At 53.7% G+C, this 281,992-nt stretch overlaps 5 protein-coding genes and 1 long non-coding RNA gene across 47 annotated transcripts; 2 read left to right on the top strand and 4 right to left on the bottom strand.

The window, feature by feature from the left end:
* Positions 1-59,020: 59,020 nt before the first annotated feature.
* Positions 59,021-66,200, bottom strand: SMIM38 (small integral membrane protein 38). Its single transcript, XM_078341675.1, has one exon. It carries the CDS (start codon positions 63,955-63,957, stop codon positions 63,802-63,804), a length of 156 nt encoding a protein of 51 aa, XP_078197801.1. The 5' UTR covers positions 63,958-66,200; the 3' UTR covers positions 59,021-63,801.
* LOC144578197 (uncharacterized) lies at positions 59,021-102,222 on the bottom strand. 2 transcript variants are annotated; one of them, XM_078341673.1, is made up of 5 exons: positions 102,103-102,222; positions 89,036-89,167; positions 85,574-85,722; positions 66,061-68,046; positions 59,021-64,628 (listed from the first exon to the last, which is right to left on the bottom strand). In XM_078341673.1, exons 4-5 carry the CDS (start codon positions 66,474-66,476, stop codon positions 64,262-64,264), a joined length of 783 nt encoding a protein of 260 aa, XP_078197799.1. In that variant the 5' UTR covers positions 66,477-68,046; positions 85,574-85,722; positions 89,036-89,167; positions 102,103-102,222; the 3' UTR covers positions 59,021-64,261. The 2 variants fall into 2 exon arrangements, with proteins under 2 accessions (XP_078197799.1, XP_078197800.1); XM_078341674.1 differs by lacking the exon at positions 102,103-102,222 and adding an exon at positions 89,527-89,656.
* TPCN2 (two pore segment channel 2) lies at positions 91,743-174,338 on the bottom strand. 40 transcript variants are annotated; one of them, XR_013523551.1, is made up of 27 exons: positions 174,166-174,338; positions 168,661-168,725; positions 167,969-168,045; positions 167,413-167,590; positions 157,738-157,854; positions 153,555-153,661; positions 152,641-152,713; positions 149,417-149,519; positions 147,838-147,903; positions 146,754-146,818; positions 146,029-146,219; positions 145,547-145,628; positions 145,265-145,351; positions 144,593-144,690; positions 139,162-139,281; positions 138,971-139,030; positions 138,801-138,874; positions 138,041-138,090; positions 136,430-136,529; positions 135,730-135,865; positions 134,585-134,656; positions 133,345-133,421; positions 132,884-132,965; positions 132,711-132,793; positions 132,083-132,164; positions 131,557-131,651; positions 130,254-130,875 (listed from the first exon to the last, which is right to left on the bottom strand). XR_013523551.1 is itself a non-coding variant. In XM_078341669.1 (25 exons), the coding sequence occupies exons 3-25, from the start codon at positions 168,022-168,024 to the stop codon at positions 130,797-130,799; spliced, it is 2,064 nt and encodes a 687-aa protein (XP_078197795.1). In that variant the 5' UTR covers positions 168,025-168,045; positions 168,546-168,725; positions 174,166-174,338; the 3' UTR covers positions 130,254-130,796. The 40 variants fall into 40 exon arrangements, 14 of the variants coding, with proteins under 14 accessions (XP_078197795.1, XP_078197788.1, XP_078197787.1 ...); XR_013523552.1 differs by lacking the exon at positions 132,711-132,793; XR_013523561.1 differs by lacking the exon at positions 135,730-135,865.
* A 32,078-nt stretch (positions 174,339-206,416) lies between these two features.
* Positions 206,417-216,267, bottom strand: LOC144578196 (uncharacterized). Its single transcript, XR_013523549.1, has 2 exons — positions 216,091-216,267; positions 206,417-208,706 (listed from the first exon to the last, which is right to left on the bottom strand). It is a non-coding gene; the product is annotated as an uncharacterized LOC144578196 (long non-coding RNA).
* Positions 212,180-221,343, top strand: MRGPRF (MAS related GPR family member F). 2 transcript variants are annotated; one of them, XM_002755636.6, is made up of 3 exons: positions 212,180-212,343; positions 215,654-215,757; positions 219,525-221,343. In XM_002755636.6, exons 2-3 carry the CDS (start codon positions 215,710-215,712, stop codon positions 220,506-220,508), a joined length of 1,032 nt encoding a protein of 343 aa, XP_002755682.1. In that variant the 5' UTR covers positions 212,180-212,343; positions 215,654-215,709; the 3' UTR covers positions 220,509-221,343. The 2 variants fall into 2 exon arrangements, with proteins under 2 accessions (XP_002755682.1, XP_078197786.1); XM_078341660.1 differs by lacking the exon at positions 212,180-212,343 and adding an exon at positions 214,534-214,838.
* A 17,600-nt stretch (positions 221,344-238,943) lies between these two features.
* Positions 238,944-242,843, top strand: MRGPRD (MAS related GPR family member D). The gene has a single exon (XM_009008640.5). The coding sequence runs from the start codon at positions 241,577-241,579 to the stop codon at positions 242,552-242,554; it is 978 nt and encodes a 325-aa protein (XP_009006888.4). The 5' UTR covers positions 238,944-241,576; the 3' UTR covers positions 242,555-242,843.
* The last annotated feature ends 39,149 nt before the right edge of the window (positions 242,844-281,992 follow it).

Here is a 281,992-nt window from a genome sequence, read left to right as displayed (position 1 = left end):
CTCAGTGTCCTGGAGAACGTCCCTCTGCAGGCCTTGCTCATGCCAGTGTGCTCCCTTCCATTCACCATGTGTTCCACCCTCCTTGGGGAGTGAAATGCAGCCATCTAAAGTCAAGGAGTGTGTCAAGATAATGGGAACATGGTGATCACGCCATTTTTATTGAAGAAAAAAATAGCAGCATGTTAAACTACATGTGCAGTTTCATCTCGATTTTTTGCTTTCCAGTGATACATGCACAGAAAACTGGAAGCAGCTGTTTCTAAATGGTAAAAGCAATCATCATCCCTGGAACCTGCCAGACTGGCTGCATCATTGATTCATTCCTTCATAGTCAGTCAGTCACTCATTCAGTGCATTCCGACTGCCTCCTGGATGAACATGCTGGTAGCAGTGAAGTCTACTGGCTCCCACCCAGGTACTAACAGCATGTGGAGCCACAAAACCAGATTCTGTGAGTGTGGACGGCCCGGGTGCTGCCAAGTCAGGGAGCCAGCCCAAGTGGTCAAGCTCTGAGGCCTTGACTGTGTGCCTGCCTCTCTGGGCATCAATTTCTTAGTCCATGAAGGGGAAAAACATGGGCCTCTCTCTTCTAGGGTGGCTGCAAGGGGCAGAGATGGTGCCTGAAGCTCTCTGGGCTCATGGACAAGTGCTCTGGGGAGCAGCAATGGGAAGGACCTGCTCTACTTGAAGGAAACCTGGAAATTGAGAAATGCTGCTTTCAAAAATGATTTCAGGACTGTTGGCAATGGACCCTGCATTCATTTCCTGGGGCTGCCGGAAGAGATTGCCACAGACCAGGTGGTTCAAAACAACAGAAATTTGCCCTCCCACAGCCCTGGAGGCCAGGATCCTGAAATCCAGTGATATGGTTTGGCTGTTCCCCACCCAAATCTTGAATTGTAGCTCCCACAATCCCCACGTCATGGGAGAGACCCGGTGGGAGGTGATTGAATCATGAGGATGGGTGTTTCCCGTGCTGTTCTCGTGATAGTGAGTAACTCTCACGAGATCTGATGGTTTTATACGGGGGGAGTTCCCCCGCACACACTCTCGCTCTTGCCTGCTGTCACGTAAGATGTGACTCTGCTTCTCCTTTGCCTCCCGCCATGACGATGAGGGCTCCCCAGCCCCACGGGACAGTGAGTCCATTAAACCTCTTTTTCTTTATAAATTATCCATTCTCCAGTATGTCTTTATTAGCGTGAGAATGTGCTAATACATCCAGTGTGGACAGAGCATTCCCCATGCCACCCCCACCCTGCCTCACCCCTGGAGGCTCTTGGGGGGGAACTTCATGCCTCCTCCAGCTTCTGGGGTCTCCGAATTCCTTTTACCTGCATCGCCCCCATCCCAGCCTCTCTCTCGTATGGGCTTCTGCTCCGTGGCTGGGTCTTCTCTTCTATCTTTCCCAAGGACATTTATTGTACTTACTGCCCTCCATATAGAATGACCATATCTCAAGATCCTTACTTAATTATATCTGCAAAGACCCCATTTTCAAATAAGGTTATATTCTGAGGTTCCAGGGGGACATGAATTTGGGCAGGGACACCCACTATAGACGCCCAAGCAGGGGTGAGCAAGTGAGCCACCCAGTGGCCTGGAGCCAGTAAGGGACCACCCACTCTTCCACCAGGCATGGCAAGGCCCCCTTCTGGCCCACCCAGGCTGATGCCCCCAGCCCCCAGCTCCATAGCTCCTGTTGCTTCTGGGATGCACCATCCCCTCCCACCAGCAGACATGGAGTGAGACAAACATGAGTGGTCCTGGGTGGAAACTGCCAGGTGTGAGTACCAGCTACACAGCCACCACCAGGTGGGCATGTGTGGAGCAGTCAGCGAAGCAGTCAAGCAGGCATCCAAGCGTGGGCAAACCCTGGGGTCTGTCCATAAAGGGGCACGGTTTCTTCAGGCGGGCCTGCTGGCACAGTGGCCACTGCAGACAGAGGGGAGGGCGCCACAGAGCCACATGCTCAGAGGCGGTAGTGGGTGCAGTGTCCATGCCAGGGAGAGGAAGGGAGATGAGAGCGGAGGTGTCACCAGGATGCCAGGCTAAGACTTCGTGTTTGATCCAGGGATACTCGGGAAAAGGCAGGCTCAGAGCCTCTCACACTATCCTTCGGCCACCCCCACTTTAGATAATGGATGGGGACTGAGGCAGGGAGACCTGTCAAGAGGCAATGTCTGTGTGAGCCACGCCGAGTTGTGGCCAGCGTGATCCAGGATCCAGCAGGGATGGTGGGCAGGGAGGAATAATCCCCTTGGGGGACCGGAGTCTCATCTGCATCCGAGGCTGGGGGTCCTGGAGCCCCCAGGGCAGGATGGCGGCACATGGATCATCTCCTGGAGACAGGCCCTGGCTCGGAGACACGAGGCCCCGTCACACGCCGAGCACAGCCACGACAAATATTTCACGGGGGAGACTTCCTCCACAAGGGGGAGAAATGCCCAAAGGTCCCTTTGTCTTCAAACATTAATGTCCAATTTTAAATTGGGTTGGGGACGGAGAAGGGGGAGAGAGGAAGGCGGGGGCTGCAGAGCCGTCACTGGGCGTCATTCATAAGCCACACACTGGGCCCTTCATTGCGCCCAAAACTCACCCTTGTGGCTACGCAAAGATTTATTGAAGCCTCAGCGTGGGCTCATTTATTTTCCTCCAAACTGATTTGAAAAGACCGTTTGCATCTGCCCTGGAGAAAAAAAAAAATGTGCATATTTGGCAAACTTTGTTTGAAAAATCTGCTTGTCCCCAGAAAAGTGACTTCGTGTTTGGTCGGGAGCAGAGGCTGTGTATGTTGGGGAGGGGCTGGGACTGGCTCCTTCCCTATCATCTGCAGCCAGGGGAGGCACCCAGAGCATGACTGCAGACATCCCCTCTTGCACATCAGGACCCACAAAGCCGTTACATACGTGCCCTTTGCTCTGAGACCAAGATCTCTTTGTGACATCTGTGCCCAGACAGCTGCAAAGTGCAAAATAAAGTGTAAACCAGAGTGTGGAAAAATAGACAATAAGAAATTCAAACATCAGCTCAGGTTAAGAAAGGAGGGTCTGCGCCATTTGCCCCCTTCAGAGAAGAGAAATGTCATTCATGAATAAACTCTGACCCTCTTCATATCCTGAATATACAAAGAGCTCTTATAAATCAATAAGAACAAGAAACACAATAATCGAAAAATGGACAAAAGATATAATTGGGACATTCATAAAAGGAAAGTAGGTCAGTAAATACAGGTAACAATGTTTCACTTACAAATAATAAAACTTCAAGCATCCTTCAATCCACTTAAAGCATAGACAACTAAAATATCATTTTGCACTCACCAAATTGGCAAAGATGCAAAAGAATGGTGGTAAAATTTGGAGAGTGGAGGCACAGGTGGTGGGACCTATCACAGTCACCCCTTTCTGGAGAGCTCGTTGGCACCTTGTGTCCACAGCTCAGACTTAAGTATGTCCTTTGACCCAGCAACTCCGTGGAATTCAGAGGTTTGGCTCCAAGGGGCACAGAGCCTTATCTAAACTCCCAGGAGCATGAGAATGACTCCTTCTCATGGTCTCCAGGCACGTGCTCACCCCTCAGCGGGCGGCAGCCATGGCCACATGCAGACTTGCACTCCAGGAAGCTGTGGCCACGTGCCTGTCCCGGACGGCGGATGTGTGCTCTGGGCCTGGTGGTGGCAGAGACTCCTGTGAGAAGCAGTGGGTGGAAGTCACAGAGAGCTTGCACTTGGGTCTGAAGGGAAGTCCAGGAGCCTTGGAGAGCAGGGAGAACAGCCAGCTGCAGGGAGATGAGCAGAGCAGGCCTCGGTCTCCAACACAGACATGCTTCTGCACGGCCTCACCTAAAGCAAGCTCATCCCCGAAAGATCACAGCAGCCCCGCCTGCCATCCCAAAGTCGCCCACCCCTGCAACGATGACCCCGGAACCTCAGTGCTGGAAGGACCCACAGAGAACACCCACGCCAAGCCCCTGGCAGACAGGGAAACAGGGCAGTGACTCTCTCGAGGTTGCCCCAGCCATGAGTCAGTGCCAGGGGTATGACAGCCTCAGACTCTCAGATATTTCCCAAAAGGAATCCCAGAGGCCACGTGTCACCCAGCTGTTAACACGGGTTCTCAGGCTACCAGCTCCTTCCGCAGTGTGGCCCCGCCTATCAATATAAATGTGTCGCTCACGAGCATTTATGCTCCACAAATCCCCATTGCTTGAGGACACAGGGAGAGGGAATCAGACAGGCTTCTGCCCCACTAGTGGGAAATGGAACCACATCAGGGCTGGGGGAGCCCAGACGAGGGTCTGCCGTGGTTTGGAAGGTCGGTGGGGACTTCCCTGCAAAGGGGTCAGGGGCTGTGTCTGAAGGAAGAGGAGGGCCTATGTGGGGTTTCCAGGCAAGGGAAGACCTTCCTGGGATGACACCTCCAAGCCGAGCTCTGCAACCTGGAGCGGCTCCATCCCCTGTGACTGCACCGGGTACACCCTCCTGAGCTCCCGCTGTGCACTCGTGTGTCCGGCTGCCCATGGAGGAGCCTCCCTGTCTCCCGATGGCTGGTGTCACTGCACTCTGGCCATGAGCCTGGCACCGGAGAGCTCTCCACACCTTTATTCCCATGCGGTTCTCTTCAGATCCATTTTACAGTGAGAAGACTGAGACAGGAGAGCTGAAGATGTTCGCCAGGGTCACCCAGCAGAAGGGGAAGTGAGGATTTGTCTGGTCCCGAAAGGCATTCTCTCTGCCACGATGCCCCTGTCTCATGGTCCCTGCCAGCCCTCCTGCTGGAGCTCCAGGCCTGTGACCCACAAGTCTCCAGGGTCATACAGGCCAGGAGTGAGGGTGCACCTGTGTCCTTTCTCTTCCCCGCCACCTCACCACAGGCTCGCCACCCTCCCAGGCCCACAGAAAAGGGCTCCCTCTGGGAGGCCTGCCTGGATGCCAGCCATTCGGGGCAGAGGCTCTTGGGTGCACACCCAGGACCCCCCAGGTGTGAAGCAGGCCCCATATGCCCCGTCAGTCCTGTTTCAAGCCATTGACCTTTCCCATGGAAGAAGTTGAGGAAGACAATGAAAACGAGGACCTAGGGCAGAGGTGGGAGGGGCGCAGCCAGGAGCGGAGTGGGGAAGGGGGTTGGGTGGGGTGGGGAGCATGGAGAGAAGCGGTTGTCCCTCACCCACTCGGGGTAGCAGGCACCCTCCAGTGCCAAGCCTGAAAATGCAGTAGGCTCTTAATAACTGCTGGGTGATTAAGACAACTCCCTGCCACACAAAACAGGCACGTCCACTACATACGTGATGGGGGTGACTGAGGAAGGTACTTGCCCTCTGATGCCTCCCGTGGCAGAGGGGGACAGGGAGGTTCTGGGCCCAGGTCATGGGGGGGACACCAGATCCAAAGGCCAGCCCCCAGCACCAGCTGCAGACCTGCACACAGAAGGCACTCAGTACCCACTTGTCGCGTGGACACATAAGCCAGGTGCAACTGTCCTTCTTCCCCATGAGGGGTTGGTGGTTTATTCACCACCGAGTCCTCAACCCTGTGCCTCACGCAGAGCCTGCATATGGCCGGTGCCCTGGGAGCCCCCTCACCCTGTGTCTATGGATTTGATGACTCCAGGCACCAACACCGGGGGCTGTACCTCCCTTAGGGACACACGTCCCCCACTGCCCATAGAGCCCAAGGTAGAGGTGTCTCCCAGCAGGTGACAGTCATTCATCTGACCAGCAGCTCCAGAGGGACAGACAAGCCCGTCCTCCCACACAGCCGGTGCCCAGGGAGCCCCTGGCTGGCTGCTGAGTCCTGATGGAGGGAACAGCTTCCAGCTAGAGCTCCTGACCATGCCTCAGGGGCTGCAGGGACCCCACAGAGTCTCCTCAGGTGGCCTGAGAGGGAGAAGCCCCCTCTGGTAGCGGCAGCTTGCCAGGGGGCCTCCGACACCATCAGCCCAGACACCTGTCTGTGGAGGAGCAGGATGATTGTTGGCGGGCATGGGAGGAGCTCCATCGTCAGACAGAAGAACAGATAAACAAAAGGTGGTCACTTCACACTCTGGAATAGTATTCAGCCTTAAAAAGGAAGGAAACTCAGACACCTGCTACCATACAGGTGAAATTGGAGGACATTTGCTAGGTGTAATAACCCGGACATGAAGACACACACTGTTTGATTCCACTCACATGAGGTGCCCGGAGAAGTCAAATCCACAGGCACAGAAAAGAGAACAGAGGTTGCCAGGGGCTGGGAGGGGCTGCTGTTTAACAGGTACCCAGGTTTTGCTGGGGACGCTGGAAATGTTTGGGCACAGGTAGCGACAATGGCTACACCTCATTACGAACGGACGAAATACCACAGAGTTGTACACTCACAATGGGTTAGAATGATAAATATTGTGTTATATTTTACCATGATTTTAAAAATACCTATAATCCCAGCACTTTGGGAGGCCAAGGTGGGTGGATCACCTGAGGTCAGGAGTTCGAGACCAGCCCGGCCAACATGGCGACACTCCATCTCTGTATTAAAAACACAAAAAATTAGCCAGGCATGGTGGCACGCACCTGTAGTCCCAGCTACTCGGGAGGCTGAGATGAGAATCGCTTGAACCCAGAAGGCGGAGGCTGCAGTGAGCCAAGATCAGCCTGGGCAGCAGGAGGGAAACACCATCTCAAAAATAATAACAGTAGTAAGGCAGGTCTGGCCTCAGATGGGCCTTCACTAGGTAGGAGCAGTGGGGTTGTGGGGAAGTCACTCAGCCTCTCTGTTTCCTGTATATAGCGTGAGCATCACAACAGCATCTCCCTCCAGGCCACCTGTGGGAGTCACCTGCACAGGTGTGTGCCAAAAACCACACATGCCATCCATTGGATGACATGGCGGGGCCTCACTGCAGCCAGAAAGACTGGGCAAGGCTGGATTTGGACTCTCAGGGTCACCGCTCAGTCCTGACATCACCTCTCAGCTGGTGCCTCTGTGCCTGGGGCTGCGGTTTTCTTATCTGTCAATGGCAGGCTTAGCACCTGTCCCGTCACCTCACAGGGATGGCGGGAGGTGCCAGTCAGGCAGCCTTCATAAGAAGTTCCAAGACCAGGGAGTGCACTTGCCTTAGGGCCATGCGTCCCCTCTCTGGCGCAGAGAGCCCGAGGCAGAGACGTCCCCCGGCAGGCTGTGTCCCCGTTCGTATCTGTCTGGCCAGCGGACGGACTGGTCCACACTTGATTCACCTGTTTTCCAGCCCCCAGCATGGAGTCAGTGCTTAATACGTGTTTGCGGCATGAACCAACGCCTCTTCTGGCTCAGTCCAAACTCAGAAGCACGGTGCCGTTCAGATGGACCCACAGGCTTTGGAAGAGCAGGTCCTTCTCTCCGCCAGGAAGGCAGGCCATGAAAGGGCACAGAAGAAAATGTTTTGTGTGGCTCCTGAACCCCATAACAGGCCAAGAGAAAAATCGGGGAGAAAGAGAATGACAGGGAGACAGAATGAAAAAAGGAAAAGGAGGTGAAAGGAAAGAAAGAAGAAGGAGAGGCTGGGCGTGGTGGCTCATGCCTACAACCTCCACACTTCGGGAGGCCGAGGTGCGTGGATCCCCTGAGGCCAGGAGTTTGAGAGCAGCCTGGGCAACATGGCAAAACTCATCTCTACTAAAACCACAAAACAATTAGCCAGGTGTGGCGATGGAAGCCTGTGGTCCCAGCTACTCAGGAGGTTATGGCAGGAGAACCGCTGGAACCCGGGAGGCGGAGGCTGCAGTGAGCGGGGATCACACCACTGCACCTCAGCCTGGGCAACAGAGCGAGACCCTGTCTCAAAAAAAGGAAGGAAGGAGGGAAGGGAGGGAGGGAAAGGAAGGAAAGAAGGAAGAAAGGAAGAAAGAAGGAAGGAGGGAGGGAGGGAGAGAGAGAGGGAGGAAGGGAGAGAGGGAAAGGAAGAAAAAAGAAGGAAGGAGAGAAGGAGGGAGGGAGGGAAGGAAGGAAGGAAGGAAGAGAGGAAGGGAAGAAGGGAGGGAGGAAAAGAAAGGAAGAAATGAAGGAGGAAGAAAGGAAGGAGGGAGGGAGGGACAGAGGGAGGGGGGAAAGAAGGGAGGGAAAGGAAGAAGGAAGGAAGAGGGGTAGGGAGGGAGGGAGGGAAAGGAAGGAAGAAAGGAAGGAGGGAGGGAGGGAGGGAAGGAAAGCAAGGAGGAAGGAAAGGGAGGGAAGAAGGAAGGAGAAAGAAGGAAAGAAAGAAAGGAGGAGAGAGAGAGGGCATTAGAGAAAGCAGAATGAGCTGAAGACCCACCCATCACCATGTGCTTCCCCGTGTTATTAAAACACCGTCTTTACAACTCAGAAAATGTAAAAAAGACTCTGCCAGACCCGGGCTGCCCACATCAGTATTCATGACATCTGTCTTTCCTATAAAACTCTCTGAATGAACCTCCCCTAGTAGAAAACGACTCTCTCCTCTCTGCCCGCCCTTTCTTTCCTTCAAAGCAGATTGCGGGACAGATGATCGCATTGTTTTGTCCGATTTCCATCTGAAAACTCCCCTCCGTGTTGGCCACTGGGCGCCCCTATTAAGGCCCGGGCACCGAGGGGCCACGTGGGGTGGCCGAGCCTCTGTCGCCCGCTCCCGGGGGCCTTTCCATCGGAAGAGGAAAAAGGGCCCAGCAGACAAAGGTGCGGGACATAAATTAAGCCCCGGCTTTTTAAGTTCAAACTGAATTTTCTTTATTTTTCCACAGCTGTCAGAGAAATCGGGTAGAACTCCAGTAATGCATGTTTAATGTATTAAAAAGTGGGGGGGAAGCAAACCGTCCACTCCGAACGTTCCATCCGCCGACTCGCACTGGGGACATTATTTCAGGCCAGTGAACTCCGAGCAAGTCAAGTGTAGAGACATGGACAGGGGCCAGGGACCCCCCACCAGAGGCTGTCATATCTACTGAAAGCCCGCTTGTCATAGCTGGATGGGGGCAGGAGGGGGACAAACGTCTCCAAGCTCCAGAGACTGCCGCCAAGTCGGCTGGCTTCTCCAAGGCTGGCTGGCTGGCGCTGGACAGCCCTCAAGGCCTCATGGACCACCGTCCCACCTTAGCCAAACTGTGGGCTGGCCACCTTACTCCAGGCCCTTCCTTGGGCCCCGTGGGGAGAAAGGGCCCTCTGGAACCCAGGCCTGGTGACACAGCAATGACAGCAAGCTTTAGGCACAATCGCCAAAGGTCACTAGGGTTGGGTCAGAGAACACAATGGGGAAACTGAGGTAGGGAGGCCAAGGGCTTCCACACAGCCGGGGTCCTTCTCCCTGCGCAGTGTGGTCCCAAAGGAGCAGGAGCCGATGTGGGGCGGACTGGAGTCCCGACTGTGGCCAAGCAGACGTGTGACCCTCAGCAAGTTGCCAGGTGGCCAAGCTCACCTGTGCCTCCCTTTTGAGCTCTGAGTGAGGAGTCCACGTTGCTGGCCGTGTGAGCTGTCATCGCCCCTGCTACTGTCATGATCGCCACGAGGGGGATACAGAGGAAAAGAGGGCACTGCACTTTCCTCCCTTGGCAGTGGGGACACACCCCACCAGCCAGTCCCCACCAAGCGATTGGCCCACGGGGCTCCAAATTCAGCCTTTCCCCAGGAAAAAACCCACGTCCCTTCAATTGCTTGGGTCCACCACCCCTTCCTCAGCACCGAATCCTCCGACCAATCAATCACTGCCCGGGAGTCGGGGTCCCTCCAGCCAAGGCCAAGGCAGGTTTTCCCAGCCAGACTGGCTCAGTGCCCACAACACGGCCAGGTCTGAAGAGCCGACCTCAGCGAGCATGGACAGCTTACCCAGCATTGACCGGTTCCAGAGAAGGCATCTCATCACCCGCTTTCCAGATACAGGAACTGGGGCTTAGAGAAACCACGGCTGACCCAGGAGCAGGGGTTCAGCTCCGAGGGCGTTTCCTCTGAGTGTCTCACCCCGCCGTAAGTGGGCCAGAGCCATCTTCCCTGGACACCTGTGCCATTGGGAGCCAGTTCTTCTGTTGGTGGTTCACTAAGTCCCTCCAAGGCCCTGCTGCTCTCCTCCCGCCCTCCAGTAGCCCAGGTCAAAGAGAGCAGCGTGGAAAGGGAGGTTCCTGGAGCCCCCCCAGGCCATGAGGACACTGCAACCCCTTCCCACCTCGCATCTGCAGGCAGGATGGTCTCTGGGCCCCAGCCCTGCACACCCAGCCCCGCCCCCAGACACCGCACAGCAATCAAGCTTTGACCTGTTGAAATCCACTCATACCAGTCCGATCAAACAGTGTCACCCAGCAGGGCCTCATGACACAACCATAAGGCCCTGTTCAGTCGGGTAGGAGACAGCCTCTGCTCCTGCCTGCACACACCCAGAGGAACAGCGTTCCTCCACCCAGCGCCGGGCAGCCAGGAGTCCAGGCCTCCCCGAGATATGCTGGGTGGGGACTCCACCCCAACCCCCAGCCAGGTACCAGTCTCCCACCTGAGATCCCTTTGGGCCCATATGCCTAGGACTCATACCAAGCGTGACGGTTCTAAAGGAACCCTGGACACAGCTGTGCCCCGGCCTCATGAGCAACCTCGAGCAAGTCCTGGCTCCTTCTGGTAAAACGGAACAAACATCCCCTGTGCCCCGCCCCACCACCCGCCCCCCGCACCTCATAGAGTCGCAGTGATTCTAAATGAGCAAAGTAGAAGGCCCTAGAAAATCATCAGTCATTACCTGGGTGCTGTCCCAAACACTCACCTGGGAGCCCACAGAGAAGAGGCCAGGGCTCCCGGGGATGAGCACCCCACAGCCCCAGCCTCCCAGGGACCCCAACCAAGCCCTTCTCTCTGGGCCTCTGTGTCAGCATCTGTGCCATGAGCGGTCGTTTCTAAGGCCCTTCCAGTTTTCACCCTTCTCTTGTTTGGGAGAAAATAAACGTGCAGCTCGAGGCCAGCATTCACGTCATTTTACAGAGATGACCGCAGCAAATCTGACTGTTTTTCGACGTGAAAATAAAACACAAAAACTGTTCTCGGCATCCTCTCTAAACAGAACTAGCAGCAGAGTCGCCTGAATCATCAGAATCGCCTGTTTTGGAAAAATGGGATTCATCAAATCAACCTCTGGCCCGCCAGCGTTCGGAGCGGGCACGTGTAGGAATGCCGGCTTCTAGGATCTGACGTTGCGGCGATCGGGAGGGACTCTATTTTGTAAATGGAAATACCGCTACTAGAAACAGAAGGCTAGAGAGAGAATGATGTCTTTTGTTTCCAAGGTCAGTATACTAGAGAGATGCAAAAATAATAATACGATCCGGCTGTTTCCTGGCAGAGTGACCTGGGGCGAACGCGGCTGCCTCAAGCCACTGGTGAGTATTCTCAGGGCAGGTGGGAAAAGGCTGAGACTTCCTCTGACTCCAAACCCACAGGGGCCCCAGGGTGGTCACTTGCTGCTGCTGAGGGCCGCAGCGCGTTCCACCTCAACGTATTTGACGCGAATGCACCCCGGGCCAGCTCACAGCCTGTGGTCGTCCTCCAAATGCCAGGCGGTCTCAGCGAGGAGCTTGGACCAGCAGCTCGCAATGGGCAGCTTCTCAAAGAGAACGCCCACAGTGCACGGGTACTGCCACACTCAGAGGCCCCTGAGGAAGCTGCCACGGGGACTGGGCCATGTTCACAGAGCCTGGAGCTATGTCAGCTTAGAGACCAGGGACTGTGGGGAAGCAGTAACCCCCCGGGCACCGACAGCCTGAAACCATCAAGAGCAGAAGCCACACACAGTGGGGAGAACTACCTGGACCTGCCAGAGCCCGTCTTGGGAGGTCGGAACTGGAGGCAGCAGGTGCAAGAGCCGCCAGGGAAGGTGCCCCAAGGGAAGGCCAGCTGCCGGCTCCATTACCATCCACACTGCCACATCCAGGGCAGTCAGCACCGGCCCAGACTGGTGCCGCACATGAGGAGAAAGTCTGGGTGCAATGGCAGGTCTGCCCGAGCGGTGAGGGGGGCCCTCTGCTCAGTGAAATGCCAGCCAGAGTGGGTGAGAGGGACCCCTTCATTTGGGGAAATGGCAGCTGGAGGAGTTTAGAGGGAACCCTCAGTTTGGTAAAATGCCAGCCAGAGGGGTGAGCAGGAGGCCTCGGTTTGGTAAAATGGCAGCCAGAGCAGGTAAGAGGGAACCCTCGGTTTGGTGAATTGGCAGCCAGAGGGGGTGAGAGGGAGCCCTTGGTTTGGTAAAATGCCAGCCAGAGGGAGTGAGAGGGAGCCCTCAGTTTAATGAAATGCCAGCCACAGGGGGTGAGAAGGAGCCCTCAGTTCAATGAAATGCCAGCCGCAGGGGGGTGAGAGGGATCCCTCAGTTTGATGAATTGGCAGCCAGAAGGAGTGAGAGGGAGCCCTCAGTTTAATGAAATGCCAGCTGCAGGGGGTGAGAGGGAGTCCTCAGTTTGGTGAAATGCCAGCCGGAGGGGTGAGCGGGAGTCCTCGGTTTGGTGAAATGGCAGCACTGAACTGGGCTGCAGTGATGGCAGGCACTGTGAGAAGCAGTCCGTGGCACTGCCAATCCCCCCACTTTACAGATGAGGACAGCGCAGCTCAGGAGAGGAGGTTGCCCGAAATCTCAGAGCCAGTAAACGTGGGGCCTGTGAGAGTCGCGTCCCTACCACGCACCCTGCAGTGCACAGGCTCCTGCGACCGAGGAGCAGAAAGGAGCACCAGGGACAGCAGAGGCTGGCGGAGAGGCGCTGCACAGCCACCCCAGGACAAGGAACCAGGGCAGCGCAGGACAGAGCTCCAGCTGAGGGGCCACCTGGACTACCTGCCAGGCGCCCACAGGGTCCTCCCCCGCCGAACAGGCTCCACTGTGAGGCTGCCCTGGGTGTCTGCAAAGCCAACCTTGAACTCTGCAGCTCCATGTATGTCCCCACAGTGAAGCAGGTGACAGCAGGTGCCCAACCTTGGCAAGACTCAGGCCTCCCCCCAGGTAACCTCTGGCTCCCTCAGGGATGCAGGCACCTTCTCTCCAGCTCGGGACTTCTGGTCTCCCTCACCTGTGTCACACCTACTCAACTTGCAGCCTGGCTGTGGCTTTCATTCTTGCAAGAAGCATTCCCTGACCCTAAGGGCAGGACGTGGGCCTCCCCTGGACTCCCACACCACCTTCCCTGCCGCCCAGAGGAGCCACTTATGCCCTCCACGCTCCCTTCCCCTTTGCAAGACAAGGGCAGAGACTGAGTCTGGCTTCTCCCTTAGGGCCCAAGACAGTCTCAAAGACACAGGTGACCAAAGCACATCCCCAGACCCCAGAGCCAGCAGGCTGAGGAAGGACAGGGCCTGCAGATGACTGGACAGCAAAAAAGGCCCAAGCTGTGAGGTCTCACAGCCCCACCCTGGGGTCTGAGGAGTTTGAGGAGGTGCAGCGAAGTCATGTGCGTTTCAGGGTCTGTGTCTTCATCTGTGGTCAAGACAGCCATGCCTGCTCCCCAGCAAATCGTAAGTCACATGAATGCCATTTGCAAATATCCCCAGCACAGTGCCTGGCAAAAGCATGCACCTGCCAAACACATATACACGTCGTTGCACAGACGTGGGCACGCACACACACACATGTGCACGTGCACATATATACACAGATGTACATGTGCAGGCATGTACACCTGCCCGTATACACATGTGCACACATGCAACATGAACACGTGCAGTGTACATGTGTGTGCGCACATGTATAGCCACACACGTGCACATACACATGCCCACAAAAACACACATGCATGTATGCACACACACACAGAGACACATGCACACCCACTAGCTACTGCTCCTCCCAGGATGGGAGCCCCCTGTGCTGTGCTCATCCACTGCTTTCAGCTTATGGCATGGTGCTTCTCCAGGGCAACAGTCTTTGCAGACAAAAGCCAACTCCAGGGCTCACCCCTTGTCCTTCTGAGCTAACGCCCTTCCTCTGGAAAGCTCCGCCTGTGCCCCAGCTCAAGCGAGGATGTCAGCTCAGGGTCGGGCATTTCCTGGGGCAGGTCTGGTTGTAAAATATGACACTCAGAGTCCCAGTGCCATTGGAGGCCAGGAGACGTTAATTGCTTTTCTGAATGACACTTTTAGGGGCTGAGGGCAGAGCTGGGCTGGAGCTGTCAGCCTGAATGGAGCCAGCAGAGTCAGCTCCTTGCATCCTCCCTGGAGAACAAGAGGGCCTCCAGCCCAAGCCTCTCCTGCCGCGTGCTGACCGGTGCCCTGCCTCCCTGCCGGGAGACCCCTGTGGAAGGCCCCTGCGCCCGGAGACAATAGCAGCACCTGCCAGGCCATGCTCTCCCTGGGGAGCCCCGGCCCGTGCCGGAGGCGGGCGCCTGGCATGAGGCCCTTATTGTCCGCCTCCCTCCCTCTCCAGGACTCCTCCACAAAGTGACAGGGTAGCCCCGAAGGTCACCTCTGGGGCACTCCCGGCGGCTCCCGGGCATCTGTCTCAGACGGTGGGCAGCAGGAGAGGGGCTGGCCCAGGCCTATTGTCTGCTCCACCCGATGGGAGAGGGGCCCATTGTCCCAGAGCAATCTGCCTCCGTCCTGCCTCCCCATTTTCTCCAAGAAAAAGGGGAACCATGCACACAGCACACGGCCGGAGCCCTCCGTCAGATCTGATGCCTGGCATCCCTGCTCCCTGGCATGGGGCTGTTACCCTTCACCCCTCGCCCCTCCCTTGCCACATTCATTTTTAAAGTTTGAAATCTCAAATCCGGGTCTCCAGAGCCCTTTGCAGTTCCTGCTGAGGGTCTTCCAGCTTCCAGGTGGGCATCTAATCACTTAAATACATTTGAAGAGGGACGCTGCAGGATGGGCCTCCTTATGCCCACGTGATACAATGCCGTCCCTACCTCGCCCACCTTCCCATCTCTGCAGACTGCCCACGGGCAAGCTGCTGGCTTTTCTTGTCAGGTTGGAAGGCCCTAAGACAGGAACAGCAAACACTGTTTCCTTGTAAGTCTCGAAACTTCCATTGTAGCCAAAAAAAAAAAAAGCCCTTCATTTTTTCAGAAATGTTGTTAACAAGGAGATTAGACAATCAAGGAAATAATTTGGCCTCCATAGTCCTCAAATGCTCTCCACCTAGATCATCCGGGCCAGTGCTTGAGGCCTTCGGACACAGACTTAGTCTCGTTTCAGAACCGCACAAAAAGTCTGGCAGCAAGAAAACAAAACCGAGGTGAGTTATGTCTAGCCCAGCTCACGGGTCCTCTGCAGCCGGCACCACCACGGGCAAGAGGCAAAAGCCCAAAACTAAAAGCTGGCTCAGCCACACTGAGATGCTTGTGTTCCTTCAAGTCTCGCTCATATGAATCTTAATTAAACACAGCGAAGAAAGTTACAAAAGTTAGTTAATGAAAGGCAGGATTGGACACAGGCTGTGAAGCAAGAGAGGATCTGCACTGCTTGAATCTTGGGACAAAAATTAAAAGGCAGTGTTCCCCTGAAAGCACTGCATGCTGACCACAGGGAAAGCCCTAGGAGAGGCCACACCTCCACAGCCTCACCATGAGGGGCCCTTGCCAAAGTCCCCAGTGGCAGGGCCCAGTTCCTCCCCTTCTCCCCAGGACCCAGCACAGGGCCCACCTAGAGCAAGTGCTTATAAAGAAGTGGAGGGATAGAGAGATGCAGAGATAGAGCAATGGTGAGATAAAGGGAGGGAGAAATGAGAGATGGATGCATGGAGAGATGGGAGATGGATGGATGGATGGATGGATGATGGATGGATGGATGGACAATGGATGGGTGGATGGATGATGGATGGATGGATGAATGGATGGATAGATGGACGATGGATGGATGGATGGATGGATGGAAGATGGATAGATGGATGGATGATGGATGATGGATGGGTGGATGGATGGAAGATGGATGGATGATGGATGGATAGATGGATGGATGATGGATGGAGGATGGATGGATGGATGGATGGATGATGGATGGATGGATGGATGATGGATGGGTGGATGGATGGAAGATGGATGGATGATGGATGGGTGGATGGATGGATGGATGGATGATGGATGGATGGATGGATGGATGATGGATGGGTGGATGGATGGAAGATGGATGGATGATGGATGGATAGATGGATGGATGATGGATAAAGGATGGATGGATGGATGGATGGATAGATGGCTGGATGATGGATGGGTGGGTGGATGATGGATGGACAGATGGATGGGTGGGTGGATGATGGATGGACAGATGGAAGATGGATGGATGGATGGATGATGGATGAAAATATGGATAAATGATGAGTGGATGGATGATAAATGAATAGAGAGATGGAGACATAGAGTGACTGGTGGAGGAATGGAGAGATAGATGGATTAATGGAAGGACAAGTGAAGAATGGATGTATGAAGGATGGAGAGATTAATGGATGGCGACGGATGGATGAAGAGTAGAGAGATAGATGGACGGATAAATGAATGAAGGATAGATGGATGAATGGATGGATAAGTGGATGGAATGGGTGGATGGAAGGATGGAAAGACTGATGGATGAATGGATGGAGAAGTGGATGGAATGGGTGGATGGAAGGATGGAAAGATTGATGGATGAATGGATGGAGAAGTGGATGGATAATGGGTAGATGGAAGGATGGAAAGATTGATGGATGAATGGATGGAGAAGTGGATGGATAATGGGTAGATGGAAGGATGGAAAGATTGATAGATTAATGGAGGGATGGAGAGATTGATGGATGATGGATGAAGGGATGAATGGGTTGGGAAGGGATGGAGAGATGGATGGAGAGATGGAGTGGTGAAGGGATGAAGGTATGGAGAGCAAGCACACAAAGGTTGCAAACTGCTCATTTGTGCCCCCTCCTTTGAGGAACAAGATAGGCTCACCCCATGTAAGTCTCAGCCCTGAGGAAAACCGACCACAGTCAGCCAGCCATGGTGGCAGCCTTCTTCCCTAACGGCTCCCTCCTGCAAAGGTCTTTTGTAGACAGAGAACCTCCTTGCAATCAGACTCACACCCGGCATCTAGCAGACTGCCAGTTGCCCACTCCCAGCACATCCTCCTTCCTTTACCCGGAGAGCCCCCATCTTAGCCAGGCATTGTCTGCTCTGTGCTTTGCCAGCCTCTCTCCAGCCAAGACCAAAGGCTGCTCAGGCTTCACCCTCTCCTGGCAGCTCCTGTCTGTTGCTGGAGATTGGTGTCAACATGGCAATGGGTCACACCCTGACCAGTTAGACACAGGAAAAACTGCTAAAACTGGGGGCTGCTCCCAGAACAGGGGTTCTCGCTAACAGAGGGGAATGCCATAGCGAGGTGCCCCTTCCACCTTGCATGTTGTCCCGTAGGATGTGATGCTGGAAGAAGCTGGCAGCATCTTGCAGCTGAAGAGTCACCCATATCCTTGATGTTATTGGTACCTGGACGAAGCTGCCCTGGAGCCAACCTCATCTGGACTTACTGGTCGGGTCTCTGTGCCATGTGGTCAAGAGCACATAGCTAGTGATGGGGTCTCGCTGCGTTGCCCAGGCTGGTCTCCAACCACCTCAAGCGGTTCAACCACCTCAAGCGGTTCTCCCACCTCAACTTCCCAAAGCCTTGGTACCATAGGCATGAGCCACATTGTGCAGTCCATGAGCAGGTATCTAAATGGCCCATCATCTCCCATCAACCCCATGAAGTCAGCAGATTAACACATCTGAGTTAACGGGGAAACAAAGACTAGCCGAAGCTTCTGGACCCACCCTGCTTCACCTATCAGAGAGTGCGACCGCTCCAGGGTCCCTGGGGTCAGCCCAGCTTCGTCCTCCCTGAGGCCACCCAGTCTGCAAGGTGCCAACCACATCCCTGTAACTGTGGTTGGATGTTAAAGGTATAATACAAAGGGAGAGAACCCAGACTCAAGAGACTGCCAAGTGCACGGCTGTATTGGCACGATTCTGGAAAAGGCAGAGCTATGGGGACCGAAAACAGGTCCGCCCCTGGGGGGTGGGGCGGGAGGAGGCATGAGGGAGCTTTGGGAGTGATAGAAATCTTCCACGTCTTGGTACACTCACCAAAATGTACACCGTAAAAGAATGGATGTCCCGCAGGTCACCCTGGCTTACTAACATGCTCCCTTGGCTACACTGGGGCTTCTGGGGCCATGACCTGAGCATCCCAGGAAGAGCTCATCCAGGGGACACTTTTCTTGATTAATGAATCTCTTCCCTAAAATGACATATTAGTGGAAGCTCAGAGGGTAAAAAGAATGAAAACAAGGACACCTTCTTCTCCAACCAAAGGGATCCCCGAGAAATCCTGGGGTGCCCTGGACCATGTATGCTAGTCAAGAGCAGGTTTCACCCAACCCGTGAGGCCGGCAGAGGACCTCTCCCATTGTGAGAGGACCCCACCCCAGTCTGCTGGGTCCATAAACCTGAGTATAACAGGGGCCTAGGCCACTCCCGGACACAGGAAGGCAGTTGCCCTGTGGAGATGACGCACAGGCAGGGGCCCCTGGGGCCCACGGCACAGAGTGGGGAGCACCATCCAGGGAGAGGCTTGGGCTCCATCAGTAGCTCCCCAGCAGCCGTCTGGAGAGGCAGCCACACACACGGGCTTTCGGGACCCAAATGCCGCCACTCCTCTGCCCTTCTGCTGGGCCACCTACCTCCCTTGGCCTGTGCCTATTGAACACCGTAACAAGCACAACCATCCAGACATGAACAACTCACTGAACACGAAGGCGGCTCTCCTCGCTGTCATCCCACGACAAGCAGGGGCTGGGGGTGAGCAAGGGGCCATGCGCGCCCCCACCCTCCCCCTTTCAGCCCTAGCAGGCTCATCTGGTTTCTGTCCGAGGTCTCCATGCAATTGGCCATGAAAGGAAAGCGCTGGTGCTCACTGAAGTTTGAAAACCCCAGTCTCTGCGGCCCCTCCGCCGGCCACCTGGGACCCTGACCACCACTTGCCTGGGGCCTGGAAACAAGCCTAACACTGTCCAGGCACACGGAATCAAAGCCCCTCTGTCCAGCACACATTTTCCAAGTGCTTGGAGGGTCTGTGAGGTCCTGGGAGGTGGGGAGGACGGGAGGTTATAATTGGCCTCCCCTGGGCCAACAGCACTTCTTAAGAAGGGGCCGCACAAAGAGTGTCCAATTTCCCAACCCGGGAAACCATGGGTTTAATTAAGATCCATAAAAATGTAGCCGGCAAAGTGAAAGAGGTATTGCATCTTTCCCAGTCAATACGGGCATGTGTCTTACCTGGAAAAAGTGGTTTCTGCAGAAAGAATTTCCCAAATGGGTTCCATATGCCTGCTTTCCCCCCAGCGGGGCCTTCCATGGGGCCGGGGTAAGGGGCTGGGACACAGGCCCTCCCCCAGCACGGCCTCAGCGCTCACCCTCTGCCGGCTGCTGCTGTTTAAACAGAAGACGTCATGGTGAATGATATACGGTGGATTCCAGAGATTGTTTCATCCAGGGGAAATTGCTCTTGGAGCCAGCTCCATTCCAGGTAAGCCACAGAGACCTACTGTGAAGTGAACTGTTCACCCTCCCGAGGGCCCTGGTGCAGGGAGGGCTGCACATGCCCACCGCTTACTATCAATTACTCCATGGCCCATCAAGGCCGTGAGCACGGGGCCAGACGCTCAGGACCCCACAGATGGGAGGGGCCACAGGGGCGTCTGGCTGCATTCCCCATCACACTTTCCAGATGGGACCACCAAGTTCCAGGAAGGAGACACAGCCAGCCTAGGATGACAGATCTAGGAAGCCATAAGAGTGGCATTGATTCAGGGTCCCAGTGGAGGTCACAAGGTAGCCAGGAGGGGCAGAGAGGAGAGAGGGAGGGTGAGAGGGCATTGTTAATGCCTGCCTTCCCTCATGATGGTGGCTACCCCCCAACTTTTCATCTGCATGTCGCCTCCTCCAAGGAGCCTACTGGGCTGTCCCACCCTTCACATGACGGTCCAGCTCCTCCCTCTGAAATGTTACTTTGTGCATTGGTCAGTTAATTTACCCAACGGCTATTGCCATCATTCATAGTGATTCTCAGGAGAGCAGGGACATTCTTAGATCTGTCCCAGCCATGGGGATACCATGATGAATAAGACAACCATGGTATCATTTTGATGATTTCTTTGTCATTATCACCACATCACTATCACCATATCATTATCATCATGATCACACCATCATCAACACCACCATCATCACCATCACCACCACCACCGCCAGTATCACCATCAACACCACCACTATCACCACCATCACCACCAGTATCACCATCAACACCACCACTATCATCACCATAACCACCACTATCACCATTATTATCATCACCATCACCATCTCCACCACCATCACTATCCCCATCATCATCACCATCACAAGCATCACCATCATCAACACCATCACCACCATAACCATCATCACCATCACTGTCACCATCACCGTCACCATCACCATCACCAGTATCACCATCATCATCATCACCATCATCACCACCATCACCATCATCACCACCATCATCATCATCACCACCATCATCATCATCACCACCATCATCATCACCACCATCACCATCATCACCACCATCACCATTACCATCATAACCATCACCATCACCATTACAATATCACCATCATCAACACCATCACCACCATAACCATCATCACCATCACCGTCACCATCACCGTCACCATCACCATCACCAGTATCACCACCACCATCATCATCACCATCATCACCACCATCACCATCATCACCACCATCATCATCATCACCATCACCATCATCACCACCATCACCATTACCATCATAACCATCACCATCACCATTACAATATCACCATCATCAACACCATCACCACCATAACCATCATCACCATCACCATCACCAGTATCACCACCATCATCACCATCACCACCATCACCATCACTATTGCCATATCACCATCCTCACCATCATCACCATCACCACCATCATCATCATCACCATCACCATCACCATCTCCACCACCATCACTATCCCCATCATCATCACCATCGCAAGTATCACCATCATCAACACCATCACCACCATAACCATCATCACCATCACCGTCACCATCACTGTCACCATCACCATCACCAGTATCACCATCATCATCATCACCACCATCACCATCACCACCATCATCACCATTACCATCATAACCATCACCATCACCATTACAATATTGCCATCATTACCATCATCATCATCACCACCACCATCATCATCACCACTATCACCATCATCACCACCATCACCATTACCATCATAACCATCACCATCACCATTACAATATTACCATCATTACCATCATCATCATCACCACCATCATCATCATCACCACTATCGCCATCATCACCACCATCACCATTACCATCATAACCATCACCATCACCATGACAATATTACCATCATTACCATCATCATCACCACCATCACCATCATCACCATTACCATCATAACCATCATCACATTACAATATTACCATCATCACCATCATCACCATCACCATCATCATCACCATCACCACCACCGCCACTATCACCTTCACCATCACCAATGTCATGATCATCACCACTGCCACCACCACCATCACCATCATCATCGCCACCACCATCTGTACCACCATCACCACCATCAACCATCACCATCACCACCACCACCATCTGTACCACCATCATCACCACCATCAACACCATCACCATCACCACCACCATTATCCTCATACCATCATCATCATCATCACGACCACCACCACCATCATAGCACCAGTTCAATTTACTGCCCTTTGAGTACCAGTCAGGCACTATTCCAGGTTCTGTATATGGATGAACCAATGTCATGCCCCAGCCCTGCGAGGTAGGACTGTTACTGTCTCATTAATATCCCATTTGGCTCTAGGCTTAGAAACTTGCCTAGAGCCCCATGACTCGAAAAGGCCAGAGCTGGAACAGGGTTCCGGAAATAGCCCATGGACTGATGGACCAGCTCTGAACAGCACAGGGTGGCCCTATGCCTTCATACCTCATTTCATCTCAAGGCACCTGGCAAAGCAACTATGGTCATTCCTGCTCTGCCAAGGAAGAAACCAGGGCTAGAGGAGGTCCAGCTACTCACCCATAGTTACCAAGTTGCATGGCTTCCACTGGCCACATGCCTCCTGATGATGAGATTCCAGCCCCATAGTCTCTGTAAAGAAGAGCAGCTGACCATCCGGGGTCTCAGGGCCTGGACCTTCCGACAGCTGCCTCCAGCCACCCCTCCACACCCCAGTTCTTCTCTTGCGGTCAGTCTGTCTTGCAGACACAGCTGATCCTGCCTTCCATAGCCTCACTCCAGCCCTGACAACCCTGATTTTGGCTCTGAAAGGAGGGCCTTCATCTGCTCGGCAGATAAACCCATGAGGCTTCTAGGATGAATCTCCCTTACCAACTGTTGGAAACAGATGGTTGGTGCCACAAAGAAAACTCAGCACTGAGACAAAGGATCTCTCAGCAATGCAATTTTACTTTCTGCAGAAAGGGTGCTCCTGTTAGCCGTCTTGCCATGAGAGTATAACGAACAAAGGAAAAGCAGCCATATTTATCCCTCATGCATTTGGGGTCGTCCTTACTGCTGTGTCTGATCTCCGTTGGTCGGGGCCAGACCTCACAATCTAAAACTGAACCTGACTGGCTAATAACTTAAAACTTTCTTGAATAGGTAAAGGCGCTGGAGAACAGAAGGAAAGGGAAAGTCTAAATAAGGAGGGGACAGGAAGCTGCTTGCGAAAGGACTTAGAAAAGTAATAGCACAAATATCTCCGTTCGAGTATAAGGACACAGAATGTCCTACGTTCCTGTGAGCATGTCTGACAGCTGCATGGGAGAAAAGCAAGAAGGATCTGAAGAAAGTCTTTACAACAAACTATTATTTCTAACACTTAAGATTTATTCTCTAACAAGAAAGGAAACTTTGAAGAGGAAGTTTTCTCCTTCCCACCGACCATCACCCCTTCCTTCACCCACCCCTCCACGCTGCTGGCTCACACCAACATTCCTGCAGGCTCAGGAGTCATCCAGCGGGACTGAAATATTGGGGAGAGTTCTGGCTGAAGTCCCTGAGAAAGCTGTGACTTCAGGATTTGGCAGGGAGGGGCTTTCAGGTAAGCATTTTGTGTGGTTTCTCACAGAAAGAGCCTTCAATGGACATCTGGAGCGCTGAACCAAACTGAACTCAGTTCTTTCTCCACCTCTGATCTGCCTCTGTTTCCCCATTTATACCAAGTGATTGGGCGCCACCACCGCACAGGCCCCACCAGGCTTTGGCGGGGGTGGGTGGTGGTCTGCCATTGCCGTCCTTCAGGTGTAATTCTCAAATGGTCCCAAGAACTCCTTCAAATATCTGAAACAGAAATCTGCGGGAAGGTATGTGCCAAGGTTTTCAGAGCAGGTCACTCCAGGCCTTTCTGCAGGATTTCTGGGCAGTCTGCCAGCCTCCCTTTCCAATTAAATGCCCCATTTGGCTGGTGGGTGGGCCCCTGGGCTGGAAGAGAGAGATGCCTGCTACCACCCCTATCTGGATGTAATTTGGGGGGCAGGAGATTTCATGAGCCAGGGGAGAGAATACACCTGAGATGCAATCATGATGAACACATCCCCCACCAGTTCCCCAGGAAGAAAGAGAACCCACGTGACCACCTGCCCGAGGTCCGCACAAAGGACCCACTCTGTGAATGCCTGGGGATTGGGGGAAGTGGGGGGAGGAAGGACCATGACTCCTGGCATAGCCCAGGAGAGTGTGGACCCTTCAGCTCTGGGACACCTCACCCAAGACAGAAAGGCGGCTCAGAGCCGTGGCTGTAAACTGTGAGTCAGGAATAGTGAAAATGTGCCGATCAGAACAAATAATGTTACAGAGAACTCCACCTGGCTAGGGCACCAGCATGCGTCTAGGAGGAGCTGTGGGTCGGCAGGGAAGCCCAGGAGGGCCTGCCGAGGAGGCTGTGGACCCCATGTGTGCTCACACACGTGTGTGTGTGTTTGTGGAACTTTGCACATCCATGTGCAAGTTGAGACAAGCCTTTGAAGCAAAAAAAAAAAAAAAAAAAAAAAAAACAATGAAATGCCTATGAGCAAAGCCAGGCGCCCAGAAAGGAAGCAGAAGGGAAGATGAAAGGCAGGAGCCCCCCCGCCCACCAGCCTCCAGAAGCTTCCACGGGGCGAGGGGCCTCCTGGTGGTTCCCAATTTCAGAGGCCCGGCCGCCCGACAGCCGCAATGCCAGGGCTGCACGGCCGAGGGGGCACACGGAGCAGGGGCCAGTGACCCGGAGGAGGCGATCTTGGCCACAATCTGATGACCAGATGGGTCCTTTCCCGCTCCCTAAAAAACAGGAAATCTATCTGAAAGGCAAGACAAATCGCCGTCCCTGCCTCCCGCCCATCTGCCGTGATATGTGAACACGCGGGCTGCCAGCAGCTCCGGCCCGTGATTGATTCCCGGTACTTACAGGCCAGGGTCTGTTATCAGCTGTGCTATGAAAGGCTGAGCCAGGCTGGGCTGACCCCACCGGCTATTTCAGTACGGTGCTCCTTTGAGACGGCTCTAACTCTTTCATTCAACAGGAACACTATTTCATGTCAGGCCAAAAGAGAGAGGTTCCTGTTTTGCAAAGGATTTGGGCCTGATTTCAAGGCAAAGTAAAGACAACTTGGAAATGTCACCTGCACTCAAGGCCAAGGGTGCTGCAGCCTCTGCTCTCAGCCCAGGGCTCCACCTGCAAGGCTGCACCCCAGGCTCAGACACTGTTGAGAGGTTGGGAAACAGGATGCTCATCCTTGTCCCAGTTTGCCACTAAAGTGCTGTGTGACATTGGCTATGTCACTTGCCCTCTCTGTTTCTGTTTCTTCAGCCCTATAACCAGCTCTTCCATGTTACAACATGAAGTCTAAGCTCCTTACCTCAGCCTTCCAAGCTCCTGACAACACTGCAGTCTCTCCTCCTCACTACCCGTCACCACAGTCGCCCTGAACATCTCCCTGCTCTCAAAACCTCACCTCCGCCTGGTCTCTCTCGGCGCCGTTCCTCAAGTGGTATCACTGTCCTCACCAGGACTCACTCTCGGTCGACCGCCCACCAGGTATCCCTGGTGCATCCTCTGCCTGACTTTCCTAACACCCTACTGCATGGTCTGTCTGCATCCCCACTATACAGATGGGAGGACTGAGGTGCAGAGAAGTCAAGGGAGAAAGGGATAGTGCCACAAGTCATGCAGGCTCTGCCCAGCCACAGAGCCCTGAGATCCTTCTGAGGGCATGTCTGAGAGGCCCAGGAGACCCAGCTGCAGCTGTGAAGTCATCCTACCCCGGAAGGAGAGGGCTCTGCGCTGCCAGGTGGCCACTTCTGGCCCTGCTGAGCACGGCAGCACCAACAGACACAGGCAGAACCATGGAGGAGCACCCTGCACCCCCAGCATCACAAGGAAGCTTCCACCCACAGAGGGACCTACGAGCAATGTCCAGGTGGAAATGGGAGATGACTTGGCAAGATTTCCAGGGGACATAAGCGCACATGGCCGGTGCCACCAAGGAACCCTGCCCCTGACGGCCCAGGGAGCAGTGGTCGTGTAGTGGTGTCATTTTGCTCCTCTGTCTCTGCAGATGGAGAAACTGAGATTCAGAAAGATCTCACCACTTCCCCAACATCACATGGTAGATTGGGGTTGAAACTCAGCCAAGAACCCACCTTCCAGGCAGGACTGTGTCCACTGGGAAAACCATTGACTGACTGACTGATTGATTGATTGATTGACAGGGTCTTGCTCAGTCTCCCGGGCTGGAGTGCAGTAGTACAAACATAGCTCACTGCAGCCTTGAACTCTTGGGCTCAAGTGATCCTCCCACCTCAGTCTCTCAAGTAGCTGGGACCACAGGTGTGTGCCATCATTCAGACTAATTTTTAATTTTTCTATAGAGATGAAGTCTTGCTATGTTGTCCAGGCTGGTTTTGAACTCTTGGGCTCAAGCCATCCTCCCACCTCAGCCTCCCAAATTGCTGGGATCACAGGTGTGAGCCACCACACTCAGCCTGTTTTTTTTTCAAACTAACTTTTCTATTGAAAACTCCATTCAATGAAAAGTTTCTATAATACATCAATTTTAATTATTATTTTTATTTAAGTTTGCAAACTACTATGGTAAACAACACTATCTCTCATGATAGAGGGTTTTCTTCAGAGCCTCCTGCAAAGGCCAGGAAGGTGCTTGCATTCTTGGGCAAAGCTGTCCCACATGCCTGCCCTAGACCATGCCGGGAAGACACCACCTTCCAAGATACCTCTGATGTCCAGTGTCAGGTTCTAGCAGTGGCAGGATGGAGTCTAGCCTCTCTCCACTGTCTTGGGGCTGCCAGTTCCCAGGCAAGGTCAGAGGGAAAATTTCCAGCCATGGGAGTAGCCAGGCACCATCGCTGTCCACTGGGAATCTCCATCTTTGACCCCTGCCTTCTTTCTACCTGCCTAGGGTTAAAGGACTTTGGAGTCAGGGAGATGAACCCTCTAGGAGAGTTTGGGGTCACATAGCCCTGCCTTCTGGCTCTTTAGCTCCATGGTGCCCCAAACTCAAGCTTAAGCACCTGCCTCCATTCTGTCCCCCTCCTCCTGGCCTCATTCATCCAGCACTGACAAGGGCAGCCTTGGGCACCGAGCAGTGAAGCTGTCCAACACTGAGGAGCCTTATCACACACCCATTATAGCTCAAAGTTCATTCCAGGTGTAAGTCACAACTCCCCTATGAGGCAGGAGCATTCATCTCCTCTAGAGATGGGAACACTTAGGCACAGAGAGGTTAAATCACCCAAGGTTACCCAAATAATCGGCGCTGGAGCCAGGATTCAAACACAGGCAGTCAGCTCTAGGGCTGGTGTGTTCCTACAGCCCTGTGCCGCCTGTCAACGGCGTTCTAAACGAGGTTGGAGGGTACCAGCCCTCAAATAAAGCAAGAGAGAAAGAGGCAAATGAAGCAGGAGATGAATACAGAGGGTTTGGATGGGATCCTAGATTTTCCCTCTTGACCCCCCCCCATCCCAGACCAGCTCTTCATGTCACCAGAAAGGAAAGAGTTGAACTAAGAGGTCCCGTATCCCTGCAGGGGAAATGCTCCCTCCTGATGGGACCCTACCTCCTGGGGTCTTTGCTGAACAGTCTTGATAATGACGTTGACATGAAGTTGATTACAATAATGGTGACAATGAAGATGATGGTATCGATGACGGTGATGATGATGATGGTGGTGGTGATGATGATGGTGGTGTTGATGATGGTGGTGGTGGTGATGATGGTGGTGGTGATGATGGTGGTGGTGATGATGGTGGTGGTGGTGATGATGGTGGTGGTGATGATGGTGATGGTGGTGGTGGTGCTGATGATGATGACGGTGATGACGATGATGATAATGAGATTATGATGACAATGATGATGATGGTGAGGTGATGTGACATGATGATAACGCTGATTATGATGACAATGATGATGGTGATGATTATGATGATGATGGTGGTGATGTGGTGGTGGTGATGATGATGATGGTGGTGATGGTGGTGGTGATGGTGGTGGTGGTGATGGTGGTGGTGGTGATGGTGGTGGTGGTGATGGTGGTGGTGATGATGATGGTGGTGCTGATGATGGTGGTGGTGATGATGATGGTGGTGGTGATGGTGGTGGTGATGATGATGGTGGTGATGATGATGGTGGTGGTGATGATGATGGTGGTGGTGATGATGGTGGTGGTGATGATGATGGTGATGATGGTGGTGGTGATGATGATGGTGATGATGGTGGTGGTGGTGATGATGATGGTGATGATGGTGGTGGTGGTGATGATGACGGTGATACGATGATGATAATGAGATTATGATGACAATGATGATGATGGTGATGTGATGTGACATGATGATAACGCTGATTATGATGACAATGATGATGGTGATGATTATGATGATGATGGTGGTGATGTGGTGGTGGTGATGATGATGATGGTGGTGATGGTGGTGGTGGTGATGATGGTGGTGGTGATGATGGTGGTGGTGATGATGATGGTGATGATGGTGGTGCTGATGATGATGACGGTGATGACGATGATGATAATGAGATTATGATGACAATGATGATGATGGTGACGTGATGTGACATGATGATAACGCTGATTATGATGACAATGATGATGGTGATGATTATGATGATGATGGTGGTGATGTGGTGGTGGTGATGATGATGATGGTGGTGATGGTGGTGGTGGTGATGGTGGTGGTGGTGATGGTGGTGGTGGTGATGGTGGTGGTGATGATGATGGTGGTGCTGATGATGGTGGTGGTGATGATGGTGGTGGTGATGGTGGTGGTGATGATGGTGGTGGTGGTGATGGTGGTGGTGGTGGTGATGGTGGTGGTGATGATGATGGTGGTGGTGATGATGGTGGTGGTGATGATGGTGGTGGTGGTGATGGTGGTGGTGGTGATGGTGGTGGTGGTGATGGTGGTGGTGATGATGGTGGTGGTGATGATGGTGGTGGTGGTGATGGTGGTGGTGGTGATGGTGGTGGTGGTGATGGTGGTGGTGGTGATGGTGGTGATGGTGGTGGTGATGGTGGTGGTGATGATGGTGGTGGTGATGATGGTGGTGGTGATGGTGGTGGTGGTGATGGTGGTGGTGGTGATGGTGGTGGTGGTGATGGTGGTGGTGATGATGGTGGTGATGATGATGGTGGTGCTGATGATGGTGGTGGTGATGATGGTGGTGGTGATGATGATGGTGGTGGTGATGATGGTGGTGGTGGTGATGATGGTGGTGGTGATGGCGGTGGTGGTGATGATGACGGTGATGACGATGATGATAATGAGATTATGATGACAATGATGATGATGGTGATGTGATGTGACATGATGATAACGCTAATTATGATGACAATGATGATGGTGATGATTATGATGATTATGGTGATGTGGTGGTGGTGATGATGATGGTGGTGATGATGATGGTGGTGGTGATGATGGTGGTGGTGATGATGGTGGTGATGATGATGGTGGTGGTGATGATGGTGGTGGTGATGATGGTGGTGGTGGTGATGATGGTGGTGGTGATGATGATGGTGGTGATGATGATGATGGTGGTGGTGATGATGGTGGTGGTGATGATGATGGTGATGATGGTGGTGGTGATGATGATGGTGATGATGGTGGTGGTGGTGATGATGACAGTGATGACGATGATGATAATGAGATTATGATGACAATGATGATGATGGTGATGTGATGTGACATGATGATAACGCTGATTATGATGACAACGATGATGGTGATGATTATGATGATGATGGTGGTGATGATGATGATGGTGATGACGGTGGTGGTGATGATGGTGATGTGATGTGACAATGATGATAATGGTGATGATGATGGTGATGATGGTGATGTGATGTGACAATGATGATAATGGTGATTATGATGACAAATGGTGATGATGATGGTGATGATAGTGGCGGTGATGACAGTGGTGGTGATGATGATGATGGTGGTGATGATGATGGTGGTGGTGATGGTGATGATGGTGATAATGGTGGTGATGATGGTGATGATGATGGTGATGATGATGATGGTGATGGTGATGATGGTGATGATGGTGGTGGTGGTGATGGTGATGATGGTGATGATGATGGTGGTGGTGATGGTGATGATGGTGGTGGTGATGGTGGTGGTGATGGTGATGGTGGTGGTGATGATGATGATGGTGGTGATGATGGCGATGATGGTGGTGGTGATGGTGATGATGGTGGTGGTGATGATGATGATGGTGGTGATACTGGTGATGATGATGGTGGTGATGGTGATGATGGTGATGATGGTGGTGGTGATGGTGATGGTGATGATGGTGGTGGTGATGATGATGGTGGTGATGGTGATGGTGGTGATGATGGTGGTGGTGATGATGATGATGGTGATGGTGGTGGTGGTGATGGTGATGGTGGTGATGATGGTGGTGGTGATGATGGTGATGATGGTGGTGGTGATGATGATGATGGTGGTGATACTGGTGATGATGATGGTGGTGATGGTGATGATGGTGATGATGATGGTGGTGGTGATGGTGATGGTGGTGATGATGGTGGTGGTGATGATGGTGATGATGGTGGTGGTGATGGTGATGGTGATGATGGTGGTGGTGATGATGATGATGGTGGTGATACTGGTGATGATGGTGGTGGTGATGGTGGTGGTGGTGATGATGGTGGTGATGATGGTGATGGTGATGGTGATGATGGTGGTGATGATGATGATGGTGGTGATACTGGTGATGATGATGATGGTGGTGATGGTGATGATGGTGATGATGATGGTGGTGGTGATGGTGATGGTGATGATGGTGGTGGTGATGGTGATGGTGGTGGTGATGGTGATGGTGGTGATGGTGGTGATGGTGGGGGTGATAGTGATGATGATGGTGGTGACTGATGACAATGACATGGATGACAATGCTGATGACATTACTATCAAATGGCTATGACTTGGGTCCTGCCCCCCCGCCGTCTCACCTATGCAAGACATTTCTCCTGCAGATAGCCCCTCTGTTTCTTTAATATGATCTCCTCTCATTCCCAAGAGCACATAGAGGCTGTGTCAGTTTTTATTATTGCTACAAAATCACCACAAACTTGGTAGGATAAAGTAACATGCTTTCCATCCTACAGTCCCAGAGGTCAGGACAGGTCTCACTAGGCTGGAATCCAGGCTCCTTCTGGAGCCTCTGGGTGCAAATCATTTCCTTTCCTTTTCCAGCTTCTGAAGGTGGCCAGCATTTCCTGGCTGGTGCCCCTTCCCATGTTCCAAGCCAGCAACATTGCGTCTCTCTGTGCCTTGCCTCCACCATCACAGCTCCCTTTGATTCTCCTCTGATTCCCTCTCTTCCACTTTTAAGGACCCTGTGAATGCATTGTGCCAAGCTGGATGATTCAGGATGATCTCACTATCTAAAGGCCTGCCGATTATTAGCCTTAATTCCATCTGTGACCTTAATTCCTCTTTGTCCTGTGGCCTAACACGTTCAAAAATTCCAAGGATTAGGATGAAGACCTTTGTGGGGCCACTATTCTGCCATCCACAGACACATGGTGATATGGTTTAGCTGTGTCCCCACCCAAATCTCATCTTGAATTTTAGCTCCCATCATAATCCCCAGATGTTGTGGGAGGTAACTGAATCATGGGGTGAGTCTTGCCTATGCTGTTCTCATGATAGTGAATAAGTCTCATGAGATCTGATGGTTTTGTAAAGGGCAGCGCCCCTACACAAGCTGTCTTGCCTGCTGCCATGTAAGACCTGACTTTGCTCCTCATTTGCCTTCAGCCATCATTGTGAGGCCTCCCCAGCCATGTGAAACTGTGAGCCAATTAAACCTCTTTTCTTCATGAATCACTTGGTCTCAGGTATGTCTTCATTAGCAGTATGTGTTCTGGTTATCCTGTTTGACTAACACTGCCCCAAGATGAAGTCACTCAAAACAAAAATCATCATTTATTATCTCTCATGGCTTCTGCAGGTCAAACAGGCACAGTGGAGATGGTTTCCCTCCACCCCATGATGTCTGGAGCCTCAGCTGGGGTCAGAGGCTAGAGACAGAACCACCTGAAAGCTCATTCACCTACATGCCTGCCAGTCGAGGTTGATGTCACCTGGGGGCCTGGCTAGGGCTGCCAGCCAGAACCACACATGGCCTCTCCATGTGGCTTGGGCTTCCTCACAACATGGAGGATGAGTTCCAAGAAAGAGAGAGCCAAATAGAAGCCATATTGCCTTTTCAGCCCTCAACTCAGGAGCCACGGGGTATCACTCCTTCCACATACTCTGTCAGCGTTCAACGGGTCTGCACAAGCTCAGGGACAGGATCACTCTTCCTCTGAAAGGGAGAGTGTCGACCTTACTTTGTAAGAAGAGCAGGTGGACTGGGAGACACACAGGAGGCATCGTCTTTGGGAACTGCCATCTTCCCTGGCATCTCAGACTGAGCCTGGGCCAGGCGGGACCCTTGAACTTTTACCCAGACATGGTGGTCCCCTCCCCAGACAACGGCACCCCCATCCTCATGATGTTTCAGGGCCAAAGCCTGGGCATTGTCTAGTGGGTGGCAGGCCATGCAGGTCAGACACTGGAGGGATCTGGGCCACCAAAGCCTGGCAGTTAAAGACCCTTCTGTCGGTTCTTGCTGTGGGATGTCATGCAGACCCCACAGATCCCAGGCAGCTGTGTGACCTGGGCAAGCTGGAAGGAAGCGACTCCAGAGACTCGAGACAGAGAGGCTGCAATGCTCCCACACCCAATTGCCTCATCCCCCCAAGGGCCTTGATAAATGGAGAGATAGGCCCGATAATTCTTGGGTGCTGCAGGGGAAGGATGTCCTGTCACCACTAAAACAGGCCCGGACTCCTTATCACGCTGTCACTCTGCAAATCACCAAAGACAGGCTTACGTCATCCCCTCAGAGGGGCTTCAGAGGAGCCTCTAATCCTAATGGATTTGCCCAAGTGGAGATAAAGAACCTTCTTGTTCCTCCCATAATGCAGTAATTCACTTTACAAATAGAGCCAAGGACAGTGGTTTGGAGTGGGGGCTGGTCAGCCACTCAAAGAGTCAGTTTTCCCAGGCAGGGATGGCATTCTGGAATATTCTGCATAGGGAGGCAGACAGCACCAATCGAGAGATGGCAGGGACGGCTTCCCCGGGGATGCCAGGGTCACAAGAATGGGGCTTGTAGATCTGAGTTCAAAACCAAGCTCTCACTACGTATCAGCTGTGCCACCCTGAATGTATTGGTTAGCCACTTTAGCCTCAATCTGCTCATCTGTAACACGGGGTGGTCAGGGCAGCCATCTTCCAACACTGCTGAGACTGAAACATGCAAGGCACAAGGCACAGGGGAGGGCGTGCATAAAAGGTTTATGTTCCTATTGACAAGGCTGCTGGCATCCCTGGTGACCAGCAGTGGAGAATACAATGGCACTAGGGCTACTAGCAGGGGAACCAGAGCCCTGGGTTCACATCCCAGCACGAACAGTTACCGGCTGGGAAGCTGGGGCACCTTCACCTCTCCTGCCTCAAATCCCTCTGCTGCAACCTGCGTTGTGTTCCTTATTTTGAAATATTGGAATAATCAATAATCCGATTTTGGATTAATCAATAATTCTGAAAAATATACAGAAGAGATGTGAAATTAAGGGGATTAAATGAGGGGCGACATGAGAAAAGTGGTGCCAATCCTTGAAGGATGGGGCAAGGTTAGAAGGAGGACAAGGCCTGCCCCACCCTATGGGAGGAAGGCAGGGGGTGCTGAGGAGGTGGGCTGAAGGCAGGTGCCAAGGAGCCTGCACCTTAAACAACTGGACAGGGACTCTGAGAAAAGTAAGGCCAGGCACGGCGGCTCATGCCTGTAATCCCAGCACTTTGGGAGGCCAACGCAGGTGGGTCACAAGGTCAGGAGTTGGAAACCAGCCTGACCAACATGGTGAAATCCTGTCTCTACTAAAACTCAAACAAAATATTAGCCAGGCGTGGTGGGCACATGCTTGTAGTCCCAGCTACTCAGGAGGCCGAGGCAGAAGAATTGCGTGAACCTGTGAGGCGGAGGTTGCAGTGAGCCGAGCTCACACCATTGCACCCCAGCCTGGGCAACAGAGCGAGACTCTGTCTCCAAAAAGAAAAAGAAGACAAAATTGCAACTACAAAACTAGACACCAACCTGAATATTTATTAGAGTGGAAAGGAAAAATCACAAGTCGGGTGTTACGAAGCTCAGAGATATTGCAAACACCACAAAACATAGGAAAACGCTGTTCTTGTTTCTTAACTCCCTGACCCGTTTCCAGAATGCCGTTTTTCTCTATTTTGGGTTACATACTGTTTTACCACCTCCTGACACAACAATACTTTTATAATTATAATTTTTTCCTGGAAAGAGAATAGAAAGATATTTCGATTCTATTTTAAACATGGGTAATGGAAATTCATTATTATTGATGGATTAAAACAGTTTCTTTCATGATTTTGACCAAGTTTTTGTTTCTATTGTGATATATGAAGAGGGATTTTGATTTTGGTTTTTTTTTTTTTTTTTTTTTGAGACGGAGTTTCACTCTTGTTACCCAGGCTGGAGTGCAATGGTGCAATCTCAGCTCACCGCAACCTCCGCCTCCTGGGTTCAGGCAATTCTCCTGCCTCAGCCTCCTGAGTAGCTGGGATTACAGGCACGTGCCACCATGCCCAGCTAATTTTTTGTATTTTCAGTAGAGACGGGGTTTCACCTTGTTGACCAGGATGGTCTTGATCTCTTGACCTCGTGATCCACCCACCTCAGCCTCCCAAAGTGCTGGGATTACAGGCGTGTGCCACTGGGATTTTGATGTTTTAAAGGCTCCATCGGCCTTACGCCTTTCAGCTTACTCATTAGGATTCTACGAGGATACTTCTTATCACATTTAATTTTGGAATTTCAATAATTCTGAAACAAATATATATAGAGAAGTGACGTGAAATTAAATTATACGCAACCACCACTCAGAGGCATGTTTTCATCTGTCACTACATTGGATTCAGCTACTCAGTTACAGCATCGAATTTCTCTCCTACACGATACCTTGAGCTACTGGTGGCTCTGCCATGGAAGCCCTGTGCCTGTGTCTCCAGACCGTTTCACTGCACTGGGGCAGTTTTGTGTTTCTGTCATCTGGAGCTACCAGATTGTCGGGACAAGATGCAACACACACTCTAAAAGGGACTGGGGCTGGGCTCCGTGGCTCACGCCTGTAATCCCAGCACTTTGGGAGGCCGAGGCAGGTGGATCACCTGAGGTCAGGAGTTTGAGACCAGCCTGGCCAACATGGCAAAACCTCATATCTGCTAAAAACACAAAAATTAGCCAGGTGTGGTGGTGGGCACCTGTAATCCCAGCTACTCCGATTCTCCTGCTGAGGCAGGAGAATTGTGTGAGCCCAGGAGATGGAGGTTGTGGCCAGCAAACTTCGCACCACTGCACTCCAGCCTGGGCGACGGAGCGAGACTCCATCTCAAAAAAATAGAGGGGGATCGATCGGGTGCCTTAAGATGCGTGTGCATGTTTGATTCATCGAGAGAGGTGGTTTTGCAAAGGTGCTCTGCAAACCCGGCAGCTCTGCTAAGTTTGATTTTGCGATGCTTCTCACTGAAAGAGGAATAGTGCACGGAGCGTAGTGTGGTGTGTTTGCAACCAAATCCCCAGCAACGTGGAGTGTATTTCTGAAAGGAAAGAACTTTCCCTCTCACCACACTTCCGTGAGCACTGAATCGCCACTCGCGACCCTGCACGCCGGGTGGCAGGCAGAAGGCTCTACTCCCTAACTGCAGCTGCACGCATTGCAAACTTCGCTTGCCCTGCCCACACACACCCAGGGCCTGGGCCGTGAGACGCTTTTCCCACCAGCACCGCTCCGTGGCCACACCAGAGTGTCATCCCAGTGGGTGCAGGTGCGTCTCTGGAAGCCAGCCCGGGGCCAGCGGCAGCTCAGCTCTACAGAAGTGACCAGAACCCCACAAACATGTCCAGCAAACCCACATCCCCTGCCTGGACCCTGTCAGCACGTGAACCCTCCAGCTCCTCCCCTCCCACAGTGGAGGGAAATTAAAAGGAAGAGACAGACGCTCTCCCCACTGCCAATAAAACATCTTATTATGTTGGTGAATATAAAGACATACGCACAGTCATGAGAGTGAATTCCTGGGCCCTTGCAGTGGGGGGCCATGAAGATCGAGCTTCAGGCTGAAGGATTCCTCCAGCCAGCTCAGAGGAGTCGGGGACAGAAGCAGGCCTTGTACCTTGCACCACCCCGACCATTTCCAAGAGGAAACCCCTTCTCCCACCTCCATCACATTGTTGGAAACAGGATAAAACCATCAGAAGCCCTCACACCAGCCCTGTAAGTTACAAAGCACAGGTAAAGGTCCCCTCGGTTCTTCGGTGGTGCAGAAGTCACCGATTCTTCTGGAGCTTAAATAACTGGACGGGGGTCTTTAAGAAAAGTAAGCCACCAATGTAAGCAAGAAGAAATAAAAGTAGAGCCATGACATCGGATAAAACTCCAAGTGGCAACGGCCCCGCCATGCACGCCGGCTCCACCCCCACCCCCAGGTCTCCTCTTGAGCCCTGTGCTGCCCCTGCTGGCCTGGTCTCTCTCCCTCACTCAGGCTGTGCTCGGCCGCAGGTGTTTCTTGGTGAAAATAATTTCTCAAAACCCAGGGCAAACTAAAAGTCCGTGCTAACTTGACCCTCTCCGATAAATACACTATCAGTCTGCCCAGAGAGCCCAGCTCAGCCGGGAGCTCTCTAGCGTTAGCTGGGGTTTCTTTATCATCAATAATTAATCTGTGTGCAGCTGGGGTCAACTCAGATTCACTGAACGATACCGTGTGGGCTTAGAATCCAGCACACGGTTTGACATGTGAGAAGAAAAGTGGTAGGCAGTGGCCGCCAGTGGACACCCTCACAGGTCAAAGGTTCAAGCCAGCTGTGGTGTCCTAAAGACCTTTGCTTTCCCATTTCCAATGCTGGAATACGACTTTCCAAAGAATGGACATGCCAGCCTGTGAAGGCCGCTCTCCACGCTGGGGACGAGAATTCAGTTACAGAGAAGAGTCGCTCAGGACCCCACGGAGCTCCCAGTGACAGAAGCCGCTCTGGAAACGATCAGAAAACATTAAAGAAGCAAAGTGCATGTGGCATTGCTGCGCTGTGGAGGGCGCATCCATTTTGTCACGAGCCGTTGCCGATAACGCATCTGCTCATTCAATTAGGTCCAGGAAAATGGAAAACCGCGGAAATTCATCGTTGAAAATATTTCATTTCTTAGCAAACACTGTTTACTGTTAGGAGGGAGAAATGGTCTGTTTTATCCACAAATGAAGGCAATTTGGGGAGGTCTCAGATACCCAAGCGAAAGATAAAAGGGAAGAGGTACTTGGATGTATGAGTTCACCAGCTGATTCCTGCGAAAATGCAGGGATCAGAAATGACATCATCAAAGTTGAAGATTGAAGGGTTGCAGGACATTACGAATGACATGATGTGTCCCCGGCTCCATCACTCATGTGTGATTAGCGGCCCAGCCGTCGGTCTGTGCGGAAAGATACCTCCAAAGACATCTGCCCGGCCAGATCCAAGCTTCCCTCATCCCGTCTCAGCAAGGCTGCACCCACCACAGGGTTTGAAACACATTTACCTACAGCAAATTAGGAGTCAGCACATGGTTCGAAACCTGAGATCTCAGCTGAGCAAAGGGAGCTCACAGCTGTCCCCCTGTGTTTCGAGGCAGATGGGAAGGTTTGGTGGCGTCTTCATCAAGTTTAAGAAGGGCAAGTCGACAGCTTTAGAGGCCCCTGTGGGCACCTGACTTGTGGGGGTGTGTCTGTGACGGGGGTCTCACAAGGAAACAGGAAGGACCCCAGATGTCTTCATTCGTATCGGTTCTTGGTGTAAGGAATCTGCACAGCTGGACAATGTCCTCCCACACCCGTGAGCATGGGAGGGTGGACTGTGGACTGCGTCCTTTGTCACCTTGTCAGGAACACTCTGGGCCAGGCATCAGGATGCATGAAAAAGCCAAGATTCCTCAAGATGGAGAAGGGGTTGGGGCATGGGTGGCACTTGGCAGGGGTGGTGAAAAGAGAGAACAAGGTATTCTCAGCAAAGTGGCAGGAAGCGCCCCATGTACTCTGGGGCCACCATGAGGCATCCAGCTGGGAGAAGGAACAGGATTCTGTCAAGCCCAATGTCACCCCAGGTCCTGTTCTGCCAGCAAGGGCGCCACTGAGAGGATAGAAGGCAAAGGAAAGGGCTCCAGTTCTTATCCAGCCACCATAACCATCATATAATCATTACATTCAGAAAAATCACCATTCAAACAAAATTACCATCTAGTGAAGAGGCCCCACTCACATTCTTCCAATTTTCCCAATGTTTTCACAGCATGTTGTTTCAAAACAGGATCAATCATTGCATGTGGCATCTCATTTCTTTACATTCCTTTATTTTGATTTTGTTTGTTTGTTTGTGATGAGTTGTTGGAGACGGAGTCTCACTCTGTCGCCCACACTGGAGTGTAGCGGTGCGATCTCAGCTCCCTGCAACCTCCACCTCCCAGGTTCAAGCAATTCTCCTGCCTCAGCCTCCCAAGCAGCTGGGATTACAGGCACCCAGCACCATGCCTGGCTAATTTTTGTATTTTTAGTACAGACGGGGTTTCACCATGTTGGACAGGCTGGTCTTGAACTCCTGACCTCAGGTGAACCACCTACCTTGGCTTCCCAAAGTGCTGGATTGTAGGCATGAGTCATCGCGCCCGGCCCACATTCTTTTATTTTGAACGATTATTTGCTTCTTGCTTTTTCTTACATTAACATTTTGAACAGGACAAGTGAGGTGTTTACAGTTGTTCCTGGATTTGTGTCTGGCTGACGTTTCCTTGATTTGATTTAGGTCCTGTGTCTTTGGAGAGAGGACACACAGAATAGATGTCGTGCCCTCCCTGAGTCCCAGCAGGCACTTGATGCCAGCTCACCCCAGCGTTGGTGATGTGGCCTCTCATCACTTGGTCACTTGGTTAAGGTGGTGTTTTCTTTTTTTTTTTTGAGACGGAGTTTCGCTCTTGTTACCCAGGCTGGAGTGCAATGGCGCGATCTCGGCTCACTGCAACCTCCGCCTCCTGGGTTCAGGCAATTCTCCTGCCTCAGCCTCCTGAGTAGCTGGGATTACAGACACGCGCCACCGTGCCCAGGTAATTTTTTGTATTTTTAGTAGAGACGGGGGGTTTCACCATGTTGACCAGGATGGTCTCAATCTCTTGACCTTGTGATCCACCCGCCTCAGCCTCCCAAAGTGCTGGGATTACAGGCTTGAGCCACCGCGCCCCCGGCCTAAGGTGGTATGTTCTACCACAAAGTTACCATTTTTCCCTTTGGAAGTCACAAGTCATCTGTGGCAAAATTCTTTAAGACCACTGAAATAACCTGATCCTTCTTAAACCTGGTCCCGACAGTCTTCACATCCATCCATGACCGTGGTTCTTGCCTAAGTCATAGATTACTCTGATTGCGGCAAAACTGCAGATTCCTAACACTACCGTTCCTTCTATGTGTGTCGGCCGGCATTCCGCAGTAAACAAGGGCTTTCTCGGCCGGGTGCGGTGGCTCACACATGTAATCCCAACATTTTGGGAGGTCCAGGTGGGCAGATCACCTGAGGTCAGGAGTTCAAAACCAGCCTGGCCAACAGAGTGAACCCCCATCTCTACTAAAAATACAAAAATTAGCCAGGCACGGCAGTGGGCACCTGTAATCTCAGCTATTTGGGAGGCTGGGGCAAGAGAATCACTTGAACCTAGGAGGCGGAGGTTGCAGTGAGCTGAGATCACACCATTGCACTCTAGCCTCGGAGACAGAGTGAGACGATGTCTCAACCAAAAAAAACTGGAGGGGGGGGCTTTCTTTTCCCTACCATCTATAAATTCATTTATCTGCCTGTGCCCTCTGACTGGTTCCTAGAAAGGAGGTTTCATGACACTCGGAAAGCAGGCTTCGGGGAGTACATGAGCTGCTTGAAATTATACCCAAAAGATGTTTTGCAAGAGGATACAAGTTCAATTGTTTTCATCAGATTCAAAAGAGGACCGGGGCCTTCCTGTAAGACAAGGAAATTCTGGATCACAGATCCGGGTGAACCTGTCGGTTTTCCCAGCCACCTCAGAGTCACACCTAAGACACCAGTGATAGACAGAATGGAGATGCCGGCATTACAGCTGACTTTCCCACTGTGACGCCGACAAGGCTGTAGGGGTGGAGGAGGCTGCGTGTGCAGGGAAATGAGGCGGCTGACCGTCCTCACCCCTTTAGGAGGGAAATGAGGCGGCTGACCATCCTCACCCCTTTAGGAGGGAAATGAGGCGGCTGACCGTCCTCACCCCTTTAGGAGCACCTAGGATGTCTCTCATGAGGGGGCTCCAGGGGTCCCTTAGTTCTGAAACCTCCACAGTGTAAACCATTTTATTTTTGTTTTGTTTTGCTTTTTGAGTTGGAGTCTTTCTCTGTTACCAGATTGGAGTGTAGTGGCCTGATCTCAACTCACTGCAACCTCCACCTCCCTGGTTCAAGTGATTCTCCTGCCTCAGCCTCCCGAGTAGCTGGGATTACAGGCGTGCGCCACCACTCCTGGCTGATTTTTATATTTTTAGTAGAGACGAGATTTCACCATCTTGGCCAGGAGGGCTCAATCTCCTGACCTCATGATCGGCCTGCCTCAGCCTCCCAAAATTCTGGGATTACAGGTGTGAGCCACCGTGCCCAGCCCCACCCTTCTTTAGTTGTGTGATTTCTCTTTGCCTGTCTTGTACTTTAAGGCCAGATGCCCCCACTCCACCTGGGTACTAACGTCCTGAGAACTTAACCAGTGAAAACACACTCTGTGTCTGGACACTGTGACACTCACAATTTGCATGAATCCCTTGTGGCAGGGACTCTGCTGGGCTGTCTATCTCACTCAATTCTCAGCACCAGCTTAGGTGTAGACTCTTATTACCCCTGGTTTTACACCCAGGGAAACTGGGGCTAGGACAAGCTTTGCCCGGGTCCCACAGCTTGGAAGTGACCAGACCAGGCATTGAACACAAATCCACCATTTCCAGCTCCACAGACCCAATCCCACCTCCACCAAGAACCGCGCTTCAATCAGGTCAGAGTTCAGCTCGGGGCAGAGTTAGCTCGAAGCCCCTGTATAGCACCGGACGCAGCACAGTGCCCATCCTAGAGGCTGCCCTGTATCCATACCCCTTGCTACAGAACTTTGCAGTCCCCCCACAGGCATGGCTTGGCCATGGGACTCACCTTGAAGCAGGTGAGTTTGCTGATAGAGGCAAACAAGATTGGAAAATGGGTTTTGTGGCCAGGTGTGGTGGCTCATGCCTGTAATCCCAGTACTTTGGGAGGCTGAGATGGGCGGATCACTTGAGTTCAAGACCAGCCTGGCTAAGATGGCGAAATCCTGTCTCTATGAAAAATACAAAAATTAGCCGGGCATGGTGGCAGGTGCCTGTAATCCCAGCTACTTGGGAGGCTGCTGAAACTCAGGAGGCGGAGGTTGCAGTGAGCCAAGATCACACCTCTGCACTCCAGCCTGGCTGACAGAGCAAGACTCCATCTCAAAAAAAAAGAAGAAGAAAGAAAGAGGGTTTGGGACCAAGCTTGCCCTCTTGCACTTCAGCCAGTGCAGTGAGAAGATCACACCCAGGGAGCCTGCTGGTCCCAGGAAAAGGGGACACATGGACTATGTGGTGGGCCAGAGCCAAACCGGACCAAGCCCAGCCTAGACCAGCCAAACTCAACCAACCCAGAGACCTGTCCCTTGGAGCCGAGCCACTTCAGCCAGACAGACCGAAGCAGGACATACATCCTGATTGCTGCATGCATCTGGGCTCGGGAACGGGTTGTTACGCACCATGATTACGGCCACAGCGAGCACAAGCCTCTCGTTCCCCCCTCGTTTCTAAAACCACCTCCGTGATAGCACTGGAAATAGAGCCCCTGCTTCCTTCCAGCCTTGTGTGCATTTGTGCTACTGGTCCTGAGACTTGGTGTCCCTCTATGTGGAGTGGGGGTGCGGAATTCGGGGAAAGGCGCTGGGTGAGAACACCAGCAGGAGAAAGACACGCCTCCTTCTTGAGTCCCGTGTGGATCTGTTCCAGAGCCTGTGGCTGGGCCTTCACAGCGGCTCTCAGAGGAAGGGGCAGGGGAAGGAGCACAGCCAGGGAGGGCCCAGGGAAGGGCACTCATGAATGCGTCCCCTTTGAAAGAACAGCCGTCTGAGCCGAGACCTAGAGTAATGGCCCCGTGGACAGCCAGCGTGTACAGCTGCAGCCACGGGGCTTGCCGGAGCTAGAGGGCTCTCGGTGTTGATCTGATTCTCCCTTCTGAGCTCTGGCAGGGAAAGTGCAGACCAATTATGGGGGCACACTGAGAAGAGAGCAGGAACCCCTGGGCTCTTTCCACCTTTCCTGCTGTCCGAGGAGGAGACACTTCCCACAGGTCCAGACACAGAGGGAAGGAAACCAGGAGGGTAGCAGCAGGCAGGCCCATCTCCGCACACTGCAGCCTCCTGGAGCTCGGAAAGTCGTCCTGACACCCTCACAGACACCCTGGGGGTGACGCCGGCCACTGTGATGGTGAGGTTTAGACGAGTTGCTCTGTAGGGCACTCCATATGTCAGCATTCCCTTCCGCAGTCTCCAGGGGAGAGGACGGTCCTCACAGAATCGGTGTTCTAGCACACTAAGTGCAAGTGGGGTGTCAGAGTGGGTGCTCTCTGGGGTACCCCATTGCCCTGCAGGTGCCCACGCCTGCCTTCAGAGCATGCACAGTGAGGGGGATGCTGACGGGCTCAGAACTGCAGTCACGTCTGGGTCCAGTTGGCCTCATGGCAGAGACACCAGGGACTGAGGCTGCTGTTCAACCTCCTTGGCTTCAGTGTCTCCATTTTTCAGGGAGGCTGTGGAGGAAAGCCTCACAGCAGGCTGTCTTGAGGCCACGGACAGAGAGACCAGCTCCTGGCCCGTGCTGTGCAAGGTGGGAGCCCTGATCCTCACCCAGGAGCAATGGGTTTGGAGGGGATGGAGCTGGTGCCACCCACAGAGATGGCTCCAGGAGGTGGGAGAGTGGGGACCTGGGTCTGTCGAGGTCTCTGCATGGAGGGAGTTCCCAGCCAGGCCCCTCCATTGTCTGGGGACTCTTATCGGCAAAGGCAGACAGCCCTGTTCACAGACATCTGCCAACCCTTGTCCCAGGCTGGGGCTTGGGTTTCCACCAGGAGGCGAAGGCCAGCGTTGGAAGAAGGGGCCACACCAGAGGAGCCAGGCTCTGTTTACACACAGCAGTGCTGGGCGCCAGCTCCCATGGGATCGTGTGTCTGTGTGCACAGGTGGCCAGGAGCGCTGCGCAGAGGCTCACACAGGGGCTTCCCCACGGCACCGCCCACCTGCCCTCCTTCCCTCCTTTCTTCTCTTCTGCCCACCTTCCCTTCTTCCTTCCTCTCTCCCTCCTTCCCTCCTTTCTTCCCTCCTTCCAGCCCTCCCTCCCTTATTTCTTTCCTTTCTTCCTTCTTTCCTCTCTTACCTCCTTTTTCTCTGTTCCTTCTGTCCCTCTTCCCTTCCCTTTTCCTCTCTCTTCTCCCTTCCCTCCTTTTTCTTTCTTCCTTTTCTTCTCCCTTCATTCCCCCTTTCCTCTTTCCCTCCCTCCACCCCTTTGTTCTTTCTTTCTTTGTAACAGACAGGTGTTTCGGTGCCCTTTTCACAACAGATCTGTGCTGTACAATAAGATTTTAACAATAAGACTCCACCTGAGTTCACAGGGAACTCACGGACCAGAGGAAGACTCAGGCAGGTGATGGTGCCAGTACAAGATGTGTGACAGGGCAGATGCACAGGGCCGTAGGGCCCAAGGAGGTCACCTCATCCCTCCTGGGGCCAGCAAAGGCTTCCAGAAGAAATAACACATTCCTAACCCCTGGAAAAGGACTCTTTATGGGACTGGTGTTGAATACGAGCTTATTAAGGATTGGTTAAAACACATCCTGGCCACAGAGGGTAGCCACACCACCGCTAGCATGGTGAGCATCAGACTGACCAGCCAGCATGGTGCTTCACGCCGGTAATCCCAGCACTGTGAGAGTCCAAGGTGGGGGGATCGCCTGAGGTCAGGAGTTCAAGATCAGCCTGGCCAACATGGCAAAACCCTGTCTCTACTGAAAATACAAAAACTAGCCAAGTATGGTGGCGTGCAGCTGTAATCCCAGCTACATGGGAGGCTGAGGCATGAGAATCCCTTGAGCCTGGGAGATGGAGGCTGCAGTGAGTGAAGATCATGCCACTGCACTCCAGCCTGGGTGACTCCATCACAAAATAAATAAATACATATATGCATGCATACATACATGCACAAACTGGCCATTTCCTGGAGACCCTCCAGAGCCACTGCGACTCACGCATGCTTGCAGGCATGTATGTAGACACAGCCACTCTGGAAATCTGTAAGGCAACTTCTGAGCATGCATAGTCCTCTCAGGGGGATGCTGATGGGACCCAGCAGCTTTGCACGGAGCACACGATACAGAAACTATGGACCCAGCAGCTTTGCACGGAGCACACGGTACAGAAACTATGGACCCAGCAGCTTTGCACGGAGCACACGGTACAGAAACTATGGACCCAGCAGCTTTGCACGGAGCACACGGTACAGAAACTAGCATGTGTGGCCATCAAAAGACTTGTACATGAACATTCATAGCAGCTTTACTCAAAATCATCAAACCCAAAAACAACCAGGATGTCTGTCCACAGTAGACCGTGCATATGTCCACCCAGTGGAATCCCACTCACCATAAAAAAGAATGGATGGTAGATACACACACGCCACGGATGCGCCTGACGGGTGCCTCTGCCGATCCAATGCAGTGCACCAAATAGAGGACTCCGTGGCTATAGGGAATGGCAGAGCCACTCAGAACAGAAGGCCTGGGTCCCTGCATGGCTGCATGGAGCAGAGCCCAACCCAACCTGTCCTGCACTGTCATGAACAAGAGATACGCATGTACTGGATTGGGTGCTACGAGGAGTGGGTTGCTTGTTAAAACAGTTAATATACCCTGATGAATAAAGTATATTCCCATAGGTGGTAAAACTCTAAAGGAAAATATAGGCCATTAGTTTTAGAAGCCAGTTTCCTGATACAGAGGAGGTAGGCACTTAGGAAATGTCTTTGCTGAACAAATGAATGAACAAACACAATTGCTCTTTGTCTGTGGCTTCAAAGTCATGTACGCACAAGTGTGTGGCCTGGAGGGGAACGGGAAAAATGTAGACAGTTGACTTGTCAGAGTAGTGGGAATGTGGGTGAAATTTTTCCTGTTATTCTTAGGATAAGGCTATTTTGCAATAAATACGTAGAGAATGTGGAGTCAGGCTCTCCCGCACTCTGTGTGGCATGCGTAAAAACATCTAGGCATGCAGAGCTCCAAACATGTTTCTTTGCAAGCAAGAGCTCATTTCTCCCAAAAGCAGACAGGATCCAACAACCAGGCATCCCCCTCCTCCAGCAGCCCAGCTCCCCAGACCCACCCTCCCCAGCCTCACCCTCCACAAGGTCCTCAGCCTGGCTCCCCAGACCCACCCTCCCCAGCCTCACCCTCCACAAGGTCCTCAGCCTGGCTCCCCAGACCCACCCTCCCCAGCCTCACCCTCCACAAGGTCCTCAGCCCGGCTCCCCAGACCCACCCTCCCCAGCCTCACCCTCCACAAGGTCCTCAGCCCGGCTCCCCAGACCCACCCTCCCCAGCCTCACCCTCCACAAGGTCCTCAGCCCGGCTCCCCAGACCCACCCTCCCCAGCCTCACCCTCCACAAGGTCCTCAGCCCGGCTCCCCAGACCCACCCTCCCCAGCCTCACCCTCCACAAGGTCCTCAGCCCGGCTCCCCAGACCCACCCTCCCCAGCCTCACCCTCCACAAGGTCCTCAGCCCGGCTCCCCAGACCCACCCTCCCCAGCCTCACCCTCCACAAGGTCCTCAGCCCGGCTCCCCAGACCCACCCTCCCCAGCCTCACCCTCCACAAGGTCCTCAGCCTGGCTCCCCAAACCCACCCTCCCCAGCCTCACCCTCCACAAGGTCCTCAGCCCGGCTCCCCAGACCCACCCTCCCCAGCCTCACCCTCCACAAGGTCCTCAGCCCGGCTCCCCAGACCCACCCTCCCCAGCCTCACCCTCCACAAGGTCCTCAGCCCGGCTCCCCAGACCCACCCTCCCCAGCCTCACCCTCCACAAGGTCCTCAGCCTGGCTCCCCAGACCCACCCTCCCCAGCCTCACCCTCCACAAGGTCCTCAGCCCGGCTCCCCAGACCCACCCTCCCCAGCCTCACCCTCCACAAGGTCCTCAGCCCGGCTCCCCAGACCCACCCTCCCCAGCCTCACCCTCCACAAGGTCCTCAGCCCGGCTCCCCAGACCCACCCTCCCCAGCCTCACCCTCCACAAGGTCCTCAGCCCGGCTCCCCAGACCCACCCTCCCCAGCCTCACCCTCCACAAGGTCCTCAGCCCGGCTCCCCAGACCCACCCTCCCCAGCCTCACCCTCCACAAGGTCCTCAGCCCGGCTCCCCAGACCCACCCTCCCCAGCCTCACCCTCCACAAGGTCCTCAGCCTGGCTCCCCAAACCCACCCTCCCCAGCCTCACCCTCCACAAGGTCCTCAGCCCGGCTCCCCAGACCCACCCTCCCCAGCCTCACCCTCCACAAGGTCCTCAGCCCGGCTCCCCAGACCCACCCTCCCCAGCCTCACCCTCCACAAGGTCCTCAGCCCGGCTCCCCAGACCCACCCTCCCCAGCCTCACCCTCCACAAGGTCCTCAGCCTGGCTCCCCAGACCCACCCTCCCCAGCCTCACCCTCCACAAGGTCCTCAGCCCGGCTCCCCAGACCCACCCTCCCCAGCCTCACCCTCCACAAGGTCCTCAGCCCAGCTCCCCAAACCCACCCTCCCCAGCCTCACCCTCCACAAGGTCCTCAGCCTGGCTCCCCAGACCCACCCTCCCCAGCCTCACCCTCCACAAGGTCCTCAGCCCGGCTCCCCAGACCCACCCTCCCCAGCCTCACCCTCCACAAGGTCCTCAGCCTGCCCCTTGATGGAAGCCCCCCACACCCCACCACAACAACACATTCTGCAGCCTCAAGGCTGAGTTAAGTGTCACCAGTGCAGAACTCCTCATCCATCCTGTGTCCCCACAGATCTTTGACCCTCTCTAGAGGGCATCTGCCCATTCAGCCTGGCAGTGCCCAGAAGATTGCTTGCCTAGGAGTAAAGGGATGAGGGCCTCCCAGACAGACCACCGAGGTCCGCACCCCAGATGCCCACTGACCAGCTCAGGGCTGGGAGCAAGTTGCCTTGCCTCTCTGAAGCCCGGGGACGATGACAGCCCCTTCCTGGAGGATGTTTGTGAAGAGCAGATGAAAGGATACGTGGAATGTTCTTAGAAAGGCCCCCGGCCCATATGGATTGCTCAAGAAGCCTTGGCTCTGGGACTGTCCTCAGAAGTGAAGACTGCATCTGTGTCTGGCTCTCACAATGACCTGTTAACCCCTCAAGGGCAATGCCCACATGCTTCTTTCTGGTAGGTAGCCTGGAGACCAATACTCAATGAGCAGTGCGTGGAACAGAACTGAGAGCTCGACCAGCCACAGAGGAGCTGAGTTAAGACTGTGTCTGTTGATGGCCACTTGGCCACCAGATTCAAGGCAGCATGCTCTGGCACCTTGGGACTCCTCTCACCGTCTGGCCTACCTTACCCAGGGGGCAAGGCCAGGAGAAGCAAGCTGGTGCAGGGACCAGCCAGAAAGCAAATCCCGAGGATTGACTGAAGGAACTAAGGATATTTACCCAAAGAAAAGAAGACCTAGAAGATTCTGTCTGCCCAGAAGTGGTGGTTGAGGACCTACTATGTTCCACACGCTGTTCTCGAATGAGCGAGACAGAGCAAGGCAGACAGATGGCCTGCCCTTGTGGGCTTGCATTCTAGACAATGCAACAAATAAAAAAATAGAACCAGACAATCCAATTGATTAAAAATAGAACTAGACAATCCAATTAATAAAAAATAGAACCAGACAACATAATAAATAAAAAATAGAACTAGACAATCCAATTGAAAAATAGAACCAGACAATCCAATAAATAAATACATCAAGCAACATCAGCTGGTACAAAGTTCTATGATGAAAAATAAAGGCAGGCTAGCAGAAGAGAGAGTCCTGAGCCAGGCCGCGTTGGCAGGGTTGAAGGGGTGGTTTGGTGTCAAGGAAGGCATTTTCCAGCAGGTGACATCTGAGCAGAACACTTGAAGGAAATGAGTGAGCCATCCTCTGGGTGTGTAGGTGGTTTGCTAACCCTGCCCCACCCGTGCACATGCCAATGGGAACTACATTTCCCAGAGTCCTTTTCCCTCTGGTTTCTGGGTAGGTTCAGCCAATGGGAGGCCCCAGGGGAAGAGTGGAGGCTGGGAGGAAGCAGAATCTCAGCTACTTTCTCCCCTCTCTCCCTGCTCCCTGGGCAGCCCCAGCAGGTTGCTGTGGGACACAATACCACCATGACACAAATGCTCTAAGGTGAAGCAAGCTTTCATTTCTCCTCAACTGTCTCCTCCCTCCTTCCTGACCTTGGGTCTTCTTTTTCCTCAATCCCATCCTCCTTTGCTCCCATGGCTCATAGCTGAGAAGGAGCTGATTGGCTGAGGGGGAGCCAGAGATTCCCAACAGGCATTTGCCTAAGGCTCTGCCCTTAAAATCACTCAAGCATCTGATGTGTTCATTTTCTTCTTTTCCAAATCTGACGTCTTAAAAAAAAAAAAAAAAAAAAAAAGATGCCGCCACAAGACTGTATGGTCAACAGCCTAGTTGAAGAATCTCAGACCTCCCTGAGATGCACGCCAGCCCCAGAGATGGGTAGTGGGCTCATCTCTCCTCCAATCAGAACCATGACACACCCACACAAGTGCATCTGGGGGACCCACTTGGACAGTCCAGGACTGTGTCTGTTGTAGAGATAGGGGCAACACTCCCCATCCATGGTGGTTAATTTTATGTGCCAACTTGTGACATGGTTTGGCTCTGTGTCCCCAACCTAAATCTCACCTTGAATTGTAATAGTCCACACATGTCATGGGAGGGAACCTAGTGGGAGGTAATTGAATCATGGGGACAGGCTTTTCTCGTGTGTGTCTGGTGATAGAGAATAAGTCTCACGAGATCTGACGGTTTTACAAAGGGGAGTTTCCCTGCACAAGCTCCCTCTTGCCTGCCGCCATGCAAGATTTGACTTTGCTCTTCCTTTTGCTTCTGCCATGATTGTGAGGCCTCTCCAGACACATGGGACTGTGAGTCCATAAAACCTCTTTTTCTTCATACATTACACAGTCTTGGGTAATGTATTTATTAGCAACATGAAAATAGACCAATACAACTTGGATGGGCCACAGGGTACCCAGATATTCCATCAAGCATGATCCTGCGTGTTTCTGTGAGGGTGTTTTGGATGAGAGGAACATTCAAATTGGAGGGGGTTCAGTAAAGCTATGAACCCTCCCTAATGTGGGTGAGCCTCACCCAATCAGTGGAAGGCCTGGCTAGAACCCAAACGCAAGGGTGAATTCTGCTGCGAACGGCCTTCAGGCTCTGTCTGCAAGGTCAGCTCTAGCTGCTTCTACCACAGGTGGCCTTCAGACTAGAACCACAGCACCGCTGTCCTCGCTCTCCAGCCTGTTGGTTCACCCTGTGAATTTTGGACTTGCCAGTCTCCTTATTTATGATAAGCCAATTACTTATCATAAATCTCTATCTGTATATCAGCACATCCTATGGGTTCAGTGTCTCTTGAGGACACTGACTAATCCAATCACCATTACTCCGGATGACTTGTAGGTAAAGCCCCTTAAGGAAAATTTCTTTTACAAATGAGAGCTAGGGAAAGAGGTATTTTCTGCTGCTGTCCCTGAGAAGCCGAGGTATTTTCTCCGACGGCCGTGAGAACCTTAAACCTTTCCTTCTTTCCACGCTCCCACTGGCTGCCAGGAACTTCCAGCTTGACTGCAGCAGCCGTGGAGGACATTGTGGGTAATGTATCTAGCTTACATTTTAACCTCGCTGGCAGCTGATTAGATGGTGCCCACCCAGATTAAGGGCTGCCTTCCCAGCCCACTGACTCACATGTTAATATCCTTTGGCAACACCCTCACGGAGACACCCAGGATCAACACTTTGTATCCTTCAACTCAGTCAAGTTGACCCTCAGTATTAACCATCACAGCAGGGGCTGGGGGTGAGGGGTGCTGGGGATGTGGGTGAAGACTCAGGCTGCCACAGATGTTGAGATCACCGCTGGGACGGCCCGGGCTGCTGGGGACAGCTCACTTAGGCCTGGGGCCTCAGGGCCCCTGGGACATGGCGTCAAATGTCCCCAGTCCACGCCATCTCCAGCCCACCTCAGCTTACCTCAAACTCCGGTGAGCTGACGGCTACAAACTGTGGATTGTGAAACCCCCTGCCACCCGTACAGACACCCCAAATAGATGCCCAGTAGCAGCGAAGCCCACACCCCCATTCTGCCCTGCCGTTGACTCTGAGAAGAGGGAGTAGGGGGAGAGGGTGACCATCTTCACTGCCTAATTCCCTTGCTAATTTCTGTCCTTCTGAGGACATGACAGGAATAGCAGAAGGTCAGAGGGCTTTGTGCTCCTGACAGGCAGCAAATGCTTCCAAGAAGGCGGAGGATGAGGCGTCGGGCCAGACCATCATTGTGGGTCCTAGCCTCAGGATTCCAGAGAAGGAAGGAGGGGCATTTGGGGAAAAGAGTTGCCCTTTAGACATCACAAAGGCTGTCCATGTGTCCTCAGTGGTGGTGAGGCAGCCTGTGTCTATCTCATGAGTGAGGAGGTTAGAGGTAGGAGGTTTCCTGGACGGGTGTGCAGGTCAGGGACTAGATGAAGCTGTGTAACAAAAGAGGCTCAGAACAGTTAATAGCTTCATCCTCCTCCATCTGCTGCCTGCACCATCCGCACTCTATGGAATCCCCCTTCGCCATCCTTAGCAATGGGAGCAATAACTCCTGCCTACGGGAAAAGTGGAATCTTGGCCATACTTAGCCACACCTAACAGGGTAGCACAGGGTCTCGATCACGCCCTTTCTCCTCTTTCTGGCCTCGGGGAGGCTCCAGCCAGCTTCCTACCTCCAGAGGGCGAAGGGAGAGATGCAGACACCAGTCACTGCCCCGAGGCAAGGCCCATGTCCCACGCAATGCCAGCAGAACCTGGCCAAGCCCTCTCTCACCCCACCACATTCCAGGCTCACAAAACTCCACAACTCAGCAACTGGCACCCCAGTCTCCATGAGTACAGTGGCCCCCTTTATCCACAGGAAGACATTCCAAGACCCCCAGGGAAGCCTGAAGGAGTGAACAGTGTCATACACGCTTTTTATGCACATACATTTCTACACACATTTCTCCAGTACATGCATACCATGGTAGTTTTCTCTAAAAGTTAGACCCCAAATGAGATGGACAATAGCCAATAATAAAACAGAACAATTTTACCAACATGTCAACATCGCTGCTCTTTTTTTTTCCTGAGGCAGAGTCTCCCTCTGTCGCCCAGACTGGAGTGCAGTGCTGTGATCTCAGCTCACTGCAACCTCTACTTCCTGGGTTCAAGCGATTTTCCTGCCTCAGCCTCCCAAGCAGTTGGGACTACAGGTGCCCACCACCTCGCCCAGCTAATTTTTGTATTTTTAGTAGAGACAGGGTCCTGCTAAGTTGGCAAGGCTGGTCTCCAACTCCTGGCCTCAAGTGATCCACCTCCCATGGCCTCCCAAAGTAGTGGGATTACAGGTGTGAGCGGCCACGTCCGACCTCGGCATCACTCTGTTGTGCTTTGGGGCCATGATTAGGTAAAAGGAGGGTGGCAGTATCTCAAACACAAGTCCTGCAACGTGGAGACAGTGGGTCCCATAGCTGAGAGCTCCCAAGTCGCTCGAGGATGGGTGGCATCAGGGTGTGGAGGAGCTGGACAAAGGGACCATTCACGTCTCAAGGGGGACCGAGCGAGACAGAATGGGGTTTCATCACATGACTCAGAAGGGCACGCCACTTAAAACTGAGGAATTATTTATTTCTGAAAGGTTTCATTTAATATTTTCAGACTCCAAGTAACTGAAACTGCAGAAAACGGAACTGTGGATGAGGGGGATTCGTGTCGGTTTCTTGGGAGTCCCCACCGTGGCTTGGCCAGGAAAGGGACGGTCGCCTTGGATGCTTCACCGAAGCCCCTCAGGGAGGGTCCCCTTTTTCTAGTCTCTTTTAGGCTGGAGGTGGCTAGTGGGTTGGTAGGCGCAGACCCGGCGGGACCGGAGAGGAACACAGGAGCTCTTGTCACCTCTGGGTCTCAGCTATGCAGCTTCATCCAGTTCTCAAGACAGGAATGTCCCATCTGACATGCTGCTCTGTGCATCCTGGGGAAGTTTGGGGACTTTGTTTTAAAAACCTTAATGCAAGTCGGGCAGGGTGGCTCATGCCTGTAATCCGGCACTTTGGGAGGCTGAGGTGGGTGGATCACCTGAGGTCAAGAGTTCAAGACCAACCTGGCCAAGATGGTGAAACCCCATCTCTACTAAAAATACAAAAATCAGCCGACCGTGGTGGTGCACGCCGGTAGTCCCCACTACTCAGGAGGCTGAGGCAAGAGAATTGCTTGAACCCAGGAGGCGGAAGTTGCAGTGAGCCGAGATCACAGCACTGCACTCCAGCCTGGGCAACAGAGCAAGACTCTCTCTCGTGGGGCTGGAGGACGGACAAAAAAACTTGAATGCAAGCTGCCAGCGCTGGAGGGCTCTGTGTGCACAGGACGTGTGCTGAGGGCTTTGTAGAACATGGTTGTTCTGTCCTTTTCTTACAGACAGAAGCTGGACCCCGGGCTCAGCACATGTGCCCAGGCCACCCAGGTAGAGGTAGAAGATGTGGGATTCAAGCCCAGGCCATGGCTGGCTCCGAACATACACCTGGAACAAGCTCTCTACCAGGTAAGTCTGTGCAGAATCCCTTCTCCCTTGATACCCTCTCCCTCCCTCCCAGCCCCTCCACCACCACACCCAAGACCCTCAGTGGGTGCCTGAAGCCCACCATTGGGCTCTGTTTTCTCCAAGGGCTTCCCCACACCGCCATCAAGCATCCAGGCTGCATTCTGCGCCCTGAGCACTTGGCATCTACAGAACCCCTCTGCCCTGCTGCTCTGGGACCCAGCACCGCTCTCTCCCTCCCCACCACCCACTCCACTTCTGGTACGAAACATGTGATTCCCTACCTTTTGCTCACACTCCACACACACACACACACATCCCTGGATCCCTGGTGACTATCCCTGGGCTCTCCCCTGAACCAGGGGTGGGGCCTACATCCTGCCCCTGTAACTCTCTCAAACCCTGGCTTCCTCTCACACAACTGTTGGCTTCCTCTCACACAACTGTTATGGTCCCAGCACCCTGAGCCTCTACCCGGGCATCTGCCCAGCCTCCCCTGACCCCATCAATCAGTCAGGCACATCACTCCCGGGAGCCATTCTCAGGAGCAGCACTCCCTTATCTAAACGCCCTTGACAGCCCCCTCCTGCCTGTATGCCAAAATCCAAACTCCTAGGCACCCCTCAAAGCCCTCACAGTTTGGCCCGACCTGCCTTTTCCATTTGTACATCTTCATCCCTTCCTTTATGCACCAGCATCCGAACCAGAGGGTCTCAAGTTTGCAGAATATGGGACTCACGCAGGGGAATTATTAGTCTCATTCCTGGGCCCTGGTCTTGGAGTCCAGCTGGTCTGCGGGCCTGGGAATCTGCATGTGTCACCAGCTCCCCAGGTGGTCTGGGGAGACCTGCAGAGGATGATGTCCTGAGCTTGCCAGGAGCTCTGCAGCCTCCAGGCCCTTGCTCACAACGTTCCTTCTGCCTGGAATGCTGTTCCCTTCCTGCCAGCCTAGCAGAGTCCCCCATGTTCTACCTCTAGGAACAGCTTCTCCGAAAGCCTCCCGCAGACCTCAACAGAGAGCAGCGCCCCTTCCCCCGTGTGTGTTCCAAGACGCTCTGCCCTCGTACAGCCTGAGGCCCTCTGCCCAATGTGGGTGATATTTACAGGCCATTGTTCTGTCTGTTTGTTTAGACAGGCTCACTCTGTCGCCCACGCTGGAGTGCAGTAGTGCAATCTCAGCTCACTACAGCCTTGGCCTCCCAGGCTCAAGCAATCATCTCACCCCAGCTTCCCCAGTATCTGGGACCACAGGCATGTGCCACCATGCCTGGCTAATTTATTCTATTCTTAGTAGAGATGGGGTTTTGCCATGTTGCCCAGGCTGGTCCGAAACTCCTGGGCTCAAGTGACCCTCCCAGCTCAGCCTCCCCAAGTGCGGGGATTGCAGGTGTGAGGCCCTGCTCCCGGCCTGCATGCCGTCTTTTGCCCACTCAGCTTGGAACCGCTGACACCCCACCCAGTCCCCGAGGCTTGTGAGTGGGGGCAGGAGCGCTCTGAGACTCCAGACCTTGTCAGGGTTCCTGGGCCTCCCTGCCACCAGCATACTGCTGGGGATCCCTCTGCAGGCACATCGGGCTTAAAAAGGAAATACACTATTTCATGACTTCACCCCTTTTATTTTTAGAACAAGTGACTCATCTCCACCACGGGGGCTCTGTGACCTGCTCCCGGGAGGCCTTACAGAGGCCAAGCAGGGAGTGAGAGGCCCGATGGGGCTGCAGCTGCCCCTGCCCACACCCTGGGCCCCACAAATGGCTTAGAGGCGAGACAGTCCGTCACTCCCACCAACCTGCTCCTCCAAAATAGCAAGTCTGGAGAAGCCAGGCATCTGCAGAAGAGGTGGCTGCAGAAGAGGGGGGGCATCATCTCATCCCGCCCTGGAGGGGAGGTGTGGTGAGATAAGGGAGTTGTTTCTCAAGGTCTCACCTCAACATCTTTTTCTCCTGGTGCAAACCAGCCACGGCCACGGCCACGGCCACAGCCACGGGCTGCCCAGGTGTGTTGCACCTGCCTGGCTACATCCTTTCTCACACACCTGCCTCCACAGAGGAAAAGCTGGGAGCAGGCCGGGGGCCTAAAAGAGCCACCTTTTCCCAGGGCTGTGGACCCACTGGTGGGAGAATGGGCAGGAATTTCCAGTGGTGTGATCTGTGCCAGGACCGAGGGCCCACAGCTCACCTTTGCCCTGCCTCAGTCCGCTTCACCCCTGGGGGTGGTGGCTCACTCCTATAATCCCAGCACTTTGGGAGGCCAAGGCAGGTGGACTGCTTGAGCCCAGAAGTTCAAGACCAGCCTGTGCAACACTGTGAGACCCTACCTCTACAAAAAATAAAGGCCAGGCATGGTGTGCATATCTCAGCTATCAGGGAGGCTGAGATAAGAGGATCATTTGAGCCTGGGAGGTAAAGGTTGTGTGTGCTGGGCCTCCCTCCCGCCAGCACACTGCTTGTGTGATTTTGATTGCGCCACTGCACTCCAGCCTGGGCAACAGAGCAAGAAACTGTCTCAAAAAGTAAGGGCACAACCGCTCCCTAAGCGTCTCCCTGAAACGGCCATTTCCTAGAGCCTTGCTCACTGTACTTTCCAACCTGTGTAACCCACTTGTTTCTTCATTTTTAAAAGAAAGAAAATGCACGCTCAACACAGGAAACTAGAAAATCCACCGAAAATTCATATGGGGCAATAACAATAGGGTATGCACGACATGCTATGAATTATGGGAGAAAGTCGGGTTGGTGAAGAAGATGTTTGCATTTGCCTGGCAGCACGTGGGATGGCTCTGGATGAGACAGGCAGCTCGGGCTGCATTGCTGGAGGGAGAAGAGATGGCTTGAGGGAGGCAGAATCCTTGCTCATGGTATATCCTGCAGTTTTCAAGGAAGAGGAGGAGAGAGAGAAGGAGAAACAGGAAAGGAAGATGCAGAAATTAGGAAGCAGTCCCCAGGACCACCCTCACTCCTGAGAGCAATTGCAAGTTTGGGAGTCCTCAAGATCATCCTCCTCCATTTCAGCAACTCACTGAAAGCTGTGATGGTTACAGTCATGGTTTGTTACAGTGAAAGGATTAAAATCGGCCAAGGGAAGAGATGCATGGGGCAGAGTGCAAGGAAGTTCCAGTCTCCTTCTCCCAGTGGAGTTACAGACCACGTGAATTCCTCCCGGCAATGGTGCGTGACGAGATGCACGGAGTGTTGCCAAGCAGAGATGCCCCCGGAGTCTTGGTGTCCAGAGTTTTTACTGGGGCTCAATCACAATCACGTGGGCTTGATGGACTGATGCCCACGTGGCTGACCCTTAGTCTTCTGCCCCTCCAGAGGTCAAACAGAGACTGCATGGCCCAAATTCCCCCTCATGACAGGCAAACGAAGATGCTCTTCTGGAGCAGACCATCCTGAGTGCCTGGAGATCCCCTCCCGGGAACCAAGGACAAAGACTAGACCTCTCTTTGGGTCAGGTTAATTCTTTACTACACAGAAAGTCCTATAAACAGGATGACTGCCTATTCCAATGTGGCCAAGACCCTCCCCCATTTTAGTGTTGAAAGTCCCATGGCCCAGGGAACCCCTCCACTCCAATTACTCACTACATGGAGGCACCCACCATCATTACCCCCAAAAAATGTGATGGCTTTTTTCCATAACTTCTTGGCTCTACTGTAGTGACAGGTCCAGAAGCATAGGACTTGGCAGCCATGGGGAAGGAGAGTCAGCTTCTGTGCTCTGAAAGTCCAGGTGGAGTCCCCAGCCCACCTCAGTTCCCAGCCACAGCCCCCTCCAGCAAGACTCTTCCTCCAGCTTATCCAGGTTCCAGTCCTCCTAGCCTCAGCAACATGGCAAAGCCACCAGCTTCCCCTGCAGGTCACCTGGGCCCCCAGGCTGGACACCAGCCTTGTGTGATCTTCTCCATCAGCCCTGACAGTGTCAGGGTCTCATGGCCATAAATCTTGTCTACACAACCCATGGCGATTGCACCCTAAAACAGACTAAAGGGAATCACTGTGAGCCATAACTTGATCCCCCACAATGGCCAACCGTGTTTCTGCTCTGTATGTTGCTCTTGTAAGTGGGGTCCTTCATGCTTCTCATCTCCTGATGGATTGCTATGTATATGGTTTCTCTATATTGATCAAGATCCACTCACTTGGCTGAATTCTATTATTAGCATTTGTAATTGCTTTTGGTTGACTCCCATCCATTTTCCAAGAAAATCATCCATGTCTCTGCAAATAATAGTTTTCCTTCTTAATGTCTGAAGCTCTGATTTCTTCCTCTTTTCTGATTGTTTTTCTAATATCCAACCATCCTTGCATTTCTGGAATCCACGCCACTCGGTCGTTGTGATGATTTATTCCCCTAATGTGCTGCTTAATTCAGAGATTTAATACCTTTACATGAATGTTCCCAGGCAATACTGGTGTGTGGTTTCTCCTTCCATGCCACCTTTGATGGATCTTGGTATCAATGATATGCCTGTTACATATAAAGAAGTTAAACCCCGTTCCTTCTTTTACATTTTAGAACAGCTTAACTAGTGTTTAATCACCTGTTCCTTTTTGGTGTGTTTAGATCCTCCTATAAAACATTCTGGGCCTGATGCCTTTTTTTTTTTTTTTTTTAAAGAAAGGTTGACTTGGACAAATTTCTGTTTCTTCTATGGTAATCAATTTGTTTAGACTTTACGTATCTGTTGGAGTGTTTTTTTAAAATAAATGATGTTTTCTATGTTTTCAAAGTCTCAAAATCATTTCTCTACCCCAGTGCTAGTTTCCTGCAGTTATCTGCCTTGTTATGTCTCTGTGGTTGTTTTCCCCATAGGCTTTTACTTTCAGGTATGTTTCCTTCTTTTTTCTTGATAGAATTGACTAAGCATCCTTTTTTAGGCCTCCTCAAAAATCTGGCACTTGGATATATTTTTTAATTCTCTCACTTTTTGATGCATCCATTTCCTCTCTTATAACTTCCTTCTGTTTTTCTTAGTTCCATTTCTATTGTGTTCAATGTATTGAGCCTAATGCCTAATTCGCACCTTTTCATTCTTCCTATTTGTTAATATGAATCTTTAGGGCTATAACTTTCCCTTCAAGAGTTGCTTTAGCTGTGGGATTCTTGTTTGAAATATGCACATGATTACTCAGCCCCTGTATGCCTAGTGTTCCATTACTGGAGTGCTAAGCATGTGGGAGTTATTTCTATCCTACTGCTCAAGGTCATCACCAAGGTCTGATTGCAAAAATTCAAAAAATGGCAACCTCAGGCACAAATGGGTTAAGAACCTCCTCCAGGGCCAGGCGTGGTGGCTCACACCTGTAGTCCCAGCACTTTGGGAGGCCGAGGCAGGCGGATCACAAGGTCAAGAGTTCAAAACCATCCTGGCCAACATGGAGAAACCCCGTCTCTATTAAAAAAAAAAAAAAAAGAACCTCCTCAGGAAGCTCCCTTGTGTGTTCCTATAACACACCATGCATTCACCCACCACCCTTTTGCTACATTATGAAAGCCCGGCATAGCACTGTCCATAATAAAAATAATATAAGCTACTGGCCGGGCGCGGTGGCTCAAGCCTGTAATCCCAGCACTTTGGGAGGCCAAGGCGGGTGGATCACGAGGTCAACAGATCGAGACCATCCTGGTCAACATGGTGAAACCCCGTCTCTACTAAAAATACAAAAATCAGCTGGGCATGGTGGCGTGTGCCTGTAGTCCCAGCTACTCAGGAGGCTGAGGCAGGAGAATTGCCTGAACCCAGGAGGCGGAGGTTGCAGTGAGCCGAGATTGCGCCATTGCACTCCAGCCTGGGTAACAAGAGTGAAACTCTGTCTCAAAAATAATAATAATAATATAAGCTACCTATGTAATTTTAAATTTCCTAGTAGCCACATTAACACCTATTAGAAGGAACATGTGAATCAACCTAAATGCCCATCAATGGACTGGATAAGGAAAAAGTGGTACATATACATGAAGGAATACTATGCAGCCATAATAAAGAATGGGATCGTGTCCTTTGCAGGAACATGAGTGGAGCCGGAGGCATTGTCCACAGCAAACTAATGCAGGAACAGAAAACTGAATACGGCACATTCTCACTCATGGGGGCTAAAAACTGAGAACACGTGGTAACATAAAGCGAACCGACAAACACTGGGTGTACTTGAGGGTGGAAGGTGGGAGGAGGGCGATGATCAGACAAAATAACGCTTGGGTATGGAGTTTAGTGCCCAGGTGACAGATAATCTGTACGCCAAACCCCTCTGACATGATTTTACCTATGTAACAAACCTGCACATGTACCACTGAACCTAAAATAAATGTTAAATGTAAAATAAAATATCAGGTCCAATAAAAAATAAAAATAAAGAAACAGGTGAAATCAAATTAAATATTTTATTTAACCCAATGCGCCCAAAATAGTATCATTTCAATGCATAATCAATAGAAAACCATTACTAATGAGGTTTTACATTATTTTTCTGTGCCAAGTCTTCGAGAGTCAGTATGTATTTTACTTACATCGTATCACAATTTGTGATGGCCACAGTTTTTCCGTCCAATAACCACACATGCCTAGTGCAGGTCTAATACCTGTTTCCAGGTATTAGAGCTGCCCGCTACCCTTTACCTCCCTGACTGCAAGCTACCTGGGGGCAGGTGCTCTGTCTTATCCCACATTGTACCCGTGGTGCCTGGAATACCGCAAGCCCTCAGTGAATGCTCGCTGACTGCCTGCAGACAGCGTGGCTCAAACAGCAGACATTTATGTTCTCACAGTTCTGGGGGCAGGAGTCAGACCAAGGGGTGCACAGGACTGTCTCTTCCTGAGTCCTCTCACCTTGGCTTGGACACGGCCGTCTTCTCCTTGTGTCCTCACCTGGCGCTCTCTCTCTCTCTCTCTCTCTCTGTGTGTGTATCTGGGTCCTAATCTCCTCCTCTGATTAGGACACCCATCCTTTGGATTAGGGCTCACCCTGATGACCTTATTTTAAGTTAATTACCTCTCTGAAGACCATTATCTTCAAACGTAGTCTCATTCTGAAGTATTAGGCGTTAGAGGTTCAACATTTGAACTGGGGGGAGGGGTTCCAGCCCTAACACTATCCCCGTATGCCTTTTATGCATCTGCTGTCCATGATCATCTTTCATTTATCCATCAGCCCTTCACTGTCTCCGTTCCATGGGCTGCAGTTTGCAGCTGTGGCTACCAGCTGTGAGCAGAAGCGAGTTCCCATGTGTCTCTAAAAAGGAGCGTGTCTGTCTCAGCCTTGGACTTCCTTATTAAAACATTTTCTTAGGAGGCCCCCAGGAGCCACAGGGAGCCGTGGAAATCTCCAACCTCTGACTCCAGGTTGGAGCAGCCAAGGACAGTTTGGCACAGCTGCTATTCCTGAAGGGCAGACCACAGCAAAACCAGCACGTAAGGGCACCACAAAAGATGCCAAAATATCCAAAATACAGCCCAAGACAAATACGACCTTTACAAAGAATGGCCAGGTGGCCCATGGCAGAGACCTCCAGTTGCCTGCTGATGGCCATGGTTTCTTTATAACAGAAACTTTGCATTCAGGATGGCAATGAGACCAGCTAACAAACGCCACCATCTCTCAGCCTCCTGTGCCCCCAGGGAGGCCATGTGACATCATTCTGGCTTATGAGATGGAAAACTAAGGGTATCTGGGTTGCATTCCTTTCTCTTCCTGCCTGGAACTCATGTCAGATGCCTGGAGCAGCAGCAGTTTCCTTGCAACCATGAAGGTCAAAGCTACGTGCTGAGGATGGCAGAGCAGAACTGGCAGGGTCTGAGACCCTGATAACATCGTGAAGCTGCCAGGCCGCAGCCCGGGAATGCCGAATGCCAGGCTTCTTGCTCCATGAAGAAAGAAAAACAGAATGTTGTTAAAGCTCCTCTTTTTTAAGCCACTGTTTGTCTACCTGTCTGGTACCCGCAGCTGAATGCAGCTGCTGCCTGAGATGCAGCCAGCGCAAACCCTCCCCCTTGTTCATTCAGTCGCCATGGCCTGAGTGCCTGTTTTGAGCCAGGAACTTCAAATCACGAGGCTGGAGATGCTGACCCCTGGATGCAGAATATAAGAATTTGTCAGAATTGTGTGTTTCCAGGAACAGAAACCAATGAAACTGGCTTAAGAAAAAGAGGCCGGGTGCGGTGGCTTATGCTTGTAATCTCAGCACTTTGGGAGGCCGAGGCGGGCAGATCACCTGAGGTCAGGAGTTCAAGACCAGCCTGGCCAACATGGTGAAACCCTGTCTTAAAAAAAAAAAAAAAAGAAAGAAAGAAAAGGAAAATAAATTATGGGCCAGATATAGATGACGGGGAGGAAGGCAGCACATCACACTGCCATGTGTGTACCTATGCAACAATCTTGCATGTTCTTCACATGTACCCCAAAGCCTAAAATATAATATAAATTTTTGAAGAAAAAAATCATAAATATTATGCTATGTATATTTTACCACAATAACAACAACAAAAAAAACTGGTTAAAAAAAAAAAAAAGAAATTATGGACCAGTGTAACTGAGATAGGGAGTCAGAGAAGGTTGGCAGAATCCTCCCTTCCGCCATCTTTCTGGGTCACTGTGTTCTTGGGGGTCCGCTTCTGTCCCCTGCCAGACAGCCCCAGTAGAGGACTCTGTCCTGACCCCTGGCTCCAACAGAAGTCCCAGGAGTCCAAGGTCAGGTGCAGTGGCTCATGCCTATAACCCCAGCATACTGGGAGGCCGAGGCAAGCAGATCACTTGAGGTCAGGAGTTCGAGACCAGCCTGGCCAACATGGTGAAATCCCATCTCTACTAAAAAATACAAAAATCATCAGGGCGTGGTGGCACATGCCTGTAGTCCCAACTACTCAGGAGGCTGAGGAAGGAGAACAGCTTGAGCCCAGGAGGCAGAGGTTGCAGTGAGCCCAGATCATGCCACTGCACTCCAGCCTGGGCAACAGAGTTAGATTCCAACTCAAAAAAAAAAAAGAAGTCCCAGGATTCTGGCTAACTGGATCAAGAGGTGGCCTGAGATATGTGTGTCGGTGCCATCGTACACACCCCTGTGGACACGCAGGCCACACACAGGTTTACACAAAACTCGACAACTGGCAAGGCACGAGCACATCGTATGAACTCCTAACTCCCTCCATCCCATGTGACCAGGATTACGGGGTTTCCCAGGACCTGGGACTTTCCATTTCAAAACCAAGACAGCCTTGGGCCACCCAGAACAGCTGGCCATCCCAGCTCCATCGGTACATGCTCATGACAACGAAGGCGGTTTTTCTTCCCTGAAGAGATCCATAAAATGCACAAGATAGTGCTTCTCAAGCTGGAATGGTACTTTCCTTACATCAATGAGTTCATCTCTCCCCGAATTCCTGCGATCAGGAGGGAATATCCAGGCAGAGCCCTGGGCCGCAGTGGTGGCAGCGAATTGTCTGTGACGCAGGGGAGTGGCCATAGAGTTCAGCTGGCCTCCGGCTGACACGACAGAGGCCAAATGGAAATGGAGCACAGTAGCCCCTGCCCCTGTGCAGACTTCAGGGTGTGAACGACAAGGGACCCTCTGCGATAGGTCATCCTCACATGGCCCCTGGACACCACCCCACCCTCAAACTCTTGGTCGGTCCCACCCCAGCCAGTCTCAGCTCCTGCTCGCCAGCAGCCCCATCTCTGCAGTTCTCTTGAAAAGAGGACCTGTGCACAGCGGGTCCTGCAGAAGCCAAAAAGAAATTTCCTTGGCATAGGTGAGTGCATCAGCTGCCACAGAAACAGTGATAAGGGCGTTTCCGGCCCTCCCCTGGGGTCATTCAGCCAGGATACAGCAAGGCAGAGGCTCCCAGCCAGTGGCCAGCACCATGCCCACCCCGGGGGGGGCATTCATCCCAGTCAGCAACACCAGCCCTGGAATCACCACCTAAGCTCCTGCTCTTGCTGGATGCTCCCAGGGCCTTTCAGAATTCACAGGAATCACGCCCTGTGTGAGCTTCGTGCTCAGAAGACTCGGCCCACATTCCCAGAGGGAGCCTCCCCAGCATGCCCGACACCGAGCAGGGAGCAAGAGGCAGCCGCATCACCAGGCCCCGCCTCCCAGGATCGGTATCTGGTTCGATGTTCCTCCCTGGAGCTGCTGACCGTGGTCCTTTCCATCTCACTGTTCCACGCGAAGTCAGCAGCCCTTGCCGCAATCCAGAATCTGCTGGAACGATCCCAGGAAATACAGTGTGGAGCCGGGACATGGGTGTTTGCTGAACTCCCCGCCAGAGGCTGTAATGTGGAGCCAGCAGGAGAACCACGGCGCTTCTGCAAGCTGTGGGTTAAGTTGCTTGCATCACAGCTAATGTGCTGGGGAGGTGGGGGCAGGGGCACGGGTGCTTGGCCTCAAATCAACCTCCCCACACCGTCGGCCTTCCTGGTACCCCCCCATCCACACGTGTGCAGGGACAGATGAACAGAGGGCATTGGCCGGTCCCTAGGCTTGTCCCCTAAAGCATCCCACACGTGATGTCCTGCTGAGTGAGGGAGGCAGGGATCGTTGTGTCCTCACTGAGCTTTGGACTGTTAGAGAGTGTGCAGAGCGTCAACCAGAGCCAGACTTGAACTCAGCCTCACACGAGTGTCTTGAGACCCTCCCAGGGGTCCGCTCTGGGGACACCATCACAGCCACCCGCACTTGTCTTGTCCCTCGGGAGGCAGGAGGAGAGTGGTCATGACGGTGGTGATCTGGGGCAGGACGTGGCCTTGGGCCGCAGGGCTGGCTTTGGCCCTCCACCTTCGTCTTTGTGGCCCCTCTACCTGAGTCCCCTGGCTCACCCAGCAACTCCTGCAGGCATATTTATAAGGAATTGGAGGCAGAGAAGATCTTAAAGCGAGACCCACCCCCAGGACTACCCCCTGCAACCGGGGACCCCAGAACCTGCTAAGGGACCCGCAAGGCTGGCTCTTCCATCTCACCACGTGCCTGGCCGCCTCTACGGGACAGCCCTGGTCAGTCTGGACAGGCACGGTCCATCTCAGGCCTCATTGAGCTCCTGCCCCAGGGGATGGGACGTGGGGATCATGAGCCTGCCCCGCTCCCCTGTAATGAGAACCAGCAGACCGGAAGGGTCTGCTGAGTGCAGGGCACGTGGAGGCCACGGCTTGCCAAGGCCTAGTCCTGTTTGGGTCTCCGGGGCTGCCGCTGGACCAGTCTATGGTCAATGTAGGTCCCGAGGCAGGACCACAGGATGAGACGTGCTAGCAGGATCACCACCAGCAGGGCCAGGAGTGGGTCAAGGCCCCAGCTGCCACCTGGCCGGGAAGTCATGCCCAAGGTCAGCCCCACAAAGCAGCAGAGGCCTCTGCCCTCGAACCAAGATGAGGTGGGGCCCTGCGGTCCAAACCCGGCACTGCCAAGTGGCCGCCGTGCAGCCCCGGGTCAGGAAGCTCCGTCCAGCCGGGGACCTCTGCAGCTGGCGCCCCCAAGGGACCGCCACTTCTCTCCGGTGCCACCAAGCAGGCCAGCCCTGCCTGCCAGACTCCAGCCCGAGGCCTCCCTGGCATGTGAGGGGACAGACGGGGGCGGCAAGCGGCCTCCTTGGTCAAGAGGCCCGTGTACCATTCATGCAGAATTAACCACTTTCTGTGCCGACAATGACGGCATTGTCCAGGGGCCTGGGGGGCGGGAGGCCGCCGGGAGCCCGCCCCCCTCGCTGTCCCTGCGCCCCCTGCTCGCCAGCACTGACGTAATCTGCAAACATCCCCGGCGGCAGCTGCTGGGCGAAGCGGCCACCTCCTCCCGGCGCTTTCAGCAGCCCACGCGGCTCTTCCGGCCCCGCCAGACAATTGGGCCCTTTCTCTCCCCAATTAGCTATCACTTCTGGAGGCCGCGCCGTCCAGCGCCAGCCCACGGTCTCCGCAGCAGCAGGCCCAGGATGGGGCGGGGGCCGGGAAGCTTGGCGGGGAGGCTGGGGCCACCGCAGGGAAGGAGGATGGAGCCTGTGCATGAAAAGCCAAGGAGAGAGGGGGAGAAGATGAGGACAGGCGGCCACAGCCCCAAACACAGCTCAGCAGCACAGGGTTGGCGCCCCGGGCCTCTGATGGCAGGGGGTCAGCACGGGAAACCTGCTTCACCCCAGGAAGGGGACCAGTGGGCTCCAGACAGCACCTCCCTCCAGCTCACCCCCACCACCCCCTACTAAGAAGCCTGAGATGGAACCCATAGCCCCAAGCTGGAGCACACAGGCCTGGGGTCCCCTCACATCCCCCCGGTCACCCTGGGCCTGACACCAGTCCCGCCTTCCACTAGCTGAGTGGCCTCCGGCAAGCTGCACAACCTCTCAGAGCCGCAGATTCTGCGTTGGAAAGTGAGGCAAATACCTCCTGCTTTGAAGGACTTGGGGGGAAGAGAGCGTTTCTCAGGGGCCAAGCCCAGCGCCTGCGCACAGAGACCCTGGCCCCGGGCTCTCCTCAGCGGGTGCCCGCAGAAAGCCCTCTGCCTCATTTCTGAAATAACAGTGTCTGCCCAGCCTTCTCCTCCTGCCACACACGCACACACACACATATGCACATGCATGTACAAACTCACATGCATGCACACACAATAAGGACACCTTGACCTCTACAGGTTCTGCCCCTGAAGTCCACCTCTGGCCTCTCACAGCCGAGTTTCTGTGGGTGAGAGAGAAACTGCCAGCATTGCCCCCTCTAAGTCCAAGCCCACATCCCGTAGAGCAAAGGGGCCCCCGTTGGAGCTAGGGGGATAAGCATGAGGAACAGAGGTCTCTGGCGGCTGGGTCCTGGGAGTGCAGCCAGTTCTCACCAGGAAATGTCCAGCCTGAGCTAGAGAGCAGCAGTGGTGGCCTCCTGGCTGCAGGGCTCTGGGACCCATCACCAGTTACCGGAAGCCAGTCTTCAGTTTCTTCCCTGTCTACAAAATGAGTGTCCTCCCTGCCAAGCCTTTCCAGAAGGTTCAAACGGGAAGCAGAGCTCAATCTCACTCACACAGGCTGGGTCCCGTCTAAGCTGCCTTCCTCCAGCCACCCTGGAGCCCCGCAAGGACTGGCAGAGGCCGTGTGGGAAGCGTGCCTGGCTGGACCCTCCTCACTCTGTGGTGTCCCCTCACCTGCCAGCCTGCCCAGTACCTCTGTCAAAGGCCACTCTCTCAGGGAACACAGCTCTGGGCTTATTTTCCACGCACACAGGTCTGAAGATCACTTCAAAGGTAGGTGGGGAGTCAGCTCTATGGACCCCACCATGAAGTGAGTCATCCAATAGAGCATTTGCTGGACCAGGCCTTCCAGAAGGCCAAGGAAAGTCCTCCCGACTTCCTGTGGAAGCCCATTTGCCCGTGGGGTGAGGGTCCCCAGACGGGAGCAGCTGTGCACGCAGGGAGGGGGCAGAGGCTGCTGTCAGCGGGCATGTCCCTTACCTGAGAGGGCCACCTCTCCAGGTGACGTGTCCTGGGGGAGCCAGGGCCGTCTGCTCAGGCCAGAGGTGTTCACTCAGCTCAGGCCATATGAGGCAGGGCCCCTCCAAACCTGGACAAGTGGGGACGAGGTGGCCTTGGACAAAACTCTCTGTTTGCCAAGCTCCCAGTTGGACACACACACAGTTAACCACGCCCCAGTCACCTGGCGTCTGCATGCAGGGGTCAAGGAGGCCCCCACCCCCAGACGTCCCTGGGCCTCTGGGAGGCAGCAAGGACGAGGACGGTGTGCCCTTTGCAAGAGGAAGGGGGCAGCCTCCTCCTGGGGCATCCAGGCCCAGCTGCTCCTGAGAGCAGGCTGCTTGCTGGATAACGTGGAGGGGGCCGCAGGGAAACACGAGTGACCGTGAGCACGCCATAGACACAGGGGCACTGCAGCATGGGTACTGGGAAACCTCCCATCTCGGGGAAACTCCTCAAGTCCTCCCACCATCAGCGGCCTGTGGCTGTGGCCGAGACCTGTGCCCAGAGCCTCCACCAGCTCCTGTGCCTCACCTGCCACTACCCTGCATTTTGGCTTCCACTGCGACTCTTCTCCAGGGCCTCCTGGGTCACCGGAGTCACCCCAATGCACAGACCCAAAGGCCCGAGAAGTTCCCTCCCACAGGCAGCCCTTAACCTAAGGCATACCTGGGCAGGACATAGCCCAGGTCCCCGCTTTGGGCCAGGACAAACTAGAGGCCACTGTGAGCCCCCAGAGCTCCCCCTGAAAATACCAGGGACTTGCGGCTGTGCCTAGAGTCACCCCCTTCCCAGCCTGCTCCCCTTTATCTTGCCCTCCCTGCTCCTCCCTCCTGTGATTCCCCGTCACATCCCCCCTGAATCATCCACCTATGAATATAATCCGGGATAAGCATGACGAGGGACCCATGGGCACAGACCCAGACCCCGCCAATGGGAATGCATGGAGCTGAGCGGTGGGGACTCCCAGCCCTGGGCCTCTGAGGATGGATCAGGGGATGCAAGTTACTGTTTGAAGTCAGGACCTCAAACAGCCAAGGCATCTTCCTGCACCCAAACGTTCAACGTTGATACAGCAGTGACGCTCCTTCCCTCGTGGTCTCCTGTCGAAATGCCTGGCAGAGGAAACCCTCTCCACAGGTGAGCTCCATGGGGAGGGCCTGGGGTGGAAGCAACGAGGAGGCGCAAGTGCTTGTCCCCAAAGCCTGGTCTCCACCCCGGACCAGCCCTCAGTACAGGTGACAGCCAGGGACAGAGCCCCAAGAACCCCATGAGCAGCTTCCCATGAGCCCCAGGCAAGCTGATCTCCACTGAATCATCACTGGGCCTCAGTTTCCTCATTTGTAAAAGTGGAAAATAATCCCAGCACTTTGGGAGGCTGAGGTGAGAAGGTTCAGGAGTTCCAGGCCAACCTGGGCAACAAGATAAAACTCCAGCTCTAAAAAAAAAAAAAAATACAAAAACTAGCTGGGTGTGGTGGCCTACACCTGTAGTCCCAGCTAGCTAGGAGGCTGAGGCGGGAGGCTTGCTCGAACCTGAGAGGCAGAGCTTGAGTGAGCCATGACCGAGCCACTGCACTCCAGCCTGGGCAACAGGGAAAGACCCTGTCTCGAAAAAAAAAAAAAAAAGGTGAGGGGATAATAATCCCTCCCCAGCTTCTGCAAGCACGGCTGGGGATGAGTGTTCTGCAGGGGAAATCCCTGCCCCGATGTCACAGAGACGAGCTGGACTTGACTCTAACGCAGGACCGCCGCTGAACGCCCTTCCCCAGGGACCACCAGGCGCACCCCGCGGCTTCCGTGCCTTGCTTGGTTTTCGTTTGTTATTTTCATAGCACCGACATCCTCTGCGCTCTTCCATGTGTTTCTAGAACTCGAACTCTGCCCGAGGCCCCCAGGATTTCACAGTTCCAGGCACCCAGAAGACTCTCGGCAAGGACGGCCGCCTGCATCAGGGCGGGGAGGCCACCTGCAAGGAAGCGCGTGTTTTCCTTAGAGCAGGAAATTTGGGTCCTCCCAAAATTACACGGCCATCAGCTGCAACCTTGCTGATACTGAGGCATTCCCAGACATGTCAGGGTCCTGCTGAAAATCATTTTTTTTCTTTGTTTCTTTTTTGCAAAAGCAAATATGCTTGCTTTTGCCAAAAAAAAACAAGGTAACCATCACAGAGATGGGTGAGTTGGGAAAGCATCAACATCCTCAACTCTTACTTCTGCCAAGATGGAGCACAAGACACGAGGACCCCGTCCAGGGCCCATGGGAAGTCTGAGTTCGCACCCCGGGAAGGCCTGCAGCCAGACACCTCGTCCCCTGAGAACGCCGCATCTCAAAACCCAGGCGCAGGCCGCCGAAATCAACAGAACATGCATTGCAAACCGGGTTTCCACTGAAATGCTCCCTACACACAGACGGGCGAAAATTAATTTTCTTTCTTCCTGCGCCACAAAAGCAGATTAAAATCACGAACAGTGGGACGAGTGGGGGGAAGTGGAGGGCTTCCTCATTGAGGGAGACCCCTGCCCGGGCGGTTTCTCTCCCTAACAAGGGATGGCCCCAGCCGTTTGAGACGCCCTGCTGCAGGCATAAAGCCCGACCCAGGAGAAGGTACTTGAGAAAAAGGACGCCGCTGCCCTCCCAACGGCTGAAAGCTGGTATGTAACTTTGCTCGGGGTGATCAAACAGCTAGTCAAGGACGCTGTCAGGAACAGAATGAAATTCCAAATAAATTAGCCATGTCCGAGAAGCCAATACAACACCGGATTAAGGCCCACAAAGAAAACACAATTTATTCAGCCTACCTTGTCAGAATCCTTAATCACCCCCTTCCTTTTCCTCACCTCGGGCTGAGAGTCCCTGGGTGTGAAGAGACAAAGTGAACCCCACTCGGGACACTGGGCGACAAGGACTTAGACGCACAGGATGTCTAGTGGAGCATAAGCATTTACAAAAACGTGTTTTTAGGAACATTTCAGCGGGGGCCGTACACAATTGCCCAGGGAAGGCAAGCTGTCCCCCAGCCCCACTCCCATCTGAATGAGCGGGTTCATACATTAGAATACAGGAGGAGGAGGCAGACACAGGCATATTAACCACTTCGGCTTAACTCTTTGGGGTTTCAGGAAGAGGAGAATCCTGCTGGCGCCTCCGATGAAGCGTGTTCCGGCAGAGGTGCCTGAAAGCTCTGTCTTCATGTGAACATTATTTTCTCTTTTAAGGCAACAAGTAGGTGAACGGTAACTGTAGCCCTCTGCAAATCCCAACTGCCCTCCGCGACAGCTCATTAATGTATTCAGCAGCCCTAAAGACAATACCTTTTTTTTTTTTTTTTTAATCAATGAACCCAGACGGCTTTCACAGCCGACAAACGCTCTTTGAAAGAGTTAATAGGCAGAGGTTTGAGCCGACTCCGGAGCAGGCACCTTTGAAGGGTCCTGGGCCTCCACGTCTTGGGCTGTGATGATGTATCTGGTTTGCCCAAAGGCCTCAGTGAGAGTATGGGGCCCTTTCTTTGTCCCCAGAGACGGGGGCGGTGGGGCCGGGAGGGGGAGTTTGCTTTGCAGCACGGAGGCATTTGCAGGAGATAAAGCCGACAGGGAGTCTGAAGGGGAGCTGGAAGGAAGCGATTGGGCCACTGCTCTGAGACGGAATGTCAAGATGCTTGAGAAATACACAAAATAAGGATTTTCCCAGAAATGTTTTTAAAAGGACATGACCTAATGGTATTAAATTAAAAAGAAGATGAAAGAATTGCACTGAGCTGGGGAGACCCCAGCATTTCCCAAGCCAGGACTCTCTCTCGATTTCTAAATAAGACAGGAAGGCGAGCTCTGGAGACAAGAGCAGGGAGACACATTTGAGGCCTGCCATGTGCATGCAAAATGATCTTTGCCAGGGTGAGCAGGAGGGAGCCTCAGAACGGGGCCGGCCCAAGGACAATGGGCAGGAGAACCCCATGACCTCCAAGCAGCCCCAGGGCCCTCAGAGTGGGATTGCATTAGCGGGAGGTGCCCTGCTGTCACCAAGTGTGTGCCACAAGGAGAATCTCCTGTCACCTTAGAAAGGCTGTGGTCTCATTTAAGTGCTACAGAGATTCTCGATAGTCGACCTCTATTCTGTTCCATTGGTCTGTGTATCTGTTTTTGTACCTTTGTCCCATGTGTAGTTTGCAAAACTTTTCTCCCATTCTCTAGGTTGCCTGTTGACTCTGTTGATAGCTCCTTTCGCTGTGCAGAAGCTCTTCCATTTAGATGGATTCCTGTTTGCCAATTTCTGCTTTGGTTGCAATTGCTTTTGGCGTCTTCATCGTGGAATCTCTGCCCGTGCCTATGTCCTGAACAGCTTGCCTAGGTTGTCTTCCCGGGCTTTTGTAGTTTGCGGTTTTCCATTTAAGTATTTAATCCTTCTTGAGTTCATTTTTGTGCATGGTGTAAGGAAGGGGTCCAGTTTTAATCTTCTGCACATGGCTAGCCAGTTATCCCAGCACCATTTATTGAATAGGGAATCCTTTCCCCATTGCTTGTTTATGTCAGGTTTGTCAGAGATCAGATAGGTGCAGGTGTGCAGTCTTATTTCTGGGTTCTCTATTCTGTTCCATTGGTCTGTGTATCTGTTTTTGTACCAGTACCATGCTGTTTTGGTCACTGTAGCCTGGTAGTATATTTCAAAGTCAGGGAGAGTGATGCCTCCGGATTTTTTCTTTTCACATAGGAAAAACCCTATTAAAAAGTGGGCAAAGGACATGAACAGACACTTTTTAAAAGAAGACATACGTGCAGCCAACAATCATATGAATAAAAGCTCAACATCACTGATCATTAGAGAAGTACAAATCAAAACCACAATGAGATACCATCTCACACCAATCAGAATGGCTATTATTACAAAGTCAAAACACAGCAGATGCTAGTGAGGCTGTGGAGAGAAAGGAATACTCATGCACTGTTGGTGTGAATGTAAATTAGCTCAACCACTGTGAAAGACAGTGTGGCAATTCCTCAAAGACCAAAGGCTGAAATACCATTTGACCCAGCAATCCCATTACAAGATATATACCCAAAGGAATATAAATCATTCTATTATAAAGACACAGGCACATGTACATTCATTGTAACACTAGTCACAATAGCAAAGACATGGAATCAACCTAAATGTCCATCAGTGATAGGCTGGAGGAAAAAACTGTGGCAAACATACACCATGGAATACCACACAGCCATGAAAAGGAATGACAACACATCCTTTGCAGGAACATGGATGGAGGTATAGGCTCTTATCCTCAGCACACTAACACAGGAAGAGAAAACCAAATGCTGCATGATACCTCACTTATAAGTGGGAGCTAAATGATGAGAACACAGGGACACAAAGAGGGGAACAGACACTGGGGCTGTTTGGAAGGTCAAAGATGGGAGGGGAAGAGGGAAAGGATCAGGAAAAATAACTAATGGGTACTAGGCTTAATACCTGGGTGATGAAATAATCTGTATAACAAACCCTCATGACACAGTTTACCTATGTAACAGACCTGCACATGCACCCCTAAATTTAAAATAAAAGTTTTAAAAAAGAGAGCGAGAAAGAAATACTGTGGTCTCACAGCCACCGTGAGGGACATGTGTTCAGAGCCTCCCGGAGACTCCATTGTCAACAGGTGACAGTGCTCACTTACCAGGAAGAAGAGGCTGCTCAGGCTAGCCCAGGAATGACCCCTTCTGGGGGCTAGCTTGGGCACATCCCCTAGCTAGAAACTAGCTGCAGCCCATCCTGTAGCTGAGGGCTAGCCCAGGCACATCCCCCGGCTGAGGGCTAGCTCAGGCACATCCCCTAGCTAGAAACTAGCTGCAGCCCATCCTGTAGCTGAGGGCTAGCCCAGGCACATCCCCCCGCTGAGGGCTAGCTCAGGCACATCCTGTGGCTGGAGGCTAGGCCAGGGACATCCACCAGCTGGGGGCTAACTCAGGCACATCCCCTGGAAGCTCACCAGGAAGCACAGTGGCCACCTCTCCTTCTAAGGCACTGTGTTTCTCTGCCTGACTTTTTCCACCTTCTCTTTCTCTCTGCTCATTGGCTCCCTCTGCTCTGCCTGAGCCTAAGGCACTGTCAGCTTCACCCATAAATAAGTCCAGCACCCACACTCTGCCATCCTGGCCTCCCAGCCCCAGGCTCCCAAGATAGAGAATCGGAAGGACCCAGCAGCCCCTGCATTAGCTCCACAGGCAGAGTCCAAGCTTAACACACCCACTGAGGGCTGAGGCACCCACATGGCTGCAGGGGCTCCAAGAAGGCAGACAGGAAGCAGGGCACATGTGGCCGGCCCCCGCCTCTAACCTATGTACACACACAGGTGCAACACCTTCCCAAGTCCTGCTGAATGTCACATTACATTTCCTTAGCAGCCAGCACTGCTGGGCTATTAACAAAGATGAAAACACCAACCACCCCGTATAGTCGCAGAGAGCATGACAGCCCACAGGGTGCCTCCACATCCACATCCATTTCTGGCACAGGTAAAGCCTGCGAGGCTCAGAGAGGTGAGACATATCTGTTGCCTCTGGGAGCCCTGACTTGAAAGTTCACACCCAGGCTCCCATCACCAAGCAGAGCCCCAGGTGAAGATGCTGAGCCAGATGAGGTGGCTCCCTCACTCCTCCCCCATGCCCCAGCCTCCTTGCCCTGCAGACTCCCTGTCACCACCCTGCTGAACTCAGGAGTGGCCATGAGACTCACTTTGGCCAGTGAGATGAGGGAGGAAATACTCCTGTCGCTTTTGGCACAGTGGCTCATGCCTGTAATCTCAGCACTTTCAGAGGCCGAGGCAGCAGATCACCAGGTCAGGAATTCGAGACCCGCCTGGCCAATATGGTGAAAAGCTATCTTTACTAACAATAATTTTAAAAAAAATTAGCCAGGTATGGTGGCACACACCTGTAGTCCCAGCTACTCGGGAGGCTGAGGCAGAATTACTTGAACCCAAGAGGCAGAGGTTGCAGTGAGCTGAGATCATGCCACTGCACTCCAGCCTGGGCAACAGAGCAAGACTTCGTCTCAAAAAAAAAGTGGGGAGTTGGGAAGAGATAACATGGGTAGAAATGCCAGATATATGTGACGGGGAGGAAGGCAGCAAATCTGGCATGTTCTTCACATGTACCCCAAAACCTAAAATGCAATAAAAAATAAATAACAACAACAAAGCCAGGGTGTGGTTTGCCACATTTTCCCTCTTCTAGGAGCAGAGCACTATGCCAGAAGGAGGCTGCTGCACTAGCCTGGGTCCTGGAGTGAAGAGAGCATGGAGCAGTCTCAGCTGACCCAGGTGGGATGCATAACATGGCAGAGACATCCACCCGTGCTGCTGAGATCCACTACGCCATGGGGTCGTGCACCACCTAACTGACTTAGCCCGGCCTGACTGATCCCCCATGAGTGATGGACATCAACACATCCAGAGGACCTAACACTGGGAATTGGTGGACCTTTCAGAATGGACATGACCACTCAAAGTAGGGACATGACTCTCTATTTGATGGCCCGTGTGGGACCAAAGGCCACTGGGGTTCCCTCCAAGGCATAGCACACTTAGAATGCCGTAAGCCCTCAGTTCTAATGCATGTATTTTTCATACTTTGATAATTCTGAAATCAAGTATAGCTTCTAGTAGATATTATAACTAATTATCAGGTCCTTCAGAAAGGAGGAGACAGAAATGAACTTGCCATTCCCTGCTTTTGTATGAACTCAGCTGAGCATGAGCCATAACCTATTCACCTTTACTGGGCTTTGCCTTGCATCCCCACACTTGGTTGACATATAACCTAAGTTTGGATCCCTAATTTTCACTTTAAATAACTTCAGAAATAATGCAGTACAATGCAGCAGTGAAAAGAAGCTGTTGTGCACGTGAGATTGCCTGTCCCACATTGGGCGATGCAATTGAAGGCAACAGAAACCAGGGCATTGCTCAGAATATGCCATAAAGCTCCACCATGTTATTAATTAAAAAAGAAAAAAAAATTAAAAAGAAGAAGAAAAGCTCCCTCATGCTGCTGGAGAGGTTAGCATGAATCACCTACATGAACATCCATCTATCAGAAGGTTTTTGCTGCCAACAGAAACAACAGAAAGCACAATCAGACCCAGAAAGACCTGTCAAAATTACCAGAATATAACATAAAATAAGCATGATTAAAGGATTAAGAGAAAATGTTTAAAACATAAAGAGCAAGGGATTATAAAATGACTAAGCAAATTTGGAAAGCCCTAAATGTAATTCCAGAGATGAAAAATATGTTAACTGATATTTAACAGATGGTCAGACAGCTGAAAGTTATGTTGGTGAACCGAAAGATAGATCTGAGCTATGGTCCAGGATACAGCACAGAGAGACGATGGAAAACAAAAAGGAGTTGCCAAGAGGCATGGGGGTGGAGTAAAAGGTACACCGTATGGTCCTAGAAGCTGCAGTAGGACAGAATAGAATAGGGCAAAGGCTAGATCTGAAGGGGAAATGGCCGAGACTTTTTCAGAACAAATGAAAGATATCAATCCTCGGATTCAGGCATCCCAAAGAATCCAACATAGGATGAGTGACAAGCAGTCCATACCTACGGACATCCTAGTGACACCATACGATATCAAGAGGTGTTTTTAAAAGTACCTGGGCTTTTGTTTTAATCAGGTGCATTAACATAGGAAACATGGAGACAGCTGCCTTGAAAGAAGTTTATGACTGACAGTTCCCAGGAGTAGGGGGCGTGCCACACCATGCAGAGCTACATGGGGAAGCACCAGGAGAAAGAGGGAGCAGGGAAACACAAGGTGAGAGTCTTTATTGCCATAGTAATAATTGTAATAAAGTACCGTAGTAGCCAAGACTCTCATCTTGATGGTGGAAAGTTAAGTGGGGGTGTCCTCTATGGGGCAGAAGAAAAAACACAGATGTTGGGGGTTGTTGCCAAAGGATTTGTGATACGATTTTTGTGCACCCATGAAAATACAAGGATGGTAAAGATAGAAACAAGCCTGGCTAGAGTTTGGCCCATGATTTCAAGATAGCAAATTACAGGACATCAAAAATGGTTATTACGATGGAGTGTAGCTTAGAAGCAGCCAGAGAGGCAAGTTTGACCCACAGCTGACTGCTCAACAGATGAGCAGGAGATGGTAGAATGACATCTTCAACGTGCTACAGTGAAATGACCACCTAGAATTGTATACTCTACCAAAAATGCTTAAATAAAGACACATGCTAGAGGTTTCTCTAGGGAACATATCAATGAGAGTATGGGCTTAGTTGAAAAGAATCTGCATCTGGCTTCATGGACACCTCCAATAATAGCTTGCGGGGGCGGGGGTGGGTAGTTCATTCCAGTTTCTTCTGTGACAGTAAAGAATTCAGACTTAAAGCTGTTGGAACCGTATTCTGAGCCTTGAGAGGAGTGTGGCTATACAACTTGAGTCATGCGGAATGCAACTGCAAATTCTGCCTTTCTTTCCCCCCATAAATCATTCAGAAGACCAAACGACTTCAGAGATACGAACCCCTCGAATTTCTACCCCTCCTTGTACAGTAAATAAAGTATTTTTCTTGGAATATAGCAATCTGTAGCCGATCAAATCACTGTAATGTGCGCATTGGTCCTGTATGAAAAATGTTGCGACCCTGCTGAAATTTCTCTGTCTCGCCTGTGTAAGAGAAACCTTAACTTCTCCACCTTGGAAAACTGATCCCATTCGTTTGGGGTCAGTGTTTCCCAAGTAGCCATCCTCAAGCTTTGGGCTCAAAGAATCTCTAGCATTAATTGTAGTGTCTGAATCTCACTGCGTAAGGTTGACACTTCTCATCCTCACCAATACGGGCTTTTGAGTGCTTGCCAATGGTGGCGGGTGAGACGTGGCGTCTCCGTGTGTAGTCGGGGTTACATTTTCGTATGGGCTTTTCTTCTGCTGATTCACTTTGGGTTTCTTCTGTGAAGCGCCAGTTGAGTCTTTTGTTGTTTCTTAGGAATCCGTAGGCATTCTTCATTGTATGAACCATTACCTTTTTCCCTGTAAGGTAGTTCTTTGACATTTGGGAACTTGCTGGCCCTGGAGGGATGGCCCCTCCCAGGATTAGCCAATTTCTAGAAATGATGTCACTGTGAGTACACCTTTCAAATGCAATCCAACTAACCCAGAGTTCACGCCTGCAAGTACCTCCTCTATCAGGTTCTCATACTCAGGGCTACCATCCTCCTGCCATAATCACCCCAGGGCAAGGTATCAGACAGGCAGGGACAGCCCCTGTGCCCCAGAGCCTGTTACATTATTCTAGCCCATCCTATGCCTGCTTGCCCTGCCTCACTCGTTTCCTCCTATAGAAACCACAATCAAGGCTCTTGCCCACACTTTCCCCTCAGCTCCTATCCCTCCCGACCAACTCCTGTGCTTCCCTGTGCCCCCCATCTACTCTGGGGTGCAGCATGACCCCTCCTCCTCAGATCTGTGAGTAACAAACTATCTTTTCAGTGATGGTTATCTCCTGGTCTGTTGGCCTCGACATATCTGAATAATAAAACCTATATGAAAACATTCATTTTCTTCATACAAATTATTTGTCTGTTCTAAGCTTTGCAGTGTCTTCTCTCCCAGTTTGCAATTTGTATTTTCATGCTTCTTATGGTGTTGTTTGTTTGTTTGTTTTTGAAATAGAGTCTCCCTCTGTCGCCCACGCTGGAGTGCAGTGGCACAATCTCAGCTCACAGCAACCTCCACCTTCCAGGTTTGAGCAATTCACCTGCCTCAGCCTCCCAAGTAGCTGGATTACAAGCATGCGCCACCATGCCCAGCTAATTTTTGTATTTTTGGTAGAGACGAGGTTTCACCGTGTTGGCCAGGCTGGTCTCAAACTCCTGACCTCTAGGTGAGCCACCCATCTGAGACTCCCAAAATGCTGGGATTACAGGTGTGAACCACTGTGCCTGGTCCTCATGGTGTTTTTTTATTAACATAAACTCTAAATTGTAATGTGGTCAAATTCATCAACTGTACTGAAGTCCCCAACTGGAACAATAAGGCAAAAAAAAAAAAAAAAAAAACATGTAAAGACTGGAAAAGAAGACAAAATCCTGTCATTATTCACAGATAACGCAATTATCTACATCGAAATTCCAAAATAATTTACAAATGAGTTATTCAAAATAATAGCAGACTCTATCAAGGTTTCTAGTTAGAAAGTCAGTGTGGGAAACTCGGGAAGAAAGTACTGCCCGTCACTGTCTCTTCAGAACCTGAGTCTTTATCTCCACAAACACTTCCCCAATTACAGAGACCAAGGGAAGGACATGTGGCAGGTGCCCAGACAGCTCTTAAAGCTTCTCTCAGGAAGTGACATGCCCCACTCTGCTTGCACACCATTGGCCAAAGCAAGTCACATGTTCAAACACAACAAATGTGATTGGATAGTCATTCCCATGATGAGGTTGCACCAAGTCACATGTTCAAGCCTAACTAATGTGATTGGATAGTCATTCCCATGATGAGGTTGCACCAAGTCACATGTTCAAGCCTAACTAATGTGATTGGATAGTCATTCCCATGATGAGGTTAGACCGTATAAGACTCCATCATAGCCAAGTGGAGCGAGATTCTTCTGCTGGTTTTGAAAAAGGGAGCTACCATACTTTGAGAGGAGGGGCCACAGGCTAGAATCTGAGGGCAGCCTCTAGAAGTTGAGGGTGGCTCTGGATGATACCTAGCAATAAAACAAGGACTTCAGTTCTACACCAAAAGCAACTAAATTCTGTCAACAACCCCATGAGCTTGGAAGCAGATTCCTCTTCAGAGCCTCCAGTTGGGGACCTTAGTCCCAGCCGCCATCTGGATTTCAGCCTTGTGAGAACCCAGGCAGAAAACCTAGCGAACCTGGACTTCGTGTCCTAGATAACTGTGAGCTAATAAGTGGGTATTTCTCTAAGCCACTAAGTTTGTGTAATTTGTTACACAGCATAGATGACTCATATGGAATTTGGTAAACACTGGAAATGCTACCATGTGCCTGAGCTACTTAAGGCTCCCAATACTGTGGAAAGAGCACTACTGACCACCGCAGGCCCCTACCTCACACCTCACCCCAAAATTAGTTTCAGGTGGTTTCACAATTAAACATGAAAGGCAGAACTATGAAACATTTAGAGAGTAATACAGAGTAGCATTTTAAAGCCCCGGGGGCAGCTTTAAATGTACACATTAAAAAGTACAAATCAAACAGGAACAGAATGGACTAACTTCATCGATGTATTCTTAGACAAATGAAAATTAAGATGTTTGCACTAATTAACTGCCAGTAAAGACAATTCCCAAGGGTATATTTCACGTCAAAGAGAAACTACCACAGAAGGAATGTTGAAGATGCAGAAAACATTGTGAGTAAAGAGCATGGGGAATATTCAGAGAAATCTAAGCAAATGCTAACCTGGATCCACCTTCTGTTCTTATGGTCTCCGGAAGTCACAAAGAAAGCAGCGGCCGCTATTACTGGAATTTCAGTTCGTCGTGTGTGGTCAGAATCTATCGTTTCTGTTGTGATGTGTGCAAGCGTTATTCTGAATGGCACCTGATGCAGTTTGGTGGTCCAGGTCATTACCGGCAAATCGAGTCATGTTTCAGTCACAAAAGCAAGTATCATCACAGCCGTGCTACAGAGGGGCAAGTATGAGTTTTAGGTAATGCGGACACTACACTATATTGTAACCGTGAGACCAGCTCAAACGGATAAACCGTTGTGTAAGTAGTTACTGGTGATGCAAAGCCAGAATTGCCCGGGTGTGCACAAGAGAAAATGTTTTAACCACCTGTTAGCGCCGCCAACCTGGTAGACCAGGTGTGTGGGCATCGGCTGGGACCAGTTACAGATGCCATAAAAGCTCGACCTACCCCGGATCAGAGACACAGATTGGAGCACCAACTCCCGTCCCCTTGCCGTTGACTCTCAATGAAGCTCTTTCTTTTTCTCCAGAAGCCTGTGCCGCAGTTATCAGATAGCGAACCCACGGCTCAGTAACGATTTGCTGGCCTCATATTTAGCCAAATGTATATGGCACAACTGATTTTAAAATAATGCTTTACGCCGGGTGCAGTGGCTCATGCCTGCAATCCTAGCATTTTGGGAGGGCCAAGGTCGGTGGATTGCTTGCGCCCAGGAGTTCCACACCAACCTGGGCAACATGGCAAAACACCATCTCTACAAAAAATACAAAATTTAGCCGCACATGGTGGTGTGCACCTGTAGTCCCAGCTACTGGGGGAGCTAAAGTAGGAGGATGCTTGAGCCTGGGAGGCAGAGGTTCCAGTGAATAAAAGTCACACCACTGCACTCCAGCCTGAATGACAAAGAAAGACCTTGTCTCAAAAAAAAAATAAGAATAATAACAATGCTTTCAATTCCCTTTTATTGCATATATCTCAACAACTTTCTGTTAACTAATATGATGTTTTGACTTTGGTCTTAGTATGTCTTAGTACAAACATTCTGGGATGAATTTTTCATCTGAGAGACAAATAATTTGTCTTTCAGACATCTCCAAAATGTCTAGGGCTACCACCATGAGAACAGAAATGGAATATATGAGTTCCAAAGCAATAGAGGAAGGGAAAATAAAATGAGAAGAAAAATAAACAATCTGGACTGGGCCCAGTGGCTCACGCCTGTAATCCCGGCGTTTTGGAAGGCCAAGGCAGGTGGACCACCAGGTCAGGAGTTCAAGACCAGCCTAGCCAACATGGTGAAACCGCGTCTCTACTAAAAATACAAAAAATTAGTCAGGCATGGTTGTGGGTGCCTGTAATCCCAGCTACTCAGGAGGCTGAGGCAGGAGAATTGCTTGAACCCGGGAGGCGGAGGCTGCAGTGAGCCGAGACCACGCCACTGCACTCCAGCCCAGGCAATAGAGCGGGACTCTTATCTCAAAAGGAAAACAACCTGGGCAAAGCTACAGAAAGGGAGGAAAGGTAGAGTACCAATGGGGCAAGCTCAGAGTGGAGATAAATCCCCCACTGGTACGCTGAACATAACGGCGACTGCCCAGGCCCGGTCAGTGCTCTGAACCTGACCTAGAGAAGAGATCTTCCACCTGCTGCCTGCTGCTGGTCCTTCAGGCTACAGAGTTCATGCTGCCTTCTCAGAGAGGCCCTGGGTTTCAAGGCAGCTGGAAGGTCAGGAAACGTCCCTGGGCCCATTTCTAACAGCGCTGCCTCCACAGTTCTCTTAGGAAGGGAGGAGAGAGCAGGCAGCGGGCCCACAACTGGTAGCATGGTTCCTGTGCTCAGCATTTCGAGATGGTCCCCGTCATTCCCATGAGGCAGGTACTTAACAAACTACAGCAGAAAGAAGCTAAGGAACCTGAACCACACCCCCCAGAGCTGGGATCCGAGCCCACATCAGGGTCTCCAGGTTCTTTCTCTGAACCTGGCTTCTGCCATTTTAGGTAGAGATCTGGCTATCGCAGGTAAGGAAGGCTGCCAGGAGGCGTTTTTAGTGTCCCTCCTCCTTCTTCTCCACCCCTGCCTGCCCGAGCCCCCCACCTCATTTCCGACTCTCACCCGGGTCATCTGAAATTACACATTGTGTAGGCTAAGCCTGGATGATGTGTCTAATGTTTCCAACTAACTCAGTGCAATAATGTCCTTTTCTGTGGCTGGGAGCTCGGGACAATGCAGGCTCCCCAGCCAAGCCACATTGCATAAGGTAGCAAGGAACGCTTCTCCATCCATCAGGAAATGAACCCCTTCAGACTTCATAGACAATGGAAAGTCTATGAGGCCTGGGCACTCTTGGCTCCTAAAATCTCTTGTGGAACGCTGAGATTTGTTTCAGGAGCAGGAGGGGAGCTAGGAGGGTAGGAAAAGGAAACGAGGGATTAAGATAACCCTGTACAGGGCAGCCCATTGCTCTGATCTTTCCTGTTGAGCACACATCTGGGTTCTGGCATGGCCATGGGGCAGCTCTTCCTGAAACTGTCAGCCTCACACCTCCGGAAGCTCCTGCAGCACCCGGATGGTGGGGTCAGAAGGAGAGGTCAGGGGGTTTCAAGGCCTGCAGAAATCTGGGTGCCACTACACCCCCAAAGGCAGTAGGAGCAGCTGGAAGTGTTTGGAGCAGATGGGGAGTGGGCAGGGCCAAGTGGTGGCCCCAGCTTCCCACCACCTCTTCAGAGGATGTGCTGGATAAGGACACACGGAAGCTTAGACGTGGGGGTCCCAGAAGAGGGGGTGGCAGGACCAGTAGAAGCTTCCCCTGGTTTTGGGCATCTCCCACTCCATTGAGATCTGGCCCATTTTGATACCTCCCACACTGCGCTGAGAGCCACTGCCCGGGCATCAGTCCCCTCACCCTGCAAATGGGCACACAGAGATGCTGTACCATAAAGCCACGGGAGGGCAAAGGTCGCATATCCTGTGTGCTGTGCTCAACAATTTGTCAAAATCTTTCTCTTGTGAAGGCCCAGGAAGAAAAAGAGTCACATCACTTAGGTCATGTGCTCAGGGATATTTCCCAGTGTCCCCAGTAGGCAAGCCTCAGGCACACGAGGATAGCCCACCACCTAGGCGCTTCCCTAGGAATATGTCACAATGTAACATGTGGGGAGAAACCAGGCAGAAGAGCCACATCACTTGGGTGCTGGGTCCTGAGATATGTCACAAGGCTCCCTTAAAACAGCACCCAGACTCCTGGTGGCTGGGTCTTCCCCTGTCAATCCTCTTTGCACATCCTTGCCACATTAACCTTCCCAAAATACCACGTGCATGAACCACCACCATCCCTTCCCCCTCCATGCCGCCCCCACCCCACACTCTAAACTCTTCGAGACTGACTCTGAGCACATCCACTTATTGGCTCCTGTACCGGGCAGATGAGAATACTGAGTGAGACTCAGAGAGATTCTGTAACACCACAAAGGCCCCACAGCTGGCTAGTGGAGCCACTTCCCTCAGCAGTGAAGCCAGAAAGGAAACACAGGTCAGTGTGAGCCTGTCAGTCACTTGCTCTCCCTCGGACCCACAGGACCAAGCCCCTGACTCTTCACCTGGATGTCAAGGTCCCCATCACACTGACTAGTCCTCCAACCCTCGTCCTTTACACGAGCCTCTCACTCAGGCCAGGCCAGTCTCCCTGCTCCTCAGACTCATCCCCACTACTCACACAGGGACCCCACCAGGAATGCATCTCCTTCTTCATTGTAGCCAGTTTCTATGATGGCTTCCATATTCCTCTCCCCAGTATCCACATCCTTGTGTAGTGCCCCCACCCACACTTAATAAGATTGACCTCTGCAATGAATAGAAATGATGGGGTGTGGTTTTCCAGGCTAGATGGTAAAAGATGCTGTAGCTTCTTGGATCATGTGCTCTGGGGAAAATCAGCCACCATGTTGTGAGGACACTCAAGCGTTACTGTGGAGAAGTCTCGGTTGCCAGGAGCTGAGGCCTCCCACCAGTTTGCCAAACACATGAGAATATGCATTTGGAAGCAGATCCTTGGCCTTGATCAAGCCTTTAAATGATGCAGCCTGGCCAACACCTTGACCACAACCTCATGAGAGACCCAGAGCCAGGACTGCCCAACTATGAGACTTCCAGATTCGTGACCCACAGAAACACAGATGTGTCTTACTGTGTTAAGTCATTAAGTGCTGGGGAAATTTGTTGTGCAACAGTAAACAATTGATACACACCCTCTTGGTTTTTCAGAGTCCTTCCCTCCCTCAGAAGCCAGGGTCAAGCCCACCTCCATTCCCACTCCTGGGAAGACTGCTCTGATGATTAGCCACAATTTTACCCTCCCCTGAGCCCCGTACAGTGACCTTGACATACACTTGGATATGGCATCCACTCCTATAGCCTCGAAGAGCATCCACAACACAGGAGCCCCTGAGGACAAGAGCCTGCTGGCTCCCTCATGCCCCTGAACCCGGGGCGTTGGTACAGGAGCACAGATGATCCTAATGATAGCCTCAGAGAGCAGAGCAGACTCATGATGCCTCAGCAGGAGGGTGACTGGAGCAACTCCTGCCCCTGGAAAGAATGAGAATTCGCTTTTACCAGGCCTTTGCTAGGTAGAGGCAGGGTCAACTACATACTTGACAGGTATCCCACTGACTCCCTGGGGAAAGAAGGTATCCCTGTTATCCCCATCCTACAGACAAAAGCAGCTTCAGCTCATTGCCCAAGTTCACTCCGCTCACCCATGTCTGAGCCAGGACCGGAACCAGCTGCTGGCTCCAGTGTCCACACAGTCCTTCCTGCCCTGTCTCAGGAACTGCCACCCCTGCTTGCTCCTCAATGCCCCAGTGCTCCAAAAGCCTTCACTCCATGCACCCACAGGCATGCACCAAAGCTGGGGGCTCACACAACCCGCACAAACTCAGCACACTCACCCAGCCCCGCCCCAGGCCTCTGATGTCACCAGACCTCGAAAGCCAGGAAGAGACACAAATGCATTGAACTACGGTCACAGAGGAACAGACGGTGACAAGAGCCGCACCCTCCACCAGGAACCCACACCACTCAGAAGGCCACGCGAGGAGGAAGCAGGGCAGAGTTGGGAACCTGAGGCCCAGAACCTGCTCCTGTGTCAGCTCATTCACTCACTCGCCATTCATGGACAAAGTCCCTGAGCACCTACTGCACCAGGCAGTCCCTGAAAACGCAGTGGGGAATGCGACAAGCTCTCCTGGGCTTCCAGCCCAGCTACACGCTTGACAAGTATCCCACTGACTCCCTGGGAAAAGAAGGTCTCTTTGTCATCCCTGTCCCATGGAGAGACTGAGTTAGCCAAGCCCCAGCTCTCCCTGGATGTGCCAGGTGCCCGTGAGTGAGTCTTCAGCCTCTCTGGAGCCTCACAAAAGGGAGGTGATGGGGAGCAGTGGCTCTCACCCAGGGGACCTATCGAGGGACATTTGGCAATGGCTGAAGACATACTTAGTTGTCATGCCAGGCAGAGGTGGGGAGTGCTACTGGCATCTGGTGGGTAGAGGCCAGGGATGCTGCTGAGCATCCTACAATGTACAGGACAGTCCCCACAAAGAATGACTCTGTCCCACATGTGGATAGCACCGCCGCAGCGGAGAAACTCTGACTTGGAGGGATTGGTGAAGCTGCAGGTGGAGAGACTGCAGCACCAACCCTGGCAGCTGGACAGCCCCTGACAAAGGTGTGTTCCCTTCTCCAGCCATTCCTGAGGGAGGACCCTGAGCCCTGCAGGGCCCCAGGCCGTTGCTTTATACACAGCCTCTCTGCCTGTCCACCCAGGTCCCAGGGCAGGGCCATGTCAGCGGAACCCAAGGCCAGCTCATGGGTGGGAGGAAAGCATCCCAGGCCTGTTCCTTACCTCTGATGGCCCTGGGTATCTCAAACCCCCATCAGGACTCAGGGTCTCCCCTCCCACAAGGTCCCAGCAAGGCCACATGCAGCCTGCACTCACCCATCAGGCCCCTGTCCTGCCGTGCCTCCCCAGCCACCACTGCCATCCAGGCCTCCCCAGCTGAGGGGCAGGATCTTCCTTCCAGAGCTGAGCAGTCTGAGGCCAGTGTCCTCCCACTCTGGGTCTTGGTTCCCCACATAATGGGAATCAAAATAACCACAGCCCTGACCCAGGTCACAGCATGTGCTTGGGGTGGGGTACCTGAGTGTCCCTGCTCAAACACAGAACCTTCCCTCTGATCACTAATGCTGCTCTCTATGGGATTGTATTAGTTTGTTCTCTTGCTGCTAATAAAGACATACCCAGGACAAGGTAATTTATGAAGGAAAGGAAAGAGGTTTAATTGACAGTTTCACATGGCTGGGGAGGCCTCACAATCGTGGCAGAAAGCGAAGGGGAAGCAAGACACATCCTCCATGGCAGCAGGCAAGAGACAGCATGTGCAGGGGAGCTCTCCTTTATAAAACTGCCAGATCTCATGAGACTTATTCACTACCGCAAGAACAGTACAGGCGCAACTGCCCCCCGTGATTCAATTATCTCCACCTGGCCCCTCCATCCTGACACGTGGGGATCATTACAATTCAAGGCGAGATTTGGGTGGGGACACAGCCAAACCATATCAGGGATCCCAACCCTGGAGAAAACAAAAGGGTCAAGCACTGCTTTTTCTGCAGAGTGTTCACCGTGGCCATCAGACACAGCAGAGTCAGGAGGACTGTCCTCTGACCTGAGGCCAACAGACTGCTGTGACCCCTCATCACCCTTCCCCTGGGCCCAGGTCAGAAGTCTGCGCCCAGGGCTCCTGTTGGAGGCTCCTCATCCCCACTAAGAGCCTGCCACAGACTAGACACGTTGGGCTACACGGGCCCTGCATCAGGGCAGTCATCTTTACCAGCAGCAAAACGCCCTCGATGACAGAGCCTTGGCAGGCTCCAGCCTTGACCCTGGCTTTCACATCCAAGGGGTTTTGTTAGAATTTAGGATTCCCACCAGATGGATGATTCCAAGTTCATTCACTTGTGCCACAAACACTTACTGAGCATCTGCTGTGTGCCAGGTGCCGTGGACAGGGATGTGTGTGACTCACAACCTCACTGGGGCACACAGAGTCTGTCCACCACTGTCAGGATCATCATGAGGAGTTGATGCTGTTCTGGAGACTCCGCATTACAGCCCCCTGGGTCACTGAGGGAAGAGACACGAAACAAGAAATTCACAACCCAGGAAAGACCCACTGTCCAGGAGGGGAGCCGGCAGCACCCTCACCCTGATACAACCGCCTGCCAATAACACGGGTTGAATCACACCCAGGTTCCCGCGTGGGTGCAGATCTAGACGGCCTGATGTGGTGAGACCTGACCTGGGAAAGCTGCATGGCGTCGAGGGACCGATTCCCAGCCCTGCCACTCATGCTGTTCCACCTAGACAAATAACTCGTTCTCTTGTAAATCCAGTTTTCCCACTCTGAGAAATAGGGCCAGGAACCTGCTGCGGGGTGAGGAGAGTGGATACAGTCTGATTACAATGTTTGTGTGTGGGCTGGGTGGCTCTGCCCGCACACTGATGGAGAAGGTGCCCCCAGGCTGAACAGAGAGAAGGCGGAGAACCCCTGGGGCGCAGGCAGGCAGCAGCTGCCCAGGGCTGGAAAGGACGGCAGAGATGGCTGATTGCGGCAACCCAGCAACTGCATCTTCTAAGCAGTGGGCAGGATTCAGCCTTGGGGTCCCCTGGACAAGGACACGGATGTGACTTGGCTCTGTGTCCCCATCCAAATCTCATGTTGAATTGTAATCCCCAGTGCTGGAGGAAGGCCTGGTGGGAGGTGACAGGGTCATGGGGGTGGATTTCCTCCTTGCTTTTCTGGTGATAGTGAGTTCTCACGGGATCCAGTTGTTTAAAAATGCGTGGCTCCTCCCCATTTTCTCTTCCTCCTTCTCCAGCCATGGAAGACACACCTACATCCCCCTCACTTTCTGCGGTGATTGTAAGTTTCCTGAGGCCTCCCCAGCCACACTTCCTGTACAGCCTATGGAACTGTGAGCCAATTAAACCTCTTTTCTTTATAAATTACCCAGTCTCAGGTATTTCTTTTTTTTGTTTGTTTGTTTGTTTGTTTGTTTGTTTGTTTGTTTTTTTGAGACGGAGTTTCTCTCTTGTTACCCAGGCTGGAGTGCAATGGCGCGATCTCGGCTCACCGCAACCTCCGCCTCCTGGGTTCAGGCAATTCTCCTGCCTCGGCCTCCTGAGTAGCTGGGATTACAGGCACACGCCACCATGCCCAGCTAATTTTTTGTATTTTTAGTAGAGACGGGGTTTCACCATGTTGACCAGGATGGTCTCGATCTCTTGACCTCGTGATCCACCCGCCTCGGCCTCCCAAAGTGCTGGGATTACAGGCTTGAGCCACCGCGCCCGGCCATTCAGGTATTTCTTTATAGCAATGTGGGAATGAACTAATACAGTCACCCTGCCGTTCTGAGGGCAAACAGTTGGGCAAAAGCTGATGCCAGCACCAAAAGCCCCAGGACAGCCCAACAGTTTCACATCTGTTCTTCACAGGTAGCAGAGCAGCACTGGTCAACAGCTGCCCACGTGGACAAGGGCAGCTGTGACAGGGACAGCCTGGCCAACTGCTGGTGGCCACAGGACATGGGCACTGCAGGGCACTACAGACAAAAGTGAATTCACACCAAAGTAATTCACAGTGGATCACAGACCTAAATGGAAAACCTACAACTACAAACCTGGAGGAAAATAGAGCAGAAAAGAGAGGGACAGAATCAGAATCCGGAGGGAGCCAGGTCTCATTTCTGCGACTCTGAGTTAGGCATGAGTTCTTAGCTAAGACTCAGGAAGCACAAAGTATAAAAGAAAAAAAATCATAAATTAGACCTCATCAAAATAAAAACATATCCTCAAAAGACACTGCTAATAGAATGAAAAGACAAGCCGCAGGCTAGGAGACAATATTTCCAAATTACACACATTATAAATACCTCTCATCCAGAATACAGAAGAACTCTTACAAGTCAGTTATAAGATAAGCAATGCCTATTATTTAAAGACACTTCACCAATGAAGAAAACAGATGGCAAGTAAGCAACTGGATGGCAAACTGAAAAGATGTTCAACAGCATTAGAGAGTCGGGCAAGGCAAATTAAAACCACCGTACACTTACTAAAGTGGCTAAAATTTAAAACTGACAATACCAAGTGTGGACAAAGATGTGGAGCAACTAGAACTCTCATACCTTGCTTTTGGGAATCTAACATGATGCACCCACGTCGGGAAAGAGTTTGGCAGTTTCTTATAAAGTTAAATATACGATTAACTTATAATCTAGCAATAGTCCCACTCTGGCACATCCCCAAGAGAAATGAAAACATATGTGCGCACAAAGACCCAGATACAAATGCTTGCAGCAGCTTTTGCAAACACTTTTACTTTTTTCTACTTTTATTCGTAGTAGCCACAACTGGAAACAACCCAAATGTCCACTAACCGCTGAGTGGGAAAGCGAGCTGTGGTTCATGCAACATTCAGCAGTAAAAAGGAACCGCCTACAGATACACGCAACCACATGGGTGAATCTCAAATGCGTGTGACAAGTGATGGCGCCACATTAGACAGCTGCACACTTTACACTTCCATTTCTGTGACATGCTAGAAAACCACAGGAATGAATAGCAGGTCACTGGTTTCTAGGGGCTGGGGCAGGGGCAGGTGTTGCTGACCAAGGGGCAGCATTGAAGGACTTCTGGGAGACAGGGCCGTCCTATGCCTGGCAGTGGTCATTGCACGATTATGTCTTTGTCAGAAGTCATCAAACTGTAAAAAGGGCCACTTTTGCTGCGTGCTAATTATGGCTCAATAACACCCCAAACAAAAGTCACTCACTGTCCTCATCATTGAAAGTAACACTGAAGGAAGAGGAGGAGCATGCCCTACGTGGCAGACATGGTGCTGAATGACCGAGGAGTCGCATTCCCTGTGCTCAGGTACCCAGAGGGCCCTGGGCTCTCTCCATTTTACAGGTGAGTAAACAGAGGTCTGGAGGTGCCAGGTCACCCAGTGCCACCCAGGAAGGCTGGGATGGAGTTGGGACTTCCACCCAGACCTGACTACAGCGTCACCCCCCAAACCACGAAGGCTGTCCTGGGAGAGACCCTGGGGATCAGCAAGATCCTCCTTCTCCTGTTTTCCAGAGGAAAGGATGAGGCCTCAGGGGGCCCGACCCAGCCAGGCTCACGAAGAGAGGGACAGAATCAGAATCCGGAGGGAGCCAGGTCTCATTTATCAATAAACACCTTCCTATGACAATCTTGGGAAACACCCCAAGACACGGCTGGGCACGGTGATTCACCCCTGTAATCCCAGAACTTTGGGAGGCCCAGGCGGGTGGATCACAAGGTCAGGAGATCAATACCATCGGGCTAACACAATGAAACTCCATCTCTACTGAAAATACAAAAAAAAACAAAAACAAAAAAAACTTACCCAAGCGTGGTGGCCTGTAGTCCCAGCGACTCAGGAGGTTAAGGAAGGAGAATGGCTTCAACCAGTGAGGCAGAGGTTGCAGTGAACCGAGATTGCACCACAGCACTCCAGCCTGGGCAACAGAGCAAGACCCTGTCTCAAAAAAAGAAAATAGGAAAAAATAAAAGACCCCAAGGCATGACAGGAACGAGGCTGTACACAACACAGGGGCACCAGGGTGAGCCCCGCCCCCACCCTCAGGAAGCTCCCAGTCCCATCTGGCACCAGGTCATCTCCCAGCCCCTGGACGCTCCTAGGCCCAATACGCCCAGGAGTGCATAGTTCCCTCCTGAGAGTGACCCTGGGACCTTGGTGATGATGGAAGCTGGGGGTTCCCCATGGCGGGGGTGGGGGGACTGGGGTTACAGCAGGGAGGGAGGGGGACCCATGACATGCCTCAGGCCTGTCCAGGAGGGATTTCAGCCCCAGGGAGAGGGTGAAGAGAGGAGTACCATTGAGAGTCCACGTTGGGTTCCCTGACCTGCAGGGAAAAGCAACAGCTGGTGGGTGAATCACGCACCAGACCTTTCTGGGCTGGCAGCTGGACCTGTGCACCCCTCCTCGGTTCTGACCAATAGTTCTGGAGTCAGAAAATGCAAGTGCTCAGCTCTTTAGCCCAGGAATTCCGGGCAGGCATGTACAGCCTCAGGAACACACGTGCAAGGTGCCCCACCTAGAGGCAGGAATGCAGAGGAGGCATTTGCACCACCAGGCAGGTCTGAACACCTGGGGAGGAGACCGTCCCCTCCGTCTCTCCGAGCTTCCCACCCTGACTTCCCATCCTGGCTGGGCCACCTACCAGCTTCTCTGTGCCTCAGTTTCCTCATCTGGGAATTGTGGGTTGCAATCCTATGTGCACCCCAGTCTCTAATGGACATGGTGTATGCAAAGTACATCTCCGTAGGCCTGGCACACAGCTAGGAGCCATGTGGCCAGCCCACGGTTGCCCTTGGGAACATGGGACAGCCCACTGCCTGGAAATTTGGTGGCTCTGGGATTGGCCAGACATCTTCCATGGAAAGCCAGGCAGCCCATGCTGAGACACGGTGGCCCATCGAGATATCGCGGTCTGGGAACCTTTCCAGGCCACCCCTGGGCAGCTGGGACAGTGCCAGGGACCTCGGCTAGCTCACACCAGGAGGCTCCCCTGCCAGGCTGCCTGTGCCCTCAAGGCCTGACCTAGACACCCAGAGGGAAGGGGCTCTGGGACAGCAGAGGTGGGGAACGGCCTTCTGGGCCTCTGTTTAGGATCAGCATGACACTGAGAGGACATCCCGGACAAGAGCCGGCAGGGACCACAAGCCTACAGGCCTCTGACATCCACAGACCTCCAAAGTCAGGAACAGATACAAATGCATCGAAACACGGTCACAGGGGAACACAATGCCGGTGAGAACCCACGCTGATGAAAGGAGGGCTCAGCTCTTTTGAAACATGGATGGAAAACTCCAGAAGACAGAGACCCTTATTTAGGAAGTGCCCCAATCCCTGAGCACGCAGGACATCCAGGCAGCCGTCAAGGCCCCCCCACCAAACTTCTGCAAGCTGCATTTCCTGGGATTGGAAAATACTTCCTCCCCGACTCCCCAGGAGCGTCCTCTACAGTAGGGAGCCTAAGTTAACAGATGGGACCACTGAGGCTTACGGAAGTCACGTTCCCTCTCAAGGCCACAGCGCCAGAAATGGCAGAGCCAGGACTGGAACGTAAGATTCTGATTCTAGCACTCCGACTGTTTCACTGGCCCTCCTCCCTGCACCGTGCAGATTCCACCGACCCAGGAAACCCTCACACCCACCCCCCTCACCGCCATCGAGGCCCCACCCAGGAAGTCAGTTTCTGGAAGGATGGCAAGGTTCATCACCTTGAATGGACACTTAGATTCTTTATTCCATTAAAAAAAAGAATGTATTATCATTATCATTATCATTATCATTATTATTGAGACAGGGTCTCACTCTGTCACGTGGCTGGAGTGCAGCGGCACAATCTCAGCTCACTGCAGCCTCAACCTCCCAGGCCTCAAGCGATCCTTCCACCTCAGCCTCCCTAGTAGCCAGGACCACAGGCACACACCACCACACCCAGCTAATTTTTGTGTTTTTTGTAGAGACAGAGTCCCACTATGCTGCCCAGGCTGGTCTCAAACTCCTGGCCACAAGTGATCCACCTGCCTCGGCCTCCCAAAGTGTTGGGGTTACAGGCATGAGCTACCGCGCCCGGCAAACAATTCTATTGATCTATTCTAACTGTGTTGGAATAGGGACTGACCAGTATTACACATTGTACTATTTTCTGGGCCCACCATAACCAATTACCACAGGTGGCTCAGAACTGTGGAAATGCTTCTCTCTCAGCTCCGGAGGCAGAAATCCAAAGGCAAGTTGTCGGCTGGGCCGGGTCTGCTGAAGACTCCCAGGGAAGGTCGGTCCTTCCTTGCCCCTGCCAGCTTCTGCCAGTGCCTGGCATTCCTTGGCTTGTGGGCACATCACCCCAACCTCTGCTTCCATCGGTGCATGGTCTTCCCAGCCTGTGTCTCTGGGTCTCTTCTTCTTATGAGAATACCAGTCATGGGGTCAGGGCCCAGCCTGCTCCAGGATGACCTCCTCTGCACTTGAGCACATCTCAAAGACCCTAACTCCACAGAAGGTCATATTCTGAGGCTCTGAGTGGACATGAATCTTATGGGAATATTATTTTTTTTTTAATTAACAGATAACATACATATTTATGGGACATATGTGATATTTCAATACATGTAGATGATCCCATTTCAACATGTAATGATCACAGCAGATTGCCTGGGAGGTCTCTCACCTCGAGCACGTGTCTCTTCTTTATGTTGGCAAAATTCCAATTCTTCTCTTCAGCTATTTTGAAATATGTAATAAATTAGGCACTACAGTCCCCCTACTGTCCCATAGAATAGTAGAGCTCATTCCTTCTGTCCAACTGTAATTATGTATCCATTAACCAGCCTCTCCCTATCACCCCTCCCTGTCGCCCTTCCCCTTCCCTGTAACCACATCTCCCTCAACCACTTCAGTGAGATGTACTTTGTTTTAATCTCCCCTTATAAGTGAGAGCATGAGGTTTTTGTCATATAGGGCCTGGTTTATTTCACTTACCATAGTGTCCCCCAGCCTCATCCACATTCCTCAAATGACAGAACTGCATTCTTTTTTATGGCTGTATAATATTCCACTGTGTATACGCACATCATCTTCTTTATCCATTCACCCATTGATGGACACGCAGGCTGACTCCATCCCTTAGCTATTGTGAGGAGCACTGCAGTGAGAATGTGGGTACAGATGTCTCTTTGACATGCTGATTGCCTGGTCTTTGTATATACACTCACTGGTGGAATTGCTGGGTCATATGGTAGTTCTGCTTTTAGTTTTTTGAGGAATTTCTACACTGCTGCCCGTAAGGCCGCACCGTTTTACATTCCCACCGCGAGTATACAAAGGTTCCCTTCCCCTGTATCCTCACCAGCATTTGTTGTTCGATTGTTTTTGTCGTTTTGGTAATTTTATGTCTATTTTAAGTGGGATAATATCTCATTGTGGTTTTGTTGTTTAGTTTTGGTTTCTTTTTTTTTTTGAGATGAAGTCTCGCTGTGTCACCCAGGCTGGAGTGCAGTGCCACAATCTCCACTCACTGCAACCTCCGCCTCCTGGGTTCAAGCAATCCTCCCACCTCAGCCTCCTGAGGAGCTGGAGTTATAGGCATGCACCACCATGCCCATCTATTTTTTGTATTTTTAGTAGAGACAGGGTTTCACCAGGTTGGCCAGGCTGGTCTCGAACTCCTGACCTCAAGTGATCTGCCCGCCTCAGCCTCCCAAAGTGCTGGGATTATAGGCATGAACCACCGCACCCGGCCCTCCTTGTGGTTTTCATTTACATTTCTCTGACGATCACGATGTTGAACATTTTTTCATATGTCTGTTGGCCCTTTGTATGTCTTCTTTTGAGAAACGTCTATTCAGAATACTTGCCCATTTTTTAATGTTATCTCAATACTTTTCTGTTGAGTTGTTTGAGTTCTTTATATACTTTTTGTTGCCAGTGCTTTTGAAATTTTAGCCATAAAATCTTTGCACAGACCAAAATCCTGAAGTGGTTCCCCTATGTTTTCTCCTAATAGTTTCATAATAAGTCTTCAATTCATTTTGAGTTTTTTGTGCGTATGGTGTAAGGTAGGGGTCCAACTTCATTCTTTTGCAAATGAATATCCAGTTTTTCCAGGACCATTTATTAGAAACTGTCTTTTCCCCAATAGATGTTCTTTGTGCCTTTGTTGAAAATCAAGTGTGGATTTTTAATGCTGTAAATGTGTGAATTCGCATCTAGACTCCATTCTGGTCCATGTGTCTATGTGTCTGTTTTTAGCCAGTATCATGCTGTTTTGGTTACTATAGCTTTGTTGTATATTTTGAAGTCAGCTGGGATGCCTCCAGCTTTGTTCTTTTAGAACCAGATTGCTTTGGCTATTGGAATCTTTTGTGGTTCCATATTAACTTTCAGGGTTGTTTTTTCTATTTCTGTTAAGAATGTCATTGCTATTTTGATAAAGATTGGGCTGAATCTGTAGATCACTTTAGGTCATATGTGGGGACATTATTGACCATTATTTCTTGAACCTAAAAGTTCATTTCTGGCCAGGAACAGTGGCTCACACCTATAATCCCAGCACTTTGGGAGGCCAAGCTGGGTGGATCACCTCAGGTCAGGAGTTCAAGACCAGCCTGACCAATATGGTGAAGTCTCTACTAAAAGCACCAAAAAAATTAGCCAGGCATGGTGGCGGGCGCCTGTAATCCCAGCTAGTTGGGAGGCTGAGAGAGACAAATTGCTTGAACCTGGAGGCAGAGGTTGCAGTGAGCTGAGATCGTGACATTGCACTCCAGTCTGGGCAACAAGAGCGAACTCTGCCTCAAAAAAAAAAAAAAAAAGTTTATTTCTTCTGATTTTAAAAGATATTATCACTGTGGGTCCCAGAAAGTATCATGGACCCATGCGCTGTGCATCCTCCCCATCTCCGTCCACCCCAGCACATGGCACATTCTCCTGGCACACAGCAGGTATGCACCAGACCGCCTTCCCACAGGAGTCCCAGCAACTAGAGAGGGGTCCGCCAGCCTGTGCTTTCTGCTCCCCCAACCCCTACCGTTATCACCTGTGCCTCCTCCCAGGCACCAGGTGGGTAATGTTCTTTGCTGTAATCTGCTCCTTCCCAGGACGCCTTCCCACGACGCCTTCCCACTGGCCGCCCTGCGCAAACAACCCCACTCTGGCCGCCACCCGCCCGGCTCCAGACTCCTGATATGAATGCAGAGGTTAGATTTTCCTTGACACCGCTTTAATTTTTCAAATAGCAATCCAGTTACCAAGCACGTTGGCACCCGGGCCCGGTTCCACCACGACTTGGCAGGGCCCACGCAATCTGCCGGCAGTGATGGATGCGTGCCCCTCGGCACACCCCCCACCCACCCGGCCGCAGCCGCGCCAGCCCCCGGCAGCTGCGAGGCCCGAGTGCCAATATGCAGAGCGGGCTTTTCCGAGCGCCGGGATCCGGCTGGGCGGGCTTCCCAGCACAGCCTCTGGGAAACGTATGCAAGGCCTCTTGTCCGGCCGGCCGGCCATCGGGACTGAGCTGCTAGGAGGGCCTGGGGCTGAGCAATTTCATGTTTTTTCCACCCACGTGGCCTCACCCTCCCTCAGCCTCGTCGCCAAAACAAAATCACTTTAAAAATAAAATATAACAGGCAAGGCAGAGGCTCTCAGAACCGGATGGAACTTGGCCATCAGAGGGTCCCGTTCACTCGTGGGACAGCTGGGGACACTGCAGCTGGAACCAGGAGGCTGAACAGCCAAGACTAGAGACAGAGTCTGGGCTGTCAGAGGGGGACAGTTGCTCCACAGTTCTCAGGAGTGTGGGCACCAGGCAGCGGGTCTGAATCCCAGCTCTGCTACTCGTGAGCTCTGGAACTCCGGGCAAACCACGTCACCTCTCTGTGCCTCAGTCTCCCCATCCGCAGAGTGGAACGCACACAACCGCCTCTCAGGCTGTTTTCAGGACGATTGTGTCATCAGCGTGCAGGGAGAGGCAGGCCCTGAGCGAGGCTGGACGGCCACCGCATGCGGTACAGAACCCGGGAATGGCAGGGTCCCTGAGGAAGGTCAGAGGCAGACCCCTGCAGCTGAGGACACCCAAAGGCCAGGCCGGGCTGCGCTCCCCAGTGAGGCCAGCACCCACATCCATGAACCCGGCCACCGAGAAGTGCCGTCTGTCCGCCAGGCACCATCTGGTGCTAGGTCTCTGGGAAGGACTCCAGCTCCTGACTTGTGGGCACTGGCACTGGTACAAGGTACAGAGGCTGGAGCCCGAGGGGACGTCAGAGCCCTCCGGACAGGCCCAGAGAGGGAATGTGTGCGGCCCAAGGCACCCAGGCCAAGGACTCAGACCCGACCAGGCATGTGCCCTCCTCAACCTCACAGCGGATAGGGCTCCGAGGCAAAGTCCCTCCTGTGCCTGCCTTCCTTTTGAAAAACCTGAAGCGCCATCTGATCAGCCCTCGAAAGTCCCCTAAATGCTTCTAAATGGGAGGTGGAGTTCAACCTCTCACAGACAAGTGTGCTGAGACCCTCGGGTGAACCAAGGGCTACTCAGCAGAGGCATGGGCAGGAGGGACAGGGCCCTGGACAGGTTCAGCTGCCCACACAGCAGCCCCTGACCACGCAGCCACTAATCACTCTGTACATGGCTGGTGAGACTGATAAGCTGTGGGGTTTTTTAACGTATTTCATTTTAATTATTTTAAATTTAAAAACAGAAGCCAGGCTGGACTCGGGGGCTCATGCCTATAATCCCAGCACTTTGGGAGGCTGAGGAAGGAGGATCACCTGAGGTCAGGAGTTCAAGACCAGCCTGACCAACATGGAGAAAATTCATCTCTACTAAAATTAAAAAATTAGCCAGGTGTGGTGGCGCATGCCTGCAATCCCAGCTGCTCGGGAGGCTGAGGCAGGAGAATCACTTGAACCTGGGAGGCAGAAGTTGCAGTGAGCCAAGATTGCACCATTGCACTCCAGCCTAAGCAACAAGAGCAAAACTCTGTCTCAAAAACAAACAATACTGAAGCCATAATTGGATTGTTTGCAACTCAAAGGATAAGTATTGAGGGACGGACACCCCGTTCCCCATGAGGTGCTCATTTCACATTGCGTATAGTAACGGAACATCTCACGTACCTCACAAATATACACACCTACTATGGACCTGCAGAAAAAGTAATTTAATTTTTAAAAACTGAAGCCATGTGGAGTGGCTTCTTGTTTGACACAACTTTATTGTCTAGGTAGGACATTCAACATGCAGTGTCTGAAGTAAGAGGTGCTCTCAATGTAAGAAAACATACTGGATTTTTTTTTTTTTTTTTTTTTGAGGCAGAGTTTCACTCTTGTTGCCCAGGCTGGAGTGCAATGGCACAATCTCGGCTCACCGCAACCTCCGCCTCCTGGGTTCAGGCAATTCTTCTGCCTCAGCCTCCTGAGTAGCTGGGATTCCAGGCACACACCACCATGCCCAGCTAATTTTTTGTATCTTTAGTGGAGATGGGGTTTCACCATGTTGATCAGGATGGTCTCGATCTCTCGACCTCGTGATCTGCCCGCCTCGGCCTCCCAAAGTGCTGGGATTACAGGCATGAGCCCCCACGCCTGGCGACTTCCTTAATAACATGTCCCCACTCTATTGTAAGAACACGGTATGTAACACCCATAACGTATGAAATATATTGCTGATGTCACCAGCGAAGCTTCTGGTCGACAGTCGACTATTCGTAGTTCAGTTTTGGGGCAATTGCAAGTTACATGCAGGTTTTCACTGCGTGTGGGAGGGGCTCACACCCTAACACGGGCATCATTTAAGGGGAAACTGCATGTCGATTGGGCCCCGGTGTTCTCGGGCCTTTACTGATTGGCTGCTTTTGAACATGCCTATAAGGGTCATAATAAACACAGCAGAACCCTCGCCGAGCACCCTGAATGTTCCCAGCACCCCGACAAGACACGATCCACTGATCCCTCCCCAGGCTCAGAGAGATGGAGTAACTTGCCCAGGTCACACAGCAAGGCCTTGAGGGGCCTTATATCTACCTAGGTGGAGGCCCTCCCCTCCTCCCTGCAGCCGCTCAGCCTGGATTTTCCCTGGGGGTGAGAGGCCTTTCTCAGTTCCTAAAACCAACAGTGACTCCAACCCCAGGAGCACCTCCTCTGGCCACTGTCTACCGGAAGCAGCGGGGGAAGAGAAGTGAGACCAGAGACTGCAAACCTTGAAGGCTGGAAAAGGGAAGTGGGGAGTGGGCCAGCAAGGAGGGGCATGGGGGGACACTCAAGGGAGGGAAGCGGGGAAGGGGCCGGGGGGAGAGCTGTGGGGGGTGTCCAAGGGAAGGAAGGGGAAGTGGGCTAGCAGGGAGGGTTGTGCGGGTACCTGGGGGAGAAACTGGGGGACTCCCAGGGATACAAGGCACTGAGCCCCTGCAAGGCCAGGAGGGAGGGCAAGGGGAAGTAGGAGGACCCCATCCCTCACCCACTCAGCAAAGGTCTCCTGGGCACCTGGCGTGCACCCAACACTGAGCTCAGTGTTGGGGTGCAGTGGTGGGTGAGCCTCAACCTCACAGAGCTGGCATCCCGCAGCAGCAGGGACAGGTGCTGGCCACCCTAACCGTCCAGCGGAATGCCTGCAGGGTGCAAGGTTACGAAGCTCTGGGCTCAAATTCCAGCTGGACCCCACTGTGTGTCCCTGGGCTACAGCCCGCTGGCACAGGGAGGGACCTCGAAGATGCAGGGAACTCTGGGGCCTCCCCCACATGATAGAGGAGATTCAGAGGCCTCCGCAGAGCACACGGGAAGGCCAGCTCTGGCCCAGCACCCCACACACCCAGCCTGAACACTTCCTTCGCTCAGTGGGGTCAGGGCTGCACGCAAGATTTCACCGGCTCTGCAGCCAACCGCTGTGTCTGCAAACCGCTGATGCCGCCCACTCCTGCCTCTCGCAGGGAGCTGACGCATTTTGCCCAAGGTCCTTGAGCTGGCAGGAACAGATCAGGGTGTTCTGGACCCCCTACCCCCACCCCACTGCCATGGGTCTAGAAGATTACAAGAGAACTTCCCCAGGAAGGCTGCTGAGACACACCCAGCCCCGTTTCTGAGATCACAGGCGAGGAGGCCAGAGGCAGGGACAGAGTGACTAATGCTCCTTCAGGGACCCAAATGCCTCCTGCTCGGGGCACAAAGCGCTGCCCTATTATCCACCAAAGCAGAGAGGGCTGCTGCAGGGCGAGGACTCCGGAATGTTTGCAGGATGCATAGCAGGGCTGTGAGTCAGCTGAGGCCAGGCCGGGAGGAGGCCATACACCAGGGCGGGCAGGTAGGGAGCCGGCGTGAGGTCAAACCCTCCATGCAGAAACAGGGTAAACAGTGGCCCAAGACCAGCCCTTGGGTGGTGTTCTCCATGGCCCAGCCCAGGTAACATCGAACTATTACCAAGAGGAGGAAACGCACTTGCCAGGAGGGAAGACATTGGCCCTGAGTCCTCCAGGGACACAGAATCAAGACACTGGACTCCCAGCACAGTGCTCCCTCTCGCCCGAGCGCCGCCTGGGCATGGCTGTCCCTGTATACACATGGAACCTTGTGCATTTGAAGAGTATTCTATCTATCCCAGAAGGCTGGCCGCTCCGAGACGCTCTCTCATGATGGGATGATGTACGCAGGTGTGGGGCCCTGCCTCAAACTGGCTGTAAGCCATTTATGGGTCTGAGCCTCAGTTTCCCCACCTGGAAAAGGGACACAAATTCTTACCACCACAAGCACATGTACAGTTCCAATGAGATAAGAATCAAAGCACCTACTGTGTGCCAGGCACTGGGTAGGAGATTTGCACGTGGCCTCTGTTGTCTGTGGCGCACCCTTTTCATGTTAGGGATGCAAAAACCGGCACATGGAGAGGTCAGCTTGCCATCAGCCACACCCTGAGGGTTAGGGTTAGGTTTAGGGTTAGGGTTAGGGTTAGGGTTAGGGTTAGGGTTAGGGTTAGGGTTAGGGTTAGGGCTAGAGTTAGGGTTAGGGTTAGGGTTAGGGTTAGGGCTAGAGTTAGGGTTAGGGTTAGGGTTAGGGTTAGGGTTAGGGCTAGAGTTAGGGTTAGGGTTAGGGTTAGGGTTAGGGCTAGGGCTAGAGTTAGGGTTTGGGTTTGGGTTAGGGTTAGGGTTAGGGTTAGGGTTACGGTTAGGGTTTGGGTTTGGGTTTGGGTTAGGGTTAGGGTTAGGGTTACGGTTAGGGTTTGGGTTTGGGTTTGGGTTTGGGTTAGGGTTAGTGTTAGGGTTTCTTCAAGGCCAGAGGGTTAGGGTTAGGGTTAGGGTTAGGGTTAGGGTTAGGGTTAGGGTTAGGGTTTCTGCAAGGCCAGAGACTGCAGGTTCAAGCCCTCTCCAGTACAGTGCCTCCAGAGGCTTCCAGAGGGCATGGGACCTTTAACCCGCCTGTGAGCCCCTCAGAGCCCAGGGAGGACGCAGGTGATACAGCCGCAGGGAGAGCACGGCTGATCTGAAGGCTCTCTGGGGTGGGGAAGGATGACTGAGCCCTGATCCATTTTCCACATGGGTCCTGAGCACACCGCTCTTCACTCCAAGTTCTCGGCCAGGTGGGATCATGCTCTTCTTTCATTCTCCAAGCAACGGCTCCCACTGCCATCTGAGCAGCACAGCCCAACCAGGGCTTCCTCAGACTCCCTGGGGATCAGGCTGAGACAGATAGGCAGGGGCCTGACTCCCTCCAAGCTGCCCTCTGCCAGCTGCCTCTGCTCCTGTTCTCAGGCCCAGCTTGCCTCCTGCCCGTCGACGGGCACCCCAGGGTTGTGGTGGGGGCAGGCGCTCCCAAAACCCTGGGCTCAGGATGTGCATTGAATAACGGTCTGCTGTTCCCAGGGCCCCTGTGCAGGGTGGCACCATCTCCCTCCCTCCAGCGCCTCTGCCAGACTCCCAGGGCCCCCCAACCAAAACCACCAATTCCAAGCCTCAGTGGCAGAGAGTGGTCCAGCGCCAACCTTTCACCAGCTGCCCAAAAATCCCAGGGGAGGTGGTCAGCCGGGCTTGAGGACAGCCACTTGCAGGCAGGGCACCTCCTGCCACTCAGGGTCACAGTGTCCTGGTTGGGACCAGGTCACACCCCTTCCCTAAAGCTGAGTGCCCGCATGTGTATGATGGGGATGAGAAAACCTCTTTATGGAAGAAAATCTACAGAGAGCCCTAAGCAGAAGCCTGGCGCGGGTATAACACACACCCAACAGCTGCTGCCACTTTCTTCCCTGGGTGAAAGCAGCTCGGCCTTACCCCCTGCAGCTCAGCCCCCTCAGCCTGCGCATGGCTTTGCCCGCTGCACACTTGGAACGCGAGGCTCAAGACAGACCAAAGGCACAGGGCATGTGCGTGCTTGAGCCTCACAGGGTGTGCCGTGTGCTGTGTGCATGCCCAGGCATGTACATGTGTAGGGGTGTACAGAAGCATGCATGTATATGTGCATGTTTGTACAGGTGTGTTGTACACGTGTGTGCATGTGGGCAAGTGTATGTGTGGCTCATGCCTGTAATCCCAGCACTTCGGGAGGCCGAGGAGGGCGGATCACCTGAGGTCAGGAGTTCTAGACCAGCCTGATCAACATGGAGAAACCCCGTCTCTACTAAAAATATAAAATTAGCTGTGCGTGGTGGCGCTGCCTGTAATCTCAGCCACTTGGGAGGCTGAGGCAGGAGAATCGCTTGAACCCAGGAGGCGGAGGTTGTGGTGAGCTGAGATTGTGCCATTGCACTCCAGCCCGGGCAACAGGAGCGAAACTCAGTCTCAAAAAAAAAAAAAGTTCCTTAAATTAGAACCACGTTGGAATATGTCACAGGTACTGCTGCCATGATTATAGCAGTGGTCACTTTTGGGTGCCTCATGAGTGCCCAGCCAGGCACTTGCCCAACGAGAGCCCCCAGCTAGGACTGAATTCCAGCCTGCACCTGGCATGTCAGCAACCCAGCAGATAGGTGCGTGTGTCCGCCCGACTCAGGGCTCTGCAGCAAAGGACCCAAGCCCAGCTGCCGGACTCTGAGTCGCTCTTGCGGCCCGACTCTCACATGTGACCAGTGTACCCAGCCTGTCTGCCACATGGCACTGGGGCCTTTCCGACCCGTCGGCAGGACCCTGGGAAAGCAGCGGTGATGTAACCAGGGCCACTTCCTTGTCTCCTGCTCCTTGCTAAAGACAGAGCCAGACCAAGACTGAGGTCTCCACGAGGGACCAACAGAGCCACCAAGTCCCTGCAGGGGAGCAGCCCCTGTGTGCTGCTGTGAGCGTGGGTACCCCCTCCTCACACCAGCCCCACCAGCCGGAGGGTGACAGCCCCACTCTACAGGTGAGGAAACTGAGGCACACAGCAGACCCTCACCTGAGGTTACCCAGCTAATCTGCTACAGCCAGGATGCGAAGCCAGCCGTGGTTTCTATTCAGACATGCTACTCCAAGGAGACCCCAGACCTCCCCGGCAAGACCCCCAGACCTGCCCTCTCTCCCCACCCTGCTTCTGGGCCAAGATCACATTCCCAGGGGCCTGAGTCTCTGATCCCACGAGAATGCAAGCCACAAGGATGGGACTTGGTCCGTTCTGTCCCCGGCGGTGCCCCAGCACTGAGAAGGGTGCTTGGCACATGGGAGGTGTTCAGAAAGCGCTGAATGAAGGGATGAGTGTGTGTGAGTGAAGGAATGAATGCGCTGGCTCAGACTCGGCCAGCCCATATTTTACAGGTGGACCAGGTCTGCCACTCTCCCCATCTAGATCTCAGGCCTTCAAAGCCGGTTCTAGTGCCCTAACTGCAGAGGTTCCCCCAAAGTATCTGTCCCAAGAAGCACCTGAGCTGCCCTCTTCATGTGTGTTAAGTCCATCCCTGTAACACCCAGGGGACACTGAGAGGCCACCCAAATACTCACGTTCTGAGAGACAGGAGCCTTTGCCAAATGTATCAGTTGGGATCAAATGTGACCACAGGTAACTTTCCTGTCACGTAAAAGAAGTCCAGGAATAGGCAGTCCGAGGCGCCAAGAAGTCAGCAGGATCCAGGCTTCCTTCCAACTAACTCACGACCCCCAGGGCATGGCTCTCAACCTCATAGTCTAAGATGGCTACAAGAGCTCCAGCCATCACATCCACATTCCAAGCTGCAAGGAATGTGGAAAGGAGAAAGATGGTATGCCTATTCCCTGGAAGGAGACTTCCTAGAAGACCCACTCTTCTCAGATCTCACTGCCAGAACTGAGTCACGCACTCAGTGGTAGATCATGACAGCAACGACCCCTAATTTATTCATACGCTCCCGTGTGACAGTAGCTCCTCCCCGGGTGCCCCATGGTCTCCCCACAAGGCACCCTCCATCCTGGACTCACTGTGGCCCCAGGTCCTGCACTCAGCTATCCCCGACAGCCTGAGCCGAGTACCCTTCATGCCCCGCACACCCACCACCTACGCCCAGCCACTCGGACAGCACGGGGCAGACACTCCTGCGATGCTCAAGAACCAGCTCCCGGAGTGACACCCAGAGGGACAGAGACAGAGGCCCTTCTCTCTGACCTTCCCCAGAGCCTAGCTCAGGGCTGAGCACAGCGTGGGTGCAAAGAACAGGGAAACTCCAGGGAATGAGTTCCTGAAGTTTCTAAGGACACTCCCTGTGCAGCTCAGGAGGATAACACTGCACTGTCCTGATGACAGCCACAGTGTCTCCCTCCCGACCTGACCACCCCACACAGCTCAGGAGTGGATGCTGCACTCTCCCCAGGACCACCCCAGTCTCCCTCCCGTCCTAACCACCCCACACGGCTCAGGAGGGGGGACGCTGCACTCTCCCCAAGGACCACCCCAGTCTCCCTCCCGTCCTAACCACCCCACACGGCTCAGGAGGGGGGACGCTACACTCTCTCGAGTACCACCCCAATCTCCCTCCCGTCCTAACCACCCAACACGGCTCAGGAGGGGGACGCTGCACTCTCCCCAGGACCACCCCAGTCTCCCTCCCGTCCTGACCACCCAACACGGCTCAGGAGAGGGGACGCTGTACTCTCCCCAGGACCACCCCAATCTCCCTCCCGTCCTAACCACCCCACATGGCTCAGGAGGGGACACTGCACTCTCTCAAGGACCACCCCAGTCTCCCTTCCGTCCTGACCACTCCCCGCAGCTCAGGAGGGGACGCCGCACTCTCCCTGATTACTGTCACAGTGTGTCCCTCCCATCCTGACCACCCCACACAGCTCAGGAGGGGATGCTGCACTCTCCCTGATTACTGTCACAGTAACCTCCTGTCCTAACCACCCCACGCAGCTCAGGAGGGGACACTGCATGGTCCTGGCGATCACCATGGACTCTTCCTTCCATCCTGGTCTCTCCCGGTTCCAAAATGCTTTCACATTCTCTCTCTCAGCTTTCAAAGTAACAATGCCTAGGGCTACACCAGGAGACACCGCTCAGCTTTACAGAGGAAAAATCCCCGATCCTCAGGATCAACAATAAACAGCTACTCCTTCCAAAAGACGAGGCTGTATTTGATCATTCTGATTCATCCCCACCTGACACAGCTGCCCTTGGGGACAGGGAGCAGAGAGAACACCCTGGAAAGGCCCCAGGTGGCTTCCATGTGACGAGGAAGCTGGCTGTGGTCCCTGAGGAAGCCCAGCTTCTCCTTGGTAAAGTGAGGGACACATTGGGGTTTGCCTCACGGGCCGGGTGCCCTGGATAGCCTGGGCCTGGCAATAACTCGCCCTGAGCTACCTCAGTTCAGCTGGCTGTGAAATGTATCCGGGAAGACCAGATCAGGGGTCCCAGGCAGAGTTGGGGGTCGGGGTGGGGTATGCTGTGGCAGACACGTGAGGGCACGCCTCACCTAAAGCTTCCGCTACTCAGCTCCGTCCGGTCACTGCTGGAGGGGGCCGGCCAAGCAATACCAGGGCCTCTGGAAATGGAGATGAATTCATGACATCTCCCGTAGCGCGGGTTGTACGGTGGCCCTCAGAAAGACTGTCCAAGTCCTAACCAAATGTGGCCCTATTTGGAAAAAGGCCACTGCAGATGCAGTTAAAGACCTTGAGGTGAGATCATCCTGGAGGAGCCTAAATCCAGTGCCAGCCTCCTCCCAAGGGCTCAGAAGACAGGCACAGGGAGAAGAGGCAGGGCCACGTGAAAATGAGGCGGGGGTGGGAGTGGCGCATCCACGAGCCACGGGGCACCTGGCAGCACCAGGGCAGGAAGAGGCTGGGGGCCCTCCCTGGAACCTGCATCTAGATATCGGGCCTCAACCCCAGCACTGGGAGAGAAGAACACATTTCCATGGTGTTCAGTCCCACCACTTCGTGATCTTTTGTTACGGCAGCCACGGGAAACCTCCCAACCTACAGAGCCGGCTCGTTTCTTTCATTAGTACTGAAGGAGCCAGAACACACACCGCAGCCACCTTTGTCCCGGGAGTCCCAGCCAGCAAGGCCCAGACTCCAGATCACAGCCCTGCGCTGGAACCCAACGAGGAAACGGCCCCTCAAGTGACGTCGGGGAGGCGAAGCCCCGTGCCATGATGCAGGCTGCTTTCTCTGGGGAGTGGAGAGTGACAGCGCCTCCTTTTAGGGGCAGCCGCGATTTTCTCTCCTAAGCAAAGTCTAGTGCAGGCAGAAGGAAATCATGATCCGTCTGTCTCAGCACCAGGAGCTCTTGGTAGAGGCCACATGACCAGGTAGAGGGACTTCTGGAAGAGCGACCGTAGGTTCCCAAGGAGCTGGAGGTCATGTGTCAAAGGTGCAGGTTTTGCTGGGATCACACAGTTGGGGTATGAACGGGAATGAGTTCCTATCTCCCAAGAGTGACAGAGTGTGAGTTTCCGACCCACACGCCTCCCAGGAATGGCCAGGGCACAGAAGCCAGTGCTGGAGCTGGACCTTCAGTGGCCTGCCGCACCCCCGGGGCTGCACCCACCTGCCCGGAGAAGAGTGGCTTGGCCCTCCTCCAGGGGAGGTGGCCGTCACATGGCAGAGGTGCCAAGCTGGTGAAAGGCCACCCTCCCTCTCCTGGCACTGCCGTCCACTGCAAATGCCCGGCTGGAGTCGGTGCCAGCAGCCTGCGGGGCTGTCATGTGCCCAGGCTGCTGGCAGCTGCCGGTCAAGGGGCCTTGCCCTCCCTCTCGCTGGACACACCTTTGATTCAGAGGAATGCGTGTGTGTGCTTTTTATTCCCTGAAGGGGAAAAAGCCCTCTCTCGGCAGAATTCTTCCCGGGACCCCAACTGCTGACCGCTGGTGAGGGGTCCTGGGAAGGTCAGGCCTCTGCAGGGACCCCCGCCCTGCCTTCCCACCACCCTCCCTGACACCGCAGATGTACTCCGTGGCCTTCTGGTGCTTGGGAAGGATTAGAGGATAGAGGGTGGGATTAGAGGGCTCTAAATCCCACCTCCGAGATTATCAATCATGGAAGCCAGCCCTGCCTCCGAGCTGCTGACCTTGGGGCGGTCCCTCCGTCTCCCTGACCCACAGTTTGCTCACCCACATAATACGGATATTCCAGCGGGCTCGTCAGAGGACTACACACAACGAAAACACGCTCCTTATCAGCTCCACAGGGCACTCGGAGGGTTTCACCTTCCGGGGGCTATGAATGATGAGGCCGGGGGACAGGCGTCCACCGGGGCTGGGGGGCAGCCTGGGGTGTTTGGCAGGTTGTGATCAAACAAGAAAATGTATGTTAATAAGATAACACCCGTGGCTCAGGCCCCCAGCGACTGCTCCAAACACGAGGGATCGCCACCCCCATTCTCTCCCAACCCAGCCTACACGCTCGTGGTCCTGTCACCAGCCGCTCCAAGCTTTGGTCACTGTAGGACAGAGCTGGTCACCTGGAGCTGAACGTTCCCAGGCCAGGCTGGTCACAGAGCCACTGCCCTGCAGGGGAGTTGGCTTCATTCATAATAAAGCCTATTTTAAGGCTGAGGGTGAGACAAGTCTTTTTCTTTCCAGCATTTTCTCTCCTAAGCAAAGTCTGGTGCAGGCAGAAGGAAATGATCCATCCGTCTCAGCACCAGGAGCTCTTGATAGAGGCCACGTGGACAAGTAGAGGGACTTCTGGAAGAGTGGCCAGAGGTTCCCGAGGAGCTGGAGGTCACACGTCAAAGGTGCAGTTTTTGCTGGGCTCACAAAGGGGCCAAGGGGCAGGGGCCCAGTGACCACCTGGCCTCAGGCCCCAGAAGCCCCCTGTATCGGCTCAGCATCACCAAGGGTAGCTCCCAAGAGATCACCAAGAGCCTAGAAACCACCCCCATGTGAATGATGTGGCCCTGGGTCCCCACGAAAGAGGGAAGCAGAGCTGGACATGAAGCCGGCAGCTGGCATGGGTCCTTCTCCTTCCTGTGTGAGGACTGGGCTCTCGCGCTCTGAGAGGCAGGAGCACAAAAGTACCCCCCATGACACCCCCAACCCCTACGCCCGGCGCCAGCTTGTCTTTTTGCTCCACACACCAAAGCCATCCTCATGCAGACAGGGACAACGTCCTCACCCCTCGGCCCTGGCAATATTCAAAACCCATCACAGCACTTCCAAGTGAGGGCCAGGCCACAGGTTCCCTGACCTTCTGGAAGTGCCATCGCATAGCCTGTTTCCTCTGGTGAGAAAACTGGGCTCAGAGAGGTTAGGTAACTTGCTCAGGTCACACAGCTGCTGGGGCTGGGCTAGAGCCCAGGTCTGTGTGGCTCCGCCACCCGTGCTCCGGGCCGAGCTATAAAACTGCACACCCCTCACCTACCCCCCCACACACTGGTCGGTCCGTCCCTCAGCCACAGTGCTCAGAGCTGCCTCTGGCCACAGAACGCAGGGAGGTGGAAGGAGACCGGGAGAAAATGAGACACAGAAAGGGAATAACTCGTGGTGAATGCGGCACCAGAACCCAGACGGGCACAGGGGAGGCTTCCTGACGAGGCCAGGTGGGGACGAGGGGACAGCAGAGGGAACAGCAGTGGACAAGCACAGAAGGAGACAGCGCTGCCACGTCCAGGGAGCCAGCCGCGGGAGGTTCTCAGGGCCACCCTGAGCACAGGCTTGGGAAAGGAGGGGCCGGCCTTCTTGGGGCGTTCTAGATCACACCAGGGGTTGGGACTTTGCTCTTGGATAGAATCCTGAAGAGCCACAGACAGTTCTAAGCCCAGGGTGAGTGACAACACTGACCATTTGGAGGTGCCCCAGGAGGAGAGGAGACATAAAGGGAGACAGCACCGCGCTGGGGGTGCGGCAGGAGAACAGGTGGCCTGAGAGGTCTGAGAGGACTGGGTGGTGAGGTGAGCCAGCAGGGGTGAGACCCGGAAGCCACACACCGAAGGCACGCTGGGTTTTACTGCCTTGCCATCGCCTTGGATTCTGCGAGACAATGACATTTCTGGAAGCTCTGGTAGAAAATGAGATAAGCGCAAGATGAGAATCTACTCCTGAGTGTGGTCACCCCACCTCCCCACCCCCACCTCCCCGCCCCCCACCTTCCGGCCCCCACCTCCCCCACCTCCCCGCCCCCCACCTTCCGGCCCCCACCTTCCAGCCCCCCACCTTCCGGCCACCACCTCCCCGCCAACCCTGCTGTCCAAGCAGCCGCCTGAGGACTCCTAACCCGACCAAAACCTGCACTTCAGCAGGAACCTTCCGTAGGCAGAAAACATCGAAAACACAGGTCTTACACTGAGGGCAGGACAGTGACCTGGCCAGGCCTGGGACTTTGGATCTTGGCTCACTGCAACCTCCACCTCCCAGGTTCAAGCGATTCTCCTGCCTCAGCCTCTCGAGTAGCTGGGATTACAGGCGCACCACCATACCTGGCTAAGTTTTTGTATTTGTGGTAGAGACAGGGTTTCACCGTGTTAGCCAGGATGGTCTCGATCTCCGGACTTGGCGATCCACCTGCCTCAGCCTCCCAAAGTGCTGGGATTACAGGTGTGAGCCACCGCACCCGGCCTTATTGCTATTTTATTCTGGGGGAAACACGCCGAATAGGGATGTCAGAATCTAATCATCTGTGCCTTTTTGGGGCAAATGCCCAGTCTTGGGAAGACACCACGGTGGAGGGTCCACGGGCGGACTGAACCGCCAGAAGTATAATAAAGGGTTCACGCCTGAGCCCAAGGGAGCCAGGGAGGCCTCCACGAGGGCCCAAGCCCTGGCATCAGGGGAATTCGCCCCACCCGCTGGGGAAGGCGGCCTACCCAGCCATGGCCTAATGGCCAGGCGGAACCAGCACGCTGGGTTGAGCTATCTGGGGCCAGAATTTGGAATGCCACACGTAGCAAACAGTTAATGATCAACTGGTCACCCCTATCCAAAAGACCTAAAACTAATAGGGCTATAAAATGTGTAAAATACCTACCCCCGACCAGACCAGACAAGACAGCTTAGGGCAACCAACGTTTCTCTGTCTCCGCTTCGGCGACCTTGTGCTGGGAGGCAGGCCGTGGGGCCGCTCCTGTGGGAAAACTTTCCCGGAGCAAGCCATTTGGCCGGAAAGATTTCCCATGCTCTCCTCAGCACCCCGTCCCTGGCCACGACCCCTCTCCCCTTACAGCCACCGCCGAAGGGACACAGTTGCCCATTTTGGGAAGAAGTCTGGAGTGTTTTGAATGGAGCATGGATTTGCCCCGGGAGGGGGAAAAGGGTGCCAGGGAGTGGATACCCCATCCACGCACAGGCTCCGCTCTCCCGGCCTGACACGGAGCGCCTTGTGCCAGAGCTGCTGACTCCTGCCAATTTATATGCTAATTCCAGAAATGAGTCTTCCTACATTAAATAAAAGCTGAGGAATGTTCCAAAGGTATGAACGGATTGTACCTTGAGCAGACACAGGAGAGCCGTGTGGGCCCTGCCCACAGGAGTTTCGAGCGTGTGAACTCGTGTGCGGTGCACAGTCTTGCCTAATTTTAGACGCACGTGCTCCTTCGGCTGACTTGCCAAAATAAAACTGCTTTGGACGCCAAAGCCTCCCCATGCCATCTTGACCTTGCAGTCCCCTTTTGGAGTAACCTTTTGAGAAAGCAGAGACTGCAAAACAGAATGGGAAAGGAGCCACACTGAGGTCACACCCCCGGGTGATAAACTGACCCTGAGTGTGTCAGCACCATCAGAGTATCACCTCCCAACCCAGTGCCTGAGCCCCCTGCCTCCGCAGCCCCTCCATGTTCCCTGCCCACCCCTGCAGACACGAGTTTTCCTTCTGTTCTTCCCACTTCAACAAGTCATTCCTTCTCTGCACATTCTGTTCCTCCCACTGGGATCACGCTTCTCTGCTCCCCACCAGGTCACCCTGGCTCATCCAATTCATCTCAACTCACTTTCCAGGGAAGCCCACCCTGAGCATCAGGGGAGTGGGGCCTGGATATGCACTCACTGTACCCTCCTTCCTGGTGGTCCTTATAATTCTAGTGGAATTATTTTCATAATCATTTGTTCAGAGCTTCCCAACTTCCTGAGAGCAGGAACTAGGGACCCTCCTGTATCCCCAGTGCCAAGAATGCTTGTCATAGACTACAGAGGGAAGTAGGGAGTTTGGATAGATATTTGGTAGATGATAGATGATGGATGGATGGATGGATGGATGGATGGATGGATGGATGGAAATGGGTGTTTGGATGGATGGATGTTTCAATGGATGGATGGATAGATGGATAGAAATGGATGTTTAGATGGATGGATGTTTCAATGGATGGATGGATGGATGTGTGAATGCAGGGATGGATGGATAGATGTGTGGATAGATGGATGAATGTGTGGGTGGATGGATGGATGGATGAATGGATATGTGGATGGATGGATGGATGGATGTGTGCGTGGATGGATGGATGAATGGATGTATGGATGGATGGATGGATGTGTGGATGTGTGGGTGGATAGATGGATGGATGGATGGATGGATGGATGGATGGATGACAGATGGACGATGGATGGATGGATATTTCAATAGATGGATGAACGGACGGACGGATGGATGGATGGATGGATGTGTGGATAGATAGATGAATGGTGGATGAACAGATGGATGGATGTTTGGATAGATGGATAAATGATGGATGGATGGATGATTCGATGGATGGATGGACAGATGGACGGATGGATGCTTGGATATTTGGAGATGGATGGATGGATGGATGGATGGATGGATGGATGGATAAAACTGGTCATCCCCCAGAAAGACAACTATCTTGGTAGAATAATTTATATCTCCTTTCTCTCCCTAGAAATCTACAAAGATCTCAGTCAGGGACCTCCACTGGCCGGGTACCCCACTCCTAGCCTCAGAGACAGAGAACCCCTCCAGGCCAACCTTTCAACCCATGTTTTTCAGCACTGTGCATTGCTCACACAGTTCTCGCCTAGAACACCTGCACTTCCAGATGCCCTCTCTCCCAAGGACCCCGACCTCTTCCCCACGCAGATGCTGGGGCACTGCATCTACCAACTTCTCTCTCTTCCATGCCAGAACACACTGACCTCAGCCTCACACAGGCATGAGCTCCAGGCCAGGGTCGGCCGCTTCTCAGCTGATAACCCTGAAGCCACAGACTCTCCTCTCTGAGCCTTGGTTTCCTCATCTGTACAAAGGACCTCATGAGGGGAAATGGGAAGGATTAAATTTGATAATGTGTTTCAGATGCCTGATACACGAGGCACTGATACACGAGGTGCCTGATACCCGAGGTGCTTAACAAAGTAACATGAGGATAGATGTACTGATTGATTTATCAACTGATGGATTTGAGATTCTGCAGAAGTGACTGTTCTTCAAGGCAGCCAGGTGGGAGATGCCTTTAAACATGGTAGAGCCCGGCAGACAGTGCGGCCCTGCCTGGATCTGGGTCATCAACACCTCAGCTATCTCCCACCTTGGAATTAACAAGAAAATGGCCATGTCTCCTAGCCCTTGATCTAAAGAGTTTCTAGCGCCTGATTAAAGTGATCGGTTGTCTCTCTTGTAGACTCAAAAGCACCTGGAGCCACCCTTGCAGATCCTCAGTTCTCCACTGCCCAACTCAAAGGCCACGGACATCCCAGCCCTCAGGGCTCAGGACAAGCTAAGGCTTGCACACTCTGTCTTAACAGTGCACTGGATCTCATCCTTTCTCCACTCAAACCCCCAGGAGATCCTCTGCTCCACACGAGGTCCCTTCGGGGAACCTCAAGGAGCTAAGCATGCCCCACCTCAGGGCGTTGGCACGTGCTGCTCTACCCCGAGGTGTCCACTGGGCTCCCTGCCCCCCTTTCCTCAGGTGTGAGTCCTCATCAGCAAGGCCTGCCCTGGCCCAGCTGAAATCTCCACTGGAGCCCACCACTGCCTGATGGATCAGACACTGTCTGCTTCTCTTGGCCACCTGACTAGAAGAGCCCACCAAGGCAGGCACTGCTATATCCCCAGCCCTGGCACCAGCAGCATTCAATAAATGGTGATTGAGGGGATGAATGAATGAATGAGGTATCTGTTCATTCATTTAATACTAATGACAGGAGCTGTCTCTGCACAGATGCTGGGATTTAAAGACATAGTTCACATTTTCAATAATCAACAAATGTGTAATTAACCAATAAACAAGTTAATAAGTGATCAATAAATACATGATCATAGACTGTGGTGGGGCTCCCAAAGGGGCAGGGGCAGGTGCTTGGATGGGCACCAGGGAGCTCCTCCACCAGGGAGTGGGTCTGGGACCTGAAAGGCGTGTGAGAATGAGAAGAGCATGTCGACAGAACAAATGTGTACAAGTCTTCTGTAGCTGCTGTGACAAACCATCCCAAACTGGGAGGCTCAGAACAACAGAGACTTATTCTCTCAGTTCTGGGGACCAGCAGCCCAAGACCCAGGTGTCAGCAGGGCCTCCCTCCCTCTGAAAGTGCCAGGGAAGGGTCCTTCCCGACTCTACCAGCTCCCGGGTACTCCAGGCACCCCTTGGCTATGGCCTCATCACTCCAGGCTCTGCCTCCACCTTCATGCATCTCCCTCCTTCTCTCTGTGTCTTCACCTCTTCTCTCTGAGACACCCGGCATTGGGTTTTGAGCCCACACAGATAATCCAGGATGTCCTCATCCCCTACCTCAGTCTCATCTGCAAAGACCCTGCTTTCCAAAAAGGCCACACTCACAGGTTCTGAGTTAGGATTTGGACATATCTTAAGGGAGTCATCATTCAGCCAAGTCCAAATATCCTGGACAAAGGCCCTGAGGCTGGGAGGTATGGTGCTGACCAGTGCCATGGCAGGGGTGGCAGGCCCACAAGAGCCTGGACGGTGGGCAAGGGCTCATGCATGCAGGGCTGGGGGCCAGGGCGAAGGACCATGGATGGCCATGGCTGAGTTTCACAATGGGGAAGGACGTGATCCAACAATGCTGTGGGGGCAAAGACAGATCAGAAAAGGCAGCCATGGAAACAGGTGGACCATCGGGGACTGCTGTAGGCCTCCAGGTGTGTTGGTGGGCAGGGCTCAGGCAGAAGAGAGGGAATGAGGAGGGGTAGACCAAAAAAACAGGCTTGGAGGTTCAAACAGACTTTGCTGGTGGCTGCAATGGGGTGGGGTGGGATAAAAGCATCAACACTGAGCCCAGGACATGGGCATGAGCAGATGGGTCGCTCAGCGCTTCTCCCAAGATGGGGGAAGAGGGTGTGACCAGCTGTGATCCTCTTGACAACCCTGAGTGTGGGGCCAGAGTAGCCCCAACTCACAGAGATAAGAGGAGGCTGAATTGTCTGAAGCAGCATTCAGGTGGGGCTTTGCTAGCATTCACTGTGGTATCCCAGGGAGCACAGTAGTTAGCAGACCCTGGTGCTAAGCAAACCCCACTGCTCACCAAATCCTGGTGCTCAGCAAACCCTCACAGCATAGTCCCTGGGTGGCAGAGACTTCCTCAGTGTTTCTGGCAAGAATACTGCATGCCAAGCCCTGGAATTTGCACCGTGAGAGACCCAGGGACCTGCCCCAGGTGAGCTTGCAGTGCAGCAGCCGCTGGTCCTCTCCTAGCAGTGCAGACTGGGCCATTCCTGCCATGCCAGGTTTCAGCCTCCCAAACACCAGGGAGACTGATGCCAAGGTCTCCACAGGCCCTTCCCACTTTAAACTTCTCCAACTCCCAAAAAAAATCAGGGACTTTCCAATTTAGAAAATACCCTCACTGGATGGCCCCACCCATCTGGCCATTAGCTCCTCGAGCAGGCCAGGCGCTCCCTGGGCTGCCCACCCTCCGCAGGTATCAGCCCCAGAATCACCTCTTGGATACAGAGCAGAAACAGCATGACCACTGCCCTTCTTCTCTGTCTGAACCAGTTCTCCCTCTTACCTCCCCACATCCCATTGCAACCATTCGTGCTCAGGGACCCTCCTCTCCCCAGAAGTTGTGGCCTCTGAAAACCCCAGACGCTGCCACTGGCTGTCCCCTCTGCCTGTCTGTGACTGGGTCCCCCACACAGCCAGATACGGATGCTATCCCCTGCCCTGACCATCAGCAGGTGAGGCCTGGGCCCTGGGAGCCTGGCCTCTGTGTAGCCCTGAGTGGGAAGATGGAGGGAGGCCTGCCCCACTGGAGCAGTTCACCAAGGACAGGAGGCTGGGATAAGCTCCCTCCACCCCCACCCACAGGCTCAGAGAATCACCCAGAGGCACCTTCCCACAGCACCTCACTGCGTGGCCAGGCCTGGGAGCCAGGGCCAGCAGGCCTCAGGGGACCTGGACAGTTTGGTTTTGCTTCATGGATCTGGATAAACGGGAAGTGTAAAGGGCTGCACTGGACGTACCCAGCTGGGCAAACTGGAAGTGCTTTAAAGAGCTGGGAGCAGGACCAGGCGGCCGGTTCACACGGCCACGGCCAAGCTCGGCCCATCACTCAGGCCGCCTGCTGGAGGCCCAAGCAACACCTCGCTGCCGCCCCTCCCCACCGCCGGCAGTCAGGGACCCTGCTTGAAGAGCCATTCGGCAGCAGGGAGCGCAGGCCTCCCCCTCCAGGAGATATTAATCAAACACATCCTGATAGCGATCAATGGAGGGCCCCTGGCAGTGCTGGGCTGGCCAGCCTCCAGGCTCACCGTCCAGAGGCAGGAACGCCGAGGATGGCAAATGTGATCTTTGGCAAGGGACAGCACATTGTCTCACCGCTGTGGGAAAATGCTTAATGCGCAAACATTTCCTTAAAACGAGCTTACAAGGAAACATCCAGGATGGCCTTATTAAAGATAATCAGCCTGGCCGAATGGGACAAAAATAGATTAAGTCCCTTCCGAACTGCAAGAGCAGGATACGTGGCTCAGTGAAGCATCACTGAACCAAGGCGGGCGGCAGCGGGGAGAGACTCCGAGGCTTTCCTTCGGGTTTCACCACTTGCAGAAGCTTCCCAGTCGGCTGGGTGTAGAAGCCCAGACCCTCACCCCACCCCAAGTGCAGGACAGACACTGAGCCCCGGGCTGGCAGAGGTGGGGAGTGGGCTGCAGGCATGGGGGGCTCCGGGGCTGCACACAGGAATGTCGGGGCCTGGCCTAATTTCTAAACCTGCCATATGGCCCTGCGTCCTGGGACCCAGGCTGGTGGCCAAGGAGGAGCCCTGGGGCTCGGTGCACAGCCCTCCAGGCCGGCTGCACAAAGCCATTTTTCAAAGGTGTTTCCAACAGTCTCTCGAAGGAACTACGCTTTGAGAAGCTGGTTTGGGCCGGAGCCAGGCAGGAGTGTCTGGGGGCTGCTGGCAAACACACCGCTGTCCCCTGATCAAAAGTGCCATTCTTGGTTGCTCACTGCCTCTCTGTGCCAGGTGAATGAGCTGCGGGGCCACCCGGGGCCGGGCAAGGCCAGAGTTGTCTTACCCAGGCTCCAAGATGTGGGTGGGGGCTGACCACAGGTGTGCCCCACCAATCCATGGAAACCCCAACACACAGGGCAATGGCTCCCATTACAAAAGACCCATGGCGGGGCCCCTTCAAACCCAAGCTCCCCAAGGACACGGCACTGTTTGTTCAGGGATCATTCGCCATGTGACAGAGAGACGCCCAGACCAAGGAAGTGTAAAGCCAGAGGGCTCACAGGCCCTGCCAGCTGACGTGGCCTCGGTCTAGACAGAGAGACGGGCAGAGTGGGCCCAAGGGGAGGGGTCCATGAAACTGACCCAATCTTCATTCACCCACCAGAGGACCCTCCCTTCTGGGGAGAGGCGGGTTCTTTTGACGCAGCAGGTGGGCGTTGGCAGCCCCACTGTCACAGGAGCCCCTGGCATCTTCTCGCTGCAGACAAACTGGTGCTAAGTGCTTATGTGTGGACACTGCATGACCTGATGTCCCACTGGCATCCAAGAGAAAGGCTCTGGGGTGTCACTTACGCAGAGAGCCCCACATGGACACTCCGGTTTCACCCGTGCTGCCAGGCTGGGACCAAGTCCACCTTGGAAATGTGGCTGACAACCATCACGGCTGCCAGGTTCATCCTGCTGGCACTCAGTCCCCCGTCCACCGATAATGCCAACAAAACCCACGGTGGAGCCAGAGTCTCGAGGGAGAGAAGCAAGATCCACAAGGGCGTCTTCCAGGTGGCCTTGCCCGGCCCTCTCCAGGTGCTGGAGCCCTAGAGCCAACTTGTACAGAGGCTGAGCTGCATCAAAGCTGGCCCTGTGCCAGGCACCTGGGAGGGCTTTGTACCCATCTCCCACCCATCCTCGCCTTAAGCCAACAGGGCAGGGACTGGGGCTATTTCCGTTCTGCAGATGAGGCACCCAAGGCACAAGGAGTCTGTGCAGCCAGCGGGTGGAGGCGGAGCTGGGGCTTCCCCGGAACGTTTCTGAGGACACCATTCCTGGCCTCGTGCAAACCAGCTCCATCATCTCCATTCGCTTCAGAGAATCAGCAACTGATGCTGGTATGGCCCAGAGAAATAATGGGCCCATTTCACAGATGATTTCAGGCAGGTCCAGTCATCTGCCCAGCACCAAAAAGCTGCCAAGTGGCAAGGCTGGGATGAGACGGAAGATGGGATGCTAGCGCCTCCCCAGCTGCACCCCTTCAGCCCTCCTAGTGCCCAGCATGCGGCCATTCAAAGCAATGCTGGGTTCCGCCCTCACAGCAAAAATCAAAGAGAAAACCTGCCTGCTCGGGATGCTTGTAAGACAGAAAACACCTGGAAAGCTAGAATTGTGGGCCCCCAAAATTCTCATCCACTAGGAACCCCAGATGTGACCTTACTTGGAAACAGTAGTCCTGCAGATGTCATTAAATTGAGGTTATACTGGAGCAGGGCAAGCCCTGAATCGAATATAACGGGGGCCTCATACATAGAGAGAAATGTGGACGGAGACACATGGGAGAAGACACAGGAAGCGGGGGACGGAGGCTGGAATGATGCAGCCACAAGCCAAGGAATGCCAGAGCCCGAGAAGCAGGGGCAGCAGGAGGAACGCTTCCCTAGGGCCTTGGGAGGGCGCACAGCCCTGCCGGCACCAGCACCTGGGACTTCCGGCCTCCGGAACCGCGAGACGGCACATTTCCACTGTCCAAAGCCACGGAGGCTGCGGTGCTTTCCACAGCAGCCCCGGGAAATCAGTGCAGTGCCCAGCATCCTGCACCTGCACGATGGGGGCAGCTCCCACCTGTTCCTGTCACATTATTGCCAACTGAGGAGGGGAGCAAATTTTGTTCTGCAAAAAAATTAACAATAAAAGATGCCAAAAGTCTCCATCCCAGTGCACAGGTCCCCAGAGTCTGGAAGGGTGGCCGCTCTGGGGAGCATTCCTGCTTGCACCAGCCAAGTGGGTGGCCCCTGTGTAACCTCTGCCAGAGTCCCTTTCCCCCCGCTTTTCCTGTCCAGCCCCAAGTCCGCTTCCTGGACCGCTGCCCCCGTGCAGGCCGGAGCAGAGCTCACCATTCCGCCTGCCCCGTGGTCACACGGAGTCGCTGCCTCTCAGTTACGTGGCAGGACTACTTGCCAGGCAGAAGGCAGGACAGTCAGCCCTGGGTATCCCCAGACACATTCTTGGCTTCGGAAACAAATGCCAGAGGTGGCTGAGCCAGGCAAGACTGCTTCCCAGAGGGGCACACCGCCGGGCCTGTGAACCCTTCATCAAACCCCAAGGGGCCAGTGAACGCTTGATGAGGGCCCTGGAGTCTCAGTCCCTTCTGCCTGGGCCGGTCCCACATCCTGCTCCAGCTCGAGTGACATGGGGTCAGCAGCTTCCCTCCAGCCCAGCAGTGGCCATCACTGCCCACCTGCCACCTCTCACGGGAGCAGGGACCTCACCTGGCACGCGGGGCGCCCACTCCTCCTTTCCAGCACTACTGAGAGGTCTCCTTGCCTCCAGCCACAGAGCCCTGATGCAACCCCTTCCTCCTGGCCTGGGCGTGGGTGGTGCCCCACCTGTCCCCACAGTCAAGCTAACACTGTCACCTTTGGGCACTCGGACTGAGACTATATCCCCACCCATGTTCTCCTGTCCTCACTGGGTGACTCCTAAACTCACACAGACCCTGAAACAAATGCAATCCCTTTTGCCCATCAGAGTGGCCACCACCACCCTAGCTTCTGGAGGCAGCCAGCCCAGGTGTGTCTGGGGACAGGGATGTTCCAGGAGTTTCCGAGCCCCAGCTCCCTCCTCCGTAAGTCAGAAGTGAGAATGCAGAATGTGCACAGCATGCTTCTACAGTGTTCCCACTGCGGCCACTGACGGAGGTCCAGGGGCCCCCAGGCTGGCCCAGCACCCAGAGTTCTATTTGACCATTTTTCCAGGGCTGTACCACAGGCTGGGTGGGATACACCCAGGAGAAAAATCAGGGAGGGGCAGGGGTGGAGCTGACAATGGGCAGAACAATGGGGGCCCAAGCCACTGCTGCACTCTAGGAGCAGACATTGGGGTGACCCCAGCAACCGCCCAGCGTGTCTGGGACTCAGCTTCCCCTCAGTTCTCCCCGCCGTGTCCACTTCCAGGAGCAGAGGCTGTGGAGTTAGGGAATGAGGGGAAGCTGTCCAACTTGGCCTCCGACAGCCCCCAACCTTTTCTCCTCCCAGGACGTTGGCCTCATCTGCAAAGTGCAACCCTCCTCACCAGCGGCCTGCTGCATCCCAGGCACAGAGCCTCTTTGCTTTGCCCCAGAGAAGCCTGCAAATGGCCTCTCCCTAAGCATGTGCATTGGCAAGGGGTCACTGCAAGAGCCTCCTGAAGACCCGGATTTCTGGGGAAATGAGGTGGAGTGCGTTGCATACCCACAGAACTAGCCTGGGGGACTGACATACCCCACCTGAGGAGAAGGGGGTCTGAGTGTCCCCACAGTGGCGGGCAGCTGGACAGACCCAGGGGCTGCTCCAGGCCCACCCAGAGGGAACCCCACAGCCAGAGAGGGCCCCAGAAGTGCCCTGCACTCCAGGCAGCCCACCCACCTCATCACACCCTCTCCCCACGAAGAGCAAGCTGCCCTCCCTCCTGCAACCTAGAATCTAACACATGTTGCTTGTCACTTCCACCACACAGATTCCCCGAGGGTCCCTTAGGCAAGGGCTGTAAGGGTCCCAGCACAGGCCCAGGAAGGCTGCCAGGAGGAGGAGTTTCCATGTGGGGGGGGAACTCCCCCTGCCCTCCCAAGCCTGGTGCTGAGTGGGGCAAGGAGAGTACCAGGGCTTGGGCACCGGGTCGCCTGACGCTGGGCTCTGCTGCCCTCCACTGGCCTGCCCAGGAACTGCGTGTGCCCGAGGCAGCGTCTCCAGGTGTGTCTGGCCTACCTGCTCTACCTGGCCCTGCCTCCGGACATCCCGGGCCTCTGTTGCAGGCCCTCACCTGTATGCAAATTACACTCTGAGGGCATCTTGTGGGTTACAAGGTGCCAGCGACGCCAGCCTCCTGCCCCAGGCCCAACTGGGATGGGCTCAGTCATGCCTGCCCTCAGCTGCTGGGTCTACAGCTCAGGTGCCGCCTCCCCGGCGCACACTTTGGGGTGGGGATCCTGCTCAGCACCATCTGGGGCTTCTTCAAAAGGTGACGCCATCACCCCTGAGACAAGGTGAGCATCGGGACCCAGCAGCTACCTGCAGACCCAGAGGGAGGAGGCTTGCAGCCCTGCCAGGAGCTCCTTCCCCTCACTTCCGTCTCATCTCACGTACCAGGAACCTGAGGCCAGTGGAGGGAAGAGGCCACAGGGGCCATGCCCACAGAGCTGTAATCATACCCAAGACTGTGTCCCCTCCCAGTCCAGCTCATCGCCCTCTGCTCTGCAGGTGACTGACAAGCCAGTGGACCGGCCGGCAGGCCTCCTCTGAGGTCTCCCAGACTGCTTGCCCCTGGGACAGTACCTAAGGTGATTGGCACCCCGCAAAGCTGGAGCACTCCCCACTCGGGCAGGCAGCTCTGCACCAGCACCATCCCGCCACATCTGTCCCGAGGACCCCCCACCCGGGGCCAGGCTGTTCCCTTGAGAAGTCACAGGTCACCCCTTTGCCCAGCTGGTACCCCCCAGCCCAGGCTCGGGCAGCATTCGAGGCCACCACTTCCAAACAAAGCTGAGATGGGGGGAGCCTGTGGACGGCCCCAGCCGCAAGCCCTCAAGAGGCTTCCAGGACCTGGGGGCTGAGGCCTGGATGTGTTCCGGAATATCCCTGGGCCACTTCATGGAGAACCAGCAGGGCACTGAAGCATAAAATTGTTGCACTGGCCTCATGTGGCTTTGGCTGCCTGGAGGTCACAAAGTGAGGTCTTGTGGAGCTCGGCACCCAGGAGCAGCCGCTAATGAGCATCATTCAGGAGCTGCACTAGTCTCCGTCCACCACAACAAATCCCCACCGACCCGGGGCTCAGAACAGCAGGGGCTTCTCCCACAGTTCCGGAGGCCAGAAGTCGGCATCACCAGGGCCATGCTCCCACCAGGGGGTTTTGAGGCGGGTCCTTCCTGCCACTTCCAGACTCAGGGGGCTCCCAGCATTCCCTGGCTTGTGGCCACATCGCTCCAGCATCTGCCCTCTGTCTTCACAGGGTCTCTTCTGTGGTCTCTGCATTCTCTCTTCTTATAGGGCACCAACTCTTCATGGCCCCCATCAAGGTGTTTAACCCAATTACATCTACAAAGACTCTATTACCCAAATAAGGTTGCATTCAAGGTACTGGAGGTCACGATGTAAGGTCTTGTGGAGCTCAGCCCAAGCTCCTGGGGCCATACCCAAGGTGACTGACACCCCAAGTGGCTATAACACTCCCCACCTGGGCAGGTGTCTGCACCAGCACACCCCACCAAGCCTGTCCCACGGACCCCCCACCCTGGGCCTGGTTATACTTTCAAGGGATCCCCGCTCAGCCCACTACAGGTGATGCTAACACTGGAGGGTGGTTATCAAGAGTGTGACCCCAGCCAGCAGCATCAGCATGACCAGGGAGCTGGTCAGAAGCGGAATTCCCAGGCCTGACAAATCAGAACCTTGGCACAGGGCCCAGCAGCCTATTCCATGAGCCCTCCAGGAATCCCAACAGACAAATGTTTGGGAACCACTGGAACAATCCCAGAAAGCCCCCACCCCCAACCCCACCTTCCACATGTACTGAAGAGTCTCTGTTTTGGTTGTATCAGGTGCTACACTATCGGCTCATTTATTGGGACCGAGGGTGCTGGGGATGGTCCACCCGGGAGCACTCACAGGCCCACAGACAGCTGTGAGACAGGAGGGCGAGGTCAACGTTGTGACAGACGGAACAGGCAGGAGCTGAGAGGAGGTTGATCTGATGGGGAGATCACAAAAGCCTCCTGGAGGAGGGGGCTGGGCCGACCCTAACCCCTCCCTGCCATGGCTAAGCCAGTCAACTACACCAGAGCTGTCAAATCAGAGCTAAACTACCTCCAATATTACATTCATGAAAGATAGGCAGGAGTCCTGCATGGACCAAAGGAAGGCTTCCCCAACCTGGGCCTGGAACCTGCCTGGCACCCCTCCAATGTGAGCACGCCACACACCACACCCTGTCCCGAGCCTGGGCACCTGCCTGGCACCCCTCCGATGTGAGCATGCCACACACCACACCCTGTCCCGGGCCTGGAACCTGCCTGGCACCCCTCCCATGTTTTGTGCTCCCTGGGCCTCTGCCCCATCATGAGCAGAAGTCACAGGTGCCTTCGAATTACGTGGCCACCGTGGCCGGCATCTCCACGCGCCCTTCCCGTCCTGCTCAGCGCTATGCAGCAGCTGCACTGGCCCTATTCCATCACACCTTGGGGTTTGGGATAATCTGTTCACTGCTGCTCGATGTAATTATTTTCCTTGTGCCTCCGTGGATTTGGGGCTGATTTAAAGACATTATTCAAGTCCAGGCCTGGTGGCGTGGCACTTTAAGAGGCCAAGACAGATGGATCATTTGAGGTGAGGAATTCAAGACCACCCTGGCCAACATAGTGAAACCCCACCTCTACTAAAAATACAAAAAAAAAAAAATTATCCAGTCGTGGTGGCGCATGCCTGTAGTCCCAGCTACTCAGGAGGCTGAAGCAGGAGAACCTCCTGAACCCGGGAGGCGGAGGTTGCAGTGAGCCAAGATCACACCACTGCACTCCAGCCTGGGTGACAAGAGTGAAACTCCATCTCTAAATCAGTAAAATTTAAAAAAAGGCATTATTCGAAAAAAGGCCACGGATTCAGCACACGCCCAGAAGGCCCGGCACCCAACTAGCTACAAACCTTGACTCCCACCCTGTGGCTGATCCAGAACTCCCGGATTCAGCACATGCCCAGAGGGCCCAGCACCCAACTAGCTACAAACCTTGACTCCCACCCTGTGGCTGATCCAGAACTCCCTAGGTATTTTAAAGTGACATGTAATCATTTGTTTCACCATCAGGATAAGGTGTGGGTGTTCATTCTTGTCCTTAAACATCTTATTTTTCCTTGTAGTTCTTAAAGCTCACCCTGGAATGGTTTAAAATACTAAAAGGGGGCTGGGCGCGGTGGCTCATGCCTATAATCCCAGCACTTTGGGAGGCCAAGGTGGGCAGATCACCTGAGGTCAGGAGTTTGAAACCAGCCTGGCCAACATGGTGAAACCCCATCATTACAAAAATATAAAAATTAGCCGGGCATAATGACAGGTGCCTGTAATCCCAGCTACTCAGGAGGCTGAGGCGGGAGAATCTCTTGAACCTGGGAGGCAGAGGCTGCAGTGAGCCTCCATCCTGCTGCTATACCCCAGCCTGAGTGACAGAGCTAAACTCCGTCTCAAAAAATAATAAAATAAAATACTAAAAAGAACGATAAAAGGAGCAAGTGGCCCACTGACCCCCCATCCAGGACTCGGTCATACGTCTGCAGTATTGCTTCTCTGCAAACACACCCACAACGGGATTTAAAATGGGTGTTTCCACCTGAAAACCGGAGACGTGACATCCCAAGGCAGGAGCCCTCTGGATGTAAGAATTTACAAAGGAAATTAATAAAAACCAGCTCCTGACTCGCAGGCCCCTTCACCCACTGGAAGGGAGAGAACACCCAGAGGGACCGAGAAAGTGGGGTTAGTGCAAAGGGTGTGGCCACTCCGCCAGGCAACACCCAGCCTGGAGAAAGGGCTCAGGGCCACCTGGAGGGCCCCCCACATGGAAATGGTGCCTGATGCCACAGCAGCCCAGTCGTGGGGGGTGGGGGGGCCTGGGATGGCAGGCTGGGGGTGGCATCACCTCCAGCCTCTAGCCAGTGGACCCACAAACACCTGAGGCTGCCAGGATCCAGGTGGGGGCCATGGGGAGGGCGGAAGGCACTGCATGAGCTGTTTGAAGACTGGCTTGAGGACCCACAGGAGGACAGGGACCCAGTGCCAGAGGTGCTGGGCCAACCAGAAGGGCCCAGCAGAGGAGCTGACAAGAACCCAGGCCGCCCACATCACCTGGCATCAGAGCCCACCTCCACCAACCCAGGAAAGAAAGGCCCTTCGCCTCTGACCGCTCCCACCAGTGCCGGGGTCGGCAAATCTGGGAGAGGTGCCGGGAGAAAGGAAGGAAGCGGCTGCGTCCCAGGACTCCTGTCCCAACAGAGTTCCCATGAGTTCCATGGCTGACCCACACACCCCCTCTTCCTGACATTTCTGGTGCCCTTCACCTGGCAATGGGAGGACCCGGCTACACGGGGGATGGGTCCTGCAGGCAGGCAGCAGCCACAGCGAGGGTCCCTCGCCTGGAGCATCGCTACCGTAAATTCTGCCTGCTGCAACCCGTGCCCCTTCTCCCTCCCTCACTCTTCCTCCACTCTGCACTTAACAAGGTCATCACCGTGGGACACGGGAGAGGAGAGGGGCCATATGCTCACTGCTGTGCTGAACACTGACAGCCAAAGGCATGAGTGCAGAGGCTGGTGGTCCACCCAGACCACAGTCGCTGTGGCTGAGCCGAGGCCTGGAAACCCAGGAGCTGCCCCATGGGAAGTCCGTGGCCAGAGCTTGGGGCTGCAGACAGAGGGGCCCTGGGCTCACGCTCCACCTTGCCACCTTGCCATCTGTCTGCATGGGTCCCTGAATCTCCTCGTGCCTCAGTTTCCTCACCTGCAAGATGGGGACAAGGACCCCACACACAAGGAGCTCCAAGGGTTGGACCTGGTGGTTGAAGCTCACAGACCGCGCTGGGGTCACTCACGGACTCAGCTTCCTCGCCACCATTCTTCCAAAAAGCCCACCCGCCTCCTTTCCCAGAAGACAGGACAGGTGCCAGGAAAAGCCAACGTCAAGTCCAAGACCACAGTCAGCAGCAGGCGGGACCCAGACCAAGCCTCAGACTAGGCCGAGTGTCACCTGCGGCCGTCCAGGGTGACACACGGAGCCACTGAGACTCGCCACCCTGCCACGGTGGGCGAAGGGCCGTCCGGGAGCTGCATCCAACACAGTGGTGTTCATTCCGCGAGCGTTTACCTGGGGCTGGGACAGGCCAGGCACACGGAGCTCACATTTCCACCTGGAGGTAGCGGAGGTCGAAAGCAGAGGCAGCAGGGGCCGGGAGGTACAGCAGCGGCACCATCCACCAGCCGTGCAGCCTCGGCAGGTTATCCACCTTCTTTGAGCCTCGGTTTCCCCATGTGTCAGTAGGGCCACAGAGGGTGACTCTAGGATTAAACACATCCATCTGCTGGTCCACAGGTAAAGAGCTCCGGAAAGCACCTGGAGGCCGGCAGGCTCCCAGCAACGTGACTTCTGTCAATACCAGTTATCAATTACCACTGTTACTGCTCTCGAGATTCCTTTCAAAGGAAATAAAATGCAGACAACGGGCCTGTGTTCCCTGCCTCCAAGACTAGAAGGTGCCTTCACACCCTCACCCCTGGGCCTCCCACCATGAGCCTTCAAAACGGCAGATGACCAAATCCAGGCTTCTGTGTTCTGGCTCCCATCCCAGTGTTCCCAACATGGTTGTGGGGTCGCCAACGCTGGGTGGCAGCCACCCCCAGGCCTATTCCACCCAGGCACATCTCTGCCAGGAAGGGCAGAGCTCGCCAACAAGAAGACCCGTGCCTCTTCAGGTAGAAATCTTTTCCCTTTTCCCAGAGGCCCTCAGGAAGCTCCAAGCTGGCCTGGATAACAGTGGGTTTTCAGGCTTTAAATTCCAGCCTGCTCCTCCTCCACCTCCTGGTCCCAGCCTTTCCTCTGCTGTCATCCCCCTGGTACATCCAGGTGAGAACGTACCATGTGCCTGGCTTACAGTAGCCCCGAATAAACACTCAGAGCGCCTGCTACGGCACCAGATGTAAGATACCTTCTGGCATTCGATGGTGCAGATACCTACAAATTTCTCCACACCACAGGGCCCCGCAGGGTGAGTGGAGGGGCTCAAAAACCCAGGAGCACAGGGCTGGGGGATAGGAGGCATCAGGCTAGAATCACCAGACCCCACAGAGGCTGGGACCCCATCTCTGCTCTCTTCATGCCTGTGCCCCCGGGCGTGGCAGGGCACAGCCAGGCTCTCCACATCAAGCCGCGCACCCTGCACACAGACCCAAGCCAAAGCAGACAGGCCAATGTCTCTCCTGGCCCCTGCTGGCCAACCCATGCGTCCGCCAGGGTGCCCGGGTCACTGCAGCACTGAGCAGGCAGCGCTTTCCCCTGATTCCTCCATCCAGAGAGGCTGGGTTCATTCCAACCACCCAGAGAAGGGGCCTTTCTGTAACCGCTCCCCACAAAGCACTGCTGGCTTAACACTGGCCCCTAGCAGCTATGGGTGCTCTTTACAATTTGCTGGAAGAAAACAAGGAAAGGAGGGAAGCTGGCGCTCCTAGGCCCGCCATCCTCCACGTGTGGCCCCTGCCAGCAGCAGCACAGGGAACTATCACACATGTGACCATCTTCATCAGAAACTCTGGGCAGAGCCTGGGAATTTGCATTGGAAACATTCCCCAGGGAGCCCCGGCACATGCTCAAGTCTGACAGGCACTGACAGGCACCTGCCGGCGCTGCACAGGTCTCAGCTTCAGAAATAAGAACCACTGGAGAACGTTCACCGTGGATTCGGGTTATCGGGCCCTGCCCACCTCACAAGTCAGTGTGCCTGTTAGCTGTGCTTAAAAAGGCCACAACCTGCAGGGCCAGGGAGGGAGGCAGGCAGGTAGGCTCACCTGGTGACAGGTGCTGCAGGGGCCCGGGCCCAGGTGTGGATTAGCCAACTGCTGTTGGAACCAGGGAGGCACCCAGGCCCACCCAGACCCCCCACAGCTGTGGGTCCCACCGCCCTGTGAGGTTCCGACTGAATTACTCAGAAGAATAGTCCGCCCCACACACACCCTGAAACGTGGTTAGAGGGCTGGGGAGAGGCGTGCAGGAGGCCGTGTGCGCTGCCCTGGCCGTCTGCTGGCCACTTTGATGTAAGGAGCGCCGCCTGGGCTCCACGCCTCCTCTTTGATTCTTAGGAGCAGTGCGGTGCGCCCCGTCCCATTCGGTGGTTTTCATGCAAGGAACTGTTCTAACCTTTTCTTAAGAACCACCAATTATCTCAGGCAGGAAACCCAATCCGAGCCGCTCTGGTGGTAGGAAGATTTCCCCCTGCTGTGCCGTGCAGGGCAGAGACCACATGAAAGGCCCCAGCCCTGCTCACTAAGACCCTGCTCCCAGGCCCCAGCCACAGATTGGGCATGGGTTTTGGGCCCCATCCAGCCACCTGCACTGGGGACAGCACGTGGGAGGGAACCTGAGAGAGGATCCTGACGGCCACTGAGCACTCCCGCTGACGGCACCAGGCCTGTGGGGCCAACAGAACCGCTGCTCTGGTCAGCCCTGTGCTTGAGCCCTGGGTGCAGAGGACCTGCCAGCCCCGGCCTGCCCCGCCCCACCTCCGCCCCACTGCTGCCCCGGGCACTGCACCTCCAGCCACGGCCCAGCAGCGTCCCTGTGGCTGACCCTGCCCTGCCTCTCATTCCTGCCTTGCCACTTCCTGGCTGAACCCTGGGCCTTCCCCATCAGTCCACACAATACCCTCCCACGTGAAAACCACCTCAATATCCTCTTGATACCACCTCCCCTTTGCAGTGAGATTCCCTGTCCATGTTCATTGTCTTCAACACCCCTCCGCTCGCTCTCCTTTTACTATTTGGCACATGCAAAAGAACACATGTAACATGCGTATATTCCAAAGGGTAATACCGTGACCACGAGGCCTGCCAGCCGCAGCAGGACAAGAACGTGCCCCAGAACCTGCTCACGGCAGCCACAGCTTGGGCTGCAGCTCCTTCCCATCCCATCCCCATCTCCCCCAGAGGCGGCCGCTCCCCGGACCACAGGCTTCTCGCCGTCCTGTACTGAAGTCATCTCATGACCGACGCGCGCCCGCACGGTATGCCGCTTCACCTTGCTTTTGAATTTTACATGAATAACACCGTGCCGTGTGGAGACTTCCGGAACTTGTTCACTCAATGTTATGTTTCTAAGATTCCTCCATGTAGCTGTTTGCAGCTGGAGTTCACTCATGTTCACGGCCGTGTAATAGTCCACTGTCACCAAGCTTCAGTGTACCTGTCATTCTGTTGAGGACGTTTCAGCTGGCAGGTGCGCTGCTAGTACCGGTACCGCCCTTGGGATCGCCCTGCCAACTGTCTTCCAGTGCGCACGGGCAGGGGCTTCTCTCGAGGGTGTATCTAGCAGAGAATTTCTAAGATACGTCATATTCAATTGCAACAAATAACACCCAACTATTTTCCCCAGAAGCTGTTTCACCTTAGCTTGCCTCCAAGAATAAGCATGTAAGTACCAACAATTAAGACGGTCCGGCTCCTTCCACCCGGGCCGTGGAGTGAGCGAAAGGGGTGGTGTTTCTGTTTCGTTTCACGTGTTCCTAAGAGCCGGTAGGACGGGGCAGCGTTTGCCATCACTGTGGAACCTGGGTGTTTGCTTTTCTGTGAAAAACCCCACTCCCTGTTGGCTTGCCTTTTTCTTCCCAGTTTGCAGGCACCCTTTATGTGGTCTGCATACAAGTTTAGCTTATCAGTTGCCAAAATCTTCTCCTAGGGTGGCTCTCCTGTTTTATGGCATTTTTAAAAGAAAGAAGTTCTGATTGAAATACATTGAGTTCACAATCTTCTAAATCTGCTAACGCTTGCTTCTCACACTGAAGCCCTCACCCAGTGGGTATGCACTTTTGAGTTAGGTGTGAGACAGGAAACCCATTTCCTTCTTTTCCCACCTGGGCCGGAATTTCTGGCCGCATGTATCAATAACCAACCGTTGCCTGCGGCTGTGCGTCCACCCGTCCCAGTTTCTGCGCCTGTGCAAGGCTTCTGGGCTCTCTTCCCTTAGCCGATTCGCGGACCCCGCGCCATTCAGAAAGGGCCTCACAACTACAGAAAGAGAGAAGCTGGCACGCACCCTGTGCTGCTGGCCTGAAACCGGAGGTCTCAGTGTCATTCCCAGCCATTAACAGATGGGAGAGGTGGAAGTGCGTGCACATATCCCCTAGCTCCGTCCACCAAGAGTCCTGTGAGCAGCAATCCCAACAGCCAGGAGCACCCCTGGCACCCACATCCGGGTTCCTGACGCTGTGCTCCATTCGAAGGAACGGGGCTCCTGGGAGACACGGCAAAGAGACTCCCACAAAGGGAACAGGGCAGGCAGGCACAAAATGAGGCTTGAACATCTTTTTGCACCAGAAAGTAAGGAAACAGTTAAAGAACTGCAGGTATATACCAAAACACACACACACACACACACATACACACACACACACACACACACACGGCAGAAGAAAGGGCTCCCACAGCCGAACAAGGATGACCTGAGCCTCAGACTAACCATCATAACAGAACACAGCCCTGAATACAAGAGACCAGGACCCCCACAGGTGGATGCAAGGAAGGAAGGAAAAAGGAAAGTCTGACGGGAACGGGACACTGACATCACTTCACAGCACCTCCCAACTCATTCACTACGACGGGGTCGTGACTGAGCAGTGGAGAAGCTGACCAGGGCCACTTGACCAAGCGACGAGAGAGAACGCCACAGGGGCCCAGTGCAGTCTCAGCCCCTGCCAGGAGGCAGTGTCCACCCTGTGATACTTCTAGACAAGACGCACACCCAGAACCAGCCACGAGGAAACGTCACGGGAACACAAGCCGGGAGCCATTCTGCAAAGCCACGGGCTTATCTCCCGAAGTGTCAAGGTCGTACATGCCCAGGGAGACAGAGCCACTGTCCCGTCCAGGCGGATTAAGTCACCATGACCACGAAGCCACGTGCAGCTCGCACCTGACGTGAATGCTGGCTGAACGCCTTCCCAAAGCACGGAGGGTGCAGGGTCAGAACTGCAGCCACTAGTGATTCAGAGGCTTCTCTCTACTGTACCTGCAACTTTTCCCCAACACTGTGGCTGGTTCCACATTGTTATTATTGTTCGACATGAGTAAAAAGAAACGCGTGACCTTCTCCTTGGACTTGCTCCTACCCAATCTCATAGCGACCATGCTGTGGTTAGGGTCACCCCTCCCGCACCATCCCACAGGGGCTAGGGCGTGGGCTCAGCACCTCTGAAGGAAAAGCAGATGAAAGAAATTGGGCCTCCCAGGCAAGAACGCAGTGTAGGAGCAACCCTGTCAGGGCCATCCCTTCCGGTCCTGCTGAGCTTGGGCACAGACCAGGTACCAGGCTGGGGGCGGGGTGGGGGGGGGGCCGTGACAGGGAGTGGTGTCCCAGAGTTGTTTCTGGGACTTGCTGGGTCCACCTTGCCTTCAAAATAGTCAACCGCACCGCATCCCACCACTAGATGGCACCCAAACTTCAGCAGAAAAGGGGTGGGGCAGGGGGACAGCCAGTGGGGACAGCAGCCAAGGGAGGCAATTCCCATCCTTGTCCCCAGAGAAGCAGCTGCCCAGGGGAGCTGGGTGTGGACTCCCAACCATTGAAAGGGCTTACAACCAATTCCCTCGATGAAGCAGCCCCACTGGGTCCTCCCCACCCAAAAGCAGCTTTCCAGGAAGGTGGCCTGCAGAAGAGGGCAGCTCTGAGTCCTCACTGCCCCCAGGGGGCCCCACCCAAGTGAGGCCAGGTCAGTGCCCAGGACTTCAGACAAGCCTCAGGATCAATCAGAAGCTGCCATGTGCTAAGATACAAACAGCACCGGGACTTAGAAAACCCCAAGCACAGGTGTTTCACGGCATTTTAGAAGTTCCTTTGCTGAAGCTCTCCCAGAACGCCTTTTCCAGACAAGCTGGGGAAGGCTGGGGAGAGCACGCCTGCCGGAGCCAGCCCCACGCAGACATCACTCATCAATCCCACCAACCTCCTCCATGGAGATTCCAAATCTCAGCAGAGACCTCCGAGAACTCTAATACCAGCTGTGTGAGTTGGCACCTGAAGTGAGAAACCACTGGTCAATCTGGACTTAGCGTGCATCAGGTGACAATGTGGCTTTCCACACACTGCTCACTTTCCCACCCCCGCCAGGCCCCCTGCCACACACCCTAAGAACACAGAAAGTAAGGCCACCACTGGTACACATGCCTTTGAGCAAGACAGAAAAGGTGCCCCTCACTGCAGGGAGACAGCCCATGCCAGGATACGCCTCACAGCCACATGCCCTTGTGCAGTGCACAACCCAACCAACTTGACACAACAACCCTACTCCAGAGAAGCAGCAATTGTGCTGAAGTAAGAATGACAATCCCATTCTTTGCAAGACTTATTGATGAAAATGATCGGCAATCAGGCCCCTAAAGAAACACACACCCAGTCACACTCACACAAGCCATAAAATAACAAAACACAGTCAAGGTTCTCTCCAGGGCAAACCACCAGGGCACCCCCACCTGGCTGCCCTGGAACTCTGCCAGTTAACTTGTGCAGACCCGGGCACAAGTGGTCCCCAAGGGCCGCTGGCAGCGAAGGCAGCACAGGAGCTGCAGGGCACGTGGGAGGCCGTTGCTTCTTGCTTGTTGTCTGAAAGGTCCCTATGGGGTCTGCGAGGGAATTTTCACTGACGCAGCTCTAAACGCAGGCGGAGGTGCGGCACCTTCCTGAAGTACCAGCACCCATCTGAAGATGGTTGTCAGGCCGCGCGCAAAGGATGTGGTTCCTCCTCCCCAGCTTAGTGGGCCGTCAAAGGAAAGGTCTATTCTTGCTTGGCCGGCCACACACGGCCGCCTCTTCATGACGGGCACCTGCGTAGGCCAGCCTCTCTCTCCTGCCACCCGGGCTGGGACGGCAGCCCAGACGTCACCTGCACAGCCGCAGGTGCGGGTGGTGGCTCAGTGTCTCTGTCAGCTCATCTTCCTTGGGCTCCTCCAGAATATCCCTGTGGAATTGAGGAGACGCACAACAGGGGCCTCTAAATCGGGGAGACCCTGGCACGCTCAGGAGAACAAGGGAGCAGAGCTTAGCAACACAAGCAGAGAGTGTCACAGGGACGCGGGGACTCCAATCAGCCTCAGGATGGATGAGGCCACTGGAAGTGTCTACCCGGCATTCTTAAAAGCCCAGGGGCCACGTCTTCCCGCTGGTTGGCAGGACGGGGGCTTGGCCGCAGCAGCTCAGCAGCCCCTTGTGGGAGGCACAGAGGCCACAGCAGGGCTGCCTCCGGGCGGCCGCTTTTCTGGGCCAGCAGAGGAACCATCTCAAAGCTGCCAGAAGACAGGGTGTGGTTTCCTCGGGTCCCCCGTTTACAGGATCCAGTGGACCCTGAAGACAGTTCCTTAAATATGCCCGATCTAAGAGCAGCAGAGCAGGACAAAGGCCATGACCCCAGTGCCAGGAAGAGGAAGTCCCCTGAGCCAGCTCTGAGCTTCTCCCCTGTGGCACAGGACCAAAGCCAGATAACTGGATGGAGCGGGAAGAGGCGGCAGAAGGGGTGGAGGGGAAGGACGGCAAGGTGAGGGAGGAGGGCCATCAGGGCCTGCCACCACCTTGGTCCGTCCACCCCCAGCTCTTGGCTTCACACCCCAGGGACCACACAGAAATGCCTTCCCCACCCACACACCTGAACATGAGCTCCACAGTCATCTGGTAGGTGGCCTCTGGGGTCCCAGCAAGGGGCTGCAGGTAGCTGTGGGGGTCCCACTTATGAAGGAAGTTCTGGCAAGCAGGAGAGAGTGGTCAGTGAGTGCGGGCCCCGAGTGAAAGCAGCCTGGCCGCATCCCCGGCCCTCCAGGGTCAGCCTGGCACCTACCAAGGGGGCTGAGCCATCCACCCTGGACACCCTGGCACAGGCCCCACGAAGCTGCTGGCTCCTACTGGAGCCGGTGCCCAAGTCCCTCCTTCAGCCTGGCCTGGGGGCCTAAGCATCCCCACAGCCCACACGTCAGGAGCATCCCCCAAGGCACCAGCAGCCAGGGCAGGCAGCACTGAGCCCCACGGGAAGGCCCGACCTCACTCAGGACCTGCCTAACCCTGCATGACTCTCCCACCAAAGTCCCAGGCAGGCCCGGCCGGTGGCCTCAGGCCCATCGAAAGTGCATTAGAAACAAACCGCCACGGAGAACAGCCTGGATGGGGATTTCCAATACCTCCAGAATCAGAGCCAGAAACAGGTTGACCCAGATGACCGACGACACCAGCCACCACAACACAAAATAGATCTTGGACCACCTGCGGAGGACAGAGGCCCACCCGAGAACCACGGTGAGCAGAGCGAGACCACCTGACAGAAACACCGCCGCCGCATGGTGGGGACAGCTCTCAGGCATCCAGCCACGCATGCCGGGATGCAGACGGTGCCACTATTTCCATCTCAGAAGCAACCCAGCCAAGGCCAGAAACACGCAGCAGGCTGCCACGGCGGCTGGGCCAGCAGGAAGCAGCGCTGGGAGTAAAAGCTGGGACCAGCTGCTGGGGCCATCTGAGCTCTTCAAGCTCACAGATACCTCAACTATCTCCTTCGCTCAGCCTCCCCGCAGTTCCCGCAGCCCCACGGAATTCCTCAGAAGCCCCGGACACACCAACAACCTCTAGGAGGTGTAAACCCAGAGTCACCAGCCACCATGCTGAGCCATGATGTGGGGCAAAGCCAGCCAGGACGCCACACTGGCGGACCCCATCCCAGCCCCGCTCAGGGCATCCCGTGCAGCGTGCCAGGAGGTGAGAACCCGCAGGCTGCACAGAGAAATGCGCCGCCGTTGGGGAGACGGGACTCACGGGCCCGAGTAGCGCCGAAAGGCATCCAGGAGGACCTGCCAATTGTTCACCACCATCAAGTTCCACAGAGTGACCAGGGCAGCCTGCAGGGCCGAAACCAACGGTCCAGGAGGGCCCGGAGGGTGGGGAAGGGAGGAGCAGGGGAGCAGGGGTGGGCAGGGCACAGCACTCACCGCAAAGTCATCGAAGTTGTTGGCCCAGTACTCCAGCTGCTCGAAGCTCCCACAGGGTGCAGAGCCATTAGCAGGGGCCAGGCTGGGGGAACACAGCACACCTGAGTCAGGGTGGGGCTCCAGGTTCTGAGGCCTGGCACCTTCCACCCCCTCCTCTGCTGGCGTGCTCAGCCTGGCCTGAGGTCCAGACAGGGATGCAGGGGTGGGGGGCGGGGGGAGTGCTGCTCTGAGCAGGCCACAAGAAATGCGTTCAGCAGGGACTCCAGTCAAGGGCTCCTGGGAGAGGAGCGGAGTGGAGGTGGAAATCAGGGGTCAGGGAAAAGAGGGTGGAGGGAGGAGATGAAGGACCCAGGAGAACGCCCTCCTCTCCTGAGACACGGAGCCCACCAAGGCCACCACCACGGCCTCCCCCAACCCCAGCACCTGAGACACTCCCCGTGGCACCTCAGACTCCACCTCACCTGCTGTTTCCAAGAGGAGCCACAATCACGCCTCGAAACAAGTTGATCCCAATGATGGCAAATACGTAGTAGACCACCTGGGGGGACAGGGGCCCGGGACTGGTCAGCCCCACTCGGCCTCAGACAGAACCACAAAGCCAGGCTGATGTCTGCGAGGCCAGGTCCCTCTGCCCAGGGCTGGGGTTCCAGCCTGGCTTCCACTTCAAAACATGTGCAGCTGGCCTTCCCCCGGGCTGGCGGCTCCACAGAGGCAGTGGGGCTCAGGCAGGGGTGGTCATGGAGCTCCTACGGGAACCGGGGCCCTGCACCCAGGTTAGGAAACAGGTTGACCGCCCACCCAAGGCCTGTCCCTAACATGTGCCAGCAGAGAGTGGAGGGATACATGCCCTGGACTAACCTGGTCCCCTTTCTGGGCCTCAGTTTCCTCTGTGTGCAAGTTAGAGGGCTGCGCAGACAGTGCCTGAGGCAAGATTCTCTTCCTGGCGTCTATTTCCAGAGCCACGAGGGACACCTGGGATCCAGCCCAGAGCCCCCCATAGTCCCCAGGGACGCCTTCCCACCCGGTGGTCCCTAACTCAAGGTGGTCAGAATAAAAGGACAAGACTGCCTCAACTGCGGCCGGGCTTCCTGTCCCTCCACAAGGAGCGGCTCTGCGGCTGGGCTTCCTGTCGCTCACACAGAGCGGCTCTGGGAATGGCTCTGGGCCTGCCTGGTCAGGGGCCCCTCTCCTGCCTGAGCCCAGCCACCAGGCAGAGCAGACTGGCTCCTCAGCTGGAGGGCCGGTGTCCACAGCTCTTGCTTAGCAAACATGGCTGCAGCTCCCTGAAATCTCTCTAAGAAAGGAGCCTCAACTGCGTCCTCACCTAGGGCTTGCGTGGGCTGTGGGGTTCCTGGAGGCAAACTCCTGTGCCTCTTGCATTTCTGTTACTCATTTCTCAACGAGGCCACAACCCAGAAAACACGAGGGACTCAAGTTCCCCAAACAGTCTCTGGTGTGGGAGGGAAGTGCGCTGAGGCAGGGCCACCAGCCACACCACCCCGATCTCCCTCCTCTGCAAAGAAGGGGAGGCCTCTGGCTTCTTGCCCTAACCCTGTACTTCCCTGGCCTCAGGAACCTGCTGCCGTCAGAACCCAGGAAGCTTCCTGCAGACAGAGCAGTGAGCGGCCCAGCACTGCCTCCACCAGCCTCCCAGCTTCCCACTCCCGTGCATGCCCACCGCCAGCAGCAGCCGGGACTCACCACCAAGATCCCGCCAAACGCACGCATGTTCTGCACCAGGCCCAGGACGGTGCTGGCCACCACGGCCATCGGCTGAGGACAGGAAGAGAGCACAGCCCTTACACCTCCTGGCCCCACTGAGGGGACACCATCCCGGCCCACCACCCTGACCAATAGAAAGGCAAGACGGGCAGGCCAATGACCACCAATGACCACCAACCCACACACACACCTGGACCCACAGCCACCCACACATGGCTCTACACACCACATAGCCTGACAGGACCCCACGTCCACCCTTACATACCCCCACACCCCAGCACCGGTATTTCCCCCCACGCATCCGCACATGCTGGGACTCACTCATGCACTCCCCGTCCCAGCACCTCCACCCCAGCCTATTTAAGCCCTCTGGGAAGCCCTTCTCTGCCTGCCCACCACTGCGGCTGAGTCAGCTATTCTGCAGCCTGGAGGCGCCAAAGAAATGTAGAGCTGGAGGTGCAGAACTACCCACAGGGAATGAGTCTGAGAAGGGACCTCTGAGACCCAGCAGAGAAGCCCCAGCTCCAAAGGGCCACTCCTCCCAGTCACAGCGCAGCCGGGAGAAAGGCTTTCAAAGCAGCCCCATCAACCCCTCCAAAGTAGACAATACAGCTGAACGCCACAGTGGAGACCAGTAAGCATGTACGTGTGCACACATGTGTGTCATCATGAGCATATATACAGTCACGTGAGAGGTCCTAGGAAACTGTGACTTCAATCAAAATGACATTATCCAGGGCCTGCTGTGCACCACTTCCCTTAAAGTCACAGTTCCCAAGAACCTGCCGATGACACTGACACCTTACTGCATATGTGTGCACACACGATCATGCGTCTCATACAGGCATGAGCTCACATGCATATTTGTATGTGATGATTGTGCACAGTTATGCTGGATATAGGTGTATTAATGTGTGTGTGTGTGCACATCATGGTGTGTGTATTGCATGCAAATGTGGTTGTATACGTGTGACTGATCACAGGTGCCTGTGAATGCTCACGTATGTATGTGCATGGTCACGTATGTGGCTATGTGTGAGATCACATGTGCATGGCTGTATTGTGTATACGTGTGATTATGTGTGCCTGTATGGTTGTGTGTAATTATGTGTGAACACGAGTACCTGTGTGTATGAAGGCCCCAGCACAGCAGCCCCCTAGGAAGGATCAGGACTTCTGAGCTGCCTTCAAGTGGGACATACTGCCAGGCAGGACAGGTACACAGCTCAGAGGAAGGATGAACAGGGACAGAGGAAGGACCTGGACACCCAGAAGAGGGGTCTTAGAACATGGAGGCAGGAGCAGTGAGGTCCAGAACCCCCCCACCCCACCTGCCTGCCCCTTCAAGGTGCCCACTGCTCCTAACGGGTGCATTAGGAGAAACCAGGGCTCAGAGACGGCCACGAGCCACCTGAGCCCACACGAGGAAATCCTGGAAACCAGCTCCCGGCCAGGGGTACTCTGCCCCTCATTACAAGCACCCTGGGAGTCCTGGCGAAGGCCTTTCTGGGAACCTCAGAGACCTGGGGGAGCGCTGGGATGCCCAAGGTTCCAAGAGCATGCAGCTGCTCCTGCCGCCAGACAAAGCATCGCACCCACCATGCCCTCACCCGCTTTGCCATCCCCACCCGGAGATGCAGAGCTGGCTCTCCCGCTTCTGATGACCCTACCCCAGCGTCACAAGAACATGGCAGAGGTGAGGGGGCCCAGGGTGATGGGCACAGTCCTCATGCCCTCCCTGCCCCAGGCTCACCCATCCTGGAGCAACACAGCAGCGTGAACCTGGAGGGCAAGCGAGTGTTGGGGTGGGGTGGCCACACGCACCTTCATGTTGGGGATGATGCGCAGGAAGCGGAACACGATGAGCATGTTCAGCATGCGGGTCATGTCCCACAGCGACAGCAGGCCCAGCATCTCCGGCCTCCTGGGGACAGACAAGGGAGGGAGGCGGGTTGGGAGGGGCCCAGGAGCCCCACAGGGAGGGGACAAGGAGATGTGTGGTGGGTTCCTGGACAGACGGAGGCACAGGGAGGGCAACCGGGCACGACGGGAGCCCACCCCACAGCCAACAGCAAGCAGAAAAGCCTCTGCAGGGCGGCGAGAGGGTAGAGCCATGGCCACTCACTGCTCAGCTTCCACTTGCAGCCCCCGGGCAACCTCCATCGCCCCAACACTTTCCCACCCAGCCCTCAAAGGTAGGCCGGCAGCCCTCCTTCTACACAGACCCTCCATCTACACGGGAGGCCACTGAGGTTCCAGACGCTGAGACTTGCTCCAGCTCAGGCCCTGGCAGAACTGCGTGAGCCCATGTCTCCTGCCCCCTCCCCTGTGCCGGCCGCATCCCCCACCTCCTGCCCCATCACCCATCTCCTGTCCTATGACCCTGACCCCTGACCCCGTCCCTGAACCACACCCCACTGGGTCTTCTGTGCCTTCATTTCTGTTGAAACTTAAACCCATTCTCATCCAGATTGTCAGCCCCAAGGTAAAGACTCAGACCAAAGTGCATGCTCAGTGCGCATCAAAGACGAGGCGACGCCAGCCCCATGACGCAGCGCGGTGGCGCTACCTGCCTTAAGTCCTGGGGGGCTCCCTGGGGAGGTGACGGAACAGCAAGGCCCTTGCTGGTCACCGTCCCCACCCCCAACAAGCGATTCCCAGCTGCTCAGCAGGCAGTGGGATAGATGACAGAGCACAGAGACCCAAGGAGCCCGGCCTGACCATGGGGCGGAGACCGGCATGTGTGCCTGTTGGGCCCTGTGCCCACCCTTCCTGTCTCATCACGGGCACCCAGAAGCCACACTCCTGGGGCAGAGCAGCCTGGCTGATGGCCCTGCTGTGCCATGAGGCTCTCAGGGTCCCTATCCACTTAGTCTTTTCGTGGACAGAACCCTGGGCAGTGGGGAATCAGCACACAGCATCAGAGTTCACTGAGCCCCAGGCCCCTGGCTCCACTATTTTAAGGGGGCTAAAGTGATGTCCAGAGTGGGAGGTGATGACTCAAGGTCACACCGCAAGCTGGGAGCGCTCCAAAGGACCTTCCCGCCAACAGAAGGCCCAGCCCAACCCCAGTGATCACAGGTCCCCTGAGACCTGAGCCAGGGGCATCTCTGCTTCCAGCCCCCAGCATGTGCACTGGGAGGGGGAGCCCACTGCTACCCTGGAAGGTGCCTCCAAGGGGGAACGGCGGCTTCCCACCACAGCCTGCAAGGCGCCCGCTTCTGGAGAGAGGCCCCCAGAGCAACGGCAGGGCCCTGCCCCGACATAGCCTCCACTGCAGGATCGGCCCACCCGTTCCACATCACAGGGTCTGCCCTAGAGTCAGAGCAGACCCAGCAGGCAGGCCCCATCCCCAGACACCGTGGAGACCCTCCCAGGGACACTGGGTGGGGTGCTGTTTGCTGTAGCTGCCCTCAGTGCTGCCCAGTCACATACCAGCCTGGGTGTGGCAATCGGTACACAGCCAGAGTTGAGATCTCCAAAACCTTTAATCACAAAAGAAAAGAAGGCTTCGCTACAGCAACGCTAATCTGGGAGGCCCTGGAAGGAATTACAAAGCTCATCTCTAGCACATTCTCCCCAAAAGGGGCTTTTGGGGAGAAATCAGAACTTGGTCCTTGACCCCATGAGTTGGTTCCAGATGTCGGGACTTCCTTCAGGACTGCACAGATTGGGGTGGTGGGGACGGCAGAGAAGATGCTGAGTCAAGGACAGACCACAGGGCCCGTCTCAAATTTCTCTTTGCCCGTGTGCCCAAGGGACTGCCAGCTATAGCAAACACCACTCTGATGTGGCTGCTTGTGACACACACACTGAATGTGACAACCCCTCACTCCCACAGGGTCTGGGGAAGAAGTGTAAGCATTCTCTGAGAACACCCTAGGTGCCTGAGAGCCCCGGCCCCTCACTCCACCCATGCTGACACTCGAATGCAGTGGAAACCCAGCCTCCTAGAGCCCCCACCAGCTGCCTGCTGAGCAACTCGGCCAGCAGGGAAGGCAGCCCTCATCACTGAGAGCAGGAGCCCACCTTCCCACAGCCTCTGGTCCTCAGGGGAGGCCTGAGATGGGCCCACACAGAGCCCAGGTGGCATTCACCCACCCGACCAGGAGAGGCCGGCCTCAGATGTGCCCACTTTACCAGGAGGACTATGGTAAGGAGCCCGTCAAACACGTTGCTGGGGTAGGACAGGTACCCTCGCAGGCCCAGGGCAAAGACCTTGAGCAGCAGCTCCAGCAGGTAGTACACGATGAAGACGCAGTTGAGAATCTGAAAGGGCAGGAGAGGCACCCAGCATGGGGCCCCGGGGCTGCCAGTCCTGCCCAGCCTCTCCCTGGCCCTGACAGGGAGCAGCTCAGACCTTACCCCCAGGACGAAGTCATCGCGCTCAGCAGGCAGCACGTCTGCATCCAGCACCAGGAACACCTGCGAAGCCAGAGGAGCGGGCTCGCTGCAGGCCCAGCACAGCGCCGGGCAAGGCAGGAGGGGCAGGCTCATGCACAAGGTGGGCGGGAACAGGCTCCTCCACGCCAGCTCTGGGGCAAATCCGCACTCACGCAAATGGACACCAGGTTTGCCAGGGCGATGAGGTTCCCCAGGTAGTCGAAGTAGTAGTGGCCAAAGAGAAACTGGGCACTCTGCAGAAATGGGGACTGGTACGTGGGCCTCCGCGGGTGCTGGGCAGAGAACACACTCGCTCAGAAGCACAGTCCAGCAGCCACGGCTGTCACAGCCCAAAAATGCCCCATGCCCTCTCCTTCTGGGATTTGACTTTCTCCTGCCTCATCCCCGTGCTACGTATCCAGCCACAGGAAATAACCCCAGACACAGAAATCGCTCTAGACACAAAGGTGTTCATCTCAGCGGTCTTTGCAACACCAAGAGAGAAACAGAAGTAACTCAAGCATCCACTGAGAGCTCAGGTAACCACGCTGTGATATCAGAGTCACCTTAAATGTATGCAAAGTGTCGCCCTGATTAAAAAAAAAAAGCTGTGTGAAAAACACATGTAAGTGGTGCTCACAGCTACAGAAACTTAGCACAGAACCAACTCCCGGACTGCGGCTGGCAGCAGCAGAACAGAGGGGGTAGTGGGGGCAGGCAGGCAGCCACTGCCACCGTCAGGACCCTCGTGAGACCCAGCACTGTCTGTGCTCAGCAGCCTCCTTGAAACACATCCACGTGTGCACGAGCTTAGCAACGGGAACTGCCTAAACGTTCCTCAGCAAGGGCACCCGCGCCACTGTCCCACGCAGGAGCCACTGGCCACCGGTGGCTGGTTCATGAAAATTTCAACGCAATAAAATTCAACATTGGTTCTCAGCGGCAACACCCACGTGTCAAGTGATCCACGGCTACAAGTGACAAGTGGCTACGGCTCCTCCCCACAAGAGTCCCCATGAAAATGGAGGGCGAGGAGACACGGCTGAGTGAACAGGCAGGCTGTGGAGTGAAAAGTGCGACGCTTCGTGGAAACATCAGACAAGAACAGAGCAAGTGTTTCCGCAGGTACCAGTACACGCCTGAAATTATACAGGGAAAAGTCTGGAAGGAAAACCCCAAAATATCCAGTTGAATAGAGAGGCTAATTAGGAGTGAGACCCAAACGGGCAGTGCCCATGATCGACACCCTTCCTCTCGCCTCCCGATCTCCCCCTTGATACGCACTTGGCCACAACAGGCAGAGTCCCTTTCAACATCTCGTCCACAGCGAGCGGGGCTGAGGCTGTCTTGGGGCGGCGGGGGGGGGAGGGCGGGGGGCTGGAGGGATGCAGCAGGACCGTAAGGCTCCCCTGCGGTTCCTGGATGCCACGTAGGGGATCAGGTTGTGGTGTGAGGCACATGTGGAGATGCTCTGTCCCGAACACACAGTCCCCAGGCCACCTACAGCCATGGCCTGACCTCCCTAAAATTTCCCAGCTTCCCACAGTCCTCAATGCAGAAACCAGTGCCCAAGGCCACCTGCCCGCCCTGCTACCCAATTCCCTCGGCGGGCCCATGCCACTGCCTGCGCAGAACCTGGGCCTGCTGCACCCGGGAGGGTGGCCTCCTGCTTGCCCAGTGACCACAGACCAACTGCAGCCCAGGGACACCAGTGAACGTCTCTGCGTTCCTATGTCTAAACCACACTCTCTCGAGAGGTCTGAACCCCGGCTTTAGGAGGACCCCCTTCCGGGTTCATTCTTCCTCACATACTCCCTGAGCCCAAGGACACCGCAGTTTCCTTAAGCCTTCCAGTTACTCTTTCATCATAGCTCACACTTCCGCATGCCGCAATTTCTATGTAAACCAGACTGACACCTTGGCCCAGAGAGGCTTAGCATTATCTATTATGTTTAAATGCTGCAAGGAGAAGCATTCACATGTCACCCGTGTAACTGAGGAATAACGGACATGACGGAAGTGGCTGTATCTGGGTAGAAAGACAGTGGGGGGTTTTCCACTTTTCCCTGCTGTCTATAATGAATGCCTACTCATTTTTAACCCCACAGCCTCTCAGAGGAAGAGGAGACCTCTTTCAGCAGCAGCCAGGGCACCTTCTCTGAAGCTCACCAGCATGCACCCCCCCACCCCTGGCCACAGCCAGGCTGATGCCCAGGCAGTGACCCCACACGGGAGGGCTCTCGGAAAGGCTGGAGCTCCCATGACGTCAGCCTGCCCAGAAAGCACCTCTTTGTGCTTCCAAAACCACAGGCTGCCCCAAATCTCAGCAACCCCAGAAGCATCTATCTGCCTCCCAAACCTGAAGCTCAGCCAGCCCTTCACATCAGCGGGCTCTGCATCCAGAGACTCAACCAACTGCAGATCAAAAACACTCACGGGAAGAGGCATCCGTGCTGAGCGTGTACAGGCTTTCCTTACTGTTATTCCCCAAACTTCCACATCATTCCTAGGTACTAGGTGCTACGATCAGTCTAGAAATGATTTGAAGTACACAGGAGGATGTGTGTAGGTTACACGCAAACACTATGTCATCTTACATAAAGGACTTAACCATCCATGGATTTTGTGTCCACCTGGAGTCCTAGAACCAATCCCCTGCAGATACCGGAGGGACGATGGCCTCCCCTCTGCAGTCAGCATTTTGGGGACAGAAGGTATCAGAAAACCAGATCGAGGATATCACAGCTCCCAAAACCTGTGGAACCCAAACTCCCATCTCAAAGCCCAGTGCTTGGTGCCCTGGGAAGAAACAGCAACACCGGGACCTCCTGGGAGACGGCCAGGCTGGAAATCGGGCCAGGCCTGTGTGTTGGGCCTTCCCCGCTCCTGTGCGCACATGAGCCTGCTCTACTGGGTCACAAGCAAAGCAATCCACCCACCCTTCCTCTGCAGCCTCACAGGAGAGGAAGTCCTCTCCAGCTCTCACTAAATCCTGACGCTGGAAAGGGGTGGGAAAACCAGCTCTGGACAACCAGGACTCAACTGCACCCTCTGGAATGGCAGAAACTGCCCAGAGACAGCCCAGAGGGCGCAGAGGACGCCAGGAGCAAACCCTGAGGAACAAAAATCACCTTTCCAGAACCTTCAGGATGACTAGCTTCTCCCAGCCTGCATCCACCTGCCTCTGGAAGGGGTTGGATCACAGCAAACCCAGCCAACCACAGCCGCTAAGAGTTGCTTCCTGAGCCCCAAACACCTCTGGCCCAAGGACAAGAGCCATTATCTACAATGGCGCTTTTTTTTTTTTTTTTTTTCCAAGTCAGAGTATCGCACTGTCATCCAGGCTGGAGTGCAGTGGCATGATGTTGGCTCACTGCAACCTCTGCCTTCTGGGCTCAAGCAATTCTCCAGCCTCAGCCTCCTAGGTAGCTAGGATTACAGGCACCTGCCATGAAACTCAGCTAATTTTTTGTATTTTTATTGGAGATGGGGTTTCACTATGTTGGTCAGGCTGGTCTTGAACTCCTGACCTCGTGATCTGCCTGCCTCAGCCTCCCAAAGTGCTGGGATTACAGGCGTGAGCCACAGTGCCCAACCAAAATGGTGCTTCTTAATTTCCTGTCATCTGAGAACCATCTCCACAGTCTCTGCAAAATCTACACCTGGTAAGGTTAATTTCCTATCTTCACGTCAGCCTTAAGTTAACACTGCACTGCCCGGCCTCGACCCAAGCAGAGGTTTGATGGCCTGAATGTTCAAAGCGCCGCCTGCTGATCCTCGCCACACTCATCTTCCCTCCCCCAAGGGGTTGGGGGCACCTGACGGAGAAAGGCAGCCCTAAAGGGAATGCCCAAAAGGGTGATGGGAATGAGCGCATGCCACCCAGGCTGAGGCTGGGGCAGGGCCTGACTCCAGAGGTCTGGAAAGACCTTAGGAAAACGTTATGTGGAAGACCACCTCTGACAGGGGCCTGCAGCCACAGAGGCTGACGAGCCCTGAAGCAGGTGACAGTTGCTATGGGCTGAATTTTATCTCCCTCAAAATTCCTATCTTAAACCTCTAACCCCCAGTAGCTCAGAATGTGAACCTATTTGGAGACGGGGCCTTTTAAAAGGTAATTTAGTTAAAACAAGGCCATCAGAATGGGCCCTAATGCAATCTGAACAGGGTCCTCATAAGAGGAGGAGCTGAGGACGCACGCAGGGATGACCTCGTGAGGACACAGGGAGAAGGCGGTGGGGCCCTAATACAATCTGAACAGGGTCCTCAGAAGAGGAGGAGCTGAGGACACACGCAGGGATGACCACGTGAGGACACAGGGAGAAGGCGGTGGGGCCCTAATGCAATCTGAACAGGGTCAGAAGAGGAGGAGCTGAGGACGCACGCAGGGATGACCTCGTGAGGACACAGGGAGAAGGCGGTGGGGCCCTAATGCAATCTGAACAGGGTCAGAAGAGGAGGAGCTGAGGACGCACGGAGGGATGACCACGTGAGGACACAGGGAGAAGGCGGTGGGGCCCTAATGCAATCTGAACAGGGTCAGAAGAGGAGGAGCTGAGGACGCACGGAGGGATGACCACGTGAGGACACAGGGAGAAGGCGGTGGGGCCCTAATGCAATCTGAACAGGGTCAGAAGAGGAGGAGCTGAGGACGCACGCAGGGATGACCTCGTGAGGACACAGGGAGAAGGCGGTGGGGCCCTAATGCAATCTGAACAGGGTCCTCATAAGAGGAGGAGTTGAGGACGCACGGAGGGATGACCACGTGAGGACACAGGGAGAAGGCGGTGGGGCCCTAATGCAATCTGAACAGGGTCCTCATAAGGGGAGGAGCTGAGGACGCACGGAGGGATGACCTCGTGAGGACACAGGGAGAAGGCGGTGGGGCCCTAATGCAATCTGAACAGGGTCCTCAGAAGAGGAGGAGCTGAGGACGCACGGAGGGATGACCACGTGAGGACACAGGGAGAAGGCGGTGGGGCCCTAATGCAATCTGAACAGGGTCCTCATAAGAGGAGGAGCTGAGGACGCACGCAGGGATGACCACGTGAGGACACAGGGAGAAGGCGGTGGGGCCCTAATGCAATCTGAACAGGGTCAGAAGAGGAGGAGCTGAGGACGCACGGAGGGATGACCACGTGAGGACACAGGGAGAAGGCGGTGGGGCCCTAATGCAATCTGAACAGGGTCCTCATAAGGGGAGGAGCTGAGGACGCACGGAGGGATGACCACGTGAGGACACAGGGAGAAGGCGGTGTCTGCGAGCCACGGAGAGGCCTCAGGAAGAACCCGCCTGCCACACTTTGACCTCAGACAGATGGCCAGGACTGGGAGGGGACAATTGTCTGCTGCTTCAGCCGCACCCCTGCCCCAGTCTGTGGTGCCACCCAGCACCCTGAGAAAACAAGAAAAGTGACAGAACTAGAAGGCATCCATGGCCCCATCTAAGTTCAGGGTCTGGCTCAGTCCTCTGAGGCTGTGGCCGGAACAGGAGCCCCATGCAGCCCCTGCGCCACCTGTGAGCACCTGGGCTGTTTCCCAGTGTCTCCGCCCACCTGGCCCAAGCCTTCTAGACACAGAACTTAGATAAATGCTGAGGCCCACCTGGTAACTTTGTCACCCAGTGTCAAGGCTGAAAGACAAAGGCTTTGGAGAGGACCAGTGTGCAGACCTCCTGAAGAAGGACTGACAGGAAAGGGAGTCTGTCATGGAAACAGAGAAAACCGTTCGGAAGATTCCTCTGTGTCAGGCTGGGCTCAGAATAGTTCCTGGGGTCTGGTGAATTTCATAGAAATCTCCCCAGTAGCCAGGAGCCAAAGAGATCTCCATTCCCAGTTCCCATCCTAGGAGCCAGGATCCCTGGGCAGGCGAATTCCAGCACTGATCATTAGAAGAGTTCCCTCCTGGGTGACCAAGGGCAGTGGAAGTGGAAAGCCCCCACTCCCCTCCCTGGGCAGCCGTGGCCCCAGTTACCTCTTTTTTTTTTGAGACGGAGCTTTGCTCTTGTTACCCAGACTGGAGTGCAATGGCGCAATCTCCGCTCACCGCAACCTCCGCCTCCTGGGTTCAGGCAATTCTCCTACCTCAGCCTCCTGAGTAGCTAGGACTACAGGCATGCACCACCATGCCCAGCTAATTTTTGTATTTTTAGTAGAGACGGGGTTTCACCATGTTGACCAGGATGGTCTTGATCTCTTGACCTCATGATCCACCCGCCTCGGCCTCCCAAAGTGCTGTGATTACAGGCGTGAGCCACCGCGCCCGGCTCCCAGTTACCTCTTTCACCACACTCCTGTCAAGCTCGTTGAACAGTTTCTGAAACTCGTCAGCCGATAGCGGGACACTACCGTAGGAGTGCACCTGCTGCAGAGGGAGGAGCACAGGTCAGCCGGGAGCACGGGAAACGGAGCACCCTCAGCCCCAGCCCCACCCTGATGGGCTGTGAACCCTGCAGGTGACCTGAAGCCACATCCCTAGTCCTAAAAAGGGGCTGCTGGCCCCAGTGACCTCCTGGGAGGAGCCCAGAGGTGGCTGGGGGCAGGGGACGGGGGCGGGTACCTCCATCATGGCCTCTTTGTGGGAGCTGTCCAGCTGGACCCTCTGAAGCACCTGCAGCAAGTTCTGGGGCTTCACTCCAGCTCTGCAGGGAAACCACAGCCCGGTAAGCTCAGCCAGCTCAGCCCCCAGGAACCCGGGCCTGGGTCCTCCGGCCCTGGCGTCTGGCCTGAGCTTTGCCACGGACCCACTCTGCAGCCCTGAACCACAAGAGCCACAAAGGGGGACAAGGAGGAGGCCAGGCCACTCAGCCCTTCACCCGCCCAAGGGCCGTGGGGGGACACGAAGACAAAGGTGCAGACTCAGGGCAAGGACGCCAGGAACCACGGAGCACCAGGGGCATGGTGGTTTCTGTGAGTTGGGTGCCAGCCAGCAGGGGTGGGCACAGGCTAAGCACGAGAAGCCCAGATGAACACCCAGCCCCAGCACTCATGGCAGCCACGTGCCCACCCTCAGGGGAAGGAGGGTCCATTCCCAGCACTCACGCCTGAGGGAAGGCTCCTTCCTCCCCTGCCACAGAGGACAGGACTTCAAAGGCAGCCCGGGTCCCCAGCCGCCTCCGAAACAGTGAGGTCTGGAGAGATTTCTGTAAAGAGGAAGGCTGTGAACAGCAGGACCAGCCCTCCCCCAGCTCAGAACCCCCACCCATCCCTCCCCTGGGGATCTGGAGAGATTTCTGTAAAGAGGAAGGCTGTGAACAGCAGGATCAGCCCTCCCCCAGCTCAGAACGCCCACCCATCCTTCCCCTGAGGAACGGCAGAGGGGGAGCCGGGCAGCCTTGGAGGGGACACAGTCCCCCACAGCCTGGGGCAAACCCTCGCCCCAAGGGCATGAGAGCACTGGCCATAGACTCCCGGGACAGGCTGCACAGGGCGATGCCCGACAGGTGCACTTCGTAGCACACCGGGCTGTGTTTCTTCTCTGTATGCTGGGGGAGCCCCTGGCTCCCCGTCAAGAGGGTTTAGGGTCGGCTGTCCTGGGAGATGCCATCTCTGGCAGCTTCCCCTGGCGGGGACTGAGACACTGGGTGGTGGGAGCAACAACACTCAAGTAACCCCAGCTGACCCACTGGAGGCAGCAACCCTGCCCTCCCATCCCACCAGGACCCGGGCCAGCAAAGGTCCCCCGTCGAGGGGTCACCCAGCTCAAGCCACACCCTGCCTGGCCTCCGGGAGCTCCAGGCACAGCCGGGAGAGGGGCGCTCGCTCACCATCAGGTAGCCACGGAACTGACTGTAGATGATGGCCGTCAGCAGGTTCATCAGAAACAGGCTTCCTTCAAGAGGAGACAGCCATGGTCAGAGGGGCCACCAGAGCTGCAGCAAAACCAACACGAGGGCAGCCCTGCACAGGACAGCACAGCGCTGGGGATGTCCCCTAGCAAACGGAATGCGGCCGGGCCAGCACAGTCATGGGCAGGACCACGAGGTCAGTGGCGGTAACAGAACAGAGTGTGGGGTGGGCTCCCTGGGATGAAGCTGTGGGGTGGGGGCTCCCTGGGGTGAAGCTGTGAGGTGGGGGCTCCCTGGGGTGAAGCTGTGGGGTGGGGGTTCCCTGGGGTAGAGCTCTGGGGTGGGGGCTCCCTGGGATGGAGGCTCCCTGGGGTGGGGGCTCCTCGGGTAAAGCTGTGGGGTGGGGGCTCCCTGGGGTAGAGCTCTGTGGTGGGGGCTCCCTGGGGTGAAGCTGTGAGGTGGGGGGCTCCCTGGGGTGAAGCTCTGGGGTGGGGGTTCCCTGGGGTAGAGCTCTGGGGTGGGGGCTCCCTGGGGTGGGGGCTCCTCGGGTAAAGCTGTGGGGTGGGGGCTCCCTGGGGTAGAGCTCTGTGGTGGGGGCTCCCTGGGGTGAAGCTGTGAGGTGAGGGCTCCCTGGGGTAGGGGCTCCCTGGGGTAGAAGCTCCCTGGGGTGAAGCTGTGGGGTGGGGGATTCCTGGGATGGAGCCGTGGGGTGGGGGCTCCCCGGGGTGGAGCCGTGGGGTGGGGGCTCCCTGGGGTGGAGCTCTGGGGTGGGGGCTCCCTGGGGTGGGGGCTCCCTGGGGTGGGGGCTCCCCAGGGTGGGGGCCCCCTGGGGTGGGGGCTCCCTGGGGTGGGGGCTCCCTGAGGTGGAGACGTGGGGTGGGGGCTGCCTGGGGTGGAGCCATGGGGTGGGGGCTCCCTGGGCTGTGAGGTGGGTGCTCCCTCGGGTGATCTCTGGAATGAAACACACTGATGTGAAGTTTTGGGTCATGGAGGGGCAGGGTCTACCAGTCCCTGAGCTCTCAGGATCCTGTCTCAGAACGCTGGCCACACTATCTGCACTCACCTATCACGGTAAAGACTATGAAGAAGATGGCATAGGCCCGGTTCTTGGAATACGCAGGAACCATCACTGAAAAGGAAAAGAAGCCCAGAACTAAAACCTTGCTGACAACCTCAGCGCTGATCCCACTGGCACCCTGACCCTACACAACTTGCTTTCAGGACAGAAAGGTCTCTCCACTGCTGAGCGTGGTGGCTCATGCCTGCAACTGGAGAGGCTGAGGTGGGCAGCAGATCGCTTGAGGTCAGGAGTTTGAGACCCGCCTGGCCAACATGGTGAAACCCCATCTCTACTAAAAATACAAAAATTCACCAGGCGTGGTAGCTCATGCCTGTAGTCCCAGCTACTCGGGAGGCTGAGGAAGAAGAAAAAGAAAGAATAAAAAAAAACAAAAAAAGTCTCCTGGGAGGGCTGAGAGGCCTTCCTGTCCAAATTCAATCTCTCGCCTCAACTCTGCTCGCACACCCTCCGGAACAGGGAACTCCCTACCTCTCAAGGATGTCCGTCTGCACACAGGGCTGAAACCCTCCCTGCAGCCCTCCCTACAGACAGTCCTGCTCCCGCTGTGGTCACCTGCTAGGACTCAGAAGACACAAGGGACAGCACTCAGGGTCAGGCTGCACAACTCCCCCGTGTGGACACTCCCAGGCTGCCCTCCAGGGAAGGTCTCCGGGGCTGTGAGCCCCAAATGAAAGGCAACAGCCAGGGTGGCCAGGCCACAGCCAAGCCCAGGACCGTGGCCTCCATCCTGGCCACACTTGCCCTGAGCAGCAGAGGCCCCATCAGCACCACACAGGGTGAACATCGCGGCCAGTAAGACCCTGGGCCTCACATGCTGCTGCCAGTGGCTCCCACAGTGGACCTTAACAGCAACAGGCGCGTGGGGCTGTGGACCTCCAGCAGGAGGGCACCCGGGGGCCCACTGACCACTGACCTCCAGCAGGAGGGCACCGGGGGACCCCACTGACCACTGACCTCCAGCAGGAGGGCACCGGGGGGCCCCACTGACCACTGACCTCCAGCAGGAGGGCACCGGGGGACCCCACTGACCACTGACCTCCAGTAGGAGGGCACCGGGGGGCCCCACTGACCACTGACCTCCAGCAGGAGGGCACCGGGGGACCCCACTGACCACTGACCTCCAGCAGGAGGGCACCGGGGGACCCCACTGACCACTGACCTCCAGTAGGAGGGCACCGGGGGACCCACTGACCACTGACCTCCAGCAGGAGGGTACCAGGGGGCCCCACTGACCACTGCCATCATCACCCTATGAAGAACACCAGCCACTTTCAGCTTCTCAGACAAGTGAGAAGACAGGGGGAAGAGGAGATGAAGACAAGAAGGAAGGAAGAGGTGAGAAGGCAAAGGCAGGGGAGGGAGAAGGAGAGAAGGGAGAAGAAAACCAAGACGAGAAGGAAGAGAAAGGAAAAGAAGGGAGAAAGGAAGAGTCACCCTTGCTTCCCCACCTGTTGATAAAAAGGCCTGACACTCCCACTGGGGTCGAAGGCTCAGCGTCCCACACCGGCCCCCCATGCTGGGCTCACCGACCCCCAGGGTTCCTCCCTGGCCCTGCACGCACCGTCAGGGTTGTTGGCCGTGGTCAGCAGCACCAAGAGGGAAGTCAGAGACTCGGGCAGGTTCCGGAAGTAGGTCAGCCTCTCCCTGTCCTGCCCATCATCCTGCTGAGAGCAGAAGCAGCAGCTCCAGAGCACCACTGGGGTCCCCACCCCACAGGCTGAGCTTCAGGCCCCGGGCCCAACCAGCTGGTACCATCCACCTGAGGCCCAGCCTGCAGCTCCCTGTGGCCTCCCAGCAGACTGAGCTCACAGCCAGATGGGACCAAACTCAGGGTCTCCAGGCACAAGAGCAGGTGCCAGGGAGACTGCTCACCCACATAGACATGGTGCCCAAAGCAGGCTGGCTCAGAAACACGGCGAGAGCCCTCGGCTGGCCTAGTGACCAGAGCCCTCCCTCAGGCCAGTGCACCCACTCGAAGCTGACTCTACCATGCACTGTGTGAGCAGTGAGGCTGCAGATCAGGGGCAGGAGGAGCAGGAGGAGCAGGAGGAGCAGGAGGAGCAGGAGGAGCAGGAGGAGCAGGAGGGGCAGGAGGGGCCCAGGCTGCCAGGGCGGGGAAGGTCGGACCCTCATGAAGCCTGCTCTAGAGGCTGTGTCAGGGCCCACGGCCACCCTCAGGACCCAGTGGCACCGTGCTTGTGGCTGTGGAGAATCACAGCTATTAGCAAGGCGGCATCCACACCGGAGTCCCTGTCCTCTTCCTGGAGAAGGGTCCCAGCCACAGAACACAGTGGACACATGCAGTGTTTCTGCTCGGAAAGCAGCTCCACCTGAGACTCTGGGCCCAGGGCTCTCACTGGGGCCGGGCTCGTGGGCACTCTCTGCCTATAGACCCTCCGGACCCCCAGCCGGAAGATGGGTGGTCCCTGCAAAGCAGACTGGGTATATGAAGTGTGTGGGCAGCTGGCACAGAGGGCACTGGCACCCAAGCACACAAAGCAACCTCTTCTCTTAGGGATCATTTCAAAGCCACAATCCAGCTGCTGGCCAAGGGACAACTCCGCAAGCAGGACCTTGCACAGAGCCGCCTGTGACGGCCACTCTCTCTCACATAGGCCACCATTCCTGCCTCAAGGCCACAGGGTAGCACAGAGGCCTCCGAGGCTTCACCTATGAAATGGCACTACCCCTCATCAGCCCAGTCAGGGGCTCCCAAGGACACGTGAGCTAACTGGTGATGAAGACTCCACAGTCCACTGGGGGAAGGGCACAGGGACCATGGGAGGAAGTACAAGGCTGGGAGCGCGGCCAGGCACAGAGCCACGGGTGGGGACAGGCTTCCCCGCTGGGGAGAGCGAAGTGGCCCCTCCTGGCCCTCAGCCCAAGCCAGAGTGGAGGAGCAGAGCAAGGCCTGGAGGGCAGGCTGGCCTCCAGCGGTCACTGGGGATGGCAGGACCGCAGCACTCAGCCCCTCCTGGGTCTCGCCCATCCAACCCCCACCCAGTCAGAACCACCACATTCCCAAACGAAAAGCAAGCCCACCAAAAGCCCACTGAGCAAGGCTCAGGGCCAGACTTGGAGTTAGCCGAGGAAAGTTCTCGCACCCACACCACCTAACAGACAAGGACGCCGAGGTCCACAGAGCCGACACAACTCCCCAAGGCAGGTGGCCCTGCCCCGGCCCATCTCCCAACCCACACTGGGCACCTCCCAGCAAGCTGCACACTCCTCCTCGAGAACTCAGCTCCTACTCAGGCAGACCCTAGGCATGACCTCCTGTACCTACAGCCCAGCCCGAGCCGCAGCTCTGCAGGGATGCAGAGGAGCCCTGGGCTCCCACCCAACCCGCCACAACCAGCCCACCGCCCCGACCTGAGATACATCTCTAAAATGGGATAGCACCATCACCGCTGCTGGGGACCACACACCCCAATACCAACCCTGGTTCTTCAAAACCAATCCAGGTTGGAGCTTCACAACAAGCAAGGCCAGCAGGGGACAAGCAGGCTGGCTGTGGACAGCACTCACAAAGGGAGCGAAAGCAAGGCGGCCGCTGCACCCAGCCAGCAGGAGCCGGGGACGCCAGCAAGGCCACCCAGAAGCACAGCCTGGCTACCGTCCCAGGCCAGGCTGGCAGGGCACGATGGTCAGGGAAGGAAAGCAGGACGGGCTGGCCACCACCCCATGCCCCTTTCAAGCCCTACCTCGGACAGGGATCCAGACTCCTGCCAAGACCAGGACAGGCACTCTGACCCTCATACAAGGTACCCCTTGCTCCCCCAGGTCCCCTCCATGGGGTAGAAACCCACGCCTGGAGGAGCCAACCCTTCCAGGTGCCTTGGGACGGGACCCTCTTCTTTCCCAGGGCGGAGGACCACACCCCAGGCTCAAGGCTGAGGCTGCACCACTTCCAGTGCCCCATGCTGATGCCACAGCAGTGGCCACTGGACGGTCACACGGACGGCCTGAGATTCTGTCAGCCAGTTCCACCTCCACAGCCCAGCTGCCCCCACCACCTACAGACACGCAGACATGCACACACATGCACACGCACACAGACAGACAAAACAGGCACGGGGCTCACAGACTGCTTCCATCTGGGTGAGAGGCCTTGGGGCTTCTCTTCCCCTCTGGACAACACACACCAAACCCCAACACAGCCACAAGCAGGAACAGCAGCGTGGCTAAGCACTGTTCACTCCCACGACAAAGTTGCAGAGACACCACATGGCCCCAGCCCCGAGGAGGATGGTACCCCTGGGCAGGACAGGACAGATACGCAGCACTGCAGGGGGGTGTGGGGGACAGGCAGACACCTTCACACAGCATCAAGCTGCCGGCCCAGGCAGCTGCCCCAGGCAGGTGGAGAGGAGGATACAGTGGGAGCGGGACAGGGCATGGGAGCTTGGGACCGGGCTGGAGGAGAAACCAGAGGAAGCACCCTCAGGGCTCGGCCTGGTGGGAATGGGCGGGTAGACAGGGAGAAAGGCAGGAGGGGCGGAGGGAGGGAGGAGGGAAGGAGGATGGGGGAACCGGGTCAGGGTGGGAGGGGGCAGCCAGGACACAGGACGTGGCCCGGAGCCCAGGAGACCCCAGGACAGAAAGGTGTGTGGGCAGCGGGTGGTGGAGCACTGTGGCCACCCATAGGCAGACCCCTTGGCCCCAAATGGGCCACTGCTAGCTACTGGACAGTGTGCAGCCGACGCCGGCCCAGCCCCCTCTGTTAGTCCCAGCACAGGGCAGCCCCAGCCCCAGCCCCCAGCTGAGGGCGCCCTACCTTCCTACCTTCCCACCGGCAAACAGCAGCATCCCGAACATGGTGAAGAAGCACAGGTGGATGGCCAGCAGCAGCCCGACGCTGGGGAGAGCGCGGCACTCAGCCTGGGCCAGGCGGGCGGCAGGCCCAGTGATACCTGACCTGCCTGCGGGGCTCAGTTACAGGAGCACCCTGGAGTCTGCAGCAGCTGGGGTGGGTCCAGGCAGCAGGGTCCCCCCCTCCAACCCTTGCCTCACACTCAGCTCACAGGGCCCAGAGGAAAGGTTTGGTCCTGCCCTGGTGGGGTCCCTCCTTTGACACTGACAAATGAAACCCTGGGGGCCCAGCTGAGACAGCATCCGAGGACCCGGGGCTCTCAGAGGGGTGGACACTTCCATCTACCAGAGCTGGATGGGGAGGCGTCGGCAGGTGGCCACTAGGGACTCAGGCAACGCTGCCCCTGGCAGGAGCGGAGGGAGGCAGGGATTGGGATGGGGTGAGCCGAGGCTAGACAGAGGCTGGGCCTGGGGCGCAGGCGGACAGCCCTCCACTTCCAGCAGTGACAAGATCCGCGAGGGCTTCCAAGCAGGGGTGCCATCAGGAGCAGCTCGGCTTTATAAAGTCTATGCTGGTGGCGTGCAGATACCATGAGTGGAAGGGGACAGCAGAGGGGAGAGGCAGGCACAGCCACAACGGGGACAGAGGGCACAAGGAGACCCACTGGAGGGAGCACCCATGGGACTCAGCAGCCTCCAAGCTGGGGCTGGGGTGTCTGCAGGGAGGCCTATGTGGGACTGCTGGAACCACAGAGACCCCAAATGCCCACCCAGCAGGCACCCCACATGGTCACCAGCCACAGTCCAAGATGAGACTCTGCTGGGCCCCGCCTGGGGCAGAGAGAGCCTCTTCCCAACCCTGCGCACCCCGGGAGCCACAAGCCCACCTGGCCATTTCTGGCAGCGACCATCGGATGCATTTCAAGGTCTTCTTCATCATGGAGGAATTCTGCAGCAGGAAGAAGGGGCGGAGTATCCGGCGGACCCGCAGGGGCTAGAAGAGACCGGGGCAACTGAGAACCTTGTCAGCCACTTCATCCACCCCCACCTACCACCCAGGTGGGCACACGGTTCAGAGACCCCAGTGCCCTCGGGGCCCCTCCAGGGGCACTGAGCTCAGAGTTGGGGGCCTGGCTCCAGAGCTGGCCTTGAGGGCTGCCCCAGGCCACATGCCATGAAATCCTTCCTGGTCCCAGGCCTCCCCATCGTCTCCCATCTCCTGGGCACTGCACACACAGGCTCCCCAACCCTAACACCAGTCCCCATCCCTGTCCAAGGCAATCATCCCCTCTGCCCACCCAGGACACAGCTGGAAATGGTGGAGGCCCCGTGCCTCCCTCGGGACCCTCCTGCCTTGCCCAGCACACCCATCATCTCAGGGGACCATCCCTGCCTCCTCTCCCGTCAACCTGCCTCCCCTCATGCCCCCACCTCCAAGCCTTCCCCTCCCAGACACAGACACTGCCCCCAGGAGCACCACCCCACCCCAAACTCACACAGCGCCCTCCAAGCTTACTGCACTCACACGGTATGACTGTGCATCCCTCCAAATCTCACACGGAATCTGACTCCCAGGGTTGGGGATGGGACCTAGTGGGAGGGTCTGGGTCATGGGGCGGATGCCTCATGAATGGCCTAGTGCCCTCCCTGACGGAGTGACTCCAGGTAACAGGTTCCAGAGAGATCTGGCTGTTAAAAGGAGTCTGGGGCCTCTCTCTTTTATAAGGAGTCTGGGGGCCTCTCAACATGTAACACACCTGCTCCCCATCTCCTTCTGCCATGACTGGACGCTTCCTAAGGCCTCACCAGACGCAGATGCCAGCGCCATGCTTCCCATGCAGCCTACAGAGCCGTGAGCCAAATAAACCCTTCTCTACGAATACCCAGCCTCAGGTATTCCTGTATGGCCATGCAGCACAGACTCACACCCACACACTCTCCCAGGTATCCCCGTCTTCCCTGCTTTCCTCCTCTGAGGACAGAAGGGCCCGCCCACCGCCACCACCCACAGTCCTGTGAACCCACCCCTGCCTTCTCAGGGTTGGCTCCATCACCACCTCCTGCCCCAACCATCACATGTGAGTATGTTCATCCCTTCCATTATGCCACATTTCCCTGCTGCCCCCTCTACTAACCCCATTCCTCTGCTCCTGTCCCAGCCCATCCTCCCCTCCCAGCCACTGGGACCCACCTGGGGGGTCCCCACGAACACCTTCTCATCCTGCCTGGCATCCTTGGCACCAGACACAGCTGCATCGGTGCTCCTGTCGGCCCCGCACTGCCCAATCCGCCTGTGCTGGGCACCCTGTCCCTACCTCCTCTCTCTGACCTCCTCTCTGGCCTCACACCGGCACTCAGTCCCTTAAGTACCAGGTTTATACTCTGGCCTCTGTTAATCTCAAATCCACGCTCTCAACTGTAGTCTTGCATCCTCATACGTACCTTGTTTTAGAAACAGAGCTATCAGCTCCTTGCACAAAAACAAAACCCTCTAACAGCTGCCCACAGCTCTGCCCATGGCCTGCGGGGTCCCCGGAGCAGGCCCCGCCAGTCAGTCCCGCCCCTTCCCAGGCCTCACAGGCCACAGCCCTCAAGCCACCAGCCTCTACGCAGCTGGCCGCCTTGGCGCCCCATCCCTGCAGAGCACCACCTCTGCCAGTGCTGCCCGGTCCCCTTCCAGCACCCACCACACTGGGAATCACATTCTGCGTTGGCGCTTCCATGCACTGGAAGTCTATCTCCCTTTCACTCCAGAAGGGGATCCCAGAGGACAAGGGACCGGCCTGTTCTGTTCACCAAGGTCCAGCCAGCACCAGCACAGCAGGCCCTCCGGAATGTCTGCAGGTGGCTGATCCCAGGCACTCCCTCGACCCCATGGGTATACTTATCATCCTCAAAAGGGATCCCAGGGCCTGGCACAGGACTGAGAAGCCCAAGGGACAGCAGTGAACAGAGAACTGCGTGGGGCTCTGGCCCCTGCCCTGTCACCCAGCTCACCCGGAACCCACTCACTGCCCACTGATTGGGAAGCTCTGGTCTTGGGGCCTGGAAACAAAGGCTTCTGTCAGCCCCTCCACAGGCCGAGGAGGGGCTGAAGGTGCTGCTGGGTTGTCCCCTCCCCTGCCTGGGAACTTGAAGTCTCACCTACAGTCAGACACACACACACAGTGCAGCTTCCCCAGACACAGCAGGCCAAGCGTGAGGCTGTCCTGTGACGCTGGGGCCATGAGGCCTGTATGAGGATGGGAAGGTGCATCCAGGTGACCCGCCTCCAAGGACAAGCAACCACAATGCCAGTCAAGCCCCTCAGACCCAAGGCCTTGGAGAGAAAGCACGTCTAAACAGCCGTGGAAAGACAAGAGTGAATGATCAAAACCCAACAGTGACTGACAGCCCAGGTGTTATCTGACTCACCAGATGTAAGGCGGGGGGGGTACCCAGTCCTCCGTGAAAGCCCCCCAACACCTGTGGGAGCCCTTAATGACTGAACAGGTGACCACGAAGGAAAACCTCAGGTCTGGTTTGCAGACATGCAGAGTGATGGCCAGCCCCCTTGTGCCAGAAATGCACACATGCGCACTCCAGCCTCCATCAAGACAGCCCCGCATGGATGCTCCAGACAGGAGAGCTCTGCAGTGGGCAGAGCGGGGTGGTCCCCTGTGTGGACTAAGGAAGGGGACGATTCCCAGGTGAAAGACAGGGGCATGGAAAGAGAAGGGAAAGACTGGGGACGAGGTCTGGGAGGAGTACGTGGACAGCCTGCTGTGAATGAGCTGCTCTTCATGGGCGCGTGGAGTGAGGAGCTGGTGCCCCACGTGAACGCCCACCATGGGTATCTCAAGGACGAGGCTCTCTGGCCAGGACAAGGAGTCCTGGGGATGCAGCGGGGCATCTTCCCTCAGCCACCCTGCTCCTAACTCCCTCCACCATGCAAAAAGCAGCCACCACAACAGAGACGCAGGGTATGCTTGATGCCAACAGCACAGCTACCCAGACAAAGGCAGAGCCAGGCACCGGCCTGAGAGCCCCCTGGCAACAGATGGGGCCCTTACCCATCACAGGCACCCACGTGTCCTCTCCAGACAGACAGGCGTGCAGGTTATGAATACACCGTCCCTCCCAGCTCTCCTCAGCAGCTACTCCCTACCAGGTCCTGCCAGCAGGTCCCTGGGGGAGGCGGAGCTGCAGATGCGCCCCCTCCTTCCCATCACTGGCTGTTCCTACTGGCTGCACCCAAAGCTTTCAGCCTCCCCATCAGCGCTGCCGGGGCCAACCTCGCTGAGCTTCTGGGAGGCACCAGCGCCCACCAGGCAGCATACCGTCCCAGAAGGCAGAGGGCAAGGTCCCAGCTCTCTGGGCCCCTCCCCTGGGCTTTCAGGTGCTAACATCGCCATGTCTCCCCTGTGTCCTCCGGCCCAGAGGTGGGGCTGCTCCCTGCTTCTGGGTTCCTCTGGGCTTCCTTTCACTGTTTGGTTTCTTGGTGCCTGTTTAAAGCCCTGTTCGTTCTCTCCACGAAGCACCTGCGGGGCCCTGCTTCCCCAACAGCACCAGTGGATTCTGCTGACTCCACACCCACCTCTCCCAGCTCTGTTCTCCCAAAGCACAGGGGGTGCTTCTGGGTGCCGAGGGGCAGCCGAGATGCTGTGGTGGAAAGGGCTGAGCGTGGTGGGGTAAGTGGGCTTTCTCACTGTCAGGCCTCACAGAGCTGGGGGTTTGTGGCGACAGGGCACAGTGAAGCCCTGGGACAGCACTTTCATGTGGGGCTAGATGGCCATGGCCTTCAGCTAGAGAGCAGGCAGCCAGGAAGCAGGAGTCCTGGAGCCCACTTCCAGGCCCGCCCTCACCATCAGGGTGAGCCAGGGGGAGCCCTGTGCCTTGTCCAGGCCTCTGTCTTCATCTGCAAGATGGGAACAAGCCTCTGCAGCCAACAAGTTATAAAATGCCATGGAAGGTGGCCAATGCTGGGTATGCGGGCAGATGGGCTCAGGGCCCCCATCCCAGCACTCACGTGGGCCTTGCACCCACACCCCCCAGAGCTCTCCGCCTGCCTCAGGCCACCTCACCACCTACCTCATGACACACGAGACTCAGGGACACGGTCCAGTCCACCAGAGACACGACCAGCACCACGAGGTAGCCCAGCAGCCAAAGGTCCTTCTGGAAATGTGCCCACCCAAACAGGTAGCCCTGTAAGAGAGACGGGCACTGAGTGGCAAGCAGCCCCACACGCTGGCCCTGCAGCCAGAGAACAACAGTGCGCAGGGCAGGGACAAGGCGACAGGGGCAGGGTGTGCTTCCACAACAGTGTGGTCCCACGGGACACTGAGCAGCGGTCATGAGGCCCCAGCTCTCGCCTGAGCCTACCAGGGACTCGCTATGCAACCTCAGGCAGCACCAAAGCTCTGGCCTGGGGTCCTCATCGGGAATGGGGGACTCCTGCATGTCACTGCGATCCAACCCCACCCTGCAGGCTAAGAAGACATGGTGGGCAGACGTCCAAGCACTCAGTGTGGCACTCTGCCCCGCCCACAGCCCTGCAAATGCTGCTTCAGGTGACGGAGCTCAGGCAGCCCCAGCGCGGCCCCACAGTAGCTGGCTGCGGGAAGGGTCCCAGCACCTTAGGAAGACTCAGCAACGCTGCTGGCTTCGGGTCACAGGGCACTGCCACAGTAAAACTGTTTGGGCGGGTCACAAGGCACTGCCACAGTAAAACAGTTTGGGCGGGTCACAGGACACTGTCACAGTAAAACTGTTTGGGCGGGTCACAGGGCACTGTCACAGTAAAACTGTTTGGGCGGGTCACAGGACACTGTCACATTAAAACTGTTTGGGCGGGTCACAGGACACTGCCACAGTAAAACTGTTTGGGCGGGTCACAGGACACTGTCACATTAAAACTGTTTGGGCGGGTCACAGGGCACTGTCACATTAAAACTGTTTGGGCGGGTCACAGGGCACCGTCACAGTAAAACTGTTTGGGTGGGTCACAGGGCACCGTCACAGTAAAACAGTTTGGGTGGGTCACAGGGCACCGTCACAGTAAAACTGTTTGGGTGGGTCACAGGGCACCGTCACAGTAAAACAGTATGGGTGGGTCACAGGACACTGCCACAGTAAAACAGTATGGGTGGGTCACAGGACACTGCCACAGTCACAGGACACTGCCACAGTAAAACAGTATGGGTGGGTCACAGGACACTGTCACAGTAAAACTGTTTGGGCGGGTCACAGGACACTGTCACAGTAAAACTGTTTGGGTGGGTCACAGGACACTGCCACAGTAAAACTGTTTGGGCGGGTCACAGGGCACTGTCACAGTAAAAAAGTATGGGCGGGTCACAGGGCACCGTCACAGTAAAACTGTTTGGGTGGGTCACAGGGCACTGTCACATTAAAACTGTTTGGGTGGGTCACAGGACACTGCCACAGTAAAACTGTTTGGGCAGGTCACAGGGCACCGTCACAGTAAAACTGTTTGGGTGGGTCACAGGACACTGTCACAGTAAAACTGTTTGGGCGGGTCACAGGGCACTGTCACATTAAAACTGTTTGGGTGGGTCACAGGGCACTGCCACAGTAAAACAGTATGGGCGGGTCACAGGACACTGCCACAGTAAAACTGTTAGGGCGGGTCACAGGGCACTGTCACATTAAAACTGTTTGGGCGGGTCACAGGGCACTGCCACAGTAAAACTGTTTGGGCGGGTCACAGGACACTGCCACAGTAAAACTGTTAGGGCGGGTCACAGGGCACTGTCACATTAAAACTGTTTGGGCGGGTCACAGGGCACTGTCACATTAAAACTGTTTGGGCGGGTCACAGGACACTGCCACAGTAAAACAGTTAGGGCGGGTCACAGGACACTGCCACAGTAAAACAGTATGGGTGGGTCACAGGGCACCGTCACAGTAAAACAGTATGGGTGGGTCACAGGGCACTGCCACAGTAAAACAGTTAGGGCGGGTCACAGGACACTGCCACAGTAAAACAGTTAGGGTGGGTCACAGGACACTGCCACAGTAAAACAGTTAGGGCGGGTCACAGGACACTGCCACAGTAAAACAGTATGGGTGGGTCACAGGGCACCGTCACAGTAAAACAGTATGGGTGGGTCACAGGGCACTGCCACAGTAAAACAGTTAGGGCGGGTCACAGGACACTGCCACAGTAAAATAGTTAGGGTGGGTCACAGGACACTGCCACATTAAACTGTTTGGGCGGGTCACAGGGCACTGCCACAGTAAAACTGTTTGGGCGGGTCACAGGGCACTGCCACAGTAAAACAGTTTGGGTGGGTCACAGGACACTGCCACAGTAAAACAGTTTGGGTGGGTCACAGGACACTGCCACATTAAACTGTTTGGGCGGGTCACAGGGCACTGCCACAGTAAAACAGTTAGGGTGGGTCACAGGGCACCGTCACAGTAAAACTGTTTGGGCGGGTCACAGGACACTGCCACAGTAAAACAGTATGGGTGGGTCACAGGACACTGCCACAGTAAAACTGTTTGGGCGGGTCACAGGACACTGCCACAGTAAAACTGTTTGGGCGGGTCACAGGGCACCATCACATTAAACTGTTTGGGCGGGTCACAGGGCACTGCCACAGTAAAACAGTTTGGGTGGGTCACAGGACACTGCCACAGTAAAACAGTATGGGTGGGTCACAGGGCACTGCCACAGTAAAACTGTTTGGGCGGGTCACAGGACACTGCCACATTAAACTGTTTGGGTGGGTCACAGGACACTGCCACAGTAAAACAGTATGGGTGGGTCACAGGACACTGCCACAGTAAAACTGTTTGGGTGGGTCACAGGACACTGCCACAGTAAAACTGTTTGGGTGGGTCACAGGGCACTGCCACAGTAAAACTGTTTGGGCGGGTCACAGGACACTGCCACATTAAACTGTTTGGGTGGGTCACAGGACACTGCCACAGTAAAACAGTATGGGTGGGTCACAGGACACTGCCACAGTAAAACTGTTTGGGTGGGTCACAGGGCACTGCCACAGTAAAACTGTTTGGGCGGGTCACAGGGCACTGTCACAGTAAAACTGTTTGGGTGGGTCACAGGACACTGCCACAGTAAAACAGTTTGGGTGGGTCACAGGACACTGCCACATTAAACTGTTTGGGCGGGTCACAGGGCACTGCCACAGTAAAACAGTTTGGGCGGGTCACAGGACACTGCCACAGTAAAACAGTTAGGGTGGGTCACAGGGCACCGTCACAGTAAAACTGTTTGGGCGGGTCACAGGACACTGCCACAGTAAAACAGTATGGGTGGGTCACAGGACACTGCCACAGTAAAACTGTTTGGGCGGGTCACAGGACACTGCCACAGTAAAACTGTTTGGGCGGGTCACAGGGCACCATCACATTAAACTGTTTGGGCGGGTCACAGGGCACTGCCACAGTAAAACAGTTTGGGTGGGTCACAGGACACTGCCACAGTAAAACAGTATGGGTGGGTCACAGGGCACTGCCACAGTAAAACTGTTTGGGCGGGTCACAGGACACTGCCACATTAAACTGTTTGGGTGGGTCACAGGACACTGCCACAGTAAAACAGTATGGGTGGGTCACAGGACACTGCCACAGTAAAACTGTTTGGGTGGGTCACAGGGCACTGCCACAGTAAAACTGTTTGGGCGGGTCACAGGGCACTGTCACAGTAAAACTGTTTGGGTGGGTCACAGGACACTGCCACAGTAAAACAGTATGGGTGGGTCACAGGGCACTGCCACAGTAAAACTGTTTGGGCGGGTCACAGGGCACTGTCACAGTAAAACTGTTTGGGCGGGTCACAGGGCACTGTCACAGTAAAACTGTTTGGGTGGGTCACAGGACACTGCCACAGTAAAACTGTTTGGGTGGGTCACAGGGCACTGCCACAGTAAAACTGTTTGGGCGGGTCACAGGACACTGCCACATTAAACTGTTTGGGCGGGTCACAGGGCACTGCCACAGTAAAACAGTTTGGGTGGGTCACAGGACACTGCCACAGTAAAACTGTTTGGGCGGGTCACAGGGCACTGTCACAGTAAAACTGTTTGGGCGGGTCACAGGGCACTGTCACAGTAAAACTGTTTGGGTGGGTCACAGGACACTGCCACATTAAACTGTTTGGGCGGGTCACAGGGCACTGCCACAGTAAAACAGTTTGGGTGGGTCACAGGACACTGCCACAGTAAAACAGTATGGGTGGGTCACAGGGCACTGCCACAGTAAAACTGTTTGGGCGGGTCACAGGACACTGCCACATTAAACTGTTTGGGCGGGTCACAGGGCACTGCCACAGTAAAACAGTTTGGGCGGGTCACAGGGCACTGCCACATTAAACTGTTTGGGCGGGTCACAGGACACTGCCACATTAAACTGTTTGGGCGGGTCACAGGGCACTGCCACAGTAAAACAGTATGGGTGGGTCACAGGACACTGCCACAGTAAAACAGTATGGGTGGGTCACAGGGCACTGCCACAGTAAAACTGTTTGGGCGGGTCACAGGACACTGCCACAGTAAAACAGTTTGGGTGGGTCACAGGACACCGTCACAGTAAAACAGTTTGGGCGGGTCACAGGACACTGCCACAGTAAAACTGTTTGGGCGGGTCACAGGACACTGCCACATTAAACTGTTTGGGCGGGTCACAGGGCACTGCCACAGTAAAACAGTTTGGGCGGGTCACAGGGCACTGCCACAGTAAAACAGTTTGGGCGGGTCACAGGGCACTGCCACAGTAAAACAGTTTGGGCGGGTCACAGGACACTGCCACAGTAAAACAGTTTGGGCGGGTCACAGGGCACTGCCACAGTAAAACAGTTTGGGCGGGTCACAGGACACTGCCACAGTAAAACAGTTTGGGCGGGTCACAGGGCACTGCCACAGTAAAACAGTATGGGCGGGTCACAGGACACTGCCACATTAAACTGTTTGGGCGGGTCACAGGACACTGCCACAGTAAAACTGTTTGGGCGGGTCACAGGACACTGCCACAGTAAAACTGTTTGGGTGGGTCACAGGACACTGCCACAGTAAAACAGTTTGGGTGGGTCACAGGACACTGCCACAGTAAAACAGTTTGGGTGGGTCACAGGACACTGCCACAGTAAAACAGTTTGGGTGGGTCACAGGACACTGCCACAGTAAAACTGTTTGGGTGGGTCACAGGACACTGCCACAGTAAAACAGTTTGGGCGGGTCACAGGACACTGCCACAGTAAAACAGTTTGGGCGGGTCACAGGACACTGCCACAGTAAAACTGTTTGGGTGGGTCACAGGACACTGCCACAGTAAAACAGTTTGGGCGGGTCACAGGACACTGCCACAGTAAAACAGTTTGGGCGGGTCACAGGACACTGCCACATTAAACTGTTTGGGCGGGTCACAGGACACTGCCACAGTAAAACTGTTTGGGCGGGTCACAGGACACTGCCACAGTAAAACTGTTTGGGTGGGTCACAGGGCACTGCCACAGTAAAACTGTTTGGGTGGGTCACAGGGCACTGCCACAGTAAAACAGTATGGGTGGGTCACAGGGCACTGCCACAGTAAAACAGTTTGGGCGGGTCACAGGACACTGCCACATTAAACTGTTTGGGCGGGTCACAGGGCACTGCCACAGTAAAACAGTTTGGGCGGGTCACAGGACACTGCCACATTAAACTGTTTGGGCGGGTCACAGGACACTGCCACAGTAAAACAGTTTGGGCGGGTCACAGGGCACTGCCACAGTAAAACAGTTTGGGCGGGTCACAGGGCACTGCCACAGTAAAACAGTATGGGTGGGTCACAGGACACTGCCACATTAAACTGTTTGGGCGGGTCACAGGACACTGCCACAGTAAAACTGTTTGGGCGGGTCACAGGACACTGCCACATTAAACTGTTTGGGCGGGTCACAGGACACTGCCACAGTAAAACTGTTTGGGTGGGTCACAGGACACTGCCACAGTAAAACAGTTTGGGTGGGTCACAGGATACCGTCACAGTAAAACAGTTTGGGTGGGTCACAGGACACCGTCACAGTAAAACAGTTTGGGCGGGTCACAGGGCACTGCCACAGTAAAACAGTTTGGGCGGGTCACAGGACACTGCCACATTAAACTGTTTGGGCGGGTCACAGGGCACTGCCACAGTAAAACAGTTTGGGCGGGTCACAGGACACTGCCACAGTAAAACAGTTTGGGTGGGTCACAGGACACCGTCACAGTAAAACAGTTTGGGCGGGTCACAGGGCACTGCCACAGTAAAACAGTTTGGGCGGGTCACAGGACACTGCCACAGTAAAACAGTATGGGTGGGTCACAGGACACTGCCACAGTAAAACTGTTTGGGCGGGTCACAGGACACTGCCACAGTAAAACTGTTTGGGCGGGTCACAGGGCACTGCCACATTAAACAGTTTGGGCGGGTCACAGGACACCGTCACAGTAAAACTGTTTGGGCGGGTCATAGGACACTGCCACAGTAAAACTGTTTGGGCGGGTCACAGGGCACCGTCACAGTAAAACAGTTAGGGCAGGTCACAGGGCACTGCCACAGTAAAACAGTTTGGGCAGGTCACAGGACACTGCCACAGTAAAACTGTTTGGGTGGGTCACAGGACACCGTCACAGTAAAACAGTTTGGGTGGGTCACAGGGCACCGTCACAGTAAAACTGTTTGGGCGGGTCACAGGACACTGCCACAGTAAACAGTTAGGGCAGGTCACAGGGCACTGCCACAGTAAAACAGTATGGGTGGGTCACAGGGCACTGCCACAGTAAAACAGTATGGGCGGGTCACAGGACACCGTCACAGTAAAACTGTTTGGGCGGGTCACAGGACACTGCCACAGTAAACAGTTAGGGCAGGTCACAGGGCACTGCCACAGTAAAACAGTATGGGTGGGTCACAGGGCACTGCCACAGTAAAACAGTATGGGCGGGTCACAGGACACCGTCACAGTAAAACTGTTTGGGCGGGTCACAGGACACTGCCACAGTAAAACAGTTAGGGCAGGTCACAGGGCACTGCCACAGTAAAACTGTTTGGGTGGGTCACAGGACACCGTCACAGTAAAACAGTTTGGGCGGGTCACAGGACACTGCCACAGTAAACAGTTAGGGCAGGTCACAGGGCACTGCCACAGTAAAACAGTATGGGTGGGTCACAGGACACCGTCACAGTAAAACTGTTTGGGTGGGTCACAGGGCACTGCCACAGTAAAACAGTATGGGTGGGTCACAGGGCACTGCCACAGTAAAACAGTATGGGCGGGTCACAGGACACCGTCACAGTAAAACTGTTTGGGCGGGTCACAGGACACTGCCACAGTAAAACAGTTAGGGCAGGTCACAGGGCACTGCCACAGTAAAACTGTTTGGGTGGGTCACAGGACACCGTCACAGTAAAACAGTTTGGGCGGGTCACAGGGCACTGCCACAGTAAAACAGTATGGGTGGGTCACAGGGCACTGCCACAGTAAAACTGTTTGGGTGGGTCACAGGACACCGTCACAGTAAAACTGTTTGGGTGGGTCACAGGACACCGTCACAGTAAAACAGTTTGGGCGGGTCACAGGACACTGCCACAGTAAAACTGTTTGGGTGGGTCACAGGACACCGTCACAGTAAAACAGTTTGGGCAGGTCACAGGACACTGCCACAGTAAAACAGTTTGGGTGGGTCACAGGACACTGCCACAGTAAAACAGTATGGGTGGGTCACAGGGCACTGCCACAGTAAAACAGTTTGGGCGGGTCACAGGGCACTGCCACAGTAAAACAGTTTGGGTGGGTCACAGGACACCGTCACAGTAAAACAGTTTGGGCAGGTCACAGGACACTGCCACAGTAAAACAGTTTGGGTGGGTCACAGGACACCGTCACAGTAAAACAGTTTGGGCGGGTCACAGGACACTGCCACAGTAAACTGTTTGGGCGGGTCACAGGGCACTGTCACAGTAAAACAGTTTGGGCGGGTCACAGGACACTGCCACAGTAAAACAGTTTGGGTGGGTCACAGGACACCGTCACAGTAAAACAGTTTGGGCAGGTCACAGGACACTGCCACAGTAAAACAGTTTGGGTGGGTCACAGGACACCGTCACAGTAAAACAGTTTGGGCAGGTCACAGGACACTGCCACAGTAAAACAGTTTGGGTGGGTCACAGGACACCGTCACAGTAAAACAGTTTGGGCGGGTCACAGGACACTGCCACAGTAAACTGTTTGGGCGGGTCACAGGGCACTGTCACAGTAAAACAGTTTGGGCGGGTCACAGGACACTGCCACAGTAAACTGTTTGGGCGGGTCACAGGGCACCGTCACAGTAAAACAGTTTGGGCGGGTCACAGGACACTGCCACAGTAAACAGTTAGGGCAGGTCACAGGGCACTGCCACAGTAAAACAGTATGGGTGGGTCACAGGGCACTGCCACAGTAAAACAGTTTGGGAAGTGAGGGCAGGTCTGCTCTTCCCCTACCTAACTGCCATTTCCCACTGTCAAGAAAGTCGCCAGAAGCTGGGCGCGATGGCTCACCCCTGTATCCTGTCACTTTGGGAGGCCGAGGCAGGTAGATCACCTGAGGTCAGGAGTTCGAGACTATCCTGGCCAACATGATGAAACCCCGTCTCCACCAAAAACACAAAAATTAGCCAGGCGTGGTGGCGGATGCCTATAATCCCAGCTACTCGGGAGGCTGAAGCAGGAGAATCACTTGAACCCGAGAGACAACGGTTACAGTGAGCTGAGATTATGCCACTGCACCCTAGCCTCTGTCGCTCTGGGCGACAGAGCGAGACTCTCTCGAAAAAAAAAAGTAAAAGTCCCCAGAGGTCACAGCTTGCTGATGTCCCCTCTCTCACCTTCTGACACTTCTCAAACACCCCAACCATTCAAAAAACACTAATGACAACTTCTTGCCAGTTTCAGTTCCAGTTGAAAAACCCCCAGACCTGCTAACCACATGACGAACGAAAAGGAAGAAGTGAGAAACTGCCCAGGGCCAGCCACAGCCTCGGTCAGCACGCAGCCCGCCCCGCCCACACAGGACTGCAGGGTAGCGCCGCACGGGGAGCCACACCCACCGCAAGGCCACGTGAGCCTAAGGCCCAGCCAAGGAGCAGCAGGGCTGGTGCTGAGGGAGGCTGCCGCCTGGGCCCAGCATAACACCATGGGCATGGATGTGGGAGCCCTGGGATGGAATCACCCAGCACTGGAATCACCGTTTCACGGAAACAACGGAACACGTAGCCTGCACCTCCCCGGAAAGTCGCTAAGGCTCTGCTGAGGCTCCAAAGCCTAGGTGAACAGCCAAGGCCCACCTCCGGCTTCTGGAAGGACGTGCATCGCAGGTAGAAGCCAGAGTCAAACGTGCAGCAGTGGCTGTCTGCCCCACACTCACCCCCTCTCCTCTTCAGTGTGGGGTGGCAGGGTGAGCGTTGAGGGGGACCACCTGGGCCTCCCTTCTTCACTTGGGACCTCTCCTCACAGCAGCACTGCGGACCGTGGACCGCTCCCAGGGGCGCTGCCAGCCTGTGCCACCCTGACGGCACACGGCCTCAGAGTGCAGCTTGGAGAGGGAGGAGGGCTGGCGCAGCCTCTGCCTCACGCACATACTTGTCCGAGAAACTGTGCTGTGCTCAGCGGGTCAGAGTGCAAAGTCTGGGGAAAGGCAGCCTGCTCCAGAGACGGCAATAAACCAGGGCAGCGGCAACCAGGCACTGGGGGGCCGGGGCCCAGTGCCCACCTCACCTTCACAGAGAGGTCGGCCACAAAGACCAGCAGGCAGAGCACCTCGACGCTCTGGGTCAGGCCGCAGGGCAGCTCCCAGGGCGCGGCACGGTAGCGCACGTCCGCCGTGCGGGTGAGCGAGGACGGGGTCTCGACAAAAGCCAAAAACAGGATCAAGAAGATGGTGAAGCTCAAAGTCCTGGCAAGGGGGCAGAAACATGAACAGGCAGGAGCCAGCAGCCCTCGGGGCCCAGAGGCTGCACAGCGGCTCCCCGGTCAGAAGCGCGGGAGCTGGCACGGCCTGAGCACGGACGCTCGTGACTGGGAAGATCACGTATCTGCTCAGAGCTCCACTGGCGAGGGCTGACCCCGCATTCCAGAAGGGAACCCTGGTTGTCAAAGGAGCCCTCCATCCACAGGCTGGGCTCCTGTCCAGAGAGCACGACGGTAGCGGCCCCATGTGGGGAGGGGAGCCTGCCTGAACCCTGAGATCAGGTGTGGTTCCCACTCGGGGGCCAGCCTCCCCACACCGTGCAGGCCGGCAGGAACCCTGAGTTCCGCATGGGTGCGTCCTCACCGTTGGCACACGTTCGAGTAATACCGTCGGTAAAGCCACAGCGAGCTGGCATCCATCCGGTGGTTGATGGAACGGTACTGGAAGCAAAGTCACATGAGGCATGAACAGGGTGCGTGCAGGGTTCGCCTGGACCCAAGCCCCACACACGCAGCCACACGAGGTCCCTGTCCTCATTCAAACAGGCCCAAGCCTCAGGCTGTGGATCACAGGGTACGCTTCAGCACATGGACATGCCAGCCCCGACCCAGCAGGCCCACACCATCACAAACCACGAGGTTCGCCCAACAGACAAGCACTCTCGGGCCACACACCCACGGCGGGTGGGTACGCAAGCAAACACTCAGGGAACGCCTGCTGAGGGCTGGTCGTGCCACGGTCTGCCTGCGAGGCGCTCCCACTCCCCGTGCAGCCGTGTCATCCTCCGGGATGCCCCCACCCACCCGGGACCTAGAATGGCGTGGCCCGCCACAGGCTTCGGAACACGGTGCATCAGAGCAGCAAATGCTTGCAGGATGCAGAAGACAAATCCTCCAGGGACTGACGGAGCACCGTGCCCAGAGGCCCTGCCCTCAGTTACCTTCACCTACAGTCCAGCATCAGAGGCCTTGGTCTGTCAGTCGCCCCTAGATGGGCGAGCCAATCAGAGGGTGGCCACCACCCAGGCCCAGCCACAGGGAGCAGGTGCCACCGACCTGAATAGCATCTTCGATGAAGACCACAGCCTGATCAACGCAGAGGTCCCACTGGGCCATGGCACCTGCAGGCAGAGGGGACACATCAGGTGACCGAGCAAGATGACATGGCCTCACCCTCCAGGACCCCTGTGATCAAGGAAAGACGCCGACTACAGTTCTTCCCAAGGCCGTTTGTAAAGAGATGCCTCCACCCAGCAGTGGGGCCGAACCACGCCTGCCAAGGGCAGAGACTAAACCAGGTAGGTGCCTCGGCATCACACACGTAGGCCAGGCCCAGACAGGGCAGCTCCGTGTGCAGCACACACCCAGGCCCAGGCAGGGCAGCTCTGTGTGCAGCGCACACACCCAGCCAGGCCCAGGCAGGGAAGCTCTGTGTGCAGCACACACCCAGGCCCAGGCAGGGCAGCTCTGTGTGCAGCGCACACACCCAGCCAGGCCCAGGCAGGGCAGCTCTGTGTGCAGCGCACACCCGGCCAGGCCCAGACAGGGCAGCTCCATGTGTAGCGCACACACCCAGCCAGGCCCAGGGAGGGCAGCTCTGTGTGCAGCACACACCCAGCCAGGCCCAGGCAGGGCAGCTCCATGTGTAGCGCACACACCCAGCCAGGCCCAGGGAGGGCAGCTCTGTGTGCAGCACACACCCAGCCAGGCCCAGACAGGGCAGCTCCATGTGTAGCGCACACACCCAGCCAGGCCCAGGGAGGGCAGCTCTGTGTGCAGCACACACCCGGCCAGGCCCAGGCAGGGCAGCTCTGTGTGCAGCGCACACCCAGCAAGCCCATGAGAAGCAGCGCATCCTGCAGGGCCCTGGCACCAGGCTTGGGGTTCAGAGCCCGGCTCTTCCACAGGCTGGCAGGAAGGCTGGGGCTGGCTCCACCTCCACAGAGTAGAGCTGTTCACAGCCACCTACCCGGCTCTCCAGAGGGTACTGTGAGGTCCAACATGGGAGCACAGGAGCCCCCTGCCAGGGTCCCCAAGCATGCTCACTACACGGGGCTGCCACCCCTCCTCTGCCCAGCCCTACCCTGGCTCCTGCACAGCCTTCATGAGCCAGAACACCACACCCAGTGCCCCACCCAACCCCCATCAACCCAAACCTCAGATTCCACACTGACAGAGAAAACTGGCATCTAGAACCCAAAGGTACCACTGTGAGGCTTCTTGAGAGCTACAAGGTCCTATCCCCTCACTGGCCCAGCTCGCGGGCCAGGCAAGCCCACCCAAATCACTCCCAGGGTCAGAGCCATGGAACACCCAAGTCCCCCAACCCCTGCTGAGGCCTTCGTGTTGAAGGGTGGCTGCCCACCTTTACTGACAACACAAGTGGGTGGAGCCTCCTGGCAGGCCTGGGCCAAGGTGGCAGTGGCTCCTAACTAGAAGTGGCCTTCAGGAAAAGTCAGGCGGCACAAAAGCCAAGGCCGTGCACCCTGGCCTGGTCACAAGCCCCTCATCACCAAGGAGCAGCCAGTGGGTGCAGTTCTTCAACCACTTAGCCACAGTGGGAAGCCTGGGTTACCCACCAGCATGGCAGGCTCCTGTCACCTCTGTCCACTGACCACAGGGAGGGGGCCTGGGCTGCCCACCAGCATGGCAGGCTCCTGCCACCTCTGCCCACTGACCACATGGGGCCTGGTCCACCCACTCCCATCACAGGCACTTGCCGCCTCTGCCCACTGACCACGTGGGGCCTGGGCTGCCCACTCCCATCACAGGCACTTGCCACCCCTGTGACCTTGTTTCAGAGCTGCCCTCAGCAAGTGAAGGGAGAACCACAGCAACTGAGAAGCCCGGGAAGGCCGACACTTTCCAGGGAGGGAAGCAGCTGCTTTTTGAGTTGAGACTCTGCTTTTACACCTGCCCCTCGAGGCCCACAGCTGCACCAAGACTAGGCAGTGACCTGGGAGTCAGCAGCCAGGGAGGGGAAGCAGCTGCTTTTTCAGCTGAGACTCTGCGTTTACACCTGCCCCTCGAGGCCCACAGCTGCACCAAAACCAGGCAGTGACCTGTGAGTCAGCAGCAGAGGCTCGGGAGGTGCTGGGCTCTGGGCAGAGCTCCAGGCCACGAGGCTGACTCTGTGGAGGTCCCTGTGGAGGCAGCTGCTCCTGTCCTTGGGGCTCATGCCTGGGGACATGAGGTAGAGACTGCTGGGCCCAGGACGGATTAGAGATGTGGGGTGGCCCCAGATAGACGCAGGAACCCAGACCCCACCCTGGCTCTGCCCTGCCCTGCTGCCTCACCAGGAGCAAGAGCCTTCCCTCCCTGCAGCTCTGGCACCCACACACAGCCATGAGACCCACCCTGGGGATACCGAATGTCTCCCCAGGGAAGCTCTGAAAGTGGCTACTGTTTCTGTCCCCTGAGTGTGTCCTGGGGTCGCTGTGAACAGAAGCCACACCGTTGTTCCCGGCTGTATCTACAGAGCCCGGAACTCAAGCACGCAGGACTCAAAGCTGATTTATCCGTGAATAAATGAACGGCCCGAGGGGAGCCAGTGCAGCAGGTGACCTGAGAGGCCCCACCTCACCAGATTCCCTGGGAAAAGACAGAATCTCTACCAGGAGAGATCTAGTGATACAAGCTCCTTAGACCAGAAGAGACGAGCTGCTGAGCTCCGGGCTCACTGCTGACCCAGGACCACGGAAGGTGCTCAGGCCCACCCCAGCTCCCTTTCACCTGGACTTCCCGTTGCTGGTGTGTAAAGTTTCAGGTCTGGCCGTCCTCCGTCCCACCCTGCAGCAGCCCAAGGACCCTGTTCCAAACTCCCAGAAGCACCCACAGCTTCCCCTGGGTCCCTCGTTCCAGGCCCACACTCCAGCCTACCCCGTAGGTTCCGCATCTCCGGCCCACCCCTCTCCTGCCTTTCAACCCTCCATGCCACTCATTCTGAACTTGGCTCTGCCAACGCCACACTTTCCAAAACCCCCAACCCTTCACCCAGGCTGCTGCTTCTACCAGGAACACCAACCCCCAATTTGTGAGTCCAGGGACTCCCTTGGGGCAGCTCACCCACCCCTGAGCCCAACACCTTGGGAGGCGACCACCTGTCCACACACCGTCACCCCTTGGGGCTGCAGGGCATAGAGGACAACAGGGGCTGGGGCGCAGCAGCCGGCACACCAGGCCTGGACACGGCTCCCTAACCCAAGCCTCTGTGCTGCAACACCTGGCTCTGAGCTTCTGCTCCCCTCTTGCTCCAGGGTCCAGGCTGCATAAGCCGTGCCCTGACCAGCACGCTGTGTGACCCTGGGCAAGTCCCTTAACCTCTCAGTGCTCCAGGTCCTCGCGGTCCCCACCCCGCAGGAGCTAAGTACAAACTGAACGTCTTACTGCAGCTAGAGTGCCTCGCTGAGTGAGCCGGTCATCAGCACTCACCGCTGCACTTAAAGCTTCTCAACTACAGCAATCCCTTGTCCGCTTTCTTCATAACCAGTAAAAGCGTGATTTTCTGACCCAGAAACAAGAGAAAACAGCTGTCCTTAACCTGTGACCCCGGCCCCATCAGGTGAGGCTGAGTCAAAAGGACCCAACAGCAGGGTCCACTGACATCCACGGGGCACCTGCAGCAGCAGTTCCCCCCACCCGTTGGAAGGAGACCAAGCACAGGACTTGAAAACCAGAGCACAGGGTCTTCATTTCACAGCCTTGCACAGGCCCCGGCAGACTGAGCCTTTCGGAGTCTCCTCGGGGAGTCTGGCCAAGGGGATTCGGAACGCAGAGCGTCCTGTCCGCCTTTCAGAAGCCCTGGGCGAGGCCGGAGCATGGAGACAAAGAGCACTTCCAGAGAGCCCCTCTCACCAGCCACACTGCCCAGCAGAGCGGGTCTCACCTGCCAGGGCAGGACCTGATCATACCCAAGATGGCCACAGGCCCCACACCAGCCCGCAGAGCCCCGTGCGGAGGACAAACTCCGGATTCCCTCTGAATCCTCACGACACCCCCCAGGCAGTCCCTAGCATTATCTCCCTTTTACTCAGATTCAGAAACGTTAAGCGTGGCCAGGCGCAGGGTCTCACACCTGTAATCCCACCAGGTTGGGAGACCAAGGCGGGCAGATCACCTGAGGTGAGGAATCAAGACCAGCCTGGCTAACGAGGTGAAACCCCATCTCTACTAATAATACAAAAATTAGCCAGGCGTGGTGGTGGGCGCCTGTAGTCCCAGCTACTCAGGAGGCTGAGGCAGGAGAATCGCTTCAGTCCAGGAGGTCCAGTAAGCCGAGATCTTGCCATTGTACTCCAGCCTGAGCCTGAGCAACAAAGCAAGACTCCATCTCAAAAAAAAAAACAGAAAAGTTAAGCAACTGCCAAGGTCACACGGCCAGGGGGTGACAGCCCCAGAAAGGCACCCAGACCCCTGGACAGACAGTCTATGTTCCCTGAACACTGCCATATCCTGCACGTCTCATCAAGGGGCCTGCCAGAGCGGCTCCCCGGAGATCTCATTCCAGACTGCCCCCAGGAAGCACCTGAAGAACTTCCTGGAGGCAGCTTCTGAGGTGAGCAGACAGGTGGCCACCTTGGCCTCTGGTTTTCATCTCCTGTCAGGGTCCCCTCCTTGGCCCCCACGATTCCAACCCAGTTCCTGCCGGACAGAGGAAAGAAGAAAAGAGAGGCCAGAGAGGAAAGTGGCCAGGTGGGAACTCACAGCAATTCTAGCAGCAGCCGCACCAGAACAGAGGGCTGCGACCTTGGGCAGGTCTCAGGTCCTCTCTGTGCCTCAGTTTCCTCATCTGCAAAGTGAAGCTAAGGTCCTTTCACCTCTAACCAGAACCTAATTCCCCAGGTGTCAGCGAGGGGCGGACGCACCCCACCCTGGGGGGGACTCAGCAATCTTCAGGCCAGGACAGGAAACAGAAAGAGCAGGAGGGAGTGGGGAGGGGATTCTGGGCTGGCAGAGGGCAAGGGGAGGAAGCCGCCCTGGTCTATGGGACCTGCCCCAGCCCCACGAGGTGGAACCAGGAAAGGCGCCCTCCAAAGAAAGGGCTCCTCGCTCCCAGCTGGTTCGAATCCCACCTCGGCCACATACTGGCTGTGTGACTTGGGTAGGGAATGTCTCTCTCCGAGCCTCAGCTTTCCCCAAGAAGAAACAGGAAAAATCAAAGTGCTGTCATCTCTGAGTCCATCAGGCGACCCTCATTACGGCGACCCTCGGGAAGCACCGGGTCTGGGCCGGCCCGAGCACACGGAAGGTGCCTGCCGCTGGAGGCCGGTTCCCTCGGAGCTGCCCAGGGCTGGGCGAGGGCCTCTCCGCCCGTCTGGTCGGGATCAGGACGCTACGTGGCAACGACCCCAGCTCTGCCCCGACCCCAGGCCGGGGTCTGCAGGACGCAGGCCACCAGCTCTCAGAACACCGGCTCCCCTGGCGCCCGGCGCGGCCCGGGCTCCCCTCGGACTCGAACCCGGTGGGGGCGCGCCCGGCAGGACACGGGGTGCGTGGAGAGTGGGACCCCCAAGCGCGACCCCGGTCTCGGGCCAGCCCCCTCCCCACGCCTGGGTGGCTCACCAGGGCCGACTCGGATGCTGCGGCAAGTGGTCAGCCCCGCCGGACAGTCGCCGCCACCGCCGCGGCCCCGGCCCAGCAGGGGCTCCGACTCCGCCAGAGGTTCCGCCATCTGGTTGCCTGCGCGCCAGACCCGACCCTCAGAAGCGCAAGCCCAGCGGGCGCCCAGCTCCACTGCGCAGGCGCGGAGACCCCGCCCCTAGCGTTCTGGCAGGGGAGTGGACAGCACTGTGACGCAGGGGATCCCTGCACTTCCAGCCAATGAGAACGGGGTTTCCTGCGAGGGGCGGAGCTTCAAGGACCCCGCCCCTCTGGGGTGGAGCTCAGCTTCCCTCCACCCAGGGCGGGGCAGCGCTCTGGGGATTCAGGGTTGAGGGCTGGGGAAGAAAAATGTTCTCTAAGGATGGACTTCCGCCCAGAAGCTTCAGCATCACCTGGATATATTTTAGAAATGCAAATTTTTGGGCCCTTCTAAACCTACTGAATCAGCAACACTGCGGGCAGGACCCAGGAAACTTTTAGCAAGCATTCGGGGTGATTCTGATGCACGTGAGTGTTGAGTACCTGGGGTGTTTCCCAGAATGGAACTGGAGTTTACCCTCTGATAGTGAAATTGGGAAGACTAAATGTAATTAAGAGAAAAGTTTAAAAACACATAACACACTTAAAAAATATTTACGGGACCGGGCGCTGTGGCTCACGCCTATAATCCCAGCACTTAGGGAGGCCGAGGCGGGTGGATCACGAGGTCAAGAGATCAAGACCATCCTGGTCAACAAGGTGAAACCCCGTCTCTACTAAAAATACAAAAATTAGCTGGGCATGGTGGTGCACGCCTGTAGTCCCCGCTACTCGGGAGGCTGAGGCAGGAGAATTGTTTGAACCCAGAAGGCGGAGGTTGTAGTGAGCCGAGATCGTGCCATTGCACTCCAGTCTGGGTAACAAGAGCGAAACTCCATCTCAAAAAAGAAAAAGAAAAAAGAAACAAAAGACTAAAAAAAAAAAAAAGAATATAGACCCAGAAATGGAATTGCTGGATCACATGGTAATTTAAGTTTTCGGGGGAACCGCCATACTGTTTTCCATAGCACCATTCACTTTTTACCATGGCAACAGCAGCACGCAAGGTTTCCAATTTCTCCACGTCTTCACCTACACGTTACTTTCTAGGTTTCAGGGTTTTTAAAGCAGCCATCCTAATGGGCCTGAGTGGTGTATGTCTCATCGCAGTGTGAAGGTGCATTGCCCTGACGATGAGCTGAACATCTTTTCACCTGTTAGTTGTCCCTTTGTATATCTTCTCTGGGGAAACATCAATTTCAGTTCTTTGCCATTTTTCAGTCAGACTGTTTGGTCTTTTGACATTGAGTTTTAGGAGTTTTCTACATAGTCTGGATAATAATCTAGTATCGTTTTTATCAATTGCAAATAGTTTCTCCCATTCTGCATGTTATCTTTTTCCTCTGTTGATATGGTCTCTTTTTTGTTTGTTTGTGTGTTTTTGAGACAGAGTCTCACACTGTCACCCAGGCTGGAGTGCAATGGTATGATCTCAGCTCACTGCAACCTCCGCCTCCCAGGTTCAAGCGATTCTCCTGCCTCAGCCTCCCAGGTAGCTGGGACTACAGGCACACACCACCACACCCAGCTAATTTTTGTATTTTTAGTCGAGATGGGGGTTTCACCAGGTTGAACCAGGCTGGTCTCACACTCCTGACCTCAGGTGATCTGCCCACCTCAGCTTCTCAAAGTGCCGAGATTATAGGTGTGAGCCACCACACAGGGCCTGATACTGTCTCCTGATGCACAATTTTTTTTAATTTTCATAAAGTCTAACTTGGCACTTTGTGTTGACTGTGCCTGTGGTGGCATATCCAAGAAACCAATGCCAAATCTATGCTGAAGTTTTTGCTCAAAGTCCTTTCTTCTAAGATCACTTTATTTATTTATTTATTTTGAGACGGAGTTTCGCTCTTGTTACCCAGGCTGCAGTGCAATGGCACGATCTCGGCTCACCGCAACCTCCGCCTCCTGGGTTCAGGCAATTCTCCCGCCTCAGCCTCCTGAGTAGCTGGGACTATAGGCACGCGCCACCATGCCCAGCTAATTTTTTGTATTTTTAGTAGAGACGGGGTTTCACCATGCTGACCAGGATGGTTCGTGATCCACCCGCCTCGGCCTCCCAGAGTGCTGGGATTACAGGCTTGAGCCACCGCGCCCGGCCCATCACTTCATTTTTAAGGGCTCGTGTGATTATGTCAGAGACGTTAGAACCAGAGCGACTCCATCTTGAGTGAGGGCTAGGATCAATGAGGCTGGGACTTGCCGGACCGGACCGCATTCCAGGCAAGGCAGGCATTCCAACCTCCAGATGTTCATGGTTAAAGGAACTGATTGATAACGTTTACTAAACAGACCCAGACTTGGGAGTGCCCTGATAGCCTGATATCTTGAGAACAGAAGCATTCCTAATTTTGCTTTAGTGGTAATAATATTGATTCTTGCAAAATACAGTCATTAAGAAAATTAACTCTGGCCGGGCGCGGGGGCTCAGGCCTGTAATCCCAGCACTTTGGGAGGCCGAGGCAGGAGAATTGCCTGGACCCAGGAGGCGGAGGTTGCAGTGAACCGAGATCGCACCATTGCACTCCAGCCTGGGTAACAAGAGCAAAACTCCGTCTCAAAAAAAAAGAAAAAAGAAAACACACACAGACACACACACAGACACACACACACACACACAGACACACACACACACAGACACACAGACACACACACAGACACACACACACAGACACACACACACACAGACACACAGACACACACACACAGACACACACACAGACACACACACAGACACACAGACACACACACACAGACACACACACACACAGACACACACACACAGACACAGACACACACACACACAGACACAGACACACACACACACACACACACACACAAAGAAAATTAACTCTTCATCACTGCATCATGATCTTTGATCTTCCTTCAGCCTGTGTAGAAGCGAGTATCTACCGAGCGTGGACATGTTCCTCCTCTTACTTTCTGGGAGGTCCTACTCTATGATTTCCATTCTTTTGCATTTGCTGAGGAGTGATTTACTCCCAATGATGTGATCAATGTTAGAGTAAGTGCGACGTGGTGCTGAGAAGAATGTGTATTCTGTGCATTTGGGGTGGAGAGTTCTGTAGATGTCTATTAGGTCCAGTTGGTCCAGATCTGAGTGCAAGTCCTGGATGTCCTTGTTAATTTTCTGTCTCATTGATCTGCCTGATATTGACAGTGGGGTGTTAACGTCTCCCACTATCATTGCGTGGAGTCTGAGTCTCTTTGTAGGTCATTAAGAACTCGCTTTATGTATCTGGTGCTCCTGTTCTTTCACCATGTTATTTTTTCTCTTTTTTTGAGAGGGAGTTTCACTCTTGTCCTCCAGGCTGGAGTGCAGTGGTGCAATCTCAGCTCACTGCAACCTCTACCTCCTGGGTTCAAGTGATTCTTCTGCTTCAGCCTCCCAAGTAGCTGGAATTACAGTCATGAGCCACTATGCCTGGCTAATTTTTATGTTTTTGGTAGAGACAGGGTTTCACCATGTTGGCCAGGCTGGTCTCAAATTCCTGACCTCCAGTGATCCACCCGCCTACGCCTCCCAAAGTGCTGGGATTATAGGCGTGAGACACCGCGCCCGGCCTACTTTACTTTCTTAATAAACTTGTTTGTGCTTTGCACTGTGGACTCCCTCTGAATTCTTTCTCATGAAAGACCCAAGAACCCTCTCTTGGGGCCTGGATGGGGACCCCTTTCTGGTAACAATTACATCAGGCTCTTCAGATAATCTAGGATGATCTGCCTAACTTAAGATCAGCTCATTAGTAACTTTAATTGCATCTAAAAATCTTTTTTGCCATCTCATTGAACACAATCACGGTCAGGACGCCAGGGGTGAAGGTCCTGGGTACCAAAATTCTGCTTCCTGCAGAGCCCTTAAAATCCCATAAATTCAGCCTTAAATTCCCCACATGGGAAAGGACTTGAACCAGAAGCTCCCGAAAGAGGAAATATCAATGAGGAATGCCTAAAGTAAAGCTCCACCTCCTTAGGCTACAAAGGGATGGAAATGAAAATAACAATGAAATCACTGAACTCCGAAGTCAGCAAATATTCTCTGGGGAGCACAGAGATCCAGGATGTGGCCACACGTTTGAGTTTGGTTGTTTGTTCGTTGTTTTTAAACAAGGAGCATACATTTTAAAACATGAAAAAGAAGTGTAAGATATTTTTATTTCGAAAAAAGGAAATAATCGATGCAAGCAGCTCTCTGCAAAAATGGCACCTCCCACCGAATTATCTTTATTGCCACTAAAAAATTCCCTTGATGTTTGGGTACACACCCCCAGAGGCCCCAGTGGAATGTGGTTCTCAGTAAGTGTTTACAGCCTGTGGAGCCGGTTGCAGGGGGCAGCTCAGAAGGAGCAGAAAAAAACTGTGGGGGCGGAGCCCAGTGAGGTCCCACAAGAGGGCGCTGAGACTGGGATGGCAGTGTCCTGTCACTGGCACGGCCCGAATGGGGCAAAGACAGGTGGCATCCGAGCTGCGTCCCTCACTGGCATTCAGTGAGTCTGTCGCCACGTACTTGTGGGTGCTGGGAGGGAGAGAAAGGGCCAGTGTAGGGGCCCCTCTGGGTAGCGCCGTCCTCACAGCAGCCTGGCAGTCCCCATTTGTGAATTTTCTGGGCCCTGGCTTAAGGACCCCGCACCAAGGAAGCTGTGCTAGCCTGGGAGTAAAACTAGGGAGATAAGGCCAGGTGCGGTGGCTCACGCCTGTAATCCCAGCACTTTGAAAGGCCGAGGTGGGTGGATCACATGAGGTCAGGAGTTTAAGACCAGCCTGGCCAACATGGTGAAACCCTGTCTCTACTAAAAATATAAAAAGTGGCCAGTCATGGTGGCTCACGTCTGTAATCCCAGCACTTTGGGAGGCCGAGGGGGGTGAATCACAAGGTCAGGAGATTGAGACCATCCTGGCCAACATGGTGAAACCTCATCTGTACCAAAAATATAAAAAATCAGCCAGGCGTGGTGGTGCATGCCTGTAGTCCCAGCTACTTGGGAGACAGGCAGGAGAACTGCTTGAAACCAGAAAACGGAAGTTGCAGTGAGCCGGGATCGTGCCACTGCACTACAGCCTGGCAATAGAGACTCTGTCTCAAAAAAAAAAAAAAAAAAAAATACAGGCCGGGTGTAGTGGCTCACGCCTGTAATCCAAGCACTTTGGAGGCCAAGGCAGGCGGATCACCTGAGGTTGGGAGTTCAAGACCAGCCTGACCAACCTGATGAAACCCCGTCTTAAAAAAAAAAAAAATTAAATTAAAAAAAAAATACAAAAATTAGCCAGACATAGTGGCCCATGCCTGTCTACACGGCTACTAGGGAGGCTGAGTGAGGCAGGAGAATTGCTCGAACCCAGGTGGTAGAGGTTGCAGTGAGCCAAGATCAAGCCACTGCACTCCAGCCTGGATGACAGAGCGAGTCTCTGTCTCAGAAAAGTAAAAACAGGGGCTGGGCACAGTGGCTCACACCTGTAATCGCAGCACTTTGGGAAGCCAAGATGGGCAGTACACAAGGTCATGAGACTGAAACCATCCTATCTAACACAGTGAAACCCCATCTCTACTGAAAATACAAAAACAGCCGGGTGTGGTGGCACACACCTGTAGTCCCAGGTACTCGGGAAGCTGAGGCAGGAGAATCATTTGAACCTGGCAGGCGGAGGCTGCAGTGAGCGGAGATCGCGCCACTACACTCCAGCCTGGGCGAGACTGTCTCCAAAAAAAGAAAAGAAAAAGAGAGACACCAGCCCGGCCTCTGCAAGACCTCAGGCAAGTCACAGCCCTTCTTGGTGCTCAGCTGCCTCCTCCGTGAGATGGGGGCATAACAAGCCCAAAGCCACCGTGCGGGGGGAAGGGGGTATTCCCAGACACGTGTGCTGCCTCGGCTGAGGTCCAGGCTCTGGCTTGAGCTGCTCTGTGAGGTTGACCAGGAACTGCCGTCCAGCCAGCCCTGCCCAGCAAGCATTTACCAAACGCCTCGTATGTGCTGTGCGTTCTTCTAGGTGCTGTGGATACCACAGCGGGGAGGGCAGAACGGAGATCTGCCTGCTGGCTCTGCTGCTTCCACGCCTACACTGGCCCAGCTGTGAGATGCTGGGCATATCACCCCCTCTCCGAGCCTCAGTTTCCCCATCTACAAAGTGGGGAGAAAACTGCACCTGCCTCGAATGACTATTGGGAGGATTTGAACAAGGTGACATGTGTCAGAAGCAGGGCCGACGGGAAGCACTTGGTGAAGGGGGCACCCTGCCAGCAGGCACAATCTGAGCACCCCACCCCATCCTCAGAGCTTCTTACCTGTCTGGTCCAGCAGAGCACACAGAACCCGGAAAGAGGAGGCTATGAATGCATTTCCCAGACCCAGAGAAGAGGGGACACAGACTCAGTGGCTCTGGCCACATCCCCTGCAAGGCTATGCAATCCAGAAGGACCCCAGTAATCCTTTTAGGGAGGGAGAAACTGAGCCCAGAGGCAAGAAGGGCTTGGCCAAGATCTCCCCTTATCTACGGCCGAAGTTGGATGAAGTCATCGGTCTCCTCCTGCCTGCCCCGTCCTTGGGTCTTTCTGGTGCCCCAGACTCAGAGGCAGTTCTGCAGAGGACTCAAGGCAGGACAGTGGCGTCCTCTGACCTCCTGCCACCTAAGCCCTTATCTTCCTCTTCCTCTCCGCTTTCTCTTCCACCCTACCCACTATTGTTCCTCTTCCTCAGCCCAGAGATGAGAGGTAACCCTTCCATAGTCCCTGTTCAGGTGATAGCAGAAGCTGTCTTAGAACCAGGGTTGCTGGCCGGGCATGGTGGCTCATGCCTGTAATCCCAGCACTTTGGGAGGTCGAGGCGGACAGACCTGAGGTCAGGAGTTCGAGACCAATCTGGCCAAGATAGCGAAACCCCATCTCTACTAAAAATACAAAAAATTAGCCAGGTGTGGTGGCACGTGCCTGTAGTCCCAGCTACTGGGGAGGCTGAAGCAGGAGAATCACTTGAACCTGGAGGCAGAGGTTGCAGTAAGCCAAGACTGTGCCACTGCACTCCAGCCTGGGCGACAGAGTGAGACTCCATCTCAAAAAACAAAACAAAACAAAAACAGAATACCTGGATCTCCAGTCCCCTCAGCCCACTGGACACAGGGCTACAGCAAACAGGTCAGAAAGTAATTCCTTCCCTGATGAGCCTGCTGCCTGCACTGAGGCTGGTGGTAGGGCGGGGAGGAGCTATGGGAGGCAGGCAGCAGGAACCCAGATGCTTTTCACGTGCAGCCCCCTCCGCAGGGCACAAGTTACCAGGGGGAGGGGAAGCCCTTGCTGTACCCTGTAGACCGCTGCACCAGACAGATGAAGCCTTAGTCACTCCTAACACTGAGCATGCCCACCACGGCTCGGAAAGACGGTCAGCTCAATCAGCTCAGTGCTTACCAAGCTTCACCTTGTCCCTCCACCCCTTGCCATTTGCCATCCCACACCCGTCTGTACCTCCGTATCTGACAGTTCTCTTCATTTGCAAGTAATAAACGCTACAAACTCACTTTGACGTGTCGGTTGTATTTTTCTAAGAGATGTTAAAATAAACATGTGTATTAGTTACCTACTGCCAGATAACGCCAAAACCTCGTGGTGTTTTGTTTGCTTTCTGGTTTTGTTTTTTTTTTGAGATAGGAGTTTCACTCTTGTTGCCCAGGCTGAAGTGCAATGGGGCGATCTCAGCTCACCACCACCTCAGCCTTCCAGGTTCAAGCGATTCTCCTGCCTCAGCCTCCTGAGTAGCTGGGACTACAGGTACGCGCCACCACGCCTGGTTAATTTTGCGTTTTTAGTAGAGAGGGGGTTTCTCCATGTTGGTCAGGCTGGTCTCAAACTCCTGACCTCAGGTGATTGGCCCACCTCAGCCTCCCAAAGTGTTGGGTTTACAGGCATAGGCCACCACGCCCCGCCCTAGTGGGTTTTTTGTTTTGTTCTGTTTTTTGAGACAGAATCTCTCTCTGTCACCCATCTCGGCTCACTGCAACCTCCGCCTCCCCAGTTCAAGCGATTCTCCTGCCTCAGCCTCCCGGGTAGCACAACTGGGACTACAGGTGTGCACCATCATGCCCAGCTAAGTTGTGTATTTTTAGTAGAAACGGGATTTAACCATATTGGCCAGGCTGGTCTCGAACTCCTGACTTCATAATTCACCCGCTTCGGCCTCCAAAAGTGCTGGGATTACAGGCGTGAGCCACCTCACGCAGCCCAACCTAGGGGTTAGAACAACGCTGATTACATCCTGGTTTTTCTTAGGCAGGAATCTGAATGCAGCCTCGCTGAGTGCCTCAGACTCTGGGCCTCCCAAGATGTTGCGATCCAGGTGCCAGCCAGGGCTCAGTCATCTCAAGGTCTCTCACCTGTTGTTTTCACTCACACCTCTGACACCAAGTGTGTGGGATTTTTTTTCCCCCCACACAGCAGCCAAGTCTCAAGTATGATTGAAAGGGGCTTATTGTGAGGAACACAAGACACTCCTCTCACCCCTTTCACTTCGGAAATTCCGGTGGTTTTAGAAGCTCTGTGACAGGAACCCTAAATGGAAACCAGATACACACTCTTTATTATATTACAATAGCACCAAGTTGCCCCAGGGAAGGGTCCTCTTTCAAGCTTGTCCAGTGGCTGTTGGCTGGATTGAGCTCTTCACCGACTACCGAACTGAGGGCCTGAGGTTCTCAGAGGCTGTTGCCCAAAGGCCTCCCTCAGCTCCCTGCCACATGGGCCTCTCCACCGGGAAATGCACAACATGGTGGCTGGCTTCACCAGAGCAAATGAACAAGAGGCCAGGGGAAGACTAACAAGATGGAAGTCCCCGTCCTTCAACCTAACTCAGAAGTGACATCTCATCATGTTTGCTGTATTCTGTCAGGTAGAAGCAAGTCACCAGGTCCAGCCCACCCTCAAGGGGAGGGAACACCAAAGCCATGACCACCAAGAGGTGGGAGTCCTTGTGTTAGAAATAAACTTTCGGTGCCACAAAAGGAATAGCACTCGAATATACATTTTCTCAGTAATTTACTCCTATAACACGGTGCATCTCTTGGCCGGGCACGGTGGCTCATGTCTGTAATCCTAGCGGCCTGGGAGGCCGAGGCAAGCGGATCACAAGGTCGAGATTGAGACCAGCCTGGCCAACATGGTGAAACCCCATCTCTACTAAAAATACAAAAATTGGCTGGGTGTGGTGGTGAGTGCCTGTAATCCCAGCTACTCAGGAGGCTGAGGCAGGAGAATTGCTTCAATATTGGAGGCGAAGGTTGCAGTGAGCCAAGATGGTGCCACTGCACTCCAGCCTGGAGCCTGGTGACAGAGCAAGACTCTGTCTCAAAAAAAAAAAGAAGGGTACATCTCACAGGTGGAGCAATGGCGAGCGCGTACCTGCACAAGGGAAGGGGTGGGGTTCCTACTCCTGATGCAGGTAGCCCCTACTGCTGTGTTCCCCTCTTGACTAGTGTTGGACTGCACGGTCTAAGCTTATTTTAATTGGCTATTTTAAACAGAGCAAAGGTACAAGCCAGGGTGACATGGTGTCACTCTGGCACTTTTGACAGGAAAGATGGTTACAAAACAAGCAACTAAAGGTAACTCAGGCCAGAGCAGGTGACCGGGGTGACTGAGGATGGAGAAGGTAACTAGGATGAGTCAGAACTCTAAATGTGTGGATTAGGAGGGGGATGTGCAAGGGGGACGTGCGGTTTCAGTGAGAGGGACGGGTGCAGGGGAACCGATGTGAACTATTGATCAGAGCTGGCAGGAATGTTGTTTGCTGAAACTAAGGCCAAGGAGACTAAGAGAATGAGGAAGGTAAACTTTATTTTATTATTTTTTTTATTTTTATTTTTTGAGACGGAGTTTCGCTCTTGTCACCCAGGCTGGAGTGCAATGGCACGATCTCGGCTCACCGCAACCTCCGCCTCCTGGGTTCAGGCAATTCTCCTGCCTCAGCCTCCCGAGTAGCTGGGATTACAGGCACGCGCCACCACGCCCAGCTAATTTTTTGTATTTTTAGTAGAGACGGGGTTTCACCATGTTGACCAGGATGGTCTCGATCTCTTGATCTCGTGATCCACCCGCCTCGGCCTCCCAAAGTGCTGGGATTACAGGCGTGGGCCATCGCGCCCGGCGGAAGGTAAACTTTAAAATGGAGAACAAATAACACGAAAACTGAACATACTGGCACACTGATTCTTTGAAGAGAAACCTGGAACTCACTGTCTTCAACACTCGGGGTCCATCTTAGAAGGCAGCCGACCACCACATGCAGCGTGGAAGTTCACAGTAGTTAAGTGAGGCTGTGGGGACATGCCTGCCCTTACACCTCCTAAGATCATCTTTCACACCCTTCTTCCCATCCGGTCCTCACAGCCAGCCTGGAGCCAAGGACACTGTCACTCTTCTTAGTTGGCAGATGAGGAAGCCGAGGCTAGGGGGAATCTGTGATGTAGTGTCGCCCAGTGGGCTGGTGGCCTAGTGTCTGAAAGCAGCCCCGGTATGCCATCCACTGTGTCACATGAGGCCAGGACCCACCCAGGATCGGATGATGTTGGGAGGGTGAGGCCATCCCAGGCCGGTTGATGTAGTTTGGCTGTGTCCCCACCCAAATCTCAGCTTGAATTGCAGTTCCCATCATCCCCACATCGTGGGAGGAGCCAGTGGGAGGTAACTGAATCGTGGGTGGGGCAGTTGCCCCCATGTTGCTATTCTTGTGACAGTGAGTGAGTTCTCACCAGGTCTGATGGTTTTATAAGGGGCTTTTCCCCCTTTTACTCGGCACTTCTCCTTCTGCCGCCATGAGAAGAAGGATGTGTTTGTTTCCCTTTCCACCATGATTGTAAGTTTCCTGAGGCCTCCCCAGCCATGCTGAAGTGTGAGTCAATTAAATCTCTTTCCTTTATAAATTACCGAGTCTCCAGTATGTCTTTATTAGCAACATGAGCACAGACTAATACACTGGTCAACCCACAGCAGCTCACTGGAATTGCCTGAGGCGTCCTAACCAGAGTGACTCCATCTTGAATAACGGCCAGATAAGGCCAAACCTACCGGGTTACATTCCAGGGGGTTGGGTTCTCTTGTCACCAGATTTTTTTTTTTTTTTTTTTTTTTTTTTTGATAGGGAGTCTTGCTCTGTCACCAGGGTAGAGTGAATTCTTGTCAGGCATGGTGGGCTCACACCTATAATCCCAGCACTTTGGGAGGCCAAGACAGGTGGATTGCTTGGGCCCAGGAGTTTGAGCCCAGCCTGGGCAACGTAGTGAAACCATGTCTCTGCAGAAATTTTAAAAATTAGCCAGGCATAGTGGTGCATGCCTGTAGTTCCAACTACTCAGGAGACTGAGCAGGGAGGGCCACTTGAGCCCAGGAGGCGGAGGTTGTAGTGAGCCGACATTGCACAGCTGCACTCCAGCCTGGGTGACAGAAAAACCCTTCGTCTCAAAAAAAAAAAAACAAACAAGAAGAGGTTTCTCTTAAACATAATAGTACACTGGTAAATTCTCATTAAAATCAATAGTAACACAGGAAAATAATGCTAACAGTCTGTCACAAACGATCACAAGCTGTTGTAATAAAGCACACTGTTTTTAACAGCCCATATAAGGAAGCACTACATTTAACGTAGAAGCATTCCCCCTCTTGCTTCCTGAGGATGCTGCCCTACTCTGCAATGAGTGCTTTCTTCTTCTTCTTTTTTTTTTTTTTTTTTGAGGTGGAGTCTCCCTCTGTCACCCAGGCTGGCATGCAGTGGCGCAATCTCAGCTCGCTTTCCCTTCCACCTCCAGGGTTCAAGACATTCCCCTGTCTCAGCTTCCCCAGTAGCTAAGATTACAGGCACCCGCCACCATGCCTGGGTCATTTTTGTATTTTAGTAGAGACGGGGTTTCACCATGTTGGTCAGGCTGGTCTTGAACTCCTGACCGCAGGTGATTCACCCACCTAGGCCTCCCAAAGTGCAGGAATTATAGGCGCAAGCCACTGTGCCCGGCCTAGAGGGGTTTCTAATAAACTGTTTTAACTTCACTATACTCTGAGACTTGCCCCAAATTCTTTCCCATGAGAGATCATGCCCCCACTCTTGGGGTCTGGGACAAGGCCCCTCTTCTGCTAAAAGGATTGCTTTCCAAGTCTCCACACAGCAGCTTCCTCTTGCGGAGGAGACTGGCCCAGCTGTGTGAGCAAGTGTCGTGCGAGGTCAATGACAAAGGGGGTCCCTGGCACGGAAACCCCATTCCCTGCCCTCCCCCTAGGCTAGGAAACAACCCGGGGAGTCATAGGAAGGCTCAGTGCTCCTCTTCCCCAGCTCATAAATGAACCAGGAACGACCCTGGCAGCGCAGCTGCACTCTCCAATGCGGCTTTTGTTGCCCGCCACGCATGTCTTCTGGAACCCGCAGTGGAGAAAGCCGTCCTCTTGGTGGGGACAGTGAGGTTGGCTCAGCCTGAAGGTCCCTTATGTCCTGCCAGGGCCGATGGCTGGTGCCGTCGACTGGGAGCTGTTTTTCCCAAGGCACCCGGAGGTTGCACCTAACTTGGTTTGAATGTTAGAAATACCTCCCTGGGCTTCCAAAAACTGCCCCAGTTGTGTTACTTTGGGCAAAGTGTTCACCGTCTCTCCCCCTTTACCTTGTAGTATGAAAAACCGGTGTCTTCCGGGAGGCTGCCAGGCTTGTACGGGGTCCAGCAATGAGCGGAGGCACCAGCACTGCACTCACAGAAATCAATATCTCCCAAGATGGAGGACGCCTGGGGTGGCAGGAGGGCCGCTCCCCTACTGGAACCTCCCAGGAGGGACCCACAGTCTGGAGACCGGCCGTCGGAGGTTGGGCACCCTGGGCCTGCTCCACATGCTTCTTGGCCGTATTTACTCACCAACTCCGGCGCGTCGTGCCTACTGCGCATGTGCGGCTGGGTTTCCGCTGTTTAATCGCATGCGCAGGGGGCAGGTGCTCATATAGGTCTTTCTAGGGGGAGTTTAATGGTTTTTATTCATTCATTCACTGCTGGAATTAGGGGCTCAGCGCCACAAAGAAAAATTAGCACTGAGACAAAAGATCTTTCAGCAATGCGGTTTTTACTTCCTGGACTGCAGGTGTGACGTGGTAAAAGACCCATAAAACTGCACACCTCAACCATACCTCGGCTTTCTGTTGAAACTGCTCTCTGTGGGCGGGTGCGGGGGCTCACGCCTATAATCCCAGCACTTTGGGAGGCCGAGGCGGGTGGATCACGAGGTCAAGAGATCGAGACCATCCTGGTCAACATGGTGAAACCCCGTCTCTACTCAAAATATGAAAAATTAGCTGGGCATGGTGGCGCTTGCCTGTAATCCCAGCTACTCGGGAGGCTGAGGCGGGAGAATTGCCTGAACCCAGGAGGCGGAGGTTGCGGTGAGCCGAGATCGCGCCATTGCACTCCAGCCTGAGTGACAAGAGAGAAACTCCGTCTCAAAAAAAAAAAAAAAACACAGATTTCTCTCTCGTGCATTTGGAGTCCTTCTTACTGATCTCCATTGGCTGGAGCCAGACCTCACAATCTAAACTAAAACCTGATTGACTACAACTTAAAACTTTTCTAAACTTTTCTCCATGTCAAAGCAATGGAGAGCTGGGACATGCCTGTGAGCACATCCAGCAGATATCTTGGTTAAAGTACAAGGACATAGAATGTACTACGTGCCTATAAGCATGGCATATTTAACAGCTACGTAGAATCGGGCTTCACAAAGTTATTAGCACACTTACTCTTCAACAAGAAAGGAAACTTTGAAAAGGAACTTTTCTACTTCCCACATTCAGTCATTCACCCACGTGTCTACCGAGCACCACCTACTACAAATCATGAACTGTCCCAGGCACTATTGAATCACACTAAATGTGCTCACAGAACAGTCTCGGATGATGGCTAAGATCACATGGAAGAAAGCAAAAGTCATCAATCAGCCTCAGGGTCACAGGAACAAAGGCTGGGCCCTGCCCCACCCACCGCCAGCCCCATGAGCTCTGGCAACCCCAGGGTCTCGACGAACCTCGGTTTCTGTATCTGTAGAATGGGGATAATGATGGCGAGGGCCCCAGGCCAGGTTTCTGCTTGCCCATCCCCTTCCCTTCAGACCCATTCTCTGGGAGGTAAAAAAAAAATTGGTGTTTTAAAATCACCAGGTATTCTCCAATCCCTTGGGAGGCCAAGGCAGGAGGATCACTTGAGCCCAGGAATTCAAACCCAGCGCGGGCAATGCAGGGAGACCTCCATCTCTACAAAAAAAAGTTTTTTAATTAGGTGAGTGTGATGGCACATGCCTGTAATCCCAGCTACCTGGGAGGCTGAGGTGTGAGGATCACTGGAGCCAGGGAGGTTGAGGCTACAGTGAGCTATGATCTCACCACTGTACTCCAGCCTGGGTGACAAAGAGACACTGTCTCAAAAAAAAAAATCTCATGAGCTATTCTTTCGCCCCTTGTCACACTTCAGCCTTGAAACTACCGCCCAGAGCAGCCCAGCAATTATCCCTCCATTGCATGCTAGGAAATGAAGTCTCAGAGAGGCTGTGTGCTTTGTCCTAGGCCACACTGTGAATAAGGGGCACAGTGAGTGCCAAGCCTGGCCCAGAAAGGGAAGAGGAGTGGGCACAGGGCCCAAAAATGGGGCATTGGTGAGCAAACCCCCTTGTCTTGCCCTGGGGACCAACCCCTGGGAAAACCAGATACTTCCCAGGCCAGGACGGGCTGTACATGCTATTTTGAGTTCTCTTGCATATGACACAAGCAACAGGAATCCGGGGAGACCTGGGCCATTTGCTATGTTGGGAACCAAGCGGCTTGTCGTGGCAGCCAAGAAAGGGGCTATGGGGGACGAGCGTCACCAGGGTGGCGCCGGGAAAATGAGGGCTGAAGTTCAAGCCCAGAGGCCTGTGGGGTTGGGGGTGCAGAGAGGGGAGAAGGCTGGGAAGGGCCCGCCTGGTCAGGTCTGGCTGGGAGGACAGCCAGTGGGGTGGAAGCTGGGGCCTTGCCAGGTCTTAGGCTGGGGCCCTGGGTGCCCCCGCTGAGACAAGGATTTGAGCATAAGTAGTGGGTTTGGGTGGAGAGCCTGGGAAGGGTGGGAGGGAAGGCGGGAAGGGGCACAGGGGAGGGGAGAAGCCAAATAAGGCGGATTTTCAGCAGTGGCAGTGGAGTCAGGCCCCATGGAGACCTCTGGGAGGCCACATAGAACAAGCCTGGGGGGTATCTGAGGGTGGGGGAAAGCAGGGTGTTCCCACCCCGATGGGTCCTGACCATGGCTGGGGGCTGCTCCTGGGGCACAAATCTCCCTGAGTGGAGAGGCCAGGGACTGGCAGCAGGGCTCCACCGGCCTGTCCTGGTCAGGGAGCACAAACATGCTGTGGATGGCACCAAGCACCCCTGCCAGGAGGCAGTGCCAGCCTCAGGCCCTCCCCACACACCCACACATGGAGGTCCTGAGGTTTAAGGCTGCAGCGAGCTCCAGCAGCACAACAGAGTGAGACTGTCTCTAAAAAAAGTTTTTGTTTTTGTTTTTTGAAATGGAACCTTGCCCTGTCACTCAGGCTGGAGTGCAGTGGCTCAATCTTAGCTCACTGCAACCTCCGCCTCCCAGGCTCAAGCAATTCTCCTGCCTTAGCCTCCCAAGTAGCTGGGATTACAGGCACGTGCCACCTCGCCCGGCTAATTTGCTGTATCTTTAGTAGAGACGGGGTCCACCATGTCAGCCAGGCTGGTCTCAAACTCCTGACCTTGTGATCCACCCACCTCAGCCTCCCAAAGTGCTGAGATTACAGGCGTGAGCCACCACGCCCAGCTATAAAAAGTTTTTTAGAGACAGAGGCAATTGGAAAGATCCAAGATGGCTGATCGCTAACATCTCGGGATTGCAGCGCCCAGTGAAAGCGCAGAGAACGAGAGGATGTCACACTTTCAAATTTTTGTTGCTCACGGACCAGAAGATTCCCAGTGGAGGAGTCCCACGGGTCGCCAGCGCAACTCTTGTGGCCGGTGTAACAGTTTTGCTGGCACCTCGGCGTGGCAGCTCTTGGTGCAGAGTAAAGGGGACTGGTTCCCCTTCTGACCGAGGTTTGGAGGAGGTGCACGGGTCACCAGCGTGACTCTTGTGGCTGGCGCAGCAGTTGTGCCAGCACCTCGGCACGGCAGCTCTTGGTGCAGAGTAAACGGGACTGGTTCCCCTTCTGACCGACGTTTGGAGCTCCGGGAAGGCAGAGTCGCCTATTACGGACTCAAGAAAGAAGCCAGACTGGAGATTTCCGGGCAGAAAAGCACGATCAGTCTTAACGCCGCTGTTTCGGCTGGCGCAGTGGGTTGCTCATATTTCGGCCCTGGGAACTAACAACTTGGACGTCCACTCAGAGACCTAATCTGAAAGTTGGTAATTACAAAGACGACAGGTGGATAAATTTACAATGATGGGAAGAAACCAGTGTAAAAAGGCTGAGAATACTCAAAGTCAGAATGCCTCTCCCTCTAAAGATGATCACAGTTCCACATCAACAATGGAACAAGGCTTGATGGAGAACGAGCGCATCCCATTAACAGAATCAGGCTTCAGAAGATGGATAATAAGAAACTTCCGTGAGTTAAAAGAACATGTTGTAGCCCAACGTAAAGAAACTAGGAACTTTGAAAAAAGGTTTGATGAAATCCTATTGAGAATAGACAACTTAGAGAGGAGTATGAGTGAATTAATGGAACTGAAGAATACAATACAGGAACTCCGAGAAGTATGCACAGGTTTAAACAATCGAATTGTTCAAGCAGAAGAAAGGATATCAGAGGTCAAAGTCCAACTTAATGAAATAAAACGTGAAGAAAAGATTAGAGAAAAAAGGATAAAAAGGAATGAGCAAAATCTCCAAGAAATATGGGACTATGTGAAAAGACCAAATTTACGTTTGATAGGTGTACCTGAATGCGACGAGAGAATGAATCCAAGCTGGAAAATATTCTTCAGGATATTATTCAGGAAAACTTTCCCAATCTAGTAAGGCAGGACAATATTCATCTCCAGGTAATACAGAGAACACCACAAAGATATTCCTCAAGAAGAGCAACCCCAAGGCACATAATCGTTAGATTCACCAGGGTTGAAACGAAGGAGAAAATACTAAGGGCAGCCAGAGAGACAGGTCAGGTTACCCACAAAGGCAAACCTATCAGACTTACAGCAGATCTCTCAGCAGAAACTCTACAAGCCAGAAGAGAGTGGGGGCCAATATTCAACATCCTTAAAGAACAGAACCTTCAGCCCAGAATTTCATATCCAGCCAAACTAAGCTTCACAACTGAAGGAAAAATAAAATCTTTTATGAACAAGCAAGAACTCAGAGATTTTATTACCACCAGGCCTGCTTTACAAGAGCCTCTGAAAGAAGCATTACACATAGAAAGAAACAACCAGTATTAGCCTTTCTAAAAATACACCAAAAAGTAAAGAGCATCAACATAAAGAAGAATTTACACCAACAAATGGACAAAACAGCCAGTTAACATCAAATGGCAGTAATCCTAAATTTAAATCCACTAAATCCCCCAATCAAAAGATACAGCCAAAATTTATGCTACATCCAGACCCATTTCACATGCAAGGATACACAAAGACTCAAAACAAAGGGATGGAGAAAGATTTACCAACCAAATGGAGAGCAAAAATAAATAAATAAATAAAAAGCAGGAGTTGCAATTCTCGCATCTGATAAAATAGATTTTAAAGCAACAAAGATATAGTGGTAAAAGGATCAATGCAACAACAAGAGCTAACGATCCTAACACCCAGATACATAGAGACTTAGACTCAATGAGACAGAAAATTAATAAGGATATCCAGGACTCGAACTCAGATCCGGAACAAGTAAACTCAATAAATATTTACAGAGCTCTCCACTTTAAATACACAAAATACACATTCTTGTCAATACCACATCACACCTACTCATAGGTTTAAATGAAATACTGATCAGCCATTATTAATACCCATCTTTAGAATAAAGCAACATTCCTGTTGTCTCTCCCTTTTTTTCTTCCTCTTTCTTCCTTTCCTTCACTCCTTTTTTTTTCTTTCCTTCTCAAAAAAAAAAAAAAGACAAACGTCAGGCAAATTGGGACAGCTCTGGTGACTTCAGCAGGTCAAGTGTGTCCCAGGCATTTCTCATTTCCTTGGAATTGTTGAGCTGTCCAAGGCAGGTCTTCTCATGACAGAGGCTCAGCGAGCAAGAGCATCACGTTGCCAACATGCTGTCACATGACAAAGCCCAAAGTCAAGGGCCGGAGAAGAACATTCAGCCTCTAGAAGAAAGAACTATAAAGCTATGTGGCAACAAGACTGGATACAAAATAACAATCTATTAACTATAGGGCTGGCGCATTGCTCTTTCATTTCTAATAAAACATAGTGACCTCCCATGGGTATTGGAAGCTATCCAGGCCTCAGTTTCAAGCAGAGGAACCCACAGTGGACCTCTTTCTCCAACCAGATTTTCCCTTTTTTTGTTTTTTTGGGGGTTTGGCAGGATCATTTCCAATCCTGGTTCTCAAATCTCCTAAAAGTATTATGTCAGTGATTAGGTGGTAAAATAAATAAATAAATAAAAAGACACAGAGGCAGTTAAGACTTTCACACATATTTTTTTGTTGTTGTTTATTTACTTATTTTCTGTGATACAGGGTTTAGCTCTGTCGCCCAGGCTGGAGGCAGTGGCACAATCACAGCTCACTGTAGTCTCGACCTCCCCAGATTAAGCCATCCTCCCACCTCAGCCTCCTGAGTAGCTGGGCCACAGGCATGTGTCACCATGTCCAGCTAATTTGTTTTTTGGTTGTAGAGACAGGGTCTTGCTATGTTGCCCAGGCTGGTCTTGAACTCCTGGGCTGTGATTCTCCCACCTTGACCTCCCAAAGTATTAGGATTAGAGGCATGAGCCACTGCGCTTAGCAAAAACACTTTTTTTTTATTAAAACAAAAGAAAAAGAAAAAACAAGCACACAGATAAATAAAAAGTACGGACCTGGCACGGTGGCTCATGCCTGTAATCCCAGCACTTTGGGAGGCTGAGGCAGGCAGGTGTCCGAGACCAGCCTGGCCAACATGGTGAAAACCCATCTCTACTAAAAATACGAAAATTAGCCAGGCTTGGTGCTGCACACCTGTAATCCCAGCTGCTAGGGAGGCTGAGGCAGGAGAATCACTTGAATCCAGGAGGCAGAGGCTGCAGTGAGCCGAGATCACGCCACTGCACTCCAGCCTGGGAGATGGAGCAAAACTCTATTTCAGAAATAAAATAAAATAACACAAAGTTCAAACTGGACCTGTGCTGCAAAGGGACTGATGAAAGGAACCAGGTGACCTACCCCCCGATGGTGTGTTATTCACCAGCAGAAAGCGGTGAGGCGCTGGCACCTGCTTCAGTAGGGATGGATCTTGAAAACGTGACACTGAGTGAGGGAAGCCCAGCTCGAAGGGCCGCATATTATACAATTCTATTTATACAGAATGTCCAGAAGAGGCAGGTCCCGAGAGAGAAAGCAGCTTTCCAGTTGCCAGGGCCTGGGTGGAGGGAGGAACAGGGAGAGACTGCGAATGGGGATAGGGTTTCCTTTCAGGGTGAGTGAGACCTGGTGGGGCGGGGCCGCGGCCAACCCCACAGTGTCCCCCGGACCAGACTGTGGCGGCCTTGCAGGCTTTTTACACAGAGGAGCCAAAGCCCGGAGGTGGGTGGGGAGGCCCGGGATAGACTTGAGGTTGGGCGGAGGTGGGGGTTACACACCCAGGGAGGGCTGGTCCTTCCACAGCCTGCCAGGGGGATTCATGCTGGCTAGGAGGTTCACGGGCAAGGCCTACTCTGTCACCGCGCCTTGGCCCCATGGAGCTGAGATGCCCCCGTCCATCCCCAGCAACTACTCAGGTATTTGAGCAGGTCAGAGGGTAGGCAGTGTCCCCCAGCCCAGAAGCTGGGACCAGGAAGCGCTCAGGGATAGATGCCAAAGAGAGCGTCTGGCCCCCTGTTGCGCTGGCTGAGTCCCCCACGCTGAGGACATTCACCTGCACCAAACCCCCATTAAGCGTCTCCTGCATGCCAGGTGCTTGCCGGTCACTGGGGTCGGCAGCATACTGGCTATGGTGCCCATCCCTAGGGAGAAGCAGACAAGTTCACGACAGTGACAATCTCACTGCACACCCCCAGAGGCCAGGAGCCGGATCTGTCTCATTTACCCCAGGGTAACACACAGAGACTACACACACAGCAGCTGCTCAGCAAACGTTTGTTGGATGCATGATTGAACCCATGCATGTCGAATGGAGTCAGGAGCAGCAGCACTTAATGAAGGGACAAGCTGAGCTGGGGGAAGAAGCAAGGCTTCATGGGGAGGCTTCCTGGAGGAAGTGACATCTGAGCTGGGTCCTGAAGGACGCTTAAAGTTTTCCAAGGGACAGTGGCAAAGAAAACAGTGTGGGCCAAGGGCAGCGGTTCACACCTGTAATCCCAGAACTTTGGGAGGCTGAGGCAGGTGGATCACCTGAGGTTAGGAGTTCGAGACCAGCCTGGCCAACATGTTGAAACCCTGTCTCTACAAAAATGCAAACAAAATTAGCCGGGCATGATGCCAGGTGCCTGTAGTCCCAGCTACTCAGGAGGCTGAGGCAGGAGAATCACCTGAAACTGGAAGCCGAGATGGCGCCACTGCACTCCAGCCTGGATGACAGAGCAAGATACTACTGAAAAAAAAAAAAAAGGAAAAAAAGAGAAAACAGTGTGATCACAAACCGAGGGGCAGGGCGGAAAAGGGCCTGTACCAGCCAGGGACCCAAGCCGTCCATGGCGGGGCGCGGGCTGGAAAGTTGGGAAACTCCTCCAGGAGGGGTATGGCTTTAGCTTCCCTCTACCTGGAGCCCGTTCGGGCTGGGCCAAGCTAGCATGACTCATCCAGCTCCTGGTGTGGCTGAGGGTCCCCCTGCTCCTGTTCCCTGAAGCCTCTTTCCCAGATGAGGCTGAAGCTAGCACGGGCCAGGGCAGAGTTGAGGGAGCTGGGCATTTCTGCCAGAAGTGATTCCGGCACAGCTCAGACCTGGGAGGACGTGCCTGGAACTTGGGGGTGGCTCTCCCCATCTCAGGGAGAGAGCTCGGGCATTTCAGGCCTCCCTACAGGGACCCCCCCCCCCCCCGCCCCACAGAAAAAGACCTCAAAACCATGCAGCCACACCCTCCCCTACAATCAGGAAAGCTGCTAGGTCCTGCATGCATTATCCAGGTGGGAGGGGTGCATCCCAGGACCAGACCCAGGACTCAGCAAACAGCATGGGCTGGAATTTAGCCCCACTCACCCTCTCAGCCAGGGGCACTTGAGGAGTGCGCAACACAGCAACAGGACAGAACAGCCCTGCTTAGAGTTCTATCCGCAGAGTCTCTGCAGTCCGGAGTCCAGAAAGGCCAGTCCCCGAGGCCCGTCATGCTCTGCCCTTTGGAGCTTCTCGTTTCCACTGGGGAACATGGGGGCTGCCATCCACTCTTTGGCTTTTATAATGAATGTTTCTGCTACTTTTTGGCAAGCGGGTTTGAAAGCAATCTGGTGAAGATGGGACAGTGATGCTGCCCATCCCAGCTACTCGGGAGGCTGAGGCAGGAGAATTCCTGGAATCCGGGAGGCGGAGGTTGCAATGAGCCGAGATCGTGCCATTGCACTCCAGCCTGGGCAACAAGAGCGAAACTCCATCTCAAAATAAAATAAAATAAAATAAAATAACAGAGAAGACTAAGAAATGAAGGCTGAAACTGAGAGGAATAGAAGAGCGAATGGGTGCCACAAATAAAGCCTTCAGAGAACTCTAAGCCGGGCTGCCCTGTCCTGTTGCTGCGGTCCCAACTACTTGGGGGCTGGGGAGGGAGGATCACTCGAGCCCAGGAGTTAAAGTCCAACCTGGGCAAAACAAGACTCTCATCTAGAAGGAAAGAAAAAGAAGGAAAAAAGGGAGGGAGAGAGGGAGGGAGGAAGGGAAGGAGAAAGGAAGGGAGAAAAGGAAAGAGAAAAAGGAAAGAAAAGAGGGAGGGAGGAAGAAAGAAAAGAAGGAAGGAAGGAGGCCGGGCGCGGTGGCTCACACCGGTAATCCCAGCACTTTGGGCGGCTGAGGCGGGCAGATCACAAGGTCAGGAGATCAAGACCAGCCCGGCCAACACAGTGAAACCCCGTCTGTACTACAAATACCAGAAAGAGATTAGCTGGGCATGGTGGCATGCGCCTGTAGTCCCGGCTACCCAAGAGGCTGAGGCAGAAGAATCGCTTGAACCTGGTAGGTGGAGATTGCAGTGAGCTGAGATCGCACCACTGCACTCCAGCCTGGGTGACAGAGTGAGAGTCCATCTCAAAAAAAAAAGAAAAAGAAAAAAAAAATTTTTAATAAATAAATACAAATGCTGGAGAGGATGTGGAGAAATAGGAACACTTTTACACTGCTGGTGGGAGTGTAAATTAGTTCAGCCATTGTGGAAGACACTGTGGTGATTCCTCAAGGACCTAGAAATAGAAACTCCATTTGACCCAGCAATCCCACTACTGGGTATGTATCCAAAGGACTATAAATCGTTCTAGTATAAAGACACATGCACACCTATGCTCATTACGGCACTGGTCACAATAGCAAAAACCTGGAACCAACCCAAATGCCCATCTATAACAGACTGGGCAGGGAAAATGTGGCACATATACACCATGGAATACTATGCAGCTATAAAAAGGATGAATTTGTGTCCTTGGTAGGAATATGGATGAATCTGGAAACCATCATTCTCAGCAAACTGACACAAGAACAGAATATCAAACACCGCATGTTCTCACTCATAGGTGGGTGTTGAACAGTGAGAACACATGGACACAGGGAGGGGAGCATCCCACACTGGGGTGTGTTGGGGAGGAAGGGCTAGGGGAGGGACAGTGCGGGTGGGGAGGTTGGGGAGGGATAACACTGGGAGAAATGCCTGATGTAGGTGATGGGGGATGGAGGCAGCAAACCCCCATGGCATGTCTGTACCTATGCAACAATCCTGCAAGATCTGCACATGCACCCCAGAACCTAAAGTACAGTAAAAAATAAATATATACATATTTTTAAAAAGGAAGGAAGAAAAAAGAAAGAGAAAGAGAGAAAGGAAAGAAGAAAGAAAAGAAAGCAGAAAAATTTAAAAACAAAAAGAAATTTTCAGACCAAAAAAAAAAATCAAGGGAAAATTATAGCTATAGAAAATAGGCAAATTGAAAAAAAAAGAAAATAGGCAAATAAGATTCAAGGTTCATGTAATGGGAATCTCAGGAGCAAAGCAAAGCAATAAAGCAGAACAAAGAATAAGAATTCAAGAACATTTTCCCGAAATAATAAAATAATTTTTTTTTTTTTTTAGACGGAGTTTCACTCTTGTTACCCAGGCTGGAGTACAATGGCGCGATCTCGGCTCACCGCAACCTCCGCCTCCTGGGTTCAGGCAATTCTCCTGCCTCAGTCTCCTGAGTAGCTGGGATTACAGGCACGCGCCACCATGCCCAGCTAATTTTTTGTATTTTTAGTAGAGACGGGGTTTCACCATGTTGACCAGGATGGTCTTGATCTCTTGACCTCGTGATCCACCCGCCTCGGCCTCCCAAAGTGCTGGGATTACAGGTGTGAGCTACCACGCCCGGCAGCAAAATAAAAAATTTTATTTTTATTTATTTATATATTTTTTGAGACGGAGTTTCGCTGTTGTTACCCAGGCTGGAGTGCAATGGCGCGATCTTGGCTCACCGCAACCTCCGCCTCCTGGGTTCAAGCAATTCTCCTGCCTCAGCCTCCCGAGTAGCTGGGACTACAGGCGCGCACCACCATGCCCAGCTGATTTTTGTATTTTTAGTAGAGACGGGGTTTCAACCTTGTTGACCGGGATGGTCTCGATCTCTTGACCTCGTGATCCACCCACCTCGACCTCTCGAAGTGCTGGGATTATAGGCGTGAGCCACCTCGCCCGGCCAATACAAAATTTTTAAACTGAGTAATTAAAGAAAACCAATCAACAAAAGCCAAGAAAAAAAAAAAGAGGGATTATTCTTGTGGCTGCCTTCCCCCAAAACCTCCATAATCAGATGAATAACAACACAGAGGTTCTCAACAGCAAAATGTACACTAACCAAGAAAGAGAAACGTGGCCCCGCCAGCACACCCTTCTCAGGCTACGAGCTCTTGAACCCTCTTCTCTGTAAGGTTCCTGGTCAGAGTTTAACAATGAGAGGGGTTTCCAAAAGACGTTTAGGAGGCCGGGCGAGGTGGCTCATGCCTGTAATCCCAGCACTTTGGGAGGCCAAGCCAGGTGGATGACCTGAGGTCTAGAGTTTAAGACCGGCCTGGCCAACAGTAAAACCCTGTCTCTATTAAAAACCAAAAAAATGAGCTGGGTGTGGTGGCAGGTGCCTGTAATCCCAGCTACTCTGAAGGCTGAGGCAGGAGAATTGCCTGAACCTGGAAGGCGGAGGTTGCAGTGAGCTAAGATCACACCATTGCATTCCAGCCTGGACAACAGAGTGAGACGCTGTCAAAAAAAAAAAAAAAAGACCTGGGGTAGAAGTAAAGCAGACACCATTATTCTCTGGAGGCCACACAGTCCATGCAGTAGCTTCCCGGGTCCCCCTCAGCCTCCGATCTGCCCCACGTGGGAATAATCCCAGGGCTCTGAAGCTTCCTCCCTCCCCAGGCTCCAACTCTGTGCCCAGGATGGCCAAAGGTGGTCGCTTCTGTACCACTCCGTGACTTCTGCATTCCCACCTGCTCCATGGCGTTGGGTCAGCATGAGCAGGGACCACTTCCTGGTTCTCTGGCTGCAGCTTCCCGTGCCTTTACCCGCAGTCCCACGCCAGCTCCTCCCGCACGCAGCACTCCGCTTGCTAGTGGCAATGAGGCAATACCTGCCTTTATATAATCAGGCCAGGCCACAACGTTCACATTCTTATCTTTATGCCTACAGTCCCAGCTACTCCAGAGGCTAAGGTGGGAGGGTCACCTGAGCCCCGAAGTTGGAGGCTGCAATGAGCTACAGCCACATCACTGCAGTCAGCCTGGGCAGCAGAGTAAGGCCTTATCTCTAAAAATAAAGATAACTTGTTTTTGGCCAGGAACAGCAGTGGCTCATGCCTGTAATCTCAGCATTTCGAAAGGCTGAAGCAGGCAGATCACTCGAGCCCAGGAGTTCGTGACCAACCTGGCCAACACTGCAAAACCCCATCTCTACAAAAAAATACAGCAAATTAGCTGGGTGTGGTGTGTGCCTGTGGTCCCAGCTACTCTGGAGGCTGAGATGGGGGGATCGCTTGAGCTGGAGGTTGAGGCTGCAGAGAGCCATGATCGTCCCACCGCACCGCAGTCCAGCCTGGGTGACAGAGCGAAATGCCATCTCAAAAAGAAATTTTTTTAAATAAAAAATTAAAAACCATATCCATCTGAGTTTGGAGAGGAAAGCAGAGCCACTCCATGCATTCCAGAAAAAAAAGGGGGCCTACGATAGAAATCGCGGAGGGTGGGGCTGGGGAAGGTGTGGGAAGCTTGCTTCGGTCCTCCTCAGTGACCACAGGGAGTCAAGTGCCTGCAGAAGCTATTGCAGCAGAACAGAATGGTGAAATAAGAGTTTGCACGCTGAGGAGTCAGTGGCCTCTTCCTTTTGCACTGTAGAATTTGCTGGGGAAAACAATATGAGCTGGCCAGGCGGGGTGGCTCACGCCTGTAATCCCAGCACTTTGGGAGGCCGAGGATTTGAGACCAGCCCGACCAACCTGGAGAAACCCCATCTCTACTGAAAATACAAAAATTAGCTGGGCGTGGTGCTGCATGCCTGTAATCCCAGCTACTCAGGAGGCTGAGGCAGGAGAATTGCTTGCACTTGGGAGACGGAGGTTGCAGTGAGCCAAAATTACGCCACTGCACTCCAGCCTGGGCGACAGAATGAGACTGTCTAAAAAAAAAAAAAAAAAAAATATATATATATATATATATATATATATATATATATACACATACACACACACACACATACACACACACACACACACACACACACACACACGGCTCAGGGCTTTAAATATCCAGTTCAAGACCTAAAGTACCAGAAAACCTCCCCTGTCACTTGAAAGGAAGTCCATATCTGTTGTAGCCACAGAGTTGGGAGATCAAAAAAAACAAACCCAAACTCTGATCCCCTGGGTGGCAAAATAGACTCAAGGTCAACTGCTGCTCTTGAACTCAGGGCCGCAGGGTTCTCTTCTGTGAAAGGCAGGGCACTGACTGGGAAAGGGCGGATCCCCGAATGATAGAACGACTTCCATTTGGGAGGATTCTCATCCTGGGGTAGACTCTTCCTTGAGAGCCCCTACAACTTCTGGCTTTCAGATCTGTCACTAAACCGAAATCTCCATGAGCTTCAGGAATGTGGGCACAAAATCTGACCCAGGAAGACGCACTATACACAACAAGAGAATTGAGACTTATTTCCAATTCATGCTGGTAGAAACCTAGGATATCTGTATGAGAACAAACCCTGAGGGTGTCAGACAAGGGGGGAGGAAAGTAACGCTGGGTCGGGCTTAGTTACTTAGAGATGGGTGCACTCGCCAGAGACTCTGAGCTCCACATGTTCTCGGCAGCTGTGAGTGGCTCTCAGAGTTGGCCCATTCCATCGACTGAAACCTGGAGCAGTGGTGACCCACGTCATTATTTATTTATTTACTTATGTGAGATGGAGTTTCACTCTTGTCACCCAGGCTGGAGTGCAATGGCAAAATCCCGGCTGACTGCAACCTGTCTCTTGGGTTCAAGTGATTCTCCTGCCTCAGCCTCCTGAGTAGCTGGGATTACAGGCGTCTGCCACTATGCCTGGCTAATTTTTGTATTTTCAGTAGACACGGGGTTTCACCCTATTGGCCAGGCTGGTCTTGACCTCCTGACCTCAAGTGATCCATCCATCTTAGCCTCCCAAAGTGCTAAAATTACCGTCGTGAAAGTCGCCATGCCAGGCCTTTTTTTTTTTTTGAGGTGGAGTCTTGCTCTGTCACCCAAGCTGGAGTGCAGTGGCATGATCTCAGCTCACTGCAACCTCTGCCTCCCAGGTTCAAGTGATTCTCCTGCCTCAGCCTCCAGACTAGCTAGGATTACAGACGCCCACCTCCATGACCAGCTAATTTTTTTATATTTTTAGTAGAAGCAAGGTTTCACCATGTTGGCCAGGCTGGTCTCGAACTCCTGACCTCAAATGATCCACCTGCCTCAGCCTCCCAAAGTGCTAGGGTTACAGGCATGAGCCATTGTGCCCAGCCCGGTGGTGATGTATTTTAAATAAAGATGGGATTCCAGGACTTCTTCGGAATTCCATGAAGCAGAGTTTTTCTACTTCAGCACTTTTTTCTTTTTTTTTTTTTTTGAGACGGAGTGTCATTTTGTTGCCCAGGCTGGAGTGCAGTGGCACGATCTCGGCTCACAACAACCTCTGCCTCCCAGGTTCAAGTGATTCTCCTGCCTCAGCCTCCCAAGTAGCTGGGACTACAGGTGCACGTCACCACACCCTGCTGATTTTGGTATTTTTAGTCGAGATGGGATTTCACCATGCTGGTCAGGCTGGTCTCAAACTGCTGACCTCATGATCTGCCCGCCTTGGCCTCCTGTAGCGCTGGGATTACAGGTGTGGGCCCCCAGCGCTATTGATATTTGGGGCCGGACAGCTCTCTGCTGTAGGGGGAGGTTTGGGGAGCTCAGCAGCATCCCTTGCACACTCAATGCTAGAAACACAACCCTCCCAGCTGTAACAACCAGAGATGCCTCTGGACATTGCTCAATATCCCCCTGGAGGCAGAATCTCCCCCGGTTGAGAGCCATTGCAGTAGAGAAAGGTGTCCAAAGAGTAGCGCCAAGCACAGTGGCTCACACGCAGAATCCCCGCACTCGGGAGGCCAAGATAGACAGATCGCTTGAGCACAGGAGTTTGAGACCACCCTGGGCAACATGGCAAAGCCTCATCTTTACAAAAAAAAAAATAGAGCAAATTAGCCAGGTGTGGTGGTGAGTGCCTGTAGGCCCAGCTACCCAGGGGGACTGGGCCCCAGATGTGGATAAAGGGACAAATGGGGCCAGGCGTGGTGGCTCACACCTGTAATTCCAGCACTTTGGGAGGCCGAGGCGGGCAGATCACCTGAGGTCAGGAGTTTGAGACCAGCCTGGCCAACATAGTGAAACCCCGTCTCTACTAAAAATACAAAAATTAGCAGATGTGGTGGTGGGCACCTGTAATCCCAGCTCCGCAGGAGGCTGAGGCAGGAGAATCACTTGAACCCAGGAGGCAGAGGTTGCAATGAGCCGAGATCGCAACACTGCACTCCAGCCTGGGCAACAGAGCTAGACTCTGTCTCAAAAAATAAAGAAAAAATATACATATAAATGGCTAAACATAAATTTTATATCATGCATATTTTATCACAATTTTTTAAAAATGATGTTGGAATTCAATACTTTTAAAAAAGCAAAAATGGGCCGGGCACAGTGGCTCACGTCTGTAATCCCAGCACTTTGGGAGGCCGAGGCGGGCGAATCACGAGGTCAGGAGATTGAGACCATCCTGGCCAACACAGTAGAACCCTGTATCTACTAAAAATACAAAAATAATTAGCCGGGTGTGGTGGTGTGCACCTGTAATCCCAGCTACTCAGGAGGCTGAGGCAGGAGAATCACTTGAACCTGGGAGGTGCAGGTTGCAGTGAGCTGAGATGCTGGAGACAGAGCGAGACTCAGTCTCAAAATAAATAAATAAATGGCAAAAATGACTTGACATAAACACCAACACACCCACCCCCGCTCCCCAATCCATGTCATCTCTTCAGCCACCCAGTGGAATCAAGCCTTGGGAAAATTCCAGATCCAGGAGGGCAGTAGAGCCTGGACAGTCGGGAGCTGTGTCTGGAAGTAGCGGCTTCTGATAAAAAGTTGAGGAAACATGGTCTCCCCCAAACAGAAAACCCCAGATCTCTCAGATTTGAGAAAGCAAAGAGTTTTGTCCTAGTTTTGCGCCAGTTCCAGGGGAACCCGTGACAAAGTCTGATTGGATACGAAGACGTTGTTCTGTTTGCACATGCGCACCAGAGGCAGGCCCGGAGGGAAAGCCCGCACGTGGCCTCAGTGTTCAGTGCAACTTCCACTCGTGTCTCCCACTCTCTTGCTGCCCCGAAGCAGGAGTGAGCTTCCCATTAGGCCCCTGAGGGTCCGACAGCCATCCTGGAGGCTGCTCTCAGATTGTTGTTGGCTGCCAAAGCCACCCTCGCTGAGGACCTACCTAGGGTTTGCAGGTGTCTGTTGGACAATAATCCACAAAGAAGGCAAGGGCAGTGGTGAGCTGAAGACTAGACCCCTCAAAGCAAGGTGGGAGGGAATTCTCAAACTTCTTTCCCTTCCCTGTAATGCTTCTCGGGGTCACCCCCCCCAACAAATAAACTCCTTGCACCTCCCCATAGAAAGGTTAAGTCTAGTTAAAAGAGCATATGCAGCCAGTCACGATGGCTCACGCCTGTAATCCCAGCACTTTGGGAGGCCAAGGCGGGTGGATCACATGAGGTCAGGAGTTCGAGACCAGCCTGGCCAATATAGTGAAACTCCATCTCTACTAAAAATGCAAACATTAGCCGGGAGTGGTGGCACATGCCTGTAATCCCAGCTACTCGGGAGGCTGAGGCAGGACATTTGCTTGAACCTTGGAGGCGAAGGTTGCAGTGAGCTGAGATGACACCACAGCACTCCAGCCTGGGTGACAGAGCAAGACTCCTTCTCAAAATAAATAAAGAGCATCCCCATGCCAAATTGACAATTGCAGTGTGCTGCCTGCACCACCTCTCAGTCCCATGCCTTCTCCTAAGGCTGGAAATAGTGTCCCCGACTTCATCCCATGACAGACACTGGGTCGGAGTTTCTCAACGAGAAGGACTCGTGGTGACGTGTGGAAGGTGAGTGAGGTGGGAACCATGATTCTTAGGAGGCCACGGCAGCCAGATGCCACAGCTTCACAGACCTCTCCACGAGCTCCTCCTTCAGGCTTGTGGCAGCCACACGGGGCAGCTTCCATGCTCCTGCAGCTCCAATACCCACGCAGGGGCTGGCCAAAGTCCCAGTGAGCGTTCTTCTGACTCTCTGGCTACGGCCTTCCCAACTCCCATGCCTCAGCCCTGCCCATGTGCAGGTGACCCCCTATTTCCCTGACAGTGTGATATGTCTGTTTCTTGACCCAAGTCAGGGCAGGGGGAGGAGGAGGGTGGGAGCGAGAGAGACTGAGGAAGAGAGACAGGGATATGCTGTGCGGAACCTGTCACTAAAAGAAGCACATAAGGCCAGGCACGGTGGCTCATGCCTGTAATCCCAGCACTTTGGGAGGCTGAGGCGGGCAGATCACCTGAGGTCAGGAGTTTGAGAACAGCCTGGCCAACATGGTAAAAACCCGTCTGTACTAAAAATACAAATATTAGCCAGGCACGGTGGCTCATGCCTGTAATCCCAGCAATTTGGGAGGCTGAGGCGGGCAGATCACCTGAGGTCAGGAGTTTGAGAACAGCCTGACCAATATGGTGAAACCCCATCTTTAAAAAAAAAAATATATATATATATATAAATATTAACCAGGAGTGGTGGCACTGCCTGTGGTCCCAGCTACTCAGGAGGCTGAGGCAGAAGAATCGCTTGAACCCAGGAGACAGAGGTTACAGTGAGCCAAGATCTCGCCACTGCACCCCAGCCTGGGCAACAAAGCGAGACACCCTCTCTCCCCAACCCCCAAAAGCAGCACATTCACTCATGGGCATGGTAGATTACTTTCCGGTGGCTGCTGTGTGTCTCCTTTGGCTTGTGACACACACAGCGGTTAAAAAAAAAAGAGATGTGAGGCCAGGCACAGTGGCTCACACCTGTAATCCCAGTACTTTAGGAGGCCAAAGCGGGTGGATCACCTGAGGTCAGGAGTTCAAGACCACCGTGACCAACATGGAGAAACCCCATCTTTACTAAAAATACAAAATTAGCTGGGCTTGGTGGCACATGCCTGTAATCCCAGCTACTTGAGAGGCTGAGGCAAGAGAATTACTTGAACCCAGGAGGCAGAGGTCGCGGGGGGCTGAGATTGTGCCCTTGCACTTTGCACTCTAGCCTGGGCAACAAAAACGAAACTCCATCTCAAAAAGAGAGAGAGAGAGAGAGAGAGAGAGAGAGAGAGAGAGAGAGAGAGAGAGAGAGAGACATGTGAACACCAATTGGATGACGAATGAGTTTTAAGGAATTATTCATTATTTCTAGGAGTGACAAGGCCACTGTGAACTTTTCGAAGGTTGGTTATTCAGTCCTGTGCTGAAATTGAAGGTCAAGTGATGGCATATCTCAGATCCACTTTAGGCGAGACAGAAGCAGGCAGGTGTGGACGAGGTGGACCAAACCTGGCATCCAGGCTGCCCTGGAAGTTGCAGTGGCCAGGGCAGAGGAGGGGTGCCAGTGGGGTGTACCACCCACTCACGGGTGGGCACCACACCGAGGAGCTGGGTGTGTGGGAAGGACTCCACTGGGGACAGTGAGGAAAATGCACCTGGGGAGCACCAGCAAGGGGTCTCAGTGGGAGGTGGCCCAGGGGACAGGGAAAGATGGATACAGTCAGGCAGCATCTGGCATCAGAAAAGTGGGGAATTGGCAAAGGCAGAGAGTCCTACACTGGAAAGATGGGAAATGGGAATGTCCAGACCTCAGGGCTCAAGACGGCGGCTCTGTGCCTGGACTTGCAGGGGCCTGCAGGGTGCCTCGAGGCCCCACTCTCCTCCCCAGCCTCCTGCCCTTCAGCCACCCACGTTGTACTTCTGATGCACCCATCTTTCCATCACAGGGCCTTTGCACCTGCTGTTTGGATCCTTGAATGCTTTCCTGTTGGTTCCGTGAGCAGCCACCTCCTTCTTCTCCTTCAGGTCTCAGCCCAAGCATCATCTCTCTAGAGGCACCTCCACCCCAACCCCAGCTAATCAGGCCGGGCCATCCCCGTGGATTACTTTCCTGTGGCTGCCGCAAGAAATGACACAAACTTAGGGGCTTAAACCGCACAAGCATATTCCAGTAACAGTTCTACACATCAGAGGCCTGAAGTCAAGGTGTCAGCAGGCTGGTTCCTTCTGGAGGCTCTAGGGGACAGCTGGTTTCCTTGTCCTCTCCAGTTTCTAGAGGCAGCCTGCATTCCTTGGCTGCTGGCCCCTTCCTCACATCAACACATGTCCCACTACTCATTCTGATCTCCTGCATCCTTCTTCCAAGGACCCTTGTGATCAGATGGGGCCCACCTGGACGATCCATGACGATGCTCCCATCTCAAGATCCTTCACTCCATCCCATCTGCAAAGACCCTTTGGCCAAGTGTAAAGTCACATGTTCTCAGGATCTGAGGATTAGAATGTCAACATCTTCATGCGCCATTATTCAGGCCACCTCCCACGCCTCTCTGCCTACCACCTAAGTTTCTGCCACTATGCCTGTTTGGTTTTCCCAGTGCACTAATCACAGGTTGGAGTTCTTGTGTTCACTTGTTTCTGTTTATCACCTGCTCCCCATGCCCTGTGTCTGGTTCTTCCACATTCTATTCCTAGCACCAACATTGTTGGTGTTCAGTAAAAGTGTTGAATTAAGATAAGAATTCATGGATGGGCAGATGGGTGCATAGACGGATGAATGGATGTATTGATGGAGAATGGATGGATTGATGGGTGGATGGATAAATAGATGAATAGATGGATGATATGATGGGTGGATGGATGGATGGACAGATGGATAGATAAATGGATGGATGGATAAATGGATGGATGGATGTTTGGTGAGTAAATGAGTGGATGGATGGATGAATGGATTGATGGATTGATGGGTGGATGGATAAGTGCGTGGGTGGGTGGATGGCTGGATAAATGGATGAATGAATGGATGGATGGTTTGGTGGGTGGATGGGTGGATGGATAGGTGGATAAATGGATGGATGGGTGGATGGATGGATGGATGGGTGGATGGATGGATGCATGAATGGATGGATAGATGTATAGATAAATGGATGGACGGATAAATGGATGGATGGATGGTTTGGTGGGTAGATGGGTGGATGGATAGATAAATGGATGGTTGGGTGAGTGGGTAGATGGGTAATTGGGTGGGTAGATGAGTGGGTGGGTAGATGGACGGATGGATAAATGAATGTTCTACCACATGCAGGACAGAGGGGAATGTAGACTTCTGCTGAGATTCCTAAGATGCACCTTCCAACACAGAAAGGTACAGCCTAGTGGAGGAGGGGAACAGAATTGAAGGAGAGGTCCCTTTCACTATGAGGAAAGCCAGCTAGGCCTTGGTTCAACCTTTTAATCATGGTAGACGCTTTAGTCCATTCCTCTAAAAGCCTATTGATCTGCTCCTCCCTGTTGCCAGTGTCTCCACCTTCTACGAAATGGGGGGTCTTTTTCTTCATTCCGCCCCGTGGAGAAGATAATTTAAAGGGCCACAAAAAGTTATTTGCTTCTTTGAAGCGTCTTCCAACAGTCTAGATCTCACGAATCAGATCCTCCATGCAGATGATGCCCTGTTTTCCAAGAGACTGAGCAATCCGAGCGTTCTCTCTCAAAGCGATTCGCTTCTTTTTGATTTTGCCATGACCACGTTTGTAGGTTAGTTCATTTACTGACTTCAGATCTGGGTGCCCTCATGTAGTCTGTGGCTCTGCGATCCTCAGCGTGTTAACCGAAGCCTTGTTGAGCTTCACAGAGGTTCCACTGAAGAGCTGACGAAGGGGAAGACCCCGCAACACCTTTCGGACCCTCGGGCTCACAGCATCAATACCTCTGGTCCTGATCAAAGACGCCAGTTTGGGTTCTGCAGGTGCACAGAGGTGGCCAGCTTTCCCTGCCATCCTCGCCATTCGAATTTCAGTTCTGTACACCTGCCTGTATTCCCGGTGATGATGCTTCGCTTTTTTTTTTTTTTTTTTTTGAGATGGAGTTTCGCTCTTGTTACCCAGGCTGGAGTGCAATGGCGCGATCTCGGCTCACCGCAACCTCCGCCTCCTGGGTTCAGGCAATTCTCCTGCCTCAGCCTCCTGAGTAGCTGGGATTACAGGCACACGCCACCATGCCCAGCTAATTTTTTGTATTTTTAGTAGAGACGGGGTTTCACCATGTTGACCAGGATGGTCTCGATCTCTTGACCTCGGGATCCACCCGCCTCGGCCTCCCAAAGTGCTGGGATTACAGGCATGAGCCACCGCGCCCGGCCTATCCTTTGCTTTTTCTTAAGGGTTTCGGGCACAGCAGGAACCTTCTTCTTTTTCTCTTCTACACCCTCCACGGTTCTAGCTGGAAAAAGAGGTTTTGTTGTTGTTGTTTTTGTTTTAAAGACAGAATCACTCTCTCACCCGGGCTGGAGTGCTGCAGTAGCACGATCTCAGCTCACTGCAACCTCTGCCTCCCAGATTCAAGCTATGCTTATGCCTCGGCCTCCCAAGTAGCTGGAACTACAGGTGTGAGCCACCATGCCCAGCTAATGTTTTGTATTTTTAGTAGAAATGGGTTTCACCATGTTGCCAGGCTGGTCGCGAACTCCAGAGCTCAGTCAATCCACGCACCTCAGCCTCTCAAAGTGCTAGGATTACAGGTGTGAGCCACCACGCCCAGCCTGGTTCAACCTTTTTATCTCAAGGGTTGAAACCAGCGGGCCTCAGGGGTTCACTTGGGAGAACCAGACCATGTGCATATTTGTCTTGTCTCCTGGAGAATCTCAGCTTTTCAAGGGCTGAACCACGCAGAAGAGAGAAGGGCCTGGAACACGTGGCCCTACAGAGCCAGCCTGTCACCACAGGAAGGTAGGCAGCACTGATATGTGCCCAACTTCCCCGTCGCAACCCTGTCCCCTCTTCAAGGAGGCTGACCAGATCGCTGTGGCCAGAACGGTCCTGCGCACCTTCCTCACCACGGGTGAGCTTTGACGTGTGTTTCCTTTGACCTGGCCTGTCTTTCTGTTAAACATCAGCTCCCGGAGGGCAGGGACCTCACCTGTCCTGCTCATCAGCACAGAGCACAGTGCCCAGCACCCAGCAGATGCTCAGGAAATGCCTGAGTCTTTACTGAGGATAGTGCTGAGGGCCAGGAGGACTGGTCCACACCCACCCCCTCATCCAGGGAGCAGCAGGGCAATCCTAGGCCATAGAAGCACCTGGCAGAGAGACGCTCTGTCCAAAAGCAGCCTCCTTCCCCCAAGGACCCCCTAGCAGAGGAGGGTCCAGGCCGGCACCCTCAGGAGGGGACATGGGGAGAGGCGTAGGACCATGAGGCCCTTGGCAGGGGACAATTGAAAACAAAGTTCTTAGGCCGGCCTCAGTGGCTCACGTCTGTAATCCTAGCACTTTGGGAGGCCAGGGTGGGCAGATTGCCTGAGCTCAGGAGTTCGAGACCAGCCTGGGCAACACGGTGAAACCCCATCTCTACTAAAATACAAAAAATTAGCCAGGCCTGGTGGCAGGTGCCTGTAGTCCCAGCTACTCTGGAGGCTGAGGCAGGAGAATCGACTCAACCCGGGAAGCAGAGATTGCAGTGAGCCGAGATTGCACCACTGCTCTCCAGCCTGGGCGACAGAGTGAGACTCTGTCTCCAAAAAAAATTTCCCTACTGGCAGGGGCAGGGGAGGACACCGGATGTTCAGAAAGTAAAGGCTGTAAGAGCAGGGACCATGCCCCGTTCTCCGCATCAGCCAGAGCCCTGAGCCTTGCTGGGAGGGAGGAGGGAAGGACACACAGAGCAGGGCGCAGCATTGTGAGGTGCGGGAAGAGCTCTTCCACCTGGAATCCGACTCCTCCCAGCTGTAACCCTATGGGTCATTATCTTTTCCCATCGGACAGCTGAGGAAACCAGGGCCCCCAGTGGGAAGGAAACTGACCAAGGTCACCCAGGCTCAGAGGCAGCACAGGAGCTCCTAGCACTGGGCCTCTGGGCACCCCCCCCCATAGCCCACCACTCCCCTGGGGAGTGGGGAGACCCCCAGGGTGGCTGTTAGAGACTCATGTTTGTAGCCCCAGCCCCTGCCCCTTGCCCCGATGCCCTAGATTTGTCTGTTGACATCTAATCATCAGTGTGAGGTGGGGCGTTTGGGAGGTGAGCAGGTCATGAGGGTGGAGCCTCATGATGGCATTAATGCCCCTATAAAAGAGGTCCCATAGGGCCCCCTCGCCTGCCGGAAAGGGGTCACCATATGGGAACACAGTGAGAAGCTGGGTCCTCACCAGACGCTGAATTTGCAGGTCCCTTGATCTTGGCCTTCCGGCCCCTGGAGCCAAAGGAAACAAACACCTGCACCCGTAACCCCCGAGTCCGCAGTCCTGCGCCCGAGCAGCCAGACACACCAGGCCCCCCGGCAAGGGGACTCCACACACCAGGCCAGGACGACCTTCCCATTCACAAGCGCCTCTCGCTTATTTTGAGAGAAACAAATTTCCATACCAAATAAGGCGGTGGACTTCAGAGCCTCTGCCCACTTCACACAATTCCTTTTAAGTGTCCAAACGCAATTACACTTGGAACTTGCCAGGATTCAGCCTCCCCCGGCCTCCCCATGTAAACAAGGGTTCCAGCTGGGCCCCAGCTGGCTGCCCTGGAGAGGAGGGGACAGGTCACCACACTGCCTGCCGCCTGCCAGCCTCTCTCTCAGCCTTGGGCGTGGACCTTGAGCCTCTAGGATCCCAGAGTCCCCTCCCCACCCCATCCCTGAAAAACAGACCCCAGGAGGCCAGCTGGACCACGAGTGGAGCAGTGCAAGGCTCCCTCTTCCACACTAAGGCTTGCACATGGCCAAGACAAGCAGGAGGCGGGCAGCTCCCAGGGCAGGTGCAGGGGCAGCTCCAAGTCTCATTTCCCTCCAGAATGCCCACAGAGGCACAACCCTCCCAGTCGGGGCACCATGCTCCCACAGGAAAAGCTCAGAATTCCCTTGGGCTTCCTGGACCCTGAGAAAGTTGGCCCCAGGCAGGAGGGGAGCCCTCTTGCCACCCCCTCCTCCTGGCCACCCTGCTGGCTCCTGCACTCCCCACTCTGCACCCCCTACCCCTACCATGCCTGCGGGGGCCCCAGGCATGAATGCATCCCAGGACCCCCCACCAGGGGCTCAAGGGGAAGGGGGCCCCGCCTCATCCTCCCTCTGAGCAGCGCGGGCACCCGGTACCGCAGCCCGCCAGTTTCCAGCCCGCTCGCCGAGCGTCGCGATTTTCCACTTGCGCCATCTGATTGCTATTAGGGTTAGGGAAAAGGGAATTCCTGGTTCCATAAGCCCGCAGGGGGCCCAGGCCGAGTCCCGGGGTGGGAAAGGGGGAGGGGTGCCGCCTGGGCAGTGCTGCCCACCTCTCTGCCAATTTGGAGCTGCCCCTCCATTGAGCCCTCGCCCTGATGCCCCCCCCCCCACCGCTCTGTATCAGCCCCTGAGTAAATTAAAACAACCGGGTGGGGACCAGTCCCTCTTGGGCCAGCCTGCCCCGAAATGCCCACTGGGGGCAGACCAAAGGCCCCAGGCAAGTGGACAGCCAGTGCTCCCTCTCCCGGGCAGCCTTGCTGAGCAGCAGAATGCGAGGGAGATGAACAGCTGGACTCGGGCTGCAGTGCTCGGGCCAACATGACGTCATCAGGCAGAGAGAAGAGTTCCCTGTGGGGCTGGTGGGGGGGCTCCCGAGCGGGGCATTCCTTCCTGAAGCCTCATCCCTGCTCAGTCCCTCCTCCTCCCCTCCCCTCCCCCTCCCCCTCCTGCCGGGCCAGGAATTGGGTTTGGGGCGGGTTCTGCTTCCAAAGCCGCCTCTTCCAGCAGGCGAGGGCTCTACTCTGAGCTCGCATTTTCCGAGGCTTGGGCCGTGCTCAGCGCTGGCCTGCTGCCCCTGCAGGGTCGGCCGGCCGCAGGCGGGGGTCACAGGAAGAACCCTCCACAAAGGGAGGCGTCCTCGGATCAGGACAGCTGCAGGTAGTTCTGGGGGCCCGGGGTCCAGGGGAGGGTGTTTCAAGAACCTAGGCTGCAGAGTGAGGGCCAGGCAGAGAAGGAAAATGACGCGGGCACCGTCAGGGCAGAGAGGTGGACGCTGTCCAGGCAAGCAGCTCCCAGAAATCCTAAGGCCTCAGGAAGGGAGCCCTGAGACCCCAGAAAGGCTGTCACCCACCAGAGAAGCTCCTCTGCCACTCCTGAGGCTCCAGGGTTCTGGGGCCATGGGGGAACTTAAAAAGCCCCCCTCCTGTGGCAGGACCTGACCCCCCCCCCACGAGCTGGCCTCACCCCCAGCCCCACTGTCCAGCTCCTGCTCTGGGCTCCTGGGGATGAAGGCTCCCCTCGGTCCCTTCCCCAGCCTCACTGGCCATTCAAGCATGCATTCCCGAGGGGCTGAAAGGGAACACCCAGCAGGCAGTGTCCCACAAGCGGGGAGATGGCTCCCCCTGCTCTCAGCCCTGGGGTGCACACGGGGGTCCGTGTGGGCAGCCACAGGAGGTTGGGCAGCTGTAGTCCCGCCTTCTCCCAGGCCAGCGGCCTGATGAAGCTGTTGGCCTTGGATGGAAGCGGTTCCTGGAACGTTCTGCAAGGTCTCAGTTTCCCTAGACAAGCCTCTTCAATCCAAGCTGTTAAGCACAGACTCCAGGCCTGGAGTGAGGAAACAGAGGCTCTGTGTCTGGGGGAGCGAGGCAGGCCCCTCTGAGGGCAGTGCCTGCTGGCCCAGCCCAAGCATCGGCCAGGGGAGGAGGAGAGGGGCTGGGATGGCCCCAGCTGCACCGGGGCTGGGTCAAGGTGGGGCGGGGGTGAAGGGAGAGGAGGAGCTTCCTTAGGGCGAAGCTGCAGGAGACTGACAGGTAGCCCGGCCACTCTTGGGCGTGCTCCCAGGGGAAGCTCAGGTGTGAGCTGCGCTGGCAGTTTTTTGGGGTCAGCTTCAGTGGAAACTAGTTCTGTCATAGCCCAGATCCCACCCAGAGGGGCACACACAAACACGCACTCATGCACTCACACACACTCGCACACACACACACGCATGCACACACATGCACTCGCACTCACACACTCGCGTGCACACACGCATGCACGCACACATGCACTCATGTACACACACGGACACACACACGCACACATGCATGCAAGCACATGCACTCTCATGCACACACATGCACTCACACACGTACACACCCACTCATGCATGCGCACACGCACACATACTCACCCATACACACGCTCACACACCCACACACGCACACATAACGCCCCCATACACGTGTCACACACATGTCCTTTAATATGGTCCATCTGAGATCCATTGGCTTCTAGATCTTTCTGTGCATGAGTAAAATCGCTTTTCAGGTCGTCCCTGGTAGGACAAGGACGGGCAAACAGGGACACCCACATATGGAGAAAGCAGATGGCAGAGAGGGGAGCTGGAGGCCCCCACTGCATGCCCACCTGCAGCGTGGGGGGGCAGCCCTTGGGACACTAGTTGGTGTAGCTGGGTTCTAGGCTGGTCAGGGTGAATGGGTGAGGCTCCTGTGAGTCAGGACATCCCTGGAAACAAGGCTGGGGTCCCAGACCTAGGGGTGGTGAGTGTCTAGAAGTGTCACCAAATGGAGAGGGCTTGAGGGGGCTCTTCCCAGGGACCAGGAAGGATGAGGGCAGGTGGTAGGTCTGGGGCTGCAGGGCAGGAAAGCTGGGACAGGCCCCAGAGCGTGGAGAAGGTGCAGCCTGTCGGTGGCAACAGGACAGTGGCCCAACTGGAGTCCAAGGAGGGAGACTAAAGACGCACAGTCGCAGCCCCGGCTGTCTGCAAACCCACAACACACACACCACGAACGCACTGGCTCGCTCCGGCACACAGGGTGCTCCCACCCTGGGGCACCCCGCAGGCCCCAGGCCGAGTCACCCACAGGCCAGGCACAGGTGCCCAAAGACGCCCCGTGAAGGCGCAGGGCGGCGCGGTCCGGCTGCGCGGGCCGAGGGGAGCCGGGCCACTGAGTGGGAGGGGTCCTGGGAGAGACCCCTGGGGCTGCACTTGCGCCGCCAGCTCCGGGAGGCCAAGAGTTAAAGAGGGGGCGGGCCACATGCACAGACGGCCACCCCTTCCAGCCAATGGTGGGCGCGGAGGCCAGGGGCACGGCCCGCCCCGGGCGGGAGGAGTGGGCGGCGGGCGGGAGAGCGGCTGGAGGCCCGCGAGGCGCAGAGGAAAGAATTTCCGGGGAGTTGAGTTGAGCGGGCTGCCAAGCTCTCCCCCTTCGGGAGAGGAAGAGCCTGGCAGCCTGTGACCCGGGCTGTACCCGGCAAGGCCCTTGTAGCTCACAGTGTCAGTTTCCCCCCCAGCACAGCAGGGAGTACTAGGTGCTTTCCTGAAGGGGCAGAGCTCAGGTTGGGGGACAGGGGTCAATTCCGGCCATAATGGACCGGCCTCCAGCAGGGTCGCCCCCTCCCCAGGCCTCCCATCGGCCTCCCACCTTAGGGTGAGTGCAGCTTCTCCTCCCCACGCCAGCAGCCGGGGCCTCTCCAGCCGCCTCCATTCCTGGGCAGCTGCTCCAGACACAAATCTGCAGAGCTGCAGGGCGTGGTGTGATTATGGATGTGCCTTTTGGCCGGTGACCTTGCCCTCTAAGCAGACGAGCGCCCCTCAGAGGGGCAGGAAGATACCTGGCTCATAGCTGCTCATGAGGACCAGACGGGGTGATAGGTGTAGGCGGGTTGCGGCCTGAGCGGTGATGACGGTGATGACCCGGCTAGCCTGCCTCCCAGGCACATGTAGGGGAAAGAGCAGGTGCCTCAGCATGTTACAAACACAGGCTCAGCCAGAGCCCTCCTCCTCCAGGGGTCCCCCCTGCCAGAAATGATCCCTCTTCCCCTGCTCCTCCTTCTGGGACCAATTGCTGGGATAACCCCTGTCCCACACCAGGCAGAGCACAAAATAAGTGCCCAAAACATGTGTGTGGGTAAATAAATGCATGTCTGCAACAGCAGCCTGGCTCCAGAACTCTCACAAGCAGAGGGGAAGGAGAAGGCTTCTTTTCCAGTGAGCTGCAGTGGAGCTGAGGAGTCCACAGGCAGGAGGGGGCGGTGCCCCAAACCTCCAGAATCTCACCAGGACAGTCCCACAACACCCCTGCCTGAGGGAATGGGGTGATTGCCTTTCCTCTAACGTGACAGCTGAGAGCCACAGGCCTTGGGGACCTAGGCATGGGGGTCCAGGAGGGGGAGGGGTAGAAAGCCACTCTTCAGGGAGGAGTCCCTGCTGCCCTCATCCACCGTCTCTCTGGGTTTCTGCCAGGTGGGTGTGCAGACTGGTGAGCTGCCAGCAGGGGCCCACACACACCAGGCCTGGAGATGGCTGGAAACTGCTCCTGGGAGGCTCATCCCAGCACCAGGAATAAGGCAAGTGCCACAGACAGAGGGCCCCAGTTCTGCCCAGATGGTTGTGGGTGGGAGGGGCACACCCAGCCCAATGTCTCCTCCCCCATCTCCCCCTTCCTGCACACCCCCCCTCACCAGCTCTGGACCCACAGCAGGCCGTGGGCCACTCTGGGCTATGTGGCTGGGCATGAGTTCCCTGGCCCCTCATATCCTCCCATCCTCATCAGTGAGGCAAGCACCAGGACTGGACCCCCTGAAGGTCCCTCACTGTGCTGACCCTGGGTGGCCTGGTAGCATCCTTGTGAGGTCTCATTTCATCTCTTCCCTGCAGAGGTGGGATGGTCAGCTACTCACCACAGCCAGGCGGGCCAGGGAGCCCTGGGACGCAGGCTCCAAGGTGGCTGTTGGAAACAGATGCTTGGTGCTGCAAAGATAAATCAGCACTGAGACAAAGGATCCTTCAGCAACGCAATTTTTACTTCCTGGACCACAGGAAGGGCACTCTCACTAGCCATCTTGCCACAAGAGTACAAAGATCAAAGGGAAACACACACATTTATTCCTCATGCATTTGGGGTCGTCCTTACTGCTGTGTCTAATCTCCATTGGCTGGGGCCAGACCTCGCAATCTAAACTAAAACTCAATTGGCTAATAACTTAAAACTTTTCTAAACAGGTCAAAGCAATGGAGAGCTGGGACATGCCTGTGAGCACGTCCAGCACAGATATCTTGGTGAAAGTACAAGGACATAGAATGTACTACGTGCCTGTAAGCACGGCGTGTCTAACAGCTACATCGGATAGGGCTTCACAAAGTTACTAGCACACTTATGATTTATTCTTTAACAAGAAAGGAAACTTTAAAAAGGAACTTTTCTACTTCCCACGGTGGCCCTGATGTCATGTGCTCCGTGGAGCCTTGTCGGTCCTGGGCCACTCTGAGGGCGTTGCCCAGGGTCCATTAGTCATGAGTCACCCACCCTGAGACTCTACCACCCCCTCCAGGCTGACCCTCCTCCTTCTGCCCTCCGTCTGCCTAATCCCTCACTTCTCTGAGTCCCTTGAAAAGTCTGGGATTTCCTTCTGAATCTCGGGCAAAACGCTCTCAAGTTGGAAGGGTCTCTTGAATTCCTATCCATCCTCTTCCACATTTGAGAAACTGAGGCTTACACCCAGGTAGTAACTTGACTGGGATCAGCCCCTAGGTCAGAAGCAGACTGGAGACTCCTGCCCAACCCCCGGGACCTCGCCCCCATGCCCTTGTGCCCTCTCCCTCATTCCTGTAGTGTGACTGCTGTGACTGCTGTGGAGTGGCAGCCCCAGAAGGCAGAATGGATTGGTGGGTCGGGTGGGACAGTCTGCAGAAACTCCCAGCAAAAAGGCAGAGCTTGGGGTGGGGCCCGGCTCCAGAGCAGGCATTTTACAGAGCGGTATGTGGCTGCTCACAGCAGCTACACGCCCAGTGATTCACGCCGCCTCCCGCTCTGACTCGACGAGGGGATTGCAGACTTTTTCCAGTGTGCACACATGCAGGAGGCACTGAGTAAGCTGGCTGCCTCCATCCAGCCCTGAAGCCCAGCTCTTTCCTGGCGCCTGAGCTGGTCCTCCTGGGCCTGTTTGGGCACCGGATCCTACAGATCACTGGGTCTAGTTCCCCAGCCCAGAGGAGTGTCCAGGTCACCCATAGGAAAGAAAAGCTAAGGAGGGGGATTTGGGGCACACAGACCAGCAGACAGTGCCCCTGCACCGATAAATGAATTTAGAGGATGTCAGGGAGGGAGCAGAGTCCCCTCACGGTGCCAGCCCTGACCCCACAGTCTCCCCAGAGTTTTGCCAACACCTCCAATCCTGTTTTCAGATTCCCCTTGATCTGAGCAGGCCAGGAGGTCCCTCCCCTTGCAGTAGGGTGTCAAGCCCAGAGAACAGTCTCTCAGGACCCAGCTTTCCGCCAGAGCTGGGAGCCATGTGAAGGTGGCAGAATGGATCCTGCCTTCCTAACCTTCTCTTTTGTTAGGGAGCCCTGGAGACAGATACCAGACTTAGGGGGAGAATGCTGGGGCAGATCCCCGATGTGGGGAGGGGAGTGAGCGTTCTCCAGGCAGGCAGCCTTTGCCTCTGAGATGCGAGGTCCCGAGAGGACCTCATGAGAACTGAAGCCAGCTTGCAGACAGAGGGGTTGTTCGGCCCGCACAGCGTGTGTAAATGTTAACATTTAAAGATGGAGTAGTTCACATTGCAGTCCAGAGTTCAGGCTTCTCCGGGGAGCCGGGGAGGACGATCAGCCACTCCAGCCCAGCCATCCCCTGGCCCCAACGGGCTGGAGCACAGCAAGCTGCCTGCTTGGCTCAAGAGAAAGGCTTTCGGGTTTGCCATTCTCCCCCCCTCACCTGTTCCTTGCACCTGGCCCACCTGCTTGCAGTTACACGCAAGCCTTGACCCTGAGGGAAGCCCTGATACTCAGCTGGGATGCACTCTTACAGCTGCACCCGTGGGTGAAGTATTGAAATGCTCCCTGCAGCTTGACAAATAGCTGCTCCCGCCCCGCCCCAGGGACCCCCCCCGGACTTTCCCACAGTCTGGAAACCCCAGGGGCAGCCCTGGCTCATCAGGGAGCCACCTCCCATCCCACTAGAGTGGACAGGGTCCAGCTCTGGGGAAGGCCTAGGTCCACTCATTTTTTTTTAAATGTAACTTAGAAGTGATTTTACTTCTTCAAATAGTTTCCTGTGTTTTGAAGCATTGCAAGATTTTGCAAGAATAGTACCATGCCCAGCAATACTTCACCTCAGTCAGTCATCCTTAACCCTTCACCATGTGCTTTCTCGCCGTCTCTTGACGGATAGACTTTTTCCCCAGAACTATTTGAAAGTAAATTGCAAAGCCGGGCATGGTGGCTCACACCTGTAATCCCAGCCCTTCTGGAGGCCAAGGTGGGCAGATGACCTGAAGTCAGGAGTTGGAGGCAAGCATGGTGAAGCCCCGTTTCTACTAAAAATGTAAAAATTAGTCGGGCATGGCGGCACGTGCCTATAATCCCAGCTACTCAGGAGCTTGAGGCAGAATTGCTTGAACCTGGGAGGCGGAGGCTGTAGTGAGATGAGATGGAGCCACTGCACTCTAGCCTGGGCAACAAGACCAGACTGTCTCAAAAGCAAAAAAACAAATAAAAGTAGATTGCAGACACCAAGCCCTTGACGCCCATATCGGCTGTATCTTCTAAGAACATGGACGTTCCTGAAGGCGCATCGTGAAAATGTGCACAGCCAGGGTACATTTTCACATTCAAGAGATGTAACAGCGATGCGATACCATTATCTATCCAGTGTCCACACCCACATTTCCCCAGTGGTCCCAGAGACAGTGTTTCCGGCAGCTGTTGAGATCCGGGTATAACTCAGGATTCTATCGCAGTGTTTATGTGAGTCCTGTCTCTGGTCTTCTTAGAAATGGAAGGGCTCTGCAGTTTTTCTGCCTTGCATGACTTGGATGCTTTTTGGACAGTCTGACCAGTGGGCAGCCTGGCACCCTTCCTGGGTACTGATGGGTGCTACCCCCACTCCTGTAGGCGCCATTCTGTTCTGCTAGCTCTAGGCTCTGGGGCAGAGAGTTACCATTGGGTGGGGTCAGGGGTGTTTGATTGCAGCCAGTTCGCTGCTCCACAACCAGTGCCCTACAGACCCCCTCCCTGTCCCATGTCCCTCATCGGGACCCCTGTGCTGGGCCCCAGGTGTAGGTCTGCATGTGGGGACCGGCCGGCATCACAGCTGTCCCCCTCTGCACCTGCACAGATGTGCCCTGGCATGAGCGAGGCCCCGGAACTCTACAGCCGGGGCTTCCTGACCATTGAGCAGATTGCGATGCTGCCGCCCCCGGCCGTCATGAACTACATCTTCCTGCTCCTCTGCCTGTGTGGCCTGGTGGGCAACGGGCTGGTCCTCTGGTTTTTCGGCTTCTCCATCAAGAGGAACCCCTTCTCCATCTACTTCCTGCACCTGGCCGGCGCCGACGTGGGATACCTCTTCAGCAAGGCGGTGTTCTCCATCCTGAACACGGGGGGCTTCCTGGGTGCCTTTGCCGAGTACGTCCGCAGCGTGTGCCGGGTCCTGGGGCTCTGCATGTTCCTCACCGGCGTGAGCCTCCTGCCGGCCGTCAGCACAGAGCGCTGCACGTCGGTCATCTTCCCCGCCTGGTACTGGCGCCGGCGGCCCAAGCGCCTGTCAGCCGTGGTGTGCGCCCTGCTGTGGATCCTGTCCCTCCTGGTCACCTGCCTCCATAACTACTTCTGCATGTTCCTGGGCCGCGGGGCCGCCGGCGCGGCCTGCAGGCACATGGACATCTTCCTGGGCATCGTCCTGTTCCTGCTCTGCTGCCCGCTCATGGTGCTGCCCTGCCTGGCCCTCATCCTGCACGTGGAGTGCCGGGCCCGGCGGCGCCAGCGCTCCGCCAAGCTCAACCACGTCATCCTGGCCATGGTGTCTGTCTTCCTGGTGTCCTCCATCTACTTAGGGATCGACTGGTTCCTCTTCTGGGTCTTCCAGATCCCGGCCCCCTTCCCCGAGTACGTCACCGACCTGTGCATCTGCATCAACAGCAGCGCCAAGCCCATCGTCTACTTCTTGGCCGGGAGGGACAAGTCGCAGCGGCTGTGGGAGCCGCTCAGGGTGGTCTTCCAGCGGGCCCTGCGGGACGGCGCTGAGCTGGGGGAGGCCGGGGGCGGCACGCCCAACACGGTCACCATGGAGATGCAGTGCCCCCCGGGGAACGCCTCCTGAGAGCCCAGCACCTGTGGGGGTCGGGGGCAGGGGCAGGAAGCAGCCTCCAGACCCTTCGCCTTGGGACAGGAGTGGGCAGCTCCCTCTGAGTCCACACAGGAGGAAAAAGATCTGTTCTTCTCCTTAGGCCTTCTTCTGCCTGGCCTGGAGGCTCCAGGGGTGGCTGGGAGACTGTGTAGCCCTAGGGACCCCTTGTACAGAAGTTGGCCCCAGATGGTGGGGCCCCTCCTTGTCCCAGGCTGGTCAGTAAAGGAGAGGTGGTCACCCAGCCCAGCCACTCTGCCTCTGGGGTCAGCCCTCCTTGACCGTGTCCCAGCCAGCACCAGGCCAGCAGCCTCATCCCCACCATTTGGGTTGTTCTTGGATTCGATCCTCTCCCGGCCGCCATGGTGAGCAGATCTGAAGGAAATGGCGCTGTCTGGAAGAAGGTTCTGGGTCACGGGCCTTGTAGCCAAGTCTTTCTGCAGACAACTTCCCTGCCCCTCGTCGAATCATTAGGTGACTTTGATGGGGTGATTTCCGGTCATGTCAAGGCACTGGAGACAGGAGAGACCTCTGGCCGCCTTGGGTAGTTGACTGCCTTTTCTGACTCCAGGATGGGCCAGTGCTGGGCTGCCTCCGGGAGCGCTCTGGGTATCCCGCAGGCCATGAAGACCAGCTGGGCAGCTCCTGGACACCTCTTGGCTCCAGCCCCGACGTGTAAGTGGACACTGGCTCCACCCTGGCCACCAGGGGACTGACACTGCAGTCCTCACCTACAAGTGGCCCAACGTAGCCAAAGAAAGTTTTATAAGAGACAATAAAATGTGTATCAATAAATATTTTCTAACTTGCAGCCAGGAAGGCTTCATGCCTGTGGTCCTACCCTGGTCCCTGTTTCCTCCAGTGAGGATGCCCAAGGGTGGGGAGTCCTGGGACTGGCGCCCCCCTCACCACCCGCCCCCAGCTCCCCTGCACACCCTGCTCTTTGCCTCTGCTCTGGGGCCTCTTCCTGGGGCTGTGGCTGCACAGGCTTGTGCTCCAGCTCCTGTGGCTTGTCCATTCCCTGCCAGAGAGAGATGGTCAACCAGTCCTCTGCCAGCATCTGCCAGGGCCCCTTCTCAGCTCAGAGGCCCCCACAGCCTCTGGGAGCCTCAGCTCTTACCTCCTCCATGCCAGGCCTGCGTCAGCCACCAGGGTCCTGCCCGTGTCCACCAGAGGGGAGTGGGTTGCCGCCTCTCCTGCTGTTGCCCCTGTTCAGGACGCCCCTCTCCGTCCTGAGATCCCTGAGCGAGGCCAGCCTCCCAGTGCCCAGACACCTCTCGACAGCCCAGTGATAGGCTGGGAGCCCTCCCCGGTGACAGCCCAACCAGGGCCAGGCTAAGCAAGTTCCTGGCTGGCCCTTCTGCCTCTGGTCAGCCCCCAGAAGAGCCCCATCCTGGGTTCCTGGTGTCCAGCCTAGGACCCCAGCTCCTTTGGGACAAGCCTTATGGCACGCCTACTCACCTGGTGGCCCGGTGGAGAGAGATCAGGGCAAAGGCATTGGTGCCCCCAGTCAGGAAACGTGGCTGACAGAGCTGGGACCCTCTGCAGAGCAGAGCCAGGAGTGGGCAGGCAGGCAGTGCTTCAGGCTCCAAGCTCTAGCTGGGAATGGGCAGAGGCGTGGGCAGTACCACCAGGCTCACCCACCCAGCCGCCAGGATCCTGGCCTTCTACTTGCAGACCCTGGAGCCTGCTCGGCCTGCCCCTGGTGACTTGGTCCAGCCCTCAGTGGGCTGCCCCTAAGTGTCTGTCCCTGATGGTCCACCACCCAGGCAGCCTGACTTCCACTGCCCTCCTGCCCATTCAGGCCACTACTCCTCTGTGCTCCCCTTCCTACCAATCCTGGCTGGGTCCTCCCAGCAAGACCATCGTGCTATGAAAAGAGGGGATGGAGCCAGGCGCGGTGGCTCACGCCTATAATCCCTGCACTTTGGGAGGCCAAGGCGGGTGGATCACGAGGTCAAGAGATCGAGACCATCCTGGTCAACAAGGTGAAACCCCGTCTCTACTAAAAATACAAAAATCAGCTGGGCATGGTGGTGCGTACCTGTAATCCCAGCTACTCAGGAGGCTGAGGCAGGAGAATTGCCTGAACCCAGAAGGCGGAGGTTGCAGTAAGCCGAGATCGCGCCATTGCACTCCAGTCTGGGTAACAACAGCGAAACTCTGTCTCAAAAAAAAAGAAAGAAAAGAGGGGATCTTGTGTGGCCTGGAGGGAGGGGTTCCAGGACCTCTAGGTCATGAAAGTTGCATGTCCCCACCTGTGCCCTCCCCATGCCCAGAACGAACCCTGCCATCCTCTGAGCCCCACCCTCCCCAGGGCTGGTCACAAGTTCCCAGAAGAGCTGGAGACCACCACACCCCACAGCTCATTTCCCGGGACCCAGAGAAGCCAGGTGGGTCCTGAGCAGACATGCCAGGGTCAGGGCTGGGACCCCACCCAGTGGCAAAACTCCCACCAGCATGGGCATCTTGCTTACACAGGATGAGTCACAAGTAAACAGAAGCACATCCCCGTTCTGAAGGCAACCACGGCGGGGGTTGGCATCCGTAGCCCTGGTTCCTCCTCAGGGCCCAGAGCACCCCAGTTCCGGGGAACTCACCTCTTCCTTAGGAGTCCCCACCCCAGGACTGCAGCCCTGAGCTCTCATGTGGAGCTACTGACCTAGGAGGAAGGGGCCTCCCTGTCTGGGTGTGGCTGCAGCGGCTCAGAGCCCAGGGCCAGTGAGGGGCGGGCAGCCTTACCCAGGAGCAGGGCCTGGAGGTCAGGAACAGGCTGGGCCCGACTCTAGGAAGAGGCATCTGTCCTGATGGGTTCTAAGGCAGGAGGGGCAGGGCTGAACCCCAGGAACTGGGCCTTCCCCAACCTCTGGCCCTTCTCAGGCGCAGATCTTCAGTCTTGCCTGGGAGCAGCTTTCTTCCCCTCCATCCCCCCCAAAGCCCCGGGAGGATTCCCGCAGCTCCATGGACCACCTCGTTCTCTGCGCTAATGGAGGGAGACTGCACAGATGATTAGACGGAACTGCCCACTCTCGCCACTTTCCTCCTCCGTCCTTTGGTATTTAATTATTAAAGTGGGCTTGGGAGGAGCCAGGGGCTGCGGGGGAGATTTCCATCCCACAGCTCTGGGAGAAGGATCCCCAGCAGGTCACAGGATGGAGAGGGGGCTGTGGGACCAGTGCTTCTGGGCTGCCCTCATTGTTACAAAGCCGAGTTAGTAACAACCATGTGGTATGTGGTATGTGGGAAGGGTGGGGTGAAGGGGCAGGGGTGGGGGCACCAGGCAGGGCAGAACTCACTGCTTTTCTGTGCTTCTTGCCACCCATTACCTCTATAAAATCAAGCTGTTCTTTTATATTATGCAAGGGCAAGCCTCAGGGAGGTAGAGGGTCGCCACCTATGAGCCATGGGACCTCAGTCCTGCTGTGCCTCAGTTTCCTTGGATAAACCAGCTATATCACCGACTTCTAGGAGTTGGTGTATGGGCTGGGGCGGTGGCCAGTGAGCCTAATTGCCCGGTTGGGCGTCCAGGGCAGGGAGCAGAGTGGCCACTGCAGAAGGAATGTGCCTGTGAGCTGTCTGTCCGCAGCACCGATCCGTTGGTTGGGGACATACTGTGGGCAGTGGGTGCTGGTCAAGAGCTGCAGGCAGGTATCCTGGTGACTGTCCATGCAGGGCTACACGGCCCACGCTGTCAGCCCCAGCTGTGGAAGTGGGGGTCATGCATTCAATGGAGTTTCTTGTCCAAGGTCAGTCGCACTGGTGGACGGCCCTGGCTGGAAGCCCCCATCAGCATCCAGGGACTCCCCACTGTGGCCTTCCTGTTGCCCTGGAGACTCAGGTCTCTGACCTTTTTTTTTTTTTTTTTTTTGAGATGGACTCTCACTCTGTCACCCAGGCTGGAGTGCAGTGGTGTAATCTCAGCTCACTGCAACCTCTACCTCACGGGTTCAAGTGATTCTCCTGCCTCCTCCACCCAAATAGCTGGGACTACAGGCACACACTACCACGCCCAGCTAATTTTTGTATTTTTAGTAGAGATGGGGTTTCACCACATTGGCCAGGCCTGGTCGTCTCCCTGTATGCTGAGGGGCTGGACCATACACTGACCGACCCATGTCCCCGCCGCACCTCCTAGCCGCGGCCCTGGTTCCTGTGGAGGAGGGATGGTCCTGGCGGAGGATTCTGAGCCAAGCTGTGCAGATGTGAAAAGATCCTGGGCTTAAACATCCTGGTATAAAGCATAAAACTCAAGTTATCTGAAAACGACAAGGGATTTGGGACAGCTGGGCGGATGCCAGAGAGGCATCCGTTTCTTTTTGTGAAGATGGGAGACGGAGACAGGCGATGAGGCCGTTTTGTGGTGTGTCTGCTGAGCACCTTGTTCCCACTCCCCCACTGTCATTCAGATACCCACACCCTAAAACTGTCAACAGGCTGGCGACAAGGCCGAAAAGCTGGGCAAACACGTTGCAGAGATCTTCCCAAACCCAAACCACTGAGAACTCGAGTGCAAAAATATTCCCTTCAAGCCAGCAGGAGCTCGAAAGTTGAAGAACTTGAAAACAACAGGGCACAGTTCACAGAAAGAAAATTCGCGGGGACTCCGCTGGATGAAGTTTCCTGGCCTGTGAGAGGATGCTCCTCACTTGGGCAGATTCTTTTTAAACGTCTTTTTAATTCATTGAATCGAGGCCTAATTTACATACAGTAAAACTGACCCATTGAATACACAGTTTAATTGTCTTAGACAAATGTGTACGTATGTACCCAGGTCATCACCAAATCAATATACAGAACGTTTCCATCCCCACATAACGAACGTTTCCATCGTCCCCCCAAAGTCCCCTGGCACCACTGGGCAGTCAGTGCAGCCTCAGGCACACCCGTGCCCCCACCTGGGCGGACCACCCACCTCGGCTTTTTTTTTTTTTTTTTTTTTTTTTGAGATGGAGTTTCACTCTTGTTACCCAGGCTGGAGTGCAATGGCGCGATCTCGGCTCACCGCAACCTCCGCCTCCTGGGTTCAGGCAATTCTCCTGCCTCAGCCTCCTGAGTAGCTGGGATTACAGGCACGCGCCACCGTGCCCAGCTAATTTTTTGTATTTTGAGTAGAGACGGGGTTTCACCATGTTGACCAGGATGGTCTCGATCTCTTGACCTCGTGATCCACCCGCCTCAGCCTCCCAAAGTGCTGGGATTACAGGCGTGAGCCACCGTGCGGCCCCACCTCTGCTTTTATGCCACTATAGATTAGTGTCCCACGCAGACATATACACCGTTATCAGACAGGATTCTGAGTGACAAGTAACAGAACCCCGGGGTAATCTAGCTTTGGTGCGTGGTGTGGGTGGATCTATGTGTATTTAAGGGAATTTACTGACTCACATACCCAGGAACTTCCAGAAGTGATTCTGGCTTCAGACACAGCTGGATCCAGGGCCGCAAGTGATGTTGGCTAGGCCAGCTCCTTTTCACCTGTTTTCATCCCCGCTCTGGTCTGTGTTCCATTTATTCTCAATGGAAAAACTAAACAGCAGGGAAGCAGCAGTTCTCGGCATATCTTCTACAAATTCTGCAATCCCAGCAGAAAGAGAGCACCGCCTTCTCGGGATTCCGGCTGAAGTCCTGATACCTTGCGCACTGGCCACGTCGGGGCAATGCACCCTCTTAGGAGCTGGAGGCAGAGATGGGGGACAGGGGATGACAGCCACCCCACCTAAGCCCAGTGGACTCAAAACAGGGAAGAGGTGCACCCAAGGTAAAACTGGCAGGCATGGCCGGGCGCGGTGGCTCATGTCTGTAATCCCAGTACTCTGGGAACCGAGGTGGGTGGATTGCGTAAGGGCAGGAGTTTGAGACCAGCCTGGCCAATATGACGAAACCCCATCTCTACTAAAAATACAAAAATTAGCCGAGCATGGTAGTGCACGCCTGTAATCCCAGCTACTCGCGAGGCTGAGGCAACAGATTCACTTGAACCTGGGAGACGGAGGTTGCAGTGAGCTGAGTTTGCACCACTGCACCCCAGTCTGGGTGACAGAATGAGACTCTGTGTCAAAAAAATAAAGAAATAAACTGGTAGGCAAATGGCAGGTGCTGGCCACGTTCCTCCCCTTAGTCCACCCTCCACGTGCCCAATTCTTTCCTACATGCTGGTTTTTTTTCTTTTTCTGAGATGGAGTCTGGCTCTGTCGCCCAGGGTGGAGTGCAGTGATGCAATCTCGGTTCACTGCAACCCCCACCTCTGGGTTCAAGCAATTCTTCTGTCTCAGCCTCCTGAGTAGCTGGGACTACAGGTGTGCGCCACCACACCCCAGCTAATTTTTGTATTTTTAGTAGAGACGAGGCTGGCCTACACATGAGTTTTAAATGCTCCCGCCCACAATCTGTAGCTGTGTTCTCTACAACAGAGAATGTCTTCCTTCCCACAGAAGAGAGGAGCAAAGTCAATGGCAGGGCCCGCCTCCCAGCTCCAAGCCCAAGCCCTGGGTGTTATTCCCACCACCCTCCATCAGATCCACAAACGCTCCCTCTTTGGATGGTACTTGTAGTACTTTCTGGGGATCCTGTCACCAATACCACAGGCTGCCGGGTAGGGGCGGGGCTTAAACAACAGAAATGTACTTTCTCTCGGTCCTGGAGTCCAGAAATCCAAAATCAAGGCGACACAGGGCCGGTTCCTCCTGAGGCCTCTCTCCTTGGCTTGCGGACAGCTGTCTTCTCCCTGCGCCCTCACAGGTCCCTCTGTGAGTGTCTGTGTCCTCACCTCCTCTTATAAGGACTCCAGTCAGAGATGGGGTCACTCCAAATATGGCTACCTTCCAAGGTTCCGGGGGTGGTAGCGGAGACCCAGTCCAGGCCACAACAGTACCCTTTGGTGAAATGACGGTCACTCTCCAGACACACAACTTACAATGGAAAGGAAAAAGGAAATCACAATAATTTCTTTTTAATTCCCACTTGGAAAAGGGAAGAACAAACCGGACGATGGTGGTTGGTCTGCAGCACAGTCTAAGCTGGCCAGGAGACCAGGAGCGCAAGGGGACTCTCGGTCATTCCAGCCCACCAGTGTGGTGGCCGGAGTCCACGACGGCCCAGTGGCGCTGCCCCACCCTCGTCTCATCCCCTCCCTGAGCGTATGAGCTGTACCAAGTGGCTTGCTTCCTTTTTTCTTTTTTTCGTTTTGTGGGTGGGGGAGCCACGGTCTTGCTTTGTCGCCCAGACTGGAGTACAATGGCACGATCTCAGCTCACCACAACCTCTGCCTCCTGGGTTCAAGTGATTCTCCTGCCTCAGCCTCCCGAGTAGCCAGAATTACAGGCATCCGCCACCACGCCCAGCTAATTTTGTATATTTTTAGTAGAGATGAGGTTTCACCGTGTTAGCCAGGATGGTCTTGATCTCCTGACCTCCTGATCTGCCCACCTCAGCCTCCCAAAGTGCTGGGATTACAGGCGTGAGCCACCACGCCTGGCAAGTAGCTTGCTTCTAACCAGTGGAGCACAGTGAAGCTGATTAGGCTGCACAGCACTGTGACCTCCGTCTTGCTAGCAGACTCTCTCCCTTGCTGGCTTCAATGGCTGCCATGTTGTGGGCTGCCGTATTGGAAAGGCCCACATGGCAAGCGATGGAAGGCAGCCTTTGGCCAACAGCCGGCAACGAAGGGCGTCTCCTAGTCCGGTAGCCGGCAAAGAACAGAATCCTGTCAACAACACGTGAGCTTGAAAGCCGGTTCTTCTCGGAGGGAGCCTTCAGATAAGACACCTGGGGGGACCACTCCTGATGTCACGTGTCCAGAGGTCTGGGAAGCAGGGCTGAGCTGCCTCCCGACAGACATGGCCCAAGGCAGGTGTCATCCCACCAGGACCCAGCCAATTGCACATGTAAAGGCAGGTATTTTCGACCTGTTTACCTGTATTGGGTATTTGTCTCTCCACTGGTTAGGAATCTTTGTTGCAAGTGACAGAAACCCCATTGAAACATACACGCACGCACACACACACACACACACACACACACACACACACACACACACAGAGAGAGAGAGAGAGAGAGAATGGACTGGCTCTTATTACCAAAAAGTCCAGGTGAACATGGGCTTCAAGAAAAGCTGGATCCAGGACTGGGCACGGTGGCTCATGCCTGTAATCCTAGCACTCTGGGAGGCCAAGGTGGGTGGATCACCTGAGGTCAGGAGATCAAGACCAGCCTGGTCATCATGGTGAAACTCCATCTTTTAAAAAAAAAAAAAAAAGCAAAGAAAAGCTGGATCCAGGTGCCTGGATCTGGGGACTCTGTCAATCCTAGCAATTGGTCAAGAAATATGAGCATCTCTACGTGCCAGGCAATGTTCTAGGCACAGAAGGCACAAAAATGTGAGAACGGCCACCTTCCGGAAGCGTGTGGCCTTCTCAGCAGCCTGTCTCTCTTGGGTCTTGGCCCAGTCTCAGGCAGGATCTCACCTCCTGGGGAAGAGACAGGCACCATAGCTCCAGCACAGCAAATGCAAGATAGAGCCCAGGGAAGTCCTCTCTGTCACTGCCGAGTCAGCACAGCCCACACCCCGAAGACTGTCCCAAGTCAGTTGCCTAGAGTCACTTCTGTGATCAGCCTCGACATCTAGGGCCCCCACGTTTTTCTTTCCTCGTGCACATTTGTCCAAAGCAGATGCCCTGCATCTCCCATGCTGACGCCTTTCCACTGCAGGGCGGGGTAGTTAGAATGAACACCATGATGGCTCGGGTCCCTCCTAGAGACTCAGCCATCCGCTGCTCCTCCCCCCGTAAGGCCCACCGAGCACCTGCTCAGGGCCAGCACCAAGCACCTGCTCCGGGCCAGCACCTCGAAGGCCAGGTGCGACACCAGCCTCCATCCTGACCTCAGGACTGCCACATCAGGACTCTTCACTTGCCAGGCAGGAAGGGGGCCTCGGCCGGTGTGGGGAAAGGCCCACCCTGCTGTCGGCCTGTGTGGCATGTGTGTCTTCTTTCCAGGCCTGAGGGATTGCGGGCATTTTGGCGAGGACTCTGAGGCTCAGAGTGATCACCTGAACTGCACAGTTCCCAGCTCCCGAGCGGTGGAACTCACACTGGAAATAGGAGCCGGGGCTCAGGGCCAGCTCTCCTTCCTTCCCACCCTCCGCAGGCAGCATCCTCAGTGAGTCCATTAGCCAGAGTGTCTCCCCAGGCAGGAATTGGGGGTAGCTGCAATAGCCTTTCCCAGCCCGCAAGAACCCCCATTCCCTCCACAGCCTCACCTGAGAGCCTCACAGTGGGTCTCGCTAATGCTGTGAGGTGTCCTCAGCCGTCCCAGGCGGCCATCAGGAAGGGAGGCAGGGCCTCTCCTTACAGGCTCCAGCCTCATCTTCCATTTCACTGCAGCCTAGCTATCTCCTGGGGGTGCTGGGGGCGCCGTGCCAGGCCAGGCCCATTAGCCTTGAGCTGGCTTTTCTCGGCCAGCACCGAGGCACCCACATGCAGAGGCCCCGATGGGCAGGGCAGGCACCCACCCTGTATTTATACATCAGACTCCCCTTCCCACTGCTCAGAGGGAACCCAGCGAAGATCATCAGGGGATCCTGGGGACCGGCTCCTGTAAGGCTGGGGCAGCACTGCCCAGTAGGAGAGAAGCAGGGGGCTCAGGCCACAGCCAGGACAGGGCGAGGGGCTCAGGGGCCGGGGCTGAGCTTCCCTGAGGACCACGCGCTACATCCAGGACAGGTGAGAGGCCTGTTTTTTTGCGGTCTGGGTGGAGGCCAGAGAGTGTGGTGGACAGAGGCAGCGCTTTGCATCCCGCTGGAACTGGAGTGTCCCTGCTCTGCCAGGGTAGGCAGGTAGCCCAGCAAGCGTCTCCGCTCCTCTGAGCCAAAGAAAGCAGAGATAATGAAACCCACTCGCAAACACACACAGCACTGATGAGTTCATGTCACCAATCCTGGGACCTGCCACCTCAGGGAGACTGTGGAGCAGGGAGAAGCATCAGGCAAGCTAAATTTAAGAAGACACAGTTTGTTTTTGAGAAAACAAGCTTATGAGACAACCAGTCCCTATATTTTCATTTATGCAAAAGCATATATTTATAGGTAAATACACAGAAACAAAAATCTTCAAGGATTTGGAGTGAACCTGGGGTGAAGGCAAGGAAAAACCTCACTTCTTTAGCACAGGAACCTTGCAAAACAAGCCTGGATTTGCATCTTGCCTGTGTCTTTTTTTTTTTTTTTTTTTTGAGAAGGAGTTTCACTCTTGTGGTCCAGGCCGGGGTTCAATGGTGTGATAACCGCTCACCACAACCTCCACCTCCCGAGTTCAAGCGATTCTCCTGCCTCACCTCCTGAGTAGCTGGGATTAGCTGGGATTATGTGGAGGCCGGGCTCCACACCATTAGAGTAGGGGTTCCCCGACAAGTTAGAGAGGGATCGGGCAGCAGGTGCCCAAGCCCGCCTGGGAAGGGCCTGACCGCGGGGCCCAGCCATGCGCACGGCCACTTCTCCTGCAGCCAGCACCCCGCTCCCTCACCTGGCTCCCCGCAACTCCCCTTCCCACCCAGGTCCCTCGACCTCTACCCTCAGAGTCCCGCACCTTGTTAGTTGCATCCTGAGCTTTAGGGTGGGATTGCGTTTGACTGAGTGCTTCCTGTACATAACTGTGAGTTCCATGCAGACTCCTGGCTGTTGTGGTCATTATATATGTGCTCTGTATGTACATGGGTACATATATGTGTGTGTTTACTGTATACATGTGCATGTGTATGTGCTGTGTATAGCGCTTGTGTTCTATGTGTATATGTATGTGCGACGTATGTACATATGAATACATGCTATGTGTGTGGTATGTATATATGCATATGTACATGCGCATGTGCACGATTATATATGTAAATGTGTTTATATATAGGGAGTGTATGTATCTGGCATATAGTATGAGTTTGGTAAATGTTTAAATCTGTTTAGAACCTAAGGGGATATTTCCAGTTGTAGTGACCTATGGAGATTGATAACTTAGGGACGTGGTACGTCGCTCCCACTGTGGAGATCAAAAAATGTTAGAGGAAATATAATCCCCCTCCTGCCCCCACCCCAATAAAGTACTGAGCACAAAGATGACAGACAGGAAGGGAAATCTCCAGGTGCCACAGACGAATCTGCAACCAGAGCTGACGCTGATGGCCCAGGGTGCACCAGATGAGACACAGGCTCCCAGGGAGAGGAGCAGGAGGGCAAGGGGTTAGGAGGTGGTCTTGGAGTGACATAAAGTCGGGAGGAAGTGTGAACAGAGGAATCCACATGAGGCCAGGACCTGGGGAGCTGCCCAGAGAAAGCAGCATGCTGCCCAGGCAGCTGTTAAGAGCTCCGCCCAGCCTGTAACTGGGTGTGTGGATATGTGGGTGTGTGGGTGTGTGGGTGTGGCTGTGGTGTGGCTGTGCGGGTGTGTGGGTATGTGGGTGTGTGGATGTACGGGTGTACAGGTGTGTGGGTGTGTGGGTGTGGCTATGTGTGGTATGGGTGTGTGGGTGTGGCTATGTGTGGGTGTGGGTGTGTGGCTGTGGCTGTGTGGTGTGGCTGTGCGGGTGTGTCAGTGTGTGGTGTGGCTGTGCAGGTGTGTGGGTGTGTCAGTGTGTGGTGTGGCTGTGCGGGTGTGTGGGTGTGCAGGTATGTCGGTGTGTGGGTATGCTGGTGTGGGTGTACCAGTGTGTTGGTGTGGGGGCTGTGTCAGTGTGTGGGTGTGCAGCTGTGCGGGTGTGTGGGTGTGTCTGTGGGTGTGACTATGTGGGTGTGTGGGTATGTCAGTGTGTGGTGTGGCTGTGCGGGTGTGTGGGTGTGCAGGTATGTCGGTGTGTGGGTATGCTGGTGTGGGTGTACCAGTGTGTTGGTGTGGGGGCTGTGTCAGTGTGTGGGTGTGCAGCTGTGCGGGTGTGTGGGTGTGTCTGTGGGTGTGACTATGTGGGTGTGTGGGTATGTCAGTGTGTGGTGTGGCTGTGCGGGTGTGTGGCTGTGTGGCTCTGTGGGTGTGGGTGTGGGTGTGTGGATGTGTGGGTGTGTGGCTGTGTGGGTGTGCGGGTGTGTGGGTGTGCGGGTGTGTGGGTGTGTGGGTGTGTGGCTGTGTGGGTGTGTGGCTGTGCGGGTATGTGGGTGTGCGGGTGTGCGGGTGTGTGGGTGTGCGGGTGTGTGGCTGTGTGGCTGTGCGGGTGTGCGGGTCTGTGGCTGTGTGGCTGTGCGGGTGTGCGGGTGTGCGGGTGTGTGGCTGTGTGGCTGTGCGGGTGTGCGGGTGTGCGGGTGTGTGGCTGTGTGGCTGTGCGGGTGTGCGGGTGTGCGGGTGTGTGGCTGTGCGGCTGTGTGGGTATGTGGCTGTGTGGCTGTGTGGGTGTGTGGCTGTGTGGGTGTGTGGGTGTGCGGGTGTGTGGCTGTGTGGTTGTGTGGGTATGTGGCTGTGTGGCTGTTTGGGTATGTGGCTGTGTGGCTGTGTGGGTGTATGGCTGTGTGGGTGTGTGGCTGTGTGGGTGTGTGGGTGTGTGGGTGTGCAGGTGTGCGGGTGTGTGGGTAGTCAGGCATCCATTTGAGTAGTGAGAGCCGCAGCTTTGCACAGGTGTACAATGTGAATTTACTACCACTGGCATGATGCCAAATCTCCTAGCCAAGAAATCCATCAAAAACCTGGTCCTGGATCCGTGAAATCCTTTTGAATATTCACGGAAGCCAATGCCAAATGCCTGGGTAGAAAAACCTTTATGGCAACATGGGGCTCCCACAAGAAAAAGTAATGATTTTTCTGTAGAAAGCAGCCAGTGACTGCAAACATTGCCATCACCAAATAGACTTTATGGTTAAAAACAGAAAGAGCTGGGTGTGCTGGCTCACGCCTGGAATCTCAGCACTTTGCGAGGCTGAGGTGGGCGGATCAGTTGAGGTCAGGAGTTCCAGACCAGCCTGGCCAATATGGTGAAAACCCATCTCTACTAAAAATACAGATTAGCCCAGCATGGTGGCACATGCCTGTAATCTTAGCTATTCAGGGGGCTGAAGCAGCAGAATCGCTTGAACCCAGGAGGTGAAGTTTGCAGTGAGCCAAGATCGTGGTGACTGCACTCCAGCCTGGGCAACAGAGGGAAACTCTGTCTCAAAAAAACAAAAAAGTAGTAAGGATGAAGAGGACCACCACATAGGACACAATTCCCCAGGGTTACAAATCATCTTGGATTTGTAGTCACTTAACACAATTTCAAAATATAAGTGGAAGACAAAATGACAAGACTTCAGTCATAATGGGTTGATATTTATAGCAGACAAGAAATGAATAAGGCTGCAGATAATTTAAATAACATAATTTTTAAAACACAGCCAAAGGGATATAGAAGGAAAATAAAAATGAACCGTCTACTAAGCTTCAAAATCCATCTCAACCAACACCAGAAAACCGACCACATTATCTGACCTTCCTGCAATGCAGACATTAACAACAAAGAGATAGCTGAAGTCATGCTTTATAAAATACATTTGTAAATGACTTGCAGATGTTAAATTTCAGAGTTACAGTAGTTTTGAATTAAAAGACGTTTAGACAATAAAACCACTTGATATCAAAACTTATGAAACATCTAAAAAGTTGCTTCGTGATACATTTGTATCCCTAAATACCTGTTAGCAAAAGAAGGTAGTTTAAAAATTAATTACCTAAGCATTCAACCCGGGAAGCTGAAAAAGAATCACAGGGTAAATGCCAAGAAAATGGAAAAAATGAAAGCATACATTAAGGAAATGCGAAGCAAAGAAACAGCGGAGATGATTTCATTTTGTAATAGCTCTCAGTAAACAACCCTCTGGCAAACTGATCAAGAAAAATTCAGGAGAGGCCGGGCGTGGTGGCTCTCACCTGTAATCCTAGCACTTTGGGAGGCCAAGGTGGGTGGATCACCTGAGGTCAGGAGTTCAAGACCAGCCTGGCCAACATGGTGAAACCCCATCTTAAAAAAAAAAAAAAAAAGAAAGAAAGAAAAGAAAAAAACAGGAGGGAAGTCACCAATGAAGACTGGCAGATAGAAATGAGGTTGTAAAAATTATACATGAATATAAGGAACTACAGTGCGTCTTGCACTGATAACTGTGAACCAGAAAGCAGGAACGGTTTTCTGGAAGAAAACTAGCTGCTGTGCCTCAAGAACGGAATGCCCGAGTAGGTCTCAACATGGCACAGGTTGGATTTGGCGTTCTTTTGAAAGCCGCGCACAGGCACTCACACTTACATAAAAACTCCCACAGCAGATGGCTGCGCCTTCTGCCAAACCTTCAAAGAAAGATAATCCTCACATGCCACGAACTGTTCTGGAAGACAGAGGAACAGGGATTGCTGCAACAGAAAACAGGCAAGGATGGTGCCAGAAGGGAAAATTATGGGCCAGTTTCGGTTACAAACATGGATGAAAATGTTCTAAGCAAAATCAGAGCAGAAAAACCTCAGAACTAACTAAATGGTTTATCTTGGAGACAGAAGGCTGAATAAATGCCAGAAAATCTTATCAATATAGATTCACCACAGAAATAGAGGGAGAAAAAAGAAAATGGTTATCTTGGTAGATGCGGAAAAAGGGTTTATGACAAATTTCTCCATGCATTTGTGATAAAAACTCTCAGAAAACTAGAAGGAAACCTTCCTACTTTGATAAAAGATAATGCCAAACACTGAGAGTAAATATCGTATCTAATGGAGAAACTTGAGACACATGTTCTTTAAAGTTAGGCAGAAGATGGCTGGGCGCGGTGCCTCACGCCTGTAGTCCCAGCACTTTGGGAGGCTGAGGCAGGGGGATCACAAGGTCAGGAGTTCAAGACCAGCCTGGCCAATATGGTGAAACCCCGTCTCTTCTAAAAATACAAAAATTAGCTGGGCGTGGTGATGCATATCTGCAGTCCCAGCTAGTTGAGAGGCTGAGGCATGAGAATCGCTTGAGCTTAGGAGGCAGAGGTTGCCGTGACCAGAGATTACGCCACTGTACTCCAGCCTGGGTGACAGAGCAAGGCTCCATCTCAAAAGTAAATAAATAAAATAAAAAGTAAAATTAGGCAGAAGATAAGTGTGTAGGCCTGTTGGCCCCTCAGGATCATGGGGTGTCCCTTACGCTGTGCTGAGGTGCAGGATCCGAGAAGCAAAGAGACAGGACACCAGCTACTCAGGAGAATCGCTTGAGCCTGGGAGGCAGAGGTCGCAGTCAGCCAAGATTGATTGCACCACTGCACTCCAGCCTGGACAACAGAGTGAGACTCTGTCTCAAAAAAAAAAAAAAAGAGACAGGACACTGAAGAACTGGTGAAGAGCAGCTGGACTCGGGGGGCCATGCAACCTATTAGCAGAGATCAGCGGGGGACGGGAAGGCAAATGCCCAGAAGCATCTGTATTTATTAGATACAAGCATGGGGCAGGGTTGGGAGTGAGGTCATCATCTATAGGCTTAGTGATAGGGCATACGTAATCACATAACAAGCGAGGGGACCACCCCATTATGTCACCTGGGTAGAGAGGTGGGCCATGCGCAGTAGGGGGCCGTGCCGTGTACAGTAGTAGAGGGTCATGTACAGAAAAGGGGTCCACCCCCATTAGGTCACCGAGGCAAGGAGGTGGGCTGTGTGCAGCGGGTGTCGCGCGTAACACTTCTTATCTGGGGGCTGGAGACTTCAAAGGGTTTCTAAGAGAAGGATACTGTAAGCCAGTGCAGTGGGAGCTGACAGACTTGTGCTCTTCTCTAAGATATTTATGGGAGGATGATCTGAGATAGCACAGAATCGAGAAAAGGCTGACAGGGTGTACAGCCGCCGTGACTGGTCACACCAGAGGGGTTCTTCTCCCTCGGTTACTTCCAGGATCTCAGGCCTGAGGCCGACTTTCCACAGGAGCTGGATGCAGGTGCTACAGCTCCTTTATCATGAGGAGAGGCTCTTGCTCCAAGCCTGCATACAGCGTGTGCCCTTTCAGGCAGGGACGTCACCGCCTGGGTCTTTGGTTCTGGTCCTGGTCTGGCTGTTTTCCCATGTACTGCTCCTGTTCTGTGATGCTCTAGGCATTCCTCTTACTACAAACTACCATGTGGTTATATGGAAGGATTCTGTAAATCAGCACTAAATGTGTCGGTACAGCTCCGACTGCAGCACCTACATGATTATATAGAAAGATTATATAGAACTAAGTACGCTAGATATAAGCACTAAGTACTATTATATAAACTAGATATATGTAAGCAGTAAGTTATACTCAGGCACTAATTCTATAAACTAATATATGATTACATATAAAAGATTGTATAAAGGAAATAGCTGAGTAACAACACTGTAAAGTAAGGTATTCTTCAGGCACTGATTGTGCCTGGGGTCTGGACAGTCCTTCCTCGGTGCCCATGGGGTGTTACCCACAAAGTGTACCAGATTCCAGGCACTGTTCAGCATAGTACCAGCTGTTCTGGGCCATGCTATAAGACACGAAGAAAAGGTAAAGGCATAAGGATAGTTGCATAGAAAATAAAAAATACTCAACATATCAACTGATAGACATGATCAAATAAATCATGACATTTGCCTGATTGGTTAAAAACTACAAAATCAACAGTGCCCCTCTGCACAAGCCTAATCCACAGGAAACATAATGCAGACACTTTGGCCTCTGGCCATGGTGGATTAACTGGTATTGGACCAGCCCCACCACTGCAAACAACTAGAAAATTGGAGAAAACATATGAAACAACTCTTTGCATATATGGGACAAGAGGCAGCCCAGGACTGAGATTTTGAGAGAAGAGAAATGGGAGGCAAGTCCTCTGACTACCCTGGCTTTCTGCCTGCAGATACTTTCTGAACGGCGGCACGGAAGTGGGGGAAGCCAAGCAGAACACCGTGCTCGCTCTGAGTCCGTGAATTAAGAGGGAGAATTAAGAGGCTGGAATTTGTGAGACGGCGCACCAGAGAGAAAGAAGTGAACTACTCAAGGAAAGAACTCCAAAAGCCTGCACAGGGCTCCCTTTGAGTCTCTGGCTGAAAACAGCTGTGCATAAGATGAAACGAACTCTCTGAAACTGGGCAAAGGATAACTATTGAGTGCCTGTCAGCTGAACAGATCTCAGAGTTCACACAGAGCTGGCGTGGGTTCAAGCTCTGATAAGCTAAAGTAGAGTGACTTCATTGGACACCCGGGGCATTCAGGAGCAACCCCAAAAAGGTCACTAACAGCTACTCGAGACCTGCTCTAAGAAAGTTCAAAACAAGTCTTGAAAGGATCAGGTTTATCAAGTAAGTAAATTCAGTGCTTGCCAGAGGAAGGCCTACCACTGTTTAACAGAAAATTAAAAATTCAGACGCTCAACAGTTGAAACTCACAATGTCCAGTATCTAAGGAAGTATTACTGGACATGTGACAAAGCAGAAAAATGGGATCCCAACCAGGAGTAAAATTAGTAAACTGAAAGAGACCAAGAAATGACAGAGATAAAATTAGCAAGCAAGGAATTTTAAATGCCTGTCAGTTCACATGTACCCCAAAACCTAAAATGCAATAAAAAATAAAAATAAAATTAAAAAGATAAATGCCTGTCAGAAAATGCTCAAATATGGCCAGGTGCGGTGGCTCACACCTGTAATCCCAGCACTTTGGAAGGCCAAGACAGGTGGATTATGAGGTCAGGAGTTCAAGACCAGCCTGACCAGTATGGTGAAACCCCCTCTCTACTAAAAATACAAAAATTAGCTGGGCATGGTGGTGCATGCCTGGAATCCCAGCTACTCAGGAGGTTGAGGCAGAGAATTGCTTGAATCCAGGAGGCGGAATTTGCAGTGAGCCAAGATCGCCACTGCACTCCAGCCTGGGCAACAGAATGAGACTCGGTCTAAAAAGAAAAGAAAAGAAAATGCTCAACACTTCAAAGAAAACATAAATACAATGAAAAGAAAAATCTGATGAGAACCAAATGCAACCTCTGGAGCTGAAAACATGGTGTGAAACAAAAAAATTTAACGGAATGGGATTAAGAACAAGATTAGACACTGCAGAAGAAAAGATCAAACAACTTGAAAGCATGGCAATAGAAGCTATTTAAAATGAAGCATAGATTTTTTAAAAACCCAGAGCTTTAGTAATCTGTGAGACAATATCAAGCAATATAACATGTGTCTAATACAAATTCCAAGAAAGGGGACAGAAAATATTTAAAGAAAATGGCCCAAATTTTCCAGACTCATAATGAAATTATAAAATAAAAATTATCAACCCTCAGATCCAAGCACCTCAATGAATATAATGAACACCAAAAAAAAAAAAACTATACAAAAGATTATCATATCTACACTTTAAAAAAATCAATTAGATAAAAAGAAGACTTAAAAACAGCCAGAGATGGCCAGGCACAGTGGTTCATGCCTCTAATCCCAGCACTTTGGGAGGGTGAGGTAGGTGTATTGCTTGAGCTCATGAGTTTCAGACCAGCCTGGGCAACATGGCAAAATCCCATCTCTACAAAAAATACAAAAATTATACAGGCACGGTGGCATGCACCTGTAGTCCCAGCTACTTGGGAGGCTGAGGAAGATGGCTTGAGCCCAAGCGATGAAGATTGCAGTGAGTTGAAATCATGCCACTGCATTCCAGGCTAGGTGACAAAACCAGACCCTATCTCAAAGAAAACAAAGAAAAAAAGGAGAGAGAGAGAGAGAGAAAAAAAGGATGATTATTACAAACTCCTTTTCAGAAGTTATGCAAGACAAAAGACCATAGAATGGCATCTTTAACATTTTAAAAGAAAAATTTTAAATGGGCTTTAACAAAAGTAAAAACTTGTGTGTCTCAAAGGACACCATCAAGAAAGTGAAAAGGCAACCTACAGAGTGGGAGAAAATACTTGCAAATTATATCTTATAAGAGTCTAATGCATACAATTTTTATTTTTAAAAAACATTAACAGTTCAACAATAAAAAGACAAATAATCAAATTTTAAAGGAGAAAATGATCATAATAGATATTACCTCAAAGATATACAAATGACTGATAAGCATGTGAAAAAATGTTCAACATCATTAGTCATTAGGAAAATGCAAATCAAAACCACAATGAGATACCAATTCACACACCCACTAGGATGGCTATAATAAAAAAAAAAATGACACCATGTGTTAATAGGAACTTAATAAATCAACAGAGAAAGGATAGACTGTTTAGCAGACAGTGTTAGGAAATCTGACCCATAATATGGAGGACAAATCGAGCTCATAAAAAATAGATTCCAATTAGATCCAAGAACCAAAATCTGAATGGGAGAAACTATAAAAGTAATAGAAGAAAATATAAAAGACTACATTTTTTATCCAGGGAGAAGAATACTTTCAGATCTAAAAGGCACAAAATTTCAGAGGACAAAATTCTGAGGAGTTGGCTACACCAAAAGTTAGAATGTCTTCCAACTAAAGTTCACAATAGATAAAATTGCCATAAAAAACAGGGAGTTCTCAAAAAAAAAATCTGCAACGTCTAAACCCTGCAAGGCATTAATAACTAGAAATACAAACAATTCCTGCAAATCAGGAAGGAAAAGAAAGGAAAATTGAAAAATGGGCAACAGGTATGAACAAGCAATTTGACAAAGAGGAACTACAAACAGCCAACAGATATATGAATTGATGCTCAAACTTACTGTAATCAGAGAACTGCAAGTAAAACACCTACAGTATATCACTTTACAACCATCAGATTGGCAAAAGTTAGAAAAACAAATAACACCAAGTGTCGGTGATATGAACATTCATGGGAAAACATGAACATTCCTATTCTGCTGGTAGCGGTGAAACCTGAAGCAGCCATTCAGAAAAAGAATTACCAGGCATCATTTAGTGAAACTAACTGTGCATGTATTCTATGACCCAGAAATCCTCCTCCCAGAATATATCCCAGAAAAATCCTGAGTCAAGTCCAGTGGGTACATGCATGAGGATGTTTAACACAGTGTTTTGATGATAATGGGAATTTTGAAGCAAGCTGGGGATCCACAGGAAGGGATAACAGATCAATGTGCATGATATTTTAAACCACAACTTTTACATACAGCCACCTGGATATATTTATTTTTCGCCAAGTGAAAAATAAAAAACCCATCATTAATTCAAAATCACAACATCTATGTTAATTTAAAACACAGTGGGCAAGCACTCCATTATGAAAGATATTGAGGTGTCAAAGGACTTGTGTGGGACAGGTTGGAACCGGTGCAGGTGGTGGGAGGGAAAAGGCAGCTAAGATGGAATGGGGTGGGAACCTTGAATAAATGGAGGTTTTTAATGGACTGAGGCTCACGGTGTGTCTTAAACAAAGGCCTATAGTTAACTCTACTCTTTGCCCCTGAGGTCTAACTTTTTTTTTTAAAGACAGGGTCTTGCTCTGTCTTCCAGGCTGGAGTGCAGTGGTGGCACCCCATGGCTCACTACGACCTCAATGTGTCAAGTTCAAGTGATCCCCCCGCCTCAGCCTCCCAAGTAGCTGGGACCACAGGTGTGTGCCACCATGCCCAGCTAATTTTAGAAAAAACTGTAGAGATTGGATCTTGATATATTGCCCAGGCTGGTCTCAAACTCCTGGCTTCAAGCAAGCCTCCCAAAGTGGCTGGGGTTATAGGAATGCAGCACCACACCCAGCCCCAAGGTCTAATTTTTTTTTTTAGTTAACCCACAGGATTTGACCATTACAGGAGGGGAAAAATGATATTAAATGCTTCTATCAAATACTTTTTCTACATCTATTGATGATAATGCTTTTTCTATAATAGATGTAGAAAAAGCATTTGATGAAAGTCAATACCTCTCCATGATTTAAAAAACAATTCAAATCAAGATAGAAGAGAAGTTTTTAACCTGATAAAGGGCGTTGTTAACAACTTTGTAGCTATAAAGTGACCCTGGCGGCAGATTTGGGCTGAGTGAGTCACAGGAGTGGAGAGAGGTTAAGCCTCCCAGTAGTGGTCTCTCACATGAAGAATCTACAGGGAGAGCTCCGAAGCTGGAAATTTGAGGGGCTCCCAGGGATCCCCGATGGTCCCAGCAACACAGAATTTCACACTGATGCATCTTCCTCTCGTAGGGATGAACCAGACTTTGAACAGCAGCAGGACTGTGGAGCTGGCCCTAAACCAATTCCAAGGGGGCGTGGCATACACGGTATACCTGGTGGCGAGCTCCCTGGCCATGTTCATCTGCCTGTGTGGGATGGCAGGCAACGGCATGGTGATCTGGCTGCTGGGCTTTCGCATGCGCAGGACCCCCTTCTACATCTATATCCTCAACCTGGCGGCAGCCGACCTCCTCTTCCTCTTCTGCATGGCTTCCATGCTCAGCCTGGAATCCCAGCCCTTGACCAATACCGTCAACAAGGTCCACGAGCTGATGAAGAGGCTCAAGTTCTTTGGCTACACCGCGGGCCTGAGCCTGCTGACGGCCATCAGCACCCAGCGCTGTCTCTCCGTCCTCTTCCCCATCTGGTTCAAGTGTCACAGGCCCCAGCACCTGTCGGCCTGGGTGTGCACCCTGCTCTGGGTGCTGTGTCTCCTGATGAACGGGGTGACCTCTTCCTTCTGCAGCAAGTTCTTGCTATTCAATGAACAGTGGTGCTTCAGGATGGACGTGGCCCAGGCCTCCCTCATCATAGGGGTCTTGACGCCCCTGATGACTCTGTCCAGCCTGACCCTCTACGTCCGGGTACGTAGGAGCTCCCGGCAGTGGCGGCGGCAGCCCACTCGGCTGTTTGTGGTGACCCTGACCTCTGTCCTGGTGTTCCTCGTCTGCTCCCTACCCCTGGGCATCTACTGGTTTCTGCTGTTCTGGTTGCAGCTGCCACCCAAGATGATGTTCCTGAGCTTTGGCTTGTCGCGCCTCTCCTCGTCCGTGAGCAGCAGCGCCAACCCCGTCATCTACTTCCTGGTGGGCAGCCGGAGGAGCCACAGGCTGCAGGGGTCCCTGGGGGCTGTGCTCCAGCGGGCACTTAGAGAGGAGCCTGAGCTGGAGAGTGAATAGATGCCCACCACAGCCACCAACGAGATGGCCAGGCTTGAGAGCCATCCACGGGTGCTTCCCATCTGTGCCAGCCCGTGCCCTGGAGATTCCTGAGCCCTGAGCTGCCTCCCACTCCGTCCTTGCCAAGTGCCGGGCCGGCCTGCCTGGGGGAGCCCCCACGAGTCTGCAGCTGCATGTGGGGTCACTTCCCTGCCTGTCCGAGCTCCCCACACCACCTGTGTCCTGGATCTCACCACGAGACCCTGCTGGTAGTTAAGATGCCATTCGTTTGTAGCAGGTCATCTGGCTGCGGGGAAATGTTAGGTTTCAGCCCTAGGCTGCTTTCAGCTGGTCATCTGTGGGTGGGTAACAGGCGTCTCCTTTGAATAGGAAAGCTCTTCCTGCCAACCACCTTCTCTGCCTAAAACGGCACCTTCGTCTAGGTGGCGGGTGACCTCAGGTGACCTTGTGGCCCTATGCTGGTCCTTGGGTGGCACCAACTGGCCACCAAGATGGTGCCCCCGTACCCCTTTTCCCAGGTGTGCCTGCAGTCTCCAAGTAAACGGTGCCGCTGTCACTGGCCCAGACCTTGGTGGCCGTGGGCATTGAGACTCTGTCCCACTGTCCCTCTGAGCCCTGGCCAGCCCTTGACCCCTGGCGTTTGCTATAAGGTTGCCTTGCCTTGTCACCCCTGGCTTCCAGGGCAGGGCTGTTCACTTTCCTCCAGGCTGCACTGGGAAGGGGAGAGACTCGGTCTGGTTTCACTGGCGGACGCTGATGGGACAGTGCCCCAGGCGGTGGAGGGCAGCCCGCCAGGTAGTGTCCCCCAGAGCCAGTCTTGTACCTGACTGGCTGCCCCTCCCAGGGCACCCTCACATTGCCCAAAAGCCCAAAGAGGGAACATCCAGGACCCACATCAGCCGGTTCCACTCTCCTCCCTCCCTCTTTCCTTCCCACCATCCCCTGGGCCAGAACAAAGCACGGACATTTCTAGCACTCCACACATCACAGCCCTTTCCTCCCACCCAGCATCCAGCCTCCAGGCTCAGGGCTTGTGTGGAGGGGGTGCACGACAGAAGGTCCCTGCAGAGCCAAGAGGTGGGGGAGGAGGAGGAAAGACAGGAAGTGGAGAGACCCTGTCTGCGGAGCGCGGCCCGGCCTGCAAGGCTGGCATTTGGCTGCGAACTCGTTTTCCAGGTCAGAAGCGGAAAATCATCTTGCTCTTTCTCTTGGAGTCTTTCCGAAGCAATTCTCAGTCTCCTCCCAAAAGATGGGGGCTTCGAGCCAGCCAGGGCACAGGTCAGATCCTGAGACAGGAGAAGACAGCTCATCAGTAAGCTGTGAAACACACCCCTGGAATCAACTCCCACAGCCTGCGGTTCTGTACCATGGCGGGCGATGGCATTCCTGGGGACGCGGAGACTGTACATCTGGACAGGACTCCCCTTCCTGGGCTCTCCCCGGGTGTTCATTGCCCTGGGCTGGGGGCTATGCAGCCCTCCCAGAAGGAGAAACGACCTCTGAGTGCTTTCTTTTCCTGGGTCACCCACTTTCCCATCCAGGGCTCAGACCCCCAGGTCTGTGTGTCCCAGAGAGGCATGCGAGGCAGGGGGGCAGCCGTTTATCAGTCATTCCGGCATCTAGCAGGGCGCTGGGTACCAGCACTGGCCTTGTATACCAGACATCCTTAATAAGTACTCATGTGGCCGGTAAGAGTAACTGATACCTGTACAGTGCTTTATAGCCCTAGAGCTCAAGGGGTCCATGTTTTGTCCCCTTGAGGATCTAACCCTTCTCTTCTGACTACAAACCCCATGCTCATGACCCTTCTCCAACCTGGGCAGCAGCAAAGCGGCCCAGTCTAAAGCCGGCAGTTGGTACGAGGACTATCTCCTTCCTTAGCAGTCAGCGGCTACCACAGCACACCTCATTTACAAGGGAAGGAGCCCTAGAAATTGTTCACACAATTTATGTTCTGATTAAACCTACAAAGTGGGCCGGGCACAGTGGCTCACACCTGTAAGCCCAGCACTTTGGGAGGCCGAGGCAGGCCGATCATGAGGTCAGGAGTTCGAGACCATCCTGACCAACATGATGAATCCTCATCTCGACTAAAATACAAAAAAAAAAAAAAAATTAGCCTGGCATGGTGGTGCACGCCTGTAGTCCCAGCTACTCGGGAGGCTGAGGCAGGAGAATCGCTTGAACTTGGGTGGCAGAGGTTGCAGTGAGCTGAGCTTGTGCCTCTGCACCCCAGCCTGGAGACAGAGCAAGACTCCGTCACCAAAACAACAACAAAAAACTTAAAAAATTATACGTCTGTTACACCTCCAACTCCAGCTCCTCCATCACACTCCACTTTAGGTGAGGTAGCACTGATGTCCCTACAGGTATTTGGGGGAATGGGGCCGAGTGGAAGAGGAGTTAGGAGGTCCCTGCAGTTTGGGCTTAGTGAGGTCCATTTATGCGGTTTCTGATCACTTCTGTGTGCGGTTAGACAATTGCCAGCGTCTGAGGGTAGGACTGGCCCCCAGGAATGCTCCCACCGCCTGCTGTGCCAGCTCCTGGGCATCGTGGAAAGCACTGCATGAAAAAATGAACAGACAAAGGAAGTATGCGGGAGAATGGGCAACAGAGAAGAAATAAGATCTCAACTGTACAGAATTGGGGCGGGCACAGTGGCTCACGCCTGCAAAATCCCAGCACTTTGGGAGGCCGAGGCAGGCGCATCACGAGGTCAGGAGATCAAGACCAGCCTGGCCAACATGATGAAATCCTATCTCTACTAAAAATACAAAAAAATTAGGCAGGTGTAGTGGTGCACGCCTGTAGTCCCAGCTACTTGGGAGGCTGAGGCAAGAGAGTAGCTTGAACCCGGGAGGCAGAGGTTGCAGTGAGCTGAGATCGCGCCACTGCACTCCAGTCTGGGTGATGGAAAAAGACTCCATCTCAAAAAAAAAAAAGAAATGTACAGAATCAGAAACTAGCTTAAAGAAAAATCCTCCGATCCCCAGATGGACAACTTCAAGTTGGGGGTTCTGTTCTCTCGGGTGCCGGCTCAGAACAGGTCTCAGCTGTTAGCGAGATGCTTGCTCATGCAGCGTGTGAAATCAGAACACGTACCACACCTCTTTTCTCTGAGAAACGTGCAACGTGCCATTTTTATCAGACACGCAGTTTTTGTATCCAAAATGCGACAGCAGGAATACAAATGGGAAAAATGTCTCTGTGTGAAGTTGCATGCTTTATGTATCCAGCTATCAATCACTTAAAATAAATCCAATCAATGAGGAAAAGCACAATTATCTCTTTTCTCCATAGAAAATATACAAAATTGACCTATGAAGAACCAAGCAACAGTATTCAGCCAAAAATGTAGGACAAATATTAGAAAGGTTAGTTAAGCAGGTAATTATTAAAAACATTAAAGGGCTTTTATATTTTATGAGGTTTGTGTTATCTGTCACCTTGCGTCAAAACAATGTTTCATTTACTTTCTCATTCTAAATAATTATTCATTTTCATACCTAATTTTGTACTTGTAACTTTCCTTCCTTCTTTCCTTTCCCCTTTAAAAAGGCCCCAAATCCTGTATAAATTTCACGGCCCACAAACTCTGGATCCAGCCAGGAGCAGCCAGGCCTCTGGCCACACGAGAGTACTGGAGATCTCCTTGTGAATAACCACAGCACTCCAGTAGCAGAGTCCACACTGAGAGTTCAATCCTTTGCTGAAACAAGTTTTCTTGTTGAGTCTCGATTTCCCCAATCCCACCCCAAGGTTCAGCCATGTGGGGTCCCAGGTAGGAACCAGACGTGAGGGAGGATGGGGGTCCTCCCACCCACTCACTGATGGGGACAGGGCCTGGCTCTGGGAGTGAGGAGACGGGGGCTCCCCTCTGCCTTCTGGGTTCCCTAAGGCCAGGCATTCCCCTTGGCAGTCTCTCCTTCCCCAGCTGTGTAATGGGAAAAATCAAACCCACCCTGCCCTCTTTCTGAGGCCCCTGTGGGCTGCCACAGGGCACTGGATCAAGAACACATGTTCTAAACCATCAAAAGTGATTCCAGAAAGGAATGCCTGACAAGGACAGCGTGATCAGCCCAACAAACACAGCTTGGTTTGGTTTGGAAATAGGTGGCTTCCAGATGGCTTGTTTGTAAGAGATGAGCACCACATGCATGAGTTCTGCAGACCCCGGCGTCGAGAGGCAGGTGGCACCGAGTTCTTTCTTTTCTGTCATGGAACTCTCCCTTTCTATCATGGAACCCTGCCTTTCCATCATGGAACCCTGCCTTTCCATCATGGAACCCTGCCTTTCCATCATGGAACCCTGCCTTTCCATCATGGAACCCTGCCTTTCCATCATGGAACCCTGCCTTTCCATCATGGAACTCTTCCTTTCCATCATGGAACCCTGCCTTTCCATCATGGAACCCTTCCTTTCCATCATGGAACCCTGCCTTTCCATCATGGAACCCTGCCTTTCCATCATGGAACCCTTCCTTTCCATCATGGAACCCTTCCTTTCTCTGGAGCCCTCAGTTGGACTCTTGGCGGACACTTGGGTGTAGTCAGTCCAGCGAGGGCCCAGTCAACTCCAGGCTCCCCACTCCTCATCCCAGGAGTTGCCTCCCAGTTGTGGCCTCCCACAGACTGGGCATAATCCCCCATCCTTGTCATCTACTTCCTGTGGCATCCTTTGTCAGGTCACCTGATTTTTGCTTCCAGAGTCCCAAATTTATCTGCAGCCTCCATCACCTCCACTGGCTAATTGCCATAAGAAAGAGTTCTCAAATCTCATGGCTTAGCATAATGAAAATTTTCTTGCTCATGCTATAGACCGATGGGAGGCTCTGCTCCCTTCTGTCACTCAGAGACCCAGGCTCCTGATGACATAGGACAGGCGAGCCCCCAAACTGGGGCTTAGCCAGGAGGGTTCTTGGCTTTGCCCAGGAAGAAATTCAAGGGTGCGCCGGTGTTGGGATTCACTTAGGGTGGCTGGCAAAATATTAAGGGAAATCCTAGGGGAAGGTTATAAGATGATAGTCTCTAACCTTTTGGAAGGCTGAATGGTTTTTATTAACTTACGGAACAGGCTGAAGGCAGCCAGTTCTTACTAGAGCATTAGGTCCTAAGGTGAAGATTAGGATAATGAAAGCTTCCCCAGTCCCATCTATTTACCCTACATTCCTTTGTCCCTACTCCGAGTTGTTTCCTCATATAGACTGTGCTGATGGTCCTCTGGGGAGGCCAAAAGGGCATTACCCATTAATAGTGTTTGTTCTGGGACCTGGAACCAAAATCTCTTATCATTCATAAAATCACTCTTTTAACCATGTTAATTATCTATAAGTGTGTTGACTGAGAACTCTGATATTAAATCTATGCTGAATAAATGCAAGTAAGGACAAGGAGTGGTGGTCGGTTAGCTGCAATCACCCTCTGAGAGCAGATGACAACCATCCCTAGCCCACTCGATTCACTGTATTCTGGTGTGTGTGAGTGCATGTATCTATCCGTGCTGAGTCAGGGTCTGCAGGACAGACCTCTGCAGGTGGTGATCAACGTCTCAAGCCAGTGATGTTAGACAGAAACCGTCATTGAGTGGCGGTGCACAGCAGCAGAGGTGCTGCTCCCTGCAGAGCACACAGCCCCATAGACAGTGAGGCAGTGTGCCCAGAGCAGCAGCCCAGAGGCCGTGCAGCACTCACATTTATACCCACATTTTTTTTTGATACAGAGTCTTGCTGTGTTGCCCAGGCTAGAGTGCAGTGGTGCCATCTCAGCTCACTGCAACTTCTGCCTCCTGAGGTCAGGTATCCTCCCACCTAAGTCTCCCTAGTAGCTAGGACAAAAGGCGCACACCATCATACCCAGCTAATTTTTGTATTTTTTTTTTGAAACAGAGTTTTGCTCTTGTCACTCAGGCTGGAGTGCAATGGTGCGATCTCGGCTCACCGCAACCTCTGCCTCCTGGGTTCAGGCAATTCTCCGGCCTCAGCCTCCCGAGTAGCTGGGATTACAGGCATGCACCACCATGCCCGGCTAATTTTTTGTATTTTTAGTAGAGACGGGGTTTCACCATGTTGACTAGGATGGTCTCGATCTCTTGACCTCATGATCCACCTGCCTTGGCCTCCCAAAGTGCTGGGATTACAGGCGTGAGCCACCACGCCCGGCCAATTTTTGTATTTTTTATAGAGAGGAGGTCTCACTATGTTGCCCAGGCTGATCTTGAATTCCTGGGCTTAAGCAATCCACCTGTGTCAGCCTCCCAAAGTGCTGAGGTTACAGGTGTGAGCCACCACACCTGGCCTACACCCACTTTTAATTACATGCAAGTTAAGGGGTAGATTATGCAGACACTTCTAGGTCATCAGATAGTGGCCATGGAAAAGGGGTGGTAAATTCCAGGTGTTGCCATGGCAATGGCAAACTGACAGGGCACTGGTGGGTGTGTCTTAAGCTCAGGTGCTTTCCCCTCTTCCCTGTTTCAGCTAGTCTTCAATCTGGCCAAAAGTCCAAATACTGCCTCTCTGGAGTCCAAATCCACCTCCTACCTCACTTCTACCTTACGGCCCTTCCCTCTGCCAGGTCCTCATGGCCTCTCATTCAGCCAGAGGATGGGAGGGGAGAGGAGACATTAAACATGGCTGGCCTCTACCACGAAGCATTCCATTGGCCAGAGTTCGGTCATGTGACCCATACCACAAAGGAGTCTGGGAAATGTAGTCCAGCCACGCACCCTGGTGGACCACGAGAGGCAGTGTGGGCAAGTTCCCACTGTCTCCACCAGAGCATCTCCTGCCTTGTTTGCAAGAGAGGAAAGAAAGGGGCAGAAAAGGACTGCAGGAAAAGCAAAGCACAATCAATACGCCACAGCATTGTCTCTCGATGCAAATTCACGCTGTTTTTCTTTTTCCCTAACTCTTCCAGTTCACCATCTGTGATATTGTCAAGGAACTGATGCTCTGAAATTAACAAGCTATTGAGGTAACTTATTCATCTATGGAATAAACGTTTCTCAGACCCCTAATTATGTGCCTGTCTCTGTTGTGGGCACCAGGTGAATGTCTGAGCTTTTACTTTCCGTCGAGTCTTTGGGGCACAATGGCCCGTCATCATGACCTGAGGCCCCCTCTCCCTCATCCGTGCACATGAGACCGAACATCATGGTGTGAGTTAACCTTCAGGTCACTCCCTGAGGTAGGTGGGAAGATTGTCTCCCTTAGACAGCGACAGCTCAAGTGGCAGAACCAGTCCTGCGATCAGATTCCTCTGGCCGCTCCTCGACTGTCGGCTCCAGCTCCTTCTGATTGAAGCCACCTTGGCAAAAATTATAACCAAGGAAACGATGACAGTGAAAGAAAGCCGACCTAAGCAACATGACGCCCTTGGCCATGCCTGGCCGGTGAGCAGCTCCTGTTCTCCAGCATGTTCTTTAGGCACCAGTCAATTCAGCAGCTCCTTCACAGGCTTCCAATGAATGTCTTTCTTTTTATTTTTTCCTTAAGTCAGACAGAGCTGATTATAGCTGTCTCAACCAAGGAACGCAGATGCATATTACTGTCACCCGGGTAACTGCATAAGTGGAGATGTTTTGGGCAGCAAGTGAATGAAACTGAAGTCAAACTGGATCAAAGGGAAAGGAATGCATTGGCTTTAGCGATGAAAAGCTGGAAAATATCATGGCTTCAGGCATGGGTCGGTCCAGGTGATCCAACGGTGTCATCAGGAACTGTTTCTCACCTCCGTCAGCTCTGCTCTCCGCTGTGACCTTTTTCTCAGGCGGGAGCTCCCCATTAGTGTTCCCACTGTAAAGACTTCCGTTCTACCAGCTCCCTGGCTCCAGAAGGAGGAGAGTTCCTTCTCCACAGTCTTTCCCAGGAAACTCCCGGGACTGACTCTTGTTGGATAAATCACAATCGAGTCTTCTTGGACTAGAGGCAGATGTACGTTTCCCAAAACGAATCACGGAACCAGCAGGGTGGAACGGGCTTGGGCTGGCTGTCCAAGTCTGGAGCACGTTAAACTCACGTGAAGCCAGAAGTGAGGTCGCAGTCCCCCACCAGACCACACCCGGGCTTGTTTTAGCAAGTGGGACGTCATGGACATTGGCTGGAACCCCTTACTGAAAACCCTCCTTCTAAGGAACTGTTTCGGTAGAGATGGGGTCTTGGTATGCTGCCCAGGCTGAACTTAAAACCCTGGGCTCAAGCAGTCCTCTTGCCTAGAAAGAAATTTCTACTCAGGCCAGGCACGGTGGCTCATGCCTGCAATCCCCGTACTTTGGGAGGCCGAGGCAGGGTTGGGATTCGGCTGGCCTCCACCTCTCTTAAAAGCATGCTTGTCTCCCGGAATACGTGTGTTCCGTCAGCTCCCACAATCAAAGCCAAGGCGTTGCAAAGTCATGGTCGTTACATTGGCAGCAGGGCCATGATGTCCCTCCAAGCTCTTCCTGGTCTGCAACCTGGCTCCGTCAGTTGTGCAATATTCCAGGGGGGATGGGGGAAAGGGACACTGTAGGGAACTGAACTGAACTTAATCCTCCTGAGAAATGTCAAAGAATGTGACTCTAGGGGTACTTACTGCTGGCACAGCCATGGGAGGGACTGATAACAGAGGTAGGTAAAGCTGGGTCCGGTGGGTCACGCCTGTAATCCCAGCACTTTGGGAGGCAGAGGTGGGCGGATCACTTGAGGTCAGGTGTTCAAGACCAGCCTGACCAATACGGCGAAATCCCGTCTCTACTAAAAATACAAAAATTAGCCGGACATGGTGGTGTGTGCAGGCAGTCCCAGCTACGTGGGAGGGTGAGGCAGGAGAATTGCTTGAACCTGGGAGGCGGAGGCTGCAGTGAGCTGAGATCGCGCCACAGCACTCCAGCCTGGGCAAGAGAGAGAAAGACTTGGTCTAAAAAACAAAGAGGTAAGTAAGTTGCCCATTAAAAATTGCTTGTGTCTTTAGCATGAGAACTTTCCACAGTTCTAAAATTGCTTCCATTTTATAATTTGAGGTGTTGCATAGGAATTCCAAGCTGACCCATCATGACGTAAAGTTCACAACATGGTTCAAATGTAACAGTGCAGAATTGAATATGGAGACATGTATAGCCTTCCTCTTAGAAAATAGGAGGAGTTGTAATTTCAAATTTTTGTGCAATTAGATTAAATCATAATGCAACAGAAAAAAAAAAGAGGTAGGAAAATCAGGACATGTCGCTGCGTCAATGTAATTATCAGCACAAGCTGGAATAGCAGCGAACGGTGGCTTTCATTCCATAGAAACAGCGCAAATCCACCCTAGTGAGGTAGCCACGTGCGGCTGCCTCCTGCATTCCGAGCTGGGCTGTTGTTTGTTGCGGCTGCTCACTGATTGTGAGTCTGAGTATTCCTTTAGGTCTTGGTTTCTGTTTCCCCAGCAGGGCTCATGTGCTCTGCCCCCATCCCCGGTCACAGCTGAGGGGACAGATGGCTCTCACAGTTGGGACGCCATCCAGCTTCTCAGGCAGGAAGTGTGCGCTGGAGGGACTTTCTCGGGTTGGCTGGCAGGACCCCCGCTTGCCGGGACTTCAGGTTGGGGCGGAACTTCCATCACTGCCTACAAGCTTAGGTCACTTCACTCTTGCTACAGTTTGAGGGCACGTGTCCCTTCAAAATTCGTATGTTGAAACTTAGTCACCATTATATAATACTATACTTAATGTGATAGTATTGAGAGGTGAGGACTTTAGGAGGTGATTAGTGCCCTTATGAAAGGGGTCAGGGAAACTAGGCAGCCCCTTTTGCCCTTCAGCCATGTGAGGACACAGGAAGAGGCACCTCTATGAAGCCAAGGCTGGGAGGTATCGAGTCTGCTGGCACTTTGATTTTGGACTTCCCAGCCTCCAGAACTGAGAGAAATAAATTTCTTTTTTTCTTTCTTTTTTTTTTTTTCTTTTTGAGGCAGGGTCTCACTATTGCCTAAGCTGGAGTGCAGTGGGGTCTTGGTATGTTGCCCAGGCTGAACTTAAAGCTCTGGACTCAAGCAATCCTCTTGCTTAGAAAGAAATTTCTACTCAGGCTGGCACGGTGGCTCACGCCTGTAATCCCAGCACTTTGGGAGGCCAAGGCAGGCAGATCATGAGGTCAGGACATGGAGATCATTTTGACTAACACAGTAAAACCCAGTCTCTACTCAAAATACAAAAAATTAGTGGCAGGCACCTGTAATCCCAGCTACTCGGGATGCTGAGGCAAGAGAATTGCCTGAACCCAGGAGGCAGAGGTTCCAGAGAGCCGAGATTGAGCCACTGCACTCCAGCCTGAGTGACAGAGGGAGAAGGCAGCAGAGTCTGCAAGCAGCCCCGCTGAAACCTTGATCTCAGACCTCCAGCCTCTAGGGCTGTGGAAGAATCAATGTCTGCTGTGTAAGCCGCCCGGCCTGTGGCTTTGTAATAGCAGTCCCGGCAAATGCACGTCAGGCCTTCCTCAGCAGACACACAGTATGAGCACGACATCGGAGTTTACACAAAGTAGCACTTGCACAACTCACCGCCTCCCCACCAGCATTGCAGACGGCACAGCTGGGCACTGAGAAGAAGCTCACTGGCCACCTCCACAGCCCACGCAGACCCCACCAATGCCACACACAAGTTTGCCACACGCAACACCCCACTCTCAGGTCACAGTTCCCCACCAGCTAGGAATCCTGCAGTTTTGAGAGATGTAAACCGTGTAACTGACATTAGGCACACTCATTCTCAGAGGTTATGGCACCCACAATTAAAACATCCATGGCACGGTCTTGTGTCAGGCATGGCTGGATCGTGGTGTGATATCACATCAGGTATGGCTGGATGCTGGTGTGATCCTGCCTCTCAGGCACGGCTGGATCCTGGTGTGATCCTACATCAGGCATGACTGGATCCTGGTGTGATCCTACATCAGGCACGGCTGGATCCTGGTGTGATCCTACATCAGGCATGGCTGGATCCTGGTGTGATCCTGCCTCAGGCACGGCTGGATCCTGGTGTGATCCTGCATCAGGATCCTGCACCTGGATCCTGGTGTGATCAGCAGGCTGGCTCTCCCCAGCTCCCAGCTTTGACTTCCTTTGTTAAGTCTTTTTCAGGCCGGCTCCAGCCTGCAAGGGCAGGCGTGCTACCAGCAAGACCTGGTGGTCCTCTATTCTTCAGCTGAGAGCCCAACGCTTCTCCACCCAGAAGAAGGTGGGCCAGGAGTGACGACAACTAGACCAGCTGGAGCCACATGCCCATTCCTGAAACAGTGATCTTGGTAAGGAGGCAGACTATACCGTGGCTGGCCTGGACCAAATGTCAAACCACAGAACCCCACCCAGAACCCAAAGATAGGAGAAACCCAAGAGGGCTCCTCGGAGGAAGAGCAAATTTGTTCTGCACAGGAAAAATAACCAAATTTCCCTACATTGTCTGGGGTTGATTGAAGCAGCTCAGTCTCTATCTTAGCTCATCCTCAGACTGCTATAGAGAAATATCTAGGGGGGCGCACTGGCTCATGCCTGTAATCCCAGCACTTTGGGAGGCCAAGGCGGGTGGAGCACCTGAGGTCAGGAGTTCAAAACCAACCTGGCCAACATGAAGACTCCCCATCTCTACTAAAAATACAAAAATTAGCCGGAAGCACTGGCATGCATCTATAATCCCAGCTACTCGGGAGGCTGAGACAGGAGAATCGCTTGAATCTGGGAGGTGGAGGTTGCAGTGAGCCAAGATCGTGCCATTGCACTCCAGCCTGGACAACAGAGCAAGACTCTATCTCAAAAAAAAAAAAAAGAAAAGGAGTGGGCTCCAACTGGGGACAGCAGACCGGGGAGCCTCGCCCACCTGGTACTTGGCCACCATGGCCAGGAAGGGAAATAAGCCCGGCCTCCCCCAAAGGCCTGGGAGTGAAGGGAGTGGCCGGGGGTGGCCAGTGACAGCCCAGGGAGAAGAGGGGTAGGACCCAATGGCATGGGTGACGTCAGGGAGTGGTCTGGACAAGGAGCAGGGAGCCCCCACCTTGCAACTGGACTAGGGCTAGGAAGACTGTGGTCAGAAAACTAAGCAACGTTCCAGAAGGGTCCTCAGCAGAGGGGCCAGCTTAAGTAGGGCAAGACAGGGGAGGGGCCGCTCAGAGCACAGGGCAGGGTGAGGGTTTTGCTGTTCGTCGTCACCTCGTGATTAAAAGGATCCAGCTTGACTCGGGTGGATGAGGAGGCAGATCTGCCCACACCAGTTACCTAGAGGTGTCTACACTCTGCAACCACGCACGGCTGCGCCCGAACCCTCCATCCTGGCATCATCACTGTGAGCCTCAAGTGCACAGGACAAGGGAGACAGAGGCCGGTGCTCCTCATGGGTGCCTGACCCTTGGCATCTCCAGGTTTGTCCTCTGCTGCGTGGCTCTTCCCCAGCAGATGCAGACCCAGTTCAGCAACACTGGGCACCTCGCCCGGTCGCCTGCTTCCCCATGGGGAGTCAGAGCAGGCAGAGGCTGCGGGATCCCCTGGAGGCTGGGGTCCGCCAGGCAGGGCAGGAGGATCCCAAGCTGGAGGAGAGAGAAACACCTCCCCTGGGTACCAGCAAGATGGGGGTCTGCGAGCAGTGCCTCCGACACCCCAGCCCCGAGCTGCCCACCCCTGCCTCCTGCCCAGGCCTGAGGCCGTGGCCAGCCATGCACAGCCCTGCCCCAGGCTCCCTGCTTTTCCTGACCCCAGCGCCCAGCAATCACTTAACTGGCAAGTAGTTAGTGTGGGCCCGGCATGGAGGTGAATGAGAGCGAGACCCAGTGAGAAGAATGAGGTCTGCAGTCCTGGCCACATGAAAATTCTAACCACCAGCAAGACACGGGCACCGAGTGGTTGGCACAGACACCCACGGCCTTGGGCAGCTGCTGGGGCCCTGCTGTGCCAGGTGCTTACCCTTTAGTTCCCAAGTTACTGAGAGAGAGGTCTCAGGGGCCCTGGGGAAGAGGCAGGGTAACAAGGGCAATGCAATGGGTGGGGGGCTTGGGGAGCTCAGGGAAGGGCTAGTCATTACCCGGCACAGAGAGGGTCCCTGTCTAATGGCCTGCAGGCCCTTCCTGTACATGTAGCCACCGAAGAGCAGCACAGGTAAAGAGTCCAGAGCTGGCAGCGTGTGCTCAGCCATCTGATCAGCACAGATGGCCCTGGACAGGAGAGTGTGGAGGGGCCTGTGGGGGGCCGCGGGCACCAGCAAGGCTGCACCAGCTGCTTCTTCCGGCCTTGAATGGCAGCCAGCAGACAGGTCGAGGTCTAGAAGACTCAGCCAGGAAGTGGGGGAGGTAGGTAGGGGAGGGGCACTCAGGGGCCATGGGACCCATCGGGACCACAGGTCTCTGCCAGCCCTGTTCACCAGAGGCCTGCAGACCAGGAACAGGGCAGATGGGTGGGCACACCTCACCCAGGCTACTGTCAGCCCACTGGGTCAGTGCGCAGCACACGCCCCTCCCTCAGTCTTCCCACCTCACTTCATTTCCCTGCCACGTGCAGTTTTTACTGTCTGATATGCGACATGTGTCCATGTCCACCGGGAGGGCAGGAAGCATGTCTGCTTTAGTCACTGCTGTGCCCCAGGCCTCAGGCCTTGCCTGGCACGGAGAGGGGCTCAGGACACATTTGGGGAAGGCTCTCACTTGGCAGGCCAGCCCTGAGCATCCAGGCAAGGAAGGGGGTGGCAGCTTCGAGGGTGGGGGAAGGCAGGTGGCTGAAGCCCACACTCAATTTCGAGAGGGCCACTCTGAACAACATAACCCCACAGGGAGTCTCCCCTGAAGCCAGGTAGGAACACCGGTGTTCATGTGGACACGCACGCATGTGACTGTATGAATGAAGGCGGGTGGTGGGCACCTCCCTGCCAGTGTGAGCATCTACAATACCTGACCCACGCCCTCTTCGGCTGGTGCTGGCCACTGGTCTCCACTAGCTGTTTCCTGCATCTGTGGTTTTCTCTCCCCACTGTAGGGAAAACCCCCTGACAGGAAGTCCTGACTCTTTTACTTTGCCCAAGGCTGATAGCAAAGCTGATAGTCAACAAAATCTGACTTTGGAATAAAAAAAGCAGGCTATGCAGGGGCTGCTGCTTTGTTTATTTCGAGGCTATGTTATTTGGAGCATACAAATGCGCCAGTGTTGTATCTTCTGGGAACCAGATCTTTTGTGATAACTTAGGATGTTTTCCTCCTTCATCCTATTCACGTTATTTCCCTAACAGCCCGTCTTGTCCGGTAGTCACAGAGCTCAGCAGGCGCCTGCATGGTTTATCTGCTGACCTCCTTTGACTCTGCTCTTTCTGTAACCTGATCTGTTAGACCCAGCACGTCTACACAATTTGGAATTGGGTTGAGCTGTGACTTCAAAAATTAAACCCACCATGGCAATAAGTGGGTCTTTGTTGACTCCCTACTGCACCTGGAGTTTGCCCTTGGGTTATGCAGGTGACAGGGGGAGGCTCTGCCCGCCAAGTGGCCCCAGTGATTGAAGGAAAGGACCAGCTCAGGAGTGGCTCCGGCTCCATCACTGCCTCCCACTGGCACTGTCGTGAACTGAACGCGAGCCTGGGAATCTCGTCCAGCAAGGGTCCCAAACCTGGAAGAGAGCGTGCGCCGGGAAAAAAGGAGAAAGAAAAAAGCGAGGTCTGGAGGGCCACATGCGCTATGCCCATGCAGCAATTTTATTTTTGCAATATGTTCCATTATATACTTTTCTGAAGTTAATGTTGTTTACGCCAGATCAACATACTTAAGTTACAGTAAGCAAGTTACGCCCACTAAGTTATGCCCAGTAAGTAAGTTAAGCCCAGTAAGTCAGTTACGCCCAGTAAGTTACGTAAATTACGGTTACACCCAGTAAGTTACAGTTACACCCAGTAAGTTACGGTAAGTAAGTTACCAAGTGTAAATAGTTAAGTTAATATTTTACAATGAAGGTAACAAGGGTCCAAAATGAACACAATCAAGCAATAAACCATAAGGAGCCGAAAGTGGACACAATGCCTCCCAAGTCCTCATATCCATAAAGTAACGTCTGTTAATTATTTTGAATAACATATAGTTCCTCTCTCGATTCCTGCTTTCCCTCAGCTAGACTCTTCCAACTGGGGATCTGTGTCCAGGCTCAAGCTCACCGTATGGTGAGGCCCATTTCCTAGGGGCCTCACATGGGAGTGATCCCCACAGATCCCTCAGTTGATCTCCCTCATGGCACCCTCTTTGAGCCTCCGTTTTCTCATCTGTGCAACAGGGACAGTGATATCCCCTCCTACCCCCAGCTGCTGTGAGGGAGGGATGTGCAGGTCCCAGACCCATCACTGTCAGTGGGCAGTGTTTTCCCTAAGGCAGAACCCTGGGCCCTTTTGGCAAGCGGGCTCGCAGTAGGTGAGAGCCATCCAGGCACACCCTGGGGGTCAGCATGAGGCCACAGCCGCCCCTTCAGGAGCCAATGCAGCCAAGCCTAAGCAGGCACCCTCCGTCTTGTCCCTGGACCCACCGAGGGTCAGCTGAAAGATGTCCACCCCATAAGGTACTGCAGGCTCAGAGGATGAGCCTTCATCCCAAATACTGGCCATGGTGTACTTGGCTCTCGAACTGCCTACATTCCGTTTTCCACAGCTGGGCTGCTCCTGCATCTGCGTCAAACTTGAAGCATCTGAGTCACCACGTGCCAGAGACAGGCAGACACAAGAACCAAGGAAGGCCGGGGTAACCAGGGAGGACCAGGGTAACCAGGGAGGGCCAGGGTGACATGGAAGGCCGGGCGACAGCGGAGGTTGGGGTGACCAGGGAGACCGGGGTGACATGGGGAGGCTGGGGTGACTGGAGGAGTCCTGGGTGACAGAGGGAGGCCCAGGAGACATGGGAGGCAGGAGTAACAAGGGAGGCCAGGGTGACCGGGGAAGGCCGGGGTGACAATGGTCCTGTCCTGGCAGCTTCCCCTGCTCTGCTACAAGCCCACCCACCTCCACCCCAACCCCAGCAGCTCCTTCTGGTCCCTCTGCCAAGGCGAGTGCTGGCCTTCTCCAGACCCGCTCGCTGTAGTCCGACCTGAGGAGCCAGGAGCACTCGGGAGAGGGAAGCGCAGAGAGAAAACAGAAGTGGCTGTCACCTCACCGAGGCTTCCTCCACCCTAAAACTCTTCCTTAAGCAGACAAAGAGGGGGAAAGGGGTGGCCACTAAGAGCCCCGGATGGATAAGCTGGGTGCTCCTCCCACTCACGGAGCAAGTGCACGGGCTATCCCCACACCTCTGCCACAGCAACCCCCAGCGGTGTGCCAGGGGCTCCAAGAGTGACTCCAGGCAGACCCTCCACTGGACAGGCAGCTCCTCCAGCTCATAAACAAAAGGGGCCATCGGGAAGAGGCAGCACAAGCAGGGCCTCAGGATGCGCCCCCAACCTGCCCCTGCGCCACTCGCAGACCCTACCACTTCCCAAAGAATTGCCCCCCAGCGAGGCCCTGTGCAGAAGGGCTGAGTAGCTGGCGACAAGGGGGTCATGTACTGAGGGCCCTGGAGCTCAAAAGCCTCCCACGAGAGCTCCTGCCTCAGTCTCAGGTCCCCTCATGTGAAGTGCTTCCAGCCATCTTGTCCCCCACCCCCAGCCGGCTCCCACAGCCCTGGGGCCTCCACCCTAGCCCCACAGTGGCCTGAGACTGGGGACCTCCACCTACCCAACCTGGAAAGCTGGCCATCGAAAGCTGCGGAAGTGAGCTGGCACTCCCTGTTCCCAGGAATTTCTCCCAGGGAAAGCTTTCACTCACACGACCCCATAGAGAGAGCTGCCATGAAGATGAGAGGCCACAGTGCCCACGCAGGACTTGGCGTAATGCCAGGCACGCCACATGAACTCGGATGTCACTTCACTAATCGTGACTTGCGTGCTGCCCTCACTCAGCGCCAGGGCAGTTCCTGGCATTCAGGCGCCCACAGCGCCAGAGACTACTGTTCTGCACTATTCTCGTTTCATAGGCGAGGCCACCGAAACGTGGAAGAGTTGAGTGGCTTGTCACAAAGCCACGAGGCAGCAGAAGTGGCCTCTGCAGCCAGATGTTGGGGCTCCAGAGCCATGAGTAGAACCAACATGCTCTTCTCGCTCTCACGGTGGGGGGTACTGGTGGTGGGGAGTGCGTCTCCTCCACCGTCCCATGCTCTTCAGCCAAGCCTGAGCCCAGCGCAGAACCTGCATCCATAAACACAAGCCAGGTCCTTTACATACTTTGTTAGTTGTATTCCTAGTATTTTATTCTCTTTGTAGCAATTGTGAATGGGAGTTCGCTCTTGATTCATTACTGGGTATATACCCAAAGGACTATACATCGTTCTACTATAAAGACATATACACACGTATGTTCACTGTAGCACTGTTTGCAATAGCAAAGACCTGGAACCAACGCAAATGCCCATCAATGATAAACTGGACAAAGAAAATGTGTCACATATACACCATGGAATACTATGCAGCCATAAAAAAGGATGAGTTCATATCCTTTGTAGGGGCATGGATGAATCTGGAAACGATCATTCTCAGCAAACTGACACAAGAACAGAAAATCAAACACCACATGTTCTCACTCATAGGTGGTGAGAACACGTGGACACAGGGAGCGGAGCATCACACACTGGGGTGTTGGGGGGGGCTAGGGGACGGACGGCAGGGGGTGGGGAGTTGGGGAGGGGTAATGTGGGGAGAAATGCCAGGTACAGGTGATGGGGATGGAGGCAGCAAACCACCCTGCCACGTGTGTACCTATCCAACAATCCCGCACGATCTGCACACGTACCCCAGAACCTAAAATGCAATTAAAAACACACACAGGCGAATGCTTAGGATCCTCTGTCTCAAAGCTCAAGTCTGCACCCGGGCAGGGTGGGACCCGGACAGGGATGAGGCGCCATTCTGAATGCTGGAGAAAACACCAACGTGCACGCCGGTCGGGGGAGACTCCAGCTCCCCGGGCCGAAAGAGGGTTCTTTACTGGGTGCATGAGTTACCTGGAGAGGGAGGATGGCTGCTGGAGAAAATGACTGCCAATTTCACAGCTTAAAACCACACAGATGTGTTATCCTACAGTTCCGGAGGCCGAGGCTAACACAGGCTGCACAGGTTGGCAGGACTGCCTTCCTTCTGGAGTATGGAGGAGAGAATCTGCTCCTTGCCTTTTCTTTCTTTTTCTTTTTTCTTTTTTTTTTTTGAAACAGAGTCTCACTCTGACGCCCAGGCTGGAGTACAATGTCACGATCTTGGTTCACTGCAACCTCCACCTCCCAGGTTCAAGTGATTCTCCTGCCTCAGCCTCCCGAGTAGCTGGGATTACAGGTGCCCGCCACCACTCCTGGCTAGTTTTTGTATTTTTAGTAGAGATGGTGTTTCACCATATTGGCCAGGCTGGTCTCAAACTCCTGACCTCAGGTGATTTGCCGGCCTCAGCCTCCCAAAGTGCTGGGATTACAAGCGTGAGGCAGCACGCCTGGCCTGTTCCTTACCTTTTCTAGCTTCTAGAGGCCACCTGTCATCCTTGGTTGGCAGCCCCTCCCTCCATCTCCAAAGCCAGCAGGATGGCAACTCCAGTCTCTCTGTTTCCATCACCCCATCACTGCCTCTGTCTCTTACATTCATACCTCTCTCTTCAGGACTCTTGTGAATACACTGGGCCCACCACAATAATTCAGAACAATTTCTTTTCTTTCTTTTCCATTTTTTTTTGAGACAGGGTCCTTCTCTGTGACCAGGCTGGAGAGTAGTGGTGCAGTCACGGCTCACTGCAGCCTCCACCTCCTGGACTCAAGCCATCCTCCCACCTCATCCTGCCAAGTAGCTGGGACTACAGGCGTGTACCACCACACGCAGCTAATTTTTTATTTTTCATAGAGACCAGGGTCTCACTATGCTGCCCTGGTCGGTCTCAATCCTCCTGCCTCAGCTTCAGTGCTGGGATTACAGGCATCAGCCACCATATCTGGCCTCGTAACAGTTTGAGCCTCAAGATTCTTAACTCGATCATACCTGCAGAGTCTCTTTTGCCATGTAAGGTAACATTCACAGATCCTAGGGATCAGGACGTGGACAGGCAATGCCGAGGAGCTGTGATTCTGCCACACCGGGGAAAACGGCCTGCCTCAGAGGCAAGACCTCCAACAGTGATATGAAACGTTTTCCCAAAGAAATCACTGATCTCCTTGTAAGCTGACAATGAAACCACGATCACTTCACACCCCACCCTCCCACCCACACATACCTAGAACTTTCTGTAAGCATTAGTGTTGTACTCTTAAATAAAAAGAGTCCGGCTGGTTGCAGTGGCTCAGACCTGTAATCCCAGCACTCTGGGAGGCCGAGGCGGGCAGATCACCTGAGGTCAGGAGTTCAAGACCAGCCTGGCCAACATGGTGAAACCCTGAATCTACTAAAAATACAAAAATTAGCCAGGCGTGCTGGTGCAAGCCTGTAATCCCAACTATTCAGGAGGCTGAGGCAGGAGAATCACCTGATCCCAGGAGGCGGAGGTTGCAGTGAGCTGAGAGCTGAGATCTCGCCACTGCACTCCAGCTTGGGTGACAGAGCAAGACTCTCTCAAAAAAAAAAAAAAAAAGGAAAACCCATTCTTATCTTATGGGCCATATAATAATGGTGGTGGGCTAGACATGGCCTGTGTACCACTGTCTGCCCAACTCTGATCTGAAAAACACTAAGAAAATGGTTTACTAAGTGATGGGGACCCAGGATCCAACACGGTCAGCCATGATCTGAAAAACACTAAGAAAATGGTTTACTAAGTGATGGGGACCCAGGATCCAACACGGTCAGCCAGTTTAAATGACAGCTGCAACTAATATGGAAAAAAAAACACACACAAGGAAACCATTTATGACCCGTTCATTGAAAACCAGCAGAACACGCGAGGGCATGAAGGACGTGATGGTGACAACGTGAAATGTGCAGCAGACGGAGAGAAGCTGGGAGACGGTAAGATGGCTGCGCTGGGGCAGTGTGCTACGAGTCGTTCTTCTCATGCCTCCTTCAGATTCTCCTTCAAAAAGGAGCAGTAAAACTCCTGGCTCCTGCCATAAGACGAAATTCCAGAGGCCAAGGAGGAAGCATGGCTAGGAATTAACGTCCTAACTCCTGGCCTTAAACTGGGATGACCCCAGCTCTGATCCTTACTGTGGACCTGTGACTGTGCCAGGCCCCAGCTGTGGAACCCGAGGGGCACCGGCCCCCTAGGAGCGCGGCAGACAGGCAGTGAGAACACACGTGTCTGCAAAGCACCCACAGGCACTCTGCGTGGGAACGGTGGGTACGGCCAGGGCTGGGGGCGCCTCTCCTGTGGGGAACCCTCCTGGGTGTCTTGGGTGGGACTGGCGTGTTTTCCTCACCCAAAGTCCCTCCTGGGCATCTCCACTCACGACTGTTTCCTTTGTCTTAGCACCCAGCAAGTTCTCTGCAGGCACCACCTCAACCTGCCCAACCTCCTGCAGGGCTGGGCCTGGTGTGGTCACCTTCCCAGGCAGAGGGAGGCGGTGACGGGGACCAACGGGCAGTGAGGGCTGACGAGCCTTCCCACTCTCCTGCACCTCTGTTTTCTCACCTGAAAAACAGAGAACCCCGCCACACCTCCCTCCCAGCGGGAGAGTAAGGGCCAAACGTGACAGTTATCAAGAGTCTGGTTCAGAAGCTGCAAAGGCCTAAAGCACTGCTGGCTCTTCAGGACACCCAGAGGACAGACTACCGTGAGACCCCGCAGGTGCACTCCTGCGTAAATCACCAGGAGAGGCCAGGCGCGGTGGCTCACGCCTACAATCTCAGCACTTTGGGAGGCCGAAGCAGGTGGATCATGAAGTCAGGAGTTCTAGACCATCCTGGCCAACGTGGTGAAACTCCATCTCTACTAAAAATATAAAAAAATAGCTGGGTGTGGTGGTGGGTACCTTTAATCTCAGCTGAGGTAGGAGAATCGCTTGAACAAGGGAGGTGGAGGTTGCAGAGAGCCGAGATCATGCCACCACACTCCAGCCTGGATAACAGAGCGAGACTCCGTCTCAAAAAAAAAAAAAAAAAAGTAAAGAACCAGTAGAAGGAAAAAGACGCCTATGTTAAAACTTGAAAACAAATGTTCATAGCAGCATTATTCACAATAACCAGAAAGTGGAAAAACCGAAATACCCATCCCAATAAATGGATCCACAAAACGTGCTGGACGCACACAGCGGAACATTACTCAGTCTTAAAGAGGAGTGACGAGCCGACACATACAGCACGGATGAAGCAGAAAGACCTTCTACCCAGTGAAGGAAACCGGTCACAGAAGGCCACGTGTTGTACAAGTCCATGACAGGAAATGTCCTGAACTAGCATATCCACTGAGATGAAGTAAATCAGGCCAGGCATGGTGGCTCCTGCCTATCATCCCAGCACTTTGGGAAGCGGAGGCGGGTGGGTTGCTTGAGTTTGACACCAGCCTGTACAATATGGCGAAACCCTGTCTCTACAAAAAAATACAAAAATTAACAGGACATGGTGGTGCAATGCCTGCCGTCCCAGCTGCTCAGGAGGCTGAGGCAAGAGGATCGCTTCAACCCGGGAGGCGGAGGCTGCATGCAGTGAGCTGTGACTGTGCCACTGTACTGCAGCCTGGGTGACAGAGTGAAGCCTTAAAATAAAACAAAAGGCCAGGTGTGGTGGCTCACACCTGTCATCCTAGCACTTTGGGAGGCCAAGGCGGGGGGGTTGAGACCATCCTGAGCAACATGGTGAGACCCCATCTCTACTGAAAATACAAAAATTAGCTGGGCATGGTGGCGGGTGCCTGTAATCCCAGCTACTCAGGAGGCTGAGGCGGGAGAATCACTTGAACCAGGGAGTCGGAGGTTGCAGTGAGCCAGCACAATGGCTTATACCTGTAATTCCAGCACTTTGAGAGGCCAAGGCAGGTTTGAGACCAGGTTTCAGCCCAGGAGTCTGAGACCAGCCTGGGCAAGATGGCGAGACCCCATTTTTACAAAAAATACAAAAATTAGCCAGGTGTTGGTGGCGCATGCCTGTAGTCTCAGCTACTGGTGAGGGTGAGGTTGGAGGATCGCTTCAGCTAGGCAGGTTGAGGCTGCAGTGAGCCCTGATTGCACCACTGTGGTCCAGCCTGGGCATCAGAGCAAGACCCTGCCTCAAAAAAGAAAGAAAAAGTGAATCAAATCTTTCCAGAGGTCCCCAGCTGTCCTCCTCTCCTCTGTTCATTAAACAGAACCAGGTTCCCAGGCCTCCCCGGTTCCCAGGTCCACCTAGAAGAAGCACAGGTCAAGGGAACAGGCTTGCCGTGACTGGCTGAGACCCCAGAACCCATCCCCTGGAGCCACACGGGACACCTGGAACCACAGCTGGATTCTCCTGGCTGGGCTGACGTCAGATGTCTCCCCAGGCTGAGGTGGGCGGATCACCTGAGGTCAGGAGTTCAAGACCAGGCACAGAATGCACCAGGATGTGACGACCTCAGTCAGAGAATCACACAGTTTTCCCAGCAGACAGACAGGTACTGACACCTGCTATGAGACAGACGGGCCATGAGAGGGGGAGCTCCACCCCTGTCCGGCTGACCCATGTGATCGGAGGAGCTCAGCCCCCCTCCGACTGACCCATGTGACAGGAGGAGCTCGGCCGCTGTCCTGATCCATGTGACAGGAGGAGCTCGGCCCCCGTCCGGCTGACTTAAAAAGGTCCAGACCCAGGGCTGTGTCCACCACTGCTACAGTAAGGACAAAGCGCTCCCCCGACCCCGCCCCAGGGCTGCGGCCTTCCCTGCTTCTGCTCACTGTGAGGGGGCCCCAGGGAGCTCAGTAGAACCATCTGGCAGATGCCAATCGGCCTGACATCACTAGAAAAGCCGGAATTCTGCATACGCATGCATTTCCAGGAGTGCGGGACTTCTGGGTAGCATATGTGCATTAAACAAGAAAGAAATACAATTCTTAAGAACATTTGGACCACATTTCCTTAGCCATTAAATCATTCGTCCCCCAAGGCAGAAGCGTGGGGATCTTCCCGGCCCCTCACCCCTGCAGGGGGCCACTCCGCACGTTCTGAGGACTGAGCCCATGCATCCTCTACAGATGCGCCCCTCGGCACCCCACCTGGCCCTGTCACCTCTCAGACTATGGCTGCTGGCAGGTTTTCCACCTCAGACACCTCCTCAAGGCAGCCACCAGAGGGATTTCTCTAAGGCACAAACTGGGCCGATTTCCCTCTCCCCACTGCCCACCTCTGGCTCACGGCAGCCCACAGCCACCGAAACCACACAGGCCTGGGATGGAGAAAGAACATGGAGGACCCCAGACACGCCGGGGGTGTGGCCTTTCCTTGGCACTTGCTGAGAAACAAGAGCAGCTGCCATCCCATCGGCTGCCTAACGAAGCCCAGCAGGAACTGTCCTATTCTGATTATAGAACCAGCATTCATCATTGGAGAAACTTTTTTTTTTGACACGGAGTCTCACTCTGTCACCCAGGCTGGAGTGCAACGGTGCGATTTCAGCTCACTGCAACCTCTGCCTCCTGGGTTCAAGTGATTCTCCTGGCCTCAGCCTCCCAAGTAGCTGGGATTATAGGCAACCACCAGAATGCCTGGCTTTTTTTTTCTTTTGGTAGAAGACGGGGTTTCATCAGGTTGGCCAGGATGGTCTCAAACGCCTGACCTCAGGTGATCCATCTGCCTCAGCCTCCCAAAGTGTTGGGATTACAGGCGTGAGCCACCGCACCTGACCAAAACTTTTTTTTAAAGTATAAATGAGCCAAAACATTTTTTTTTTTTTTAAGTATAAACAAGCCGGGCACAGTGGCTCACGCCTGTAATCCCAGCACTTTGGGAGGCTGAGGCAGATGGATCACCTGAGGTCAGGAGTTCGAGACCAGCCTGACCAATATGGTGAAACCCCTGTCTTAAAAAAATAAAATAAAATAAAGTATAAACAAGAGACCAAGAATCACAACAAATCACAAAGATGAGAGGTGTTTACAATGGCCATACAGCTTCGTGTCTTTTCTCTTTTTTTGAATGTCAGAGCCGAGGTCTCACTATGTCACGCAGGCTGGTCTGGGACTCCTGGGCTCAAGCAATCCTCCCGCCTTGGCTTCCTGAGTAGCTGGGACCACGGGCGTGCGCCATCACACCCGGCTCCATCTCTTCTATGCATATATGTTTGGCAGAAGTCTGAGCTTGCTGGTTATGTAGTTTCATATCCAAATTTTTGTCATTAAGCACTAACATTAAATGATTACATAATACAATGAGATTGTAAAATGATTCTACTGGTTGCTTACAAAATATCTGTGAAGGGCCAGGCATGGTGACTCATGCCTGTAACCCCAACACTTGGGGAGGCTGAGATGAAAGAACCACGTAGCCCGGCAAACCAGCCTGGGCAACATGGCAAGATCCAATCTCTCCTAAAAAAAGAAATCAGCTGGGCATGATGGCATGTGTCTCTAGTCCCAACTACTCAGGAAGCTGAGGTGGGAGGATCGCTCGAGCCCAGGAGGTTGGGGCTACAACGAGCCATGATTGTGCCACTGCACTCCAGCCTGGGCAAAGAGCGAGACCCTGTGTCAAAAAACAAGGTATCTGCAAGGTAACTTAAAGATGACAGAGCTGCAGGCCCAGCCTGTTTTGGTACCAGGGGCTGGTTTCATGGACGACAATTTTCCCATGGACCAGGCAGTGGGGCGGCGGGGGGAATGATTTCAGGATGATTCAAGCGCATTACCTGTATCGTGCACTTTATTTCCATTATTGTTACAATATAATATATAATGAAATAATTATATGATTCACCATCATGTAGAGTCAGTGGGAGCCCTGAGCTTGTTCTCCTGCAACTAGATGGTCTCATGTGAGGATGGTGGGAGACAGTGACAGATCATCAGGTCAGAGTCTCATAAAGGAGCCCTCCACCCAGATCCCTCGAGTGCACAGATCACACTTGGGTCCATGCTCCCACGAGAATCTGGTGCCGCTACTGATCTGACAGGAGGCGGAGCGCACGTGAATGCAAGCAATGAAGAGTGGCCGTAATACAGATGAGGCTTCTCCCACTCATCCACCGCTCGCCTCCTGCTGTGCAGCCCAGTTCCTAACAGGTCATAGACCGGTACCCCTGGGACCCTTGTTATAAACTTCTGTGTAAAGTTGGTGGATTGAACACACACATCTACATAAATCCACTAAATAAATTGATGCCACAGAATCACCTAAAGGCTCAGGAACTGGGGCCTTGGGAACCCAGGAAGTCGGGTGGAAAGGAGCTGAAATAAGGAGGGTGGATGAAAGTCTTTAAAATAAGCCATCAGGTTGGGCGCAGTGGCTCACACCTATAATCCCAGCACTTTGGGAGGCTAAGGCGGGCAGATCACAAGGTCAGGAGTTTGAGACCAGCCTGACCAACATGGTGAAACCCCATCTCTAGCAAAAATACAAAAAATCAGCCAGGCATGGTGGCACATGCCTGTAATCCCAGCTACTAGGGAGGCTGAGGCAGGAGAATCACTTGAACCCGGGAGGTAAAGGTTGCAGTGAGCTGAGATTGTGCCATTGCACTCCAGCCTGGGCAAAGAGCAAAAACTCGGTCTCAAAAAAAAAAAAAAGAAATCAGTTGTGAAGACAGAAAATGAACAGAGATTCCCAGGGGCTGGGGGCCGGCCTGGGAGCTGGTATTTGGTGGAGACAGTTTGCAGGCAGGAAGATGACAGAGTTCTGGAGACAGACGGTGGCGATGGCTGGATGATGCTGACTGTAAGGGGCTCCAGAGAGTCCCACACTTGGCTTCACAATGGTTAAAATGCTAAATTCCATGTGATATACAGTTTACAATTCTTATAAAACCAGCAGCAATCAGATCCTCTAATCCCATCTGCTACTCAGAGAAGCTTCCTTTGCTGCTCTGAGAACAGACCAAATCCATGACTAGACTCTGCAGTGGGCAAAACAGAGTGAGTCTGCCGGACGGTCCTGAGGCACGGCGGGGACCCCATACTGACGTCTGTACGAGCAGACTGTGACTGCAACCTGGCACATCCGGGGGAAAGACCTTGGCTCCCTGGCTCAGCAGCCGGGCGGCTCATACCTCAGCGAAGCCCACGGTCAGCAAGCTCTCCGCACGGTCTTGGAGATTCAGTCCCTGGCTCATAGGAGGGGACAACTACCAGAATCTGCAGAACGCCACCATGCAAAAGGCAGATGGAAGCCGCCTGGAATCAAAAGGCTGCCGAGGAAAGCATCAAACAATGCAAAACCACACGCACAGAGAGAAAAGAGAAGACGCAGCCATGAGCGGGGAGCACTGCAAAAAGGGACATGAGGGAAGAGCTCTTGGATGCTGAAAGGAAAACCCACGAAGTTTTATCTTTTTATTTATTTATTTTTTTGAGACGGAGTTTCACCCTTATCCCCCAGGCTGGAGTTCAATGGCGCAATCTTGGCTCACTGCAACCTCCACCTCCTGGATTCAAGCGACTCTCCTGCCTCAGCTTCCCTAGTAGCTGGGATTACAGGTTCATGCTGCCATGCCTAGCTAATTTTTTGTATTTTTAGTAGCGACAGGGTTTCACTATGTTGGCCAGGCTGGTCTTGAACTCCTGACCTCCAGTAATCCACCCTGCCTTAGCCTCCCAAAGTGCTGGGATTATAGGTGTGAGCCACCATGCCCAGCCTTGAATTTTTAAAACCTAAACAAATGGTTGGAAAATAAGGCTGAGGAACATCTCTCATTGTTTAAAAAAGAAAGAAATGGAGAGATAGAAAACAGGAGAAAAGAGATAAGAAGGCCAGATGCGGTGGTGCAGGGCTGTAATCCCAGCTGTTTGGAAGGCTGAGGCAGGAGGATCACTTGAACCCGGGAGGTTGAAGCTGCAGTGAGCTATAATCACACCACTGCCCTCCAGCCTAGACCACACACTGAGACTCTGACTCAAAAACCATGGCCAGGTGTGGTGGTTTACACCTGTCATCCTAGCACTTTGGGAGGCTGAGGTGGGCGGATCACTTGAGGTCAGGAGTTCCAGACCAGCCTGACCACCAGGGTAAAACCCCATCTCTACTAAAAATATTTAAATCATTAGTCAGGCGTGGTGGCGGGCACCTGTCATTCCAGCTACTCAGGAGGCTAAGGCAGGAGAATCACTTGAATCCAGGAGACAGAGGTTGCAGTGAGCCGAGATTGCGCCACTGCATTCCAGCCTGGACAGCAGAGTGAGACTCTGTCTCAAAAAACAGCAGCAGCAACAACAACAAAAAACCCAGAAACCAGAAATGTATTCTCTCTCTTCAAGATACAGGCTGTAGGGCTGGCTCCTTCCTATCACTTCCAGCTTCTGGGGGTTCTGCATTCCTTGGCTTGTGGCTGCACGCCAGCCTCTGCCTCTGTTTGCAGGCAGCCTCCTGCTCTTCTTGTGTGTGTCTTAGAAGGATGCCTGTCACTGGATTTAGGGCCCATCCAGGAAATCCAAAATGATCTCCTCTCAAGAACTTTCCTTAGTGACATCTGTGAAGACTCTCTTCCCAGATAAGGTCACACTGGCAGGTTCGGGGACTAGGATATGGACTTACCTCTGTGGACGGAACCACTCTGTCCACTACCCGGGGCAGACAGGGCATTTGATTCTGGAGGTGCTGCACTGGCCCGCCTACTAAACATCCCAGTGGGAATGTGAGTGGTACTGGGAGTGTGGGGAGGAATCAAAGCTGAAGATACTCAGCTGGCACCCAGGGCTGCGAGGCTGGGGACTGAAGCTCAAGTCCGGTGCATAGAAGCAGAGCCTGAGCCAGGGGCATGCTACTTACTGGGCAACTCCCAGGCTGGGTGTTGGGGAGCTAAGCAAAGATGGGGTCTCAGCAGAGGACAAGGTCAGCCTGACCTCACCATAGCCCCGGGGACAAATTTCACTTCAGGGTTGGTCCCCACCTTGAAGCAAACACTGGCCTCTCAAATCTCCGTGTCTACTGTGCTCTGTCCAAATTCCCGAGTCACAGAACCCATGAATGTGATCAACGGCTGTTTTGAAGCATGGCGTTTTGGGTAGATGTGTTATGTAGCCATAGTAACTGGAACAGCCTTGTTTTTCCTTTGATGAATCAGAAAGCCCTGCCTCACCATCCAGTTTCATAGTGTGAGCCTGGCTCAGATTCCACCTCAGAACTGGCTGTTTTGAGCCCTTTTGCCCACAAGAAAAAAGCTCCAGGCTGCCCCTGCTCTTGACCAGACAAGGACCCTACCATGTCCACAGCATCCCTCCTCGGCAGGCTGTTTCTTTCTTTCTTTTCTTCTTTTTTTTTTTTTTTTTTTTTTTTGGTTTTTGTTTTTAAGACAGAGTCTTAGCCGGGCACGGTGGCTCAAGCCTGTAATCCCAGCACTTTGGGAGGCGGAGGCGGGTGGATCACAAGGTCAAGAGATCGAGACCATCCTGGTCAACATGGTGAAACCCAATCTCTACTAAAAATACAAAAAATTAGCTGGGCATGGTGGCGCGTGCCTGTAATCCCAGCTACTCAGGAGGCTGAGGCAGGAGAATTGCTTGAACCCAGGAGGCGGAGGTTGCGGTGGGCCGAGATCACGCCATTGCACTCCAGCCTGAGTAACAAGAGTGAAACTCCGTCTCAAGAAAAGACAGAGTCTTGCTCTGTGGCCCAGGTTGGAGTGCAGTGGCATGATATGGGCTCACTGTAACCTCCACCTCCTAGGTTCAAGCAATTCTTCTGCCTCAGTCTCCCGAGTACCTAGGATTATAGGCATGTGCCACCACACCTGGCTAATTTTGTATTTTTAGTAGACAAAGGGTTTCACCATGTTAGCCAAGCTGGTCTTTAACTCCTGACCTCAGATGATCCGCCAGTCTGGACCTCCCAAAGTGCTGGGATTACAAGTGTAAGCCACTGTGCCCAGCTGGCCCTGTCTCTCTCTGTGGTCTGGAATGTGGTCTGGAATACCAAGGTGTTTATCTCAAGTGTGGCTGTATGTTTTCAAAACTCTTTCCACTTTGGCAGAGTCAGAGACAGGTCGAGGGCCATGCCTCTAAGCGTAATCTTGCAATGTTGCCATGATCAGAAGGCAGTCCTCATGATGAGGATGGGAGAAGCCTGTGGTATTTAAGGATGGACAGATCAATGGCACAAAATTGAGAAGCCAGACACGCACCCCTCCATTTATACTCAAATGATATTTAACAAGATGCCAAGGCAATTCCATGAAGAAATGCGAGTCTTTCAACCGGGAAAAAAGGAGATCCCCATGCAACCAACCAAACCAACCCAACCAACCCAACCAACCAACCAAACCAAACCAACCAAACCAACCCAACCAACCAACCAAACCAACAAACCAAACCAACCAACCAACTAAACCAACCAAACCAACAAACCAAACCAACCAACCAACTAAACCAACCAAACCAACCAACCAACCCAACCAACCAACCAACCAAACCAAACCAACCAAACCAACCCAACCAACCAAACCAACCAACCAAACCAAACCAACCAAACCAACCCAACCAACCAACCAAACCAACAAACCAAACCAACCAACCAACTAAACCAACCAAACCAACCAACCAAACCAACCCAACCAACCAAACCAACAAACCAAACCAACCAACCAACTAAACCAACCAAACCAACTAACCAACCCAACCAACCAACCAACCAACCAAACCAAACCAACCAAACCAACCCAACCAACCAACCAAACCAACAAACCAAACCAACCAACCAACTAAACCAACCAAACCAACCCAACCAACCAAACCAACAAACCAAACCAACCAACCAACTAAACCAACCAAACCAACCAACCAACCCAACCAACCAAACCAGACCAACCAACCCAACCAACCAAACCAACCCAATCAACCAAACCAACCAACCAACCCAACCAACCAAACCAGACCAACCAACCAAACCAACCCAATCAACCAAACCAACCAACCAATCCAACCCAACCAACCAAACCAACCCACCCAAACAACCAATCAAACCAAACCAAACTGAAGAGGGAGACCCAGGCATCTCAGATCAACTTTCCCTTTTCATTCCTAAGGCTGTAAACTTCCCCTTTTCATTCCTAAGCCCTTTTCATATGTAATTCTGAGACTGTAAACTGAGATCCTTTTCATATATAATTCCTAAGACTAAACTGAAATCCTTTTCATATGTAATTCCTGAAACAGCAAACCGAGACCCTTTTCATATGTTAAGCTATAAACTTAAGATTCTTCCACATGTAAAATCTAAAGTATAAGCCTATATAAAGACAGAACCTTACTTTGTTAGGGGAGCTTGGCTGTTAGGCAACTATGCCACCTTGCTCCCAGCCAAATAAACTCCTTCCTCCTATATTCAGTGTCCGAGAGATCCATTTCCCGTGGCTGCTCCTGCTACATTTTTGTGCACTGGCTGGGAAGCAAGTCTCGGATAGCAGACGGCAGGAAAAAGTCTCTTAGGTGGTTTTTCTAGCTCTGTGGAGCATCCCTGCATGGGGACTCCTGCTTGCTGGGGTGACGCATCCTGAGAGTGCTCCCAGGCAGGTATTTGCCTGATGGAAAAGCCTCGCCAGAGCGGAGCAGGGAGGCCCTGCAGTGTGGATCCACCCAGTGGCTGAACACCGAGGAGGAATGAGCATTTGGGGAAGTCTGGACAACTGAATTTGGTAAGATTGACCCTGGGAAGGCAGCCCACCCCATTTTGGGTGGAAGCATGGCCTGATCACCCACAGGTGCCAGATTGGCACACTGGAAGGTAGTTCTCTGTAACCTTGGAAGCTTTTGCTTATGGTTTTGAATTAGAGGGAGAGCAATCGGATGCGTGTCTGTGTGTGTGTCTGTGTGTAGATGTGTCCAGCCGGACTCAGTCATAAAAGGTATTGGGCCCATTAGGAAGGGCCTCATGTGTTGAGCAATTTGTAAGAATTAGAGACAGCCACATAAGACTAAGTGAAGAAGCCTCTGGGCGTTGTAAAAGGATTGAAATGAATGTAAATTGGAGAGTGCTCTGTGCTGCCTCTTGCTAGGTGGGAACTGCTGTGAGTGAGCTAACACTCTCCTAACTGTGGGAATTGTTTCTTTGAAGTGCTAATATGGCTCACCCCCATAGCAAGCCCACCCCTTTAGAAACCATGCTGAAAATTTTCAAGAAGGGATTTAGTGGGAATTATAAAGTAACTATGACATCAGGGAAATTAAGGGTTTTATGTAGGGAAGATTGGCCAGCATTTAGGATAGGTTGGCCCCCACAGGGGACTCCAGACAGGCCCCCCTTGTCTCCAAAGTTATATACGGCGAGCTAGAACACCTTGATCGGTTTCCATACATAGACTCGTGGGTGCAGTTAGTGTTCAACCCCCTGAAGTGGCTAAGAGAGCAGGTAGCGACTGCTTTAGTAGCCAAGGGACAGACTGCTAGAAACCAACATCCCCCTCGCCGCTGAGAACTGTGGACTCCCAAGTCCAGGCAAATTCAGTGGCAGAAACAGTCAGGATTTGCATGCATGAGTAATTCCGTTATTGGACGTAGCTAACCAGGCATTTGTAAACCAAGAGACGGAGCCAGAGGGAAAATCATAGGGAAAGGGAAGGTCAGGCTCAACGGAAGGCTGACCTGATAGCTGCTGCTCTGAGAGGAATGCCCCCAAGAGCGTGGAAAAAGGGGGATTCCTGGAAAGCCCCCCCAGTCTGCCTGCCTGTACCTGCAATGTGATCAGTGTGCATTTTGTCAAGGAATAGGACATTGGGAAAAAAAAATGCCCACAGTTAATGGGACAACAGGGTGATCCTAAGCATGAGGATCCAGATAAAATGTGAAGGGGCTCTGTTCAGTCTAATGGAAGGGCCACTGGACTAAAAGAGCTGGACTGGGCTGGACTCATATGCCCCCAAAGAGCCCACAGTCTGGACGACAGCCCGGTAACCCCCCATGGAAAAAACAGAACCAATATTATGAGAGCTATTAAGGTGTTAAGAGACAGACTTTCTTGTACTTAATGGACTGCCCCTGCCCCACTTCTCCGGCAAAACCTGTTGTACAAATCGAGGGTCACTATCTCATTCAAAAAGAGACTCCCTGCAGCTAAAAATGCCTCAGGCAGGGGTCGTCCAGGCTCTCATTGTCCCTTGGGAAGGAGGGTGGAGCCTTCCTAGCCAGAAGCAGAAGACAGATATTATCCAGGCCCGGGCAGGGCTTGCATGGCTCTGCACCCAACTCATACACGCAGTTGGGATTATTACCAGCAGAAGACAGTTGGTCCACTTAAGTGGACTTAAAGAATACCTCCTTAGCATTGGACTGGCCTCGGAGGGTCAAAAACTGTTTGCATTTCAATGGGAGAAACCCAAAAGCAGGTGTAACCAACTCAATACACCTGGACCCAGCTTCCCAAGGGCTAAAAAACTCTCATCATCCTCGGGGAGGCTTCAGCCCATGACTGCCCCCCAGAAGCTTCTTGCTTGCATGCTGCCCCCGTGCTGATAACCTTCTATTGGGACACGCCATGGCAGTCGGGTGCGCAAACGAATGCCTTACTTCGGCACCTGGAGGACTGTGGGTATGAAGTGTCTAAAAGGAAAGCCCAGATTTGCCATAAAGCAAATGCAGTATCTGAGGCGTGCCATCTCATCTGGAAGGGGGAACGCAGCCTAGAAGCAGAGAGGAAGCAAGCCGCTAGCAAAGTGACAGAACCTGAGACTAAAAGCCAGGCGACAGAGCTCCTGGGAGCGGTGGGTTTTGTAAATTGTGGATTTCCAAACTTCGCAGTACTAGCCAAACCCCTCTATGATGTGACAATTGGGGGAGACAAGGAACCCTTTGAATGGGGATCCCAGCAGCGTCAGGCCTATCAGGAACTGAAAACTAATGTCAGCTCCAGCTTTGGGGCTGCCTGATTTAACAAAGCCCTTCACATTATATGTGGCAGAAAGAGAAAAAGTGGCAGTCGGGGTCCTAGTCCAAACAGTAGGCCCTTGGCCCAGGCCTGTAGCTTACCTCTCCAAGCAGCTGGATGGAGTTTCCAAAGGATGGCCCCCATGCTTAAGGGCCCTGGCAGCAACTGCTCTGCTAGCACAAGAAGCAGATAAGCTAACTCTGGGACAGGGCCTAAATATCAAGGCACCTCACGCAGTAGTGACTCTAATGAATACCAGAGGGCACCACTGGTTATCAGATGTTAGGCTGACCACATACCAGGGCCTACTATGTGAAAATCCCCACATCGCCATTGAAGTCTGCAACACCTCAAACCCCGCCACTTTGCTCCCGATGTCAGAGGGTCCCGTTGAACACAACTGTGTTGAGGTCCTGGACACAGTCTATTCCAGCAGGCCTGATCTTCGGGACCAGCCATGGACAGTGGTAGACTGGGAGTGGTATGTGGATGGGAGCAGCTTTGTCAATCCACGAGGGGACAGATGTGCAGGCTACGCCGTGGTAACTCTGGACACTGTAATCAAGGCTGAATCCCCGCCTCAGGGCACCTCAGCTCAGAAGGCTGAACTCATCGCTTTAACTCAAGCCACAGAGCTGAGTAGAGATAAGGCTGTAAACATTTATACTGACTCTCGATATGCCTGCCTTCCCGACTCTCCAGGCACATGGAGCACTGTACAAAGAGAGAGGCCTGTTAACTCCAGGGGGGGAAGAAATAAAGTATCAGCATGAAATTTTGCAGCTGCTAGAAGCAGTCTGAAAGCCCCGGAGGGTGGCAGTCCTGCATTGCCGAGGACATCAGCGGGCCCACACCTCCGTGGCCCTGGGAAATTCCCGAGTGGATTCAGCATCTGCCCCCTACTGAACGGCAGTTACAGCCCCGCTGATTCCCCAGATCCCTGATCTAACACCTACTTACTCTGAGGAGGAAAGAGACTTTCTCCAGACAGAAGGGGGGCAACTGATTGAAGAAGGATGGATCCGACTGCCAGATGGAAGAATAGCAGCACCACAGTCGCTGGGGCCGCAGGTGTGCAAGCTGTACATGAAATCACTCATTTAGGTCAAGAGTCGCTTGAAAAGATGTTGGGCTGGTACTTTTACATCTCACACTTAGCAGCCTTGACCAAAACTGTGGCACAGCGATGCATTATATGTCGGCAACACAATGCGAGGCAGGGTCCAACTAGTCCCCCTGGAATTCAAACTTATGGAGCAGCTCCGTTTGAAGATCTCCAGGTAGACTTTACTGAAATGTCCAAGTGTGGGGGACATAAGTATTTGTTGGTCCTGGTGTGCACACACTCTGCATGGGACTGAAAGAGCCCATGAAGTAACCCGTGTGCTGCTTCGAGATCTTATCCCTAGGTTTGGAGTGCCACTGCACATCGGAGCAGACGGTGGGCCAGCACTCGTGGCAGATTTAGTCCGGAAAACAGCAACGGGCTTGGGTATCACCTGGAAAATGCACGCTACCTACCGACCTGAGTTCCAGAAAAATGAACCAGACCATCAAAAACAACTTTTGGAACTTCTGCAGTTTTGGAAACTGTAGTCTATTAGTGCTTAATGGTTTTATACACCTTCCTTCTGAGAGAGCGGGCGTACGCCACGGCTACAACTTTATAGCTGTTTTCGTAATTTAAACTAATTTTTTCATATGATATTGTTGCGTCCCTACTTCTTCAGTCAGGTTTTTTTGTGCTTAGGATTTGTGATAACTGTGAATAACTGCTTAAAAATATACCCAAATGGAGGCTGAATTTTTTCTTCAGCAAAAGTAGTTTTGATTAGAACTTTGTTTCAGGCCACAAAGAATCATGTAAACGTAATAGGATCATGTAGCAGGAACTGAAATCTGACCCTTAGCTTTCTGTTTACCACAGATATTCGAAAAAGTGAAAGAAAGGAGATGTGGTGATGCGGACAGCTGCAGGACTCTGGCCATAGGGTTTTCGGAAGACGTGATTTTAAAATGTGTTTGTATGAGCTGTTTGTTTACATTTCTTTAATAAAAAAACACTGTTTTGTGTTTGCTTGTAGAAACTTAATCAGCATTTTGAACCAGATTAGCTTTTTATTTTGTACTTAAAATTCTGGTACTCACACTTCACAGGCTAAGTATAAAATGAAGTTCTGTGTGCACAATTCAAGTGGGCTGTAAACTGCTGGGATATTCAGTGACGCAGTTCTAAACTTGTATATGGCATGATGTATTTTTATCTTACAGAATAAATCAATTGTGTATGTTTTTCTCCTGATAAATCGCCGTATGAAATTTGTTTCCTGAATATTTTCTTCTCCTGTACAATACCCTGACACCCTACAGCATTTGTCCTACCGGCTTTTGCTGTTTCTGTTCTGTATAATAGTATCTAATGTTGGCAAAAATGGAATTTTTTGAAGTATACAGAGTGTTATGGGTTTTGGAATTTGTGGACACAGATTTAGAAGATCACCATTTACAAATAAAATATTTTACATCTATAAAAAAAAAGGGCACTTCCCTTGGGGTTATTCAAAATTAGAGCACCCCCTTTAGGAAAAACAGGATATTCCCCTATGAAGTCTTACACCATAGGCCCCCTCCCCTACTCTGGGCACTCCTAGAAACTCCCCCGGAGTGGGGAGAGATTGAGTTAGGACGCTAGTCACCAGCTCTAAGGAGAATCGCTTAGGATACTTCACCTAAGTAAATATCAAATGTCCTGTAAGCCTTTTTCTCGAGAGAGAGAGAGATCCAAGATGGCTGATCACTAACAGCTCAGGATTGTAGCTCCCAGTGAAAGCTCAGAGAACGAGAGGACACCACACTTTCAGACGAATTTTTGTCACTCACAGACCAGTAGATTTCTAGTGGAGGAGCCCCACAGGTCGCCAGCACGACTCTTGTGGCTGGCGCAGCAGTTTTGCCGGCGCCTTGGCGTGGCAGCTCTTCATGCAGAGTAAACAGGACTGGTTCCCCTGCTGACTGATGCTTGGAGCTCCGGGAAGGCAGAGCCGCTTGTTGCGGACTCAAGAAGGAAGCCAGACCAGAGATTCCCAGGCAGAAGAGCACCATCAGTCTTATTGCTGCTATTGTGGCCGGCGCAGTGGGTTGCTTGAATCCCAGCCCTGGGAATCAATAAATTGGACGTCGACTCAGAAACCTAATTAGAAAGGCGGTAATTGTAAAGATGATAGATGGATAAATTTATAATAAAGGGAAAAAAACAGCCTAAGAAGGCCGAGCATACCCAACATCAGAACCCCTCTCCCTCTACAGGGGATTGCAGTTCCTCATCAGCAACGGAACAAGCCCTGATGGAAAAGGACTGTGTGCCATTATCTGAAGTAGGCTTCAGAAGGTGGATGATAAGAAACTTCTGGGAATTAAAAGAACTTGTTCTAACCCAATGTAAAGAAACTAAGAACTTTGAAAAAAGGTTTGACGAAATGCTGAAAAGAACAGACAATATAGAGCGGAATATAAATGAACTAACGGAGTCGAAAAATACAACACGAGAACTTAGTGAAATATGCACAAGTTTAAATAGCAGAATGGATCAAGCAGAAGAAAGGATATCAGAGGTCGAAGACCAACTTAATGAAATAAAACGACAAGACAAGAATAGGGGAAAGAGGATAAAAAGGAATGAGCAAAGTCTCCAAGAAATATAGGACTATGTGAAAAGACCCAATCTACGTTTGATTGGTGTACCTGAATGTGATGGAGAGAATGAATCCAAGCTGGAAAATACTTTTCAGGATATTATCCAGGAAAATTTTCCCAATCTAGCAAAGCAGGACACTATTCAACCCCAGGTAATACAAAGAACACCACAAAGATATTCCTCAAGAAGAGCAACCCCAAGGCACATAATCGTTAGATTCACCAGGATTGAAACGAAGGAGAAAATACTAAGGGCAGCCAGAGAGAAAGGCCAGGTTACCCATAAAGGGAAGCCTATTAGATTTACAGCAGATCTCTCAGTGGAAACCCTACAAGCCAGAAGAGAGTGGGGGCCAATATTCAATATAATTAAAGAACAGAACTTTCAGCCTAGAATCTCATATCCTGCCAAACTAAGCTTCACAATTGAAGGAAAAATAAAATCTTTTATGAACAAGCAAGTACTCAGAGATTTTATTACCACCAGGCTTGCTTTACAAGAACTTCTGAAAGAAGCATTATACATAGAAAGGAACAACCAGTATGAGCCTTTCTAAAAATATACCAAAAAGTAAAGAGCATCAACATAAAGAATTTACATCAATGAATGGATAAAATAGCTAGTTAACATCAAATGGCAGTAACCCTAAATTTAAATCGACTAAATCCTCCAATCAAAAGATACAGCCAAAACCTAAGGGTATATCCAAAGATACACAAAGACTCAAAACAAAGGGTTAGAGAAAAATTTACCAACCAAATGGAGAGCAAAAATAAATAAATAAACAAAAAGCAGGAGATGCAATTCTCACATTTGATAAAATAGATTTCAAAGCAACAAAGATACAGTGGTAAAAGGATCAATGCAACAATAAGAGATCTTAATACTCAGATACATAAGACCCATAATGAGATTTAGACTCAACGAGACAGAAAATTAACAAAGATATCCAGGACTTCAACTCAGATCCGGAACAAGTAAACTCAATAAATATTTATAGAGTTCTCCATTTTAAATACACAAAATATTGATCGGCCATTATATTAATACCCATTTTTAGAATGAAGCAATATTCCTGTTCTGTCTCCCTCTTTTTCTTCCTCTTCCTCTCCTTCTCTCCTTTTTTTACTTTTCAACATCCTAGTTCCTCACCTCTACTCAATACATTCCTCTGAACACCTGATTCCTCGTGATTCTCCCGTCCCACTGAAACCTCCAAAAAAAAAAAAAGATAGTGGAGGTTGCAATGAGCTGAGTTCATGCCATTGGACTCCAGCCTGAGCAACAGAGTGGAGACTGTCTCAAAAATAATGGCATGAACTCAGCTCATTGCCTAAAGTGAGTGTGGAAGTGACTGCTGCTGGATGTGAGGTTTCTTTTTCAGATAATAAAAATGTCCTAAAATTAGATAGGATAGTAATGAGCATTGAACAATTCTAGGAGTATTCTATAAACCACTGCATTTTATATTAAATTTTACACTGAAAATTAAAAGGGCTAAGTTTATGGTATGTAAATTAAAAAAAAAAAAAAAAGCCTTTTTCTCCCCAGTTCACCCTTTCTCACCAGGTAATCATGAGTGGATAAAGGACGGGAGTACAGTCCCTCTAAAGCCACAATGGAAAGGACCTCAGACCTGATCCTGACCAATCCCACAGCTGTGAAGACAGAGGGAGTCCCAGCCTGAATCCACCACAGCCGTGTAAAAACCAGCAACAGCTGAGACTTAGACCAAGGCAAGGACTGCAGAATCACCTTAAAAAGGACAATAAGCTTTGCTCCAGCCACATGCCGGAAGCTGGCTGGTCCACGCACGGCCGAAGCATGAGGAGATTCATCATGGGACTTGTTCTTCTTAATATTTGGATTTGCACAGTAGGAACATTAATTTTGAAGAATGCCCTCAGTATGTACACCAGGTAGGGCATAAAAGTTACTGCCATTCTTTTTTCCTGCAGTTCTTATGAATGCACAGGGACACAGAAGGGAAGCTGTTTATATAATGGCACTCAGTATAAGGTGTGTAATCCGTGAGATGGACAGGTGGCTGTGTCATAGGCATCATTGAGCCCTCTTCCTTCCTATTATCTGTTAAGACAGGTGAGCTGTTAGGGCATCCAGTCTACTCCGCTAGGGAGAAGAGAGACCTAAAAATAGGGGATTGGACAGATGATGAGTGGTCACCGGAGAGAATTATTGAGTACTATGGGCCGGCCACATGGGCTCAAGATGGCTCTTGGGGATACCGGACCCCTATTTACATGCTCAGCCGGATCATCCGGTTGCAGGCTGTTTTGAAAATACTCACTAATGAAACAGGCAAAGCTCTGTCCCTCTTGGTCCGACAAGAAACTCAAATGAGAAACGCGATTTATCAGAACCGGCTGGCCCTAGATTATTTGCTAGCAGCCGAAGGGGGGAATGTGTGGAAAATTCAATCTAACCAACTGCCATCTGCACATAGATGACCAGGGGCGAGCTGTGGAGGATACTGTGCAAGGCATGACCAAGCTGGCACATGTGCCTATACAGGTGTGGCACGGATTTAACCCTGAGTCCTTATTTGGAGGTTGGAGGATTCAAAACCCTCATCATGTGTTATAATAATAACAGGTGTTTATTTACTGCTCTCTGGTCTACTCCTCCTGTTCCTTCAGATGATTAGGGGATTCACCACTGCTGTAGTTAGCCAAAAAAAATGACATCATAAATGTATTATATGAAACATTATCAGTCAGTTTCTTCAGAAAATCTGGAAAGTGAGAATGAAAGTGAGACCTCTCACTAATATTGTAAAGTGGCAAGGGTCTCAAGGCAGGGAGTGAAGAGGGAGACCCAGGCATCTCAGA

This window comes from Callithrix jacchus, chromosome 10 (genome assembly GCF_049354715.1).
Source record: "Callithrix jacchus isolate 240 chromosome 10, calJac240_pri, whole genome shotgun sequence".
In the NCBI taxonomy this organism is placed as follows: Eukaryota; Metazoa; Chordata; class Mammalia; order Primates; family Cebidae; genus Callithrix; species Callithrix jacchus.
Note: the sequence above shows the minus strand (reverse complement) of the source record. Positions and strands in the feature narration are given on the sequence as shown.

Excerpts from the sequence above, each read along its gene's own strand:
- SMIM38 (XM_078341675.1), bottom strand. The coding sequence starts at position 63,957 with ATGACTTCCCGGCCAGGTGGCAGCTGGGGCCTTGACCCACTCCTGGCC.
- LOC144578197 (XM_078341673.1), bottom strand. The coding sequence starts at position 66,476 with ATGGCGTGCTCACGGTCACTCGTGTTTCCCTGCGGCCCCCTCCACGTT. Across the intron at positions 64,629-66,060 it reads TGGAGAGGTGGCCCTCTCAG|GCTCCATCCTCCTTCCCTGC; the intron begins GTAAGGGACATG and ends TTTCATGCACAG.
- TPCN2 (XM_078341661.1), bottom strand. The coding sequence starts at position 174,274 with ATGGCGGAACCTCTGGCGGAGTCGGAGCCCCTGCTGGGCCGGGGCCGC. Across the intron at positions 145,352-145,546 it reads ACAAAGAGGCCATGATGGAG|CAGGTGCACTCCTACGGTAG; the intron begins GTACCCGCCCCC and ends CTCCCTCTGCAG. Across the intron at positions 130,876-131,556 it reads ACTGTGGAGCTCATGTTCAG|GGATATTCTGGAGGAGCCCA; the intron begins GTGTGTGGGTGG and ends TCAATTCCACAG.
- MRGPRF (XM_002755636.6), top strand. The coding sequence starts at position 215,710 with ATGGCTGGAAACTGCTCCTGGGAGGCTCATCCCAGCACCAGGAATAAG. Across the intron at positions 215,758-219,524 it reads ATCCCAGCACCAGGAATAAG|ATGTGCCCTGGCATGAGCGA; the intron begins GCAAGTGCCACA and ends GCACCTGCACAG.
- MRGPRD (XM_009008640.5), top strand. The coding sequence starts at position 241,577 with ATGGTCCCAGCAACACAGAATTTCACACTGATGCATCTTCCTCTCGTA.